Raw genomic sequence first — 277,012 nt, forward strand, 5'->3', positions numbered from 1 at the left:
ACCGCGGTCAACAGCACTGCAACCCCCACAGCTACTCGCCCAAGCCTTCCCCATTTCTCCTTCTCCCAAATCCAGTCAGCTGATGTTCTGAAAGAGCTGCAAAATCTGGACCCCTACAAATCAGCCGGGATTGACAATCTGGACCCTTTCTTTCTAAAATTATCTGCCGAAATTGTTGCAACCCCTATTACTAGCCTGTTCAACCTCTCTTTCGTGTTGTCTGAGATTCCAAAAGATTGGAAAGCAGCTGCTGTCATCCCCCTCTTCAAAGGAGGGGACACTCTAGACCCAAACTGCTACAGACCTATATCTATCCTACCCTGCCTTTCTAAGGTCTTCGAAAGCCAAGTTAACAAACAGATCACCGACCATTTCGAATCCCACCGCACCTTCTCCGCTATGCAATCTGGTTTCAGAGCTGGTCATGGGTGCACCTCAGCCACACTCAAGGTCCTAAACGATATCGTAACCGCCATCGATAAGAAACAATACTGTGCTGCCGTATTCATTGACCTGGCCAAGGCTTTCGACTCTGTCAATCACCGCATTCTTATCGGCAGACTCAATAGCCTTGGTTTCTCAAATGATTGCCTCGCCTGTTTCACCAACTACTTCTCTGATAGAGTTCAATGTGTCAAATCAGATGGCCTGTTGTCCGGGCCTCTGGTAGTCTCTATAGGGGTGCCACAGGGTTAAATTCTCGGGCCAACTCTTTTCTCTGTATACATCAATGATGTCGCTCTTGCTGCTGGTGAGTCTCTGATCCACCTCTACGCAGACACCATTCTGTATACTTCTGGCCCTTCTTTGGACACTGTTAACAACCCTCCAGACGAGCTTCAATGCCATACAACTCTCCTTCCGTGGCCTCCAACTGCTCTTAAATACTAGTAAAACTAAATGCATGCTCTTCAACCGATCGCTGCCCGTACCTGCCCGCCCATCCAGCATCACTACTCTGGACGGTTCTGACTTAGAATATGTGGACAACTACAAATACCTAGGTGTCTGGTTAGACTGTAAGCTCTCCTTCCAGACTCACATCAAACATCTCCAATCCAAAGTTAAATCTAGAATTGGCTTCCTATTTCACGACAAAGCATCTTTCACTCATGCTGCCAAACATACCCTCGTAAAACTGAGCATCCTACCAATCCTCGACTTTGGCGATGTCATTTACAAAATAGCCTCCAATACCCTATTCAATAAACTGGATGCAGTCTATCACAGTGCCATCCATTTTGTCACCAAAGCCCCATATACTACCCACCACTGCGACCTGTACGCTCTCGTTGGCTAGCCCTCGCTTCATACTCATTGCCAAACCCACTGGCTCCAGGTCATCTACAAGACCCTGCTAGGTAAAGTCCCCCCTTATCTCAGCTCACTGGTCACCATAGCAGCACCCACCTGTAGCACGCGCTCCAGCAGGTATATCTCTCTGGTCACCCCCACAGCCAATTCCTCCTTTGGGCGTCTCTCCTTCCAGTTCTCTGCTGCCAATGACTGGAACGAACTACAAAAATCTCTGAAACTGGAAACACATCTCCCTCACTAGCTTTAAGTACCAGCTGTCAGAGCACTTCACAGATCACTGCACCTGTACATAGCCCATCTATTATTTAGTCCAAACAACTACCTCTTGCCCTACTGCATTTATTTATTTATTTAGCTCGTTTACACCCCATTATTTCTACTTTGCACTTTCTTCCACTACAAATCTACCATTCCAGTGTTTTACTTGCTATATTGTATTTACTTTGCCACCATGGCCTTTTTTGCCTTTACCTCCCGTATTAAAAAAAGACAAACTGCGTATAAATCGAGAAAGTTCAGCACTGTTGCTACTCTTCCTAGGAGTGGCCGTCCTGCAAAGATGACTGCAAGAGCACAGCGCAGAATGCTCAATGAGGTTAAGAAGAATTCTAGAGTGTCAGCTAAAGACTTACAGAAATCTCTGGAACATGCTAACATCTCTGTTGACGAGTGTACGATACGCAAAACAAGAATGTTGTTCATGGGAGGACACCACGGAAGAACCCATTGCTGTCCAAAAAAAACATTGTTGCACGTCTGTAGTTCGCAAAAGAGCACCTGGATGTTATTCTGTGGACAGATTAAACTAAAGTTGAGTTGTTTGGAAGGAACACACAGCACTATGTGTGGAGAAAAAAAAGCCAAAAGGACAACGACCCACAACAGAACGGCTTCAACAGAAGAAAATACACCTTCTGGAGTGGCCCAGTCTGATCCTGACCTCAACCCGATTGAGATGCTGTGGCATGACCTTAAGAGAGCAGTTCACACCAGACATCCCAAGAATATTGTTGAACTGAAACAGTTTTGTAAAGAGGAATGGTCCAAAATTCCTCATGACCGTTGTGCAGGTCTGATCCGCAACTACGAAAACATTTGGTTGAGGTTATTGCTGCCAAAGGAGGGTCAACCAGTTATTAAACCCAAGGGTTCACATACTTTTTCCACCCTGTACTGTGAATGTTTAAGGTGTGTTCAATAAAAATACATGAAAACCTATAATTGTTAGTGTGTTATTAGTTTAAGCAGACTGTTTGTCTATTGTTGTGACTTAAATGAAGATCAGATCAAGTTACATGACCAATTTTTGCAGAAATCCAGGTAATTCCAAAGGTTTCACATACTTTTTCTTGCCACTGTATATACTCCATATAATGACTGTAGCCTATACACATGATATCAACTTTGAGGTAGACTTAATTAACAAAAATACCATGTCTATACCATGAATAAAATAGACCATATTCATAACTAATTATCTCCTTCCATTTCTCTTAGTCTGTTTGCGAAACTCCAAGACTACTACTACAAAAAGACACTGCTTTCATGCTTAATTCCACCAACACTGTTCTGTCGATTGTAGCCTTTTATATATGAAATATTGCATATTTACTGTAGGTCAAGCAGCACAGCCAAGTTCACAACAAGGTGTAATATTTAAGTGTAATATTTATTATAAACAATATATGGCTATAACATCACAATGAACAAACTTGTTTTACCATAGATTTGATATACTCAAAACATTTCATACACTGTCAGATTTTAACATTGATATTTTAAGACATAATCCATGATTTGTACAATCAATAGTGCAAAATCTGTTTTTAGCATTAGTTAAATGGAGGGAAAGAGTGACAAATCACTTCTTAATACAGTTTGGTTGTGTTAAGTCAATGTACAATTGGAGAAAATGTATGTTATTTAAAATGTATTCAATACATATTAAAGGTATTTTCAGTTGATTGTATGTTTGCTTGTTTAGTACCTATAGGAGCTATAAAATTCACATGTGAATCCAGAAACATGAATTATTTATAATGAAGTACAGTGCGTACTTTTCAGGTACAGCATAAACCTGTGGGATAAGTTCAATGCACAGAGCATAACAACCTATCACATGTAAACTTTAGCTAAAACCAAACATGTTATGATTAAATCTCTTCAGTAAACCTTCATTCCTAATTCCACACAAATATTGATTAATGGTTATTATAGAATTAGATCTATCTCTTTACATGGAGACTATGGACATATTCTCAGATCATTTACTCAGTAGTTATAATCATTATCGAGTTATAATATGGCAGACATTAAAAGTGCATACTGTTGATAGATGTAATCTCATTTACAGTTCATTCGTAAGGTATTCAGACCCCTTCCCCTTTTTGCCATTTTGTTACATTACAGCCTTATTCTAAAATTGAATGAATACATTTTTTTCTTCAATCTACACACAATACCCCATAATGACAAGGCGAAAACAGGTTTTTAGAAATGTGCATCCTGTTTCCATTGATCATCCTTTCTGATGTTTCTACAACTTGATTTGAGTCCACCTGTGATATATTCAACTGATTGGACATGATTTGGAAAGGCACACACCAGTCTATTTAAAAGGTCCCACAGTTAACAGTGCATGACAGAGCAAAAACCAAGCCATGAGGTTGAAGGAATTGTCCGTAGAGCTCCGAGACAGGATTGTGTCGAGAAGCATCTGGGAAAGGGTACCAAAAAATGTCTGCAGCATTGAAGGTCCCCAAGAATACAACGGCCTCACACATTCTTAAATGGAAGAAGTTTGGAACCACCGAGACTCTTCTGGCCAAACTGAGCAATCGGGGGAGAAGGGCCTTGGTCAGGGAGGTGACCAAGAACCCAATGGTCACTCTAACAGAGCTCCAGAGTCCCTCTTCGGAGATGGTTATCCTTCTGGAAGTTTCTACCATCTTCGCAGGAATCCACCAATCAGGCCTTAATGGTAGAGTGGCCAGACGGAAGCCACTCCTCAGTAAAAAGCACATGACAGCCCACTTGGGGTTTACCAAAAGGCACCTAAAGGACTCTCAGACAATGAGAAACAAGATTCTCAGGTCTGATGAAACCAAGACTAAACTCTTCAGCCTGACTCCCAAGCATCACATCTGGAGGAAACCTGGCACCATCCCTACGGTGAAGCATGGTGGTGGCAGCATCATGCTGTGGGGATGTTTTTCCGCGGCAGGGACTGGGAGACTGGTCAGGATCAAGGGAAAGATGAGCAGAGAAAAGTACAGAGAGATCACTGATGAAAACCTGCTCCAGAGTGCTCAGGTCCTCAGACTGGGGAAAAGATTCACCTTCCAACAGGACAACGACCCTAAGAACACAGCCAAGACAACGCAACAGTGGTTTTGGGACAAGTTTCTGAATGTTCTTGAGTGGCTCAGCCAGAGTCCGGACTTGAACCCAATCAAACATCTCTGGAGAGACCTGAAAATATCTGTGCAGTGATGCTCCCCATCCAACCTGACAGAGCTTGAAAGGATCTGCAGAGAAGAATGGGAGAAACTCCCCAAATACAGGTGTGCCAAGCTTTTATTTAGTGTCATACCCAAGAAGTCAAAGCTGTAATCGCTGCCAAAGGTGCTTCAAGAAAGTACTGAATAAAGGGTTTGAATACTTATGTAAATGTGATATTTCAGTTTTTGATTTTTGTATACATTTGCCCAAAAAAATCTAAAAACCTGCTCTCTCATTATGGGGTATTGTGTGTAGATTGATGAGGGGGAAAAAACAATTTAATCCATTTTAGAATAAGGCTGTAACGTAACAAAATGTGAAAAAATTCAAGGTTTCTGAATACTTTCCGAATGCACTGTATAACACCAATATTGATATCCTCAGATTCTAACCTCAAAACACTTCCCTTTAGCGTTTGTTTACAATCAAGTTTTGTACAAATGAAACTGCGTTCATGGAATAGTTATGACAAACTTTAACCGATGTGTTGTCATTCTTCATGACACTGCAGATTTATATTTAAATCTAATTGATATAATATTAACATATACTTTAAATAAAATGTATACTTTTTGATCATGCGGGGCATATAAAGAACCGTGATGGGTTCTCTTCCTTGAATACTTCTGAAGATTACAATGTGAATGTCAGACTGACATTCTCAGCACAGGTGAAAAATCATACAGCAAACTGATATTGAACTGTACCATTTTGCAGTCAGATGATAGAAATGTCCAATTCTGTAGAGGGCAAAGTGATTTAATTTCAGTGCTTTCCCACACATATTGACTGCAGTTACCTAACCTGATGATTATCATGTTCACAGGACAACTTTTTGAGGAACAATGGTTCCACAGGAAAACAGACAATGTATTACACTGATCATCTTCCCCTGGAAATTGTCTTTGGAGCAGTGTTGATGCACCGGTAGCTGTTGCCCATTTGTAAACAGATGACGGATTCATCTAACTTGGGCATGGACGGTTGAGGGAAGAGCATGGGCTAAATCCCGCCCGGGATCATATACACATGTCAGTAATGTATGCCCTCCCTGTACTCCTGGGGGCATAGTTTAGAGGTGTGCCACAGAGTGTCAGTCAGCCATTGATGGTAGAGGAGAGTGGTAGTCTAGTGGTATACATCACCTTCCCTCTATGGTTTCCTGTTGAAGTATGCTGATGCTCTGTTTTAACCTCTTAGTAAACATGTGGCTGGCTCTTCCACAGTAGGTGTGTTTGGTCTCCTGAAGATTTGCCTCCAGGGGGAGGAGTAGGGACTGGACTAGGTTGTCCCCAAATGTGTACTGTGGAGGAAAAAAAACATATATATGATTACATGTCAGTGCAGGAGTTTGGTCTAGTGGTAGCACCTCTGCGGTCAACTCTGGACGACCACAAATTGCCCCAAAAGATCAGGCTTTCGACCCTTGCTTCTGTTACTCTCATCGCGGTATCTCCACCTCATCTCTCCCTCCGCTCTTAGGACACTGGGATTAAGAAACTGTGCAGCATTATGGAAAACTATGGACAAAGCACTCAAGAGTTGGCGGTTGTTTGGTTTTGTCATGTAAATGCCACAACCCAACACAAATGTCCAAGACTCTCAGTCACTACAGACCCAATCTCTTCAGCCATATCCATGAATAAAGAATAAAGCTTTTTTTACATTCCGTGGGTGAGCCGCACTTTTACAGCAGGCACAGTAAAGAGGAAATTACCTTTTTACGAGGGCTCATTGGAACCCAGTTTGGCTAAGCATTAGGTCACTCAAAGGATGCACACACACTTGCTTTATCATCTATCATAGACAACAGCAGGCCATAAAGCAGCATTAACTGTCTCCTATTGATTTTTATGTGGATGCTGTTGGTTGGTGATGGTGGTCTTCTTGGTGTGTGTGTGTTGTGTTCATTGTCCACAACATCCCATCATTGTGTCTCAACATAGCATCATCAGCACTAACCTTTTTACAACTCTTCTGTGGGCTTGGCTCATATCAGTAATGGTGAGCCCGGGTTTATTGCCAAGTAGCCTCAGTGCAAGCTGGGATAGGTCGTCTAGGGAGAGACACTGACTGAGTTCTTTGTGAGCTGAGAATGAGAGTGTTCTCCAGAAATGCCTGCTACAGTATGGGCTTCAGGCCTGCTGTCCTCAAAGGACTGGGAGGGGAGGGAATGGGGGGAGCAGGGAGAGGGGAAACTGAAAGAGGTGTAAAGGAAGAGAAGAGAATGAAAGACAGAGCAGCAGCAAAGGAAGAACTGGTAAGAGCTTCTTCCAAATGCTCAACAGACGCAACACAAGCTGTTGAAAGGCTGGTTAAATACTAAACACAGCTTCACTGTAAGAAAACGGAGAAATAATTCTCAACCTAAAGAGCACTATTGGCTTAAGTTTTAACACACAGCATGTTTCACTATCGAACCATTTCCTTCTCAGTTGTTTGTGAGTGGACTCTGGGTTAGAATACACCTGGGTATCCCTGCTGTAGGAGTGTGTGTATGCTCTTTTGTGTGTGTATGATTATAATAATACATGAACACAATTAGAAATCACATGGAGCTGATTTGCTGGTGTTTTTAACATTCTTTTATGTCATTTTGTTTTTGCTCAGAAAACTTTGGGGCTAAATAATAAATAAATAAATATATATATATAAAATAAAAATAAAAATCACCCATGGGCCGCCAGTTAGGGAACCCTGCTCTAAAGATTCCAGTAATAGGAGTGATCGGTGGGTGGATGCAGGTCTGGGCAGTAGGTAGGTAGGGATTAGCCTGGCTTTGGGAGACCTGAGGCAGAATTACAGAGAAGTTAACGGGACTATCAATTTAGCATTTTCATCTGGATGGATGGAAGTCCACCAAATAAAAAGCAATAGCCTGGAGTGCCCTGATGATGGAATTGAGCAAATGTTAGAGGATAGGTTGTTTTATTAAAAGGTCCAATGCAGCAGTTTTTAATCTCAATATGAAATCATTTTTGGGTAACAATTAAAGTACCTTGCTGGGATTCTTATTTTTGACCATTTTAATCAAAACAAACAAAAATAGCTTATTAGAAGCGATACCTCAAGTTAGAATTTTGCTAGGACTGTCTGGGAGTGGTTTGAGTGTGGAGGGGAAAACTGAAAACCAGGCAGGCCAAAACTCTATCGCACCAAATCAGGATGAAATTTCAGGCAGTCTTTTCAAACAGCTCTTACACAAAAAAGGCATTATTAACTTTCCCAATTTCACAGTAGTATTTCAACCTCAGTGTGGAAATGTATATAAGACATAGGAAAATCATGTTTGACTGCACTGGGCCTAGAAGACAGAAAGACAGGAGAGGAAATGTTAACTCCCACAGTAAGGGTATTTGACAAACAGCCTGACTGATCTTAACTCTGTGCGTTAAAGGGAAGACATCCTCCTCCCTCATGTGGTACCCTTCTAGCAGGCTCATTCTGACATGACCCTCCAACATGACAATGCCACCAGCCATACTGCTCATTCTGTGAGTGATTTCCTGCAAGACAGGAATGTCAGTGTTCTGCCATGGCCAGCAAAGAGCTCGGATCTCAATCCCATTGAGCACATCTGGGACCTGTTGGATCGGAGGGTGAGGGCTAGGGCCATTCCCACCAGGAATGCCCAGGAACTTGCAGGTGCCTTGGTGGAAGAGTAGGGTAACATCTCACAGCAAGAACTGGCAAATCTGGTGCAGTCCATGAGGAGGAGATGCACTGCAGTACTTAATGCAGCTGGTGGCCACACCAGATACTGACTGTTACTTTGATTTTGACCCCCCCCCCTTTGTTCAGGGACACATTATTCCATTTCTGTTAGTCACATGTCTGTGGAACTTGTTCAGTTTGTGTCAGTCTCAGTTGTTGGATCTTATGTTCATACAAATATTCACACGTTAAGTTTGCTGAAAATAAACGCAGTTGACAGGGAGATTAAGTTTATTTTTTTGCTGAGTTCAGGTAAATGCATCAGGAAGCACATCCTCCCTCAGTTCTGATGTTCGTTACTTCAATATCCCCCCCGTCTGAATTCCCAGGCTACAGGCATAGTTGATGATGTGGTTACCTTCTGGATGGCTTCATAGACGGCCCGGAACGCTGGCTGCTTGTCGTCATGGTAAACGCCTCGGTTTCCGTGGAGAATGAAGACGCCCTCTTGTTCGGCTTCGAGACAGTTGCTGCCGTAGATACAGTGGTCTGGACGGTAGTTCCATTGGCACGGGAACACATACAGGCTCTCTGCACAAGGAAATACAGGAGGGAGAGAGTTAGCTGAGGATTTCTGTTACACCATTATGAGAGTTGTATACTTACAGAAAACAGTTATTCCTCTAGACAAAGAAAATAGTTTCAACAATAAAGCAATGTGTCTGTCTGGATCATGTTCACTTGAATTAAACTAAATAAAAAGATCAGAAACATGGAAGTACTATCTGAACCCGTCCAATAAGAAATGCACGTTTTTGTTTTGGTTGCACAACGGTTTTTGAGGTGGTGGGACCTAATGAAGGTGAGTTTCACCTGGGTTATGATGGAATATGATGTTGAGTAGGTCCTGGTCTCCCCAGGTGATGTTGAGTTTATATTTCTGGAGAAGTGGCATCAGCAGCTCCACCCATTTGAGGGGGACTGACGTCATGTCATTCTGTTACGACAAGTCATAGTAAAGAAAGAAACAAAAAATGTTAAATGACAGTGTGAACCACATTCATTCTTACATGGGTAATGTGACACAATATAAATGGAAAACTAAAACAGCCAAACTCCTGACATCAAACAATTAACAAATTGTTTCATCCTTTGTGTCTAAGGCATGGCGATATGTTTAATACAGTACACCAATATTTCTCTAACTTGGTCCTCAGGACCCCAAGTGGTGCACATTTTGGTTCTTGCCCTAACCCTACAGAGCTCATTCAAAGCTTGACGATTAGCTGATAAGGGTGCCGAAGACAGAGTTTGGGAAACCCTGCAGTACAAAGTTGGTGAGCTACGCAGAAGAATGGCAACAGTGACCTCCTCTGGTCAATACTGGGGGTGCAGAAGACTTACAGAAAATGCCTTAGCCAACGTTACAAATTGAAGAACACAACTATGATAAATGTACAAATGACAGTACCAGTCAAAAGTTTAGACACACCTACTCATTGAAGAGTTTATTTGTACTATTTTCTACGTTGTAGAATAGTAGTGAAGACATCAAAACTATGAAATAACACATATGGAATCAGGTAGTAACCCCCCCCAAAAAAGTGTTAAACAAATGTTAGATTCTTCAAAGTAGCCACCCTCTGCCTTGACAGTTTTGCACACTCTTGGCATTCTCTCAACCAGCTTCACCTGGAATCAGTCTTGACGGAGTTCCCACATATGTTGAGCACTTGTAGGATGCTTTTCCTCTGCGGTCCAACTCATCCCAAACCATCTCATTTAGGTTGAGGTCGGGTGATTGTGGAGGCTAGGTCATCTGATGCAGCACTCCATCACTCTCCTCCTTGATCAAATAGCCCTTACACATCCTGGAGGTGTGTTGGGTCATTGTCCTGTTAAAAAACAAATGATAGTCCCACTAAGCGCAAACCAGATGGGATGGCTTATCGCTGCAGAATGCTGAGGTAGCCATGCCGGTTAAATGTGCCTTGAATTCTAAATAAAAGCACTGACAGTGTCACCAGCAAAGTACCCACACACCATCACACTTCCTTTTATGGTGGGAACCACACATGCGGAGATCATCCGTTCACCTACTCTGCGACACAGTGGTTAGAACCAAAAATCTCAAATCAGACCATCCACCGGTCTAATGTCTATTGCTCGTGTTTCTTGGCCCAAGCAAGTCTCTTCTTCTTCTTGGTGTCGTTTAGTAGTGGTTTCTTTGCAGCAATTTAACCATGAAGGCCTGATTTGCACAGTCTCCTCTTAACAGTTGATGTTGAGATGTGTCACTTGAACTCTGAAGCATTTATTTCGTCTGCAATTTCTGAGGCTGGTAACTCTAATGAACTTATCCTCTGCAGCAGAGGTAACTCTGGATCTTCCTTTCCTGTGGCGGTCCTCTTGAGAGCCAGTTTCATCATAGCGCTTGATGGTTTTTGCGACAGCACTTTTTATTTTGCGATCTGAAATTTTCCAGATTGACTGACCTTCATGTCTTAAAGTAATGATGGATTGTCGTTTCTCTGCTTATTTGAGCTGTTCTTGCCATAATATGGACTTGGTCTTTTACCAAATAAGGCTATCTTCTGTATACCACCCCTACCTTGTCACAACACAAATGATTGGCTCAAACGCATTAAGAAGGAAAGAAATTCCAAAGATTAACTTTGAACAAGGCACACCTGTTAATTGAAATGCATTCCAGGTGACTACCTCATGAAGCTGGTTGAGACAATGCCAAGAGTGTGCAAAGCTGTCATCAAGGCAAAGGGTGGCTACTTTGAAGAATATGATTTGTTTAACACTTTGGTTACTACATGATTCCATGTGTTAATTTCATAGTTTTGATGTCGTCACTCTTATTCTACAACGTAGCAAAAAGTTAAAATAAAGAAATCCATTGAATGAGTAGGTGTGTCCAAACTTTTGGCTGCTACTGTACCTTCAACAGTTTGGGAATTTTCTAGACTCAAAATGCTTTTACAGAACATACCAACAAATATGCTGAGAAAGTTCAAGAGATCCTGACACCTCTTCTCAAGCATATACACCAACACACAAAGATGCTCATTCTCACTGACACAATCACCTTGAAGTATTTCTCCCTTATCCGGGTCATGTTCATGAGCATGACCCCAGAGTTGACCCCGGTCTTTCCATAGTAAGGGTGCCGTGCGAAGCGGTTGTACCAGGCGATGCGTGGCTCCTCATGCTCAGGGGCCATGGCTGCCAGATGGGTGGAGTTGAAGAATGAGAGCAGGGACCAGATCTCCTCTACAGGCTGAAGGAACAAGATATCGGTGTCCACGTACAGCAGAGAGTCTACATCTTTTAGGATCAACTGGAGAGGAGACAAAAAGGTTAGAATGGCCAAGAACATAGTCAAACATTACACACATTACTCTGACAGCACGCCATGTGCCAGATTCCCTGAACCAGATTTCAAATGGAGAATCTTCAATGAAAGTTGTTTAGGTCCAGGAATGGGCTTAATCTGGGTCCAATATCTCATAAACAAACGTGTATTGTTCTCAGCAAACTGAACAGTTTTATTTTATTTTTTATTATGGCCAGTCTCATCAAACCCTGAGGACTCACCGGTAGGAAAAGCCTTTGAGAAGCACAGGGTTTGAAGAGTTTCTTCCACTCCTTGGCGTTCTCACTGGGGAAGGTGATGGGGTACGTGGTGTAGTTAAACCTGGTCTGGAAGACACTGGGCCACAAGTCCAGCTGAAGGAAAATACACATGTAAATGTAAATGAACAGACACAAGTGAACAGGTTTGCTTTGACATCGACAACCACACACTAGCACAGGTACAGATATCTAGTTCAACAGTTTCTTTCTTCTAGTTCCATCCTCTTAACTGCTAGGGCCATATCACTTAGTACCAATATTCATCCTGCCACTAATTCCTGTTCTCCATACTTACAGACTCTCCAAAGCTGCCATGCAGATGGTCCTCTGCGAAAATGTGAAAGTGTAGCGGTTTGGCGCTGAAGAGGAGAGCAGACTTTAACATGGTGAGAGTCTCCTCTAATCTGGGACCACAGGCCACCACAGCCAGATGGATCCGCTCATCTCTAGTGGCCTCCTGGATGCTGGCGGAGGCTGGCTTCTCCCTGAGATAGTAAGAGATAAAAAAAGGGAGGAGGGCAGCATCTTAGGGCACGTTGGAAGAAGGGCACCACTTGCACAGTCCCCGTCATGGTTTTAATAGCATTGGATTGGGGTAAGTATTGGATGGTGGGTATTCCCAACATTGTTAAATTGACCCCAAGGCCATTGAATGCATTAAACTTTGGAGCTCTATGAAGTTTATCCAACTTGTTACTGGGCCCACCCATACTCTGGACCTGGGGGCTATCTATTGACATATCCTCTATAGTTGAGGTTGCTTTATCTGATCACCACTGTGTATTTTTTACTACCTTGCGGCACATAGCACAGGTTAATACTGAACGCATTATTAAGAAACACTCTTACCCCTGAAGTTGCTACAGATTTTGAGAGTGTATGAACAATACTCCATCACCTATTGTGCCTTCCTCTTGTGATGATTTAGTTGATAACTTTAATAGCAAATTAAAAGGGCTACCATTGATGCCATATATCCATTAAAGTTGAAAAGGACCTCATCCAAATGGAGAGCCCCTTGGATGAGTGAGGAAACTAATCAATTAAAAAGAGAAATTGCAGAAAGGCAGAGCGGAACTTGAGAAAATCCAAGTTGCAGGTCCTTTATGATATTTCAAGAGAGAAACTTAGCATATTTAACAAGGCAATTAGAAATGCCAGACAAGCTCTTTTTTCGAACTTGGATCACTATTAAATCAGAATAATTTGAGAGTGCTCCTCGACCATTGACGGCCTGATAGGTTTGCCGGGGTACAATTTATGTGGACTTCCCTCATCTAAATGTGATGAGTTTGCAGCATATTTCAGAGATAAGAACCAACATTAGGCTGGGTATCATTCAAGCAAGACCTGATGAGAAGTATGATGATATTCAGAGATAAGATAAGAACCAACATTAGGCTGGGTATCATTCAAGCAAGACCTGATGAGAAGTATGATGATATTCAGAGATAAGATAAGAACCAACATTAGGCTGGGTATCATTCAAGCAAGACCTGATGAGAAGTATGATGATATTCAGAGATAAGATAAGAACCAACATTAGGCTGGGTATCATTCAAGCAAGACCTGATGAGAAGTATGATGATATTCAGAGATAAGATAAGAACCAACATTAGGCTGGGTATCATTCAAGCAAGACCTGATGAGAAGTATGATGATATGTGCCCTAGCCTACCATGCAAAGCCACTATGGATTTATTTTCCCTGGTTGACACAGACATGCTCAGGAAAGTGATATCATAACTTAAGCCTTGTACCTGCCTTCCCGATCCTATCCCCACCACCTTCATCAAAACTGTTTTTAATTGTATATCTGAAGAAGCGCAAGCTATTGTTAAAAATCACTCAAAACTGCTATGGTGAAACCCCTTCTGAAGCAATGTAATCTAGATTTTTTGGGGGCAACTTCCAACCTTCCATTCCTAAGCAAAATTTTGGAGAAATAATGCAAAATTCTGGAGAAATTGTTGTTCAAACAAAATATTTGTTTAAGTGGCAACATTTTATTTAAAAAAAATTACATTTGTCCACACCACAGTACAGACAGCCTTAGTTAAGTTTCATTCAACATAGTTGACCATGATGTCCTTCTGGACAGACTGGAGAGGTGGGTTGGCCTCTACGGTCCAGTTCTAAATTAGTTTAGGATGCATTTAACCGGTCGAGAGTTTGTCAAACTTTGGTGAACATAACTTAGAGAAACTACATATTACATGTGGCGTTCCACAAGGTTCGATTTTGGGTCCATCTATCTATATCTATGTATATATAATCTAAATGTAAATGTAAATGTATATCTATATATAAATAAAACCTCTTGGCAGCGTTATCAGAAAGCACAGCATTGATTTTCACTGCTACGCAGACGATACACAGCTTTACATTTCTGTGTCACCAGAGGATTTTAGCTCCACGGATAAATAAGACTGTATTGGGGATTTAAATACTTGGATGGCTCGCAACTTCCTTCAGCTAAATCAAGACAAGACCGAGGTACTTGTTGTTCGAGCCAAAGCAATGAGAGAGAATCTAGCTGCAAATTTTTATTCACAGGCCATAAAAAGATAAAACACCAGGCAAAACACCTAGGTGTTATTTTAGATTCTGAACAAAATTTTGAATCACACATCAGGAATGTGACCAAAATAGCTTTTTAACCGCCTGAGGAACTTTGCCAAGGTGCGGCCGTTTCTCTCTCAGGCTGATACAGAAACTCATCCATGCGTTTATTACAAACAGGCTTGACTACTGTAATGCTCTCCTGTCTGGCCTACCCAGGAAAGCCATGGTCAACTGAAAAACATACAGAATGCTGCAGCACGGGTACTGACCAAGACCAGACGGAGAGAACACATTACACCGGTTTTAAGGTCGCTGCATTGGCCGCCTGTGAGTTTTTGAATTAAGAGGGTCTTCTATTGGTTTTTAAATCAATCCACGATTGTGTACCCCAATACAGGTCAGACATGCTTTTAAGTTATGTACCCAGTGGGTGCCTCAGGTCCTCTGGCACCTGTCTTTTAACTATCCCAAAGCCTAGGACAAAGAGGCATGGAGGCAGCCTTTAGGAATTATGCACCCAGCCTCTGGAATAGCCTGCCAGAGAACCTGAGGGAGGCTGAAACATAATTAAAACGGATCTTAAAACACATTTTTAGCTTTAATTTTCCTGATTTTTTGTTCTCTTTTGTTTATCTTATGTTTGTTGTGTAGTAAATATTTCAGCTTTTATTTTTGTATTTTTATTCGTTTTTATCTGTAAAGCACATTGCGTTGCATTCCATGTCGAAAACGTGCTGTATAAATAAAGCTTGATTTGATTTTTTATGCTATCTTCCAAACTACTAAATGGTCACTGTTTGTCACCCCGTTGACCATAGGAGTTGGCATACTGAGACCAGAGCCCGGTTTCCCAAAAGCATCGTTCATCGTTAGAACCTTTGTAGGAGCATCGTTTAATCTCAACAACTCCGAAGCAATTATCAACAGACAAAAAAATGAATCACTAAAAACAGAGATTACCCAAGAATAAATATTCGATATTGTTAAAACATTTGCACGGAAATAAATACCAGGAATGGATGGCTTTCCCATAGAATTCCATCCAAGAGCAAGTTTCAGTTTAATACAGTATGCAAAAAAAAATATATATATATATATATATATAGATCAATCAATAATGGCTGTTGATGCCGAAAAGCCTTGACCATCCTGAATGTCCTTTTCTACTAAAAACTTTGGAAGCTTTCAACTTTCCAGATGAAATAACACATTTTATAAAAAATATTGTATAAAATGTCCTAAAGCTAAAATGTACACAAACAATATCTGATTAAAATGCTTTACAAAGAGGCAGAAGACTGATGTCCCCTCACCCCCCTCCTGTTTGCACTGGCAATTCTACCGCATGCAGAAAGAATTAGACAGGACCCAAAACGTAACAGGTATCAGTATTGGTTAACATGAATATAAACTTAACTGTTCTGCAGATGATCTCCAGATATACCTGACCAGTATTGAAATCCCAATACCCCCCTTCCTAAAATTATTTTCAGAATACTGAAAAATCTCAGGATATAAAATGAATGTGGGAAAAAAACTAAATAATGGAAATAGGAAAAATAACTCAATCTACAGCAATCCTTTAAGTTGACCACAACAAATATTTAATACTTAGGATTATTAATATCTGACAAACAAATATATAAAGAATGCTTTTTTTGCAGAGTTTAGAATAAAGTTATGTTCCTTTTTCAGGACCCTGTCTTTCAAAGATAATTCGTAAAAGCCAAATAACTTCACATATCTTCATTGTAAAGGGTTTAAACACTGTTTCCCATGCTTGATCAATGAACAATAAACAATGAATGAACATGCACCTGTGGAAAGGTCGTTAAGACACTAACAGCTTACAGACGGTAGGCAATTAAGGTCATAGTTATGAAAACTTAGGACACTAAAGAGGCCTTTCTACTGACTTTGAAAAACATCAAAAGAAAGATGCTCAGGGTCCTTGCTCATCTGTGTGAACGTGCCTTAGGCACGCTGCAAGAAGGCATGAGGACTGCAGATGTGGCAGGGCAATAAATTGCAATGTCCATACTGCGAGACGCCTAAGACAGCGCTACAGGGAGACAGGACGGACAGCTGATCGACCTCACAGTGGCATACCACGTGTAACAACACCTGCATAGGATCGGTACATCCGAACATCACACCTGCGGGACAGGTACGGGATGGCAACAACAACTGCCCGAGTTACACCAGGGACGCACAATCCCTTCATCAGTTCTCAGACTGTCCGCAATAGGCTGAGACAGGCTGGACTGAGGGCTTGTAGGCCTGTTGTAAGGCAGGTCCTCACCAGACATCACCGGCAACAACGTCGCCTATGGGCACAAACCCACCGTCGCTGGACCAGACAGGACTGGCAAAAAGTGCTCATCACTGGCGAGTCGCGGTTTTGTCTCACCAGGGGTGATGGTCGGATTCGCGTTTATCGTTGAAGGAATGAGCGTTACACCGAGGCCTGTACACTGGAGAGGGATCGATTTGGAGGTGGAAGGTCCGTCATGGTCTGGAGCGGTGTGTCACAGCATCATCGGACTGAGCTTGTTGTCATTGCAGGCAATCTCAACGCTGTGCGTTACAGGAAAGACATCCTCCTCCCTCATGTGGTACCCTTCCTGCAGGCTCATCCTGACATGACCCTCCAGCATGACAATGCCACCAGCCATACTGCTCGTTCTATATGTGATTTTCTGCAAGACAGGAATGTCAGTGTTCTGCCATGGCCAGCGAAGAGCCCGGATGTCAATCCCATTGAGCACGTCTGGGACCTGTTGGATCAGAGGGAGAGGGCTAGGGCCATTCCCCCCAGAAATGTCCAGGAACTTGCAGGTGCCTTGGTGGAAGAGTGGGGTAACATCTCACAGCAAGAACTGGCAAATCTGGTGCAGTCCATGAGGAGGAGATGCACTGCAGTACTTAATGCCATACCAGATACTGACTGTTACTTTTGATTTTGACCCCCCCTTGTTCAGGGACACATTATTCAATTTCTGTTAGTCACCTGTCTGTGGAACTTGTTCAGTTTATGTCTCAGTTGTTGAATCTTATGTTCATACAAATATTTACACATGTTAAGTTTGTTGAAAATAAACGCAGTTGACAGTGAGAGGAAGTTTATTTTTTTGCGGCATTTATTACTCAACAATATGAAAGCAGATCTAATTAAATTGAATAATCTTCCCATAAATCTTACAGGTAGAAGAATAAACCTCTTTAGAATACCAATTACCCCACCACAGACATTCCAAAAAAATGTTTTACAAAATAAAAAGTATAGCTGGTCATAACAGACAAATAAAAAACGCTGCACATATTCCGAAGTGGTTTCTACACTTGACACTTACAATGCAACTTCTGCTATCAGAATACGAAGATCATATTGAAAACACGGGTCTAGACGCACAAAAATCGCTTCGTGGACTGATTGTGTTTAGATTTGGATGACCAGATTTCTCCTGTCTGAACGCAAATCAGGCTACCTACCGAAAGCACATACAGTGGGTGACGTTGGGAATTATATTATTTTTTTCATCAATTTACACCCATAATGACTTTTGTTTTGTACACTTTGTACAAAATAATAAAACGCAGAACTACAGGATGTTTCTTAACATAACTCTTTATTAACTAGCTACAACTACATGTTAGCCTATCTCCAACCACGATCAACTAACTGCCCATGACCTAACCGTCTGGGTGGTCTTAACCAATCACCGCACAGTATGATACGGCGGTAAAATGCATCCAATTATAATTCAGTATGTATTCACATATGAATATTACAATGACAAAGGGAAAAAAACATAAATACCTTTATTTACATACGTTTTCAGACCCTTTGCTATGACGCTATGAGACTAGAAATGGAGCTCAGGTGCATCCTATTTCCATTGATCATCCTTGAGACGTTTCTACAACTTGTTTGGAGAACACCTGTGATAAATTGAATTAACTAACAAGCTAGAATGTTGGTTAGTAAAGGCCAAAGACAGCTATAAATCGTTTAAGAATTTCTCAAGCATTTAAATGGCTAGACAAATATGGCTAATGTAGCCAGGATAATGTTGCTAACGCAGCCATCTAGTCAGGATAATGTTGCTAACCATGAGCTAGCGATAGATAATAGGAATTTTCCGTTTAAAAACTTGCTCAAGATAGTTAACAGAATTGTCCATTTAAACAACTTTAGCCAATTTATGAATTACTACATGTTTCTAACATTAGACAGTTAATCCAGAGATTCTTACCTTTGCCTCGATTTGGCAGTCTCGTCCAGATCATCATAGCCCTGGTGGGTGACGTGAAGCTTGACACAGGCATTTGTAGTTCTGTATTATAGCCACATTAGCATTTCAATTTTCGGGGTAAATGCAGGCAAATATATTTATTTAAAAAAGTCACATTGTCAGAGAGATTTGCACGGTTTTCAAAACATCACGCCAGGGTAAAACGAAACACAGCCCTTATTTTAAGTGTTTCTAAAATCCACAATGGATCAAATAAATGGTGGACGTTTTTTTTTTATTAACCATTTCTGTGTTTGACCTCTAGGTTTCATGGGTATTATGACTCCTACTGTGGTAGACTACACTACAGGGCCAGGTTTCCCGATAGCAATGGAATTTACAATTGTTTTAATGATAAAACAATACAGCATCGTAATAACAACGGCTGAAAATGACACACCCGTTTCCCAAAATATAGACTAAATAGCTCCGTGTAGCCGTTAAATGACTTATGGCTTTACAATACAGTTTTCCCATCAAGGGAAGAAATGTTCTGTAGCCTATTATGCATTCATGTTTTTGTATTATTATGTTTGCCATGAACCCTATTTTATCCTGCTATTTTGTATGCAATGTTTGATTTAGTAAATTCTGTATTTCTTTAGTGTGCAAACTGAGCAAGAATGAATAAAGCCAAATCCAATCGCTCGTTCCCTCGTTGCTATAGAAAATATCAATGTGACCTAAAAATAAAATGATGACAATGGTTTTCGCAATTGCTTAACAAATCACTGTAGTCTAACGGCAGGCAGGAATTGGGCTTCAAGTAGGCCTACAGATATTCTACAATTAAATATTAAAACGTCAAGTACCAAGTCAAGCAGCATTGGCATAGACCTAATATGGTAACCTTTAGGTTATTGGTTAGGCTACAGTGAAATCTGTGAGCTTTTAGATAGTTGTAGTCTATAGGCCTAATAGATATAAATATTGAAGCAGCTCAGATGTAGTCTAATCTCTTAATGCTAGAGTTTAGGGTCACTTGGAAATGTCATTGTTTTTAAAAGAAAAGCACATTTTTTTGTCCATTAAAATAACAACAAATTGATCAGAAATACAGTGTAGACATAGTTAATGTTGTAAATGACTATTGTAGCTGGAAATGGCACATTTTTAATGGAATATCTACATAGGCGTACAGAGGCCCATTATCAGCAACCATCACTCCTGTTTTTCAATGGCACGTTGTGTTAGCTAATCCAAGTTTATCATTTTAGAAGGCTAATTGATCATTAGAAAACCCTTTCGCAAATATGTTTGAACAGGTGAAAACTGTTGTTCTGATTAAAGAAGCAATAAAACTGACCTTGTATAGACCATTTGAGTATCTGGGAGCATCAACATTTGTGGGTTCGATTACAGGCTCAAAGTGGCCAGAAACAAAGAACTTCTTCTGAACTCAGTCTATTCTTGTTCTGTGAAATGAAGGCTATTCCATGCGACAAACTGCCAAGAAAATGAAGATCTCGTACAACGCTATGTACTACTCCCTTCACAGAACAGTGCAAACTGGCTCTAACCAGAATAGAAAGAGGAGTGGGGTGCACAACTGAGCAAGAGGACAAGTACATTAGAGTGTCTAGTCTGAGAAACAGACGCCTCACAAGTCCTCAACTGGCAGATACGTGAAATAGTACCCACAAAAGACCAGTCTCAACATCAACAGTGCAGAGGCGACTCCGGGATGCTGGCCATCTTGGTAGAGTTCCTCTGTCCAGTGTCTGTGTTCTTTTGCCCATTTCAATATTTTTTTTTGGTCAGTCTGAGATATGGATTTTTCTTTGCAACTCTGCCTAGAAGGCTAGCATCCCGGAGTCGCCTCTTCACTGTTGACGTTGAGACTGGTGTTTTGCGGGTACTATTTAATGAAGCTGCCAGTTGAGGACTTGTGAGGCGTCTGTTTCTCAAACTCGACACTAATGTACTTGTCCTCTTGCTCAGTTGTGCACCGGGGCCTCCCACTCCTCTTTTCTAACGATGCCTTAGCCTTAAGATGCTTTTGGGAAACCGGGTCCAGGTTGCAGTGGGGTGTATTCATGGATGCCAAGGGAAGCCAGGCTTCCCCAAAACATTTACCAAGCAAAAAAGAATAAAACATAATTCATCTTTCAAATGTGTTTCATAACTTTCCTTTAATTCGCAAGAGGCTGAATGTATCTCACCGGAGAAAGCATCAGAGCGAGCGAAACAGTGCCCCTCTGCCTCTGTTTGTGTAGCCCATCTATCTGATGCTGTCTGGTCAAAAAGAGTAGGACATTGTTGCAGCATGTAGGTTTGAATGCAAGGGAAGCCAGCGAACATTTGGCCTCCCTTGATACATTTTTTTAAAAGTATAAAATTATAGTCAATCAGCGTTGAGCTAAACTGTGTGTGCTCAACTGTGAATGGTGTCGAGGGAAGTCAGTTTGGATTTGGCTTCACACCAATCCCATCTAGAGCAAAATGTTATTTACAGAAAAAACTAGAACTGTTGCATCTCGTTGTGTTGTTGTTGTCCTCCGGTGGCTAGCTAGCTAAAATAGGCCCTTTCCTAAACTAGCTGGCTCATTGTTGCCCATGAAAGGAAGTTAGGCTACCTGGATAAAATGCTTGCTCGCTAGCCTATGACAACAAAAACTAAAAGCGTACTGTATGATGAAGTCATATACCGTTTAGTCAACATGAAAGAGGAAGGCATTGGCGTTTCTCATGATTCCCACGAACAACTGCAGCCATTCATGATTTTTGAATTTTGTAGCCCATCCCTGCTCTACAAGTAGGGCGAGTCAAAATGTTTTTCTACTTGCACAAACACACACAAATCAGAACCATAGACAGCCAAATCATATTTAGCTTACATTGATTGGACTACATTATTTTTGGTACCGGTTTTGTTATGAAACAACATTTATTCTGCCACTGTCTTCTTATTGTCTCGGCCTTAGGCCTATATATCACGGTTGCAAGTAATGTGAACTAAGAGGTTATAGAGCAAACACCACAACTAGGTTGTAACATGGCTTATTTTCCTGGCTTGGCTTCCCCAGTGATTTTACCCACGCACAGCTACTGCCAGATTTTAAAAAAAATAGTAAAGTGGCCACTGTCTGCTTTTCAAGGGGTTGCCCCAGCCAAGCATACATAGGTCCCAATAATCAGTTCATTCCACAAACATCAGGAGGCAGTTTACAATTGGGATTCCAGTTAAGACACTGACAATGCCTTACACAAGACAGAACAACAAGTTGAATGCCTTTTGGTTCCATGGTGATTGAATCCTGATGGGGTAGATTAGAGAGCTACTTTATTATCTAGCCAACTGCTTGAGTTTCTCTAATAATTGTATTAATAGATACCTAACTAGTTAAGTACCCATCTTCTTGAACTAAGCAGGACATCTCTTGATAGGTAACGTTAGCTCACATGGGGGGGAAAAAACAACAAATTGCAATGTGGATAATTGTGAATTAGCAGGTTAATGAATTTCTAGCAGGGAATGATGATCAACATCTTCCCCATGGCATTATGACTTTGGTAACATGGGGGGTTAGTTAACCCACTAGCTCATTGATCTGTGGTTGTACATCGTCATCCTTACGGTACGGGGCAATGTTTTATCTGTAAAGTCAACAGATTAGCTGGTTAGCCAACGTTAGCTAGTAATCCTGCTAGCGAAGAGTTGTGGCTAGTATTTTACAAGTGTGGCTACCTTTAGCGTGTTAGCTAGTGACTTGGCTGACTTCTGTAGCCAACTAACTACCTAGTTAGTTAATCAATTGTTATTTTACCTGGTCCTGTCATGTTCTTGATGGTCAAAAAGGCTTGGCACTCCTCCACCTTTCCTGACTATGTGCCCAGTGTCTTGGGCCCCAAATTGGGTTTGCCTGCCACTGGATTGTTTTGTTCTTCTGTCGGTCCATCCGTCTTCGTATTGCGACTCAAAAGACGAGGCTACCGGTAGTTGATTAAAAACATACAGCACCGAAAAGACAGCAAAGACCATGCACAGTAGAAGTGCATGAAGATAACATCGCATTTTGCGAGAAAAAAAAATGCACTTAACCGCACTACCGTAACATTCTTTCAGATATGGATTTACATTGACTAACTAGCGTTGTGTTTACGTCAACTTTGAGCTCCACCTTCTGTCAAGAAACCAAAGCACAGGGGTGTATTCATTACGTCTCGCAAAGGGAATCGTTTACAGTTTAAGAACCAAACGGAAGCAAACGGGACAAAACGGAGGGACTTACCTGCATTTGTCCAATAGAAACTGTCGTCTTCGTTGTAACGTTTTCTGTTTGGAGTAAACCGTTTCTATTGCAAACGTTTTGCTACAGAATAAGCGTGATGAATACACCCCTAATTACTGTTCCAGATATTATTTCATTTACATTTACGTCATTTAGCAGACGCTCTTATCCAGATCGACTTACAAATTGGTGCATTCACCTTATGATATCCATTTCATACACTACACGGTCAAAAGTATGTGGACACCGTCTCATAGAACATCTCATTCCAAAATCATGGGCATGAATATGGAGTTGGTCCCCCCTTTGCTCCTATAACAGCCTTCACTTTTTTTGGAAGGCTTTCCACTAGATGTTGGAAGATTGCTGTCGGGATGTTCAGCCACAAGAGCATTAGTGAGGTCGGGCATTGATGTTGGGCGATTTGGCCCGACACGCAGTCGGCGTTCCAATTCATCCCAAAGTTGTTGCCACGAAGTTGGAAGCACAGAATCGTCTAGAATGTCATTGTATGCTGTAGCATTTAAGATTTCCCTTCACTGGACCTAAGGAGCCTAGCCCGAACTATGAAAAACAGCCCCAGACCATAATTCCTCCTCCACCAATCTTTATTCTCCTGGCATCCGCCAAACCTAGATTTGTCCATCGTACTGCCAGTTGGCGAAGCATGATTCATCACTCCAGAAAACGTGTTTCTACTGCTCCAGAGTCCAATGGCGGTGAGCTTTACACAACTCCACCCGACACTTGGCATTGAGCATGGTGATCTTAGGCTTGTGTGTGGCTGCTCGGACATGGAAACCCATTTCTTGAAGCTCCTGACATACAGTTCTTGTGCTGACTTTGCTTCCTGGGGCAGTTTGGACTCAGTAGTGAGTGTTGAAACCCAAGGACAGTCAATTTGTACACACTTCAGCACTCAGTGGGCCCGTTCTGTGAGCTTGTGTGGCACACCTCCTTGTGGTGAGCAGTTGTTGCTCCTAGACATTTCCACTTCACAATAGCAGCACTTACAGTTGACCAGGGCAGACATTTAAAAGTCACTGAGCTCTTCAGTACGGGCCATTCTACTGCCAATGTTTGTCTATGGAGATTGCATGGCTGTGTGCTCGACTTTATACACCCGTCAGCAACGGGTGTGGCTGAAATAGCCGAGTCCACTCATTTGAAGGGGTGTCCAAATACACTAAAAAAAAAAGTATGGCCAAAAGTATGTGTATCTGGGTGTCTGGAAAGCACCCATTGGCTTGCAGGACAAGTTGAACTATGATCAATTAGCTTCCTACTAGATACTAGCTAGCTAAATACCTTAGTAATTAGATATGAAGGAAAGAGATTAGGAAATATTAGCCTTACAAACATCTGCAATACAATACCGCCTCATGTATACCAGTGTACACGTTTCTAACATACATGAACTAAAATGTGTATGTATATATATATATATATATATATATATATATATATATATATATACTGCTCAAAAAAATAAAGGGAACACTTAAACAACACAATGTATCTCCAAGTCAATCACACTTCTGTGAAATCAAACTGTCCACTTAGGAAGCAACACCGATTGACAATAAATTTCACATGCTGTTGTGAAAATGGGATAGACAACAGGTGGAAATTATAGGCAATTAGCAAGACACCCCCAATAAAGGAGTGGTTCTGCAGGTGGAGACCACAGACCACTTCTCAGTTCCTATGCTTCCTGGCTGATGTTTTGGTCACTTTTGAATGCTGGCGGTGCCTTCACTCTAGTGATAGCATGAGATGGAGTCTACAACCCACACAAGTGGCTCAGGTAGTGCAGCTCATCCAGGATGGCACATCAATGCGAGCTGTGGCAAGAAGGTTTGCTGTGTCTGTCAGCGTAGTGTCCAGAGCATGGAGGCGCTACCAGGAGACAGGCCAGTACATCAGGAGACGTGGAGGAGGCCGTAGGAGGGCAACAACCCAGCAGCAGGACCGCTACCTCCGCCTTTGTGCAAGGAGGAGCACTGCCAGAGCCCTGCAAAATGACCTCCAGCAGGCCACAAATGTGCATGTGTTTGCTCAAACGGTCAGAAACAGACTCCATGAGGGTGGTATGAGGGCCCGGCGTCCACAGGTGGGCCCTCGTGCAGGACGTTTGGCATTTGCCAGAGAACACCAAGATTGGCAAATTCGCCACTGGCGCCCTGTGCTCTTCACAGATGAAAGCAGGTTCACGCTGAGCACATGTGACAGACGTGACAGAGTCTGGAGACGCCGTGGAGAACGTTCTGCTGCCTGCAACATCCTCCAGCATGACCGGTTTGGCAGTGGGTCAGTCATGGTGTGGGGTGGCATTTCTTTGGGGGGCCGCACAGCCCTCCATGTGCTCGCCAGAGGTAGCCTGACTGCCATTAGGTACCGAGATGAGATCCTCAGACCCCTTGTGAGACCATATGCTGGTGCGGTTGGCCCTGGGTTCCTCCTAATGCAAGACAATGCTAGACCTCATGTGGCTGGAGTGTGTCAGCAGTTCCTGCAAGAGGAAGGCATTGATGCTATGGACTGGCCCGCCCGTTCCCCAGACCTGAATCCAATTGAGCACATCTGTGACATCATGTCTCGCTCCATCCACCAACGCCACGTTGCACCACAGACTGTGCAGGAGTTGGCGGATGCTTTAGTCCAGGTCTGGGAGGAGATCCCTCAGGAGACCATCCGCCACCTCATCAGGAGCATGCCCAGGCGTTGTAGGGAGGTCAATCAGGCACGTGGAGGCCACACACACACTACTGAGCCTCATTTTGACTTGTTTTAAGGACATTACATCAAAGTTGGATCAGCCTGTAGTGTGGTTTTCCACTTTAATTTTGAGTGTGACTCCAAATCCAGACCTCCATGGGTTGATAAATTGGATTTCCATTGATTATTTTGTGTGATTTTGTTGTCAGCACATTCAAGTATGTAAAGAAAAAAGTATTTAATAAGATTATTCCATTCATTCAGATCTAGGATGTGTTATTTTAGTGTTCCCTTTATTTTTTTGAGCAGTATATATATATATATATATATATACATATATATTTTTTTTTACATTATATTTTACCCCCTTTTTCGATCTTGTCTCATTGCTGCAATTCCAACAGGCTTGGGAGAGGCATACGTCCTCTGAAACATGACCCGCCAAACCGCTCTTCTTAATAACCTGGCCGCTTAACCCGGAAGCATCAATGTGTCAGAGAAAACACTGTTCACCTAACGACGGAGGTCAGCCTGCAGGCACCCAGCCCACCACAAGGAGTCGCTAGAGCGCAATGAGCCAAGTAAAGCCCCCCGGCCAAACCCTCCCCTAACCCAGACAGCGCTGGGCTAATTTTGCGCCACCCTATGGGACTCCCGGTCAAGGCCGGTTGTGACACAGCCTGGGATCAAACCCGGGTCTGTAGTGACGCCTCAAGCACGGTGACGCAGTGAATCAGACCGCTGCGCCACTCAGGAGGCCCAGAAAGACCTATTTCTAACAAAATTCCCAAACATGTCAAGTTATCCAGACTCTAGCAGATACAGTACTTGTAAATAGGTTATAAAAATGAATATCCCAAATACAGTCTCCTGTGTGAGGAGCTTGGGCTGCATTTAAATAGGCAGCCCAATTCAGATGTTTCTTCCACAAATATTTTTTACATCAGATCTTTTTCAGAGCTGATCTGATTGGTCAAAAGACCAATTCATGGGAAAAAAAATATCAGAAATTGGTTACCCATGTAAACGCAGCCATAAAAGTCTATGGTGAAGACCCATCTGCCATCCACTGAGCACAAATGGAGGAAACTCAAGTCTGACTGATGAACCTATCAGTTTAGTTTTATTTCATATTTTCAATATAAACCACTGTTGGATGACAGCATGCTTGACTCTACAAACTTGTGGAAGAGAAGCATACTTCATAACAATATTCTCAATTGTGAATCAAACATTAAATAGTAACGCAATAATTGAGATGCTCATTGATGTACATATGACAACATGGCTGGTTATAACCAGTAACATAAAGCAGTGATATGATTCAGTAACATGTGCAGTAAAATGTTGGCCAAACTGAAATGCTTTATAAAACAATGGGCCTGTTTCCCAGACACAGATTCAGCCTACTGTTGGACTAAGAAAAATGTTCAATGGAGATTCTCCATTCAAAGTGATTAGTCAAGGACTACTCTGTATCTGGGAAACTGGTCCAATATCTTCTCATTAATTAATGCACACCATATGCCAGCAGGTGCAATCTGCTGCTAACAAAATGAATCTTTGTCAATCTACAATCAAGAGATGGACCACTCGCTTCACATTTATTCTCTCATAATTAGGGTTGTTGCAAATTTTGGTAACTTTTCCAAAATTCCCAGGTTTTCCAGTTGGAGGAATCCTGAATTTCCTACTTATTCTCTGAGTCGGGGAATCATCCAGATGATTTCTGGAAAACCTATGGATTTTGGGTAAGTTACCAGAATTTTGCAACCCTACTCATAATGCATATTCGTATTCCTCTGTAGCTAAAGCACTCTTTTACTCTGCAATAGTCCACATCGGTAAGAGACAGAAACCAACCAACCACTAAGTGTGTGATGAGGGATGACACTGAGGTGTTGTAAGTAAATACCATCAGATCCCATGGCATCACTCAGCTAGCTGTGCATGCAAGGCAGGGTTCATTCAACACAGTCAAGACCCAGCTTCAGTTCAGTTCACTCAGGCCATGGTCATTTTCATTAGGGCACACCATAACAAAATGTTTTAAAACGTTGTGCAACAGAAAACAAACATGATCGTTTCTTATTTATTGGATAAGTCCAGGTATTACCTTCCAGTTTGTCAATTTTCTTCTGCTTGCTGCCTAATGAACACGACCCAGATATTGGCTGAAACCAATTCGTTGATGATACACAGCGTCCTCCCAGCACCAGCCTCATAATACATACGTTTTATTTTATTATTATACAATGTGTGCATGTTAATGTTGGGTTGGCGTGTGGGGTGATGGATATGGGGGAGACATAAGGGTGTATGTAGCGTTGGGTGTAATCTTGCATGCCAGACTTGTACGCAATATTCAGAGACACACTTGTCTGGTTCCACAAGACTATGTTAGGTGAGGAGGGAGGAAATGGGAGAGGGAGGGAGATTAGTGACTCTCGCTGTTAACTGAGGACCCCTCCCCCCGCGGCGAGGACGACCGGGACACCCCCCTTTCAGTGTTGTCAGAACTGGTGTTGCCACTCTGGCTGTGCTGGTCTGCCGAGGCGGCACTGGAAGGAGTGGAGGCGGGCTTGGTTTTCTCCTTAAAGTCTGTGATTATGACCGTCAGGTCACCCACCGTTACCTCTAGGTGTTGGGCACTGCTCCGGTCCACGTTTTTTAACCTGGGCCTGGGATGGGGACAGAGAAGTATGGGTGGATATATAGTAGGTATCATAAGTGTTCATCCCCTTGGATTTATTCACATTTTACTGTTTTACAAAGTGGGATTGGAATGTATTTAATTGTAGTTTGTCAAAGATTACACAAAATACTCTCAAAATATTAAAAGACATCTTCCTAATATTGAGTTGCGCGCACGCACCCCTACATGTAAAATCTAAGCTCGGAACAATACTAGTATTTCAATATTGTTTCCATGACAAAAATGAATGCATGAAGCAGACCAAACTTGGGTGGGTCCTTTAAAACCCTGCTGTAAGATACTGAGCTATAGCTTAGAAAATAAATAAATGTGACTCTGGATGACAACATAATGAGGTTTGTTTCCAACATTAGGGCTGTTTTCTTAAAGAAGTTTGGCCTTAGTAAAATCGGTGCACAAATTACAAAATCAGATGTTAGACACACGCTATTGGTGTGTCTAACACGGAACCCAAACGGGCTGCGCGCGTGCGCCATCGTGCATACATTTATTTTGTCCCCCTACACCAAACGCAGGTTAAAATATCAAAACAAACTCTGAACCAATGACATTAATTTGGGGACAGGTCGAAAAGCATTAAACATGTATGGCAATTTAGCTAGTTACCTTGCACTTGCTTTTGCTAGCTAATTTGTCCTGGGATATAAACGTTGAGTTGCTATTTTACCTGACATGCACAAGGTCCCCTACTCCGACAATTAATCCACAAATAAAATGGCCAACCGAATCATTTCTAGTCATCTCTCCTCCTTCCAGGCTTTTTCATCTTTGAACTTATATGGTGATCGGCATCTACACTTTCATAGTATTACCACGACAACCGGCAAAACAGTTCGTCTTTCAATCACCCACGTGGGTATAACCAATGAGGAGATGGAAGAGGCAGGACTTTCAGCGCGATCTGCGTCAGAAATAAAAAGGAGTTCTATTTTAGCCCTTGGCATCGCAGACGCTCGTTGGCCCACGCGAGCAGTGTGGGTGGGTGCAATAATTGAATAACATGGATTTCTACATTTATTTTGCGACGCTCGCGCACACGACGTGTCCGGTCTGGTCAGCACGTGAGCCCCAAATCTAAGACATTTTCACATTCTTCATGCTCTGCCAAGTTGTTGGTGATCATAGCTAGACAGCAATTTTTAAGTCTTGACATTGATGTTATAGCAGATTTTAAGTCAAAACTGAGCAATCTCCTTCCTGTCCTGCAGCTCAGTTCGATTGTATCTTTGATTTGTCTGGGTGGTTTAATACATCATCCACGCTTAGATTCAGTGTCTGATTTGTTATTGTTACCCATCTACCAATCACTGCCCTTCTTTGAGGCTTTTGAATAGCTCCCTGGTCTTTGTAGTTTAATCTTTGCTTGAAATGCAATACTAGACTGAGGGACCTTACAGATGTACACTACCGTTCAAAAGTTTGGGGTCACTTAGAAATGTATTTTTTTAAAGAAAAGCACGTTTTTGATCCATTAAAATAACATCAAATTGGTCAGAAATACAGTGTAGACATTAGTCATTTACGTTAACATTGTAGCTGAAACTGCTGATTTTTTTATGGAATCTCTACATACGTGTACAAAGGCCCATTATCAGCAACCATCACTCTTGTGTTCCAATGGCATGTTGTTAGCCAATCCAAGGTTATCATTTTAAAAAGGCTAATTGATCATTAGAAAACCCTTTTGCAATTATGTTAGCACAGCTGAAAACTGTTGTTCTGATTAAAGAAGCAAAACTGGCCTTTTTTAGACTAGTTGAGTATCTGGGAGCGTCAACATTTGTGGGTTCGATTACAGGCTCAAAATGGCCAGAAACAAAGAACTTTCTTCTGAACTCATCAGTCTATTCTTGTTCTGAGAAATGAAGGCTATCCCATGCGAGAAATTGCCAAGAAACTAAGGATCTCGTACAGACGCCTCACAAGTCCTCAACTGGCAGCTTCATTAAATAGTACACGCAAAACACCAGTCTCAACGTCAACAGTGAAGAGGTGACTCTGGGATGCTGGCCTTCTAGGCAGAGTCCCTCTGTCTGATGTCTGTGTTCTTTTGCCCATCTTTTTTTATTGGCCAGTCTGAGATATGGCTTTTTCTTTGCAACTCTGCCTAGATCTCAGACTGGCCAATAAAAAGAAAAGATTAAGATGGGCAAAAGAACACAGACACTGGACAGAGGAACTCTGCCTAGGAGGCCAGCATCCCAGAGTCGCCTTTTCACGTGCGTTGAGACTGGTGTTTTGCGTGTACTATTTAATGAAGCTGCCAGTTGAGGACTTGTGAGGCGTCTGTTTCTCTAACTAGACACTAATGTACTTGTCCTCTTGCTCAGTTGTGCACTGGGGCCTCCCACTACTCTTTCTATTCCGGTTAGAGCCAGTTTGCGCTGTTCTGTGAAGGGAGTAGAACACAGCGTTGTATGAGATCTTCATTTTCTTGGCAATTTCTCGCATGGAATAGCCTTCATTTCTCAGAACAAGAATAGACTGATGAGTTTCAGAAGAAAGTACTTTGTTTCGGGCCATTTTGAGCCTTTAATCAAACCCACTGATGCTGCAGATACTCATCTAGTCTACAGAAGGACAGTTTTATTGCTTCTTTAATCAGAACAACAGTTTTCAGTTGTGCTAACAGAATTGCAAAAGGGTTTTCTAATGATCAATTAGCCTTTTAAAATGATGACCTTGGATTAGCTAACACAACGTGCCATTGGAACACAGAAGTGATGGCTGCGGATAATGGGCCACTGTACGCCTATGAAGATAATCCAAAAAAGAATCTGCCGTTTCCAGCTACAATAGTCATTTACAACATGAACAATGTCTACACTGTATTTCTGATCAATTTCCTGTTATTTTAAATGGACAAAAAAAAAGTTTTTTTTCTTTCAAAAACAAGGACATTTCCAAACTTTTGAACAGTAGTATATGTATCGGGATGTCATTTGTTTAATCCTGATCTAATTTAGGCTTGCCAAAACAAAGAGGGTGAATACTTAAGCAAAGTCTATATTTCTGTTATAAAAATAAAAAATTTGTGAATGTTCTTTTCACTTCAACATTAGTGTATCTTGTGTAGATCAATAAATAAATAAAAAATGTAATCCATTTCAATCACACTTTAACACAAAATGTGAAAAAATACAAAGGGGGTGAATACTGATACCCACTGTATATTGTCATTAATAGCACAGGATGAGAGTCAATAGTATGGCTAGTAGGATACTAGGAGGGGGTCACTTGGAACCTGTAAATGATTTTGATAGAATGTAATAATCATAATAAAATGAGATGATTCAGATGTTCTCCAACCTTCATAGTAACTAAGAATATGTTGTTCCAACAGTTCAATCCTTACCTCATCTTCTTGTGGCTGTTCTTTTTCTGTGTTGGTTCCTTTTCACTCTTCTCTTTCTCCGATTTCTCCTTCTTCTCTTTTTTGGGTTGTGTGGGTGAAGCAAACTGTGCAGTGACTTGCTGGGCAACCATTTGGGAGACAGGGCGAGGCTTCCTAGAAACAGATTAGTGATTATTAATATTAGATATTAGGCCATGAGCAGCAGGTACATACATATATGCACTGCATATTTATGCACACTGAAAATATACAGGGGTCCTGTGACTTGTTTTTCTAGATTTCTAGTGTATGATGAATTGTATGCATGTATGGGGGGGGGGGGGGGACTATCATAAGGAAGCACACTGCACATAGATAAATGCTGCATAGCGACAACATATTGAGGGTACAGGAATGCATACACCTGACATTTGTGCTCAGTGGGTTAAGTTCTGTGCACGGCTCCGGACATCTTCAGAAATGTTCATTTAGAAGGGTTCAAACTTGTTGTTTTATCCCTTTATTGATAAAAACAACACATTTGACACAATCTGTCAGACGAACTACACCATATAATCTGTCAAATAATGCCCCCATAATAGAAATGGCTCACTCAAAATAACCACTTGAATTTAGGCTACAATTACAATGATTTATGAATAATCTGCACGATAGGTTTACATCCAAAAGTCAAACTGTCTGGACATCATCACTAGTTACCACAGCCACAAAGTTATAAACCCCGCCTATTTCTGAAATGTATGTTCTAAAATGTGATTTTAAACCTAATCTCAACCACACTGCTAACCTTAAATAACGACCAAAAAGCAAATGTTTATTTTCATAAATTGTTACGATATAGACAATTTAGACTTGTGGCATCTAGTGGAAACCCTTCTTACCGTGTTGACGTTCCCTTTCTGACATCGCACATCATACACTTGAAAGCTTCGGCGGTGTTCCTGAAAGTACATACGCTACAGTCCCAGTAGGCATCATCAGAAGAGGGCTTGGGTTGCCGCTTCGGCCTTCAAACACAACAACAACAAAACACACACACACACACACACACACACACACACACACACACACACACACACACACACACACACACACACACACACACACACACGATAAGGGGAGCGTCACTGTCAGCATAGCCATTTTAGGTAACAGTCATTGATGTGTATTTGTACAAAAACACAACAATACAAATGACACTTATTTGAGCCGTATGGTCAGATTTACGAGGTAAAACTCTTCTATTTGACACACGGTGGCCCCGGCATAAAAGAGCCAGTCAGCCGCCATGAAGCTACAATGTAGCTAGCGCTACGCATCCATTGGTCGCACCCTGTTTACAAGTGTTCATCACATTTTCTGGCAATTTTTCTAGATAAATATGTAATTTTACCTTGTGGGGCTCTTCTTGTCTCCCATCGTATGAAACCTTTATTTGTTTGAACTCAATATAGATTAATTTGACGGGGAAATTACCAACGCCGCTCTCTGCTGTCGTAGAACGCCAGTGGAAGGATGATGATCACGTGGCAACGCCTACCCAATCACTCTCTTTAGGCACTCAAAGTACCCCTCGCCGCTGCACACTAAACGTCCCGGTCCCGCCCATCACACGTTTTTATTGGTTGAGGTGCATTCGCATTACCCACGCTCGACACAACGTAACATTGTTGCAGCGTTCACGAAAACGGGGAAGTCAGAAATCTCTGATTTCCGAATTCAAATTGTTGAAGACATCTGGGAACTCGGGAAAAAACAGTTGCGACTGCGAAAATTCGTTTTAAATGGTCATCCAACTCGGAATTCCAACTCCGGACCTCGGGCCTCTTTTTCGAGCTCCAACCTGAAAATCACAGAAGTCATAATTTGACCTCGTATTTTTCAAAGTTCCCAGTTATCTTGAACGCGCCATGAGTTATGTACTTAGCTAAATATGCATTTCGAACGTATAATTACAATTCCATATATTTTTAAACACTTTTAAAAGTTTCATAAAATAAGAAAAAAAGTATCAGCTTGACAAAAAAAAAATGCTAGTTTGCCACACTAGCTAGCTAATTAACAGTCTAACATTACATTACAGGTTTACAGAATAACGTATAACAATACAAACTATTGTTTTCTAATCTATTTTGGGGTAAATCATTTTTGTTGACTGTAAAAACGTTTATGCATGCTTTTCACACGTTGAAAATGTTTGTTTACTCCGTTGCCATGGTCACCGGTGATCGTCGTCCTCCGTGTGGAGTTTGCGGTTTGCCTTCAAAATAAAAGTCCCCAATTGAAAGCGTCGCAAACCGACACATGGAGCGTATTCATGCCATATTTGGACTAGAAAATGTTAAACAAGTTTGGAATGTTGTTACATATTTTTTAATAATTAAATACAGTAATGAATTAGTTTGATAATGGGCAGTCTTCTGTCATTGGCTGTTTGGGAACTGACGGCAACATTGTATTGACACTTACAATGAGTCTGAACAAAATGTCGGGAGTTTATTCTTTTAATTTCTTCAAAACAGCAAAACTATTTACTGGGATTGCATAGGATACCATAAATAGCAAGAGACTAAACAAACAAGAAATGTGTGTGTCAGTGAGTGAGTGAGTGAGTGAGTGAGTGAGTGAGTATGTGAGTGAGTATGTGTGTGACATGACAGTGTTCCTGATGTGGCCTTACTTTAAAAAGCACATGCTGTCCTTTACTTGGTTTTGTGACAGCAACCCTCCAAATGACTCCTGAGTCTTGCGTCTTCTGTAGACACTTTTTAAATTGACTTACTCCTTCATTACGTACATTAAAATGATCAACAACAATATTTGTATTAACTACAACTAAAACATTGTACAACTAAAAGTACAACTAAAACATTCAGCATTCCATTAATCATTTACATTTACATTTTACATTTAAGTCATTTAGCAGACGCTCTTATCCAGAGCGACTTACAAATTGGTGCATTCACCTTATAATATCCAGTGGAACAACCACTTTACAAAAGTGCATCTAAATCTTTTAAGGGGGGGGGGGTTAGAAGGATTACTTTATCCTATCCCAGGTATTCCTTAATCAGTTGGTGTGTGCAACTGTGTGTGTGTGTGTGGGGGGGGATACGAACCCATAGGTGTGCGGATGAGGGTTTGCTTTTTGACGGTACCAAAGCTGTTTATAACTAACCCAAGACAGTTCATCGGTGTCGTTCGCAGTAGGAGCAAATAAAGCATACTGGGCAGAACAAGAGAGGAGGTGGGTAAAGCCAAGCACAAGCTAGCGAGGTCCTATTTGGGCTTTTTAGCATGTATTTGCAACTATAATTGAGAATTTCAATAAGCATTTCTCTATGGCTGGCCATGCTTTCCACCTGGCAACCCCTACCCCGGTCAACTGCCCGGCACCCTCCACAGCAACCCGCCCAAGCCCCCACCATTTCTCCTTCACCCAAATCCAGATAGCTGATGTTCTGAAAGAGCTGCAAATTCTGGACCCCTACAAATCACCCAGGCTAGGCAATCTGGACCCTCTCTTTCTAAAATGATTTGCCGAAATTGTTGCAACCCCTATTACTAGCCTGTTGAACCTCTCTTTCGTATCGTCTGAGAATCCCAAAGATTGGAAAGCTGCCGCGGTCATCCCCCTCTTCAAAGGGGGTGACACTCTAGACCCAAACTGCTACAGACCTAAATCTAGCCTACCCTGTCTTTCTAAGGTCTTGGAAAGCCAAGATAACAAACAGATTACCGACCATTTCGAATCCCACCGTACCTTCTCCGCTATGCAATCTGGTTTCAAAGCTGGTCATGGGTGCACCTCATCCACGCTCAAGGTCCTAAACGACATCATAACCTCCATCGATAAGAGACATTACTGTGCAGCCGTATTCATCGACCTGGCCAAGGCTTTCGACTCTGTCAATCACCACATTCTTATTGGCAGACTCGACAGCATTGGTTTCTCAAATGATTTCCTCGCCTGGTTTACCAACTACTGATAGAGTTCAATGTGTCAAATCGGAGGGCCTGTTGTCCGGACCTCTGGCAGTCTCTATGGGTGTGCCACAGGGTTCAATCCTCGGGCCGACTCTCTTCTCTGTATACATCAATGATGTCACTCTTGATATCATAAGGTGAATGCACCAATTTGTAAGTTGCTCTGGATAAGAGCGTCTGCTAAATGACTTAAATGTAAATTTCAAGCTTATGGGCATGTGGCAGCAGTGAGTAGGAGGAATCTCCTAGGTGTGAGAAGTGTGCAGAAGAGCATGAGACAAAGGAATGTGTAACATTGGGGAAAGTAGTGGTATGTGTTAATTATATGGATACCCATGGGGCTGGGGATCAGAAATGTTCAGGTTCAGGTTTCCAGGGTTAAAGTAGTGCAGAAGTTTTCATATGCTGAGGCAAAAAAGAATGTAGAGGAAGATGGGAGGGATCCTACCAGTACAGATGGATAAACAAACAAGTGCTTTTTTTAACCTTTATTTAACTAGGCAAGTCAGTTAAGAACAAATTCTTATGTACAATGACAGCCTACCAGGGAACATTGGGTTAACTGCCTTGTTCATGGGCGGAACGACAGATTTTTACCTTGTCAGCTCGGGGACTCGATCCAGCAACTTTTTAGTTACTGACCCAAGGCTCTAACCACTAGGCTACCTGCCACCCCAGTATATGTTTCAGTAAGATTGGATTTTTAGCTTTTATAGCAAAGGTTATCAACTGTACTGCAGGGACGGAACGTAAGTCTCTGAAAATTGAGGTGGCGGTGGCAGCTGCAGAGAGGTATTTGGTTGTGCGAGACTTGACATCGGACGGGTGTGTTAAGTGGCGGTATCCCGTCCTTTCAGGCTGTTGGCCCGAAATATGATGTTTATTTATTTATTATAATTTTATTTTTTGTGAGTATAAGTGTTAGATGGTAGGGTATTTGTTTATTTTATTATTATATATATATTTTTATTCAAGCAAGGTAGAAGAGAGTTATACGTTGGATACCAACCGCCGCCGAAGAAAAAAAGGTCGAAGAAGAAGATAGGCGGCGGTAAACTCCGCGTAACATACTGCACGTCTCCAATCAAACACTGACGAGGAAGAGGTTGAATTTTGCTCGTGGTGTTTGTTGTCAAATGTTGCACATGCAGAAAGGTTTGGAACTATATAAAAAAAACTCTACTACTTTATCGCAAAAAGTGCAAGACTACCTTTAATACTAATACACAGAGCACGTTCAACTGGTAAGTTGGTTTTCCTAGCAACAACAGCTTCAGTGTACGCTAGCTAGCATTGGCCAGCATCTCTTTGCAAGCTAGCTAGGCTAACTTCAGTAACTATCCAATTGTTTGTAAATTACTAGCGAGAGACCCTATCATTGCAATTGACTTGGGGTGTTCATATAGAAACATTATTAATCATCGGAGTCGGATTCATTAAACACTGTTGCGAAACGTTTCTTAAACGGAAGCAAACGTAATTAAACTGAGGGCCCTAGCTGCCTGAATTCTGTCGTTAGCAACTGTGTGGTGTAATTCAGGTAGGTTCTTCTGTTTAAGAGATGTAATGAATATGCCCCCGTTGATTTTGTTTACATGTGCAATTTTTCTTTCTGTGTCTTGTATCCTAGTTTTTGAATATCAACCACATTTGTGTCAATACACTCCATAGACAACTCGATAATTCCTAAATATTAATCAATATTTGCAGGTTTTACATTCTCCACGTCCCACACCACATTGAGGAGCCCTTCAGCAACTTGGAGTAAGTTAGCTACAGCTCTACCACACTACAGTAACTGAAAAATCAGTGTGCACAATATGAAGGGACAGTTGTACTGTAACCCTGATGCCTAGCTCAGATACTTTAATAGTTTGATGTGCAATCTCTGTTTGTCAGAGTATAAACGTTACTTAAGTCTCCCTAGTGCACACACTACACTGTGTACTGTCTAATGAGGCATTCATGTGCTTGTGGGAAACTGGGTATTCCAACATGATTGTGTTTAGTTGCTTTTGAAGTCGGACCAATACTTCAACCAATAGCATTTTAGCTAGCTTGATCTCAGCGCAACCTCAGTCTCCTATTTAACAGTTCACAGGCGAAACGTCAAGGATTTAGTTGCCGACCGTAGGATTGCAGCTTCTTGTCACACAAGTAGGGCTGTCGTGGTGACCGTTTTACCGTATTCATGATCAAACGAATGAGTGAATGAATGAATCTCCGAAAGTTTGTTTTTTTGAATAACCCATAAACATGGGAGGCCTACGGTAATAATGAGTGAGAGAGAGATACAAATCTAGTGAGAAGTTTGAACAAACTTGAAAGTTGAGCAAAGCATTAAAACAAATGATACATGCATTCAAATAAAAAATAATAATAATCATCCCCTCCTTGCCATTACAAACCAAACGACTAAAAGCCTAACCCTACTCACTGAAATATCTTAAAAGCATTAAGACAAATTAAAGTTATTTAGAGTATTTTCCAAATTATTCCTATAAGGTGTTTATTGTCCTAAAGTTGCAGCTTTTCTATGGGAATAATTATGAAAGTTGGATTCTGTGCTATACTCATTCACAGATTTATTTTGAATGACAAATACAGTTGAAGTCGGAAGTTTACATACACTTAGGTTGGAGTCATTAAAACTCGTTTTTAAACCACTCCACAAATGTCTTGTTAACAAACTATGATTTTGGCAAGTCGGTTAGGACATCTACTTTGTGCATGACACAAGTCATTTTTCCAACAATTGATTACAGACAAATTATTTCACTTATAATTCACTGTATCGCAATTCTAGTGGGTCAGAAGTTTACATGCACTAAGTTGACTGTGCCTTTAAACAGCTTGGAAAATTCCAGAAAATGATGTAATGGCTTTAGAAGCTTCTGATGGGCTAATTGACATAATTTGAGTCAATTGGAGGTGTACCTGTGGATGTATTTCAAGACCTACCTTAAAACTCAGTGCCTCTTTGCTTGACATCATGGGAAAATCAAAAGATATCAGCCAAGACCTCAGAAACAAATTTGTAGACCTCCACAAGTCTCGTTCATCCTTGGGAGCAATTTCCAAACGCCTGAAGGTACCACGTTCATCTGTACAAACAATAGTACGCAAGTACAAACACCATGGGACCACGCAGCTGTCATACCGCTCAGGAAGGAGACGCGTTCGGTCTAGAGATGAATGTACTTTGGTGCGAAAAGTGCAAATCAATCCCAGAACAGCAAAGGACCCTGTTTAAGATGCTGGAGGAAACGGGTACAAAAGTATCTATTTCCTCAGTAAAACGAGTCCTATATCGACATAACTTGAAAGGAAGAAGCCACTGCTCCAAAACCGCCATTAAAAAAGCCCTACTACGGTTTGCAACTGCACACGGGGACAAAGATTGTACTTTTTGGAGAAATGTCCTCTGGTCTGATGAAACAAAAATAGAACTGTTTGGCCATAACGACCATCATTATGTTTGGAGGAGAAAGGGGGAGGCTTTCAAGCCGAAGAACACCATCCCAACCGCGAAACACGGGGGTGGCAGCATCATAGTGTGTGGGTGCCTTGCTGCAGGAGGGACTGGTGCACTTAAAAAAAATAGATGGCATCATGAGGCAGGAAAAATGATGTGGATATAATGAAGCCACATCTCAAGACGTAAGTCAGGAAGTTAAAGCTTGGTCGCAAATGGGTCTTCCAAATGGACAACTACCCCAAGCATACTTCCAAAGTTGTGACAAAATGGCTTAAGGACAACAAAGTCAAGGTATTGGAGTGGTCATCACAAAGCACTGACCTCAATCCTATAGAACATATGTGGGCAGAACTGAAAAAGTGAGAGAGCAAGGAGGCCTACAAACCTGACTCAATTGCACCAGCTCTGCCAGGAGGAATGGGCCAAAATTCACCCAACTATTGTGGGAAGCTTGTGGAAGGCTACCTAAAACATTTCACACAAGTTAAAACAATTTAAAGGCAATGCTACCAAATACTAATTGAGTGTATAAACTTCTGACCCACTGGGAATGTGATGAAAGAAATAAAAGCTGAAATCAATCATTCTCTACTATTATTCTGACATTTCACATTCTTAAAATAAAGTGGTGATCCTAACCGACCTAAGACAGGGAATTTTTACTAGGATCGAAATGTCAGGAATTGTGAAAAACTGAGTTGAAATGTATTTGTCTAAGGTGTATGTAAACTTCCGACTTCAACTGTATGTTCAGCCACAAGAACTGAAATTGAGCAAACAATACCAAGATGGAATAATTTAATGAGGAGAAGAAAAAGAAAAAACTTAGGCTACAGCTGAGGAAAGCTTGTGAAAGAAATTATGCGTAGTTGGCTTAGGCCTATATCCATATTATTCTAGCAACATGCAACCTACCTACAACACCTATAGTAGCCTAGGCCTAACAAGGGAGGATGAGGCGAAAATGTGAATCAGTTTATAATGATCCAGTTCTGAGGACAGCAGAGTTGCTCTGCAGCCAATGATTTTACAACCCATCGCAAGAGCACAGCCAGTGAGGTGACATCTGCGTCACTCGCTCCATCTGCACCCAAACTTCCTGGATGTTCCCGTGGAGCCCAAATAACTGTTTTGACTAGCAGTCGCCGCCATACGAAGGAGGAATGACAAGTATTTTACTTTTACCTGCTCCGCAAACCGTTTGTTGTCCTCTTTTGGTCAAAAAGTTGAAATGTCAGTGGTGAAACGTCACAACTTGACAACTCTTGTAACAACATTTTCTTTGAGTTTCCCACTTGTAATTATGACTTGGAGGGTTGTTCAAGTGAAACTTCCCAGTTGGAGCTCCGAACTTCCGATTACTCCGACAGCATGTGAACGCCGCATTAGTGTACATACTTGTTTGAGACGTCAGCTACTTGTGGACAATTAACACATTTTAGTTTGCGTCCCTTTGTGTTAATTATTGTCAAGGCTGTGATTGTATGCTTGTCCCTTACTTGCAGTGGCGTACAGGCGAGACCGAAGCCGAATCAGAGAGGCCACTGATGAGCTTATTTCAGAGAGAGCGGTAAGTGACTGGTCATTCTAGCACAATCCACTCTTTGGGCAGACGGTGAAGATTATTTTCGCGTGTATATTATCATTACATGAGTGTTTATTAGGCCATCGACCATCCTTCATGGAGTACTTATTCGTTCATGCATGAAGTATGTTGTCTCGCTGCACTTGTGTTTTTGAAAGAAACTTATCCATGTGGTAATGCTTCTTGTTTAGGGAACATACCAGAGAGTTGTGAATGTTGTCGACAGGAGAACTGCTGTGACAAGACCGGAGCAAGAATATGACAGAGAATTTGAATATGAAACAAAGCGGTATGGTGGCATTCAAAGTTACCATGACGATGACCATAGAGGATACCCTAGCGACAACATTCACGCAGGAAGTGATCGTGGACACCATGGTGACATTGTCGGGAGCATCCGAGGGAGGAACTCCCCAACTCCCCGACAGGTTGGTGAAGCTTTATAATGACCTTTGTCATATTGATCTCAGAAAACTAAGATTTAGTTTACTTTCTTTGCAGTTGGACTAATTTAAAACGGACCATTTAAGTGGTAGCCTAGCTGTTGAATGTATGTTGATTATCAGTAGATTGTCTTTTTCGGCAGTCTTGTATTATTCACACACATTTGAACACATGCTCTGTCTTTGTATGCAGGAGGACTACAGGGATCCGTACTACAGAGGATCCAGAGTTGGTTCTCAGATGGGCCGTCAAGGAGAGATGAGGTAAATCAGGCTTGACCACATCTATAAGATTGAGAGACGTTGAAGTTTATGATAATGACCTGTTTAAAATACTGTGGTGGTTCTATACTATGAACCACCAGATGGCAGCAGAGTTCTACTTTTCTGAAGCCACCATAATGATTAGGATCACTTTATTGGTCAATTGCACACAAAGTATATTCAGGTTTTGGATTGGTGCGGGGGGCTGCCACACTGTGCGCCCTGGGAGCTGCTGTTGTAGGGGGTTAAGTGTCTTGCTTAAGGGCACAACGGTAGGCAATGGCATCTAGGATTTGCTGGTTGTTGGCTCGCCTCTCTAACCACGTTTTTGAGCAGCATTTTTCAAATCATGTATGTGTCTTTGTGTAAAGCACAACTTGTAGCATTGATTAAACTCAAATTATTATTATTATTATTATTATTATTATTATTGCAGCTCGGTAGGCATTGAAAATGTTCAACAGGGTTGACCCAATACTTCCCACAGTTGTCAAGTTGGCTGGATGTCCTCTGGGTGGTGGACCGTTCTTGATACACATGGGAATCTGTTGAGCGTGAAAAACCCAGCAGCGTTGTATTTCTTGACACAAACCGGTGCACCTGGCACCTTATACCATACCCTGTTCAAAGCCACTTACATTTTTTGTCTTGCCCATTCACCCTCTGAATAGCACACATACACAATCCATGTCTCAAGACTTAAAAATCCTTCTTTAACTTGTCTCCTCCCCTTCATCTTCACTGGTTTGAAGTGGATTTAACAAGTGACACCAATAAGGGATCCTAGCTTTCACCTGGTCACTCTGTCATGGAAAGAGCACGTGTTATTAATGTTTTGTGTACTCAGTGTAAATCCCCACTCAAGATATTACATTTGAAATATATCGCACAGTCACAGATTTTGAAGAGGGTTTGATAACACACTGAAGCGAATTTGCCAACCTGTCTCTGAGGTATTGGGTGGGGACGACTGAGAGGAGGTTCTTGGCTCTCGTTTCATACCGTATTCCACTTATCAACCACCAGACTCCTTGCCTTGGGGAGCTTGTCAGCTCGACCCCCACGCAGAGCACAGCTAAAGCCAGTGGATCTGCTCTGCCCCTGTGCTGCCAAGACAGCCGTCTAGCAGTGACCCAATACAGAGTGCCAACAGTTCACAGGCCAAGACCCACCCCTCCACATTCACTCCTACCCAAGTGTCATACCAGACTCCAGACAGGGACAAAGGGCACCAGTGTCAACTCATTGAGCCAACAAGGCTAAACCCCCACAGGAAAACCATATGGGCCGCTAACCACTCCCTTTCCAGCCAGACAACCTCTACCGCACTCTCAGCTCTCCTCAGACTCGCTGTACATGCTCTCTATGCTGTCTTCTGTGGGAGAGCAAGCTAACTATGGTCTAGTTTCTCAACTCTTCCTTCATTATTGCAACCAGTCCAATTATTTTTAGGATCCGTAGTATGACACCTCACATATTTATCACCGACATTTGCAATTCTGTCTCCCACGTTGGTTCTGGTTGGTTCACCGTTGTCATTGCCTACAAGTAAAGGGAGCTGCAATGGAGCCTAAAAGAGAGACTCGTGGTGTGGTTCTGACAGGGCAGCAGGGGGGCATCTGGGTCCGTTTTTCCACCATTAGTGTGGTAAGTAGGTTAACTGGAGGCCTCACCCTTGCAGTGTAGCCCACAGGAAGCAGCGGTCAGGAACTCTTTGTTGGGTCTCTCTCCCCTGGCCGAAGGTGTTGAAGACTGAGGTGGCCAGACACCAGATGAACAGCAAGGCCTCTCCAGCACCACGCCCTTATCCCTTTCCCCTCAACACAAGACAGAGTCCTGGGCCTGGGGGCTGCTGTTCATGGGCCTTCACTAGACTCCCACACATACATTTTGAGGGGGTGTGCACACTGCAGGTGTGCCTTTGCAATAGAGGCAGGTGGGCGGTGGCGGGTGGATTGCTCAATCTGCTCCATTGTGGAGCTCTTGACCTCATGCGATGATAGCAGATAATGAGTGAAATGGGAATCCCATTAAGTGCACTCATATTATATTTGTGCACAGGGCTGATTGCAATGATATATTATTGATTACACTATTCAGGAAGATGAGAGGGAGGCATTGGCTGTAATAACCTTATGACTAAAACCAATTACCTAAATTGATATTGGGTTTCATGTTATTTGTTTTCAAAATGAGTTCATGTTTAATTTTTGTGTAACGCTTTCGATGTAATGGATTGGCTTTAACGGCATGACCTTGTAGAGGGAGGCTGAGTACCAAATGGCAACGTATTCCCTGTGTAGATGCTCTGGTCAAAAGTAGTGCACTATAGGGAATAGGGTGCCATTTAGGATGCTGACCTTGTAGAGAGAGACTCTCTCAGAACCTCTTGAATACTTTCTAGCTTCGTCAGGCCAGGGTCTCCTTTTCCCCCTCTAGGTTGCAGTTGTCTTTCTTCCTGGACCTGAAAGAGCTAGTGTTTAGTTTTCCTGTTATTGCAGGTGGGACTATGACACCCAGTTGCTCTGACTTTTTTTTTGGTTAAGCTTGCTCTCAGAGCAGCGTGTTTTCTTCTTTGGTTTGTAAGGATATAACCTGCGTTTTAGAGAACCTGTTCCTATACTTGGAAGAACTGATTTGAAGATGCAGCTATAGATCTACTTAATCAACAATTACAACTAGGAATTTTCTTCAAAAGATTACATTTAATGTATAGTGACCACAGAATTCCTTTTTCATAGCTTTCTTATGGAAAGACGTGAGGTGAGTTTTTAATGAGGAATCAATCAAATGTATTTGTTAAGCCCTTTTTGCATCAGCAGAAGTGCTATACAGAAACCCAGCCTAAAACCCCAAACAGCAAGCAATGCAGATGTAGAAGCATTGCAGATGTAGGATCACTCACTGCAACGGTGGTAATTAACTTTATTTGGCAGGCTGAGCCTTGGCTACTTCAAACGTGCCTGGGGGGCGTAAATGCTGGAGGCCTTGTTAGGCCTGATCTTTGTTTGGGACATGGCCCTCGAAGTTCAAGCAGGGGTCATGAAAACCAGGTGCCGCTGTTTGGTTCATTTATACAGTTGCGGCCAAATATATTGACATCTTTGCACTTTTCTTAAAGGTAGCCTATTACCTATTTCTTAATTCCAGAAACGCATATAATAGTAACTTGGAGCACCCCAAGAAAACATTCCTAAATGACTTACTCTTAAATCAACAAAACGTATGACGTCCTAAACCTGTGTTTACCACAGACCTTATTTTCGCCGTTCATCTTAAACCCCTACAAAACCTCCCTTCTCTCATAGGCTTTGTCCACCGAACCATGGCAGAGTTACAAAAAAGACACCATAACTATTGCTCTCTGTGTCTTTGATGTGAATATTGTGGAAAAATCCTCACAGCCGTTTCCATACTAAAAAGTGAAGTGCCTTTTTTGGTGCGCACCTGCTTACCATGTACAGTAGGCTACAGGCAGTATGATCCTCCACCTTGTGAATCATAGAAATTACTATCTTTGTGGTTTTTATATGCGGGGAGCATAAATTGTACAATTGTAAATTAACAGACTTTTCCAAGTTAGAACCAAATAAGGTCCATTATCTGCTACCTGGACATTATATAATTCCCCATTTCTTGAAAAATAAGTTGACATTGAGAACTTTTGTTCTCCACACCTTTTAGATTTTCAACATTGCAGAACCAAATGTATTTTAGTACATTTTTAAGTTTACAATTTATTATTTAGAAAATAAAGACAAACATCATGGGCAGAATTATTGGTGTCCCCAAGCTAGTATTTGGTTGCACAGGTTTTGGCCAAGATAACTACAGACAAACGGTTCTCGTACCCATCAATGTGCTTACTGCACCTTTTTATTGGCAATTTGGCCTACTTTTCAGCAGCAAACTGCTCTAATTCTTCAACGTTTGAGGAATGCTCTCCGCCAACTGCTGTTTTCAGCTCTCGCCATAGTGTTTGGATGTGATTCAGATTTGGAATCTTCGCTGGCCACTAGTTACTAACGTTATTTTATGCTCCGGGCATTTTTTTCCAATCCCACAAAAATCACAATAACAAGCCTTTGCAAAGCTTTCACTCTGTCACTCAAACTTATTCCAGCGTCTGCCTGCCAGCTGGAAATCTTTGCCAGTGGGTGTGTGTGTGTTTAGTCTACCTACTCCTCCCCTCTGAAGCATAGGTTAACTATAGCCTACTGACAACGTTACAAGTGTCATTCAGAAATTAGGGAGAGATGTTTTAATAAGAAGAATGAATTGACTTTTTCAGTGCTTGGTAGGGATACTATAGGTATCACGTTTCACATTGGATTTATTAACTACAAAAAGGTAAGATGTGTTTTTAATTATAGTGCTGCTCTGCACACACAAGCTTGTTAGCTTGCTCTGGTCTAACGTTAAACCAACTCGGAAGTTCAAAGACACAAAACAATTCCACCATAGAAGCCGTTCCTCCGTAGGTATGATTCTGTGGCCTAATTCAGATAATGCATGTCATGCAGTGCCTTCAGAAAGTATTCACACCCCTTTTTTCCACTTTTTTGTTGTGCTACGACCTGAATTTAAAATTGATTGTATTGAGATGTTTTGGTCAGTGGCCTACATACGATACCCCATATTATCAAAGTGGAATTATGTTTTTCGTAATTTACAAATTCATTAAAAATGAAAAGCTGAAATGTCTTGGGTGAATAAGTATTCAACCCCTTTGTTATGGCAAGCCTAAATAAGCAGGAGTAAAAATGTGCTTAACAAGTGCAGTAGTAGTGTTTTACATGATTGTTGAATGACTACCTCATCTCTGTAACCAAAACATACAATTATTTCTAAGGTTGAGCACTGAGTTCAGATTCAACCACAAAGACCAGGGAGGTTGTCCAATGCCTCGCAAAGAAGAGCACCTATTGGGTAAAAAAAAAAAGACATACAGTACAAGTCAAAAGTTTGGACACAAATACTCATTCAACAGTTTTTCTTTATTTGTACTATTTTCTACATTGTAGAATAATAGTGAAGACATTAATTCTGAAGTATCACATATGGAATAATGTTGTAACCAAAAAAAGTGTTAAACAAATCAAAATACATTTTAGATTCTTCAAAGTAGCCACCCTTTGCCTTGATGACAGCTTTGCAACACTCTTGGCAATCTCTCAACCAGCGTCATGAAGAATGCTTTTCCAATGGTCTTGAAGGATTTCTGACATGCTGAGCACTTGTTGGCTGCCTTTCCTTCACTTTGCGGTCCAACTCATCCCAAACCATCTCAGTCGGGTAGAGGTCGGGTGATTGTGGAGGCCAGGTCATCTGATGCAGCACTCCATCACTCTCCTTGGTCAAATAGCCATTAGCTGACCAGGTAGAAATCTGTCGTTCTGCCCCTGAGCAAGGCAGTTAAACCAATGTTCCCCGGACGCCGAAGACGTGGATGTTGATTATGGCAGCACCCCGCACCTCTCTGATTCAGAGGGGTTGGGTTAAATGCCAAATACACATTTCAGTTGAATGCATTGTTGTACAGCTGACTAGGTATCCCCCTCTCATTATACAGCCTGGAGGTGTGTTTGGTCATTCTCCTGTTGAAAAACATGATAGTCCCACTAAGCGCAAACCAGATGGGATGGCGTATCGCTGAAGAATGCTGTGGTAGTCATGCTGGTTAAGTGTGCCTTGAATTCTAAATAAATCACAGACAGTGTCAACAGCAAAGCACGCACACACATCACACCACCTCCATGCTTCACGGTGGGAACCACACATGTGGAGATCATCCGTTTACCTACTCTGCGTCTCACAAAGACACAGTGGTTGGAACCAAAACGCCTGATTCATGCAGTCTCCTCTGAACAGTTGTTGAGATGAACCGTCAGAGTGCCATAAATACGGGAAGTGTGTACCACAAGGAGAAAGAAGAGACAATCTTGCACCGCAAACGGTTAACCATGACCTCTGTAGTTGGTCCCTGTATGGTGACAGAGTGTCTGCTGAACCAAGTGTGTACACTGGGAAAGAAGAAACACACACTTGCGCCGCAAACGGTCTGCCTCCATCTGGTCCCTGTACTGCTTCTGGGATCGTCCATAGTGCCTGTATGGTCATGGACAAAAAGACAGAGGAAGGATATATAGCCTTCCTCTGCGTTGAGAGGAAAGTGAACACCCTCAAACCTAATGACAAGGACACTGGTATTAAGATCGTCAAACCTATCGACCAGGACATGATCATTGAGTTCACCAAGGCCTCAGAGAAAGCGATGATAGGCTCCCCGTTGATAGCTGAGGACCTGGGATGTGCCATGGGAGCAACAGTGGCAGCAGAGCGCCACCTTTGGCTCGCTGATTGAGCTGCCAAACTAGGAGCGGTTGGGTCTTCTGGATGCCCCGGTCAGCCTTAAGGGACTGTTTGGAGAAGATCCACCCAGATCCTGATCAACAAGTTCTAGCCTGCAGAGGAAGAGGTCGAGGAGCTGGAGGAAGAGGTCATGGAGGAGCCCATAGCCTGGACGACCATGGTTCCCCGCAGGCATAGACGTTCTAGGCAGAAGAATACTACAGACCGCTCACTTACACACACACACACACGTGCGTGGTTTGGAATACGTTTTTGAAGGTGTTTGTCCCTGCAATTGAGTGCGGATGTTATTAGTTTTACAACTGCATAAGTCCTTTTTGTAGGGTAGTTTTATTAGGGATGGTTGAGTCTGACTCATTAGAGAGGGGCAATAAATCATCTAGGCTAGTCTTTGGATTAGAACTATTTGGTTATAAAGGTTGGACAGTATTTTATTCAGATATACGGTGTAGAGGTTGACCGATTAATCGGCATGGCCGGTTAATTAGTGCCGATTCAAGGTTTCATAACAATCGGTAATCGGCCTTTTTGGACGCCGATTACATTGCAATCCACAAGGAGACTGTGTGGCAGGCTGACCACCTGTTACGCGAGTGTAGCATCAAAAGGACCTTGTGGCTGCATGGAGCCACGATAAGTTGCTAGCTAGCATTAAACTTAGTTTTTTATAAGATATCAATCTTAATCACTTGTTAACCTAATAATTTCATCAACCATGTGTAGTTAACTAGCTTGTTCTGCGTTGCATATAATCAATGCGGTGCCTGTTAATTTATCATCGAATCACAGCCTACTTCAACTTCGCCAAACAGGTGATGATTTAACAAAACCGCATTTGCGGAAAAAGCACAATCGTTGCACAAATGTACCTAACCATGAACATCAATGCCTTTCTTAAAATCAATAAACAAGTATATTCTTTTAAACCTGCTTAATGTAGTTAAAAGAAATTCATGTTAGCAGGCAATATTAACTAGGGAAATTTGTCACTTCTCTTGCATTGAGTGCAAGCAGGGTCAGGGTATATGCAGCAGTTTGGGCTGCCTGGCTCGTTGCGAACTGTGTGAAGACCATTTCTTCCTAACAAAGACCGCAATTAATTTACCAGAATTTTACATAATTATGACCTTGAAGGTTGTGCAATGTAACAGCAATATTTAGACTTAGGGTTGCCACCCGTTCGATTAAAAAAATGAACGGTTCCATATTTCACCGAAAATAAACGTTTTGTTTTTGAAATGATAGTTTCCGGATTTGACCATATTAATGACCAAAGGCTCGTATTTCTGTGTGTTTATTATAATTAAGTATATGATTTGATATTTGACAGAGCAGTCTGACTGAGCGGTGGTAGGCAGCAGCAGGCTCGTAAGCATTCATTCAAACAGCACTTTACTGCGTTTGCCAGCAGCTCTTAGCAATGCTTGAAGCACAGCACTATTTATGACTTCAAACCTATCAACTCCCGAGAATAGGCTGGCAAGAACATCCAATAGTCATAGGTATATGAAATACAAATGGTATAGAGAGAAATAGTCCTATAATTCCTATAACTACAACCTAAAACTTAACTGGGAATATTGAAGACTCATGTTCAAAGGAACCACCAGCTTTCATATGTTCTCATGTTCTGAGCAAGGAACTTAAATGTTAGCTTTTTTACATGGCACATATTACACTTTTTCTTTTTTCTGCAACACTGTGTATTTGCATTACTTAAACCAAATTGAACATGTTTCATTATTTATTTGAGACTAAATTCATTTTATTGATGTGTTAAATTAAGTGTTCATTGTTCATTCAGTATTGTTGTAATTGTCATGATTACAAGTGTATGTATGTGTGTGTATATATATATAAGTGCTGTACCTAAGTCTATGTAAACTTCCGACTTCAACGTGTGTGTGTGTGTGTGTGTGTACAGTGCCTTCGGGAAATATTCAGTATTCAATTCCCTTGATTTATCCCACATTTTGTTATGTTGTTTGTTATGTTATGTTACTCTTCCTAGAGCTCGCCGCCCAGCCCAACTGAGTAATCGGGTACACACACACACAGTTGAAGTCGGAAGTTTACATACACCTAGGTTGGAGTCATTAAAAATAGTTTTTCAACCACCAACAACTCCCCAAATTTCTTGTTAACAAACTATAGTTTTGGCAAGTCGGTTAGGACATCTACTTTGTGCATGACAAGTAATTGTTTACAGACAGATTATTTCACTTATAATTCACTGTATCACAATTCCAGTCGGTCAGAAGTGTACATACACTAAGTTGATTGTGCCTTAAACAGCTTAGAAAATTCCAGAAAATGATGTCATGGCTTTAGAAGCTTCTGATAGGCTAATTGACATCATTTGAGTCAATTGGAGGTGTACCTGTGGATGTATTTCAAGGCCTACCTTCAAACTCAGTGCCTCTTTGCTTGACATCATGGGAAAATCAAAAGAAATCAGCTAAAACCTCAGAAACAAAATGTGGACCTCAAGTCTGGTTCATCCTTGGGAGCAATTTCCAAACGCCTGAAGGTACCACGTTCATCTGTACAAACAATAGTACGCAAGTATAAACACCATGGGACCACGCAGCTGTCATACCGCTCAGGAAGGAGACGCGTTCTGTCTCCTAGAGATAACGTACTTTGGTGCGAAAAGTGAAAATCAATCCCAGAACAACAGCAAAGGACCTTGTGAAGATGCCACTCAGCAAGGAAGAAGCCACTGCTCCAAAACCGCCATAAAAAAGCCAGACTACGGTTTGCAACTGCACATGGGGACAAAGATTGTACTTTTTGGAGAAATGTCCTCTGGTCTGATGAAACAAAAATAGAACTGTTTGACCAAAATGACCATCGTTATGTTTGGAGGAAAAAGGGGGATGCTTGCAAGCCAAAGAACATCATCCCAATCGTGAAGCACGGGGGTGGCAGCATCATGTTGTGGGGGTGCTTTGCTGCAGGAGGGACTGGTGCTCTTCACAAAATAGATGGCATCATGAGGCAGGAAAATTATGTGGATATATTGAAGCAACATCTCAAGACATCATTCAGGAAGTTAAAGCTTGGTCGCAAATGGGTCTTCCAAATGGACAATGACCCCAAGCATACTTCCAAATTTAAGGACAACAAAGTCCAGGTATTGGAGTGGCCATCACAAAGCCTTGACCTCAATCCTATAGAACATTTGTGGACGGAACTGAAAAAGTGTGTGTGAGCAAGGAGGCCTACAAACCTGACTCAGTTACACCAGCTCTGTCAGGAGGAATGGGCCAAAATTGACCCAACTTATTGTGGAAGGCTACCTGAAACATTTGACCCAAGTTAAAACAATTTAAAAACAATGCTACCAAATACTAATTGAGTGTATGTAAACTTTTGACCCACTGGGAATGTGATGAAATAAATAATAGCTGAATTTTTACTTGCATTAAATGTCAGAAATTGTGAAAAACTGAGTTTAAATGTATTTGGCTAAGGTGTATGTAAACTTCCGATTTCAACGGTGTGTGTGTGTGGTAAAATTGGCCGAATTTTTATTTTTTAATTTATTTATTTTAATTTATTTTTTATCGTTATCGGCTTTTTTTGGTCCTCCAATTATCGGTATCGGTGTTGAAAAATCATAATTGGTCGACCTCTAAGACAGTGCATTTGGAAAGTATTCAGAACCCTTGGCTTTTTCAAATTTTCGAACACAGCTGACATGAATGTCCTTGATTTAAAAAAAATATATACATACATTTGGCAAGATTAGCAAACTTAGGCATGACATGCCATCAACAAACGCTGACACGACACATCCAACTATATCTGACCAAATTATGAAAGACAATTGTAATTTTGAATTCTGTAAATTGAGTGTGGAAGAAGTGAAAAACGTATTATCTTTTAACAATGATAAGCCACCGGGGTCTGACAATTTGGATGAAAAATTACTGAGGATAATAGCGGACAATATATCCACTCCTGTTTGCCATATCTTCAATATAAGCCTACTAGAAAGTGTGTGCCCTCAGGCCCGGAGAGAAGCAAAAGTCATTCTGCTACCTAAGAATAGTAAAGCCCCCTTTACTGGCTCAAATAGCTGACCAATCAGCTATTTGTGTTTGACCAGATACAATGCTATTTTATAGTAAACAAATTGACAACAGACTTTCAGCACGCTTATAGGGAAGGACACTCAACAAGAACAGCACTTACACAAATGACTGATTGGCTGAGCCACACTGTTAGACTTCAGTGTGGCTTTTGACATTATTGATCATAGTCTGCTGCTGGAAAAACTTGTTATGGCTTTACACTCCCTGCTATAATGTGGATAAAGATTTACCCGTCTAACAGAACACAGGTTGTTCTTTATTTGAAGCATCTCCACCATAATCCAGGTAGAATCAGGAATTCCCCAGGGCAGCTGTCTAGACCCCATGAAAAAAGTAAATCTTTACTAACAACATGCCTTGGTGGCAAGGAATGAGTTAGTCCTAAATATTTCAAAAACTAAAACCATTGTATTTGGGACAAATCATTCAATAAACCCTAAACCTCAACTAAATATGTTAATAAATAATGTGGAAATTGAACAAGTTCAGGTGACTAAATTGCTTGGAGTAACCCTGGATTGTAAACTGTCATAACATATTGATACAACAGTGGGGAGAAGTCTGTCCATAATAATGCGCTGCTCTACCTTCTGAACTGCACTATCAACAAGGCAGGACCTACAGGCTCTAGTTTTGTCACACCTGTAATACTGTTCAGTCGTGTGGTTAGGTGCCACAAAGAGGAACTTAGGAAAATTGCAATTGGCTCAGAACAGGGCAGCACGGCTGGCCCTTGGATGTACACAGAGAGCTAATATTAATAATATGCATGTCAATCTCTCCTGGCCCAAAGTAGAGGAGAGATTGACTTCATCACTACTTGTATTTGTGAGAGGTATTGACATGTTGAAAGCACCGAGTTGTCTGTTTTAAACGACTAGCACACAGATTAGACACTCACTCATACCCCACAAGACATGCCACCAGAGGTCTCTTCACAGTCCCCAAGTTCAGAACAGATTTTTATAGGTGCACACTATTACATAGAACCATGACTACACGGAACTGTATTCCACTTCAGGTAACTGATGCAAGCAGTAGAATCAGATAAAAAAACGGATAAAAATACACCTTATGGAACAGCGGGGACTGTGAAGCAACACAAACATAGGCACAGACACATGCATACACACACATGATAACATACACACTATACACTCACGTACACATGGATTTTGTTGTAAATATGTGGTAGTGGAGTGTGGCCCAGAATCAAATCAAATTTCTTTATATAGCCCTTCGTACATCAGCTGATATCGCAAAGTGCTGTACAGAAACCCAGCCTAAAACCCCAAACAGCAAGCAATGCATGTGAAAGAAGCACGGTGGCTAGGAAAAACTCCCTAGGAAAAACTCCCTAGAAAGGCCAAAAACCTAGGAAGAAACCTAGAGAGGAACCAGGCTATGAGGGGTGGCCAGTCCTCTTCTGGCTGTGCAGGGTGGATATTATAACAGAACATGGTCAAGATGTTAAAATGTTCATAAAGGACCAGCATGGTCAAATAATAATAATCATAGTAGTTGTCGAGGGTGCAACAAGCACCTCCGGTGAACAGGTCAGGGTTCCATAGCCGCAGGCAGAGCAGTTGAAACTGGAGCAGCAGCACGGCCAGGTGGACTGGGGACAGCAAGGAGTCATCATACCAGGTAGTCCTGAGGCATGGTCCTAGGGCTCAGGTCCTCCGAGAGAAAGACAGAAAGAGAGAATTAGAGAGAGCATATTTAAATTCACACAGGACACTGGATAAGACAAGAGAAATACTCCAGATGTAACAGACTGACCCTAGCCCCCCGACACATAAACTACTGCAGCATAAATACTGGAGGCTGAGACAGGAGGGATCAGAAGACACTGTGGCCCCATCCGATGATACCCCCGGACAGGGCCAAACAGGCAGGATATAACCCCACCCACTTTGCCAAAGCACAGCCCCCACACCACTAGAGGGATGTCTCCAACCACCAACTTACCGTCCTAAGACAAGGCAGAGTATAGCCCACAACGATCTCCGCCAAGGCACACACTTTGTGTGTTGTGAATTCTGTAATGAGTGTATTGTAATGTTTTTGAAATTGTATAACTACCTTCATTTTGCCGAACCCCAGGAAGAGTAGCTGAATGGGGAACCATAATAAATACAAATAACTTGTCATAATATGGTCATAACACTGTCATGATCAGTATATTTACAGCTGTTACATATGTATTTTTTTATGGCTGATGATGACACCTACATAAGTGTCAAAACCCACATTTATTCAAATGTATTTTTTCCCTGCCATTAAGTTTCCTTTTGTTTTGAAAGTTTGTTTCTTAAGTCCGTTGTTGTTGTAATGAATTCTTTTGTCATGTTTTTTCATCATATTTTAATTAACTTGTAGAAAATATACTTTATTACACTGTCATGAAGCATTATGACGATTCTTTCACTCTACTTGGACTAAGAAAATACACTTTATGACACTGTCAAGCATTATGACCATCCTATGTCACTTTATGTGGACTACGAAAATACGCTTTGACACTGTCATGAAGCAATATGACAGATTTCGTCAAATAAGCCAGATATGCCTATCACATACATGCCCTTATGTCAGTCATCAATCAAAAAGAGGGTGTCTTGTCCTGTACCTGAAATCTGCTCCTGCGTTCAACACTTATCAGCAACAGAGCATTGGATTGGGGGCATGTCTGACCTAACCCAATGCGCAATTACAATGATGATTTAATATATAAGACGGAGCTGCTCTTCCTCCCGGGGAAGGACTGCCCGTTCCATGATCTCGCCATCACGGTTGACAACTCCCTTGTGTCCTCCCAGAGTGCTAAGAACCTTGGCGTGATCCTGGACAACACCCTGTCATTCTCCACTAACATCAAGGCGGTGACCCGATCCTGTAGGTTCATGCTCTACAACATTCGCAGAGTACGACCCTGCCTCACACAGGAAGCGGCGCAGGTCCTAATCCAGGCACTTGTCATCTCCCGTCTGGATTACTGCAACTCGCTGTTGGCTGGGCTCCCTGCCTGTGCCATTAAACCCCTATAACTCATCCAGAACGCCGCAGCCCGTCTGGTGTTCAACCTTCCCAAGTTCTCTCACGTCACCCCGCTCCTCCGCTTTCTCCACTGGCTTCCAGTTGAAGCTCGCATCCGCTACAAGACCATGGTGATTGCCTACGGAGCTGTGAAGGGAACGGCACCTCCATACCTTCAGGCTCTGATCAGGCCCTACACCCAAACAAGGGCACTGCGTTCATCCACCTCTGGCCTGCTGGCCCCCCTACCTCTGAGGAAGCACAGTTCCCGCTCAGCCCAGTCAAAACTGTTCGCTTCTCTGGCACCCCAATGGTGGAACAAGCTCCCTCACGACGCCAGGACAGCGGAGTCAATCACCACCTTCCGGAGACACCTGAAACCCCACCTCTTTAAGGAATACCTAGGATAGGATAAAGTAATCCTTCTAACCCCCCCCCCCCTTAAAAGATTTAGATGCACTATTGTAAAGTGGTTGTTCCACTGGATATCATAAGGTGAATGCACCAATTTGTAAGTCGCTCTGGATAAGAGCGTCTGCTAAATGACTTAAATGTAAAAATGTAAATGTAATATGGTCCATTTAAGAAAACGTTATTTAACAAACATACTGTTGACAAGTAGGCTATCGTGTAATGAAATGTTTTGCCTGGTGTGGTTTTGTGGGTTTTGACACTCTTATGTAGGTGTCTTAACCAGCCATAAAATAATGCAATCAATGTCACAACCGGTCTAAATGTGTTATCAAATTGTATTGGTTACATACATGTGTTTAGCAGATTATTGCGGATGTAGAAGTGGAATGACACGGCAACTTCAGTTGTATACCGTTTTTCAAGATAAAAGGCATTACTTATTTTCTTCCAAGTCCAGCAATGACAGGTTATGTCAGCTGTTGACATATTATGACATGGTTATGATGCAGGGTGTCAAGTAAAGTGTTACAAAAGTCTATTTTATTTTAGAAATTTTAGGAACAGCAGCAGAGTGGGCTCCCACCCCAGCAGCAGAGTTCAAGTGATAGCTCCTCTCTCGAGGACCGTGTCTCCAGCCTACCCCAACCTGAGGTAGGCCCTCATGTACTTTGGCCGAGGGTTGGCCCATTCTTTCTAGTGCACTTAGTTAATAGACCAAGTGCCAAGCACCAATGGACTGACCCGGTGACTTCAGTTGTTGTATACTGTTTTTCAAGATCCAAGGCACTACTTATTTTGTTCTAAGTCCAGCAACTTCATTTTTTCATATCAAGTGGTTTTCTTCTTTCACTCTACACTTAGAGGTAATTAGAATCCAGGCGCTCATCATGTGTAGAGCCGTGGCTTTAGTTCTGTCATTGAGTGGACCTGAATGAATGGGCCCTTGAATCCCCTTCTCTCGCTCTCTCTGTTTTCTCAGGGAGAACCCTGAGGGTATCAGGCGGAGGGTCCTGGGCCCCTACCCTGCAAGTCCTGCCGGGGGCACCTACACTAGATTACGGGACCGCTCTCCCATTAGAAGGGATACTCCACCAATAACAGGCTCCATTCTCATGCGCTCCGGGTCCAACACCAGCAGAAGGAGCTACTCCCCAGACAGGGACCAGAAGGGCATCCCCTACCATCAGAAGAGTAATTTTGCAACCCAAATGGCACCATATTCCCTATATAGTGCACTTATTTTGACCAGGTCACATAGGGAAGCATCCTAAGTTTCTTTTGGTTTCTCTACTGAGGCATTTAGTTCAGCTGTCAATGATTTAATAATATCACATTTAATCAATCACTTTAGAGTCTGGCTCTGTTCCAGTGTCCATTCTAGCATATCACTTGGAATGAAGCAATGTAAAGGACGTGCATCCACTAGTGTGGATACTGTAACCTTGGTGTTTGTATCTGCTGTCAGTGATTTTGGTGACCTTTTTCTTTCTCGCCCCTCTCCAGGGTATAAAGAAGAGCCTCACAGCCAGGGCAGAGAGCCTGGTAAGTCTACACTTCATATTCCTAAAAGAAAATTGGCACGTTTTGAAGTGATGCTAAAACTAATATGTAGAGGCCCGGCCACTCTGAGAGGAGCATCTGTTTTCAGTGGAGGTGTGTATTAAATGGAGGTGCTGGAACATTTTTAATTACACACACACACACGCAGGTTCTCTAAGGCTGGGAAAAGAATAGCCTTGTTTTGAGGTGATTTGGCTTTTGATTCAAGGTCTAACCTTTGCTTGGCTTGCGCACTGAGCTAGCAGATGTCTTCGAGATCAAACCAGCACTCACTCCCTGTCCCATTACCTTCCCCTTTGAGTGGAGCATGCATACCGTTATGTTGTAGCCTAACTTTCTTTATGAGCTTCAAAAGGATTCAGTCAGGTCTTGCCAGGTCTCCCTTGTCATAGAGGTCTTCTGACCTCAATGGACAGCCTGGGTATGTAAAAAGACACCTATTACCTTTTCTCTGTGTGGATTAACCGGGAATCTGCGTAGGTTAAGTTAGGCCTACCTTCAATTGAAGTGGGAAGATTGAGATTAAGAATATTGGGATAGTATGAGAATAAAGGAAAGTAACAGGGAGTGTCCTTAAATATCCCCATGTCTAATGCAGCCATTTCACACTTTGTTTTTTGACTGAAGAAGTCCTTTCTCATAATCACTGCAGAGGGGTTTTAAAAGCCCTTATTTTCCTCCATTATGCTACTGTGTAAAGAGAGCACAGAGGAAGCCTTCAGTTTAGTGTGAAGAACCCCCCCTCCACCCCTGTATTTGGGCTGCATATTCTATCCCCTTTTGAAGATGCAGTAAAACACGTAGAAAACAGTTGTCCCTCCACCCCTGTCTGGAACACTAATTTGGCTAGGCCAACACATCAAAGTGCACAGAAAGAAACCGTTTGGGAGGGACGATAAGGAATGCACACCACACAGTGTGAGGTGAGAATCCTGTACGATGTCTCTGAGTGAGTACAATGGCTTAGCGAAAGCCTGCTGCCTATAGGTTATGGTTCAGGTTTTTACTTCCCAAATAGTATTTTTCAAGTACCTCTTGAAGAAGACTATTCTACACTATATATACAAAAGTATGTGGACAAATTAGTGGATTCAGCTATTTCAGCCACACCCGTTGCTGACAGGTGTATAAAATCGAGCACACAGCCATGCAATCTCCAAAGACGGACATTGGCAGTGGAATGGCCTTTCTGAAGAGCTCAGTGACTGTCAATGTGGCACCGTCATAGGATGCCACCTTTCCAACAAGTCAGTTCGGCAAACTTATGCCCTGCTTGAGCTGCCCTGGTCAACTGTAAGTGCTGTTATTGTGAAGTGGAAACGTCTAGGAGCAACAACGGATCAGCCATGAAGTGGTAGGCCACACAAGCTCACAGAACAAGACCGCCAAGTGCTGAAGCATGTAAAAATCAACACTCACTACCAAGTTCCAAACTGCTTCTGGAAGCGACTTCAACACAAGACCCAGCATCACTAATGCTCTTGTGACTGAATGGAAGGAAGTCCTCGCAGCAGTGTTCCAACATCTAGTGGAAAGGGAAAGCCTTTCAAGAAGAGTGGAGGGTGTTATAGCAGCAAAGTGGGGACCAACTCCATATTAATGCCCTTGATTTTGGAATGAGATGTTTGAAGAGCAGATGTCCACAATCTTTTGGTGAAGTATAGTCTAGCTTTCGTGATTAGTAGTGGGGTGGATAAACTGAATATGTTTACGATATTATTTTGGTCAAATATTATATTGATACTTTGACTCAAGTATCGATTTGTAAAATAAAAAATGTTTGTGTATGCTGAACCTGTGCAACACCTCTAGTATCTAACATCCTATAGCTTGTTCTCCATCTTCTTATGAAATAGTGAGCCGACATGTTTTTAGCTCTTTTTTTTTTTTTTACTTCCATTACTGATTTTAAAACTAATTTTCTCTCACGTTCTCTTGTCTCTCTGCAGCAGACATACTATATAGTAAGCAATATATTTGGAACATCAAATCGCAATGAAATTGCAGTCTCGAATTGCAATACATATAGAATCGTGAGTATCATGATAATACCGTATTGTGACGTGCCTGGCAATTCCCGGCCCTAATGATTAGACTATACAATATATCCTAACTTTTCTTTGTTTTGGATTGATAACACACAAAAAACAATTAGCCAATTTAAGCTGGCAGAAATACCCTGCTCTAATACATTGACTGTTGATATGGATTAGTCTTCTTATCCGCAGTCTTGCAGGGTTCTGTTTCTGACTTTCATTCATTCATTACCCGTTAGTGAGGTTTGATGTTTAATCTGCTTAGATTCCTTTGCTGCTGTTTAACTAATGTCATTACGTTTCTCTTTGATGGAACACACACAATCTTCTGGATGCTCCTCTTCTGGATTTGCAATTCATGAGCATCTGTCACTAATCATTTAAGTTAAACAGCAGCCTAGTTTCTTCTCCACAGATTCAGTGTGTCTGGCGAGTGAGTGTCATTCCAAGTTACCAGGTTTTCCTCAAAATGCAAAGGCCTGGTCTGTCATAGACAGAGAGTTCTATGTCTGTGCTACTCTGTTCTTTTAACACGGCAAATATCAATTTTATTATAAATTCAGCCTACAAACATTTTTGCCTAAGTAAACATCTCTCATTCAAAGAATCATCTGTTAATAGTATCATAGGAAATCCAGCACTCAATCAATTTCAAATTTTGCTGCATTTTGAACCAACAAACAACTTTTTCATGGGTTACTTGGAATTGTTTTCATAAAACTTCCTGGAAGAAGTGTGTTTTTAATTTCACCTTGGCTCAGTCTCATCGCCATGGGAATAAAAACAAACATTTCCACCCAGCCATATTTGTTTTTTTATAGACATATTGGAGCCGGCGGAGCACAATATTTCAATTTAGTCACAGCTGAACTTGTCGACCGCTATTGTGCAAGCTATTCCAACAAGTTCGTAAAATTAACAGCGATTTGTCTGGGCTCTGCTTGTCGTCAGTCCCGTAGCAACTTGTCCTATCCATTGTTCACTGTACGAGTGCAATGAGTGATTGCACGGTGGATGACTATATAGAATAAGTGGTGGTAGTTCCCCAGTGTGTTTTTTAATACTGAGAGGATTTAAATGGAATTGTACTGCGCCTGGTGGCCCTGATTTTTATTTTGAGTGCCCTCCTTTTTCTTAAATGTTTCCTTTTTTGTTTTACAATGCTTCTTAGTTTACTGTGTATGCATGAGTTGTGAGGGTTTCTGTTTGACTGTTTTCTATATTTTTCGTCTCCTTTTTCTTTCTCCTTCTGTCCCCCTGTCTCTTTCTTCATTCCTCTTCTCCTTCACTCCACAGATAAGCCCAGGTTGCTAGGCCACACAAAGAGTGCCTCCCTAGACGGTTCTCCACACAGCGCTGTCTCAATCAAGGTACGACTGCGTAACTGTCAGACGTAGCTCACTGCTCCTGATTCGGCTCAGCCTCTCAGTTGATAGGATCATTCATTCATTAGGCCTATATTAAAACGATAGGCTACCTGTCATAGTAGTAGCATACCCTTTTACTAGTGTTATACTAGTCCTAAAAGGTAGAAGAATCTCTTAAGACCTGCACAACTGTTTTACGTCACTTGGTTGGATTATGGAATTCCATGAGACTCAATACATAGTTGAAGTCCGATTCGTTACTATACAGGCTATTTTTCTTTTGTGTCATCGTTTCAACATTGACCATCACATTTCACATGCCTTCCTATGGATACATAATTTATCAACACAATTCATTGCCCTGTCATGGTGTATGGAATCTGTTGCAAATCCCTGTTCATGTCATTCATTCTAGAACCCACATCGCAGAGGAACAGTTGATGTACCTTAAGTGGCCTGTCTCTTTTTGTGGTCTGATGAGGTCACGATAGATGAAGACTGCGTTCACCATGCATGACCCATTTCCTTGCCATGGATGAAAGCTTTCTGGATTCTGTAAACTAAAAGTAATGGGCGTTTCAAAAGTTGTTTGTTTTCAATGCTAACGCGGTCACAAAAGGCCTCCTCTTGTTCAAATTGACACTCGGAGATGTTATGTTTTGTGTCTCATTTCCCTTTTAACACTAAATGATGCAGTATGATGCGCTGACGTCGGTGGGCGTGGGCCTTCATCTTCAGCTGTCGACGGTCTTTGATCAAAGATGTTGAAGGAAAAACATTCTAGATCACTGTTGAGATGCTGCATGCATATTAAAGCGTTTTGATGTGCTGAAAAACAAAATGACAGCAACAACCTCGTTGACTCTAATCAGTGTTGCCCTCACATGCTTTGAATTTGAAACCTGAATCAGTTAAGCCATTTGAACTGCTGTGTCCTGCCTGGCACTCTAACCCATTAGCTTTAACCTTTACCCTCCCAGGAGGAACTTGACCCCACCCCAGCCCTGCTAGCGGAGCCGGAGAACACAGTGCCGGCCAAGGATGAGACCGACCAGACACAGAAGGCCAACTTCAAGACACGGCGCTCTCAAGCCATCGCAGCTAAAGCCCTGGAAATTGAGAAGGTAATAAGAGGTCCCACTATCCAACAACACTCAACTGCTAGCTAGTCATTCTCTGCTGGCTGTGTGGTAGAGTCCTGCATCGGGTTGGATACCAACGCTTCCCAGCGGTTGACCGGCAAAAAAATCACCTGGTTTGGAAGGATTTTTGTGTCATTGTGGACAAGGACAAAAAGCCGGTAGATGGATATACAGCCAGTAAAAAGTGCAAGCAGGTATTTGTTTACGATAGGTAAATTCAGTTTAATATTAGTTAATTGTTAGGTTAATTCAGGCTTTCGTTCATTTAGACCATATGCAGGCCATATGTCTAAAAACGGTACGCTGGTAAAGGTTTGACTAGCCTTTTTATCCAAATGTTGAATAGACATGTAGACAAATTAATTCATGCAGAAAGGGGAATAATAGCCTACTACTCTGGAATCATAAAAACAATTAATGAAATTTGTTATTTGGCGGGTCACTGATCGGCTCTCGGAACAATTCTATGCAGGTGGGTCAGGTTGCGTAGAAAAATCTGTCCTGATTTAGGGATGCTAACTGTTAATCGGTTAGCTGCTGAAAATACATTTGACCGGTCATCCTTATCAGTCTATAGGATCATTTGCATAATTTTGTGGAATTCAATTGGCACGTTTGTATTTTCGTTACAGGCCATGCATCTAATTTATCACACACACCACACACACACACACACACACACACACACACACACACACACACACACACACACACACACACAGCATACAGAGCCTAGTTTGAGGAGTGGAATAGCCTACCACCTGTCAGACAGTGTGAGAGTAGCTCCTCAAAGTCTGTTGGCTACTGGAGTGAAACCTGCTTTTGCATGCTCAGTCATTGCGCAACAAATAACAATTCTGAATGCAATCGCGTGTTAACTTTGGTGGCCACGATTTTAAAAGGAGCTATTTTTATTTCTCAATTTCAACTCGTAATTAAAGCGCGCCTCCCATTCGGGTGTGTAGGCTATAGCCTGCCTAGCATTGACTACCAGCGCGTCACCCACCACTTTGCAATGTGTGCTTGAGGCAGTAGAATTGTTTGAAACCTGAACGATTTACTTTACTTCAAATAATGAGGCATGTCTTACCTTGCTTCAAAGTAGCCTTGCGAAAAATCCATCTGTAGAAACATGGAGGCAATTATTTTATAAAGACTTCCTCATGCCATTTAACCAGCATTTCTCTCCTGTTCTATTGATTTTCATATCAACTTCATTTTGTTGTCCAGAAGCCAAAGCTACAATCCTAGTCATATTAGCAACCTATCATTGCAACAACCATTAGATTTCCCCTCTTTCTACATGTCTAACAGAGATTTTTATCTCTGTCACAACTGTTCGCATTAGGTTAAGAGCGGTGTTTTCCGCAAATTGCATTTTGGCAAATGTTTGAAAATGTTTTATTAGCTGCTTCATCACAGAGGTTGCATGTTCAACAATGGACTATAGCCTTTTGAACTGTTAGACGATAGGCTTGCTATTGTTGCATGTTCCCAGTAAGCTCTTAATGAAAAATGTCTGGTCCGTGTATGCATGCATAGTATCAGAGAGGAAGAGGCAAAGTGAGAGGTTTTTCTTTCGCTAAAATCTGTCCAAAATAAGCCCAATACGTTTCTATGGGCTTGTTTTGGGCCTAAGCTTGTCGCCTGCCTTCCCGCCTAGAGCCGACTTTCATTGTTAGCGCGGAAACATAAGCATCGCGTCATTATATACAGATCTCAAATAGTACTTTTCTGTTGGTCACGTCATTTTACTATTTTGAAAAAATGTAACCGTTTGTTGACCGGCAGCAAAATTTAGTCGGCAGCAAAATGTACAAATTTGCAGCCCAAGTCCTGATGTCGGATATAAGGTGGGGCTTGGAATTGATGTGGCCGGCGTGGGACGGGTGTGACTCCAAAGAACTGACCCGTGCAAGAATGCTATCTCTAGTCCGACTCCTAGGCCTGAACCTTTCCCTCCATCTGGATTAGTGGCTCTCTGAAGCCCTATTGCCTGCATATGGTGGCTTGGGAAATGTCATTTTGATTTGGGGGAGAGAGAGAGAGCACAGGGAGGGAGGATGAGTTGGCAGGAAGGACTTAAGCGTCTCAGGTTGTGATGCTCAGGTTGTGATGCTCTACACAGGGCCTGCTATTTGAGTCTGCCTGCCCTGCCCAGCCCTTCCCTACATACACACACACACACACACACACACACACACACACACACACACACACACACACACACACACACACACACACACACTGCACTACACTACCACTTATCTGTTCCCGTTAAACCAGGGCAGGAATTGCCCTGCAGGGTTCTGGCGGGCCACCCACAGTGTGGGTACTTCTTTTGGCATTACAAACATGCTTACGCACACATAGCACACATGCTTACCCTGCCATTTCCTAACCAGGTTACAGCAGCAGTTGTGTGGAGAGGCACTGGCTTGTAACATCTATATTGACCTTAGCCAAATGCAGTCTGATCCCCATCCCTGTACAGTGGAGGACCAAGCCAAACTCACCAGACCAAACGGAAACCAAGATGCATGGGGATGGAGCTGGGTTTGCATGGGGATGTGGCCGGGGTACAGGGCTGGGGATGGGAATAGAGATGTGGCTAACACTAGGGATGTGGTTGGGGCAGAAAGTCTGCAGCTGGGCATGGGGATAGTGTTTGGGATAGAGCTGGCGCTGGGTGGCTGGTGCTTTGACTGAGGATGGAGCTGGGCGCTGGCACGAGGTTCATACCTCCATTGAGGCTGATTTAGTTTGATGGCTCCTGTCCATAGCTGTTTATTCAACTCCACATGGCGGGACGAGACTGTCCTTTACCACCCTTGCGCCATGAGCACTCACTCCTGTATCTGATACTGATCTTCAGAGGAGGCTGTTTTTGAATGAGCACGTTTGCAGTAACGCTGAAGGATGAGGACTAGAAATATACACAACTCTCCATATGATTTGGATACTCAGTGGGGTCAGTCGTGTCGGGAGATGTTTATGTCTGGTTCATGTTCTAAAAATATCTCACTGTAGAGCTACCGTACCTACGTAATATGCGGCCGATTACGGGCTAGGAAAGCAAATGAGAATGCCAAGACATTTATTAATGCTATGTTCCAGTAACTTCCTCTTGAAAGGCTCCTGTGTTACATTAGAGGAATTACTCTTGAAAACGACAATCAAATTCAGCAGAAAACAAGCTAGCAGCAACCCTTGAACTTGTAAGCCTGTATCCCATCTTCTCCAATTTGGTTGATGGTACTACACTGTAAAGCATTAGCCTACATGTTTTCCTCCGATTTTTGGAGGATGGATGTACGACTATTTACATTTTGGTTAGAAACCTAGATTAAGTGTCAGAGAAACTATTTAATGTAATGGGAGTATTGAGAAGTTGCTGGCAGTGAAGTTCAGTGTAAACTAAACTTATCCATTTTTTCCCTTTTAGTCCATCAGATGAAGTCTGCTTCCCAAATGGCACCTTATTCCCTTTACAGTGCCCTACTTTTGACCAGAGTAGTACACTATAAAGGGAATAGTGTGCCATTTGGAACGTAGACTAAGCGGTCCAGTCCGGTCTGCATCCAGTCCAGGCTGAGTGATTAAATGGCTGTTTTAATGATATCCTCTGTGTACCAGGCCCTCCAGTCATTACATCCACTCATTACTCCACTTCCCTTATTAACTCAGGACCCCTGCCTCTCTGCCTACATCAGGGCTCATTTGAGCAGAGCTCCAGTATAGAATCACAGCTTTGTATGTATAATCTCCTAAAGACGAAACCCCCAACTCTGTATCTGTTACGCTTACACGCAAGCGAACACACACACACCCACTGTACCCCTCTAATTCAGACCTCCATGTCCGCTCCAAACGCCCCCTCATCCCTTCTTCCCTTTTCTCAGCCATGGCTTCTTAACCCGTCCTGTGTGGCCCTACCTCTCTCCAGTATCAGGTCTGGAGATCAGTCCCTGGCTCCCTCCGTTGGGAGATGGGGAGGGAACCCAGGAAAAAAACACACACACACACAGAGCAGGTTCAGGTCAAGCCACCCTTCCTGTTTGGTTAAGTAACCAGGGACCGGTTCTGTCTGAGAGTTCACAGTACAGTTTGAGGAAACACTACTCCCTAAATACTCTCTATTGTTACAAATACAGCGTGACACTTCCTCACACATGCAGTGAAACGCTCACTCCAAGTGTGTGTGCGTCCTTAATAAGAAACAGTATTTTTGAAGCTCCAGTGATGTCGAGGGAAATTATTTTATTTTGAGGCCCTTTTTTCACCCATTCCCACTTCTTCCTCAAAACTTCAAAGCATGTAGAAGAAGTCTGTGTGTGCGTGCGTATATAGGAAGTACATTTGTAAAAATGTAATCAGTGTCAACACACTGTAGAAAAGTTTAGGGAAGGTTTTCTTTTGAAAGATGGCAAACATAACTCTAAGTGAATGGTGAGTAGGGCTGTTACGGTGACTGTATTACCGCCACACAAGCGGTCACGAGTCATGACCGCAGTCAAATTCCACGTGACCGTTTAGTCACGGTAACTAGGGTTCTCCAAGCTCTGATCCTGGTGATGGTCATTAGTAGCCTACCAAACCCGCTAACTGCCTGCTACTCAGCTCTCTATTGTCCCTTTAATCACTCTGACATCAATGCAAATGTGATGAAAAATCCAATCAAACACTTCATGAGAGTCCATGAATTCATGTTGCACAACATTTCTATATGCTATGCAATAGCGTAAGAAATGTTTTGATGCCCTTTATTAAAAAGAGGATCCCATCAGCTGTCTATAGGCTAGGCCTACTATATTTATTTCTCAACTTTCCTAATATTAAGCACTTTGCTTTGTTTTACAACAGGACTATAGCCTACCTGGCTGGCATGAAAATGCACTATGGAACGTGTCCTCCATTTGCTATTTAAGTGCATAGATGACATGTATTTTTTTCCCCCTGCCACCGTTCTGAGACAGGTGCTTGATAGTGGTCCATTCTAAATCAAAACAAATTTGATATATTATTTAGTGTATGTAAAGTCAAGATTAAATTAAGAATAGTTAGTCTGATGGGTGACATTAGCCTATCACTTGTGAATGTATTATCACTTGTGAATGATGCCCAGAGTGTGCAGTAAGGCAAGAAACAGTGCATGCATTTTTGTTGTGCTACTTTTTCAAATCATAGTTGCACATCACATGTAACCTAGCCCATAGGCCACTAAAGTGGTCAAATAACTTCTTAAAATTAAGTACATTAGTACGCTTTACGGTGTAGAGCCTAACTGACATACATAGGCGGTGTGTGAGCCAAGTTTAGAGAAGATCATTTTCACCATAAAAATGCACCTTTAATTATAAAGTATTACATGCATAATCACATTTGCGGTCACTTTTGAGAACGGTGTTTTACCGCTATTTGATTGCATTTTGGAACATTCACCCGTATAGCCTACAGCTGTATGCGCATTGCTGCGCTTATAATGTTAAGAAATAGCTTAATAGTTTATCAAACCTTTAAGATAAATGTTCTGATCTGTTGCGTCAGCCTCATTGATTTAAAAAAAAATGGCTGTATTAATTTGGTATCTATCGCATCCCATAACTGTCCCAGAGTATGTTTGGAATATTTATTTCTCGCACAGAATAGAATAGGTCAACTTTTTTACTATGGGGGATAGTAGATTGACATAGGCTAGTGCTTTTGCTGTTTGTTAGGCCTGCTCATGTTTGCTGACGAAAAGTAAATGTGGATAGGTCTTCTAACATCTTAAATATTCACCTCGGAATTTGATAAGAAGGACACGTGCAGTTGCGTCCCCGACGTGTCAGTCTTCACTTGTAGCCTACTTCGGTGCTGAGATGCCTGTGAGAACGACCCAATCAAGTGACTGCATTTGTGGCTAATAAGAATTGAGATATCTGAGAGAGCCATGTGAGTGAGAGGTGCGTCGGCACACGGCAATTAGCCTCTTACATCTAGACGTTTCGCTAGCGGAACACCTGTTCCAATATCCAATGATTGGCGTGTCGCGAAATACAAATTCCTCAAATCCGAAAACTTCCATTTTTCAAACATCTATTTTACACCATTTTAAAGACAAGACTCTCCTTTATCTAACCACACTGTCCGATTTCAAAAAGGCTTTACAGCGAAAGCAAAACATTAGATTATGTCAGCAGAGTACCCAGACAGAAATAATCAGACACCCATTTTTCAAGCTAGCATATAATGTCACAAAAAACAAAACCACAGCTAAATGCAGCACTAACCTTTGATGATCTTCATCAGATGACACTCCTAGGACATTATGTTATACAATACATGCATGTTTTGTTCAATCAAGTTCATATTTATATCAAAAACCAGCTTTTTACATTAGCATGTGACGTTCAGAACTAGCATTCCCACCGAACACTTCCGGTGAATTTACTAAATTACTCACGATAAACGTTCACAAAAAACATAATTATTTTAAGAGTTATAGATACAGAACTCCTTATGCAATCGCGGTGTCCGATTTTAAAATAGCTTTTCGGTGAAAGCACATTTTGCAATATTCTGAGTAGATAGCTCGCCATCACGGGCTGGCTATTTTGACACCCACCAAGTTTGGTACTCACCAAACGCAGATTTACTATAAGAGAAATTGGATTACCTTTGCTGTTCTTCGTCAGAATGCACTCCCAGGACTTCTACTTCAATAACAAATGTTGGTTTGGTTCCAAATAATCCATAGTTATATCCAAATAGCGGCGTTTTGTTGTGCGTTCAAGACACTATCCGAAGGGTGACGCGCCCGGCGCGTTTCGTGACAAAACATTTCAAAATATTCCATTACCGTACTTCGAACCATGTCAAACGCTGTTTAAAATCAATTTTTATGCGATTTTTCTCGTAAAAAAGCGATAATATTCCGACCGGGAGTCGTTGTTTTCGTTCAAAGACTGGAAATGAAAACATGGAGTTGTCTCGTGCACGCGCGCACCAGTCTCATTGTTCTCAGATCGACCACTTATCAAATGCGCTACTGTTTTTCAGCCATGGCCTGCAAAGTCATCATTCAACGTTCTGGCGCCTTCTGAGAGCCTATGGGAGCGTTAGAAAATGTCACGTTACAGCAGAGATCCCCTGTTTTGGATAGAGATGATCAAGAAGGCCAAGAAATGGTCAGAGGGCGCTTCCTGTTTGGAATCTTCTCAGGTTTTGGCCTGCCAAATGAGTTCTGTTATACTCACAGACACCATTCAAACAGTTTTAGAAACTTTGGAGTGTTTTCTATCCAAAGCTAATAATTATATGCATATTCTAGTTTCTGGGCAGGAGTAATAATCAGATTAAATCGGGTACGTTTTTTATCCGGCCGTGAAAATACTGCCCCCTATCCATAACAAGTTAGCAGCCGGGAGAAGGGAATTATAATTATTATTTTCAGCCCTATATATTTATTTATATATATATATATATATATATATATATATGTGTATTTATTTATTTATTTATTTATTGGTACATTACCGCCCCAAAAGGGGGATGCCGTCGTAAAATTTCAAGTCCCGATGAGACGAAGTGCTAGTCAAATTTTGAATGAGTGACTGATGATGTGTGTGCAGCCTGTACAAGAAATAAAGCAGAGCTCATGCCTTTCTTGTGACTTTTTTTCAAATCCTTATGAGTCGCATCATGCAGCCTTAGAATGTATTAAAATTCCAAACATATAGCCTAATGTTTGTATAACACCTAAAGTTGAATAAATAACTCTAAATTAAGCATACAGGAGGACCTGTTTCTTTGTTAAACACTCAACACAGAATAGCCGCATGTGCGCAGTCACTCGGAAATCGTTTGGAGATGATATCCTTTCTAATTCATTTAGCAATGTTAAATTGTATTCTTCATACTATAAAGGAGTGTCATTGCATTCTAAGCAAATATTGTCTAAATTAACTAGTGTAGCCATCAGCCATATGGCATAGCCAGATCAGGGCCTAACATAAGGACAACTCAAGTTATGGTATTCTGTTCTTCTGAAATGGACTACATTTTCTTCATGTCATATTTCTTTAGACCTGTCTTGAAGCAAGTGGGGACAGCAGACTGGGATAGGGAGAGATGGAATATGTCCGTAAACACTCCAGCCAGCTGGTCTACGCATGCTCTGAGGACGCAGCTAGGGATGCCGTCTGGGCCGGCAGCCTTGCGAGGGTTAACACGTTTAAATGTCTTACCCACGTTGGCCACGGAGAACGAGAGCCCACAGTCCTTGGGAGTGGGCCGCATCGGTGGCACTGTGTTATCCTTAAAGTGGGCAAAGACTGTGTTTAGCTTGTCCGGGAGCAAGACATTGGTGTTCCCGACGTGGCTGGTTTTCCCTTTTGTAATCTATAATTGTCTGTAGACACTGCCACATACGTCTCGTATCTGAGCCGTTGAATTGCGACTCCAGTTTGTCTCTGTACTGACATTTTGCCTGTTTTCCATACGGAGGGAATAACTACACTGTTTGTATTTGACCATGGTCCTAGTCACCTTGCCATGGTTAAATGCGGTGGTTCGCGCTTTGTTTTGTGTGACTGCTGCCATCTATCCACGGTTTCTGGTTTGGGTAGGTTTTAATAGTCACAGTGGGAACAACATCCGCTGTACTCTTCCTGATGAACTCAGTCACCGTATCAGTGTATACGTTGATGTTATTCTCGGAGGCTACCTGGAAATATTTTATTTTTTATTTTATTTTTACCTTTATTTATACAGGTTTTTCTCATTGAGAGAACATCTCTTTTCCAAGAGAGACCTGGTCCAATAGCAACATATCCCAGTCCCCGTGATCAAAACAATCTTGAAGCATGGATTCCGATTGGTCAGGCCAGTGTTGAATAGACCTTAGTATAGGTACTTCCTGTCTGAGATTCTACTTATAGAAAGGATGAGTAAAATGGTTCTACAGTCAATTTGTTGATAGAACTTTGGTAGCGTTTTCCTTAAATTTGCTTTGTTAAAATCCCTGAACAACAATAAAAGCTGTCTCCAGGATATGTGGTTTCCAGTTTGCACAATGTCCAGTGTGGTATTGGTTTGAGGGGGAATATAGATGGCTGTGACTATAACCAAAGATAATTCTCTTGGGAGGTAATAAAGTCAGGATTGGATTGTGAGGTATTCTAGGTCGGGTGAACAAAATTACTTGAGTTTCTGTACATTACCACAATCACACCATTTTTTTTTTAAATTATCAAAAAATCACCTTTATTTAACCAGGTAGGCCAGTTGAGAATATGTTCTCATTTACAACTGCAACCTGGCCAAGATAAAGCAAAGCAGTACAACAAAACAACAGTTACACATAAACAAATAACAATATGGGAATGAGGTAGTCGGGTGTGCTGTTTACAGAAAGGCTGTGTGCAGGTACAGTGATCGGTAAGCTGCTCTGACAGCTGATGCTTAAAGTTAGAGAGGGAGATAAAAGATTCCACCTTCAGTGATTTTTGCAATTCGTTCCAGTCATTGTCAGCAGAGAGCTGGAAGGAAAGGCGGCCAAAGTAGGTGTGGCTTTGGGGATGACAAGTGAAATATACCTGCTGGAGCGCATGCTACAGGTGGGTGTTGCTATAGTGACCAGTGAGCTGAGATAAGGCGGAGCTTTACTTAGCAAAGACTTATAGATGACCTGAAGCGACGAATATGTAGTGAGGGCCAGCCAATGAGAGCATACAGGTCGCAAGTGGTGGGTAGTATATGGGGCTTTGGTGACAAAACGGATGGCACTGTGATAGACTACAACACTCTACTCAGCAAACTGGATGGAGGCTATTTTGTAAATGACATCGCCGAAGTCAAGGATCCTTAGGATAGTCAGTTTTATAAGGGTATGTTTGGCAGCATGAGTGAAGGAGGCTTTGTTGCGAAATAGGAAGCCGATTCTACATTTCATTTTGGATTGGAGATGCTTAATGTGAGTCTGGAAGGAGAGTTTACAGTCTAACCAGACACCTAGGTATTTGTAGTTGTCCACATATTCTAAGTCAGAACCGTCCAGAGTAGTGATGCTAGTCGGGCGGGCGGGTGCGGGCAGCAATCTGTTGAAGAGCATGCATTTAGTTTTACTAGCATTTAAAAGCAGTTGGAGGCCACGGAAGGAGTGTTGTATGGCGTTGAAGCTTGTTTGGAAGTTTGTTAAGTGTCCAAAGAAGGGCCAGATGTATACAGAATGGTGCCGTCTGCATAAAGGTTGATCAGAGTCACTAGCAGCAAGAGCGACATCATTGATATATACAGAGAAAAGAGTCGGCCCGAGAATTGAACCCTGTGGCACCCCCATAGACTGCCAGAGGTCCGGACAACAGGCCCTCCGATTTGGCACACTGAACTCTATCTGAGAAGTAGTTGGTGAACCAGGCGAGGCAGTCATTTGAGAAGCCAAGGCTATTGAGTCTGCCGATAAGAATGCGGTGATTGACAGAGTCGCAAGCCTTGGCCAGGTTGATGAAGACAGCAGCACAGTACTGTCTTTTATCGATGGCAAGTTGCTGCAGGGGGTGCTGAGCTGTTGGCCGGGGTAGGGGTAGCCAGGTGGAAAGCATGGCCAGCCGTAGAAAAATGCTTATTGAAATGATCCATTATCGTAGATTTATTGGTGGTGACAGTGTTACCTAGCCTCAGTGCAGTGGGTAGCTGGGAGGAGGTGCTTCTATTCTCCATGGACCTTAGTGTCCCAAAACTTTTTGGAATTAGTGCTACAGGATGCAAATTTCTGTTAGGAAAGCTACAGTTAGCTTTTCAAACTGACTGAGTATATTGGTTCCTGACTTCCCTGAAAAGTTGCATATCGCGGGGGCGATTTGGTTGTACCTGGTAGGGTCCTTGATCATCTGTGTGAGATTGAGGGCATCTATCTTAGATTGCAGGACGGCTGGGGTGTTAACCTCTCTGGGGTATGTGGGACGCTAGCGTCCCACCTGCGGGACACACTCGCCAACAGCCAGTGAAATAGCAGGGCGCCAAATTCAAAACAACAAAAATTTCATAATTCAAATTTCTCAAACATACAACTATTATTTCCCATTTTAAAGATACACTTCTCGTTAATCCAACCACAGTGTCCGATTTCAAAAAGTCTTTACGGCGAAAGCATAACATTAGATTATGTTAGGACAGTGCCTGGACAAGATAAACCACACAGCCATTTTCCAAGCAAGTAGAGGGGTCACAAAAACCAGAAATACAGCTAAAATGAATCACTAACCTTTGATGATCTTCATCAGATGGCACTCATAGGACTTCATGTTACACAATACATGTATGTTTTGCTCGATAAAGTTAATATTTATATCCAAAAACCCCATTTTACATTGGCGTGTAATGTTCAGAAATGTTTTGCCTCCCAAAACTTCTGGTGAATGAGCACATCAATTTACAGAAATACTCATCATAAACGTTGATAAAATATACAACTGTTATTCAAAGAATTATAGATGCGCTTCTCCTTAATGCAACCGCTGTGTCAGATTTAAAAAAAAGCTTTATGGCGAAAGCAAACTTTGCAATAATCTGAGTACAGCACTCAGACATCAAAACAAGCCATACAGATACCCGCCATTTTGGAGTTAACAGAAGTCACAAATAACATTATAAATATTCACTTACCTTTGATCTTCATCGGAATGCACTCCCAGGAATCCCAGTTCCAGAATAAATGTTTGTTTTGTTCGATGAAGTTCATCTTTATGTCCAAATACCTCCATTTTGTTTGCGCGTTCAGTCGAGTAATCCAAATGCACTGTTCTCGCGCAGTAAGTTCAGACAAAGTCCAAAAAGTTATATTACAGTTCGTAGAAACGTGTCAAACGATGTATAGAATCAATCTTTAGGATGCTTTTATCATAACTATTCCAACCGGACGATTCCTTTGTCTTTAGAAATGAAAAGGAACACACCTAATTCTCAAGGGGGTGCGTGCGCGCGATTGAGCTCATGTCATTTTCTCAGTCATCTGACTCCATATGCTCTTATTCTCTCCCCATTCACAGTAGAAGCATGAAACAACGTTCTAAAGACTGTTGACATCTAGTGGAAGCCTTAGGAAGTGCAAAATGAACCCTAAGTCACTGTGTGTTAGATAGGCAATGACTTGAAAAGACTACAAGCATCAGATTTCCCACTTCCTGGTTGGATTTCTTTCTCAGGTTTTTGCCTGCCATATGAGTTCTGTTATACTCACAGACATCATTCAAACAGTTTTAGAAACTTCAGAGAGTTAAAATCCAAACTAATAATATGCATATCCTACCTTCTGGGCCTGAGTAGCAGGCAGTTGACTACAGGCACGCTTTTCATCCGGACGCCAAAATACTGCCCCCTACCCAAGAGAGGTTAAACAAAGAAAGCTTTCAATATTAGGAAGGTGTTCCTAATGCTTTGTACATTGCGCATATTCCATGTTTTGGTAAAACTCTTCCAAATGAAGTAGAAACGATTTATCCCGCTTTGACTTGTAGGCGAAAGTTGTTTAAAGAGGAACTTGACCCTGGGCTTACATGGCCACACAAGTGTATTCCTGGTCTCTCACTTCTGTGGTAATTGCCTGTCCAACACTGTCATTATGTGGCCCAGTGGCTACGGTTGACATGATGGGCTACAGACATTAAAGCATCGGTCTCTCAGGCCAACATATGCCACATTTTGTCCGTTTTTTGTTGGTACTTTGTGCGCAGGTTTTACTCGACAATCGTGTCGAATTTTCTCTCTAGAATTGAACCCGGTTATTTGTTCTAGAATCTTGTCTACATCAGCAAACACCTCTGCAGGTCATAGCAGTTCGACTCCAGTTCGAAGAGCAGTCTAGAGGGAGGAGAATGTGGGTTAGAGATGCGGGAATGAGCAGATAGCAGTGTCTGTGTTAACTACCTCAACATGCTGCAGCTAGTTGAGCTGAGCTGGGGGTATTTTCAGGGTGGAGGAGAGACTCAGACAGAGAGAGAATGATGATAGAGGGAGAGAGAAGACTGGAGACCTTGAGACGTTTGTAGTCATTGATTCTTTTTTCATTTAGTTAATTGGCAGGTAGAGCAGAGAAGAGAGACCCCCTCATTTAGTCTCTGGAGAGTATGGTGGAGTGTATATCATTTCACCTAACTGTCTTCATCTAGTTTGCCCCACTTTGCGCTCCCCTACCCTAAAGAATCCCTCTGGTGGTAGTTGTGCTTGGTGACAGTTCATGAACAGGAATCTTCAGTAGCATATGGCTCAAGATGTGCTTAAACCACAATGTAGGCCAAATGGTCAGTTAACGAGTAGCATGACTTCTGTGCTTTTGTAGTTACTCTATCTGGAATTTGCTTGTTGTTATGCGTTCTATTGTGTAGAACAATGTTATACAACAGAGGGTTTTTTCCCATGCATCTAGCTTGGTTTATTGTCATATACCGTAAATTCCGGACTATAAGCCGCAACTTTTTTCCCACGCTTTGAACCCCGCGGCTTAAACAATGACGCGGCTAATATATGGATTTTTCCCGCTTTCAATTTATTTTATTTTTTTTAACACATTCTGTGACGTGCTCAGTTTTTTGGCGGCATGAAGCTTTCATTAGACCAATGAAATTGCCGAACGGGTTAAGGTCAAACAACTTTTTTGTTTACTGTTTAGATTAAATCAAGCGCTCTCAAACTTCCCATCATTCTGATTACGGTAGTCATTTTGTCACCCTCATCATGGCAAAGACACGGAGAAATGCATATGATGCAACTTTCAAGTTGAAGGCGATTGATCTGGCTGTTGGAAAAGGAAATAGAGCTGCTGCACGGGAGCTTGGTCTTAATGAGTCGATGATAAGACGTTGGAAACAGCAGCGTGAGGAATTGACTCAGTGCAAAAAGACAACTGAAGCTTACTGCTAATTTGTTATTTTTTGTTACAAGCCGTGTTTCGTTAAAGCCTATTTATTTTTGTTACAAGCCGTGTTTCATTAAAGCCAATTTATTTTTGTTACAAGCCGTGTTTCGTTAAAGCCTGTGTAAAGTTCATTTGTTTCAATGTACCGGTAGGCACCTGCGGCTTATAGACATGTGCGGCTTATTTATGTTCAAAAGAAAAAATTCAGTGGGTGCGGCTTATATTCAGGTGCGCTTAATAGTCTGGAAATTACGGTACTTATTGTTTCAGGGTTCTATTATTCCCCTGACCTTTGAAAGTACTGTATGGCGTTGCTTGGCCCACCCAGCTGAAGTCTCTGTGTCAGAGTTTGGCCTTCTGAGAACCATGTGGTTGTTTGCTACTGACCATGGGGCAGTTCATGTTTCATCCAGGATGCAGTATGACAGGCTCTGTCCTGTGCTGAACCTGTGAGTTACAGCATCTTAAACATCACATCCTCCTCTTTATCTGTACCGCATTGTCAGTCTCGCCTCCCACACACACACACACACACACACTTTTTTGCTCCTAGCTGAAAGCGTCCTGCAACAAGGCCTGTTTTTATTTATTTTTTTGTATGGTCAAGTCCATCTGTCCTTAGACCACTCAACAACTCCTCTTTATGCCGCAAACGCACTAATATATTTAGTCTGCACAGTCAGAAGATAACAAATCTGCTTAAGCTGTTCTAAAGTAGAAAAAAAGACTACTGAAGCCCAGATTCCCAAAATGGCTACAGGGTCTTAACATGACACACTTTTACCTCTTAAGGAAGCTTCCTGGGACTTCTTGATTAGATCACTACTGTAAAGAAATGGGTCACAAGAATCTCTTGCTGTTTTGTGAAATTGATGTGGAGAATGGCACTGTCTGATGACAAAGTAATTGAAGTCTGTTATTCCTATAATGAAACAGCTTTTACCACTGGAAAAAAAAGTTTGCCACAGACTAAAAATAGTTGGAGACTATTGCAGCTCAAAGTATTTTGTAGTCACTATCTCCATAATGTTTAATGAAGCTAGCATACAGTTATTGTGATTATTTTAGAGGGACTAAATCGCCAAGACTTGAATTCAAAGCACATTACACACACGGTACAAAGCGTTTATTGGTGGTAAAAGGAACCGTAAAGCTCAACTTAGCACCAGCCAGCTCTAGTGAACTTTCATCAAGCGTTTTTGCTATGCTGTGAAGACTGGTGAGGACTGTGGAAACTTGGCAGGATTAGATTAGCTGAACCCTTGAGTGCCCTGTGCCCTCTTTGGAAGAGCACTCCATAGGGCACTTTCATAGTGCACTTCAGAGGAGATTTGTTAGAATCCATTGAACCCTACAGCTGAACCCTTGTCCCAGACTTCCCCCTGCTCCCTGTGCCCTCCCTTTAGTAAGGGCACTTTATAGGGCACTTCAGAGAAAGATTGGCAGTGTTCGTTCAACCCTGGAGCTGAACCCTTGTCCCAGGCTGCTCCCTTTCTAAGGGCACTTCATAAGGCACTTTGGTGTGAAAGCCAGGGCCAGACCTACTGAGTGCTGACCTCCAGGAAGGATCAAATAAGGGTATATACACACGCGCGCGCGTGCGCACACACACACACACACACACACACACACACACACACACACACACACACACACACACACACACACACAGTGGGTCTGTTCACGTCAACCCCAGGTGTTAAAGACCTAGTGCCCAATGGGCGAGCACCTGGCTGGGACCCCAGCCCTGCTTTAAGAGGTTAACAGCCCTTTCTAGTGTGGTAGTAAAACCAGAGCTGCCTCCTGGACCTGAGGGCCTGTTTTGTTACCATGTGGTGTGAAAGAACTGAGCAGCTAACGCTAACAGACTGTTAATATAACACCTTCACTCCCTTCTGTTCCAATGGATGGTTGGACACACACAGGCTCGCTCGCACACCTGTTTTGTTGAATACACCTACTTGCCAGAAATGTGGGTTCATGAAGTTCACAGTGAAGTGTTGGAGCAAGGACTAAGTCTGAACCCATAACTGTGTTAGAGCTATTAAATACACTTTGAAGCAAAGGTGTCACTGCACAACTTCGTGTTCAATTCTATTTGTGTATGACGCTGGCTTCTCCTGCTTCGAATAGTGCATGTGTTGATTTGTTTTATTCATAGTTCAATGTGTTTATCATTTATTGTTGTCTGTCTTTGTACTTCTTATTGTCGATTCTGTGGTGGTGATCAATCAATTTCCTTTCTTGATATTAATGGAGTTATTTTACTAATACTATGTTTCAGAACAGTGTTCACTTCATGGTTTGAACACATTTCTAATGTAATGACTTGTTGCCGTGTGTGTATCTATAGCTATACAAGCAGGACTGCGAGACGTTTGGCACGGTTGTCAAGATGCTGGTGGTCAAGGAGCCCAGTCTGGAGAAGCTGCTCCAGAACCCTCTGAAGGACAACCTGATTGAGATCAGGGAGCTTTGCCTTGACGACCTCCGACACTTTATCATAGAGCTGGACCAGGTCATGAAGCCAGAACCGTCAGCATGAGGGGGAACCACAAAGCCCTTATTACGTGCAGGTACTGATGGACCAGAGGTGGAGTTTGTGTGGTGGCATAGAAGACTGTGAGGAGGCAACCTAGTGTGGCATCCTCTCCACACTGTGATTAAGAAGAAATTACATTCATATTATTATTTTTTGCCCTTTTTTTCTCCCCAATTTTGTGATATTCAATTGATAGTTAGTCTTGTCGCCATGGCTGCAACTCCCGTACGGACTTGGGAGAGGCAAAGGTCGAGAGCCATGCATCCTCTGAAACATGACCCTGCCAAGATATTCAAGTACATTTTCAAGAAAAAACACTAACAATTGTTCACTAAAATATTTTATTATTGGAAACATGCTTATTTGAGAATAAATATTTTCTAGAATTTGAGGTCACTTTAGGGAGTTAATATTTTAAAGAATGTTTTTTTCCCCCATGCTGTTTATATAGATTTCAGGTGTCGTTCCTTTAAACCTAATGTCCAGCTGTAATTTCTTCACTCCTTAGTTAGACACATTGCAGAACTCCAATTCTGACCAACTGTTAAACAACCAAATCACACAGATAAAAAAAAAAAAGTACATTATGTGTATGTATACACAGAAGGAATGGAAAGAATACGCTTTTTGGACTTCAGTCATCAACATTTATCAGTGTACCGTAATGAAGAGTTTTGTGGTTTCAATACCGTTTAGTTCTCTCCAGAAAACTTGTCCGAAAACAAATGTTTTGCATATCTTTTTTGGTGTTTACTGTCATACAGTCCCAGTCAAAAGTTTGGACACCTACTCATTCAAGGGTTTCTTTATTTTTACTACTTTCTACATTGTAGAATAATAGTGAAGACAAACTATGGAATCATGTAGTAACCAAGGAAGTGTTAAACAGATTCTTTAAAGTAGCCACCCTTTGCATTGACAGTTTTGCACACTCTTGGCATTCTCTCAACCAGCTTCACCTGGAATGCTTTTCCAACAGTCTTGAAGGAGTTCCCTCGGTCATTGTCATGTTGAAAAACAACTGGTACTGTATATGTTCTTTGTTACTTTTTCTATTAGGTAATAAAAGTTATTTAACAAACTTTCCGGAGTTTCTGTTCCTCTACACTATATTCATTCTTCATACACATACTCGTTCTGTACAAACTTTTGGGGGACATTGCTCTCCTTTTGGAATAAAAAAAAAACCTGACATGTTATAATATATTTTTTTATTACAATTATCATCAATCTTAGCCTTTATATTCCAGTTTTTACATTTATACAGATGACTGATCTGTTTACAATATAATATGACCCATAAATAAAATAGTCAACCCAACCAGGCCCTTTATAGTACATATGCTATCCCCACTTGTCAGGGCTGCAAATGCATACTGGTAAGCCTAAATACAAAAGAAGCACATACATGGAATTAGGTGATGTCATCATACTGTATTCTATAATTCCTTTGCTGGCAGAAACTATCATTTTTAAAACCCTGGTTAGCAAAATAGTAGATCCTTTAATAACTGGGGCCCCCGAGTGGTGCAGCGGTCCAAGGCACTGTATCTCAGTGCTAAAGGCGTCACTACAGACCTTGGTTCGATTCCAGGCTGTATCACAACCGGACGTGATTGGGAGTCCCATAGTGCGGTGCACAATTGGCCCAGCGTTTTTAGGGTCTGGTCAGGATAGGCTGTCATTGTAAATGAGAATTTGTTCTTAACTGACTTGCCTACTTTAAATAAAGGTTAAAAAAAAGAATATGCAATCTGTTTAGTCTTTCAATGCCATTCCACTACAAACATGTCTGTTTTTTGTAATCCATCTCGAGAAGACGTAGTACAACCAGTTGGCAAGAGAATTTGGCATTTGTAGCAAGCAGGCAGGCCATTTCCATATTCTGAACAGTGGCAACAAGAGATCTAGAGGGGGGTTGCAATGCAGACAGAGTATAATTTAAAAGGGTACTCCACAAAAAAGTTATGAAATTATACAGTTTTTCCCCTTGTGCCCCTTCTTTTTTTTGGACTTAGTCCGTGGGACTCCCCCGTAAGGTGGTGAGGGCAGGCCTGCCACGTGGCTAGGGCTGGGCAGGTTATCATAGTAGTGTCTGTGTGGCTGGGGGATGGGCTGCCCCAGGAAAAAGCCTTCCTCCTCAGACTCAGACTCTGAGGAGGAAGACGAGCAGGTGGAGCACCAGTCATCCTCGCCCCTGTCCCCACACAGCCCCAGGAACCTCTCCATGGCTGGGCCCTGCTGGAGCCTGTAATCTGAGGTGACTTGGTGGGGATGGGGGTGACCAGGTTGGCCCTGGCCATACCTCTGCTGGTTGGGCAGGAAGGTCTGCTGCTGGGGACCCTTGTGGCCGTGGCTCCTATGGCCTCTATGGTCCTCTCTGAAGTACATGCGGTTGGCCCTCTCCTTGGGCACCAGGTGGAGAGCGTTGTCGGAGCGGGACTTGCGGCTGCGGCGCCTCCTGTGGTGATGGTGGTGGTTGTGATGGCGGCCGGAGCTTGAGCCAAGAAGTTCCGGGTCCTGCTCTTCAAAGTGGTAGGCACGCCGCCGCGTCCGCTCGCTCATGGGGGGCTGGCGCACTGGCAGGTCACCATAGCGACCGTTGTCAATGACGTCTGGGGAGAACTTGACCTGTTGGGGTCGGGACTGGGAGCGAGTCCTCCTCAACTCCGGGACGTGAGGTGGCTTTGGGGGAGAGGGAAGAGGAGCCGCCTCTTCCTCTGGTACATTCTCCTCCACCTGCTCCAGCTCGGATGTAAGGCTCTTCAGGGAATTGGCACTGCGGTGTAACGTGGAGGAATTGAGAGTTCCCATGTTGCTTGTGTTCTCACAGTTCTCTGCCTCAAGCTCCTGGAAGTTTTGCAAGGAGTAGACCAGAGGGCGCTCTTTACTGTCTCCATTTACTGATGTCGCTGGAAGAAGAAGAAAAGGAGAGATAATGAGAATATATGTTTGTATAAGATGTCTACTCACCACAATGCTGTTTCAAATAGCAATCTGCCTTCACAGAACATTGAAAGGTAGTATGCTACACGGATCAAAAGCTGGTTAAGCCTAGTCCTGGACTAAAAGGCTATTCCAATGGAGATGTAACATGTCTTACCGGTGATGTTGGACAGTGCCAGTGAGTCCATCGAGTCCCTGACGCTCTGATCCGTCTGTTTCAGCCCATCTGTGATACACTCCAGAGAGTCATCATACCACTGTTTTTCCTCCCTCTGGAAGCCTTTATCCCCGATGCTACCAGCCCTGTGCTCCATCTCCAGCTCCTGGAGCTTTCTGCTGCTAGCAGGGCCTGGGTGGCTACCGTAGGCTGAATCCCCTAACCCATCCTGGGACTGAGCCCAGTACATATCTGCCTGGTACTTCTTACTGGCCAGGCTTTGGCTGCCTGACACTCCTCCTCCTCCTCCTCTCCCAGCCCTTGAGCCCTGAGGCTCACACTGTTTCATCTTGACCTCTGCCTCAGTCACCCACAGATCTGTTGGGGGTCTGGAGTCGACTGCCTCACCCTGCTGGAAGACACCTTGCTCCCCAAACTTGAGCAGCAGCTGTGTCATGTAGTCCTCGTGCTCGGCCCACTCCTCTTCCTCCCGATCTTCGGGGGCCTCAGTGCCCTCCCTCCCCTTCCAAAATTGCTCCTCGTTGGCTAAACCCAGGTGGGCCAGCTTGTTGGTGAGGGTGTCTGTGTTGCCGGAATCACCGGTGAACCCAGGGAACTTATAGTTGATGGAGGGCGAGAAGAGGAGCGACTGGCGGCACTGGTCAGCCGAGCGGCTGCTCTTGCCCATGCGGACGCTGCGGCGGGATTCGCGGGAGCGTGCAGACTGGAAGGCAGAGTCGGAGGAGTCAGAGGTGTGGACATCCTCTCCCAGACTGCAGGCCTTGGAGCAGTAAATACGGCCCTGCTTGGGCAGGAAGGGACAGCCCAGTAGAGAGCTCTTACACTGGGCACAGCAGAAACAACCCTCGGTGGCGTGCCAGTGGAGACCGTCATACGTCATCTGGGGATTGTCCACCCCTAGTGGAGAGAAATTTGTTTGTGTATTTTGTTAAACACTTTTGTGGTGCGATTCCCTGAATCATTGTCAAGTTCCTCCTAGGTATATGTCATATAACATGTTTATACTGGCTGAGAATAATGACATGTTACCTTATTTGGATCTTTTGCATTGGATGACTAACACTCTCTCACTGCCTAAAAAACATTGTCTAACACTTTACTATTTCAGTTTATTGTAGTTTCTGGCATTTCTTTTACAATGGCAGAAGCAGTGGTCTGTCTGCAGTGGTCAGGGCTTACCGATGTGTTCTCTGCAGGCCTCGCAGTACTCAGCGAAGAGCGAGCCGAAGCAGCCGCAGCAATATGGCCGCCCATCCTTCATGATATAACGCTGTCCCCCCAGCACCGTCTCACACTCGAAACAGGAGAAGTGCTTCATGTGCCAATGACGCCCCTCCGCCTCTGTGCACTCATCAGAAAAGATAACCTGAAGACAGACACATAAACAAATAGTTTGAGAAGTGCGTGGCTTGGTTTGGTCTAGCGGTTATTGCTGTTTCCTTCAGAGAACATATGCCAGTGTTGGTGTGAGTTCAATTCCGACCCAGCGTGGTTTTAGGAACAATGCTTGGTGTGTGCCACAATGGCTCTTCACACACAAACGTCTCACCTCGTCGCAGGCTGAGCATCGGGGTTTGAGCAGTTCAGCATGGTGTCGGCCACAGTGGATCTTTCCGTCCTGGTAGAAGTAGATGAGGTCCACCAGCAGTTCGCTACACATGGAGCACGCAAAGCATGCTGGGTGCCAGACCAACCCAGGACCCGCTCTGGAGGCAAACACCGCCATCTCTCCACCGTTGACGCTCTCCCCACACTGTAATGAAAACAACAACACGGACGGGAACAGAGTTTCACTCTCAAACTAGAGATTGTATACTGTAGTATTTTACTAAGCTCATAATATTTATACATTCATTTTAGTTTAGAATTAATCGGTATACAGTACCAGTCAAACGTTTGGACACACCTACTCATTCAAGGGTTTTTCTTAATTTGTACTATTTGTTACATTGTAGAATAATAGTGATGAAATAACACGTATGGACTCATGTAGTAACCAAAAAAGTGTTAAACAAATCAAAATATAGTTTGTATTTGAGATTCTTCAAAGTAGCCACCCTTTGTCTTGATGACAGCTTTCCACACTCTTGGCATTCTCTGAACCAGCTTTATGAGGTAGTCACCTGGAATGCATTTCAATTAACAGGTGTGCCTTTTTAAAAGTAAATTTGTGGAATTTCTTTCCTTCTTAATGCGTTTGAGCCAATCAGTTGTGTTATGACAAGGTAGGGGTGGTATTCAGAAGATAGCCCTATTTGGTAAAAGACCAAGTCCATATGACAAGAACAGTTTAAATAAGCAAAGAGAAACAACAGTCCATCATTACTTTAAGACATTCTGGAAAATGTCAAGAACTTTGAAAGTTTCTTTAAGTACAGTTGCAAAAACCATCAAGCCCTATGATGAAACTGGCTCTCATGAGGGCCGCCACAGGAAAGGAAGACCCAGAGTTACCTCTGCTGCAGAGGATAAGTTCATTAGAGTTACCAGCCTCAGAAATTGCAGCCCAAATAAATGCTTCACAGAGTTCAAGTAACAGACACATCTCAACATCAACTCTTCAGAGGAGACTGTGTGAATCAGGTCTTCATGGTCAAATTGCTGCAAAGAAACCACTAAAGGACAACAATAATAAGAAGAGACTTGTTTGGGCCAAGAAACACAAGCAATGGACATTAGACCGGTGGAAATCTGTCCTTTGGTCGGATCAGTCCAAATTTGAGATTTTTGGTTCCAACCGCTGTGTCTTTGTGAGATGCAGAGTAGGTGAACGGATGATCTCCGCATGTGTGGTTCCCACCATGAAGCATGGAGAAGGTGGTGTGATGGTGCTTTGCTGGTGTCACTGTCTGTGATTTATTTAGAATTCAAGGCACACTTAACCAGCATGGCTACCACAGCATTCTGCAGCGATACACCATCCCATCTGGTGTGGGCTTCGTGGGACTATCATTTGTTTTTCAACAGGACAATGACCCAACACACCTCCAGGATGTGTAAGGGCTATTTGACCAAGAAGAGTGATGGAGTGCTGCATCAGATGACCTGGTCTCCACAATCACCCAACCTCAACCCAATTGAGATGGTTTGGGTTAAGTCGGACCGCAGAGTGAAGGAAAAGCAGCCAACAAGTGCTCAGCATATGTGGGAACTCATTCAAGACTGTTGGAAAAGCATTCCAGGTGAAGCTGGTTGAGAGAATGCCAAGAGTGGGCAAAGCTGTCATCAAGGCAAAGGGTGGCTACTTCTGAACAATCTCAATAATATTAAATTTGTTTTACACTTTTTTTGTGACTACACAATTCCATATGTGTTACTTCCTAGTTTTGATGTCTTCACTATTATTGTTCAATGTAGAAAATAGTCAAAATAAAGAAAACCCCTTGAATGAGTAGGTGTGTCCAAACGTTTGACTGGTACTGTACATTTAATTAAAATGACCATTCAAGACCAGTAAAATGTGCATATTGTATTTTTAAATGTCAAAGTACTGACATTTTGAAAACATGAATTCCATTACTAGTTCAATGTGTGGTTGACTGCCACATGTCCTCATTTATGGCTAAATGGCCTGCTTATGTAACCTCCAGTCTGGAGTGTGTACCTGTGGCCTATCCTTTCTATCCTATCCTACAGCATTGCCTCTACCCTGGATGCTAACTAGGGTGCAGTGTTGGGGAGTAGTGAACTACATTTAGTTCAACTAGTCATTTCATTTATATTTTGCAGTAGCTTGGTGGTAGTGTTTTCAGTAGTCAATTCCTTTTTTTTGTTGCCATGTAGCAGTGTAGCTAACTACTGGAACTACAGACTACTTATTTTACAAAAAGGAAATATGGTTGAAGGCAAGAAATGTCTTTCTTTTCCAGCATCATATCTGCATAATTCTATTTTTTTTTGTGTTTAATAGGCTAAATTACACATTCTATTAACATTTAACTCTAGAGTGATCTGTTCTTGCAATTTGAAGTCTATGATATTTCTGATTTAGATATGATCATTTATCACAAAGTAGTTGTGGATGTACCTTTTCAAAGTAACTTTAAGTAAAATATATTTTTCTTAAGGCTTAGCTTTAGTGTAGCTTAACCAATTCCAGTGTGAAGAAATTGGTAGCTTGCTAAACTATACAGTATTTTCAGAGTAGCTTCACTAAGTCCCCATGCCCTACTGGGGAGAAAGGGGGGGTTGAGAGACGTGGCCAATTCCCTTCCATCTGTGTTGAGACCCCGTCAGTACAGAACATGGCATCTGGTGTTATTATGGGAATTATGACCGTGAGGCTAACTGTGGTCCACTCTGGTCCCACTGCGGTCAGGTTGTCAGGCTCTTGTTTGTTTGTCTCTGTATGCCATGTGGGGACACACAGGCCTTGCTTTTAACATACACACACTCTCTCTCTTTCTCGCTCTCACACACACAGTACTCACACATCGCATAAGCTAAAGCAGGCAGTGAGCAAGCATCAGCGCTGATGAGAAAACAGCCTTTATCTTGGAGTGGAGTGAGTGATGTTGACTGGAGGGAGAGCCACCAGAGAGCTGTGTTTTGACAAGAGGGCTCCCGAGTGGCACAGCGGTCTAAGGCACTGCATCTCAGTGCAAGAGGCATCACTACAGTCCCTGGTTCAAATCCAGGCTGTATCACATCCGGCTCTGATTGGGAGTCCCATAGGGTGGCGCACAATTGGCCCAGCGTCGGCCGGGGTAGGCCGTCATTGTAAATAAGAATTTGTTCTTCACTGACTTGCCTAGTTAAATAAAAGTTACATTTAAAGAAATTAAATAAAAATGATGGTCAACCCCAGGCTGCTCAGGACCCATTGTAAATTCACTAAATAAAACACTGAATGTGGTGCGAGCACAGCAGAGTGCAGTACAGTCTGCCAACCTTCTAACGACTCTCCAAACCACTGAGAGGCTTTTTAGATTGTAGACTGCATGGCTGAAAATCCAGCATATGTTTAGGGATCTCTGGCATGGCATGGTTAACATGGAGCTTCTTGTCTGTGTTTTAGCCTTATATTCACAATGGGATAAACAAAAAGGCGACATCTCTCTGTAGTCTGTTTCTCAATAGTATACATAAGTTACTTGAGTAATGCGGATCAGTGTGTCCTGTTAGGGACTGAGGTAAGGTGAGAGAGGCAGAGCGGGGACGTACATGTTCGCAGACGCTGTGTAGCAGGGCCCGGGGCAGCAGTTTGAGGGAGCCCCTCCCCAGCGCCTCCTTCTTCCTCTGGACACTGAACATGTGGAGCTCCTTCTTCTCCTCCTCACTGAGAGACTGGCAGTAGCGCACCTGGCGGGAGGGAGGGAGAGAGATAGAAGGAACAGTCAAACACAGGATAAGTGGACTTTTATTGTACAACACAAACAGAACAAAGAGTGACAACCAACATGAGGGAGTGGAGTCGACGTCAAACTAGGAGGAAATAGGTATTTTAGTGTTTTACTAAAACACACACAGATCAGTCCTTCAATCATCATAAGACGGAGAGCGAGTTGAGCTGCATAGCAGGGCATGTTCAACAAAGCCATCTCTTTCCCTCCTCTTGCCCTTCCACCTCCGTCATCCCCACTCCAAAACCTCCACCCTAAACCTAAGCCTGGCTTAGCTCTGACTGAGAACTATTTTATTTTTTAACACTCCCTTTTTGATGTCTCCCTCCTAAACCGCTAACAAGGGAAAGCAGACATTAACAGTTTACACAAACAAGGGTTGTGTTTAGAGTGAAATCACGAGAGGGCGAGCAACAAAGAGACACAGGGTAGGCAGCTCAGGCAGTGATGCCACTGTTAGTGGTGGTGGCATAAAGAAAGACTCTTTCTCTTTCAGCAGCGTCCCCCGTCCCACAGTTCTGTCCCCATAATGCCTCGCTGTCCCACAGTTCTGTCCCCATAAAGACCACAGCTATGACAGGGATCCTGCTAGTGGGGGCTCCCAGCAAACATCATCAAATCTTTATGTCAAAAGACGTATTGTGCCCACGCCATTTCAGTCTGTGACCCAGCGTGGGACCAAGGGACTAAAAACTCTGACGCTGGCAACGTGAATGTCTTGTCCTCCCACGCATGACCAGAATGGCGTGGAGCTATAGGTGACAGGGATGGAGTGAATTCCATTTCAACTCAGTCAACTGGAAGTCAAATAAAATGTTGTTGATGCTTGGAGAATTGGACTTGAAGTTTATTTCTAGTCTGAATTTAAATGGAATTGCCACCAACCGTGGTAGGTAGTAAGGTGGTCTTAAACAGAGGTTAACTAAAAGGCAGTGAAGGACAAGGGTCGGACACAGCTCTTCAAACAACATTGAGTCCAAAAAAGGGGATGGGAGGGATGGATTTGGGGGAAATGGGTGCTGTCCTTCTGTGAGACCTGCCCTGTTACGATGCCTTTAATGAGAGGTCTCACTGGGATGCATTTTATGACGCATACATAAACACACACAGAGTATAGACACACACAGTTTATGAACTACACACACCCATGCATGCACATACACACACAAACTCTTTGGGGTCTATCTCTTACCTCATTGTCATGTGGAGGCAGTTGATACAGGAGTTGTTTGATTCTGAACTTCTCTCCGGGACTGTTAACATAAGGGACCTTGTCCTCAGGCAGACAGGAGAAATACAGCTGGACCTGGACCATAGACATCAAAAGAGAGATGTTTAGAGACAGGAACAAATTCATTTTTCTTTTAGTATGTGTATTTGATCCAAGCGAGAATTGAACCTTGGCGTTGGTAGCGCCATGCTTCCACCTACCACACAAACAAATTAGCCCGGAGGGTTACCTATACTGTGAAGTAACATGAAAGTCAAATGTTCTTGGTTAAGAACATGAAAACAGTCCTGACCTTTTTCTAGTTCCCTGTTGAAAGAAGAGCACCTTCACAAATTTCTCTTAACCTATTTCACTGACCCAGATAGATATTATTCAGTACATTAGGAATAATAATATACCTACCCAGACTGTCCCTGGATAATGGGCTGCGTGCATGTATGTGCGTGCGTTTGTGTATCCCTACTCTAAAAGTTAGCACATCGCGGGCTCCTTTCTTGTGAGACAGACAGACTTGTCAAGCACCACCCCAAAGCCACTTAGAGACAGGATGTGTATATTTTTATTTACACACTCGGGCATGGAAAAGTCTGCTAGTGATTAGTAGAGATCTGGCAGATCAGATGCTGGAGAAGGCCTTTAGTCGTGGACCAGGCCCCCATTGCTCACCCCGTCCTGCTGGTTGCTGGCAACACCAGGCTCAGCTTGGAGCGGGCATCGCCACGGCTGCCTTTTACAGGCCTGTCACAAACAGAGTCCACTTGTGTTATGTGGCACTCTCCCAAGTACCGGGGAGGCCTCCTTCCCTTCCTTCTCTCATCTGTCTCTCTCACTCTCTCCCTCCCTTCCCTTACTCCCCTCACTCTATCCCCCTCTCCCTCCCTTTAAAAAGCACACGTGGAAGCAATGAAGGGTGATCGGGGGAGAGAAAGGGGAGAGAAGGGACCGAATCAACAGGGAGACCCTGCCTCTAAAGCCTCCCCTTTGTGTGTAAATGCATGGGTTAACTGTAATGCCTTTACAGCAGCTATTCTGTGGAACGGCCCTGTAGTGCACATTATGGGGTGATCACTACAGTGGAGAAACACACAGCCCTGGAAGAAGGGCGTCTTGTCAGTGTACTGTTCTGAAACCCCTGGCCTGGGGAGGTGGATATAGGGGGCAATAGAGCAGCAGGAAGCCCCCTCTAAACAGGAGACAAGAACATCCCACCTTTTTATCTGTTGTCTGTAATGACCCTTCCTCGTAAAGTAGCCTTCAGTGGTGGTCAACGGCCCCGAGGGGCAAAGTAGTAACCAGCCCAGTGGCCCCAAGGGTCAAAGTGCCACGGTGACAGTTAAACAGTTAAAGACAGGCAGCTTTGTCCTGCTTCAGGTTGACAAGCCCTCCCGCTGCACTGCCCACCACCCCAAAAACCTGAGGAGGCCTGGTAATTTACCTAATGGAGTTATGACAAGGAGAATAATGACAGAGAAAGCTACTGTGGTATTTTTCAGCTCCTTTCTAAACAAGCGAATCTGCTTCTGGGCCTTTTGTGCAGGTAGCCTAGTGGTTAGAGCGTTGGACTAGTAACCGAAAGGTTGCAAGATCGAATCCCCGAGCTGACAAGGTACAAATCTGTCGTTCTGCCCCTGAACAAGGCAGTTAACCCACTGTTCCCTGGTAGGCCGTCATTGAAAATAAGAATTTGTTCTTAACTGACTTGCCTAGTTAAATAAAGGTCAAATAAAATTTTAATAAAAAGTTGGTAAGAGCATGACATTAGAAACGGCAAGGTCGTGGGTTCAATTCCCACAAGTAATCATCACATACTGCCTTGTGTCATTTTGTGGAACAGGGGAACAGCGGTTGTATTGCATATGTGACATATTAGTGGCATATAGTGTTGAATTTAAGGGGCATGCATTAGAAATGGGGGTGCTGTGTAGATTTTGGCGCGTCTCACCTGTTCTGGTCTGAGGCCGGGCGGTACCCAGGCGTACTCCTCCAGGGCACATCCGGAGTCGTCGTCTGACGTGGAGCTCCTCTGGAAGCCATAGTTCAGTCGACTTTTGACCTTCTGCTCCATCACAGCCCGTGGGCCCCGAACCCCAACCTGGTAACCACACGCACTCTCCAGGTTCATCACACACCACGCCTTCTACTGCAGAGAGAAAGAAGGAGAGAGGAAGAGAGAGGGATGTGTTACTTCAGGGGCGAAAGTATAAGCTTTTCACACTACTGAGTCCAACCGAGCCGAGCCAAACCAAGCTGTACTGATATGGACTGGTGACCCATCCACTATAGTGACCCCCCCCCTATCGTTCCAGGAATCTCAGTCTCAGCAGTCACTGAGTCACTATACCACCACTTTCATGTGGGATGTATTCCCCGAAAGGCGCTGAGGGGATCTGGGTAACACTTAAGTTCTTCTGGTGACGATTTGCCTTTACGATTCCCAATCACAATGGTACTCTTTTTGCCATTGTGGCAGTGTTTCATCATGATGGATCCCCCTCATGTGGCTTGGGTCGAAAACCATTATAAAACTCCCCCAGTTTGCAAGTTCATTTTATGAGGTGATGTCTTGACTTGTTGTGAGACCTTTACAGACTGCTTGTATTACAGTACCTGAATTCTACATCGACTTCAACAATGGACTGCACATTCCACCTTCATACTGCAATTACTTTTCCTTTCAGCACAGACGTCAGAGCAAAACCAGGCCGAGCAGACTCACACTTTAAAATCTCACCTTATCACCTTATCTGTACAGCACATACTTCAGAGACAGATGAGTTATACACTGAGTGTAAAAAACATTAAGAACCCCTGCTCTTTCCGTGACATAGTCTGACCAGGTGAATCGATGTGAAAGCTATGATCCCTTATTGATGGCACTTGTTAAATCCACTTCAATCAGTGTAGATGAAGGGGAAGTGACCGGTTAAAGAATGATTTTAAAGCCTTGAGACAATTGAGACATGGATTGTGTATGTGTGCCACTCAGAGGGTGAACAGGCAAGACCACAGATATACAGTCATGGCCAAAAGTTTTGAGAATGACACAAATATTAATTTCCACAAGGTTTGCTGCTTCAGTGTCTTTAGATATTTTTTGTCAGATGTTACTATGTAATACTGAAGTATAATTACAAGCATTCTATAAGTGTCAAAGGCTTTTATTGACAATTACATGAAGTTGATGCAAAGAGTCAATATTTGCAGTGTTGACCCTTCTTTTTCAAGACCTCTGCAATCCGCCCTGGCATGCTGTCAATTAACTTCTGGGCCACATCCTGACTGATGGCAGCCCATTCTTGCATAATCAATGCTTGGAGTTTGTCAGAATTTGTGGATTTTTGTTTGTCCACCCATCTCTTGAGGATTGACCACAAGTTCTCAATGGGATTAAGGTCTGGGGAGTTTCCTGGCCATGGACCCAAAATATCGATGTTTTGTTCCCCGAGCCACTTAGTTATCACTTTTGCCTTATGGCAAGGTGCTCCATCATGCTGGAAAAGGCATTGTTCGTCACCAAACTGTTCCTGGATGGTTGGGAAAAGTTGCTCTCGGAGGATGTGTTGGTACCATTCTTTATTCATGGCTGTGTTCTTAGGCAAAATTGTGAGTGAGCCCACTCCCCTGGCTGAGAAGCAACCCCACACATGAATGGTCTCAGGATGCTTTACTGTTGGCATGACACAGGACTGATGGTAGCGCTCATCTTGTCTTCTCCGAACAAGCTTTTTTTCCCGGATGCCCCAAACAATCCGAAAGGGGATTCATCAGAGAAAATGACTTTACCCCAGTCCTCAGCTGTCCAATCCCTGTACCTATTGTAGAATATCAGTCTGTCCCTGATGTTTTTCCTGGAGAGAAGTGGCTTCTTTGCTGCCCTTCTTGCACCAGGCCATCCTCCAAAAGTCTTCGCCTCACTGTGCGTGCAGATGCACTCACACCAGCCTGCTGCCATTCCTGAGCAAGCTCTGTCCTTTAAGTGCCTTTTGGCAAACTCCAAGCGGGCTGTCATGTGTCTTTTACTGAGGAGTGGCTTCTGTCTGGCCACTCTACCATAACGGCCTGATTTGTGGAGTGCTGGAAGATTCTCCCATCTCCACAGAGGAACTCTGGAGCAATGTCAAAGTGACCATCGGGTTCTTGGTCACCTCCCTGACCAAGGCCCTTCTCCCCTTATTGCTTAGTTTGGCCGGGCGGCCAGCTCTAGGAAGAGTCTTGGTGTTTCTAATCTTCTTCCATTTAAGCATGATGGAGGCCACTGTGTTCTTGGGGATCTTCAATGCTGCAGAAAGTTTTGGTACCCTACACCCGATCTGTGCCTCGACCAAATCCTGTCTCGGAGCTCTACGGACCATTCCTTCAAGCTCATGGCTTGGTTTTTGCTCTGACTTGCACTGTCATCTGTGGGACCCTATATAGACAGGTGTGTGCCTTTCCAAATCATGTCCAATCAATTGAATTTACCACAGGTGGGCTGCAATCAAGTTGTAGAAACATCTGGATGATGATCAATGGAAACAGGACGCACCTGAGCTCAATTTCGAGTCTCATTGCAAAGGGTCTGAATATTTATGTAAATAAGGTATTTCTTTTTTTTTATTAGCAAACATTTCTAAAAACTTGTTTTCGCATTGTCATTATGGGGTATTGTGTGAAGATTGATGATGGTCATTTTTTTTAATTTAATCAGTTTTAGAATAATAACGTAACAAAATGTGGAAAAAGTCAAGGGGCCTGAATACTTTCGGAATGTACTGTAAGTGCCTTCCACCACCCAAAGGACAGGGAAGCATTGGAGTCAACATGGGCCAGCATCCCTGTGGAATGCTTTTGACACCTTGTAGAGTCCATACCATGACGAATTGAGGATGTTCTGAGGGCAAAAAAAAGGAAGGATGCAACTCAATATTAGGAAGGCGTTCTTAATGTTTTGTACACTCAGTGTAGCTCATTATGACGCTGTCTCTATATGATTGAGGGTAACATATATAAGGCTAAAGCAATGGTTGCATCCCAAATGGCACCCTACAGTATATAGTGTAGTACTTTTAACCAGAGCTCTATGTTTAAAAGTAGTGCACTATATGGGGAATATTCTCTACAGCTGAAGAATGGCGCTGGAGGGAATAGTGGCAGTTTTACGGGCTCCTGACCAATTGTTCTATTTTGTGTATTTTTTCATGCTGATCTCAACTTTTTTGTACGTAATGTTTCCGCCAACGTTTCCTATGACCGAAAGAGCTTCTGGAGTCTCGAGGTTCATCTTGTGGACCATGTTATTTACCAAAATACTTACCATTTTTATTTTTACCACCACAAACCGATGCTAAGACCGCACTCAACAAGCTGTATAGGGCCAAAAGCAAACAAGAAAATGCTCACCTAGAGGCAGTGCTCCTAGTGGCCAGTGACTTTAATGCAGGAAAACTAAAATCAGTTTTACCCAATTTCTATCAGCATGTCTCCTCCTTATTCCTGCTTACAAGCAATAACTCAAACAGGATGTACCAGTACCAAATGACTGAAGCGGTCAGATGAAGCAGATGCTAAGCTACAGGACTGTTTCGCTAGCACCGACTGGAATATGTTTCCGGGATTCATCCGATGGCATTAAGGCACATCAGTCACCGGCTTCATTAATAAGTGCATTGCATCCCCGCTTGGTATGGCAACTTCTTGGCATTCGACCGCAAGGCGTTACAGAGGGTAGTGCGTAAAGCCAAGTACATCACTGGGGCCGAGCTCACTGCCATCCAGGACCTCTATACCAGGCGGTGTCAGAGGAAGGCCCTAAAAACGCTTCATTCTGCTACCGCACGGCAAGCGGTACCGATGCACCACGTCTGGAACCAACAGGACCCTCAACAGCTTCAACCCCCAAGCCATAAGACTACTAAATAGTTTGTCCGGGTAGCTATTGGTTAACTATTTAACAATCTGCATTGACACTTTTTTGCACTAACTCTTTTAACTCATCACATACGCTGCTGCTACTGTCTATTATCTATCCTGTTGCCTAGTCACTTTATCCCTACCTATATGTAAATATCTACCTCGATTACCTCGTACCACTGCACAATGACTCTACTGGTAACCTGTGTATATGGCCAAGTTATCGTTCCTCATTGTGTATTTACTCCTTGTGTTATTGTTTTTCTATTATTTCTCAGTTTTTCCTCTCTGCATTGTTGGGAAGGGCCCGTAAGTAAGCATTTCACTGGTAGCCTCACCGGTTGTTTACAAAGCATGTGACAAATCAAATGTGATCTCTCTATATGAGGCTAATATATTGGATGTAAGATCTCAAGATAAAGGGTTCCTCACTGTAGCTCTGTATAAACAACAGTACCCTGGCCTTAGTATGCACAAATCCCTGTGGATCCCAGAGCCATATGGGGAATGTCCAAATTCCCCTGCTCTTTGCCCCTCTCTCTCCTTTTTCTTTCCTTCCCTCGCTTCTTCTTCTCCTCGGCTGTTTGTTTTTCAACCTGCCACAGCGAGAGAGGGAAGAGGGTGTCTGTCTGTCTCTCTGATCATCCTTTATTCTTTGGAATGGATATAGGGAAGAGACAGAGGGGACTCGGGGGAGGCCAGGGCGAGGAAGAGAGGGATGGATGGATGGAAAGATGGGGACGACAGAAGAGTGGACCCTGACACGGAGAGATAGAAATAGGGCAGATGGATCAAAGAATGACTCGCCGCAACGCTGACCCACCACACGCACGCAAGCGTGCACACGCATGCACAAACACACCCACACCCACCCACACAGCTGACCGGCCACACAGGAGAGCAGTGTGTGTCTAGGGAGATAAATTGAGAAGTGGAAAAGCAAGGGGACTACTCTGTCTTGTCACTGAAATCACTGAGCTGAGGCAGCTGAAGGTTTCAGGGCCTCCTCAGTTTTTTGCGTGTAGCCTACTGTTGTGTCTTTGACTACATTTCAAGAGAGCAATGACAAAACAGCTTTGACATACAAGACAGTTTTGCTCTGTAAGGATGGAAGGAAAACACATTCATTAGGCATACAACATTCAAGTAGCAGTAGTACAGTTCTACCAATACTACTACTGCTGCAGCGGCGGCGACTACAACTACTACATACTATACAAATGCTACTCTGAGCTGTACAAGTCATGCTGAAAGGCCTTGTATGACATACAGGCATGGAGTAAATTAATAGGCAGTTGTGGCCATTTCTCAAAGGAAGGGCCACAGCTCTACAGCTCTGACTGAGACTCCACAGCCCTCCCCAGCCAGTGGTCAGCACACCCCACTTGTACCCCTGCTTCCACCCCCCACAGCTAGGCAGGCACACAGGGTTGGGGAGGACTGTGGGGACACAGCTGAGAAAACCAGCCACACTTGACTGGTGCCTTTGAAGAAGTCAGGCGTGACAGTAGTGGGCCAGAATTCACTCTCTCAATTAAATTAAATTAAATTCAAGGGCTTTAATGGCAAGGGCTTTAATGGCAATGTTAACATATGTTTCATATGTTAACATTGCCAAAGCAAGTGAAGTAGATAATAAATAAAAGTGAAATAAACAAAAAGGAACCGTAAACATTACACTCACAGAAGTTCCAAAAGAATAAAGACATTTCAAATGTCATATTATGTCTATATACAGTCTCTCTCTCTCTCCCCGTTTTTCTATTTCTCTCTCTCTCTCTCTCTCTCTCTCTCCCCCCCGTTTTTCTATTTCTCTCTCTCTCCCTCTCTCTCTCTCTCTCTCTCCCCCCGTTTTTCTATTTCTCTCTCTCTCCCTCTCTCTCTCTCTCCGTTTTTCTATTTCTCTCTCTCCATTTTCTATTTCTCTCTGTCTCTCTCTCCGTTTTTCTATTTCTCTCTCTCTCTCCGTTTTTCTATCTCTCTCTCTGTTTTTCTATTTCTCTCCGTTTTTCTATTTCTCTCTCTCCTCGTTTTTCTATTTCTCTCTCTCTGTTTTTCTATTTCTCTCTCTGTCTCTCCGTTTTTCTATTTCTCTCTCTCTCCGTTTTTCTATTTCTCTCTCTCCGTTTTTCTATTTCTCTCTCTCTCCCTTTTTCTATTGCTCTCCCCGTTTTTCTATTTCTCTCTCTCTCCATTTTCTATTTCTCTCTGTCTCTCTATGTTTTCTATTTCTCTCTCTCGCTCCGTTTTTCTATTTCTCTCTCTCCATTTTTCTATTTCTCTCTCTCTCCATTTTTCTATTTCTCTCTCTCTCCATTTTTCTATTTCTCTCTCTCCCCATTTTTCTATTTCTCTCTCTCCCCATTTTTCTATTTCTCTCTCTCCCCGTTTTTCTATTTCTCTCTCTTTCTCTCCATTTTTCTATTTCTCTCTCTCCCCGTTTTTCTATTTCTCTCTCTCTCTCCGTTTTTCTATTTCTCTCTCTCTCTCTCTTCGTTTTTCTATTTCTCTCTCTCTCTCCATTTTTCTATTTCTCTCTCTCCCCGTTTTTCTATTTCTCTCTCTCCCCGTTTTTCTATTTCCCTCTCTCCCCGTTTTTCTATTTCTCTCTCCCCCCGTTTTTCTATTTCTCTCTCCCCGTTTTTCTATCTCTCTCTCTCCCCCCGTTTTTCTATTTCTCTCTCTCTCTCTCTCTCTCTCTCCGTTTTTCTATTTCTCTCTCTCTCCATTTTCTATTTCTCTCTGTCTCTCTCTATGTTTTCTATTTCTCTCTCTCGCTCCGTTTTTCTATTTCTCTCTCTCTCCATTTTTCTATTTCTCTCTCTCTCCATTTTTCTATTTCTCTCTCTCTCCATTTTTCTATTTCTCTCTCTCCCCATTTTTCTATTTCTCTCTCTCCCCATTTTTCTATTTCTCTCTCTCCCCGTTTTTCTATTTCTCTCTCTTTCTCTCCGTTTTTCTATTTCTCTCTCTCTCTCTCTTCGTTTTTCTATTTCTCTCTCTCTCTCCGTTTTTCTATTTCTCTCTCTCTCTCCATTTTTCTATTTCTCTCTCTCTCTCCATTTTTCTATTTCTCTCTCTCCCCGTTTTTCTATTTCTCTCTCTTTCTCTCCGTTTTTCTATTTCTCTCTCTCTCTCTCTTCGTTTTTCTATTTCTCTCTCTCTCTCCGTTTTTCTATTTCTCTCTCTCTCTCCATTTTTCTATTTCTCTCTCTCTCTCCATTTTTCTATTTCTCTCTCTCCCCGTTTTTCTATTTCTCTCTCTCCCCGTTTTTCTATTTCCCTCTCTCCCCGTTTTTCTATTTCTCTCTCCCCCCGTTTTTCTATTTCTCTCTCCCCGTTTTTCTATTTCTCTCTCTCTCTCTCTTTCTCCGTTTTTCTATTTCTTTCTCTATCTATCTCTCTCTCTGTTTTTCAATTCAATTCAATTCAATTTGCTTTATTGGCATGACGTAACAATATACATATTGCCAAAGCTTATTTTGGATATTTACAATATAAAAAATAAATAAAAAATGAGAATAAAAAATTGTCAACGGGACAACAGTAACAACAATAACCAAGGGTCAAAATAACCATACATTCAACAATAACAATAATCATACAGTAGAGGACATGTGCAGGTTTATTGGTCTGTCAGACACTGTCCCTCAACTTATGGCATGCAGCAATGTAGTGCGCTGCCAACACACAGCTCTCTGCGTCCTCCCCCAACAGGACGGGTAGCCTATCCTCATCAGAGAGGTCTTTGAAACCTTGAATAAGGGTTTCAAATTTGGGGAAATGACACTCTCTAATTGTTTTATATTTTTGACATTTTTGTCAGGAAATGCAGCTCCGTCTCAGGTTCTGCTGTGGTGCAGTGGTTGCACAGCCATTTCTCAACTGGGAGCCAGGTTTTCCTGTGTCTAGCCTTCTCAATGGCAAGGCTGTGCTCACTGAGCCTGTACTTTGTCAAGGTTTTTCTAAGGTTTTGATCAGTAACCATGGTCAAATATTTAGCCATAGTGTACTGTCGATTTAGGGCCAGATAGCACTGCATTTTGCTTTGTGTTTGTGCTTGTGTTTCCCAATAAGCAATGTAGTTTTGTTTTGACTGTGTTGTAATTTGGTTTATTCTGATTGATTGGATGTTCTGGTCCTGAGGCTTCAGTGTGTTAGTAGAACAGGTTTGTGAACTCAGCCCCAGGACCAGCTGGATGAGGGGACTCTTTTCTTTGCTCAGCTCTTGGCATTGCAGGGCTTGGTAATGATATGAGAGGGGGTCACTGTATTTTAGATGTTTCCAAAACTGAATTGCTCTTTTTTGAGTTTTTATTATTAGTGGATAATGGTCTAATTCTGCCCTGCATGCATTGTTTGTAGTTTTCCTCTGGACACGTAGGAGAATCTTACAGAACTCTGCATGTAGGGTTTCAATGGGGTGTTTGTCCCATTTGATGAAATCTTGTTTTGCAAGTGGACCCCACACCTCGCTGCCATAAAGTGCAATTGGTTCAATGACATATTCAATTAGTTTTAGCCAAATTTTAATAGGTATTTCAATTTGAATTTGCTTTTTAATGGCGTAGAATGCCCTGCGTGCTTTCTCTCTCAGTTCATTCACTGCCTCATTAAGGTGTCCAGTTGAGCTTATTTTTAAACCTAAGTAATTGTAGTGTGTACAGTACTCTATATATATTGTACCAATTGAGAACTTTGGTCTAATTCCCTGAGATCTGGATCTTCTCTGGAAAATCATTATTTTAGTCTTTTTGGGGTTTACTGCCAGGGCCCAGGTCTGGCAGTACTGCTCTAGCAGGTCCAGGCTCTGCTGTAGGCCAGGTGCTGTGGGTGACAGCAGGCATAGGTCATCTGCGAAGAGTAGGCATTTAACTTCTGAATTGTGGAGACTAACACCAGGGGCTGAGGATTTTTCTAGAATAGTGGCCAATTCGTTAATGTAAATATTGAAGAGTGCAGGGCTCAGATTGCAACCCTGACGAAGGCCCCGCCCCTGGTTAAAGAAATCTGTTCTTTTCTTACCAATTTTAATGCTGCACGTATTGCCAGTATACATTGATTTAATTATGTCATATGTTTTACCCCCTACACCACTTTCAATAACATTGTAGAACAGTCCTGTATGCCAAATAGAATCAAATGCTTTTTGGAAGTCGATAAAGCAAGCGTATATTTTGGTATTATCTTGGTGGACATGTTTATCTATCAGGGTGTGTAAGGTGTAAATATGATCAGTTGTGCGATGTTTTGGTATACATTTTTCTATTTCTCTCTCTCTCTCTCTCTGTTTTTCTATTTCTTTCTCTATCTCTCTCTGTTTTTCTATTTCTCTCTCTCTCTCTCCGTTTTTCTATTTCTCTCTCTCTCTCTCCATTTTTCTATTTCTCTCTCTCTCTCTCCATTTTTCTATTTCTCTCTCTCTCTCCATTTTTCTATTTCTCTCTCTCTCTCTCTCTCTCTCTCTCTCCGTTTTTCTATTTCTCTCTCTCTCTCTCAGAATGGCATATATGCATGGATGCCTGAGTGTGGTTCTCACTCACACACGCACACAAAGACAAATATGCAAGCAGCCAGGCAAGCGGTCACACACACCCCTCCACTGACAAGAGGCCAAACTGTTTAAGTGTCAGCTGTATGCCCTGCGTCCTGTTTCTCGTTTAGTTACGACTCTCTTTGAGATAGCAGCAGCAGAACACACACACACACACACACACACACACACACACACACACACACACACACACACACACACACACAGAGAGCAGCACAGTCCGCATGCCTAGTGCCTGGACCTCCTGAGGAATGAGTGATTAACTGCCCAGCACAGGGCAGGCAGGCAGACAGCCAGACAGGCAGCTACCAAACAGCTATTCATACCCACAGAACAGCACTCCACTTAAGGACAGCCTGCCTGCCTGAACACCCTTCCTCCCAATAACCCATATCTCACTCATGCCAACACCTGGCATGCCTGCCCTCCACAAGGCTGCTCACACACAACAAGACACACAGTGCATCCACTCAGACACGAGCATGATGGATTACGCCTGTAGAAGTGGATGCTTCAGCGTTGTACCATGATGCATGTCTGCATTGTGCTAGGAGGTGTCAAGTCAGGCAGATGGGGTTGGTACGATAGACACCTCCCACTTAAAACACCTTGCGGAGCAGCTTCAGCATTCAACAATAGAGCCTTTCATAGTGAATCAACTGTGGTAGGCATGTTCCATCAAGAGCCTGGTTATCTCTACTGTCTCTCTTTCTGTGTCTCTCTCTCTCTCTCTCTCTCTGCCCCCCCCCCCCCCCCCCCTTCTCTCCTGAAGATGATCTCTGTTATCTCTGCTGCATTCACAGTGGTTGGCGTCTTTCAAACCAAGATAACTTGTCTTCAGTCAGAGGTGCGAAATAAGACACTTCTCGTTCTATTCACATCTATTGACTTGCAAATGAGACTGAAATAACTTTAAAACATGTGGCCTTGTTTGAGGACCCAGAGTGTAGTGGGTTGGGGAGATAGAGGCTAACTATAGAGAAAGGTCAGCCAGAGCGTAGAGCAGAGTAGAGAGCGAACATGACTGTAGCAGCATGGGCTTTGCTTTATGGGGGGGGGGGGACGACATATGACTTTCATTAGAGAAAAAGAGAGGGAGAGAGAGATGTTTGCTTTCACATGTCAGAGACGAAGCCTCTCTTCACTGATCTCTCAGAGCAGGACCTCCCTCAGAAGAATGTCAAGTCTGAGATATAGCCAGATCCAGATAGGTGAAACATGAATACAGGATACTGAGACAATACCTCATGTGTTTAGCAACGCCATTCCTTGAACCACATCGGCATGTATGCTAATTCTCACCTCAGATGTCAGCCAACTTTGTTTCAAATCTACTGACTGACTGTATAAGCCATCGTACACACACCGAATTCTGACAAACTCTCAAACCTTTACAGGCAGAGTTAAAAAGATAGCTCCCACAAGGGACTTGTGGTTAGTTCCTGTGGCCCCCTCTCGCCCACCGCCCACCCAGTCCCTCCCGGCTGGGGGCTACAAGGTCTCTGTTTTGGCAAATCAGTCAGATATGCATCCGAGGCTCCCAAAGTAAAGCCATGTTATTAACAAGCATCTTTACAAAGGCTGTTAAACATTCAAGACTGCAGGGGTCTGGGTAGCATGGGAGGAGGGGGGATTGGCAGGTTAGAGGTAGACCATGCTGGGGTAACCAGTGACTATTGACTCCTATGGAAATGCTAAATGCGCTATGGATTACAATGAAGAGTAAACTTCAGTCATGGTATGAGGAAAATGACAGGGGCTGTGCTACTGCCATACAGCCAGCATAGAGAGGCGATACCACAAGTGTCCTGACATATGCTTCATGTTCACTGCAGATTTAATGAAAGTGACAGTCCCGCAAGATCATTTAAACCACGAGTCATGATTGGCAGCCACTCAGTTCAATGGCATCCCCTGTCTAAACTCATCGATTGAAAAGGTGTCCTCCAAATATAGATACTATTGTGTAGACATACACACAAAAATAATCTACTACATTAGACAAACCACCCTTTGTGAGAGGAAGAGGGGAGACAACCAGCTGCTGGTCTGAATTACTGTCATAATTCCTCAAAGAGACGCGTGACGGACAAGCCCACAACCCAACAAGCACACGGATCACACGCGACTCTGTCAGCGGGTCTGGGCTGTACATGTCTGATTCGGCGCGGGCTCACCCGCGGGCTCACCCGCAGACTTACCCGCAGACTTACCCGCAGACTCATTCTGGATAGGGTCTACATGTGCGTCACTGAATATGAACTGGAGAACCTGAGACTTTTGAACTGAATATATTGTTTTCTCTGCAAGTAGACCTAGGGTCCATCCTTAAATGACACCATATTCCCTATATAGTGCACTACTTTTGACCGGGGCCCATAAAAGTAGCGCACTAAAAGTAGTGCGCGCTGGTGTCATTAAGGATGGACCCTAGGTCTACTTGCAGAGAAAACAATATATTCAGTTCAAAAGTCTCAGGTTCTCCAGTTCATATTCAGACAAGTCTTTTTTCTCTCCGTCTGTCGAACAAGATGTTTCTCTAGTCACGATGTGCAGAACAGATGATCTCAAATCAAATGAACACGTGTACTCAGATTACGACTTGTCACCTGTTGGCACTTGATAAAACAGGCCCCTTGTACGATACCTGGCACTTAAATAAAGAAACACTAGCCTACATATAAACCATTTGGAAAAGGTACAAGTATTTCAGATTTGAAATAATCGGATCTTTGTGAATCAACTCCGCAATCTTTTCACATGAATTAAATAAAAACGTGTCATCCAATACATATATTATCCAACTATCCAATGTACGGAAAACATGAGCAGAAAGAACTGTCCAAATTATTTTACAAAGAGTAATCTGTAAAATACCAGGAGAATACGATTGACATCATCTTTAAAATAGGAGTTTCTCACAACCCTGTCTGTCCCATATCAAAGAGTTGCTGGCAGGCTACAGTTTGGCTGACCTCTGTGCCTCCCGCCATCGCAGGGGGGAGGGGGGGGGGGGGGGGTGTTATTCCAAGATCAAATGGGTGTGAGAGAGGGAACTCCTAACCCTCAGAACTTCTAACCCTGCCTGCCATGGACTGAGAGAAGGACCACCTGCACGCGACAGCCTGCCTGGCCTGTACCCGGTTCTCAACACACATGCAGCTGTCACACGGCTAGCTCAACATCAACCACCCTACTGATCAAATTCATATAGCATTACAGGACCCAAAATCTCAGACTCAGTAAGCCTAAATTCTGATCACCAATGTCCATACTAGCACACCACTTAGAATGCATGCATATTCAATCATTTGTTCCCCTAAAAGGAAGGGACTGAGTACAAAAAATAAAATAAAAAATGTGACCATCTTACCAATAAAACAGTTAAAATCACAATTTAAATCCATTTTGCACCTAGAAGTCACCGCTAAGTGTGAGACATTAAAAAATGACAAAGTATCCCATTTTAAATGTCAAATGTATTTTTTATGCCATACCGGTACAACTAGGATACATGCCATTGAAAATCAGCTTTTTTTTTTATCCACTACTGTAAAGTTTCTTTGGCGGAGCCCTTAGTGGTCTTACCTCTGTGCAGAAAGCTCTCCTGAGCAGGCTCTTATCACTACTAAATCCTGTCCGTTATTCTCCACTGGCTCTGGGCTACATGGCTCTCGGCTCAGCCTCTCCTCTTTCAATCTCCCTCTACGGTAGCTCAAAGATCCAGGACAGCAACCTCTCCTCTTTCAGCTTCTGCTGGCTCAACCTCCCCTCCAGTCTCCCTCTACTGTAACTCACAATCCAAGACAGGAGCCTCCTCTCCTCTCTCCAGTTTCCCTCTACTGTAGCTCTACTAAATCCAGGACAGTAACAGGCTCACAGCAGCCTAGACCCCCCCTCCTTTGCCTTCTCTCCCTCTTCCAGAGCTGTCAGCACAGCCACATTCCATATCAAAGTAGGGAAAGACTGTAAAACCAGAGGTGTGTGTTCTCTGTGTGTAAACGGACTGTTTGAGGGTGTGTGTGGAGGGCTGTTCAACCAGATGATCATCCCACTACTCCCACACTCTCCCACCTCCGTAAATCCCCTCTTCCCACCCCTAACCCCTAACCCAGCCACTCAGAGGCAGGGCCAGGCTCAGGGTGTCTCCGCCCTTTGGTGACCCTCCTCTTACACTTCAAACACACATCAAATGAGAACCACCAGTGAGCCTTCCCCACAGGAATTCTTTCACCGACGAGTGCATCACATCACATCGCATCAGCGACAAATGCCACAGCTTGGGTTACCACCAGACTGATGGTGGTCAACCCCACAGCGACAATGGCTCTCACATGACATTCCTATATCTCCTTCCCCTATTAAAACGGTTGCAGGAACTGTGGGAAGTGTTCAGTGTTGTTTCCAGGTTTTGTTTATCTTCTTTTATTAGAACCTCACGTCTTGTATTTTCTGATGTGACACAGTGTGACCTATGCTTCTTTAAGGAGGGTAGTGTTGTAAGATGCATGCAGTCTCAGTCTGAGTGTGCCAAGAAAACATTTCCCATCACATGACCATTGACCACTTCTCCCTGTCCCCTACGACACTGAACGACTGCCTGCTGAAAGTCCTCCCTTACTTTCCTAGTCAACAATGACGTGAGCAAGACCCCATCACAGAGAAAGAATAATGCAACTCTGGATTCAATCCACAGGGGTGCTTTACATAAGAATAACAGAAGTAGTCTCTATGGTCTCAATACAAATGAACCACTTCCACAAGGAAGCTCTATTATCAGCTAGTCTCAGGGGGTAGGAGGTCAGACATTTTAGACAGAGAGAGGATAATAAACTTTTCTAAGTGTCACAAGCTTACAATTTCAGCTCCGAAATCTGTGTAGGGTTGAAAGGTTACATTGGCACCAGTTCACTGACAAACGTGCTGGAACCATTGTACCGAATGTATGATGTGTTGAGTGTTGTGTATTGCCTCTGTTCAGTGGCCTTTGACTAAGGAACAACTGACAGAAAGTCCCCCAGATATGAGCAAGCAGGACAGCGGGTCTGGAGTCAATTCCATTTTAATTCAGTCAATTCAGGAAGTAAAATGAAATTCCAAACTCCCTGAGTTTGGCTGAATTGAAATGAAATTGAACCCAACTTCACAGGACTGTTGACCTCTCCCTCTCTGTCTCCTTCCTGTCCTGAGGAAAGGAATGTGTAAAAGGTGAAGAAGTTCTTCCTGTTGTCTATTGCCTCAGGCTGAGGCTGAGGTTGTGGAGACTGTCACCCTGGGCTTCCTCTGTGGTGGCTGGAGGTCTGTCCATGTCTAAACAAAGTTCCTAGCTACATCTTTATGGGGGACACCGCAGGCCTAGCCACCTCAGAGTTAGGGAAATATCAGGCTTTATCCTAATATGGATGCTTGTTGATTTCACTGAAAAGAATAGTGTGTGTATGCTTTTGTTTGAGTGTGTGTACTGTGTGTGTGTGTGTGTGTGTGTGTCTGTGGACAAAGCCATTGTTGCAGCCAAGGCCGGGGTGCCCCACTGACACCACACAGCAGGTCCCAGCGCAGGCCACAACCCTTTGTACCGACCCAAATGACCTTCTGCCCCTGCCTCATTAGCAAGTCATAGAGGGAGGGACAACTCTGCATCCTGCCTGCAGGTTATTCAGGACAAGACAAGGTTGAGTTGGAAAAACATCAGTTACAGGAATTCTATAGAATAGTGATAAGAAACAGATAGAAATTGTTAAGTGGTTAACAGAAAGTCACTAAACGGGATGTAATATCTACAAACTATGGAAATCTGACTGTAGATTTCTACGTTGGCTATGTGGCGATATTGAAATTGTCAGACTTCCTTCTCATCTTGATTGGAAGAAAGTTGACTAACTGGTTCAAAGGGCCAATGCACATGGAAGAGTGTTGCAGTGGCACTCGTGGATTGCAAGTCACTTTAATGCGGCTCTGAAATTCTTATTTACAATGACGGCCTACCCCGGCCAAACCTGGACGACGCTGGGAAAATTGTGCGACGCCCTATGGGAATTCCAATCACGGCCAGTTGTGATACAGCCTGGAATCGAACCAGGGTCTGTAGTGACGCCTCTAGCAATGAGATGCAGTGCCTTAGACCGCTGTGCCACTCGCGAGCTCAATCTTTCATCAATTATACAACTCTTAAGTTTCATGACTGAATCTATCAATACATAATTTCAAGTCAATGTCAAAAGACGTAAACCATTTCGGCCATGTGTTTCATGTAAATGTTTCTTATTCCACTCTACCAGACACAGTACATAAAAAAAGAAAAACATTTTCTTCCATTCTGAAGCTGGCTGCGGAACAACTCTATTGTTAGAAAGGGGTCTCTGACAATTTCACAGTTCAAGGTTTGACCACAAGACAAGCCCAGCATCCCTCACTTGTGTATGTGTTCCACACACCCCTGACCTGTGACCCTTAGGGGTCATCCATAAATGTCTACCACCGGGGGCTTTACAGCTCCAGACACACACACACACACACACACACACACACACACACACACACACACACACACACACACACACACACACACACACACACACACACACACACACACACACACACACACACACACACACCTGACCAAGCTGCACCTCACACCTGGTCTCTGGTCTGTATCACCTTCTAATGCAGTTAAACGACACCCCACAAGCTCACCTCGCTGTCGTTGCCCTCCAGTTAGAGTCTAGCTATAGCATGCCTCGACAATGACAGGACAGAACTAACGTCAAGAGTCAGGAGGCAGGACCAACACCAAACAATAATAAAACAACACACAACATTCTTCAGTGGTCAGACTGGCCTCGCCCTTGAACACGGACTCGTAAAACCAAAAAGTCTGGGGTAGCAAGCACAATCCCACGGGGTTGTAAGATGCCCAGTCAAATATTTCACAACTGTGCAGTCGTATGAGTTCATGACCTACGTATCGCAATTCACGTCATCACACTAGTGGTCATGTGCGGCTCAGTTGGTAAAGTTGTGGGTTCAATTCCCGCAGGGATCACATACTAACAACGTGCACTGCTTTTCTTGCAGGCTTCTTTTGATAGAAACGTCTGATAAGTGGCATATAGCCTATCGTATATCCTCAACTCTACCCCATCACAGAGGCTATAAAGCAGAAACAGTGTAGGGGCAACGAGAAGGTCATGACAATCTCGGCTATGGGACTCCTCTCCCCCGCAGTGCCCAGCACAGTGTAGTATACCCTGGCAGTTTAGGGTTAGGGTTAGTTTACAGTTTACTGTCGTCGTTCAGGGCCCATTGTTGAGAATAGCACCCAGTGATGTGTGAGTTACCTTATCATAAAAGCTAGAAGCCTGACTGTCTCATTCTGGAGGCTTTTAATGACCTGCCAATGCACCTAGGGTATCACCAGGAGAGGAGCCTGACACAAAGCCCCAGAGTCATAAAGATAAATGAACCCCATAAACCCCTATCACTCTACTGTAATAACAATCCATTTTACGCACTGAAAGAGGAGGGAGAAAAAGGTCAACTGGTAGTGGTGGTGGAGCTACAGTAGCAGAACAGTCATTGGTGGAACAGGCAGCGTTGATGTTCGACTTAGCTAGATGGGTGCTGACGAACCCAAGTCAGACAGACGGTGGTGGGATGGGGCTTAGAGGCTTGTTAGCCTTATAACCCTCAGATAACCCATTTTAACAGTTTTCACACAGCTGGGCAGGCACATCGCCGGTGCATTTGAATACAGAGCATTGAGAACAGTGAGAACACATCGCTGCCTGGCTATTTTAATGTCAAAATACATTGGTATTAAATGTCATGTTGGGATTGGGCATTTGGTTAAGTAATCGTTATAAATGTGTTATACACTTAACCTTTCTGAAAGGGATTATTGTGTGATTCATCCCTCCAGCAAGCGTCATTAATCATAATGAAAAATATTAGAAAATCATTTTTTATTTCTATTTTGCAATAGCTGCATCTGAACCTTTAAACCTTGACTGCGAATGGATTACGGTCCATAATGGTATTAAGTTATACAAGCAAAATAAGGTTTCTAGTATATGATGTCAGACAGTGTGAGGGAATATGTAACAAATGAATTTGCAAGTTTGTAAAGGAATGCAATGTACTATATTCTATTCCATTATATTTAGATGTAACTGGAGTACCAGGATATTGTTCCAATCATGGAACTCCTCCATGCATTGCATTGAATTGCATTGAATGGCATTGAATTGCATTGCAAAACAATGCCTACATAACACATCTCTGAGTGGCCTGTCAAAACATCTCGGGGCAATATACATAGTCAAGATGTGCCGCCACTTTATAACGCCAACACTCCTGTCTAACTGCATCACCAACACTGTTACAGTACAATCTAGGTCTACATCCCAAATGGCACACTATTCCCTATATAGTGCACAAATGTTTGGGCCCTGGTCAAAAACAGTGCACTAAATAGGGAATAGGGTGCCATTTGGGATGTATCCTATGATAGTCAGGGATAGGTCGGTCATCGTATTTCACCCTCAATTTGACACCCTCTCACCCAGTTGTAAAGTGGGGAGCTCATTGGATACAATGGGAAGTATAGAGCGACAGAGCTCCTCGGGGCTGTTAAAGGGAGGAACAACCTTTATTTGAGGACACTATCACTGAACAAAGGACCATGGCAGTCTACACACAGCAGAGACTAGGGCTGAAAGAAAATGTCTTATACTACACACAGCAGAGACTAAAGCTAAATGGGAAGTATACTACACACTTACTAGCATAAAAGCTGCTGCCATAGCAACAGAGCAAAAGGAAGAAGCCCGTCATGTGTGGTCCTGCTCTTGTTGACTTTAAAATGACAGTTCAACAGTTCGGTTAAGGTTAAGGTTAAGCTGAGATCTCTGGTGAGTTTGTGAGAACTCTGGTGAGTAAACATGTATACAGTATACGATATACGATGTATTCTTTTGAAGAAGGCTATTTCTTTCCTTATCTGAGAGACAACTTTTAGTTTTCCTGCTTCTGTTCCTGTTGGAGCAGCACTCAGTGGGTCAACATCCAGGTTCAGGATGTGACTCCTGCTCTCTGAGAATGACTAACCTCTGACCAGACTTCTACCTCAGCGTCAGAAGGACACACAACCCACAAAAAGACAAACAACTGCAACTAAACATATCACACATCTGAGACTTACTTTTCTTCCAGCTCTCCTCCGAGTTAAACACTTTATCCACTTGCATGGTGAGGGACACACACACACACACACACACACACACACACACACACACACACACACACACACACACACACACACACACACACACACACACACCACACACCAAGGAGGAGGGAAACCATTTCCTGTTCGTTTCTAGCCCAAAGCTAAACTGGCACATTTTCTGAACCGCCTGGTTGAACCCGCCAGGGTGTGAGCGCTCCGAGGCTAGTCGTTGTAACGAAGGAGGCCATAAAATAAAAAAATTATCCATTCCCTTCCTTCCCACACATGGAAGCGTTTTCCCGACAACCCACAAGGCCTTCAAAAGGCAAACTATGGCATTCAACAATACTCTGAGTGAAACAGTTAAACACTTCTTCTCTCAGCACAGTCAGGGATCCCATCAAACGCACAAATAAAATACAATAAAATTGCATTTGTCACATGCCGAATATAACAGGTGTAGTAGACCTTACAGTGAAATGTATTAAAATGTATTAAAAAAAAGTAAGTAAAAAAAAATTTGCTAAATAAACTAAAATAAAAATAGTAACACAATAAAATAACAATAACGAGGCTATATACAAGTACCGGTACCGAGTCAATGGGAAGGGGTACGGGTTAGTCGAGGGAATATCTACAGTACCAGTCAAAAGTTTGGACACACCTACTCATTCCAGGGTTTCTTTATTTTTACTATTTTCTACATTGTAGAATAATAGTGAAGACATCAAAACTATGAAATAACACATATGGAACATGTAGTAACCAAAAAAGTGTTAAACAAATCAAAATATATTTTATATTTGAAAATCTTCAAAGTAGCCACCCTTTGTCTTGATGACAGCTTTGCACACTCTTGGCATTATCTCGGCAGCTCTAGTCTTTAGCTCAGTGTGGATGTTTCCCGAAATCTATGGCTTCTGGTTGGGATATGTACGTACGGTGGGTACGATGTCGTCGAAGAAATTATTAATGAAACCGGTGACTGATGTGGTTTTACTCCTCAATGCCATGGAATGATTCCCGGAACATATTCCATTCTGTGCTAGCGAAACAGTCCTGTAGCTTAGCATCCACTTCATCTGACCACTTCCGTATAGAGCGCAGCACTGGTACTTCCTGTTTAAGTTTTGCTTGAAAGTAGTAATCAGGAGGATAGAGTTATGGTCAGATTTGCCAAATGGAGGGCGAGGTAGAGCGTTCTACATGTTTCTGTGTGTGGAGTAAAGGTAATCTAGATTTTTTTTTTTCTAGTTGCACATGTAACATGCTGGTAGAAGTGACGTAAAATGGATTTCAGTTTTCCTGCAGGATCGCCGCCTCTGGTTGAGCATTTTCTTGTTTTCTTATGGCCTTATACAGCTCATTGAGTGTAGTCAGCATCGATTTGTGGTGGTAAATAGACAGCTGCGAAGAATATAGATGAAAACTCTCTTGGTAAATAGTGTGGTCTACAGCTTATCATGAGGTACTTTACCTCAGGCGAGCAAAACCTTGAGGCTTCCTTAATATTAGAGATTGCACACCAGCTGTTCTTGACAATGAGACACACACCACCCCCGGAGGCTGCTGTACTGTCTTGCTGATGCACAGAAAACCCCGCTAACTGTATATTATCCATGTCCTTGTTCAGCCACGACTCTGTGAAACATAGGATATTACTGTTTTTTTATGTCCCATTGATTGGATAGTCTCGAACGGAGCTCATCCAGTTTATTTTCCAGTCATTACATGTTCGCCAGTAGAATGGAGGGTAAAGGCGGATTATCCACTCGTCAATGCAGTCTCACCAGGCATCCGGCTCTTTGACTTCTGTAACAGCATCTCCTCTTCATATGAATGTCAGGGATATGGGCCTGGTTTGGGAAGAGCAGTATGGCCTCCGCGCCCAACTCATTAAAGAAAAATCATTGTCCAGTTCGAGGTGAGTAATCGCTGTTCTGACGTCCAGAAGCTCCTTTCGGTTATATGAAACGATGGCGGACAAATTATGTTAAAAAAACAACAACAAAAAACACACAAAATAGCACAGTTGGTCAGGAGCCCATAAAATGGCGGCCATCCCCTCCGGTGCTATTTGGTTTTTTTTAACAGTATATTTATTGTCATTTTTTACAATTCAACAATCATCAGCAAAATATGACACAGATAATGCTCCGTTACACAGCATGCTACATGGGAGCACATTGTGCAAAACCCTTCCCTCCCCAACACATGCATACCCCTCTCCCTCCCCTCTACCGGTATTAACTTCAATGATTAATAACAAGAAAAAACGAGACAGAATGAACTTCACATCCAATGCTAGAAAATAAATCATTCAACTCAAAAACAAATAATAATAATAATACATTAATGAAGAAAATAATGAGGCAGCTAAGGTGACAACTCTAGAAACTGCTGAAAGTCCCCCCCAGACATCAGTAAATTCAAAGGGTTTATTACGTAAATTGTATGTTATTTTTTCAGATGGAATATAGGAATTTAGTTATTTTCGCCACATCTGCTTGCTTGGCGGAGTGTCACTCTTCCATATAATAGCTCCGGCGCCATTCTTAACACAATCATTAACATTCCTGGAGGAACACTGGCTCTGTTAGCTACAGTATTTTATAACAGGCTAATTTAACATGCTCCAGTACCACTGCACAGAGGGACCTCTGACACAGTCAGTAGGGATGCTTCATTCTCATTAAGGTGGTAGTAAAAAACAGAACAGAAAGAAGAAGAGAAAGGAAAAGAGGCTGAATTATACCCCTCCTTCCATAGCCCCCATGGCCTTCCTCCCCTGGCTCTGATGTTGACCTCTTCACCTCTAAATGTGGATGGCTAGCTAGCGGTCACAGGTAGCCTAGAGAGGGGGCTAGGGTTAAGCTTCAGGGGACATAGAAGTCCCAGACCCCATTATTAGACTTCTGTCCAGGGGCCAGGGGTGAAGTATGAGACGTCCATCGTCACCAGCCAGTTTGCGCCGGTTGAGTAGACAGCTATGTTTGACCATGGCCCTGGGCTGGGCTCGGGGGACCAGTGTCCAGGCCTGTCTATAGCTGGGGGTCGCAATGTGGACAACAGAAGAGGTCAGAGGCCGCCACAGAGGGGTAATTCATGAAACACACCAAGAATCTCACTGCCGATAGACTGCTGATGGGTACTTATCACAGGGGGAGGCCGTTCCTTCTCTTACTATAACAAAAGCGGTACCTGCTGTGTACCGACCCGGTAGCGATGAATCTACTGATTCTACTTGTAGAATCGCAATGCTCATTAGTGGCCAACAACTTGACTTTGAGCCAATCAGAGAGCACGAACCCCCACATGGGGGAGCAATTACGTACATTTTCTACGTATACATCCACAGTGTAAGCTCCTCCTCAGAGGAAGGGGAAGACCATCCTCAGTGAATTTCATCAAAATAAAAATAGTATAACATAAAAAAGTTATCTTTTTTATTCTACATTCGTGGCCAAAAGTTTTGAGAATGACACAAATATTAATTTCCACAAAGTTTGCTGCTTCAGTGTCTTTGCTGCTTCAGTGTTTTTGTCAGATGTTACTATGGAATACTGAAGTATAATTACAAGCATTTCATAAGTGTCAAAGGCTTTTGTTGACAATTACATGAAGTTGATCTAAAGAGTCAATATTTGCAGTGTTGACCCTTCTTTTTCAAGACTTCTGCAATCCGCCCTGGCATGCTGTCAATTAACTTCTGGGCCACATCCTGACTGATGGAAGCCCATTCTTGCATAATCAATGCTTGGAGTTTGTCAGAATTTGTGGGGTTTTGTTTGTCCACCTGCCTCTTGAGGATTGACCACAAGTTCTCAATGGGATTAAGGTCTGGGGAGTTTCCTGGACATGGACCCAAAATATCGATGTTTTGTTCCCCGAGCCACTTAGTTATCAATTCTGCCTTATGGCAAGGTGCTCCATCATGCTGGAAAAGGCATTGTTCGTCACCAAACTGTTCCTGGATGGTTGGGAGAAGTTGCTCTTGGAGGATGTGTTGGTACCATTCTTTATTAATGGCTGTGTTCTTAGGCAAAATTGTGAGTGAGCCCACTCCTTTGGCTGAGAAGCAACCCCACACATGAATGGTCTCAGGATGCTTTACAGTTGGCATGACACAGGACTGATGGTAGCGCTCACCTTGTCTTCTCTGGACAATCTTTTTTCCAGATGCCTCAAACAATCGGAAAGGGGATTCATCAGAGAAAATGACTTTACCCCAGTCCTCAGCAGTCCAATCCCTGTACCTTTTGCAGAATATCAGTCTGTCCCTGATGTTTTTCCTGGAGAGAAGTGGCTTCTTTGCTGACCTTTTTGACACCAGGCCATCCTCCAAAAGTCTTCGCCTCACTGTGCGTGCAGATGCACTCACACCTGCCTGCTGCCATTCCTGAGCAAGCTCTGTACTGGTGGTGCCCCGATCCCGCAGCTGAATCAACTTTAGGAGATGGTCCTGGCGCTTGCTGGACTTTCTTGGGCGCCCTGAAGCCTTCTTCACAACAATTGAACCGCTCTCCTTGAAGTTCTTGATGATCCGATAAATGGTTTATTTAGATGCAATCTTACTGGCAGCAATATCCTTGCCTGTGAAGCCCTTTTTGTGCAAAGCAATGATGATGGCACATGTTTCCTTGCAGGTAACCATGGTTGACAGAAGAATAATAATAATTCTAACCTCCTTTTGAACCTCCTTTTGAAGCTTCCAGTTTGTTATTCAAACTCAATCAGCATGACAGAGTGATCTCCAGCCTTGTCCTCGTCAACACTCACACCTGTGTTAACGAGAGAATCACTGACATGATGTCAGCTGGTCCTATTGTGGCAGGGCTGAAATGCAGTGGAAATGTTTTTTGGGGGATTCAGTTCATTTGCATGGCAAAGAGGGACTTTGCAATTAATTGCAATTCATCTGATCACTCTTCATAACATTCTGGAGTATATGCAAATTACCATCATACAAACTGAGGCAGCAGACTTTGTGAAAATTAATATTTGTGTCATTCTCAAAACATTTGGCCACGATTGTAAATATATTCACGTAACCAAATAACAGATTTAAAAAACACTATTTTGCAATGAAGGTCTACCATAGCCTCAGCAGCACTCTTTAGGGTAGCACCATGGTGTAGCCGGAGGACAGCTAGCTTCTGTCCTCCTCTGGGTACATTGACTTAGGAGGCTCATGGTTCTCACCAAACCCAGATTACTTCGTCAGACTGCCAGATGGTGAAGCGTGACTCGTCACTCCAGAGAACGCGTTTCCACTGCTCCAGAGTCCAATGGCGGCAACCTTTACACCACTCCAGCTGACGCTTGGCATTGTGAATGGTGATCTTAGGCTTGTGTGCGGCTGCTCGGCCATGTAAACCCAAGCTCCTGACGAACAGTTATTGTGCTGACGTTGCTTCTAGAGGCAGTTTGGAAATCGGTAGTGAGTGTTGCAACCAAGTACAGACGATACACGCTATGCGCTTCAGCACTCGGCGATCCAGTTCTGTGAGCTTGTGTGGCCTACCACTTTGCGGCTGAGCCATTGTTGCTCCTAGACGGTTCCATTTCACAATAACAACACTTAGTTAACCAGGGCAGCTCTAGCAGGGCAGAAATTTGACGAACTAACTTATTGGAAAGGTCACTGAGCTCTTCAGTAAGACCATTGTACTGTCAATGTTTGTCTGTGGAGATTGCATGGTTGTGTGCTCGACCTGTCAGCAACGGGTGTGGCTGAAATAGCCGAATCCATTCATTTGAAGGGCTGTCCACATACTTTTGTACTGTCGGCAGGCAAACGTTGGACAATCCTACCGGTGTGTCTGAGCTTTAAGAGAGATCCATTCAGAGAGCCATTCTGAAGTCTGCTGAGAGACCACAGAACCCTGAGTCAGAAGAACATTATGGACTGTTAAAATAAATATTATGCTGACTCAAAGTGTGTAGCTAGCTAGTTAGTGCACACAATATTTTGGTTCTGGGAGATTACAGAGGAACAGACATAGCCGACGGAGGCCAAGCTATAGCCATTATAGCGCCCTGGGCCCGGGAGGTTAAGCTGAACGCACAGCTTCAACAGTGTGCAGGCTAGGCTATGTGAGGAATGGAAAACAGGACACCAGCTCCTGTCTTATCACCTCACAGATTACGTATGTCATTTCCATGGCACAGGGCTTATTCTTAGAACCCAGAACACTATGCCTGCATCCCAAATGGCACCCTATTCCCCTTTAGAGTGAACTACGTAGGGAATAGGGTGCCATTTGGGACACCGGCTATGTGTTTTCTTCTGTCAGCGTCTCTGTGTTATTGTTAGAACTGTTACTTCTAAGGTCACTAATGACATCTAAACGTTTCAATCAACTTTAAGGAATGACACGGTCTACCATGTGGGAATGTGCTTTGTGGACTCATGCTGAAGAATTTCGCAACATTTTAATGGCAATTCGATTAAAAACAAATTGTTATTCATTTGCCTTCAAGAAATGTTATTATGTTGATTGCTTTGTTGAGTGATCTTTTGAGCTGACTGTACTGTGGTTGTGCTAGTGTGGTTGTGCAAACGAACGCGTGTGCATACACACACATACACACACACACACACACACCCCCCATGCATTACATCTACATCTGGGGCTGGTGCTGCTGCCACCACCCTAACAGTCAGAACAGGAAGACAGTGTGAGCGCACCAAACAAAGCCTCAGCTCTTTGAACTCCTCTCTCGCTCTTCTACACTCTAGGAGCTGCCATGGAGGTCGTAGCAGGGCAAACAAACCTCTCTTTGTCATCTGGCTGGGGCTATTGTGGCCCTGGGGTTTACTCTGCTAGGTATGTCATCCTCAGTTAGTCTAGCGTCAATATTGACCCACCTCTAGGTTAGCCTCCAGCCCACCTTCAACTGTGGCTTATAGTCACTTCCACCAGATGACAAAAGATAAGTCTATTCACAACATGGGGGTAAACACTAGCTAGCACACAAAGGAAAATACATGGGGAGCATGAAGTCTACTGCAATGAGATGATTCATGTCCTGCATAAATGATCAACTGGAAGGCAAGATGTTTGCTCCACAACAAGTGTTAGGGAGCCCTGAATGGGCTGCTATTGATAATTCAGAGAGAGAGAGAGAGAGAGAGATATCTTACACAGGCCTTCCGTTGTTCTATCTCACTGTCAACTAATTTGAAGGGGAAGGCAGGGAGGGGATGGACTATGCCATCGCTCTCTCCTGGATCAGCTGACACCCTCAACGGTGTCATAATCTTTGATTCAGGAGGAAATTACCCGTAACAGAAAGAAAGTGAGAGAGCAAACTACTTCATCTATGTGCAGTGAGAGAGAACTCACTTGCTTATGTCAGGAGGAGGATATGGGACCATGCAAGACATTGAGGAAGGAAGTAAGGGACAGTTTGCTGCCTTTGTAGCATTCCTTTTCTCCTCCCGTGCAGGGCCTGTGAGAACCTCTCCTCAGTCACTACTGTTCTATGTTTGTTTATCCACGCAACACGAATCAGTGAACCACACTTCTGGACTGTAATCTAATTCAGAGTTTCACATGGAGAATGGTGAATGAGGTCAAGTGGCTATATAAGCATGCGATGGCCTTCTGGCGCTGGAGGCTAGACACACACACTGGAGGCTATCGGCAGGCGTGTGCTGGAAGATCACACTACAGAATTATCTCTGGACCAGGAGATAGAGATGATCTCACATGAGTAGCAGTATAAGACATCGGAGGAATGCATGAGAAGTGGCCGCTTTAAATCTTGAAGAAGAAGTCTGCTCATTTTAGGGCTTTAATCTAATGATTCTTTTTCAGAACCATTTAGAATGGCTGAATATCATTCCATTCTATGCCTTGTCATTTTTGGCTAAATAATGACAATGTGACCAGACCACTATGTATGTTACCAGCCACTGAAGACACCTCATCAACACTTACTTTAGGCCTATAGGCAAAATGAACGTCTCACATAAGTTCTATTAACACCCAAATTCTAGATACATTTCTTGCATTGTCTACTAGGGCTCGCAACCTAGTAAATCCCAGAAAATACCTTCACTGCAGCATGTATAAACCCCCTCACCCAGTTGAATCCATTAAATACCTGACCTTTTCCATATCATCAATTCTCCCTGACATGACCTCTCCTGACTGACAACAGACCGGGGGCTGGACTACAGGCCGGCGGGTCTGGAATGAGAAACACAGGAAGAACCAGGGGAGGGGAAGAGTGTTTTGCATACTTCCAGCCAGGGGTCCGGCAGGGACAGAAGGCGCTAGATTACTTTCCTGTTGGGGTTCAGGTAAATAAGCTGTGTTCTTTAATGACTGTCTCAGGGTGATGTTTTCTTTTCTCCTCTCCTATCCTTGTGATGCTACTGTGATTACTAGTAGGAACCCCATAACCTCTGAAGCCCAGGCTTCTCACGTACCGAGACAAGATTTGGAAGGATGGCCACGTAAGACTTGGAACCCCATAGATGAGGAGAAGGGAAAAACAGGCCCTCCTATGGGGCTAGTACACTCTTAGAAAAAAAGGGTTCCAAAAAGGTTCTTCGGCTGTCCCCATAGGAGAACCCTTTTGGGTTCCATGTAGAACCCTGTGTAGAAAAAGCTCTACATTGAACCATAAATGGGTTACACCTAGAACCAAAAGGGTTCTTTGTAGGGTTCCCCTATGGGGACAGCCAAAGGACCATTTAATGTTCTCGATAGCACCGTTTTGTCTAAGTGTGTAGTGTGTGTCTGGATCAGGTTGGGCAGGACCAACTTTCCATCTAAGTTTATGCGCAAATGCCCCATTGCAATCAACACGTGATTTATGTTATCATCAACTTAAGTGTGCGCATATCAGGTTAACCTTTTCACATGTGAATACCAAATATCTCATACCGTTGCCCCAACGTGAGTTTTTTTTCATGCGCGTGATGGCAGAATGTGCTCACTGTTCCAAAATGTGATTGTTACGCAACAGGACAGTTACCAGCCCTGCCCTTAAACCAAGCCAAGCTGCCTGCTAATTATCTATAGGCTGTGTTTTAACTTGTCAATTTCAAATGACTTTCGAACAAGTTTTATTTTCTAACAACAGTTTGAATTGAGGTGTGTTCCGCCTCCTCGTTAATTCACATAAGAAGCCCATTTCACTGTTGCTTACAATTTATGTTTGAGGCTTTACTGAGCAGGACAAACTTCTCTCTTCAACGAGGGCCCAAGCACTTCCCTAGTGTTTCCCCAGATCAAGTATGAAGACATTGCGCATGTCTAGTGAGAACAGAATAACGTTTTCCCCCAGCACCATTTTCATGGTTGTTTTTTCTTACAAATTGTGTGCGTTCCTATCAAAGTAAGCGACTTATTTTCTGTATATCGTGTTGTCGTTTCTGCTGTAGCACACCATATGTATGTATGGATCATAATGTATTTACTGTTTTATGTACATGTTTTTAAATGACAAATCATGCATTCCGATTCTTGAATAGATTTTAATGGACACATATGTGATGTGTGTAAAATACTTTTTTGAAGGGCCTCCCGACTAGCGCAGTGGTCATCACAGTGCTTGCTGTGGCAACTGGAGATCCTGGATCGAGTCCAGGTTCTGTCGCAGCTGGCCGCGACCCGGGAGACCCATGGGGTGGTGCACAATTGGCCCAGCGGCGTCCGGGATAGGGGAGGGTTTGGCCGGCAGGGATGTTGTCCCATCGCGCACTAGCGACTCTTGTTGTGGGCCGGGTTGTCACATAAGCTTCTGTCAGACCAAAGATGTTATAACAAGGGTTGGTTCACTCTAATGACTTATGGTGCTTTCAAGACAACTATGAACTTGGTAAAATGTATTTTATTTATTTTTATTTCACCTTTATTTAACCAGGTAGGCAAGTTGAGAACAAGTTCTCATTTACAACTGCAACCTGGCCAAGATAAAGCAAAGCAGTTCGACACATACAATAACACAGAGTTACACATGGAGTAAAACAAACATACAGTCAGTAATACAGTAGAAAAATACGTCTATATACAATGTGAGCAAATGAGGTGAGATAAGGGAGGTAGGTAAAGGCAAAAAAGGCCATGGTGGCAAAGTAAATACAGTATAGCAAGTAAAACACTGGAATGGTAGACTTGTAGTGGAAGAAAGTGCAAAGTAGAAATAATGGGGTGCAAAGGAGTTAAATAAATACAGTAGGGGAAGAGGTAGTTGTTTAGGCTAAATTATAGATGGGCTATGTACAGGTGCAGTGATCTGTGAGCTGCTCTGACAGCTGGTACTTAAAGCTAGTGAGGGAGATAAGTGTTTCCAGTTTCAGTAGTTCGTTCCAGTCATTGGCAGCAGAGAACTGGAAGGAGAGACGGCCAAAGGAGGAATTGGCTTTGGGGGTGACTAGAGAGATATACCTGCTGGAGCGTGTGCTACAGGTGGGTGCTGCTACGGTGACCAGTGAGCTGAGATAAGGGGGGACTTTACCTAGCAGGATCTTGTAGATGACCTGGAGCCAGTGGGTTTGGCGACGAGTATGAAGCGAGGGCCAGCCAACGAGAGCGTACAGGTCGCAGTGGTGGGTAGTATATGGGGCTTTGGTGACAAAACGGATGGCACTGTGATAGACTACATCCAGTTTATTGAGTAGGGTATCAAAAAAATCATGACATCAATGATCTTCAGGTAGGAAAGTCAGAGCTCTAGAAAGAGGCCAGAGTTCCCGTGTTGGAATCCGAGTTGGATGACCGTTTTTTCCAGTTGCCAGTTGTCTTGAACGCACTGAAGTCGGAAGTCTGAGATGTCCCAGTTCCCAGTTGTTTTGAAAGCGGCATCAGATTGTAACTTTGGTACCTCAGGGTTGCTAGCTCAGACCCCCCTTTCCAGGGGTTTTATTTTTATTTAGCATATAAACTTCTCTTGTGTTTGCCCTCCATTTATTGATAAATCCCCCATCATAGTAATATTTCCTGCATCATATCCCCCTACGATTCCTTCCCCCATTTCTACCCCCTATGGACTTGAAAAACGCCACAAATGAAGTGAACCCCCCCACAAACCCCCCTAAAATGTTTTCATCCCTGTTTAGCTTTCGCACTACGGTTAGGCTAGGCGGTAGGCTTGTATTTGGTGTGATGATCTGCGAGGTGAAAAAATGTATTTGCTTTGTTATTTGTTCAAAAACGGTAAACGACTTGTCAAGTCATGTGCTCCGGTTCTTGTATACCCTGTAACAAGTACATTGACGCTTTGTAATAAGCTGAAAAGTGGCAAAACTAAGTTCATATTTTCAGGCAATGAGCGCAGCCATCTTTGACTTTGTTTATTTGCGTTTTATAGTCAATCGCATTCTGGGACTAGGGAGTTTTCTCCAAGTCAAACATAAACAAACATGGTTGCCATCATGAAGAATTTAGCTGCTGTTAGCTTAGCTGACACGCATTTATTTTCTAAACAACATTACATTAGTCTCTTGTGCTCACCAGAGATGTGGTACATTGGAAACTAGTCTAGCTGTTAGGTCGCTAACCTATGTTTTGTTATTTAGACTGGTTTTTGGAATGAGTTTGGCTGTGGGTGTGTTCCGTGTGACGCTTGGATGATGTTCGCTTTTATCTTTTACAATAAAAAGGTCAAATTGAGGAATAAAGTTAAGACCTTTATTTTCCATCTGTATACAAAAAAAAATATAAAAATGCTGTTCAGACAACAATGGTGTTTAGATGTGTTTGTTGCGCCATACGTTCCGTTGCTACCGCTCCAATCACATATTTGAGATCGTACGCTGCAGGGGCCACTCAACAATGATCACAAATACATGATTGTATGCGTCAAAGGGTTTTAAGATTCCACCCTCAGAGCTGGGCATCTTGAGTATGTATGAGGAAATAATGAAATGTGTGTGTGTGAGCTGGAGTATGACTTTCATCATTGTGGTGGTCTGATGTTTATACCCACAATTACGCTGTGTGTGTGGTTCTAGCAGCAACAGATGATCTGGTAGGGCATTCAACTTTTGTGTGTTTGTTTGTGTGCATGTGTGGTTATAGCACCACAGATCTGGTATGGCATAAAACTCCAATGTGTGTGCCAAGTCTATCCCCCCCCCCCCCCCCCCCCCCCCCCCCCCCACATCATCCTGCAACTCCTAATAAACAGAGTTGTGTCTGGAAGTGCTAAATCACTAACTACCTTTAATCACTTTACAAAAATGCTAAGCATGTTAATTCAATGTGGGGCACAGCTTAGGCAGGCAGATCTCACATGGCCTTAGCTTTAGCAGGTTGGGAGATGGAAGTTTGAGAAAGAAACGCAAGGAAAACATACATTTATGATAAAACTCCTATAGACGACCTTGTGCTAGTGTAACTGTTTCAGTTCAAAGGTAAAGTAGAACATCTTCAACACAAAGCTAACATGAGGCAAACCTGTGATTAAACTACTACAGAAGATCGGTGATAATAGTGCATCTTAATCGCCTCTCTTTGAACGAGCACACTCCAGCTGCACTGCCCTAAAAATGATAACTCAAGCAGCAAAGCACAGCAGTTTACATGAAGTGAGTTTGTGAGTGACCGTGTGTGTGTAGGGACCACCAGCGTTTAAACAAGTCACAATTCATTCAGCTCCCCGCCATCCTACCACAAACTGTTTATGGCCGAGGCCACCAACGGGCTCTGCAGTCACTCTGCAGTATTGACTTCCACCTCTCCCTCGTCTGGCCATGAAATACTAGGTTATTCCCCACAGCTCACAGCCTCTCTCTCTCAGGGCCGTAGCTACATATGAGGACACCGAGGTCCGGACCTCTGCATTTTTTTTCACATTTGACAAGGTTTTGCGCCGTTTTTTAAATGAATAATATTAAGACTAAAATAAATTCATTACGGGTCAACATCTAAATATTTCTGCTCTGTCTAGTACCTCCTTTCTCTTCCCTGTTGATGGTCCCTCTTTCCAAAATAAGAGATTACATTAACTGGAGAGAGAGAGAGAAGGGACAGGGAGAGAAAGAGGGAGGGGTTGTCCAGACTGTTTTCACACTCTTGCTTTGACCACCATGCAACAGAAAGAGAAAGAAAACCATTATGATTTGGCAACAGAATGATGCATTTTTTATCATTTAATAAATCCTAAGCCAAATTGTTATCAGTAAAAACACTATAACTAATTGGTAGGTCTCCCTTTACTTGTTACTTCTGTGAACTTGCATTATCCTTTCTCTTCATGAGGGAGAGACATTCGGAATATATCTTAAACATGTGTGTGTTTTTGGTAACAGAATGAAAAGACACTAGTCAATATTTATTCAACTTATAGACGGCAAATAATTTCTCCCAAGCTAAATGTAAATGTTGATATTAGCTGGCAAGAGTCTTTACTTCAACATTATTGTGTTTATGTATTTCTACCTTTTAAGACGTTTTCTGCTAGATGTTTTCGAAGACCAATTTTCCATATGTTTTACCAGAAATCAAAGCCATTGCGTATTACACATTTTCTGGATGGAAAATGGTTGAACAACTTACTATCTCAAAAATATTGACTCTCAGGCTTTCATTTGACACCAAATGTGATGAACCTATGAACTTCACATGTTAGTGCTCAAGGGGATTTTTACATGGAAATACCCTACTGCTTTTAGCCCATTCGACAGGCATGCAGAGAGCTGGCCTAGCCCACAGACACAGACACACACACTCTGTCTGGGGATAAAAGCCTGCCAGCCCAGTGCCAGAGTGTTTGGCTTGAGAGCGATTTACATGGACGTGAGGGTGATTCATTCAGTCCTGCACAAACACAGCTCTGTGTACATTTCACTGCTATGGGTATTAAATCAACAGAGGAAACGTATACACATACAGGCACCGGGGCTTACATTTCTGCACATTCACACACACACACACACACACACACACACACACACACACACACACACACACACACACACACACACACACACACACACACACACACACACACACACACACACACGTGAGTAGCACACTCGCTCCCACACACACACACACACACACACACACATACACACCCACACACACACACACTTTTCTGTGGGTCTGTCACACACACACGTGTGCGCACACACACACACACGCCGACGTGTCTGACTTTATGTCTAAGATTGGATTCATGTCTGTGATCAGTCCTCAGTTCTCCACACCTCTAGCTGATGACACACTAATGCACTGGCACACCACAGCACTAATGTGATGGAACCGGTCACTTTCACAGGATGAAAGGTCTACTTGAGTTGAGTAGTCTGGTCCCAGATCTGTTTGTGCTGTATAGCCAACTCCTACTGGCATTGACAACGACATTAAGAATTGGTTATACTGTGCCAACAGATATGGGACCAGGCGATTAGTAAAGATCATAGGAGTTGGCTATATAGGCCAATAATGTACAAAAAGATCTGGGACCAGCCTAATTTACTGTAATTTGGGGTATTTGTATGAGAATAAGCAGGCAGGGTTATAAACTACACAATCCTGATCCTGTGAGGACTGAACAATACACTGCTGCAAATAAAAAACTAATGAAGAACTATCTATTCTACAAACTTATGATTTATTGAGCTGGCACTCAGTTGGCCATGGTGCAGCTACAATGTTTCCAAGACCATGTCCAAGAGAATTTATAACAAACCCAAACTTTTATTTTCCTTCTTGGATTATATTCCGATTCATATTAGATGGAAAAAATAAATACATTCATGGTATTCAGATAAATCTTCCAAAATGAGACATCCAAACATTACTAGACGTTTGGGGCTGGTCCAGAAACCCTTTCCTGTGCCTTTTCTCAGTTAATCTTTTCTCCATAAATAACGGCATATTCATAAGACAGGATTTGCACCCTCTGCAAACCATTGTAAGCAAGCCTGGTTTCTACAGATTTCATTTCTCCTCCTAGATGATCTAAACAGCGAAATGAACTCTGCTGTTCAGTCTAGGCCAAAAGAGATGTGCTTGTGAGGAAATGTATATAATAGTTCATATATAAGCAACTTTGAATATTATATCACAGGAAATCACAATGACATTCGTTGGTGTATGGTGTACAGTTGAAGTCGGAAGTTACATACATTTAGGTTGGAGTTAAAACTCGTTTTTCAACCACTCCACAAATTTCTTGTTAACAAACTATAGTTTTGGCAAGTCGGTTAGGATATCTACTTTGACACAAGTCATTTTTCCAACAATTGTTTACGGACAGATTATTTCACTTATAATTCACTGTATCACAATTCCAGTGGGTCAGAAGTTTACATACACTAAGTTGACTGTGCCTTTAAACAACTTGGAAAATTCCATAATGCCCATCGTTATGTTTGGAGGAAAAAGGTGGAGGCTTGCAAGCCGAAGAACTTCATCCCAACTGTGAAGCACGGGGGTGGCAGCATCATGTTGTGGGGGTGCTTTGCTGCAGGAGGGACTGGTGCACTTTACAAAATAGATGGCATCATGAGGGAGGAAAATGATGTGGATATATTACAGCAACATCTCAAGACAACAGTCAGGAAGTTAAAGCTTGGTCGCAAATGGGTCTTCCAAATGGACAGTGACCCCAAGCATACTTCCAAAGTTGTGGCAAAATGGCTTAAGGACAACAAAGTTAAGGTATTGGAGTGGCCATCACAAAGCCCTGACCTCAATCCTATAGAAAATCTGTGGGCAGAACTGAAAAAGCGTGTGCGAGCAAGGAGGCCTACAAACCTGACTCAGTTACACCAGCTCTGCCAGGAGGAATGGGCCAAAATTCACCCAACTTATTGTGGGAAACTTGTGGAAGGCTACCCGAAACGTTTGACCCAAGTTAAAACCATTTAAAGGCAATGCTACCAAATACTAATTGAGTGTATGTAAACGTCTGACCCACTGGGAATGTGATGAAAGAAATAAAAGCTGAAATAAATCATTCTCTCTACTATTATTCTGACATTTCACATTCTTAAAATAAATTGGTGATCCTAACTGACCTAAGACATATTTTTGTTCAGTGTAGTTATGTCATAGTTAAATGCCATTGATGAGCTGACCAAAAAGCTGCCAACCAAAGCAGTGAGTGGCTCTTCTGGCCACTAGGTGACACCCCTACCTTGATTTCTGCTCTGAGCCCCCCTTGCCCTATTTTACCCAAGCAACACACACACACACACACACACACACACACACACACACACACACGTTTCTGCTCTCGGATTTACTAATAACTTTCACATGGACAGAGATCACCCTAACTCAACCCCAAATGGATTGTACCCCATCACTGACTAACCAATAACACCGTGAGACACCAATCTGAAGTGTGAGAACTGGTCCGTCTTTTCTCACCTCTCTGAGCCGACAGGGTTTAAACAGGGCTGTGCTGGGATCAGCAGATGCATCGAGAGAGCGAGAGACTACATAGCCATAATATGACATTTGAAATGCCTCTATTATTTTGAAACTTATGTGAATGTAATGTTTAGTGTTCATTTCTGATTGTTCATGTTGCTTTTGTTTTACCTATTTCACTTTTTTTTGGCAATGTAAACACACGTTTCCCATGCCAATAAAGCTATCAGTGTTTTTCTTTCCCCCATGCAGCCTACCAGCTGTGGTCACAATGACAGATTTCAAGCCAGTCTGCCTGGGTCCGTTCATGTCAGCGTGCTTGCCCACACGTGCGTGCGTGCGTCGTCCTGCTCTCCCTCGGACAGAAACTGAACCCAGGGAATACCACAGAGCCACACTAGGCTACATACACTGCAAGCCTCCGGAGAGAGCATGCATACAGGCTTAGTGGCTTGTGTTGATGTTGACTGTCCCCTGTTGGGAGCAAATATTATTTAAGGAAAGCTTTTGTAAATGAAATATAACATAAACTTCCATGTGTTTGGTGCCTTTTTTCGCACTCATAACATATTGTGATGAGTGTTCCCTCATTGAGAGAGTCTAGTTAACAGCATATCCATCCACCAAGAATGTCAAACACACGAAACGACAGAAAAGGACTGAAAAGTGACACTGTGAACAGAGAGTAAACACGTTCTCCCTTCACTAGTTGAGCAGAGCGCACGGCGGCTCGCTTCGAGTCGATGGAACTGCGCCGGGAGAGACTGACTGACAGACAGCGCAGCAGCAGCGGCCACAGTCACAGTGCCTGGCCGACCAGTTGTCACGAAAGTGACAGGCAACAGCTGAGTCCATACATCTGGAACCCAGGGGGCCTCCACACCTCGAAGTTCGACACACACACCCACTATATTTTAGACCACATTACCACAAGTACATACAGGAAGGGTTTGTTCCTAAGACCACCACTGAGAAGGAAAATATTTGTTATCTTATTTAGACGGTTAGGCTGTGTTAATTACCCATTAGGCTAGGCTATTTCATTTCTAGAAAGCATTCATAATGATTAACAGACCATGGGGATTCTGAAAACATTATGAATAACATATCTGATATGTAACATAGGATATAGAAAGCCCTCTCTCGGACCCTTGCTAAAAAAATGACGACAAGCTTTCATAGTCAACAGCAGTGCATTTAAAAATGATAGAGCATCTGATAGAAAATGCACTTCTCTAGATGAAAAATAGCCCAATGGTTCTTGTGAATAGTAGCCTAATAAAGTGAGGCTACTCGTGATAAAGAATTAAAGAAACACATTTCACCGGGGAGCTCAATTCAGCCTCTTAAAAGTTAAACGAAATTCCAATATAAAACAGTTGGTATTATGCCATCTATAGGCTATCACTTGATATTTGAAATACACTGATACAAGGACGCAACATAAATGGTACCCTTACCCCCAAAGAGTTCAGAACCAATATTCCTTGAATTGTAGAAACGATTCGCGTTACGTCGCATTGGCATAGGATGAAATGTCCAGAAAGCGCACCGCTGTCCCGTAGACTTGTCCCGAACCGAGCGGTTAGATTCGTCCAAATGTTGGCGACTGCATGTTGTAGGCAAAACGAGTGAAGGGTCTACTTTGTAAAGTTCACCTACGAATGTCACCGCATCTCCGGTTAAATTCACTAGCGCCCCGTTCGTAAGGATCTCAACTCACGACCAACACCGATGTGACATTAGCATCGCTCTCTGCCAATTGGCTTAAACAAGCAACCCCCACCAATCCTAGAGAGAGAGAGAGAGAGAGAGACGGATGAAATTCTTGGTAGTCTGGAAAACATTGAAGATTTAACCGCGAGTTTCACTCCTGTTTCCATTTACTGGGACTCTTCCAGAGTGTTTGTTATTGTATATCATAGACGGTTAGTCATTCGAAATGTAGGCTATTTATTTGATTAATTCGTTTATTTTATGAATTGGCCTGCGATTAAGTTCAAAATAATCTTCCACTCTCTCTCTTTCTCTCCCTCTCCCTCTATTATGAAACCTGCAGGACTGTTCTTTCTTGGTAAGTGAACTCACTCCCACTACTGCGTATCCTTTTCCAGCATTCTCCACCCCATTGACTAGCATCTGCAAAAGCACTGCATAAGTGCAATATGTTATAATTGATTGTTATCACTTAGCATACACCAAAACGACTGGAGCTAGGCTGACTCTAAAACAAACCCCCAAAAGGTCAAACGTTAGGTCAGTATTAAGGTCTTTGGGACCACATCGCTTTTCCAAAATGGGACATCAAAGCTAAACGCTAGATGTGTATTATACGTGTGACAAATGGATGATTCTGATTGGAGGACCTTTGACCCTAACATTGGAATAAGGAGCTCCGTCATTGTTTGACCCAGGTCATGACCCACTTGACCGTCACGTCTCGGCCCGTGTGAAAGCATCATAAGTGAGACCAGGTTCTGCAAGCCAAAACCTGTCAATCAATCTCGACCAGTGTGCACACAGTTTGCAGAGTTCAATGGCGGGATGGCGTGAGTGCATCGCTCTGACAGATTTCATCTGGACCAGACGGATGTGTAGCCAATTTCTCCATGGCGTTGCACTTCAATTAAATATATTTTCTCTGTGTGTTTCTTTTTCCCATTTCTCTTCCTCAGAAAAACAAGATATATACTAAAGAGCTCCACCCAACCATGTTCAAAGTATTTTAGTGTGGACTGTGAGGTAAAAAACAAAACAGTGGAACAAGTACCACATAACTACTATTTCTACAGTATCTTGAAGTTAAGAAACTGTTGAGTTCGACCAGTGAATGTTGTAAATGAGTCACACAGATCCTCTTAATGTTCTGTGTTGGTTGGCCATGCATGCTGTCTCCAGAAAGGTCACTGAAGAAGATACCATATGATTTACTACTGCCCTAATGCTCTTCGACGGGTTCGATCACAATGTCAAACTCTACGACGGGTTCGATCACAATGTCAAACTCTGCGACGGGTTCGATCACAATGTCAAACTCTGCGACGGGTTCGATCACAATGTCAAACTCTACGACGGGTTTCGACCAGAATGTCAAACTCTACGACGGGTTCGATCACAATGTCAAACTCTGCGATGGGTTTTGACCAGAATGTCAAACTCTACGAACACTTATCTTGTCTGTCTCATAATGCTTATTTTTGGCTTATCTAATGTGATATTTATGTTGTAAAAAGGCTCTCGCGACGCAGCATCACTGGGCTGTCAACCATTAGGATGGCTTACATCGTTTGCAGTGTTTCACTGTGTTTGAATGTGGCGAGACTTCTTCACTGCTACATACAGGGTTTCACATAAACAAATTAAGCCTTGGACTAAAATGCTCCATTGGAATAGCTTCTACAGCCCAAATAATTTCAATGGGGCTACTTTGACAAGTTAAGAAATCACTCATATCCAAGCTAAGCAGTTCCAATATATACGGCTGGTTTTGAAATGACTTGATCAGTGAGTGAACAGCGCTATGGAGAGGCATAGTTTGATTTGAGGAAAAAACACTTCCCATTGCAGCTGTGTATTGTGTTTGTTGGGTTTTGTGACAGGACAGAAGTGAACGCTTTTATTGGGCTAAATCTTTAATCCTTTTAACAAGATTGAGAGCTTTGGGCAGCCCCTGCAGAGATTATTCTCCCGCTCTCTTTCCAGCAAACCTGGTCTAATTAGAAGGAAGATACCGTTTTCCTCAGGAACATTTCCTATTGGAGCTCTGAGCCTCAGACACAAGCCCTCAATAAGAACTTTGTGACTATGCTACTCTCTCCCTCTCTCTATGTCACTGGGCAGGCTTTGCCCTTCAAGCAAAGAGCTCTCCATCGCTCTCTCTCTTTCCATTATTCATTGAGAAAAAGTTTCCGGTGTGAGTCTAGCTACGACAATAGCTGAGCTTCATCATGCCTTAAAGTCAAGCCTGCAACAATGGATTCATTCTGGACCCAGATACAGTGGTGGTGGGAATGGAGCATTCACCAACACTGAATCTCCCCTCTGCATATTTTATAGATATGATGTACAACTATATTATATATTGCCTTAACAATAAACAGATGAGAACATCAAGCTGTTACTGTGCACTGAGATAGTGGTTGTTTTGACCTGGTTTAGAAGCTTCATTTGATTATTCTAATCTGACAGTTACGGTAGATAAGCACACTTGGTTATTAACTTGATTGTGGTTATGCCTCTGGTTGCCGGGTTAGGCAGGGTATTTGCTGTGGTGTTAGTATGGTCTTTAACAAGTGGCTTCTCTCCATTTGCTCTCCTTTTTATTTGTGGCTGTATGTTGACTCAGTCTCTGTACAGGAAGGGTGAGCACGGACCGGTGTTGCCCAGCTCATTTAATCAAGATGGTCTGCTTCAATAATTGTATTTTGTTGGCATCGTTTTGCTTCCACTCGCACGCCATTTTGTGAGATTGATACACAAAATTGTTAAATGCAGAATATATAGTATTCTATCATAGCTTATCTGATGAAATGTCTTGAAATAATTAGAAATGTAGCTAACCTTGAGCTGACATTATGACATTACGTTCTCTGAAGGGGTGTCTGATCCGAGACATTACAGTCAGTAAGTTGTGTTTTGTTCTGGTACAGTGCTCACTGAGAAAATGGAGAGAGAGAACAAGATATATACTGTACATGCAGATAGAGAGAGAGAGACTCCAAGTAAGAAAGAAAATACATTTGTATTACGATTCTCCATCCGAACATAATTGAGAGGCTTCTAGTTGCTGCGTGAGTTTACACAGGAAATCTCTAGTACAAACAAAGGCAGGAAGACAAACAAATGACCATGGCAGCCTGAGCCAAGCAGCTGGATGTCACCAGTCTCTCCAGTCCACCAGTCACCTGGCTTTTCTCTACAGCTCAAACACTGGTCTGACCAATTAGAACACACTGCCCCGAGCCAAAGCCCCAAAAGGCCTGCAGGGCTTTCAGCTTTCAGCCAGTTGACTGACTTGGTTTGTTGTCGGGCCGGAGTGCTTGTCACACAGAATGACAAATGGGATCGCATTACTGAAACAAACAAGGTTAATGCTGTGTTGGAGGAGATGCAATGGGGGAAAGGGCTTGATTGGTTTTCACTCAATTATCTCAAATAAAACCCATGAAAACAGCCGAGTAATAGATTCTTGTGTTTCTGGATGAAGTACAATAACAATAGGCAAATTTGGCCCCTTTTGATCCAACATGTAACATGATGCCAGGCAATTAATTGATATGTTACACTTTGGCCTTTGTGGTCTATAATTGGATTTTGGTTTCAGCTTGTTGAAGTAGCCATAGACTTCTACTGAAACACGACAGCTACAATATGCAGCATATTTGTGCCTGGATTGCTGCTAGTTGTGGTTCTCCCAATTCATACAGAGTAGGTCTGTCGGAGGAACTCTGGTTCTCCTCTCCTTTGCCAGTTTTGCAGGCTCAAAGGAGAACCTTTCAACAGTCACTCTAAATTAATGGGTTTTCCTGGAATCCTCACTCCTGTCTGCAATCAGTCTTCAACATGCTCCCCCCGAACAGACATTTATGCTGTGCTGCACCATTGAAAGTGAGTTAACATATTTTCAAATGGAATGAGTGCTCCCCTTTGATTTTTCAGTGTAACTTGGAGGGAGTATACATATTCAGTTACTATCCACTTCCCTGAAGGCCATATCGGATCATGGAGAGTCTTTGCCAGAGCAATGTAGTCAAATATATGACAGGATTATAAAAATAACGTTGAAGAAATATGTATGTGGTGCTGGAAAGGAATGGTTGGAGAGTTTGCCATTGACAGCACCGCACTTTCCCAATATGAAGAAAATACAGTATCTTCTTCTATTCTTTGCACATTGATATATTCCACAGTTCCCCATATTATCAGGCACTTTCACAGACAACAGTCAAACACACAGTGTTAAATGGTCTAAGGTGCTGCTCCAACCTCCAACATTAGCATATTTCCCCTTTGATCTTCATCCAGCTTTGGGGCTTTCAGCCTGGTAATATCTAGCGCTCTACGTGCTGTGGTAGACAACCTGGGACCAGGGGATCATGCCGTGCTAGTCCTCCCTCCTCCTCTCCTCCTTTCCGAACCTGGTGACACACAATGCTTCCCCTATCCCAGAAGACCCAGGCCAGGTCGGAAGGCCCCCCCAGTCAGAATGGCCCCCAGCCAGGCGAAAGGAGCGGGGGGAGACTGGGATGTTGGGGATCTGGGGAAAGACAAATATGCTTTTTTTTACTCTCACATAGAAATGTGTAGTCAGCACTGTGTATGTCTACTGTATGTCTGCTACCACCAAACTCGACCAATACTTTTATCACAAAAAACTGTTGCGTTAAATAGCAAAATGTTCCTACTCTGGTCTAGGCACGTGCACTCTAGCCAACAGCTCGCAGATACAGTGCGGGTAGGCAAGTCTATATGATGACATTACTACGGATATGAGCGTGAATATTTGTATTATGTCGAACAACAGTTTAAGCGTCGATCATCATGTCACCAGAATAAGACCTTTGATTTTTATTTGAAAGGAGCATCAAGATCACGGTGCACTTTCACCACACTGTGAAAGTTCATCTTAACTCATTTAATCTGTAGCCTAGTAGCCTGCATGGTTTTCCCGAGTCATAGTGGGATGACCGCACACCATTTCATCATGTGACTCCAAGTTTACTTCAACATGAGGTTTATTATATCAGTATTTGCACATAAATGCATTTCCACCACCATTTCTCGCATAATTAAGAAAATAAAAAAAATAAAGAAAGTAAAGAAAATCAGGACAGAAGAAAAAGGATATCAAAGTGAAACAGTTCTCTAAAGACACAGGAGACAATAATACAAGAAACAACACTTCTGTAGCTTGTCAACTATGTGTCTGTCTATCCCTGTTCTCTCCTCTCTGCACAGGCCATACAAACGCTTCACACCGCGTGGCCGCTGCCACTCTAACCTGGTGGTCCCAGCGCGCACGACCCACGTGGAGTTCCAGGTCTCCGGCAGCCTCTGGAACTGCCGGTCTGCAGCCAACAAGGCTGAGTTCATCTCAGCCTATGCTACCCTCCAGTCCCTAGACTTCCTGGCGCTGACGGAAACATGGATTACCACAGATAACACTGCTACTCCTACTGCTCTCTCTTCGTCTGCCCACGTGTTCTCGCATACCCCTAGAGCATCGAGCCAGCGGGGTGGTGGCACTGGAATCCTCATCTCTCCCAAGTGGACATTCTCTCTTTCTCCCCTGACCCATCTGTCTATCTCCTCATTTGAATTCCATGCTGTCACAGTTACCAGCCCTTTCAAGCTTAACATCCTTATCATTTATCGCCCTCCAGGTTCCCTTGGAGAGTTCATCAATGAGCTTGACGCCTTGATAAGTTCCTTTCCTGAGGATGGCTCACCTCTCACAGTTCTGGGTGACTTTAACCTCCCCACGTCTACCTTTGACTCATTCCTCTCTGCCTCCTTCTTTCCACTCCTCTCCTCTTTTGACCTCACCCTCTCACCTTCCCCCCCTACTCACAAGGCAGGCAATACGCTTGACCTCATCTTTACTAGATGCTGTTCTTCCACTAATCTCATTGCAACTCCCCTCCAAATCTCCGACCACTACCTTGTATCCTTTTCCCTCTTGCTCTCATCCAACACTTCTCACTCTGCCCCTACTCGGATGGTATTGCGCCGTCCCAACCTTCGCTCTCTCTCTCCCGCTACTCTCTCCTCTTCCATCCTATCATCTCTTCCCTCTGCTCAAACCTTCTCCAACCTATCTCCTGATTCTGCCTCCTCAACCCTCCTCTCCTCCCTTTCTGCATCCTTTGATTTTCTCTGTCCCCTATCCTCCAGGCCGGCTCGGTCCTCCCCTCCTGCTCCGTGGCTCGACGACTCACTACGAGGTCACAGAACAAGGCTCCGGGCAGCCGAGCGGAAATGGAGGAAAACTCGCCTCCCTGCGGACCTGGCATCCTTTCACTCACTCCTCTCTACATTCTCCTCTTCTGTCTCTGCTGCTAAAGCCACTTTCTACCACTCTAAATTCCAAGCATCTGCCTCTAACCCTAGGAAGCTCTTTGCTACCTTCTCCTCCCTCCTGAATCCTCCTCCCCCTCCCCCCCCCCTCCTCCCTCTCTGCGGATGACTTCGTCAACCATTTTGAAAAGAAGGTTGACGATATCCGATCCTCGTTTGCTAAGTCAAACGACACCGCTGGTCCTGCTCACACTGCCCTACCCTGTGCTTTGACCTCTTTCTCCCCTCTCTCTCCAGATGAAATCTCGCGTCTTGTGCCGGCCGGCCGCCCAACAACCTGCCCACTTGACCCTATCCCCTCCTCTCTTCTCCAGACCATTTCCGGAGACCTTCTCCCCTACCTCACCTCGCTCATCAACTCATCCTTGACCGCTGGCTACGTCCCTTCCGTCTTCAAGAGAGCGAGAGTTGCACCCCTTCTGAAAAAACCTACACTCGATCCCTCCGATGTCAACAACTACAGACCAGTATCCCTTCTTTCTTTTCTCTCCAAAACTCTTGAACGTGCCGTCCTTGGCCAGCTCTCCTGCTATCTCTCTCAGAATGACCTTCTTGATCCTAATCAGTCAGGTTTCAAGACTGGGCATTCAACTGAGACTGCTCTTCTCTGTGTCACGGAGGCTCTCCGCACTGCTAAAGCTAACTCTCTCTCCTCTGCTCTCATCCTTCTAGACCTATCTGCTGCCTTTGATACTGTGAACCATCACATCCTCCTCTCCACCCTCTCCGAGTTGGGCATCTCCGGCGCGGCCCACGCTTGGATTGCGTCCTACCTGACAGGTCGCTCCTACCAGGTGGCGTGGCGAGAATCTGTCTCCGCACTATGCGCTCTCACCACTGGTGTCCCCCAGGGCTCTGTTCTAGGCCCTCTCCTATTCTCGCTATACACCAAGTCACTTGGCTCTGTCATATCCTCACATGGTCTCTCCTATCATTGCTATGCAGACGACACACAATTAATCTTCTCCTTTCCCCCTTCTGATAACCAGGCGGCGAATCGCATCTCTGCATGTCTGTCAGACATATCAGTGTGGATGACGGATCACCAGCTCAAGCTGAACCTCGGCAAGACGGAGCTGCTCTTCCTCCCGGGGAAGGACTGCCCGTTCCATGATCTCGCCATCACGGTTGACAACTCCCTTGTGTCCTCCTCCCAGAGTGCTAAGAACCTTGGCGTGATCCTGGACAACACCCTGTCGTTCTCCACTAACATCAAGGCGGTGACCCGATCCTGTAGGTTCATGCTCTACAACATTCGCAGAGTACGACCCTGCCTCACACAGGAAGCGGCGCAGGTCCTAATCCAGGCACTTGTCATCTCCCGTCTGGATTACTGCAACTCGCTGTTGGCTGGGCTCCCTGCCTGTGCCATTAAACCCCTACAACTCATCCAGAACGCCGCAGCCCGTCTGGTGTTCAACCTTCCCAAGTTCTCTCACGTCACCCCGCTCCTCCGCTCTCTCCACTGGCTTCCAGTTGAAGCTCGCATCCGCTACAAGACCATGGTGATTGCCTACGGAGCTGTGAAGGGAACGGCACCTCCATACCTTCAGGCTCTGATCAGGCCCTACACCCAAACAAGGGCACTGCGTTCATCCACCACTGGCCTGCTGGCCCCCCTACCTCTGAGGAAGCACAGTTCCCGCTCAGCCCAGTCAAAACTGTTCGCTGCTCTGGCACCCCAATGGTGGAACAAGCTCCCTCACGACGCCAGGACAGCGGAGTCAATCACCACCTTCCGGAGACACCTGAAACCCCACCTCTTTAAGGAATACCTAGGATAGGATAAAGTAATCCTTCTAACCCCCCCCCCCCCCCTTAAAAGCTTTAGATGCACTATTGTAAAGTGGTTGTTCCACTGGATATCATAAGGTGAATGCACCATTTTGTAAGTCGCTCTGGATAAGAGCGTCTGCTAAATGACTTAAATGTAATGTAAATGTAATAATTGATTTTACCAACACAAAAAGATCCCATCATGTGGAACAAACAAATTATCTGTCTGTATTTATACAATTGTTACAAACTATCTATCTAGTAATCATGTCCGAATACCTTCCGGGCACGCAGGGCACGTGCCCAGGGCCCTGACCTCCAGAACCAAACAATTATGTCCTGCAGTTAGACATTCCAACCTGTCTGTTGCAGTCATTGAGCTTATTAAAAAATATATATATTTTTTAAATTTAACTAGGCAAGTCAGTTAAGAACAAATTCTTATTTACAATGACGGCCTACACCGGCCAAACCCGGGTGACGCTGAGCCGATTGTGCCCTGCCCTATGGGACTCCCAATCACGGCCGGTTGTGATACAGCCTGGATTTGAACCAGGGTGTCTGTAGTGACGCCTCTAGCGCTGAGATGCAGTGCCTTAGAGTGATGTGCCACTCAGGAAAATATATAAATCATAAGGATGTGATACTGGTGATGTTAACACTTCTCCAATCGTTAAGATCTGATATTCGGCACAGCGCAAGACGAGAAGTAGGCCAATGTCATAGGCCTATCATCAACCAATCACATTTCTCAAATCCCTCCGGGCGAAATAAAATTCCAGCTAAACTTGGAGAGGACAGTCAGAATACTGCGTAGTCTTTGGCAAAGAATCTGTGTAAACTTGGACGCGCGAGGTTCGACTTCAAACAAGGAAGCGAAATAGAATCCATCGTTCTATATTGTGGTAGGCGGTTTTAGCAACAGCTGTGCTGTACTGTGGTTGACATGGATGATAGTTCTGATGGTATGGATGGGATGATGAAAGTCATGGACCTGGATGGTCTGTGGTGAAAAGGAAAAGGAAAAAGAATGGCCCTGCTATAAGCACTGTTGACAGCAGTGGCACTTCTTGTGTTGAGGACATGAAGAGGGTGAAGGCAGTGAAAAACAAAAGTAATGATGTGTCGGAGTGGAACGTTGTAATCCTGTTTGATGCGACCACGGGATCTCATCTACACCCTGTTTGATTAACCAATGCAGTTAAGAAAGAGAGAGGGGAAATCACACTAGCCCGGTTCATTGGTAATGGTAGACTGTTAATATTCTGTGCTGACCATGTTCAGCAAGGGCAGATTCTGAAAATGAAACCTCTCAATAGGATTTCCCTGGAGCTTCGGCTAGGCTGAGGGGGATCATTTCTGGGGTTCCACTATCTATGTCCATATATTATATAAAATAAAATGTAGAGGGGGGGGGGGGGGCATAGTGGTTGAAGCCAAAAGGCTGTTCAGTAAGAAATAGGGGCAGAGAAGTGTAAGCCTGTCAGTATTATTCATGTTTGAGAAGGTTGTACCTAAGAAAGTACAGATGGGCTCCCTGGCTTACACTGTTAGAGAGTTTGTCCCACCTCCATTAAGGTGTTTTAAATGCCAAAGAATGGGACACGTAGCAGCTATCTACAAAGAAAAAAATATGTGCCAAATGTGGAGAGGAACGTGATTACGGTGAATGTGGGAACAATGTCAACGTTAAATGTTGTAATTGTGGGAGAGGGGGGCACAGAGCAGCATTTGGTGGATGCCAGGTGCAGAAAGCGGCTAGAGAGGCCCAAAGATATACAATCATTCATAATATCTCTAATGCAGAGGCTGCAAGGCAGATTGGTGGAACTATTAGGCAGAATGATGGAGACAATAGGGACAATCCTAGAATAAGTCAACCTACTGTAGGAAATGTTGCTTATGTTGGTCCAGACACAGATACGAGACCTGTTCACAAATCTTGCTCTCACAAATGTGTTGTTTCAAAAGACACTTTAATAGTTAATCAGACTGACTGTATAGCTTTCAATGGAAAGGTTATCAACCTGACTGCGTTTGTGGAAAGAAGAAATGCCAAGTTTATTTTTTAATTTCACCTTTATTTAACCAGGTAAGCTAGTTGAGAACAAGTTCTCATTTACAACTGCGACCTGGCCGAGATAAAGCAAAGCAGTGCGGCAGAAACAACAACGCAGAGTTAAACATGAAATAAATAAGCGTAGTCAATAACACAATAGGAAAAAAAAGAAAGTCTATATACATGTGTGCAAATGGCGTGAGGAGGTAAGGCAATAAATACACCATAGTAGCAAAGTAATTACAATTTAGCAGATTAACACTGGAGGGACAGATGAGCAGATGATGGTGTGTAAGCAGTGATACTGGTGTGCAAAAGAGCAGCAAAGTAAATAAAAACAATATGGGGGATGAGGTAGGTAGATTAGTTGACGATCATTGTGAAAGCAGCAACAGAGTTTTTAGGAGAAACAGATGCTACTGTCGCCATGATTGTTGATATGTTGACTCCTAATAATACTAATGATGGAATGCCTCAGTATGATGATAATTAGAGTTCTGCTTTTTTGTCATCCTTCAGTGGAACGCCAGAAGCCTTATAGCTAACGGTCAGGAGTTTATGAAATATGTGTTAGATTTAGAGATCAATTCTGATGTGATATGTGTTCAAGAAACATGGCTTAGACCACATCTTGATTGTATGATTCCTGGTTATTGTTCAATCAGATGTGATAGATCAACTGTGGCTCAGTTGGTAGAGCATGGTGTTTGCAACGCCAGGGTTGTGGGTTTGATTCCCACGGGGGACCAGTACGAAAAAATAAAAATAAAATAATTTAAAAAAAATATATAAAAATGTATGAAATGTATGCATTCACTACTGTAAGTCGCTCTGGATAAAAGCGTCTGCTAAAATGACAAAAAAAAAGTACAAAATAAACTGGACAGGGTGATGGTTGTGCTACGCTCATAACAGATGGTCTTGTATATTGTAAGAAGATCTAAATGCATATTACGTCTTTTTCATGTAGGCTACATGAATATCCTGCAAAGTCATCCTGTTGTCCCCCATTTTGGGTATTTTAAATGTAGTCCACTCCAATTAGCTAGTAGGAATGTTGTTAACAAAATGTTATACAATCTGAGACCACTACAGTTTAGATGTCACGGTTCTCGTCAGTAGAAATGGAGGACCAAGGCGCAGCGAGACTGTGAATACTCATACTTTAATAGACTCAAGTAAGGCATCCACAGGAAAACAATAACACGACAGCAACAGTTTGCAGGCTAACAAACGCAGTGCAAAACAACCACCCACAAACCCCAGTGACAAACAACTCCTACATATATGACTCCCAATCAGGAACAACGATTCCCAGCTGTTCCTGATCAGGAGTCACAAGACACACACAAGACTGCCACGTCCTGACCCCCAAACTACTACACCAGCTCCATCTGCTGGTCAGGACATGACAGTACCCCCCCCCCCCCTCAAGGTGCAGACCCCGGAATGCACCTAACCACAACAACAAAACCCCACCAACAAACAAAATCCCCAACAAAACCCATAAATAGTAACCCTAAACAATAAGGGAGGGAAGGGAGGGTGGCTGCCGTCAACGACGGCACTGTGCTACACCCTCCCTCCCCAACCCACCTATCCTGGAGGCGGCTCAGGCTCTGGCCGTTCCAGGCAGTCGGGCCACTCTGGCGGGGCGGTCCGGCAGCTCGGGGCACTCCGGCAGCTCGGGGCACTCCGGCAGCTCGGGGCACTCCGGCAGCTCGGGGCACTCCGGCCACTCCGGCAGCTCGGGGCAGTCTGGCCACTCCGGCAGCTCGGGGCAGTCTGGCCACTCCGGGGCAGTCTGGCCACTCCGGGGCAGTCTGGCCACTCCGGGGCAGTCTGGCCACTCCGGCAGTTCGGGGCAGTCTGGCCACTCCGGCAGTTCGGGGCAGTCTGGCCACTCCGGCAGTTCGGGGCAGTCAACAGCAAACATTCGCTCACACCAAAAAACTAAAAGAATTGATAACAAGCAGTCAAAACTTGTACAAAGTGACATCAAATTGCCTTCTCTTGCCCCACACAGTTCAGGGCAGTCTGGCCACTCCGGCAGTTCAGCGCAGTCTGACCTCTCTGGCGACTGTTGACTGGCGGGCAGCTCTGACGACTGTTGACTGGCGGGCAGCTCTGACGACTGTTGACTGGCGGGCAGCTCTGACGACTGTTGACTGGCGGGCAGCTCTGACGACTGTTGACTGGCGGGCAGCTCTGACGACTGTTGACTGGCGGGCAGCTCTGACGACTGTTGACTGGCGGGCAGCTCTGACGACTGTTGACTGGCGGGCAGCTCTGACGACTGTTGACTGGCGGGCAGATCTGACGACTGTTGACTGGCGGGCAGCTCTGACGACTGTTGACTGGCGGGCAGCTCTGACGACTGTTGACTGGCGGGCAGCTCTGACGACTGTTGACTGGCGGGCAGCTCTGACGACTGTTGACTGGCGGGCAGCTCTGACGACTGTTGACTGGCGGGCAGCTCTGACGACTGTTGACTGGCGGGCAGCTCTGACGACTGTTGACTGGCGGGCAGCTCTGACGACTGTTGACTGGCGGGCAGCTCCTGCCCCGTCAAACAGCCCTTGTGCCCCCCCTAAAAAAATTATTGGGGGTGCCTCTCGGTCTCCCTTACCCGTCGTGTCTCCCAGTCCTCGCCAGCCTTCTTCCGCTGCTTGGTCCATAGTTGGTGGGTGGTTCTGTCACGGTTCTCGTCAGTAGAAATGGAGGACCAAGGCACAGCGAGACTGTGAATACTCATACTTTAATAGACTCAAGTAAGGCATCCACAGGAAACCAATAACACGACAGCAACAGTTTGCAGGCTAACAAACGCAGTGCAAAACAACCACCCACAAACCCCAGTGACAAACAACTCCTACATATATGACTCCCAATCAGGAACTACGATTCCCAGCTGTTCCTGATCAGGAGTCACAAGACACACACAAGACTGCCACGTCCTGACCCCCAAACTACTACACCAGCTCCATCTGCTGGTCAGGACGTGACATTAGATGTGCTGCCGCTGCTACAAGGCTTCTATGGAATGGGGTGCTCATCTGGTTAAAGTCAAAAATGGCTACAAAAAATGTGTTTCTATGTAATGTCACATGTAAACTTATGGAAGGCATTTCCCCAATAAAATGTATAAAATTCCACCCAAAGTCTACGATCCAGTTACGTTTTAGTCATTCCACAAGCACAGGGCTGTAATTCGATGTGTCCGTGGAATTCAGCGCTGGGTCACATTGCTTTCGAAATACCATCAACGGCTTTGTTACGTCGCAGAAATAGTTTAAACTTCCAATGAGGTCACCCACCGCCATGTACTGAAGCTTCTAGTTCAAAACACTTTATGTATCACACGTTACATTTTACAGACTCGTAAGGAGGGTTGAAAACACCAAATAACTGGATTTATGGTTCTGTGTTCACCTCGTTTGGCGTATCAGAACTTGCAGGACACATTTCCTACATTTCCCCTTACACACACTAACACACACCTGCACGCTCGTACACGTGCACAAACACACACACACACACACACGACTGTCTATTATGCATTTCTACATTGCCCCTCGTTCCACTTAAAGTGGCGGCAGTGTGGTTGTTGGAATTTGTATAGTGATGAAATGTGTTTTTCCATGCAGGGTCTTTTGCTCATTCTTGTAGATCAAGATCATCACCCCGGACATATGCCAGGAAGGTTCTGTCTGCACGTCTACAGGGCGGTGTGTGTTGTCATCACAAGGGATGGAAGGAGGGGGGAGAGGGGTAGGGAAAGGTAGTCAGGAGTTAACAGCCCCTCTGAGGAATCTGCCCCATTCCCAACATTCCAGACCAGGCGGCCTTCTAGTGGCCTTCCAGATCTGAGCAGAGTGTTTTCCATGGAGGACCATGGTCACTCCCCAGCACAGCGGGGCTCCCCCATAGCTCAGCTCAGCAGCTTTGGAAAAAATGATTTGAAATCAATTAAATGCTTTGGAGCATTTGCTTTAGCCTGCCTGGGTCTTTAATGGGAGGGGTTTGCAGTGTGCAACTTTTCGATTTGGTTCCATTGCAACAGGCAAGCACAGATAAAGTATTTAAAATAATTTAAAATTGTGTTTGAACACAGCTCTAACTGGGCCCCTGCCCCTGCTACCCCAGCTTCTCTCATTACTCAGAAAGCTATGGCATTAACAGATATTTATCAATCATCCGGTCCCTGTAGAGACTCGCCACTCAGCCACTCTCCTTTTGTTTTATTTCAGCAACCAAAGAGCCGAGGCCAAAGTAGGATTTACATAGGGCTAACACAGCAATGCACGCAGTATTAATTTGAGACCTGTGACGTTGCTACAATATGTAAAAGATGCCACTTAGCAAACATATTTATCCTAGGTATCTTACAGCACAGAGTGCATACATTTTGTTATCCCTGTATGTGTTCACTTCGGGGAACCCCTGACTTTGGCATTGCTCCATGCCTTTACATATGTTTCTGAGTGATAGTGATAGTGCGGTCCAATTGATTGAATGTGGTCATGGTACAGAGCAAAAGCATCATGTTGTGGTCGAGAACCACATTAATACTTATGCCCGTAGAGGAGAAAGTAAACAGGGAAAATATCAAAACAGCTTTCGAAGAGAAAGGGAGAGCGGAAGAGCGAGATGGACAGAGAGAGTGAGAGAGAGAGAGAGAGAGAGAGAGAAAAGAGAGTGAGAGGACCACGGAGAGAGTAGAATAGTTTGCCCTCAGAGGATCGTTCTGGCCCTGCCCTTCTGTTCCTGATGTGGGAGAGAGCGAGAAAGACAGGCAGGGAAAGAGAGAGCGGAAGACGGAGAGAAAATAAGAGACAGATTTAGAAAGAAAGAAGCGGAGTGAGATGGAAAGTGAAAGAGAGAGTTCGAGAGAGAGAGACAGAGACACAGAAGGAGAGAGCGAGAGTGAGAAAGAACAGAACAGTTCGTCCTCAGAGGATCACTCTGGCCCTGCCCTGCTCTAACTGTTTCTGATGCTGCAGCAGCTACGGCAGCCAGTGTGCTGAATGGAAAGTATGTCAGAGATATATAAAACTATGGGTGGAAGCTGGGAGGTGTGGGGTTTCACACAAGGTTGGGGACAGACAGGCAGTAATGTAATGAGGTTGGATGAGTCTCTGGAGAGGTCTGATACAGCAATACCACTCAGCTTTGATTAGACTGCAACGCCACATTAGTACCATACAATATCGTACAGGCCAGGGCCAGGCTAGCTAGGCCCTCCCAAGGTGAGCAGCACGCCTCTGGGAGTGTAGCTGCCGCCGGACTAATTCAGCTCACTCAACTGACCGCCCTGCCACGGCCTGTGGCACGAAGCAGAGTATAGAGCTGTGATTTATCTTTCCCCTTTTCTCTGAGTTGCTCATACAGTATGTGAGGCTGAACGCAGTGTTCTGGATGCCGTGTACGTACGTCTCCAACTGAGCGCTAATGACCAGATGTGTCAAATGGTACAGGGAGCAGAGTGAGTGAACCCTGGATAGAGGCAGGTGGCACACACTGGTGCTCTCCTCGCTCCCATGACACCTCTCTCTTTGGGAGTCTCCGTCTGCCTCTCTCTCTTTCTCTCTGGGGTCGGCTCTGTCTATCTCCTCTCTCTGTCTATCCCCCTCTCTCTCTGCCACATGCAGCCTGAATGGGGGGGGGGGGGGGGGGGGGGGACTGTCGTCATCTAAATCGGTCTCTTTCTCACTCCTCACTTCCGTAGTCCATTGTGCCTCAACACTCAATGGACCTGGTGCCGCCTGGAAGTCTTCGCTTTTAAAAACGCTCATGCTTCTCTCTCATTTTGCATGGTTTGAATGAGTGACAGAGGGACAATACAAACATACGGGCGGTGTGTTTACTAAACTAAGAGAGCAGTTAATATTGCGATATCGCATACCACCTTTGTGCGATTGACCTTTTACTCTCATTAAAGGTTCTCCTTTGTAAATCTTCGCTACGAGAATCAGATACTGTTCCAGGTCTCCTCGGTGTCTTTGAGGATCTCTCTAATTCGCCACAGAGAAGACTGACTCTCCCCGGGGATCAAACCCACCCAAAACGTTGCTTAAACCCAACCAGGAATTCAACCAACCAACACCTGCGCCAATTAAGGAATAACTGAAATCTAATACGCCAACTAACAAGCATATCCCTTAATCTGGGTTTTGTCTGGTGGATAACACTGTTACTCACTGATGACAGGGAGCCAGATGAGTGTGTGTATGTACCAGGTCCCTAGGAGCATGTTCTGTATTAAGTAAATACGGAACATGCAAATCGAGTATATAGAGGGACTTGTACAGCTCCGGCTGACTAGTCTCATTGTCCAGATCATACGCAGCATGGTATGCACACACATGCATGGATGCACACACACACAGTCACACACACACACACACACACACACACACACATGCACGCACACATGGGCGTCACACACACACACAGCAGGGTCACGGTGTAGCCCCATTACCCACCAGTCTCCTGTGACGTCTAGAGCCAAACATTATTATCATATTTATGAGTCATTCACAAAACCCTGGCACATGGAGTAAACCAGATGAATGTTTTGGAGGAAACAGACGTGGGTGTTCTGATGGAGGAAACGCTGATGGATAGTATCCACTGATGAAATGCATTGCTCAAAGTGGATTTTTAAATGGAATGCATACTTATAATACTTAAAGAGTTTGGGTCCTAAATGACACCCTATTCACCATACAGTGCACTACTTTTGACAAAAGGGAATACAGATGTAGAATCTTAATTTGAACCAGTTTTCTACAGCAGGAAAATAACCCTGCCCCAACAGGAAATGTTAATTATTATGTGGATTATAATTCATGGACCATTTTGTAGGGGGTGATACATTTTACAAACTTTAGAATCCTTTTTAAACTCAAATACACTACATGTTTGCATTTCCTGTTGTGCAGGAAAATTACAACAACAAAAGAGTGATTGAATTAAGATCCTACATCTGTAGGGTGCCATTTGGGACACAGCCTTGGAATGGATTTGTAAATGGAACACATACTATGATATACTTATTTATATCCTCTCTGTTCCTACTGGCTCATAAAGGCAGACACAAGACCTCTCCACTTCTGACGATCCAAAGCTTGTTTGGCAGTCTGGCTCTGGTTATGACATCGTGGCAGCCTGAAGCTGTGGGGTGGATGCCATACATCAAAAGTCAGTGTTGGATTCAATGTTATAAACTATTATTCACCAGTAACTATTAACAAAGAACCATCCTTGGTTGAGCCTTTCAGTTTGCCTCACAATGGTGTCAGAGAGCATTTTGAGATCAGTTATGAGGAGCTCTGAAACCCTGTAAGTGGAACAATACAGATGTAGGATCTTAATTTGAGCCAGTTTGCTACAACAAGAAAATAACCCCGCAGCAAAAGGAAATGTGTTATTATGTGGATTATAGTGAATGGACATTTTTGTAGGGGTTGATACATTTTTCGTCAGGGCAAATCAAGTCTTGCATTTTAAAGTGAACGTCTTTTTAAACCTCGAATCTACTGCAAGTTAGCGGTTCCTATTTCCTGTGCAGGAAAATTCTCAGCAACAAGAGAGTGATCAAATTAAGATCCTACGTCTGTAGGTGTTGCCGCTCATGTGGTGTAGCATAACGGCTGTGTATAGATTCCTGCCAACTGATTTGTTTCTCCTCCTGTCTTCTTTCTTTCTCTTCTCCAAGTGTCCATCCATCAAGCTAACAAAACACACCCTGTGCTCTCTCATACATTTCAGGACCGTGTGGAGTGATCCTCCTGAGCTCAGCAATAATGCACAGCCATGATGTGGATGTGGATGTGTTTGTGTTTGTGTGTGTGTGTCTGTGTGTGTGTGTGTGTGTGTGTGTGTGTGTGTGTGTGTGTGTGTGTGTGTGTGTGTGTGTGTGTATATTTGGGACTACGTTAACCTCTTGTGTGCCCCTCCAGGGACAAGCACTTGAGACTCTCAGCTGTGCATGACTTCTTTTACACATCCACACACAGATGCACGCGCACCACACACACCAAAAGCAATACAGCAATTGGGGGCTGTTACAACTGCGTTCGTCACCCGGGATACAGCCTGTCAACATCATAATGGGATGGGATTTACAACTATGCTTGGAAGAAAAAACCCACCAAGCAACAAAACCCCCAAAGGAGAAGACTTGTGTAAGCAAATCCTACTGTTCACATTCTCTGCTGCTCTGCTCTTTCATGCACACAGTTATTCTCTCAACATGTGCGCGCGCGCACACACACACACACCACACACACACACACACACACACACACACACACACACACACACACTATTTAAAACCTCGGCACAGAAATAGAGGTGGACAATAGGCCTAATGAGCCTTGTCACTGGAGATATAAATGTAGGGTGGACCAGCGGCCTGGAAAAGTAATTCAATGTCAAATCGTACGCATTGATCTGGGCTATGTTTGGACACGGTCGTTTTAGTTTAGTGTGTTCAGTTTCACAATAAGAGATTAAACCCTACAGAGAACCACAGATAAAGTCTTTGACTGATCCACTTCCCTGTTCAAACTGTTCCAGACAGAAGGTCTCCTCACAGGAGGGGGGCTAGATAGCACTTATTAGAGTTATTATTATTATTTTTTTTAAATCAGGTCAAGAAATGTTCTACAGACTCTTTAACCTGCGTTGAATAGAGAGAGATATATAGTTTGTGCATCCCAAATGGAACCCTATTCCCTGTGTAGATCACAACTTTTGACAAACGTTTGAAAAAAGTAGTGCACTATAGAGGGAATAGGGTGCCATTTGGGTGATGGCTGGGCTTGTAGTTGTAGTGTGACCTACATAAAAGAATGAACCAATATACTACAGCCAGTGTTGAGACAAATTCTTATGACTATTACTCACTGTACATGCAATGGTAAACATGGTTAATAAACATTACATTACAGTACTGTATTTTGAAGTACTAGATGTTATACCGTTAGCAATATCTTAAGAACAGCAGTACTGCCTTCATGTGAAATGGTAAACATGGTTAAGATACTGTTCTGTGCATTGTGGTCATTTAGCAGACACTTTTCTAAAGCGACTTACAGAACTGTCAGCGTTAAAAGCGTCTCATATTTGGCTTACGTACATTGACTTGCATTACATTATAGTATGTAGTACAGTATATTCTATCACAACAATATATTTGCAACACAACAGTAATTCAGGTAAACAGTATGATATGAAACATGACCTTCGAACTTCAGTCTGAATTTTTATGAATAGAAGACAAAGCAGGTGTGTGTACCATTCTGTAGGCTGTCATGGAGCTGTGCAATACAATGCCAGGGCTTATGTCATTCTGAATGAGACTTGATATGAAAAGTAGAGCAAAGCAGTGATTAGACAGATCAGAAAAGACAGAGAAGACGTGAGTCACACTAACCGTGGACTGTGACTCCCGACTGCTCCTCTTCAGTCTCCTCTGACTCAAGGTTTAGCCAGCAGGGCTGTGGAGAAGTTGAGCTTTTCAGTGCCTAGTCTTCACACCAATTGGACAGTCTTCACATTTTGCTGCCTTAAAATTATATCTAAAAGGGATTACATTTTATTTGTTTCCTTCTGATCTACACAACCTGCTCCACATTTTCAAAGTGAAAGAAAGATAGAACGTTTTGAAAATGAATGCAAATAAAAAAATAAGCGCCATTATAGCTGTGAATCATTTTGAATAAGATTCTACCAACTTTGCACAACTTTTAGGGCAACATATCCATTGTTTTTGTCAAAATTGCTCAAGCTCTGTACATTTGGTTGGGAATCATTGATGGACAGCCATATTCAAACCTTGTCTCAGACTTTTAAGCAGATTCAAGTCAGGACTGAGACTGGACCACTCAGCAACACTCAACACGTCTTAGAAAGCCATTCTGGTGTGTCTTTGGCATTAACATTTGTACAGCTGAAAAATAAAACTCTATCCCAGGGTTAGATATTCAGAAGACTGAGGGAGATTTTCCTCTAACTTTTTGTCTGTGGTAGCAGAGAGAACAGTCTATGACTAGGGTGGCTGGGGTCTTTGACAATGTTTAGGGCCTTCCTCTGACACCGCCTGGTATAGAGGTCCTGGATGGCTGGAAGCTTGGCCCCAGTGATGCCCTGGCCGTTTGCACTACCCTCTGTAGTGCCTTGCGGTCGGAGGCCGAGCAGTTGCCATACCAGGCAGTGACGCAACCAGTCAGGATGCTCTCGATGGTGCAGCTGTAGAACCTTTTGAGGATCTGAGGACCCATGCCAAATCAAACCCCTACCTACATGTACATAATATCTCAATTAGCTCGACTAACCTGTACCCACGCACATTGACTCTGTACCGGTACCCCCTGTATATAGCGTCGCTATTGTTATTTTACTGTTGCTCTTTTCTTTTGTACTTTAGTTTATTTAGTCAATATTTTTTCTTCACTTTTTTCTTAACTGCATTGTTGGTAAAGGGCTTGTAAGTAAGCATTTCACGGTAAGGTCTACACCTGTAGTATTCGCCACATGTGACAAATACAATTTGATTTGATTTAACCCTAAACTCAACAATTTGGAATTAATGCCTAAACTTAAATGTTAGTTTAACTTTTACGGGGTTTGACTGACAGCTAAGATAGTGCACCGCATGGCGTAATTAAAATGTCAAGCAATGGAGTAATTCTGTGACAGCTAAGATGGTGTAATTAAATGACGCAATGACGTAATTCCGTTGCTGCATTTTATTTGGAGATTGGGTTTGGATTTCTGATCCTGGAGAAAGTTTCACGAGGCAGAGGTGTGTGTGTGTGTGTGTGTGTGTGCGTGTGAGTGAGTGAGTTAATTAATTAATTTAGTTTCGTGTCAAGTTTCCAGTCGTCCCTTACGAGATTAATTGACACAAACAAACATTACAATGATTTACAGTGAACCCAGTCTGGCACAAAGAGAAGATTCAAGTGTGAGACAGGCCTACACATAGTCTATAAACAGTGCCTTCAGAATGTATTCACAGCCCTTGACTTTTTCCACATTGCGTTGTGTTACAGCCTGAATTTAAAATGGATTGTATCACTGGCCTAGACACAATAATGTCAAAGTGGAATTATATTTTTTGAAATGTTGCTAATAAATGATAAATGAAAAGCTGAAATGTCTTGAGTTAACCCTCCTGCTGCGTTACGGTCGAATTGGACCAATTTACATGTTCTCTCTGAAAAATGTAGTTCATTTAATCTGATTGTCATCAGGTTCCATGACTTTGTCCACACAGGGCATCTGAACACACAAAATACATTTTGAGGATTTTCATTACATTTAGTTTTATTTAACTTTTGTTCACCTGTGGTGTTCCCAGTCAAAAATGACCGGTCATTAGAAATGAATGGGTGATACTACTATTAGTGTATAAAAGTGAGTTCAGGCATATGCCCATTCATCAGATGGACACACTTACTCTCCCAGACCCCCACATGCATGTGTGTTTGAGCACACACACACAAACACACACCTCACTCCCCTTCTTGGCTTCCATGGCAACCCCCACTGGAACCTTTCCCAAATAGAATGTTTCCCCCACGGGAACCACACCTGTTGGCATTCTCACAAACAATCGCAACATTGTTTCATTAATATATAGAACTTTTCTCACAGCTCTGGTATATAAAGCTTTTTTGAGGCCTTGCTCACATTTCATTCTGTGGTAGCACAATGACCAAACGATATACTGTATGTGAGGCTCTTGATCATATCTTTGATCATGACACTGGTGAGGAGGAGAGAGTCCTTGTTAAACTTTGACACAAAGTAGTCTGTGATAAATAGCACAATATGTTTCATCTGAGTATTTGTTATAGTCAAAATAATCCATACATTATGTTTTTATTTACTCAAAAACGAGTTGTATGAGCTCAGGTCAATGAGGCCTACAGGCCATAAATATCAAATAGAAGTTCAAAACTTGTAATGTTCACAAAACGTAAGTTTTTAAAAAGATCTAACGCAACATTAGGTGATAATATATGTATTATTATGGATTTATAATCAGCTGTAATGGGGTGGTCATTTTGAATCGGGAACACAGAATTAATTAACATGAAATGAACACAACAGGAGGGTTAATAAATGTTCAACCCCTTTGTTATTGCAAGCCTAAATAAGTTTAGGAGTAAAAATGTGCTTAACAAGTCACGTAATAAGTTGCATGGACTCACTCTGTGTACAATAATAGTGTTTGACTACCTCATCTCTGTACCCCACATATACAATTATCTGTAAGGTCCCTCAGTCGAGCAGTGAATTTCAAACACAGATTCAACCACAAAGACACCTATTGGTAGATTGTGAAGTTATTAATTACACTTTGGATTCACCTTTCAGCAGGGCAATAAACTAAAGCACCAAGATGACATTGAATGTTCCTAGTGGTTTAGTCACAGATTTGACTTAAAATCGGCTTAAAAATATATCGCAAGACTTGAAAATGGCTGTCTAGCAATGATCAACAACCAACTTGACAGAGCTTGAAGAATTTTTAAAAGAATAATGTGCAAATATTGTACAATCCAGGTGTGCAAAGCTCTCAGAGACTTACCCAGAAAGACGCAGCTGTAACCACTGCCAAAGGTGATTCAAACATGTATTAACTCAGGGGTGTGAATACTTATATAAATGAGATATTTCTGTATTTCATTTTCAATACATTTGCAAACATATCTAACGGAAATACACAATGGACAAAAAAAACATTTGTTTCTCCTCCTCGCTCAGCTACATAATTCCAGGGTATATCTGTTGGGCTTTCTGGAATAAGGGGAAGTGAATATTGTGGTTGAAAGGGCAAGAGAGGAGAAAATGAATTGAATTCTCGATCTGTCCTGTGTGTGTTTGTGGATGATGAGGATGGGTTCACAAAAAGTGTGTGTTGATGCATTCTAAAGTGCTGTACATAAAATGTAATGATTGAAGCGAATAGTTAAATGAATAGCAGTAAAACAATACTACGCTGGCTGTTAAAAAAAAAAGACAAAAAAAACGATTCAGTATAGGCTGTATTTCAAAGTGACATGACATCAATAATCAATAGGATGCAGGCTGTTACAAGTCATTGTTCTTTGAACTGCCTCGATGCAGTTTACCATTTCAAATGGTCTCATTGCTCATTTCATCAATTAGGCCTAATCAGCTGTTCATTCATTGTGTAAGTGGTAACCTACCCCTTCCGAATTGTTTTCCATTTTTCATTTAGAAATAACTGTTATTATGAGAGGTATAGCCTAATGGGAAACCCTTTAGGGTACAAGGCATGCTCAGATGTCTGGGTTTATGACAGGATCGTGTATTCTGGATTTATGCATGTTTATGAACATAAAACACTGCTGAAATAACTTTCCTCGACTCTCTAAACCCCTCAAGCAATCAGTGACTAATTTCTGAACTCTTGTATAGTAATAAGTGACATGAATTACGGCCAGCCTTTTTATTGCATTACTGAGAATGTGTTGGAATTTGGAAATAAAGGCCATTACATTTTATGTTTTAGGATGGCCTGGGGATAGAGCTGAGGCTGGAGCTGGAATTGGGGGTTTGAGGTTGGGGCTGGGGAGTAGGACAATAGTTAGGTTTGGGGCTGGGGATAGTGGGCTGTGGTTAGGGCTGGGGAAGAAGCGAATGCGGGCAACCGGGACTGGAGTTAGGGACTTGAGCCTGGGGAGTAGGGCAGTAGATAGCTTTGGTGCTGGGGCTGGGTATAGTGGAGCTGGGACTGAGGCTGCAGCTGGGAGGAGAGCGGTCAGCTGGGGTATAGCCCACAGAGCCCTCTCCTCTCCACGCTACTCTAATCTCTGCCGTTGCCATGTGCAGGTCCATGACCCGTCCGTTTTCCCTCTCACAAGTAAGGCCCTCTGATGCAGGCATGGAGGCAGGCAGAGAGGCAGAGACTGACTGAAAAGACTAGTGAGGGTTAGTCCCTGGTCCCGGCTTTGTAGTGTGGCTGTGGTGTGGATCCCTGGATTGACCAGCTGATTTGGTGTCTCACACTCAACTGTATTAGTCAGTTTTTCATAGTTCTTGTTTTTGAGCAATAAATGTAAAGTTGATTTGTGTCTACCATTGTTATTGGACACTATAACTTTATTGTTCCGTTTATACAGTTTTATAATGTAAAAAAAAGGGTTTTGTCATTTAGCAGACATTCTTATCCAGAGTGACATACATTAGTGAGTGCATATATTTTCATACTGGTCCCCCGTGGGAATCAAACCCACAACCCTGGCATTGCAAACGTCATGCTCTACCAACTGAGCCACATCAATGTGATTTTGATATTATGTCAGAAACGTAAAGACGGAGAGAGCGAGATTGCGAGGGAGATGTAGAGGGACGAGAGACAGAGAGAAAATTAAATACAAAAGCACAAGGAAAAAGGCATAGCATAACATAGAGATGTTCCTGTGTCAGAATGGTGTACTCCCAAGGGCCCTCTGGTAGCATCTGGTTTGGTCTGGATCCAGACATCCAGACATTAATAGATGAGTCAGAATGACTATGACAAATTGAATATCACCAATGAATAATGACAGGGAGGATCTGTTGAAAAGGAGACCAATGGAAACAATTGTCTCAGAGAGCATTGATGCATGGGTGCTCTAAATTGGTAAAGAAATTACACAAAAATACTCTAAATGCAAAACACTCAATTTCTTCAGTTTTACAACTCTAGTGACTCTACAGTATCTTTCTTACTCAGTAGAGAATGGTTGACTGACTGCTCTGATTCTGTATGTTTAGTAGAGTTCTACAGCTGACAACAAGTTAACCATGCTTTTATGTAGATTAGTTCATTAAAATATAAATGATATGTAGTATGTTGGCAACGTTGAATAATGTTAATGTAAGTCTCAGTCAGTGGTCTTAATAAGATACACATCTGGCTAACATAATGATGAGAGTTGGGACTGAGAGTTAGGACCGGCATAGCTTTTCTTCTAGACAGAGATATGATACGCAAATACCTGAGGGGTATCGTCAGACGTTTTGCCCCGCATCCCAAATGGCACCCTATTCCCTATATAGTGCACTAGTTTTGACCAGGGGCCCTGTAGGGGTCAAAAGTAGTACACTATTGTAGGGAATAGAGTGCCATTTGGGACGCATATTTTGAGTTCGCAAGGGACATTGTAGTACTCCTAACTCCCTCGGTCATGCCATAGCTGAACCTACATGGTAGCTTCACATTGCTGTGTCTTTTGACAGCAATCTGTCAACGAACAAATGCCAGTATGTAAATGGGGCAGCCAGAAGGGTGATGGTGAAACGTGGAGGGATGTAATCTCTGCTCTCTTTGTGGTTGAGGAACATCACATTAATAACCACAGAGAGAGAGGCTATCTAAGCTCTTGCAAAATGTGAGAAGATCATTGTAGACTTGCGGTCTATAATAGTTTCAACATCATAACAGACCTCTAACACAGCATGTGGTGTCGGGGGTTGGGAAAAGTAATAAGACTGCAAAAAGACACTACCGTTTCACAATGGACAAGTAAAGTTGTATTGTATTCTATTATTATTGTAGTTAAGTGAATGGTAGACTCGATGCTGAGACTTGAGACTCCCTAACCATCAATGGTATGTTACAGCAGAAGACATATAGCAGGGAGAATGAACATACAGCGCCTTCGGAAAGTATTCCTTGACTTTTTCCACATTTTGTTACATTACAGCCTTATTCTAAAATGCATTAAAAAAAACAAGAATCCTCAGCAATCTAAACACAAGACCCTATAATGACAAAGTGAAAACAGTTTTTTAGACATTTTTGCAAATTGCTCATGTGCATCCTGTTTCCATTGATCATCCTTGAGATGTAAAAACAACTTGATTGGAGTCCACCTGTGGTAAAATTGATTGATTGGACATGATTTGGAAAGGCACACACCTGTCGAAATAAGGTCCCACAATTGACAGTGCATGTCAGGGCAAAAACCAAGCCGTCAAAGGAATTGTCTGTAGAGTTCTGAGACAGGATTGTGTCGAGGCCCAGATCTGGGGAAGGGTACCAAGACATTTCTGCAGCATTGAAAGTCCCCAAGAACACAGTAGCCTCCATCATTCTTTAATGGAAGAAATTTGGAACCACCAAGACTCTTTCTAGAGCTGGCCACCCGGCAAAACTAGGCAATCGGGGGAGAAGGACCTTGGTCAGGGAGGTGATCAAAAACCTGATGGTCACTCTGACAGAGCTCTAGAGTTCTTCTATGGAGATGGGAGAACCTTCCAGAAGGACAACTATCTATGCACCACCCCACCAATCAGGCCTTTATGGTAGAGTGGCCAGACTGAAGACACTCCTTATTAAAAGGCACATGACAGCCCACTTGGAGTTTTCCAAAAGGCACCTAAAGACTCTCAGACCATGAAAAACAAAATGTTCTGGTCTGACGAAACCAAGAACTCTTTGGCCTGAATGCCAAGCGTCACGTCTGGAGGAAACATGGCACTATCCCTACGGTGAAGCATAGTGGTGGAAGCATCATGCTGTGGGGAGGTTTTTCAGTAGCAGGGACTGGGAGACTAGTCAGGATTGAGGCCAAGATGAACGGAGCAAAGTACAGAGAGATCCTTGATGAACACCTGCTCCACAGCGCTCAGGACCTCAGACTGGGGACAACAACCCTAAGCACACAGCCAAGACAAGCTTGAGAGGATCTGTAGAGAAGAATGCAAGAAACTCCCCAAATACAGGTGTGCCAAGCTTGTAGCATCATACCCAAGAGGCTGCCAAAGGTGCTTCAACAAAGTACTGAGTAAAGGGTCTGAATACTTATGTACATTTCTACAATCCTGTTTTTGCTTTGTCATTATGGGGTATTGTGTGTAGATTGATGAGGACAAAAAGCTATTTAATACATTTTAGAATAATGCTGTAACCTAACAAAATGTGGAAAAAGTCTAGAGGTCTGAATACTTTCCGAAGGCACTGTATATGGTTTCACTTTAAGAATAATATAGTGATTCTGCAAGAAACCAGGACAAAAGAACAAGGACCGTGATTTTTATGAGATTTAATCCATAGAATGGTCTTTTGGAGGAAGGATTGTTGACATCAAATCAAAGTTCATTGGTCACATACACAGTTTAGCAGGTGGTATAGCGGTGCCGCAAAATAATTTTGTTTCTAGCACCCAACAATGCAGTCAAATGTCAAACAACTAAAGTGTAAAGAAAAATACATTAAAAAGGCAAGAAATCAAGAACAATGGGACAAATCTATTTAACGATCCAAATAGCACTGTACCAGTAACAAAATGCAATTTACATAAGATAAACTAAGAATGATAATGTACAGCAGTAGGTATACTCTTACAAAAATAAATTTGTTGCTGAGCAAGTTTGTGGGAAATTTGCTGTAAACTAAATAGTGTGCCACAAAATGTTGCCAGAAGTTTGCAAACGTTTGCCATTTGCGGTGAATCTGCATCAAACCTTTGGCAACAATAATTTTATTGCCACTAGTTGCAAACAGTTTACCAGAAGCTGTTTCTGGTGAACATATGAGTTCCAAGACCAGTAACCGTTGATGACCAATCAGGGGTTTAGAAAGATCTGTTGGAAAATGGAAACCAAGCTACCTAGCTAGCTACAGTACCTAACAGTTGTCTAGTGAGTGTCTTACTTATTAACTAATCTTCAACATTTATTAGCTAAATGATGCATAGTTAGCAATGTAATTTTTTTATGGGATAGAGTGAAAGACATTTTGTTATTTTGTTGATACCAGTTTCATTCTGTCAGCGCCACTAACTGACTGGCTAGCGCTTGGCTAGCTAACATTAGCTATCATATTTTTGCCCAATTCATGTAATAGGTAGCTAGCTAACTAATGATTTGCTTAAACACATATTTTTAGGTGAATACGTTGCTGTATTTTAATATCAATATGCATGTCAATATGCTAGTGTCACTGTTCAGTAGCATGTTAGCTAGCACAACTGCTAAGTTAGCTAGCTAGCAACAATATCAGTTGATTTTTTAAATTAATTTTTATTTCACCTTTATTTAACCAGGTAGGCAAGTTGAGAACAAGTTCTCATTTACAATTGTGACCTGGCCAAGATAAAGCAAAGCAGTTCGACACATACAACAACACAGAGTTACACATGGAGTAAAAACAAACATACAGTCAATAATACAGTAGAAAAATAAGTCTATATACAATGTGAGCAAATGAGGTGAGATAAGGGAGGTAAAGGCAAAAAAGGCCATGGTGGCAAAGTAAATACAATATAGCAAGTAAAGCACTGGAATGGTAGATTTGTAGTGGAAGAAAGTGCAAAGTAGAAATAGAAATAATAGGGTGCAAAAAAGCAAAATAAATAAATAAATACAGTAGGGGAAGAGGTAGTTGTTTAGGGTAAATTATAGATGGGCTATGTACAGGTGCAGTGATCTATGAGCTGCTCTGACAGCTGGTGCTTAAAGCTAGTGAGGGAGATAAGTGTTTCCACTTTCAGAGATTTTGTAGTTCGTTCCAGTCACTGGCAGCAGAGAACTGGAAGGAGAGACGGCCAAAGGAGGAATTGGCTTTGGGGGTGACCAGACAGATATACCTGCTGGAGCGCGTGCTACAGGTGGGTGCTGCTATGGTGACCAGTGAGCTGAGATAAGGGGAGACTTTACCTAGCAGGATCTTGTAGATGACTTGGAGTCAGTGGGTTTGGCGACGAGTATGAAGCGAGGGTCAGCCAACGGGAGCGTACAGGTCGCAGTGGTGGGTAGTATATGGGGCTTTGGTGACAAAACGGATGGCACTGTGATAGACTGCATCCAGTTTATTGAATAGGGTATTGGAGGCTATTTTGTAAATGACATCGCCGAAGTTGAGGATCGGTAGGATGGTCAGTTTCACGAGGGTATGTTTGGCAGCAAGAGTGAAGGATGCTTTGTTGCGAAATAGGAAGCCAATTCTAGATTTAACTTTGGATTGAAGATGTTTGATGTGAGTCTGGAAGGAGAGTTTACAGTCTAACCAGACACCTAGGTATTTGTAGTTGTCCACATATTCTAAGTCAGAACCGTCCAGAGTAGTGATGCTGGACGGGCGGGCAGGTGCGGGCAGCGATCGGTTGAAGAGCATGAATTTAGTTTTACTTGTATTTAAGAGCAGTTGGAGGCCACGAAAGGAGAGTTGTATGGCATTGAAGCTCGTCTGGAGGGTTGTTAACACAGTGTCCAAAGAAGGGCCAGAAGTATACAGAATGGTATTGTCTGCGTAGAGGTGGATCAGAGACTCACCAGCAGCAAGAGCAACATCGTTGATGTATACAGAGAAAAGAGTTGGATTTGACATCAGACCAAAACGTAACTTTTGCAGATGGACCCACCCTCCCTATCCGTAGTGTGGGAAGAGGCTGTATTGGGAGGAAGCTGTATCAACACCCTGGAAATATGTTTGTGATGAGTGTATCTTCTTCAAGACTGATAAGGTCAGTAAATGCATGTATTATTCTCATAAATGTAGCCCATACATTCATTATTTGTATCAATTAGATCCGTCATCGCTTTAAACTAGTGGCTAGATCATCTTGATCATGTGTTTTTCCTTCTCTCTTTCTAGAAGCAATCAGTTAGTTACAAGGGAAAAATACAGATTGAGGCCTTCAATCAAACTGAGGCTGTTGAGTGGTGGTTTGTATGATCCAATTACTGGGTTGCAGGCATTGGGTCAATAGCTGGGTTGTTTTCTGTAAATACAGCAAGGTTGGGTTGTTGGTGCTGGGTTTTTAAGGTTAGGCTATGGATATTTGACCAAGCCAGTGGGTTCATTTTCCCGGTACCAGCTGTTGAACTCCATCAGAATACTTGCAAGTATTCTAGTACAATTGAGTGACTGACGAGTGGACGAGATGTGCAGTTGAGAACGTTTCCACGAAAACTGACTGGTGGAAGAGACGTAAATGCCGACTGTGTTTGAATCTGAAAGTGCAGCAAGTGAGTGATAATGATTGGAAAATAGTGAAATCAAAGAATGGAACCTAACTAGCAAAGTTGTAGTAGAAGACAAGGACCGGTCCAATAATTAATTTCTTATTGGACTGCGTTTTTTGGACAAGGAGATTCATTTGGGAAATCCATTTGTAATATCTCAGACTGTGAAGAAAGCAGTGGGAAAGGTGGATTCAATCAAGGGGGCTAGAAGTGGTCATGTTTTGGTTATTGTCGCTAGGAATTCTCCCGACCTCACAGGAATCTTCTGAGCCTGTGTAGGGAGTTGATTAGATCTATTATTCTTTTTACAGAAAAGCAGGTTGATTTTGTTTAATTTATTTTTTTGATAGTCTGTATGATATATACAGTACCAGTCAGAAGTTTGGACACACCTACTCATTCACATATGGAATCATGTAGTAACCAACAAAAAAAAGTGTTAAACAAATCAAAATATAGTTTATATTTGAGATTCTTCAAAGTAGCCACCCTTTGCAAACTCTTGGCATTCTCTCAACGAGCTTCATGAGGTAGCCACCTGGAATGCATTTCAATTCAATGTAGAAAATAGTAAAAATAATGAAAAACCTTTGACTGGTACTATATATAATTTTTTTACCCACATTATTTACTTTTTGGGATCCTTATTATACACCCGCACAGTAAGTGGTGGAATAAATATCCAATTGTTGCGAAAGCCCTTATACCATAGAAGAAAAAGAGGACTGACGAGTGGAAAATGGCTAAAGTTATTTTGACAGACTAAGGTTGACTGAAAATGGTAACAAACTTTACGAATTATGAATTTGATGGTCGTTCAAGTTAAATGGGTTTTCCTATCATATTTAGGTAGCTAGCTAACGTTAACTTGAGAAATAGCTAGTTAAGCGTTAGCTAGCTAGCCATTTTCTGTGCTAATATCTCTGGCTGTGGTAACGTTACAGTAGCAAGCTAATGTTAGCCTCATGACCATACTGTTTTGTTGTCGCGGAATATAACTCAAATGTATGGATGTTGTCGACTTTTGGCTAGCTAACTATGTCATTGTCTGTAACGGTAGCTAGCTAAGTCGGACGCTTCTTCTGGAATGTCCTCGACACTGTTTCACTTGTTAGCTAAGTGAGCTGGCTAGTGACACCTTTAGACGGACTTGTGAAGTTGAGGGGGATGGATGCGAATTATGTTACCTAGCTAACATTAGAGTTTAAGTTAAATTTGATGTAGCCAATTTAGTTTAGCTAGCTAGTTATGTTTTCTAACATTTCTTTATTTCTGTACTTAAATGCAGATGTCAAGGCCAATAAAGTGACAGCTTTGTAAAAATACGCTGAATGAGTGGAACCTGGCCTCTTTGATTCCAAAGTTTGAGGGTAAGTGAAACTGAGAAATTCCTTTTTGAGAGTGGGGACAGAGCTTTGGGGGGAGAAAACATTGATTTTCATTGACCCTGTGTAAAACAGCATTGATAACCAATAGTACAACCTTAATGGGAAGTTGAAAGACTTAACTTCACCAGAGCCTCTTAGAACCATGCAGCCACGTTGGGACTAGATACATTACATGCACGGCTGCCATAGATAATCTGGCGTTCCTTTTACCATAGTTGCTATTTTGGACATTTGCACAGATATTCTGTCAGTGCCACACACACACATCACAGGCTGGGAGCAGCTCATGGGCACTTAGGGATAAAGTGCCTTGTTCAAGGGCACCACAGCAGTAGGTAGTATACAGATATAGTGTAGCTGGTAACCCTCTGACTGACGGATCACTCCCTGCAGATTTCCCCGCAGCAGCTTGGGCGTTTGAATATCGGTCTGCCTTTCTAACCTTTAAGCAACTGCCGCCCCTATTCATTTAGCTCTTTCTTCACTCCCTTGCCTTTGTTAAACCATTTGACCTGGCTTGTCAACCTTTCCCTCAACGTATTTAATACTAAATGTGGGTGAAACTGTCCCTTAAAAGTGGTTAAGGCCGTTGGGTTCGAAACGCTGGTTCGAATCCCAGAGCCAGCAAGGTGGAAAAATCTGCCCTTCTGCCCCTGAGGAAGGCAGTTAACCTCCAACAACTGCTCCCTGGGTGCCGAAGATGTGGATGTCAATTAAGGCAGCTCTCCGCACCTCTGATTCAGAAGGCTTGGGTTAAATGTGGAAGACGCATATCGGTTTAATGCCTTCAGTTGTGCAAGTGATTATTTACACCCTTTCCCTTTTACCCTGTCTTTTGCAGCTGAAGAGATGTACCAGGAAACTCTCTTGCTTATGGACACACCAAGCGACTTACCAAGCTTGAGCAGTAGCCAGGTCTTGCCAGGTACATGTTGAAAGATTTTGTTGTGTATTTTGAAAACTGATTGTTGAAAGGAATTTATAATTAATTTAATACTTTATGCTCCAAACAGAGTCAAATGTGTGAGGGCAGCTCAGACGACCAAGTGGCTGAACATCTGTCTGGGAGACCAGGTTGCAGACTGCATGAAGGAGACCGCGATACAGAGGGCTCATTGGACCAGCCAGAATAGTCTCTGACGATCTAGGCCCCATCTGCGAATGCTAGATATTCCATGCATGGTGGGTTACATTTTTTACAAAAACATTAGACATGAATTTGATTCTATTTACTGTGATTAACTAGCCTGGCTGACGTGACTCACAGTGCAGGGAGAGCTATGACCACACTGGTCTGGAAAGGAAGTTGTTTGTTAACACCTGAAAATTTAAGCCGTGGAAAGGGGGTATTCAGACCCCTTGACTTTTTCCACATGTTGTTACGTTACAGTCTTATTATAAAATGGATTAAATCATTTTTTTTTCTCAACAATCTACACACAATACCCCATAATGACAAAGTAAAAACGGGTTTGTTAGAAATGTTTACAAAGGTATAAATGATTTTGAAAAGTAAATATATCACGTGTACATGCTGTAACTGTTTAGACCCTTTACTCAGCACTTTGTTGAAGCACCTTTTGTACATCCTCGAGTCTTCTTGGGTATGACGCTACAAGTTTGGCACACCTGTATTTGGGGAGTTTCTCCCATTCTTCTCTGCAGATCCTCAAGCTCTGTCAGGTTGGATGGGGAGCATCGTTGAACAGCTGTTTTCAGGTCTCTCAAGACATGTTCGATTGGGTTCAAGTCCGGGCTCTGTCTGGGCCCCTCAAGGACATTCAGAGATTTGTCCCGAAGCCACTCTTACGCTGTCTTGCTGTGTGCTTAGGGTCGTTGTCCTGTTGGAAGGTGAACCTTCACCCCAGTCTGAGGTCCTGAGCGCTCTGGAGCAGGTTTTCATCAAGGATGTTGCTGTACTTTGCTCCGTTCATCTTTCCCTCGATCCTGGCTAGTCTCCCAGTCCCTGCCTTTGAAAAACCTCCCCACAGCATGCTGCTGCCACCACTATGCTTCACCGTAGGGATGGTGCCAGGTTTCCTCCAGACGTGACGCTTGGCATTCAGGCCAAAGATTTAAATCTTGGTTTCATTAGACCAGATAATCTTGTTTCTCATGGTCTGAGTCCTTTTGGTGCCTTTTGGCAAACTCCAAGCGGACTGTCATGTGCCTTTTACTGAGGAGTGGCTTCCATCTGGCCAGTCTATCATAAAGGCCTGATGGTGGAGTGCTGCAGAGATGGTTGCCCTTCTGGAAGGTTCTCCCATCTCCTCAGAGAAATTATTGAGCTCTTTCTGAGTGATCATCGGGTTCTTGGTCACCTCACTGACCAAGGCCCTTCTCCCCTGATTGCTCAGTTTGGCTGGGTGGCCAGCTCTAGGAAGAATCTTAGTGGTTCCAAACTTCTTCCATTTGAGAATAATGGAGGGCGTTGTGTTCTTGGGGACTTTCAATGCTGCAGACATTTTTTGATACCCTTCCCCAGATCTGGGCCTCGAGACAATCCTGTCTCGGAGCTCTACGGACAATTCTTTGCTTGGTTTTTGCTCTGACATGCACTGTCAACTGTGGGACCTTATTTCGACAGGTGTGTGCCTTTCCAAATCATGTCAATCATTTGAATTTACCACACGTGGACTCCAATGAAGTTGTACAAACATCAAGGATGATCAATGGAAACAGGATGCACCTGAACTCAATTTCGAGTCTCATATCAAAGGGTCTGAACACTTCTGTAAATAAGGTATTTCTGTTTTTTATTTGCAAAAATGTATTAAAACCTGTTTTCCCTTTATCATTATGGGTTATTGTGTGTAAATGGATTAAATATGGTATTTTTTTTGCTAGTGGGAACGTTGCTGTCTTTTTCTGTGGCTAAATCAACTAGGCTTGTAATTTAACAAATGTATTCATATTTACAGATGTCATGCAAGTTTATTATTAAGGCACATGAAAGCTCACATATTCCAGAAGGCATTTCTGCCGGAAAAATACATTTTGAATTAGACACACCTGTGAAGTAGTCACCCGCGACATAAGCTTAGTTTCCTGAAGCTACTCTTAATTCAGGTCCTCAGTGATGTGCACGCAGACAAACTTGAAGGTGTTGACCCAATCGACTGCGGCCCCGTCGATGAGGATGTATATATTTGACATTTGTACTTAAAAAGTATAATTGAGAAGTAATTCATGAAAGATGGCATATACTCCTTTAAGACTCCATGATGTTTAATCTGTAGTTGCTAAAAAGTGCAATGAACTGCAAAGGAATTGAGAAGGGGGAGTCTGCTTACATTTACGACTGTTAAAACCCCCTCTGTGTGTGAACAAGTAAAGTAACCACACAGGATAACCAACTGATATGTGGTCCAGAAATAAATACTTCAGATTGTACTGACATTTCAAATCAACACTGTAGGAAACGTGAAAATCTCTATTTCAAAATATGAAAGACGTGTAAAAATGTGGATCTAGCTAAATCATGATTTCCTACCAGCTAACATGGCAGAAAATGGCAGCATAAAAGCAGTGCAAACATAGTGTACTGTATGTTCCTGCCTGTTGATCTACATGCAGGATTAAGAGTTTATAAGTCATTTTGCTTAAGGGAGGCATCTCTTCCAGAGCAGAGTGTATGTGTAAGTAATGTATGGAGATGGCGAGAGGATGTGTGGTACATTAGTTAGAGTTAGAGACAGAATCGCTGTTGTATAAAGAGGATGGTTTATGGCTTTCTAGTCCTGACCACTGTACGCCACACACACACACACACACACACACACACACACACACACACACACACACACACACACACACACACACACACACACACACACACACACACACACACACCACAGGTTGTAGCTTATTCCCGACAGCCAGACTGGTTTTGTCACAAAGAGACAGCCTGTCCCAGTCCAGGACCGGTGAGACCAGTGGTCGGTCTCATTCAAAGAATGGCTGGTTTGGGAGACACAGAAGGCCTTGGAACTTACTTTCAGACCACATGTTGACTCACTTTGAGTTTTAACAGTAGTGTCTGTCTGCTTTGGGTTCCTCTTCCTCCTCTTCTGTCCTCTACCTTAGACAGAGGGAGTGAGACAGAGAGGGGCTGGAGGAGAGTTAGATGAAGGGATGGGAGCACTGGAACTAGTATATACAACTAGTGTATGTATGTAGATACTGTACTGGAAAGGACAATGTGAAAAATACCTGAGCCAGTTCACATTGTCCTTTCCAGCACCATTCTAGCAGCTGTGGTGGATAGGTAACCAGGCCAGCACAGTGCATCTTGTCTCTGCTGAGTAGTGTGAAAAGGGAACTAGTGGCATGCTCTCCATAGAGCCCACATTTACTGTAAATCAGAGCTAGAGGTCTTCACGGTTCCAACTCACAGATCCGAATACCCAAGTCCCATAACTAATGTCACGGGTCTGGGTCGGATCTAATATGATTGTCACAGGTCTCGGGTATATGTGTAATTTAAACTGACATGTACGGAAGGACCCGTGCACGACTGCTGCAGTAGAGAGAGCGAGATCATTTGTTTTAATCATTTATGCTGCTGCTCTTGCTTTTCACGAGAATAGCAGGTGACAAGGTGACCCCGACAGAGAGGGCTGCCTCGCTTCTAGTCCTTAGGAAACTTTGCAGTATATATTTTTTTTTATGTGTTATTTCTTACATTGTTAGCCCAGAAAATTGTAAGTGTTTTTACATACAGCCGGGAAGAACTATTGGATATCAGAGCGACATCAACTTACCAGCACTACGACCAGGAATACAACTTTCCTGAAGCGGATCATTTGTCCAAACCACCCAGGGCATTTGAGCTGATTCCAGAGGCTGACCCAAAACAATGCCGCCGGAGAAGAGGAAGACGGAAGGGTCTTCTGGTCAGACTTCGGAGGCGGGCACACCACCCACCGCTTCCGAGTATATTACTCGCTAATGTCCAGTCTCTAGAGAACAAGGTTGACAAAATCAGGGCAAGGGTTGCATTCCAGAGAGACATCAGGGATTGTAACATAATGTTTCACGGAAACATGGCTCTCTCGGGATATGCTGTCGGAGTTGGTACAGCCACCTGGATTCTTTGTGCGTCGCGCTGACAGTAATAAACCTCTCCCCGGGAAGAAGAAGGGCGGGGGTGTATGTTTCATGATTAACGACTCATAGTGTAATTGTAACAACATACAGGAACTCAAGTCCTTTTGTTCACCTGACCTAGAATTCCTCACAATCAAATGCTGACTGTATTATCTCCCAAGAGAATTCTCTTCATTTATTGTCACAGCCGTGTATATCACCCCTCAAGCCGATACCACAACGGCCCTCAATGAACTTCACTGGACTTTATGCGAACTGGAAACCATATATCCTGAGACTGCATTTATTGTAGCTGGGGATTTTAACAAAGCAAATTTGAAAACAAGGCTATCTAAATTCTGTCAGCATATTGACTGTAGCACTCGCGCTGGAAAATCACTGGATCACTGCTACTCTTATCTTCAGCGATGCATACAAGGCCCTCCCCCGCCCTTCTTTCGGTAAATCTGACCACGACTCCATTTTGCTCCTTCCTTCCTATAGGCAGAAACTCAAACAGGAAGTACCCGTGCTAAGGACTATTCAACTCTGGTCTGACCAATCGGAATCCAAGCTTCAAGATTGTTTGGATCACGCGGACTGGGATATGTCCCGGGTAGCCTCAGAGAATAATATCGACGTATACGCGGATTCGGTGAGTGAGTTTATAAGGAAGTGTATAGGAGGTGTTGTACCCACTGTGACTATTAAAACCTACCCTAACCAGAAACCGTGGATAGCGCGAACCACTGCATTTAACCATGGAAAGGTGACTGGGAATATGGCAACATACAAACAGTGTAGTTATTCCCTCTGTAAGGAAATCGAACAATCAAAATGTCAGTATAGAGACAAAGTGGAGTCTCAATTCAACGGCTCAGACACGAGACGTATGTGGCAGGGTCTATAGACAATCATGGACTACAAAGGGAAAACCAGCCACGTCACGGACACCGACGTCTTGCTTCCAGACAAACTAAACACCTTCTTTACCCGCTTTGAGGATAATGCAATGCCACCGACACGGCCCGCTGCCAAGGACTGTGGGCTCCCCTTCTCCGTGGCCAATGTGAGTAAGACATTTAAACATGTTAACCCTCGCAAGGCTGCCTGCCCAGACAGCATCCTTAGCCTCGTCCTCAGAGCATGCGCAGACCAGCTGGCTGGTGTGTTTAAGGACATATTCAATCTCTCCCTATCCCAGTCTGCTGTCCCCACATGCTTGAAGATGGCCACCATTGTTCCTGTACCCAAGAATGCAAAGGTAACTGAACTAAATGACAATCTGTCATCATAAAGTGCTTTGAGACATTTGTCAAGGATCATATCACCTCCACCTTACCTGTCACCCTAGACCCACTTCAATTTGCTTACCGCCCCAATAGGTCCACAGACGATGCAATCGCCATCACACTGCACAATCCCATCTGGACAAGAGGAATACCTATGTAAGAACGCTGTTCATTGACTACAGCTCAGCATTCAACACCGTAGTACCCACAAAGCTCATTATTAAACTTGAGGCCCCGGGTCTCAACCCTGTCCTGTGCAAATGGGTCCTGGACTTCCTGACGGGCCACCCCCAGGTGGTGAAGGTAGGAAACAACACCTCCACTTTGCTGATCCTCAACACTGGGGCCCCACAAGGGTGCGTGCTCAGCCCCCTCCTGTGCTCCCTGTTCACCCATGACTGCGTGGCCATGCATGACTCAAACTCAATCATCAAGTTTGCAGACGACACAACAGTAGGAGGCTTGATTACCAACAACAACGAGACAGCCTACAGGGAGGAGGTGAGGGCACTCGGAGTGTGGTGTCAGGAAAACAACCTCTCAACGTCAACAAAACAAAGAATATGATTGTGGACTTCAGGAAACAGCAGAGGGCGCAACACCCCATCCACATCGATGGGACAGCAGTGGAGAAGGTGGGAAGTTTTAAGTTCCTCGGCATACACATCACGGACAAACTGAAATGGTCCACCCACACAGACAGTGTGGTGAAGAAACCTCAGGAGGCTGAAGAAATGTGGCTTGTCACCTAAAACCCTCAAACTTTTACAGATGCACAATTGAGAGCATCCTGTCGGGCTGTATCACCGCCTGGTACGGCAACTGCACCACCCACAACCGCAGGGCTCTCCAGAGGGTGGTGCGGTCTGCCCAACATATCACCGGGAGCAAATTTCTTGCTCTCCAGGATACCTACAGCACCCGATGTTACAGGAAGGCCAAAAAGATCATCAATAACAACAACCACCCGAGCCACTGCCTATTCACCCCGCTACCATCCAGAAGGCGAGGTCAGTACAGGTGCATCAAAGCTAGGACTGCAAAAATCTCTGAAGCTGGAGACTCATATCTCCCTCACTAGCTTTAAGCACCAGCTGTCTGAGCAGCTCACAGATCACTGCACCTGTACATAGCCCATCTGTAAACAGCCCATCTATCTACCTACCTCATCCCCATACTGTATTTATTTATTTATTTATTTATCTTGCTCCTTTGCACCCCAGTATCTCTACTTGCACATGCATCTTCTGCACATCTACCATTCCAGTGTTTAATTGCTATATTGTAATTACTTCGCCACCATGGCCTATTTATTGCCTTAACTTACCTCATTTGCACTCACTGTATATAGACTTTTTGTTTTCTTTTGTTCTACTGTATTATTGACTATGTTTTGTTTATTCCATGTGTAACTCTGTGTTGTTGTATGTGTCGAATTGCTATGCTTCATCTTGGCCAATGTCGCAGTTGCAAATGAGAACTTGTTCTCAACTAGCCTACCTGGTCAAATAAAGGTAAAAAATAAAAAAAGGACCGAGAAGCTGTTTTTCAGTTTCCATCTCAAGGCCAGCAGACTGTTAAACAGCCATCATTAACACAGAGAGGCTGCTGCCTACATACAGATTTGAAATCATTGGCAACTTTAATAAATGGATCACTAGTCACTTTAATAATGCCACTTTAATAATGTTTCCATATCTTGCATTACTCATCTCATATGTAGTGTATATACTGTTTTTATACCATCTATTGCATCTTGCCTATGCCCCTCTGTCATTGCTCATCCATATATTTATACATTCTTATTCGATTCCTTTACTTAGATGTGTGTGTATTACAGACGGTAGTTGTTGTGGAATTGTTAGATTACTTGTTAGATATTTCTGCACTGTCGGAACTAGTAGCGTAAGCATTTCGCTACACTCGCAATAACATCTGCTAACCATGTGTATGTGACCAATACAATTTGATTTGATTTGAAGCTTGTTGTTGGCCAATCATAAGTCATCAAAGCGCCAATAGGCTACAGTCATAAAGCCCTGTGTGTGGCAAAAGTTAGGAGATATCTAATCAATGGAAGATGGAATTAACTATGAAATAACATAAATGGAATTATGTAGTAACCAAAAAAGTGTTAAACATATTCTTCAAAGTAGCCACCCTTTGAATTGATGACAGCTTTGCACACTCTTGGAATTCTCTCAACCAGCTTCATGAGGAATGCTTTTCCAACAGTCTTGAAGGAGTTCCCATATATGCTGAGCACTTGTTGGCTGCTTTTCCTTCACTCTGCGGTCCAAAACATCCCAAACCATCTCAATTGGGTTGAGGTCGGGTGATTGTGGAGGCCATGTCATCTGATGCAGCACTCCATCACTTTCCTTCTTGGTCAAGTAACCCTTACACAGCCTGGAGGTGTGTTGGGTCATTGTCCTGTTGAAAAACAAATGACAATGCCAATAAGAGCAAACCAGATGGGATGGCGTATTGCTGCAGAATGCTGTGGTAGCCATGCTGGTTAAGTGCTCCTTGAATTCTAAATGAATCACAGACAGTGTAACCAGCAAAGCACCCCCACACCATCACACCTCCTCCTCTATGCTCACACACATGCAGAGATCATCCATTCACCTACTCCGCATCTCACAAAGACACGGCGGTTGCAACCAAAAATCTAATTTGGACAGATTTCCACCGGTCTAATGTCCATTGCTTGTGTTTCTTGGCCCAAGCAAGTCTCTTCTTCTTATTGGTGTCCTTTTTTAGTGACTTCTTTTCAGCAATTCGACCATGAAGGCCTAATTCACACAGTCTCCTCTGAACAGTTGATGTTGAGATGTGTCTGTTACTTGAACTCTGAAGCATTTATTTGGGCTGAAATTTCTGAGGCTGGTAACTCTAATTTATTCTCTGTAGCAGAGGTAACTCTGGGCCTTCCTTTCCTGTGGCGGTCCTCATGAGAGCTAGTTTCATCATAGTGCTTGATGGTTTTTGCTACTGTACAAAAATCTTTCAATTTTCCACATTGACTAACCTTCATGTCGTTTCTCTTTGCTTATTTGAGCTGTTCTTGCCATAATATGGACTTAGTGTTTTACCAAATAGGGCTATCTTCTGTATACCACCCCTACCTGCCACAACACAACTGATTGGCTCAAACGCATTAAGAAGGATAGAAATTCCACAAATTAACTTTTAACAAGGCACACCTTTTAATTGAAATGCATTCCAGGTACCTCAAGAAGCTGGTTGAGAGAATACCAAGAGTGTGCAAAGTTGTCATCAATTCAAAGGGTAGCTACTTTGAAGAATCTCAAATATAAAATATATTTGTTTAACACTTTTGGTTACCACATAATTCCAGAAATGTTATTTCATAGTTTTGATGTCTTCGCTATTATTCTACAATGTAGAAAATAGTAAAAAATTAAGAAAAACCCTTAAATAAGTAGGTGTGTCTAAACTTTTGACTGGTACTGTATAAAGAAAATTATGCATATCGGGTCCGGATGGAAAGGCCCAGGTCAATTTCGGAATGGGTACAACATTTTTGACCCATGAAGGCCTCTAATCAGAGCTGGCTGGTTTCTGACTCGTCTCTCTCTCTGAGACCCTGCATTCATACCAAGTTGTTTTCATTCCCCCACCTTCGCTTCACAGCTACCTAGCTGCACAAAAAATGGTGTTGTTTTCTCAATCCACAGCATTCCTGAAAAAAAGTGTTTGCTTATACACACCTGGATCACGGCCGTTCATTCGATACTCTGCATTTTTCAATTATACAGCAGCAGCACGTTGCCAAAAAATATGCTCTCTCTCACTCAATGCAATATGAAGTGTAAAGCGATTTGGCACAGATCTGAGCAAAGAGACAGAGGGGGGAAACTGTATTAAACTCATGCTTCCTAATCCTTCACTTAGTATAAAAATGTAAGTTTATCTTTGACACACACACACACACGCGCGCGCACGCACACACACACACACACACACACACGCGCGCGCGCACACACACACACACACACACACACACACACACACACACACACACACACACACACACACACACACACACACACACACACACACACACACACACACACACACACACACACACACACACACACACACACACACACACACACACACACACACACACACACACACACACACACACACACACACAGACACACACAGACACACACTGGTGAAACTTTACTACAGTACTGTAAGTTAGTTAGATAACTGTCCCAACAAGGTTTTTAAACACACTGGGGGGGGCACTTTCTGTTAGTGCTGTAAACGAGCCAAGGATATATCACAGCCCTTTAATTAAAGGTAAGTACAGACGGCAAGGAAGTGAACCAGCATTCCTGATCACAGCAAGGTGCTGTACAGGCAATGGTGCAGGGGATTTTCTACACATGTTAAGGGACATTTACAGTCTAATTGATCTAATCCCAATTTCAACTATGCTGTTCAGACTTTGGGCTGGTTTCCCAGACACAGAATAAGCCTAGTCCTAGACTAAAAATAATGTTTAATGGAATTTCGCTTCTTCATTGCAAGTGCTTTTTAGACCTGGACAATCATTTCATTTCAGCTTCTTGGTCTTATTAAGGAATTTGTCTGGCATCTATCACGTCATTGCTTTGTCTTGACTTACTCCCTTTTTCCATGAATCATACGAATGATCCCTCAGATGTTCTTAACCGTTGATCATCGCTATACCGGCGATGACATTCAATGATCTGAGGGACTTACAGGGTGTTCATGGAAACAGTTTGCATGCTGTTGCACGTCCGTCCATCTATCCTGCCTGTGTTTGGCCTGCAGTTATATCTCCAGATGGTTGAGCTGAATGTACTGCAGCCTCATGTGTCATCACCATCACAGCACTTACAGGAACTAATGATGGCTTGGCTGAGTGTCCCACGCCACAGGGCAAACTAACTCTGCCATCATGGTCACATAGAAATAGAATTAGAATGGATAAAGCCCATCATCACAGAACATTGACTTGAATGGGATTGTCCATTCTAGTAATTCTACTTCTATGCGCTGGACTGCCTTTCTCTGTACATTTGTCCCAGTGCATACCTACAGTCAACTCAGGTCAGACGAATGCCAGGTAAAAGTACTGAATGTCCCATTCTAACTTGATTCTTAGAGGGAACAGGAGTTCCGCAAAGCTTGAAGCCATGCATTGATGACATCAGCCATTGCAGTCAATTGAGGTGATGTTGCATGCATGTAAAAGCAATCAGAGAATAAAGGGCGGTAAAGTGAATGTAGGTTTTTGCCCTTATCTCACTCAAACAAGTTGATTGTATAGTGACAAAATTGTATTTGTGAACAAGTAGAATAAATGAAATAAACAAACAAACAAGAAGTACTTCTTAAAACCCCATAATTGTCTTCTCGTCAGAACAGTGAGGACATCCATTGATCAAGCTTACAAAATACCATAATGACATTTCAACTATCAATGTGCATCCACTGTCCCACAGCCCAGCCAGGCATTCATAAACTTAATCTCCCCGTGTAAAAAAGTCTAGACATTATTTCCCCATGGTTCTTGCCTAACATTTGGTTTGGTACAGCAGGGGTAATATAAGCCTCGCTGTCTGTCTATCTGACCTGTGCAACATGTAGCATTTCTTTGCGATCCAGGCAAATTCATTTATCAGGATCATTATAATGCTATATCCAAGGAATTGGCAATAGAAACCAAGGTAAAACAAACAAAAATGAACATAGTCATTTCAGCTGCTTGATGTGATTGTGTCTTAGCTTAAATTGGCTAACTAGCTAGCAAAGGAGCAGTAACGTTAGCCTAGCTATCCTCCATAACTACTGTATCATATTGACTCGACAATCAGTTGGTTGTTGCCTATTTATAAATGATTTGTTAAATCATTATTTGCTGAAGTTCTTGTTTTCCATTTATTGAAATTCTTGTCTCTCGTCATCGTTAAAACTCTGCTAGCTACATGCCAATGATTTGTTTAGCATGGCAACGTGGAATAAATGGAATAAACGACTAGGTGAAAACATGAGAATAGAATTTACGACCAGCCGGTATGGTTAGCAACTTCAGAACCAACAACTGGCTTTTGCCCGTACTATATCGTCTGGTGGAATGACGAAATGAAACTAATTTACTCATTAAAATTATGTTTCAATGAAAACATGTCATTACATTTTTGTTGTTGTTGTTATGTTGGCAACCGTTTCATAAAATCAATAAGGCACTCGAACCTGGGAATTATCGTGTGATAACTCCCTCCTAAGGGCTGTTTCCCAGCCCTTTGCTTCGCCTCGGGTCTAAGAACAGCTCTTAATTGGGAGTTATCGCACAATAATCTCCGGGTTCTCATGCCTTATTGCTTAATTAATGTGGTCATTTGTTTGTATTTCACCACTAGCATGTAGTGATGACATTTACAGTATCACTGTCAGCAGACAGGGTAGTCTCTTCTCCCTATCTCTATGCTCTCACTGTGAGCATGGATATCTGTGTTGGTGTCTAACATGGCCTAGGAACACCCCTATGTGGACATGCATGCCGGTATCGACCATGCTCCTGGGCCTGGGGTAGCCCCTATGGGAGCAGGGATCACAGTATACATCTCCATGCCAGAGAGATGTGCTGTACGCCTGTTACTGACCCTGACGTGGGCCAGGTTTCAAAACAACTCTCCCTCTTCCGTTGGCACTTTTTTCTCTAGATGGTCTCGATGATTCTCATGCAGCAGAAGTGAAATAAATACTTCTCTGTTGTTCTCTCAGCGGTTTACCGGCGGCCACTGTTTGAGTCTAGCAGTCTTACAGTAACAACGTGTACTGTAGCTACTAGCCTAAGTCTCTACATGGCAGGCATATATTTTTTCCTAGATGGTCTGATTCATAAAGTATGTAGAGAGAAATATTTTATATACTCTTTAAGTTGTTAAATCTGCAGGTTACCGGAGTCCGCTATTCATGCATTCTTACAGTAACACTGTATACTGTAGCCATATCTCTCTATGGCAGACATACTACACAGCTCTGTTTTTCATTCTCCCTCCCGCTCCCTCTTTCTCTGTGACTTCAGCAATCGTGCTTACCCATCCACAGAACATTGGAAAAGCTAGATGTGGAATGTCTGAAATCCATTTCATTACATTCCCCTCTCGCAGGATCTTGATATGATTCACAGCTCCATTACCAGTGGATGTCTGGCTCTAGCTCAGTAAAGCTCCCAGAGTCTTGGCCTGGAATCGAAGGGGGACCCTCCCATGGTGCTTCACTTTGTTGTGGTGGGAAGCAGCGCTGCTATCCCACCAGGGATCTCTGGAGCATGGCATGCGTAACCAAATTGCATCCTATTCCCTACTAGTGGCCCTATTGGCCCTGGCCAAAAGTAGTGCCTGAAATTAGTAATATAGGGTGCAATTTGGGACACAGACATTGAAAGTGCCCACAATTAAAGACTGTTAGAAAGCTGTTGCTGAAATTTTAAAGAGGGGTCTTCTCTTCTGTTCATCCAAAACAATGTTTAAACCTGTGGAGTTTCTGGAGGGTGTGCTTAGGCTGAGACTAAGCAGACGCAAAAGCCAATTTGGAGTGAGTGGAGAGAAAAAAAGATTACAACCACAGACTTTGGTTTGGACGCTGCAAGTTGTTTACTGCCAAGAACAGCAACTTGGTGCAGGAAACAAGATCATTCTAACACTACAAATAGGTCCAAAGCTCATGTAGAAACATTACATTCATTGCCTACATTTGATTAAATACAAATAGCTTTTTAATTCTAAAAGTCTTTAACCTCACATAATTTGCCTGCATGTGATATTGCATAGAACATCAATCAAGACAGGAGAGACGTTTTCAGAGTTATAGCCAAACCCCAGAGGACTTTCTCCCCTTACATTTAACATGTCAGGTAAAACGGCCGTTGGTTTTGTCAGTTGGAATCTACTGGAGGTAGTATAAATCTGAAACTCTGACAGGAGCTCAGGGGCCCAGGAGTGAGGGAAAGGGCTGGAAGAAGAAGAAGAAGAGAGTTGATGTGTTTCCCTATTCTGCATGTCAGAGAGGCATGTGTGTTCTACATTATATATGGCCTATTTCTATTATCACTCACACAGAGACTCAACAAAACAAAAGTTAAACCACTATTAAATGACTGTGTTAACCACATGGCTCAACAGTCTCCCTGATGGCAAGGCTAGGCCTTGTGGTTTCTGCATTGAGAGCTGTGAACCCAATTTTGGTTTTGTTGTGGCGGGTAGTTTGTCTCCAACATGCCCTAGGGGTGTCTGGGTAGTTCACAGGCAGCCAGGAAGGGAGGCCAGGAAGGCGTGCCCTCATTTATGAGACCCACGGTTCACCACAGACTGAACTCAGAGCCTGGGGGTCATCAGGGGTCAGAGGTCAGCAGCCCCAGCCCACTGGGCACACACTGGTTGAAATACGTAGAATATACATTGAATGAATGTCTGTGCCCAGTGGGAGGGCATGGTGGGAAATAACACAACAAACAACAACATCAACAGTTAAGGTAGACAAGGTAGACAACTATTTTATTTTATTAGGATCCCCATTAGCTGACGCCATGACGAGAGCTAGTTTTCCTGCGGTCATAACATTCACAACCCGAATTCTAATGTTAATTCATGAGCAGGATCCTCATCTTCAGTGTATGACCAGGATGTTGATCAGTTGATCCTGGTCTTATACCTAATTTACAGCATATTGTTATTCCATGACTAGAATGCAGCTGAGATGTGTTGAATGCTAGATGAGAACCATAGCTCAGGACTTTCAGTCAATAATCCTGATGGTTCTAATAAAGACCTTGAGGGCCAAAACATTCCACTACTAATCTACAAAGAATAACACAATTGTCAGCTTTAATTGTGAGTGGGAGTCTTGCATTTTTTTCTATGACTTGTAAGAGTCAAATCGGTGAGTCTGACAGACATCTGGGATTGTTTTCATCATGTTTGAAGCATTTCTAGGACAGTGAGATGTGTTTCACACATAATTGCCCACGAGGAAGGCAGGTCAGGGCTTCACAGGTTGAATGATATACCCTATGACAGCTTCCGGTGTGTTGTTTCTCATGGTCTGAGAGTCCTTTACGTGCCTTTTGGCAAACTCCAAGTGGGAGTTTACTGAGGAATGGCTTCCGCCTGGCCACTTTACCATAAATTCCTGCTTGGTGGAGTGCTGCAGAGATGATTGTCCTTCTGGAAGGTTGTCCAATCTCCATAGAGGAACTCTTGAGCTCTGTCAGAGTGACCATCGGGTTCTTGGTCACCTTGACCAAGGCCCTTCTCCCCCGATTGCTCAGTTTGACTGGGTGGCCAGCTTTAGGAAGATTCTTGGTGGTTCCAAACTTCTTCCATTTAAAAATGATGGAGGCCACTGTGTTCTTGGGGACCTTCAATGCTGCATAAATGTTTTACTTCCCTTCCCCAGATCTGTGCCTCGACACAATCCTGTCTCGGAGCTCTACGGACAATTCCTTCGACATCATGGCTTGGTTTTTGCCCTAACATGCACTGTAAACTGTGGGACCTTATAGAGACAGGTGTGTGCCTTTCCAAATCATGTCCAATCAATTGAATTTACCACAGGTGGACACCAATCAAGTCGTAGAAACATCTCAAGGATGATCAATGGAAACAGGATGCACCTGAGCTCAATCTTTAGTGTAATAGCAAAGGGTCTGTATATTTATGTAAATAAGGTATTTCTGTTTTTAATACATTTGCAAACATTTCTAAACCTGTTTTCGCTTTGTCATTATGGGGTGTTGTGTGTAGATTTTTTTATTTTTTATTTTTTATTCATGTTAGAATAAGGCTGTAACGTAACAAAATGTGGAAAAAGTGAAGGGTTCTGATTACTTTCAGAATGCACTTTACATTATGACATTCAATCATACATGTTTCAACTGGAATATAGCAAAGAGGATTCGAAACAAAGAGCTCAGATACAGCTGGTGCCAGCACCGAGAGGACAGTTGAGAAATAGGGCACCTAGCTAAGTTATTTTTCCTGCAAGCCACCTAGCTAGCTAACTTTAGTTTATCTACTGAAACACTATTGTGTATTGCTGGCCAACATACTTCTGTGTTACAGTGGGGGGAAATTAAGTTATTTTTCTGTTTGCTAACATAGCCGGCTATGTAGCTAGCTAACTAGCTAAGTTAGCCAGCTAAACAACTACCGGTAGCCATATCGATGACTAAAAATAGAGGTTTTACAATCGGATTACTTTTGTATCTTAATTGTAAAACCTCTTGTCTTTTTAGTCATATATTTGGCTAGCTACTGAACAGCAAGCTACAACATTACAACCAGCCAACTAAACCAGGTTTACCAGCAAACGTTGGCACATGACTGGAGTTGGCTAGCTAGTTAGCCTGGCGCCTGCTAACTTCTTATGCGCCACACCTCCCATTAGTAACTTGTTAGCAAACGTGTAACATCAGCAACTGTAAATCATTTTACTAGCTAGCAATGTAACATCATTGACGAGGGTTGACATTGGTTATCATTATGACCTTGGATGAAATAGACAGGAAGCTGGTTTGACTATCAAAATATTTGCCTAAAGCATGCCTGATAGACATGGCTGTCGGTAGATACTGTCTGCCTACCTACCTAGGCTCATTTGTACGGTCTGGTCACTGTGCAAAGGTTAAGGGTTATGCCATATTTATTTCTATTAGGCTAGATACTGTTACAAATGTAATATCTGTGCCTGTACACATATTTGCATGTTCAACTAGTCTACACTAATATTGATGTTATGCTGGCACGGATCAACTGTCGTTCAAACTGTACAATAGAGTATAATACCGTGTGCTGCCTGGGCTTCTTGCTGGAGGGGATTCTAGATACAGAATTCCTTTGCATGCGTGTGTCATTGTAGCAGAACTGCATCTCGTGAACTAATCCCTCGAGGTATTACACATTTTGCTGAATTTTAAGCAGATGACTCATGAGGAGCTGAATGGCAGTTTGATCAGGACAACACTCCTCCCACAGCTTTACAAGTATTCCCTGAACTTGCTGTATGTTTATTTGATAAGGCAATTTCATCATGACCACCTCTCCCATCATCTGCTCATTACCAGTTCTCTTAGCGACAGATTGTTACACTAGATAATGTGATTTAGCCAAAGAGTTTTGGTAACCATTACTAGGAATTACAGGATAGGTACTGTATGTTGCAGCACAGAGAATTTTCTACCAACCTTAGCAATGGTGTCTTCGTCCTCAATTCGGGGAAGCAGGGGGTCAGTTTGAATTTAGAAAATGCTTTGTTTTTAAAATAAATACTTTTTTTGCTCCATAAAGTAATCAAAAAATATGTGCAATGCCCTCGTGTCTATATCAAGTCTTCTCACTTATTGATTGAGAAAGGTCTGTCATGACTTGCAGCACTTTGGGGTGGACACCCACCTCTCTCGATCAATGAGAGAAGACTTGAAATAGACAAGATGTTAGCAAAAATATTTGGGTAAATCACATTATCTGGTACTACAGTTCTCTGCACTTGTGTGTCTCTACACCTGAGACACACTGAACTGTATCACACTGTTCATACAATTATTTTTTTGTATGTTACTTTACCATATATTGTTGAATACCTAGTTGTCTTTAGTTAGCATTAAATGGTGTACCCTCTCCTGTATTTTAGATTTGAGATCTGAATCTGAAGCATCTGTTTGATGCTACAGAGCCTTGTACAGTTTATATACTGCTCAAAAAAATAAAGGGAACACTTAAACAACACATCCTAGATCTGAATGAAAGAAAGAAATAATCTTATTAAATCCTTTTTTCTTTACATAGTTGAATATGCTGACAACAAAATCACACAAAAATAATCAATGGAAATCCAATTTATCAACCCATGGAGGTCTGGATTTGGAGTCACACTCAAAATTAAGGTGGAAAACCACACTACAGGCTGATCCAACTTTGATGTAATGTCTTTAAAACAAGTCAAAATTAGGCTCAGTAGTGTGTGTGTGTGGCCTCCACGTGCCTGTAAGACCTCCCTACAACGCCTGGGCATGCTCCTGATGAGGTGGCGGATGGTCTCCTGAGGGATCTCCTCCCAGACCTGGACTAAAGCATCCGCCAACTCCTGGACAGTCTGTGGTGCAACGCGGCGTTGGTGGATGGAGCGAGACATGATGTCCCAGATGTGCTCAATTGGATTCAGGTCTGGGGAACAGGCGGGCCAGTCCATAGCATCAATGCCTTCCTCTTGCAGGAACTGCTGACACACTCCAGCCACATGAGGTCTAGCATTCTCTTGCATTAGGAGGAACCCAGGGCCAACCGCACCAGCATATGGTCTCACAAGGGGTCTGAGGATCTCATCTCGGTACCTAATGGCAGTCAGGCTACCTCTGGCGAGCACATGGAGGGCTGTGCGGCCCCCCCAAAAAATGCCACCCCACACCATGACTGACCCACCGCCAAACCGGTCATGCTGAGGAGGTTGCAGGCAGCATAACGTTCTCCACTGTGTCTTCAGACACTGTCACGTCTGTCACGTGCTCAGTGTGAACCTGCTTTCATCTGTGAAGAGCACAGGGCGCCAGTGGCGAATTTGCCAATCTTGGTGTTCTCTGGCAAATGCCAAACGTCCTGCACGGTGTTGGGCTGTAAGCACAACCCCCACCTGTGGACGTCGAGCCCTCATACCACCCTCATGGAGTCTGTTTCTGACCGTTTCAGCAGACACATTTGTGGCCTGCTGGAGGTTATTTTGCAGGGCTCTGGCAGTGCTCCTTCTGCTCCTCCTTGCACAAAGGCGGAGGTAGCGGTCCTGCTGCTGGGTTGTTGCCCTCCTACGGCCTCCTCCACGTCTCCTGATGTACTGACCTGTCTCCTGGTAGCGCCTCCATGCTCTGGACACTACGCTGACAGGCACAGCAAACCTTCTTGCCACAGCTCGCATTGATGTGCCATCCTGGATGAGCTGCACTACCTGAGCCACTTGTGTGGGTTGTAGACTCCGTCTCATGCTACCACTAGAGTGAAAGCACCGCCAGCATTCAAAAGTGACCAAAACATCAGCCAGGAAGCATAGGAACTGAGAACTGGTCTGTGGTCACCACCTGCAGAACCACTCCTTTATTGGGGTTGTCTTGCTAATTGCCTATATTTTCCACCTGTTGTCTATTCCATTTGCACAACAGCATGTGACATTTATTGTCAATCAGTGTTGCTTCCTAAGTGGACAGTTTGATTTCACAGAAGTGTGATTGACTTGGAGTTACATTGTGTTGTTTAAGTGTTCCCTTTATTTTTTTGAGCAGTGTATAAATATCTTCTGTGAATTCATGTGGGCAAACAAATTTAGAAGATTAGAAAATATCCATATTATTTTGTTGGTTCTACATCAGGCCTCTCCAACCCTGTTCCTGGAGAGCTATCGTCCTGTAGGTTTTCAATTCAACCCTAATCTACCACACCTGATTCTAATAATTAGCTAGTTGATAAGATGAGCTAGGTTAGTTACAACTGGGGTTGGAGTGAAAACCTACTGGAGGGTAGCTATCCAGAAACAGGGTTGGAGACCCCTGTTCTACATCGTCTCATGCTGAGCCACACTGGCTGTGTTTACACAAGCAGCCCAATTTTGGTCTATTTTACACTAATTGGTCTTAATCATATCAGATATTTTTCAGAACTAATCCGATTGATCAAAAGACCAATTAGTGAAAAAAGATTTGGTGATACTGCACGTCTCCTGGAAAGTCATGGTTGTGGTCTTAACATTTTACTCTCTTTGTGGAAGGGACGTAGGGCAACATGCTTTTGTTGGCAAAGGGATCAACCGAATGGGACTGGCAAGCGTATTGTTTAGGGACAATTAGAGGACATTGGGAGCTGCTTTTGAGAGGAAAGATCGGTCAACTACATTAAGTGAAGAGCTAAAGAAGGTGTGAAAAGTCTTAGGAAGGCAGTTCTTACACAGTATGAATTGTTGTGTATGGGAGATTGAGGAGAAATGGCACCTCTCGTTCTCATACACAACAATTAATTTACTAAGCACAACCCTGCACAACAAAAAAGTACTGTCTGTGGTCCTGTGTGGCTCAGTTGGTAGAGCATGGTGTTTGCAACGCCAGGGTTGTGGGTTTGATTCCCACTTGGGACCAGTATGGGAAAAAAAATGTATGAAATGTATGCATTCACTACTGTAAGTCGCTCTGGATAAGAGCGTCTGCTAAATGACTAAAATGTAAATGTAAACCGCCCATTGACGTTGACAGATCATTATTGTCAACAGTAGCCCTTTGCAGGGGAATTTTGTAGACATTTCTTTGTATTGTGTTTTGAGAATTTGCAGAGAGAATACTGAGATGGTTGTGTCATTACTGTTGTAGTCTTGTTTTTATATCTTTCAGTGTCCCTTGCTGATTTCTGTCCCAAAATCTTGTTGTGCTCCATAACCGCATGTCCACTCCCTCATGCTTGTGTACCCAAAATGCCCCCGCATTGGGGTATTTTTCAGTAGGGCACTGTGGAATGACTCCATATAACCTGAGTTTTACAAAAATAAAAAGGTAAAAAGAGAAGAGGGGCAGATTGATTACATGGTCTGGAAGGTACTCTATGGTCCTCAGGCTACCTCTAACTACTTGTAACCCCATAACACAAACCGAAACCATGCAAACACCGCCCAATTCATATTTATACCATGCTTACAATAAATTGAGGTACCTTAGCCATCAGCTTGATATATTTTGGCCAAATTACCTAAACCTTGTGCAGAGCTAGGAGTTGGAAGCGCATGTTGGTGGAATCAGATTCTGTACCATCTACAACAAAATACACAATTTAACCACCCCACTAATTGTATTGATCTCTATTAGACTGACTAGCTAAGCATTTCAATATTGTCAGCTTGCTGTTAGCTAACTAGCATCACTACATTGGCAGCAAGATTGCTAGCCAGCTGAGAATGGCTGAGAACCAATCATACATGATTTATACACATTCATCATTGCTATCAACACACAATTCTATTTTTGGTAACAGAGTGTTTTCCAGACAAGGGTGGAATAGATGGCTACCAAATTGAGAGACTCTTTATTTGGGAGCATTAGCTAGCTTATGTTAGCTTACGTCAGTTAAAGGTAGACCGAACAAACAAACATTTTTACTCTGCTGAAGGTAGCTAGCTACCAGTTTAGCATTGACTACCAGCTGATGGCTTTCAGAGTTCAATGCAGGACTGTAACGTTAGCTAGCTAACTTACCCAGCTAGGCTAGCAAGCTAGAAAATGTTTGGTTACCTCTAATAGAGAATCTTCTGTTTTGTTGTGAAGGGGAAAAAAAATTATGGTATCGCATCACTTCTCAGCTGTCGTCAAAATGGATTTGCGGTTAATCTGTGGTAGGTAGAATGGTGAAGGATAACTAATTTACACACTTGTTTGTAATTAGCACAGCCAGGCATTCGCTATGAATGCCGGACTTTGTGGTTCACTATGAGCAGACGAATACACAGGGTGTCGAAACTTCCCGATTCCAGCAGTGAAATTAAAATGTGCTTGTGCTAGCTTATGGTTTAGATAATTGTGATGTTTATACTAAAACTTGAATGTTGTTAATATAGTAATGACTGTATGCCGTGGCAGAGCCCGGGTGAAATTCCCCTTTAACATGACACCCTCTCTTAGATTACTCAGTGGCAATGATAGACTCTACAAGCTATATAAACATGGACATGTACTGAAGGCATTAAATGGGAATACGGTGAAAGGCTAATTAGCTTTTAAAGCAGGATAACAAAAACAAAGTGGGCCCCACTGCAAATCTTCAGGAGCTTTTGGAGAGTGCCCAGCTAGCAACAAACGTTCCCACAACTTTAGAGAACATTCATTTAATAGTCTCAGGTCATTAACTAACGTTTTCATAGGAATGTTCCCGTGATGTGCAAGGAATGTTTTCAAGAGACTATCCCTTTAATGTCAAATAGAACTTACACAGAACATGGTTGCCATGTTCTCAGAACATAATATATTAATGTTCTTGACATGTTTCATGGGAATGTTGCAAGAACATGAATATGTCCAGTTTCTGTGGGTTGGGAGAATATTGTTCCATCAATGTCACACTAAACATATACAGAACATGGTGGCCATTTTCTCAGAATATAAAATATTAATGCTCTAGACACATTTCATGTTCTCAAGAAACGTATCTGAGAACATGGCAACCATGTTCTGTGTATTTTATTTAACCTTTATTTAACTAGGCAAAGCGTATGTTGGTGGGATGTTGATGGAATATTCTCCTAACCCACAGAAAACTGGACACATGAATGTTCTTGCAACATCCCATGAAACGTGTCTAGAACATTAATATTGCATATTCTAAGAACATGGTGACCACGTTCTGGGTATGTTTTGTTTGACAGTAAGGGAATGTTCTCCTTAATCTTATGCCAAAACATGCTAAAAAGGTTCTCAGAAGAACTAACAGAAATGTGTTAGCTGGGTGGTGCTCATCACGCTAGTGTGTGCACACATGATGCTGGTGACCCCAGGGTAGTGTAAACATTCTATTTGCCCTTTATGACTCGCCAGCAATTACCAAGACACCCCCAGGGCGCCCACCCTGCTGTATGCATTTAACTCGCTTGCCTAGACCGACTGCCCGACCACCACTCTGCACAAAGAAACAAGCTCTCATTTTCTCTCTCTCCAGTCCACCTTCCACCCCAACCACCCAATCAAAGAACATCAGCATGGGGCTCGTGAATCCAGCTTCGTAAAAATGGATGAGAGGTATTTTCCTTTGCCTAATGGAGATCTGTCTTTGAATTCACTTTTGTTATTCACATGAAATTACCTTAGGTGTTGTTGTAGCTTATGAAAATGGGAAAAGCCATAATCTCGATTGCATTAGTAAATAGCCTACAGTCCAATCTGATTGTGATAAACAAAAGGCCCATCTGTGAAATCAGACTAATATTGAATCAGTATCATATTTATCACAATACAATGACAGATCCCTGTAATATCAAATAACACATTGAGAATGGTCCGGAGAAACTGAACCCCAGGCCAGACAAAGCAGGGGATATACTTTTGCATAGTCTGAGATGCATCATCTATAGTCACCATGGCTCTGTCTAGATTTGTCAAAATGTGTTGACTTTGTAAAGGTCTGTTCTGCTAATTGGTGCTTTGGCCCTCACTGTCTGTCTGGCAGCAATGATCCTCCACTGACACATGCCACTGATGACGTTATTGTCTGTCTGAAGCCCTGTCTCACACACGTGTAGGCTCGGCCTGAATGAATGTGCTCTTTGTCACCTGGAGCTGCATGGAAAATGGTCCAATTGGATAATGCCCAAGGACTAGTCAGCCCTTCCCCTCTGAAGGGCAAAAATGTATGTCTCTGTGACAGTATCCAGAGCACTGACTATTGTGATAGAACAATGCTATATGATCTATGTTTGGTATCTATGTGAAACTTGTTCACTGAGGATAACTCTGATGGTATCTATATGGATGTATGACCTCTGTGGTTACATGTATCTGTACAGGGTGAACTCTGAATTACCCTATGCAGAGAGATTTTATTGTCTTCTCAGGAATTCTGTCTTATTTACATTGGTCTCATCCCCCACACAAGCTTTTAGATGCTGGTTACACTGGTATCATTTGATTGGTCAATGGTGGTAGGTTATGGGTTGAAAGGTTACACCTTCAGATGTTATAACTAGAATTAAATGCCTTTGCTCTCTCTCTTATCTTCTGTTCAGTTTATGGAGGAAGGTTGCATGATCAATTTTCATTTCCTATGCTTCTAGGGCTCTGGCCTAATAGGCATCTCTTTGTTAATGCTTTGTCTTCTAAGTTAACCTTCGGATCTTTGTAAGTTAAGCTTCATGCCTTGTATGTGAATACATTCATTGTACAATGTTAATTAAATATCTGCCTATGATTTAGACAGTTCTCAGACCAATTTTTGCTAGTCAATGTCAACTCATTGACTAATGCTTCCTTGTATATCTTAATTATCTTTATGGAGCCAGAAAAACATTTTAATAGGCTAATTGCTTAGTCTTATTACGAGTCGTGTGAAGTGTGTATATACAGTGCATTTGGAAACTATTCAGACCCCTTGACTTTTACAGTACCAGTCAAGTTTGGACACACCTACTCATTCAAAGGTTTTTCTTAAGGTTTTATATTTTCTACATTCTAGAATAATAGTGAAGACATCAAAACTATGAAATAACACATATGGAATCGTGTAGTAATGAAAATATATTTTAGATTCTTCAAAGTAGCCACCCTATGCCTTGACAGCTTTGCACACTTTTGGCATTCTCTCAACCTGCTTCATGAGGAATGCTTTTCCAACAGTCTTGAAGCAGTTCCCACATATGCTGAGCACTTTTTGACTGCTTTTCCTTCACTCTGCGGCCCAACTCATCCCAAATCATCTCAATTGGGTTGAGGTTTGGTGATTGTGGAGGCCAGGTCATCTGATGCAGCACTCCATCACTCTCCTTCTTGTTCAAATAGCCCTTACACAGCCTGGAGGTGTGTTTTGGGTCAATTTCCTGTTGAAAAAAAAAAGATAGTCCCACTAAGCGCAAACAAGATGGGATGGCGTATCACCTCAGAATGCTGTGGTAGCCATGCTGGTTAAGTGTGCATTGAATTCTAAATAAATCACCGACAGTATCACCAGCAAAGCACCATCACACCTTATCCTCCATTCGTCACGGTGGGAACCACACACGCGGAGAACATCCGTTCACCTATTTGGTTGGAACTAAAAATCTAAAATTTGGAAAATGGACTTGGGTCTTTTACCAAATAGAGGATATCTTCTGTATACCACCCCTACCTTGTCATAACACAACTGATTGGCTCAAACGCATTAAGAAGGAAAGAAATTCCACAAATGAACTTTTTAACAAGGCACACCTGTTAATTGAAATGTATTCCAGGTGACTTCCTCATGAAGCTGTGTGAGAGAATGCCAAGAGTGTGCAAAGCTGTCATCAAGGCAAAGGGTGGCTACTTTGAACAATCTCAAATATACAATATCTTTAGATTTTTTTGGTTACGAGATGATTCCATACTTGTTATTTCATAGTTTGTGCACACTCACTGGCAAATACAGTTCAAAGATAAGAGAGCTGTGCATTCTCCTTAATAGAGTTATGTTAGGCTGTGATGCACTTCACTTTATTGCTGATTGTCATACCAGTGGCAAAGCTGTTATACAGACTTTTTGAAGTCATGGTAGGACAATATGTGGCTGATGTTAAAACATAAAATAGTTTGAAAAGTTTTCATTCCAAAACAAAATATACCACTGGGGGGTATCTTTCCCTTTCAGGATGATCCGATACGTATCTAGATACAGTTGAAGTCGGAAGTTTACATACACCTTAGTCAAATACATTTCAACTCAGTTTTTCACAATTCCTGACATTTTAATCCTAGTAAAAATTCCCTGTCTTTGGTCAGTTAGGATCACCACTTTATTTTATGAATGTAAAATGTCAAAATAATAATAGAGAGAATTATTTATTTCAGCTTTTATTTATTTCATCACATTGCCAGTGGGTCAGAAGTTTACATACACTCAATTAGTATTTGGTAGCATTGCCTTTAAATTGTTTTAACTTGGGTCAAATGTTTCAGGTAGCCTTCCACAAGCTTCCCACAATAAGTTGGGTGAATTTTGTCCCATTCCTCCTGACAGAGCTGGTGTAACTGAGTCAGGTTTCTAGGCCTCCTTGCTCGCACACACTTTTTCAGTTCTGCCCACACATTTTCTATAGGATTGAGGTCAGTGCTTTGTGATGACCACTCCAATACCTTGACTTTGTTGTCCTTAGGCCATTTTGCCTCAACTTTGGAAGTATTCTTGGGGTCATTGTCCATTTGGAAGACCCATTTGCGACCAAGCTTTAACTTTCTGACTGATGTCTTGAGATGTTGCTTCAATATATCCACATAATTTTCCAACCTCATGATGCCATCTATTTTGTGAAATGCACCAGTCCCTCCTGCAGCAAAGTACCCCCACAACATGACATGATGACATTTCTCCAAAAAGTACGATCTTTGTCCCTATGTGCAGCTTGAAACCGTAGTCTGGATTTTTTATGGCGGTTTTGGAGCTGTGGCTTCTTCCTTGCTGAGCGGCCTTTCAAGTTATGTTGATATAGGATTCGTTTTACTGTGGATATAGATACTTTTGTACCCGTTTCCTCCAGCATCTTCACAAGGTCCTTTGCTGTTGTTCTGAGATTGGTGCGAAAAGTGCAAATCAAGGTACATTAATCTCTAGGAGACAGAACGCGTCTCCTTCCTGAGCCGTATGACAGCTACGTGGTCCCATGGTGTTTATACTTGCGTACTATTGTTTGTACAGATGAACGTGGTACCTTCAGGCGTTTGGAAATTGCTCCCAAGAATGAACCAGACTTGTGGAGGTCTACAGTTTTTTTTCTTAGGTCTTGGCTGATTTTTTAAAATTTTCCCATGATGTCAAGCAAAGAGGCACTGAGTTTGAAGGTAGTCCTTGAAATACATCCACAGGTACACCTCCAATTGACTCAAATGATGTCAATTAGCCTAGCAAAAGCTTCTAAAGCCATGACATTTTCTGGAGTTTTCCAAGCTGTTTAAAGGCACAGTCAACTTAGTGTATGTAAACTTTTGACCCACAGGAATTGTGATACAGTGAATTATAAGTGAAATAATCTGTCCGTAAACAATTCTTTGAAAAATTAGTTGTGTCATGCACAAAGTAGATGTCCTACCCGACTTGCCAAAACTATAGTTGGTTAACAAGACATGTTTTGTGGTTTGAAAAACGAGTTAAGGACTCCATCCTGTGTATGTAAACTGTACGATACCAGGACAATACGTGTTTGTATGAGGGAAAAATGATTAGATTCGTTATAGTCTATTTGACTGACAAGCGCTTAATTTTGCCGTTATGCTTGTTTGATTATGGGCGGGGGGGACTAAGCTTTTTATTGGGTTTTATAAACATCCTTAAACTGCTCTAGAGAGAACCTGTCAGGCTCCGAGAGGTTTGTATAGCCATCCTTCTGTATGTCTAATTGATATAACGCAGAGCATAGTCATTATTTGATGCAGTATATTGCATTCTGATTATGGGCCTATTTATGGCTGTTTTAACTTTAACTGTTTACATCAGACATGTATGTTGTTCTGTATGTCATTCACTGTCAATACACTGTGTTGTTACCAGATGGAAATAACTGCTCCCTGACTTTTGCGGCCCATGCATTGGGGAAGGCCTGTGTTCAGGGACACAGTGCCAAACTAGGCTGCATTCAGCATAATGTGTTCCTCCTGTACTGATGATTGTCAACTGCAACACTTTTCCATTGTGTCATCTGAAGAGTTACTATATTGTGTGTCTCTTTCTGCAGGTTTGGTTTTTGAAGTGCTGGCCCCTCGCTTCTCCTCCTGCACACGCTCAGACATGGTGTGGCAGAGGGTGTGCTGAAAGCTGCTGGAGAACGTCCCGGAGTGCTGGCTGGAAAGAGTGCTCACTGGGCTAGTGCAGGCTGTCAACAGGTAAGGGATGGGGAGATAGCTAGACGTTATCAAAAGGTGTCAAAAACAGTCTGTCTTTGTCCCATCTCTTTCTCTTGTAAAGTAAGTCTTCTTTTTCCTCCGGGCCTGACAGAGCTCAAGGATCATGGGGAACCTGGTGTTGAAGAAAAAAAAGGCCCAGTTTGTCATCATCCATAAACTGCTGCTGCTCCAATACAAGTATGAGGTGAGACAGTGAACTGATGGTGAACTGGGCAGTCAGTCATTCATTCTGTACTATGATTGTAGTCAGTCTATCATTGTTTGAATTGAAAAAGCCTCTGTTATAGCTGAAGTCTTCAACTTCATTCCCAGACTTGTGTTTGGAGGATTCTTCTAGGCTACCTGGCTCAGGACAGGGAGAGGCCACTACTGATACAGGTCAGTGTTGTGATGATGTGTATTTATTACAATGTTGTTGACTGTGTGTGTGCGTGTGGGCCAACCCCCTCTGGAGCAGCAACTCTATGTGAACCAGGCTCTGATGCTGTACATGGGGCTACTGAGTTATGCAAAGCTACAGTACAGGAGCTACGCATAAGTAACACCCAACACTACGGCACAGTATTATGTCACACGATCAGAGACCTGTCCACCTCTGGGTTTTGTTCATTTGAGAAATGGGAGAAAAAAAACAACAATGAGCGTTTTGTTATGGGACGTGTCCATATAGTCCTGCCTTGTTGAAGTCAGTTTTCTTCTGTTTGGTGCCTAATGATCACAACCCTGATGTCCTTCCCCCTGTCAGAGCTACTGCAATGCATGCCGGGAGGATTGCATAGCCACCATGCGTGTGAGGCGCATGGGCATGGTGGTGGGGGAGTGTCTCAATATGTCGATGCCAGTGATTAAAGGAGTAAGAATAAGATACAATGCCCAACCCAAAATATAAGCTTGTACAAATCAATTCTCTGTTGGTTGCTTAAATAATAATGATTACTAAATGTTACATGAAATGTTCATATCAACATGCAATCCCCTTTCTTAATATGTATTGGCAATAATTCAATTAATGGTGAGGCACGTAGTAATAAAAAAACGTATCTTTGCCATACAGATTGCAAAATAGTTGGGAAGAGATTTTTGATGTACTGATTCCATGGTACAGGGTGTATGAGTTGATATATAAAACAACACAAGATTTAAGACTTCGTGCTTTTCAGCTAAAGTTATTATATCGAATTCTTGCCACTAACAAAATGTTGAATATTTGGGGCATAAAATCATCGAAGCTCTGCAGATTTTGTTGTGAGGATACAGAATCAATAGACCATTTATTTTGGTATTGCCCTCAGGTAGCCTGTTTCTGGTCTCAGGTTCAGGAATGGCTGAAAATGCATAGCATTGATCTAAAATTGATGCTAGAAATAGTACTGTTAGGAGATCTGGAGAGACCGGGTCAGTCAATTACTAATGCTCTTAGTAAAAGTATTTATCTTCAACTCGCAATCTGTGGATTCTATTCGATAGATTGAAATAGTACGTTAAACATCACAGCATAGTTGAAAGATATGTTTTGCTTAGAGACCTGAAGTGGGTGGCCAGCAGAGATAGATGGGATGGGCTGAGGGAAGCTGAGGGTTGGTATGTGGAATTGGAGACAAGTGGGAGTGGAGTTGCTGTGTGTGAGAGAGAGAATGATGGTCAAAGATAAAAGTTAAAAAAAAGAGAAAAAAGTACAAATAAAACATAATAAAAGTACATTTCAATGACACTAAGTGGCAGTGTTTTTACAATCAATGCCGGTTTGCCTGAGGCTGATGCCGTGCAGGTGTTTGTACACATGCATATACACACACACACTCTCATTCAAATAAACACATACAAGAACACACACATACATGCAATAGTGCCAGACATGCACACAAACATATACAGTTGGCATTGCTGTTATGATTTTAGTTGTCTTTGATGTCCTTTGTTTTAAATGTATTATTTTTAAAAATATTTTTTTTGCATTGTTCTTTGTTGTTTTCTTCTGTCTTTTCCTCTTTAGTTCATTATCTTGGTTGTTGGTTTATTGGGGGGGTGGTTCACGTTTTTTGGCCTGGTGGTAGATCGGTCAACATGCCATTGACCCAGGATGCTTCTGTGTGTCGCCCTGAATGGGAATCTGTTGGATGACTGGTATGATGTAGTTATAGAGCGGCTTCACTGCAAGTATATTGTATGTTTCGAATATTCAATAAATAAAATAAATGTATCTTTTGTCATGCTGGATGTCCAAAACATGAATAGGTAGGATGATTTGATTCATGCTTCTTCAGTAGTGGAATAAAGAGAATTAGCACTTGGATGTTGTAAAGAAATACTGTATGTAAATACTGGACTGATACTGTATATGATTGTTAAATGGCTTCCCAGACTATTTGCAAATTGTCAAAGACTCCAGCCACCCTAGTCATAGACTGTTCTCTCTTCTACCACACGGCAAGCAGTACCGGAATGCCAAGTCTAGGTTCAAGAGGCTTCTAAACAGCTTCTAACCCCCAAGCCATAAGACTCCTGAACACCTAATCAAATGGCTACTCATAATATTTGCATTGACCCCCCCTTCTTTTACACCGCTGCTACTCTGTGTTGTTATCGTCTATGCATAGTCACTTTAACTCTACCTACATGTACATATTACCTCGACTAACCGGTGCCTCCGCACATTGACTCTGTACCGATACCCCCCCCGTATATAGTCTCGCTATTGTTATTTTACTGCTGCTCTTTAACTACTTGTTACTTTCAGTTCTTATTCTTACTCTTATTTTTTAAACTGCATTGTTGGTTAGGGGCTCGTAAGTAAGCATTTCACTGTAAGGTCTACCTACACCTGTTATATTCGGCGTGTGACTAATAAAATATGATTTGATTAATAAACATTTTCACAGACCAATTTTTTTATACTGGATCCATGTGTATTGGCTGCAAGTACATTGAAAATAAGTTGTTTTGAAGTCTTTGGAAAATAGGCATTTTCAACTTTCACGTTCAAACAAAACCGAATATGTCTTTGTAAAGTCGTCTTTTCAACGACATGAATAATGCGTGTTTTAAACTTTCACTTTCAACCAAAACCGAACATAGATTGGACTTCAGGCATAGTCATCTTTTCAACGTCGTTTCATCAACATTTTGCTAGGTTGGAAGGCCTTACCATAATACAGAATACTCATTCCATTTACACTAGTCCTTCAGTCTAAAGTTGTTCTTAGCAGCATTCAGTGTCAACCAATCTGATTACTCAGTGAGTCCTGTAGTGTTTTGTCAAGAGCCTAAATGGACAGGGTTGTTAGTTTGATAGATGTGAGTTTCCTGCGACCACACACACACACACACACACACACACACACACACACACACACACACACACACACACACACACACAGTCCTGAGAGCACTAATTTCTACAGAAAACCATACATAATGTTTAATTGACCCAGGCTAGACTGGTCTGGGAACTGTGAGTGATAATTAAAACCCCTAAAAGCCTCTGAAATGAGCTGCTACTGAAAAACAAAGGTAACAGGATTGTGGTTCTAAGTTCCCATTAGTGTTGCACTTATAAAGTAAGCCTTTAATCATGTTATATTGTCTCTGGGAGACTTAGAAAAATGGCTAAGTGTACTTTGTGCTAGCTAGCATGAATAGCATGTCCAGAAACACAATGTGTGATTCAATACATATTATTGAATCAAATAATGGATTATTATATCCTCCTGAGACCTGAAAAAAAAAAAGTTTGGGATTTTGTATTTGTTTTTATATAACGTAAGTGTTTGGGGTGAACAAAATAAGTTACCAAGATTGTTTAAAAAAAATATATTGTTATTTATCTTTTATTAAAAGTGCACCATTTTCCTCTGTAGTGGTCATTAGGACGAAAATGTGAAAGAAAAAAAATACATTAGTCAATGGGTACAGTAAGTGAAAAAAATTGTTACGGCATCCGGGTGTCCACTACAGAGGACATTTCTTGATAGTTATTATTTAATGTGAAAACATTATTACACAGTCTTGACGACTTAACTATTCCTGAGACATTCACTTACTAGAAAACATTTGAATATCACACTCAGAAAAATGATCATTCATAATTACACACACTTCTTCACTGCTAATTTTGACGGCAGCCATTTTATAAAGAACCAGGAATCAAATCAAATGTATTTATATAGCCCTTCTTACATCAGCTGATATCTCAAAGTGCTGTACAGAAACCCAGCCTAAAACCCCAAACAGAAAGCAATGCAGGTGTAGAAGCACGGTGGCTAGGAAAAACTCCCTAGAAAGGCCAAAACCTAGGAAGAAACCTAGAGAGGAACCAGGCTATGAGGGGTGGCCAGTCCTCTTCTGGCTGTGCCGGGTGGAGATTATAACAGAACATGGCCAAGATGTTCAAATGTTCATAAATGACCAGCATGGTCAAATAATAATAATCACAGTAGTTGTCGAGGGTGCAACAAGTCAGCACCTCAAGAGTAAATGTCAGTTGGCTTTTCATAGCCGATCATTCAGAGTATCTCTACCGCTACTTCTGTCTTTAGAGAGTTGAAAACAGCAGGTCTGGGACAGGTAGCACGTCCGGTGAACAGGTCCGGGTTACATAGCCGCAGGCAGAACAATTGAAACTGGAGCAGCAGCACGGCCAGGTGGACTGGGGACAGCAAGGAGTCATCATGCCAGGTAGTCCTGAGGCATGGTCCTAGGGCTCAGGTCCTCAGAGAGAGAGAAAGAAAGAGAGAATTAGAGAGAGCATACTTAAATTCACACAGGACACCAGATAAGATAGGAGAAATACTCCAGATATAACAGACTGACCCTAGCCCCCCGACACAAACTACTGCAGCATAAATTCTGGAGGCTGAGACAGGAGGGGTCAGTAGACACTGTGGCCCCATCCGATGATACCCCCGGACAGGGCCAAACAGGAAGGATATAACCCCACCCACTTTGCCAAAGCACAGCCCCCACACCACTAGAGGGATATCTTCAACCACCAACTTACCATCCTGAGACAAGGCCGAGTATAGCCCACAAAGATCTCCGCCACGGCACAACCCAAGGGGGGGCGCCAACCCAGACAGGAAGACCACGTTAGTGACTCAACCCACTCAAGTGACGCACCACTCCTAGGGACGGCATGGAAGAGCACCAATAAGCCAGTGACTCAGCCCCTGTAATAGGGTTAGAGGCAGAGAATCCCAGTGGAGAAAGGAAGAAAAAGTTGTCAAGGTCATACCCCCCACACGTGATACTGTATCATTGAAAAGCCCAGAATGTCCTCTCAAAGGGACAACAAGACTTAATACAGTGGATGGTATGGCCTCAGTGATATTGACCAAGAATTGATGTTCACTAGAGAGGACAAAAATGAATTGCTGGGTCTCAGGAAGATATGGAACCTTGTTCATGAATACACAATGAGCAAAGTGATATAGAAAACTCAAGACACAGAGCAAAATATGTAGGTAGGATCAAAGGACATGTTCTGTTGAGTTGTAGAGATACATTTAAAGGGATGACTAGGCTAGGGTAGACTGCAGAGTCTGCTGCCCTAGTGTTGCTGCTGGTCTGAATAAGGGTTCTGTTACAACCGCTCCTCTAAATATATGTTTACTCAAGTGGTCACATGGCCAAATCTGAAGAGAAAATCCCTCAGGACCAGGAGTACGGTGTCCATATTAGGACTCCTACTTCAAGCGTTAATGACACCAAGTCCAAACTGCCAGCGACTCTGACCCAACTTCCATGGATGTGTGACTGTCTTATTATGGACACTGTATAGAAAATTATTATTTCACATATACAGATACAAAACAAAAAACAGACAAAACTGAACAAATCAGCTGCTATTGTCACGATCTTCATAAAGGACAGACCAAGGCGCAGCATGAGTTGAGTTCCACATCTTTATTTAAAGGGAAACTTAAACAAAAACAATAAACAAACAACGAAACGTGAACTACGTGGTGCTGAATGCACTCACACAAAACAATATCCCACAAACACAGGTGGGAAAAAGGGCTACCTAAATATGATCCCCAATTAGAGGTAACGATAAACAGCTGCCTCTAATTGGGAACCAAACAAACCACCAACATACAAATATGAATACTAGATAACCCCCCCCTAGTCACACCCTGACCTTAACCACCATAGAGAATTCAGAGGGCTCTCTATGGTCAGGGCGTGACACCTATGTATACTATGTGAGATTGCCTACGATGCTAGAAAGAGAAGCATGGCTTTATGGGAATTATAGTTTGATAAAACAGTTCCATTAAACAATGACAGTTCTAAAAACACATTTCTCACAATACCACCCAGGTTAGGAGAAAAAAATATAAAACGGGGCAAATCATAGCTCATATTTGACTGCTGCTGCTACTGTTGCTGCTGTCTGACTTCAGTTAGTCTCAGCACAGATGACATGATAAATCAAGATGGCTGTCTGTGAGACAGTAGAGACAGTCAAAGTAACTCGACATTATAGTATATCCCTGGAGCATATATCAAGCAGCAACTCTGATAGCCAGGGTAGATTTTCCACAGTGGTGCCCGCCACACACACAAACAGACACACACACAGTCATGCATGCACACACACACACGTAAATAAAAAAGGGACAGGGTTAGTAGGGCTTGGTTATACAAGCTCTGCTGCTCGAGCCCATATAAGGAAGACTAGTGATGTCCCAAATGGAACACACAGACACAGGGCTGTGCTGGCAGGGGGCTGAGATACTTTATGAGCACCTTATTGAAGTTGAATAGATGCAGGTTGAAGCAATTCATTTAAATGTGTTATTTTCTAGAATGTCATGTAGCCTACACTCATTAATGCATTAGGCATATTGATCGTCTTTCTGTGGTGTATGATCATTTTAACAATAGATAGAAATCACACCGCCATTTCCCGGTTGCTAAACTTTTATCACGTTTTCCTAATTTCGGTTTATGTGACAAAACAAGCAAAAAGGGAGAGCAAAGGTAGAGCGGAGGTTTTCAAAGTGTGAGGCAGGCCTTCTAGTGGTCAGCTGTTTGTTCATCCGCAGCCGCCCACAATTATTAATAACCCTGCCGCAACCGCTCGACTATACGTGATAAAGTAAAAATCTGAGGCCTGTACTCAAACCTAATACGCAAATATAGAAAATACGCGCTACAGTCGGGTCCCAAATTATTGACACCCTTGATAAAGACCAACAATGACTGTATAAAATAAATAATTCCAATACTGAGCTCCAGAATATTGTATGCAAAAAAGTGGGAAATTATATTATTTTACACTAATACAATTGCTCAGAGAAAAGATTTTGGTTGAACAAAAAATTAAAAATACATTTCAAAAAGGTAGGGGTCAAAATGAATGACACCCCTAAAGATTCTTATAAATAAAGTAGTCAAGTTTAGTATTTGGTTCCATATTCCTAGCACACAATGACTACATCGAGCCTGTGACTCTACAAACTTGTTGAATGCATTTGCAGTTAGTTTTGGTTGTGTTTCAGATCATTTTGTGCCCAATAGAAATTAATGGTAAATAATGTATTATGTCATTTTGAGTCACTTTAATTATAAATAAGAATAGCATATGTTTCTAAACACTTCCACATTAATGTGGATGCTACCATGATTACGGATAATCCAGAATTAATTATGAATAATGATGAGTGACAAAGATAGAGGGTGAAAATTATACCCCCAAAACATGCTAACCTCCACTACTATTGGTAGTGGTGAGAGGTTAGCATGTCTTAGGCCTACATTTCTGCTTATGTTTCCGACATTTTGGCAGGCTATTTGTTAGTCAACATCTCTATAATTAGATAAAGTACCAGTCAAAAGTTTGGATATGTCTACTCATTCAAGGGTTTTTCTTTATTTGTACTATTTTCTACATTGTAGAATAATAGTGAAGACATCAAACTATGAAATAACACATATGGAATCATGTAGTAACCAAAAAAGTGTAAAACAAATCAAAATATGCTTTGTATTTGAGATTCGTAAAAGTAGCCACCCTTTGCCTTGATGACAACTTTGCATACACTTGGCATTCTCTCAACCAGCCCAATGCGGTAGTCACCTGGAATGCATTTCAATTAACATGTGTGCCTTGTTAAAAGTTAATTTGTGGAATTTCTTTCCTTCTTAATGTGTTTGAGCCAATCAGTTGTGTTGTGACAAGGTAGGGGTGGTATACAGAAGATAGCCCTATTTGGTAAAAGACCAAGTCCATATTATGGCAAGAAAATCTCAAATAAGCAAAGAGAAATGACAGTCCATCATTACTTTAAGACATGAAGGTCAGTCAATGCATAAAATGCAGTCACAAAAACCATCAAGCGCTATGATCAAGCTGGCTCTCATGAGGACTGCCACAGGAAAGGAAGACCCAGAGTTACCTCGGCTGCAGAGGATATGTTCATTAGAGTTACCAGCCTGAGAAATTGCAGCCCAAATAAATGCTTCACAGAGTTCAAGTAACAGACACATCTCAACATCAACTGTTCAGAGGAGACTGCGTGAATCATGGTCGAATTTCTGCAAAGAAACCACTACTACAGGACACCAATAAGAAGAAGAGACTTGCTTGGGCCAAGAAACACAAGCAATGGACATTAGATCGGTGGAAATCTGTCATTTGGTCTGATGAGTCCAAATTTTAGATTTTTGGTTCCAACCGCCGTGTCTTTGTGAGATGCAGAGTAGGTGAACGGATGATCTCCGCATATGTGGTTCCCATTGTGAAGCACAGAGGAGGACGTGTGAAGGTGTGGGATCTTTGCTGGTGACACTGTCTGTGATTTATTTAGAATTCAAGGCATACTTAACCAGCATGGCTACCACAGCATTCTGCAGCGATACGCCATCCCATCTAGTTTGCGCTTAGTGGGACTATCGTTTGTTTTTCATCAGGACAATGACCCAAAACACACCTCCAGCCTGTGTAAGGGCTATCTGACCAACAAGGAGAGTGATGGAGTGCTGCATCAGATTACCTGGCCTCCACAATCACCTGGCCTCAACTCAATTGAGATGGTATGGGACGAGTTGCACCGCAGAGTGAAGGTGAAGCAGCCAGCAAGTGCTCAGCATATGTGCGAACTCCTTCAAGACTATTGGAAAAACATTCCAGGTGAAGCTGGTTGAGAGAATGCCAAGGGTGTGCAAAGCATGGCTACTTTGAAGAAATAAAAAATACATTTAGATTTGTTTATCACTTTTTTGGTTACTGCATGATTCCATATGTGTTATTTCATAGTTGATGTCTTCACTATTATTCTACAATGTAGAAAATATAAAAAGTTAAGAATAACACTTGAATGAGTAGGTGTGTCCACACTTTTGACTGGTGCTGTACATGCATCTGCCTACTTGTTTCCCTAATAAATAAAGTAAATAAACTCTTGCTCACCAGAATGTCATAAATCAATACAATGAATGCTTCAATCTAGTTGACATCGATAAAGGTCTCTCTTTCATCTCTGCTTCTCTTGGTTAGCAAAGACATTTGGGGACTGCGGAGAAAATGCTATAAAAATGCTAAAATGTCCTAACGACATCAGTTTAACCTGTGGTAAGGAAATTAAAAGCTGTGAAAACTACCCAACATATTTTCAATAAGATTTCAGTTTGGCTTAGATGCATATATTATGTGGATGAAATAGGCTACTGTCAGCTCTTATGATGCTGATAAAGAAAGCACCGTTACAGACAGTCAATAACCGCATTCATTCTCTCAAGATGCTGAAAGAAAGAAATCATATATATAAGAAATTATTATATTACATTTTACTGCAAGAAATGCTTAATGCTGCAGGAGTTAATATTATATTAGCCAGCTATGTGAAAGGTTATAGACCTACAGTCAGTGTCCAGATTCCATTAACCCATCTGAACAGATGCCTACATTTCCCTCAATGTGCCATTTTGATGTCCCCATCTTGTGACTGTGGAATTTGTATAGCACCTTACAATCATCACACATAACATAGCCGGCACCGCTATTATCCTCTTTTACCACTTCAACACATCTTTCCCGAACATTAGGCTACTGTTCTGTAAAGTTCCCATTTTAGGATTTATTCTACCGCCGGCCACCCACCCACCCGCCCTTCACCCACACAATATTTCATGACCCTAAACTCGCCCGCCCCGCAGATATAATCGTGGGGACTGTGGGTTAAGAGTCAACCTGCCTGTCACTAACGCCTTCCCAGGGGGCCCCCCAGAGAGTTTCAAGGGAGGCATGAAAGGAATGCCAAGTCAAACTCTATTCTGTACTCTAATAGTTCATAAATGAAAGGCCTGTGTTTTGCTACAATCACGTGGACATTTATAAAGAGGGGTATTCCACATTTGTTTCTCAACTCCTAAAATTGCCTCCATGGCATCCTTTTTTAAATGCAACTATAATTGGATTTTCTAGCATGGTTTAGCCTCAGTGCTCAATAGAGCTGATAAAAGGGCAGTTGCATTTTAAAAAAGGGCAAAGATATACTTTGTAATAGAAACAAATATTTTATAAGTCACTTGAATGTTTAAGTTGTGTTTATGCCCAAATGTGGAGCATGATAATAATGCCTTAAAAAATTATTTTACAAACTAAATGGAATATATTCATCTTTAAAAAGGTCCAATGCACACATTTTCTCTCAACATCAAATCATTTCCAGGTAACAATTAAGTACCTTACAGTGATTATTTTCTCCAATTAAAATTGTAACAAATAAGCATAAATAGCTTCTTAGAAAAAGCCATTTCTCAAGCAATCATTTTGCTAGGAATGTCTGGGAGTGGTCTGAGTGAGGGACATAATTGGAGGAGCCTAATGGGAGGGACATGTAATCTGAAAACTAGCTGTTATTGGCAGAGAGGTTTGAAACTATTTGTTATTGGTCTATTCATTTTGGTTACCAGGCAGACCAAAACTCCACCCATGCTAAATGAGCTGAAATTTCAGGTCTTTTCAAACATCTCTTCCGCTAAAATGGTATTATGCTAATTTTCACCATTTCGAATATTATTCCAACCTCATATTGTGAAAACAACTCAGGAAATCACATTTTTGACTACACTGACCCTTTAAATATACAGTGGCTTGCGAAAGTATTCACCCCCATTGGCATTTTTCCTATTTTGTTGCCTTACAACCTGGAATTAAAATATACTTTTTGGGGGTTTGTATCATTTGATTTACACAACATGCCTACCGTTTTGTAGATGCAAAATATTTGAAAATTTGAGCGTGCGTAACTATTCATCACCCCAAAGTCAGTACTTTAAAGAGCCACCTTTTGCAGCAATTACAGCTGCAAATCTCTTGGGGTATGGCTCTATAAGCTTGGCACATCTAGCCACTGGGATTTCTGCCCATTCTTCAAGGCAAAACTGCTCATGCTCCTTCAAGTTTGATAGGTTCCGCTGGTGTACAGCAATCTTTAAGTCATACCACAGGATGCGCAATTGGATTGAGGTCTGGGTTTGACTAGGCCATTCCAAGATGTTTAAATGTTTTGCCTTAAACCACTCAAGTGTTGCTTTAGCAGTATGTTTAGGGTCATTGTCCTGCTGAAAGGTGAACCTCCGTCCCAGTCTCAAATCTCTGGAAGACAAACAGGTTTCCCTCAAGAATTTCCCAGTATTTAGCGCCATCCATCATTCCTTCAATTCTGACCAGTTTCCCAGTCCCTGTCGATAAAAAACATCCCCACAGCATGATGCTGCACCACCATGCTGCACTGTGGGGATGGTGCTCTCGGGGTGATGAGAGGTGATACTCCAATCTCCGCTCCGGAGCTTTGCAGCTCCTTCAGGGTTATGTTTGGTCTCTTTGTTGCCTCTCTGATTAATGCCCTCCTTGCCTGGTCCATGAGTTTTTGTTGGTGGCCCTCTCTTGGCAGGTTTATTGTGGTGCCATGTTCTTTACATTTTTTAATAATGGATTTAAATGGTGCTCCGTGGGATGTTCAAAGTTTCGGATATTTGTTTATAACCCAACCCTGATCTGTACTTCTCCACAACTTTGTCCCTGACCTGTTTGGAGAGCTCCTTGGTCTTCATGGTGTTACTTGCTTGTGTATATATACTGAGATCATGTGACAGATCATGTGACAGATCATGTGACACTTAAATAAAGTCCACCTGTGTGCAATCTAACTAATAATGTGACTTCTAAAGGTAATTGGTTGCACCAGATCTTATTCAAGGGCTTCATAGCAAAGGGGGTGAATACATATGCACTCACCACTTTTCCATTGACATTTTTTTTCCCATTTCACTTCACCAATTTTGACTATGAATCCTTTTGCAAGGCACTGTATTCCATTCAGCATGGCTGTCTTTAGGTTTTCTGAAGGGAGGCCCTATGTCTCAGACTTTGAAAACACTTAGTGTAGAGAATCATTGTACAATCTTAACAGCTGTGAAATACAGTATATTTTTATTGATAAAATTATAGTATTTCCAGCTGTTTGAAACTGGTTTACAAAACCGAAAGTAAAAAGATGCAAAAGCTAATCATAACGTGAAGTATAGAAATAGTGCACATAGAACTGATCTACCGCTTATCAGACTTGCTTTCAATGAGAATGACAGATCGATAACTCACATTTTGATGTGAATTTGGTTGAATAGCCCACAAAATTGCCTACTGGACCTTTAACAGTTCCTTGGACCTGTTTTTTTTAAACGTTTTTTAAAATTTCCATCAGATGTGTCCAGCATTCCTGAATTTGTCATAACCCATCATCAATTGAAAGGCACAATAGCCATTGAAGTAGCATGATAAGTTCAATGTGTCCCATGACCAACCATTGCTCATTGACTAAGAGTTGATTGTAAAGTGGGTGGAGAGGTGGAGCCGGGAATGCTCTCCCAGTCTTTCCTGACCTCTGAGTCATCATCCCAGGATGAAAGGGTAGGATCCGGCCACTCACAAAAGCTGCTGACAGTATAACTCACTTCCAGGTAGGGAGGGGTGTGGACAACATCCACTGGGACACAGGGCTTATACCAAGACAGACCTTTATGGTGACCACAGTCGGGAAAACAGGTGGCCATGGACACCTTCCTCCAACCCCTAACCACTAGAGTTGAGTCAACCACATCATGACATCCACCACACATTTCTAACACGTTAGTTCAGCCTACTATGATGAAATGTAACATCTACATTTAGATTTTGCCCCCTTAAGCGTCTGTTTGACAGAGGCAGTCACATATGTGGAATTAGTTCCACATCTGAAAAAAGGATCTCTATCGCCATCAATCAGCTCCAACATTAGCCTTATCAGCAATGTGTTTTGATCGCCCGCTTTAGCCTAACTCCACAAGGCTATGGCATACGGCTGACATTACCTGCCAGGGGCCAAACCGCACAAATACCTTTCATGCAGTGATACTGTTAAAGCATGGGTGTTAAACGATGTCAGACCCAGCTCTAAATATCAGCCCTGCTATTGTGCTGCAGCTGCTCTGCTCAGCACAGCGTGGTGAAGGCCCGGTTATCCACATTCAAGCAGGTGTGTGTGGGGAAAGGGACCACCTACAGAACAGTCCTCTACAGCTGTGAGAAGAACGAGCTCTGTGAAGAGGCTCTGTTGTTGCCGTCCCCTCTCAGTCTCTCATAACAAAGTACAGGTGTAGTGAGTCTAAACGAGATAGCTAGCGGTGGCCCCCAGCCAGCACCTCTCTCACTCTCCTTGTCTCTCTCTCTCTCCCCATCTTTGGAGGGCTGCCAAAAGGTACATGAATAATGAACATATTATGTTCTCCATATATTCTCCTGGGACTAAACACCTCCCTCTGCAACTGGATCCTGAATTTCCTGACGGGCCACCCCCAGGTGGTACAGGTAGGCAACAACACATCTGCCACGCTGATCCTCAACACGGGGGTCCCTCAAGGGTGCGTGCTCAGTCCCCTCCTGTACTCTCTGTTCTCCAACGACTGCGTGGCCAAGCACGACTCCAACACCATCATTAATTAAGTTTGCTAACAACATAACGGTGGTAGGCCTGATCACCGACAACGATGAGACAGACTATAAAGAGGAGATCAGAGACTTGACAGTGTGGTGCTAGGAAAACAACCTCTCCCTCAATGTGAGCAAGACAAAGGAGATGGTTGGGGACTACAGAAAAAGCAGGGCCCCATTCACATCGACGGGGCTGTAGTGGAGCGGGTTGAGAGTTCCAAGTTCCTTGGTATCCACATCACCAACAAACTATCATGGTCCAAACACACCAATAAAGTCGTCAAGAGTACACAACAACATATTTTCCCCCTCATGAGACTGAAAAGATTTGGCCTTGGTACAGATCATCAAAAAGTTCTACAGCTGCACCATCGAGAGCATCCTGACCGGTTGCATCACTGCCTGGTATGGCAACTGCACGGCATCCGACCGAAAGGTGCTACAGAGGGTAGTGCTTACAGCCCAGTACATCACTGGGGACAAGCTTCCCGCTGTTTATTATCTATGCATAGTCACTTTACTCCTACTTACATGTATAAATTACCTTGACTTCTGTACCCCCGCACATTGACTCGGTACCGGTACCCCCTGTATATAGCCTCATTATTATTATTGTGATACTTTATTTCTAAATGTTTTACTTTTGTTCATTTAGTAAATATTTTCTTAACTCTATTTTCTTAAAACTGCGTTGTTGGTTATGGGCTTGTAAGTAAGCATTTCACGGTAAGGTCTACAACTGTTGTATTTGGCCCATGTGACAAATGCAATTTGATTTGATATACATATTCTCTTCTTGTAATTCAAAAAGTAGATTATGCTGTCCGATAGAATAGTTAGAGGTCAGATTCTCAGATTCTTCTGTTATGAATTAGCTATCTCACAGAGGTTTTCATGATAGTGTCAGTGGTATTCCATTTGCTGATACACAGCACATTTATATCAGTCTAGTTATTACAACACATATCTTCTTCACAGGGACTGACTTAGAGGATTTTGCTCTATTCTGAAATCCACACTAGCAAACCACGTGGTGTGAAGTGGTGTGAAGTGACATGCCAGTATGGATATTGGAACGTAGCCAATATCTACACAATTAATTTGATTTGTTCAAGTCAGTTGGTTCTATACAGATCCATGCCCGTAGCTCTACTGACCTCGCCTGACCTGCCTATGGAAAACATGGCTCTTTCACACTTTCACAAAAGAGCTGTTAGTGTTCAGATCTCTTCTGCTTGGCTAGTCTGTTATTGTTCCACCCTGGCGTTGTTGCACTGCATTAACACCCATTGGTATTGAACCTGTAATCGATGGGACCAAGATCACTTAGCGAAGCATGACGCAATAGTTATACACGTTATACACGTTGACATGCACTTGCTTACTAATGTTTGTCAATGGCCCATAGTTAGTCATGTTTGTCAATGGGCCATGCTCAGTCATGTTTGTCAATGGGCCATGCTCAGTCATGTTTGTCAATGGGCCATGCTTAGTCATGTTTGTCAATGGGCCATGCTTAGTCATGTTTGTCAATGGGCCATGCTTAGTCATGTTTGTCAATGGGCCATGCTTAGTCATGTTTGTCAATGGGCCATGCTTAGTCATGTTTGTCAATGGGCCATGCTTAGTCATGTTTGTCAATGGGCCATGCTTAGTCATGTTTGTCAATGGCCCATGCTTAGTCATGTTTGTCAATGGGCCATGCTTAGTAATGTTTGTCAATGGCCCATGCTTAGTCATGTTTGTTAATGGGCCATGCTTAGTCATGTCAATGCCTGAGTTTCCCTGTCTTATATCTTATCTACATTTTTTAACAAAGTCAGTCATGGCTGTAAGATAACAAACCTGAATCAAGACTAATTGCATCTCATTTAGAGGTGATAAAGCCATTTGATCCCCCTTAGATCCCCAATTTAGATCCCCCTTATTGCCCTGAAGTCATTTGAGTTCCACAGTGAGGGGTCCATCTCTTTAAAACACACCGGGAGGTGACAGACAGGCACAGATGGATGCACCCTTCAATGGTTTCTTTTCCTCCTTCATCCTCCTGAGGACAATGACAGCTGGCCTTCGTGATGGGGACAATGAAGAAGAGGGGATCCCCAACAGAGAGAGAGAGAGAGAGGGCAAGGCTGTTCCCGTTCTTCCCCAATCCAACATTGGGTTTCTTTAGAAAGGGACTGTCCTCAGGGAGGCTAGGGTTAAACTCTTCAGTGAGGGACCATGGGTTAATCCCTCTCCTCCATTCTCTACGGCATTGGGATTAACTAGCCTAGCATCCACACACCACAGTCACACCTTTGGTTGGAGTTAGAGTAGAGCTCCCATTACTGCTGCCACGCACAGCCAGGCAGCGATCTGTTGACACGGCATACGGCCCTTTCAGCAGTCCATGTTCCCTCACTGAAGATTTTGAAAATGGTTTTTAAGGCCTTTTATTTCTGACCCAACAGACTGATCTCTTGGAATGGTCTCTTGCTGCATTTTGTTCCCTTTCGGTTTGGCCATTATTGAACAAACAAAAAAAACAATTGATCCATTTTCAAACCAATATCGTAACAGATATACAAACAAATGCATCAATAGAGCTTGTGCTTCAGGGCTCACCACTGAGTGCAGCGTTCAGTCTGATTTAACCAGGAGAGCAGTATCACTAGAGTGCAACATTCAGACTGGTTAAACTAGACTACCAGTATCACCATTGATAGGGCATTCAGTGTGGTGGTTTAACCAGGCTAGCAGTGCTAACCCTATCTCATATAATGGGGTTTTGTTTGCCACCGCTGAGCAGAGCGTCAGTCTAGTATATAAATATTTAATTTCCTCAGCCGCCAATAATCCTCACGCTCCTCCCTGCCAACACACACACACACACACACACACACACACACACACACACACACACACACCACACACACACACACACACACACACACACACACACACACACACACACACGCTCTTCCCTGCCAACACAGAACCCACTGTGGGCAGCTGGATAGTACATCAGAAGAAATATAGTGGGTGGTTGTCTGCCTTTTGTTTCAGCTGTGATGATGGTCGTGACAGGGGGCTCGTGAGTTAGGCCTAAACCCCAGCCACAACCCCAGACTTGGGAAGGGTACATTGGGGAGCCAATGTTCTAGTCAGGTGGGGATGAAAGCAACGTGTCACTCATAAGAGGAACTATGAACATTCAGGGTGTAGGCCTAGTTGCGTTTCAGGCAAGCTAGTCGTGTTCACAGCACCAGCGACACAACTTCACGTGTTTGTCATTGGCTTGGCTAATTGTTTGGGTCGTGCCCTGATACAGTTGCCTGGTTTCAGATCTTGCTCTTAAAATGGAAACTGAAATCAAAAAGAGTTGCTGGAAACAGTAATGGCAAGTCTCATCTTTATGATCTAGAGATGTCTGAATGTTAGCGTTCATCTTTATTGATGTAGGTGATTATACTTAGAGAAATATGAGAAAAGAGGGCAAAGTAAGGAATTCCTTGATACATTTTCCTAAAACAGTGGTATGAATGGTATTCCTTTACTTAGTGCAGTCAGATAGGACTTCATATGAATATTTGTAAGCATATGCAGGCCTTTTAACTGTTGCTCATCAAAGAGAACCCAAATAGAAGTTTGTTGTTGTGAAAGACTACACATTTTCACTTTCTAAAATCACTCAACACAGAGTGGAAAATTATTAACATTCTTGAACTTTGGAGGGAAAATTGTGAGCTGATTGCTTATACATTTACACTACAATATTTCAAACAGAATACGAGTGTTTATTGGCTTAAGTAAGTAAGATTCTGGTATGTAGTGTAAGTGGAAACAGGTGTGTGTTCAGTGCTCTTGTGGTGGGTTACAGTACAGTATAGACACACTACTACAGTATCTGTTTGTCTGTAGATACACCCACTATATATCTTCCAGGATGTGTGTGCAAGGAGTTGGTTATTTCCTGCAAGTAAATCATGTTCTCTGTGACACAATGTCATACAATGAACATATTGAAGATGTTCCACAACAGGGATCAGCAACTAGATTCAGATGCGGGTTTATATTTTTTTTGGTGCTCAGAAAACATGGGGGGCCAAATAAAACCACCCGCGGGCCGCCAGTTGGGGAACCATGTTCTACAATATCGCAGTTTGCTGAACTGAGCAGGGGAAATGGATAGAAAGAGAAAAAGGAACATGTTTTTCACTATCACTAGGAAGATTGAGTTTTGTGCACGTGTTGGGTGGACTGTTAAGACCACATATGCCAGACAGAGACACAGTGGTGACACAGAATGTGTGGGCATATTTGTGTGACACAGAGTCATAAATTGACTCACACCACCGTCTATCATAATGGAGGCCTCTGTGCGTGTGTGGAGGCCTCTGTGCGTTTGCGTGCACGCACATACACATGCTCAATTTATTTCAAACTAAATTATTCCTATTAGCTGTATATATAGCAGCTTTTTAAAATTTGTTTCACAAATACAGGCAACACTTCATGAAAACTTTCAATCGCAAGAAGCAGCTTGGTGTTCAGCTGAATCAATGAGGGGCTCCCGAGTGGCGTGGTGATCTAAGGCACTGCATCGCAGTGCTAGAGGCGTCACTTCAGAACCGGGTTCGATCCTGGGCTGGATCACAACCGGCCGTGATCGGTTGTCCCATCGGCGGGGCACAATTGGTCCAGCATCGTCCGGGTTAGGGAAGGGTTTGGTCGGTGGGGCTTTACTTGGCTCATTGCTCTTTAGGGACTCCTTGTGGCGGCCCAGGCCAGGCGCCTGCATTCTGACCTCGGTCGTCAGTTGAACAGTGTTTCCTCCGACACATTGGTGCGGCTGGCTTTCTGGTTAAATGGGCAGGTGTTAAGAAGCGTGGTTTGGCGGGTCATGTTTCGGAGGACGCATGACTCGACCTTCGCCTCCCGGGCCCGTTGGGGAGTTTCAGAGATGAGACAAGATCGAAATTGGGGAGAAAAAGGCATTGTGTGCAATGACAGTTGGACAACCTAATAAAATGTTTGATTTTAAAATGCCATCCAATATTAGCCTATTTAAAGTTCACATCAAAGCACCTTACTTCCTATTATTACCACATTACACAATGTGGCTGTATGTTTCGACCTACTTTGTGTAGTTCTGTTGGTTCAGATAGCCTTCAGCTATAGCAGAGCTGGAGGGCTGTTGCTCATCAGAGCTTGTGGACAGAAAAAGCCTTTCTGTGAAAGATGGAATTTGTGTCTCGTCTTTGAAAAGCAGACAAGTGTAAACAAAGCTCACAAATAAACAGTTAGTTCTATATCATCTGTCCATGACTGTACTACAGGTTTTCCCAAACTCGGTCCTGGGGCCCCCCCTGGGTGGATGTTTTTTTTGCCCTAGCACTACACAGCTGTTGCAAATAATCAAAGCTTAATTATGAGTTGGTTATTTGAATCAGCTGTGTAGTGCTCGGGCAAAAAACTAAACGTGGACTGAGGACCGAGTTTGGGAAACCCTGCTGTACTAAAGCAACCTAATGTAAAGTGTTGCCAAGAACCTCAATGAAGGCCAGTTTTTCGCTTCAAATACCTTTCTTTCTACATCACCTTGACATGCCTCTTGGTATCTAGCAGTGGAATTTTTGGGATGGCTGGGGCAGCTTGTGCATTTTATTCTCTCCAGATTGTCTTAGATCTTCCTCTAATCCCACAAAGATAAGATGTGTCTTCTAATCTTCTAATAAATGGAACAGCTCAATCCTCCCCAAAGGAACAACTGTATTGTATAATGTGTTAGTGCTGCAGTGAACATCAGTCATCAGAGATCATCGCTAAGTCTGCATGACAGCCAACATCTGCACAGACACAGAGCCAGGTCTCTCAGCCTAGGCTGAGGTAAACCTAAATGCCCGTGTTATGTCCAACTTAAAAGAGCAAGATATATATATATATATATATATATATATATATATATATATATACACACACACACACACACACACACACACACACACACACACACACACACACACACACACACACACACACACACACACACACACACAAAGACCTTCTGAAACCAGAGCCTTGTTTATTAGCTAGCGGATTAAGATATTGCTGGGTTAAGAACAACTTTGATCATGACTCCTGCCTCTTGGAACACCACAAAGGGCTTGAGTCTAAGGCTGTAAGCCAAGGCAACAATTACCAGCCAGGTGAGAGCAAGGAAGGAGTGTCATTAGCCTGAGAGGTGCTGCCCACTGCCCTCGTTCCAGACTCCCCTGTCGGGACGGGCCAGCCGATAACATCTCCCCTCCAACAGTGTAGTCACACTAGGCCAAGGGCATAGTGGCAGCTCACTCCTGCCTCATCCCAGGCCAGGTCACACACCTGCCCCCCACATTCTCCTCAGTTCTCCCTAGCCTGGTCCCAGATCTATTTCTGCAGTCTTGCCAATTCCTATGTTCACTGTCACAGAAGACAGCACAAACAGATCTCGGATTTGTCTTATTTTCATCCCGGGCCAGCAACATGTTACGGGAGATCAGCCATCCACAGGAAGTGGCCAGGGTGGGCCTTGCTAAGTGGGCGGCTTTAGACCTTTAAACCTCTGGGTGGCTGCTTGGCCCAGAGAGAAAGAACATTTAGATCTGCCCTGGTAAATGTGGAGATGTGATTGTATCTCAAAGGGTTTGGCATGCTCCACTCTGCTCCCCTCTGTTCTGCTCTCAAAGGGCTATTTTCAGCTTTTTACCCTAGGCACATTCTTGTCAACTAACAGATAGGTTGAATTGTGGATTAAAATATGGAGCTTTTAAGCATTTAAATGCAGGGCTTAAGGTTGTAAGGACATCACCTAACCAATTGATCATAATTGGGATACATTGAATTCTTGTCAAACTGATTTGTTGAATTAAAATGACATAATTAGCCAGCTGGGTTAAGAACAACTTTGATCATCATTGCTCTGTCTTGGACTACCACAAAATGATTTGCTGACTTTAAGCAAATCCACTTGATAACAGAAATATACTGTAGGACAGAAAGTTCACGGAAAGACATCAACATAATCTTGCAACTCTTGATTTAGAATAAGTAGGAGGATGAAAATGGAGTTTGGGCTGGGTGTTCATATTAACCAAACAATATTTCAAATAATGGCTTACTATGAATTATATGGAATGTGATAATAACTGTATGATGATGATTTTTCCAGGGACTGTTCTTTTAAATCTCTCTGAAATGTAGTCTGTCTGAAGCATAGGCTAATTATACTGCCATCCTCCTCCTACCTTCATTCCTGGATGGTGTACCCACATGTAGTTTATCATACATGTAGGTGCTGTTAGATTACTTGGCATCTCCCTTAGGTAAGCCCCACACCCTGGGCCTAGAGTTGTAGTCTCCACACCCTCACACATCTTCTGGAAGATCTGCGTCGAGGATCATACATCACCATGATTTGAAATAAACTCCGCTAATGTTGGCCTAAAGGTTAAGAAGCATTTTGCATCTGAAACTGATACCATAAAGTTAAAAAAAAAACGACTAACCCTACAGTGCCTTGCAAATGTATTCACCCCCTTGGCGTTTTTCCTATTTTGTTGCATTACAACCTGTAATTTAAATTGATTTTTATTTGGATTTCAGGGCATTAATCAAAGAGGCAACAAAGAGACCAAAGACAACCCTGAAGGAGCTGCAAAGCTCCACAGCGGAGATGGGAGTATCTCTCCATAGGACCACTTTAAGCCGTACACTCCACAGAGCTGGGCTTTACGGAAGAGTTGCCAGAAAAAAGCCATTGCTTTAAGAAAAAAATAACGAAACACGTTTGGTGTTCGCCAAAAGGCATGTGGGAGACTCCCCAAACATATGGAAGAAGGTACTCTGGTCAGATGATACTAAAATTGAGCTTTTTGGCCATCAAGATAAACGCTATGTCTGGCGCAAACCCAACACCGCTCATCACCCCGAGAACACCGGTGAAGCATGGTGGTGGCAGCATCATGCTTTAGGGATGTTTTGCCATCGGCAGGGACTGGGAAACTGGTCAGAATTGAAGGATGGCGCTAAATACTGGGAAATTCTTGAGGGAAACCTGAAATTTGTGACTGGGACGGAGGTTCACCTTCCAGCAGGACAATGACCCTAGGCATACTGCTAAAGCAACACTCGAGTGGTTTAATGGGACACATATGCTAAAATGACAAAAACTTTTTTTTTAAATGTCTTGGAATGGCCTAGTCAAAGCCCAGACCTCAGTCCAATTGAGAATCTGCAGTATGACTTAAATATTGCTGTACACCAGCAGAACCCATCCAACTTGAAGGATACTAGAGCAGTTTTGCCTTGAAGAATGGGCAAAAATCCCAGTGGCTATATGTGCCAAGCTTATAGAGACATACCCCGAGACTTGCAGCTGTAATTGCTGCAAAAGGTGGCTCTACAAAGTATTGACTTTGAGGGGTGAATAGTTATGTTTTTTGTGTTATTTCTTGTTTGTTTCACAATAAAAAATATTTTGCATCTTCAAAGTGGTAGGCATGTTGTGTAAATCAACTGATACAACCCTCCCCCCCAAAAAAACTATGTTAATTCCAGGTTGTAAGACAATAAAATAGGAAAAATGCCAAGGGGGGTGAATACTTTCACAAGCCACGGTAACCCTAACACTAATCCGAATCCTTATCCAAACTCTAAAGTTAATAACGTGTGACCTAAGAAAAGAAAGCAAGAACTGAAACCCCAAGTCAACTGAACTGAAACATTGTTTGTAGAGTTTTTTGAATAGTTGCGGTGATGAAATATGGTATGTTCAATGAACTACCAACCTCTCTCAAATGGAACCGATTACATAATTACTTTGCATGCTGTAATTACATACAATGACAACTTGAGTCATGAACTATACATACCTTGAGATTTGTACAAACCATGTTAGGAAAAACCTGGCAAAGTCAGCATCGTTCTAGGTTGACTTACTTGGGTTGACTCAGAGTTCTCCATCTCCAGTGGTAATCTAGAGCATGACAGTCCAAATTAAAGCATGAAATCTGTCAGGCTTGACCTCTGAGCCTGACCAATCCTTGATGCACCCTTAACCCTGGTCCTTGACTTAGCTAGGCTTACAGACCTGGCTCCTGTTCATAAGGGCACACAATGGAAAACATTTTTAAACATTTCGCAACAGAAAACTAAAATGTGCGTTTCTTATTGGACATGTTGGGTAATAGTCCCTCCCTGTTTTTGGGTAATTTTCTTCTGTTTGGTGCCTAGTGAACACTATCCGATATCTGCTAGGTCAGGGCTAGGTAAATGCACTTGTTAACAGGAAAGTAGAGTGGATTGCAGGGCGAAGGTTTTGTCCATAGTGAGATAACATTTGGAACTGATTAGAGAGAAGGTCAGGTGATGTCAATGTATTACAGTTCATCTTGTTCACCAACCTCAGTTTGAACCCATACACATATTTAACAGATTATATTGCGGGTGTAGCGAAATGCTTGTGTTCCTAGCTCCAACAGTGCAGTAGTATTCACAACAATACACAAATCTAAAAGAATGGAATTAAGAAATATATAAATATTAGAATGAGCAATGTCGGCGTGGCATTGACTAGAATACAGTATATATACATATGATGAGTAAAGGAGTATATAAACATTATTAAAGTGACTAGTGTTCCATTATTAAAGTGGCCAGTGATTCCACGTCTATGTATGTAGGACAGCAGCCTCTAAGGTGCAGGGTTGAGTAACCGGGTGGTAGCCGGCTAGAGATGGCTATTTAACGGTCTAATGGCCTTGAGATAGAAACTGTTTTTCAGTCTCTCAGTCCAAGCGTTGATGCACCTGTACTGACCTTGCCTTCTGGATGATAGCGGGGTGAACAGGCCGTGGCTCGGGTGGTTGATGTCCTTGATGATGTTTTGGACTTCCTGTGACATTGGGTGCTGCAGGTGTCCTGGAGGGCAGGCAGTGTGCCCCCGGTGATGCATTGGGCCGAAAAGTACAGTGGGAGTGAAAATGTTCAAGTCAGAGAATTCTTACTGTTCGTAATTACCTTTCTACAAATAGACTGCCCTGGTCCCAGATCTGTTTGTGCTATAGGCTATAGCCAACTCGTATGGCCGTTGTCATGTCAAACATGAGATTTGAGAGATTTGGGACCAAGCTGGTTTGGTTTTATGAAAAGAGGAGTGGATTTGATCACACATCTGGATAAGTTTTATCAAGCTCGTCACACTCTGGGATCTCTGTGAAAATCTGAGATTTTTCCAATGATTTGCCTATCAACTTGTGTTCAGAAAAGTATACTTGTTAGGTGCTGGATGTACTGAAGACTAGGGGTGTTTGTGGCAGCTTCTAGGTGTAGTGCCCTCAAACAGAACTCTGGACCTCGAAGCCAGTTCCACTGCTTTTTTTCAGTGTTCCCCCCTAATCACGGACCAATTTAGACCTGGGACACCAGACACCAGGTGAGTGCAGTTAAGTATCAACAAGAAAAGAAAACAAGCAGGCTCCAGACCTCGTAGGATAAGAGTTGAATACCCCTGGTGCAGCAACATTCAACTGAAATGCACTGAACAAACGCACTGAAATGCACTGATACCGATCCAACATCACCCTCCAGTTATAGATCTGTCCTGTCAGATCATATAAATCATTGCTTCGCCCAATAGAAATGACACTTTTTGTCAAGACAATAAACACCAGAAACATAATCAACAACATCCCTTTGTCCCCGCTCTGCTAAAACACCACATAGTTACTCACTACTTGATATGTTTTCCACTCCATTTGCTTTACAATACCATGTCCAGCTGCCCTATAAGATATATTCAGGATCCTACGTATGGCAGACTATCTCCTGTGTTATAAAACAAATATGTCACATTGAATGACATATAGCTACTATGGTTAAATGTCAACATACTGACATATTTCTAACGAGATGGGCTTATGTCTATGTATGGATATTTATTCAGCTCATCAACAACAGGAAGCATTTCTACTACACAACAGAACTACTGTACCGTGGTCTCAGTAGTCTGTATACTCAAAGTTAGTTCACACAGCAAGAAAAAGTGAGATGAGAGGGATAGGAAATATGCACAAAAAAATCTGTTCTATTTTTGCCATACTTTCCCAAAGAGATTCACCACAGAAGCTGACAGATTCTGATGAAATTGAAAGTAAATAAAGACAGTCCTCATTGACAATCGGATCATCGCAGCCCATAATGCTGCTGTAAACAGCTTGCAGGAGTTAAGAGTTGCCGGGGACCGGGGAGCATTGGAATTTGTGCTGGAGATATCTAAACATGAGAAATGACACATTGTGTCTCTACAGAATAGCACACAAAGAAGACAGACTAAATCAAATCTGTCAAGACAGTTCCTCAGGCTGGGGTATCAGCTCATACTGTATCCAAGTGTGGCAAACCTCTTCAAGGTTAGGAGCGTTTGTCACAAATTAAGTGGGAAACTGTCACCAAAATCTCCCCAGAATGAGAGTTCTTTCGAACAGGACAGTACCTGTGTGTTTGTTTCTCCGTCCTGGTCCACCCAGGCCACAGGCAAGGTCAAGGATAGCTGGGTTTGGTACACGAATCGGGTTCTCGGTAGGTCCAGGTCCAAACGCCAACAGGTAAGTCCAAAACAGTCCAGCTCATACACTGTAAATCCAGTCAATATACACTGCTCAAAAAAATAAAGGGAACACTTAAACAACACAATGTAACTCCAAGTCAATCACACTTCTGTGAAATCAAACTGTCCACTTAGGAAGCAACACTGATTGACAATAAATTTCACATGCTGTTGTGCAAATGGAATAGACAACAGGTGGAAATTATAGGCAATTAGCAAGACACCCCCAATAAAGGAGTGGGTCTGCAGGTGGGGACCACAGACCAATTCTCAGTTCCTATGCTTCCTGGCTGATGTTTTGGTCACTTTTGAATGCTGGCGGTGCTTTCACTCTAGTGGTAGCATGAGACAGAGTCTACAACCCACACAAGTGGCTCAGGTAGTGCAGCTCATCCAGGATGGCACATCAATGCGAGCTGTGGCAAGAAGGTTTGCTGTGTCTGTCAGCGTAGTGTCCAGAGCATGGAGGCGCTACCAGTAGACAGGCCAGTACACCAGGAGATGTGGAGGAGGCCGTAGGAGGGCAACAACCCAGCAGCAGGACCGCTACCTCCGCCTTTGTGCAAGGAGGAGCAGGAGAAGCATTGACAGAGCCCTGCAAAATGACCTCCAGCAGGCCACAAATGTGCATGTGTCTGCTCAAACGGTCAGAAACAGACTCCATGAGGGTGGTATGAGGGCCCGACATCCACAGGTGGGGGTTGTGCTTGCAGCCCAACACCGTGCAGGACGTTTGGCATTTGTCAGAGAACACCAAGATTGGCAAATTCGCCACTGGCGCCCTGTGCTCTTCACAGATGAAGCAGGTTCACACTGAGCACATGTGACAGACGTGACAGAGTCTGGAGACGCCGTGGAGAACGTTCTGCTGCCTGCAACATCCTCCAGCATGACCGGTTTGGCGGTGGGTCAGTCATGGTGTGGGGTGGCATTTCTTTGGGGGGCCGCACAGCACTCCATGTGCTCGCCAGAGGTAGCCTGACTGCCATTAGGTACCGAGATGAGATCCTCAGACCCCTTGTGAGACCATATGCTGGTGCGGTTAGCCCTGGGTTCCTCCTAATGCAAGACAATCCTAGACCTTATGTGGCTGGAGTGTGTCAGCAGTTCCTGCAAGAGGAAGGCATTGATGCTATGGACTGGCCCGCCCGTTCCCCAGACCTGAATCCAATTGAGCACATCTGGGACATCATGTCTCGCTCCATCCACCAACGCCACGTTGCACCACAGACTGTCCAGGAGACTGTCATCAGGAGCATGCCCAGGCGTTGTAGAGAGGTCATACAGGCACGTGGAGGCCACACATACTACTGAGCCTCATTTTGACTTGTTTTAAGGACATTACATCAAAGTTGGATCAGCCTGTAGTGTGGTTTTCCACTTTAATTTTGAGTGTGACTCCAAATCCAGACCTCCATGGGTTGATAAATTGGATTTCCATTGATTATTTTTGTGTGATTTTGTTGTCAGCACATTCAACTATGTAAAGAAAAAAGTATTTAATAACATTATTTCTTTCATTCAGATCTAGGATGTGTTGTTTAAGTGTTCCCTTTATTTTTTTAGCAGTATATATTGTCTCTTTCCCTATGGTTCATAGATCCTTCCAGCCCTCTCTCTCTCTTCCTGGTTTGTCTTGATCCTTTATTTGTGGGTAGGCTCCACCTTCTGAAGGGTTCCCCTTGCTTCTGGGAATTGTAGTTTCTGCAGTCGGCCATTTTGTAATCTGTAGTTCTGACCGGGGTGGCCATTTTAGTGAGCCCGTTTATTAGTTCTGATCTCACATATCTGCCATTTATCACTCGACCCCCTTCGTTGCCACACCAAGATATGGAACAGAAAGTACCTTCTCCACAATGCAATCTGGTTTCCACGCTGGTCATGGGTGCACCTCAGCCACGCTCAAGGTCCTAAACGATATCATAACCACCATCGATAAAAGACAATACTGTGCAGCCGTATTCATCGACCTGGCCAAGGCTTTTGACTCTGTCAATCACCACATTCTTATTGGCAGACTCAACAGCCTTGGTTTTTCAAATGACTGCCTCGCCTGGTTCACCAACTACTTCTCAGACAGAGTTCAGTGTGTCAAATCGGAGGGCCGGTTGTTCAGTGTGTCAAATCGGAGGGCCTCTGGCAGTCTATCTGGGGGTGCCACAGGGTTCAATTCTCGGGCCGACTCTTTTCTCTGTATACGTCAATGATGTCGCTCTTGCTGCTGGTGATTCTCTGATCCACCTCTACGCAGACGATACCATTCTGTATACTTCTGGCCCTTCTTTGGACACTGTGTTAACTAACCTCCAGACGAGCTTCAATGCCATACAACTCTCCTTCTGTGGCCTCCAACTGCTCTTAAATGCAAGTAAAACTAAATGCATGCTCTTCAACCGATCACTGCCCGCACCTGCCCGCCCGTCCAGCATCACTACTCTGGACGGTTATTACTTGGGATATGTGGACAATTACAAATACCTAGGTGTCTGGATAGACTGTAAACTTTCCTTCCAGACTCACATTAAGCATCTCCAATCCAAAATTAAATCTAGAATCGGCTTCCTATTTCGCAACAAAGCATCCTTCACTCATGCTGCCAAACAAACCCTCGTAAAACTGACTGTCCTACCTATCCTTGACTTCGGCGATGTCATTTATAAAATAGCCTCCAACACTCTACTCAGCTAATTGGATGCAGTTTATCTCAGTGCCATCCATTTTGTCACCAAGCCCCATATACTACCCACCACTGCGACCTGTATGCTCTCTTTGGCTGGCCCATGCTTCATATTCGTTGCCAAACCCACTGGCTCCAGGTCATCTATAAGTCTTTGCTAGGTAAAGGTGGGGGCCTTATCTCAGCTCACTGGTCACCATAGCAGCACTCACTCGTAGCACGCACTCCAGCAGGTATATTTCACTGGTCAACCCCAAAGCCTACTCCTCCTTTGGATGCCTTTCCTTACAGTTCTCTGCTGCCAATGAGACTCATATCTCCCTCACTAACTTTAAGCATCAGCTGTCAAAGCAGCTCACAGGTCACTGCACCTGTACATAGCTCATCTGTAAATTGCCCATCCAACCACCTCATCCCCATACTGTTATTTATTATTTTATTTTTGCTCCAGTAGCTCTACTTGCACATTCATATTCTGCACATCTATCACTCCAGTGTTTAATTGCTAAATTGTAATTACTTTGCCACTACCACCTATTTATTGCCTTACCTCTCTAATCTTACCTCATTTGCACACACTGTATATATATTTTTTTCTATAGTATGTTTGTTTATTCCATGTGTAACTCTTTGTTGTTGTTTGTGTCGCACTGCTTTGCTTAATCTTGGCCAGGTTGCAGTTGTAAATGAGAACTTGTTCTCAACTGGCCTACCTGGTTAAATAAAGGTGAAAAAAGATATGTTTTTACCGTAGTGGGTGGATGCTGCACAATTGGAGCAAACTTGCATTATTTTTGGAGAAACCTGTAACGCTTGGGCGTAGTGGGTGCAGAGTCAGGAGCAGGAAGCAGAGAATGCAGGGTAGTGTTATTTATTAAACACACAATGGCAAAACACAAGCCGCTCCGACAGCGAACTAGAGCGCACACAAAAACCAAAGTGCCCAAACATATGGGACAGAACAGGTCGGCGCAAAATACGCACTCGCACCTCAAAATACAATGAGCGTGCATTCACAAGCTATACAACGATCAAATAATCCCACACACAGAGCAGGCGGGCCTCCTGGCTAAAATAGCCCGGCTAATCAGCCCAAACCAAAAACAGGTGCACACAATAAACGAAAAGGGGGAAAAGGGAATCAGTGGCAGCTAGGAGACCGGTGACGACGACCGCCGAGCGCCACCCGAACAGGAGAGGGAGCTACCTACGGTAGGAGTCGTGACAAAACCAAGATAAATGGTTCGAAGACAAAACATCCGAATCACACATGTCCAAAGATTTGAAGCAAAATGTTTATGCTGTTAGCAATCATAACATATGTTTAAACTGTTCAGTAACAGAAATCATAACATGAAAAAACAATTTCATATTTAGAATGGGGCAAGCTGAAGCTAAATAGTCCTACCATTAACGGCAATTCCATTCAGACACTGTGACATTTGATTGAATTGCTTCTCAGACAGTGACTTTTGGAGGGAGTTCAAGCAAACTTGTACTGCGGGCAGATAATTTAAGTGACAGGAGTTTATTCATGCGGAAACGATGAAGAAGAGAAAAGGAAGCCAGGTAGGAAGGGAAACAGAAGCAGCAATTGAGTCAATAACGTCACCTGAGGGCTAGGAGTGTCTCAAAAGAGGGAATGCATGAAGTTTGTAGAGTCGTCATACTGTACGTAGACGTAACATTGTCTGAAAGTGATCTCACACTCACGTGGACATACAGATTTGTGTACACGCACGCACACACACTTTCTCTTTCAATAGGCCAGACAGACGCGTAAAAAAAAACCAGCCCCACCAAATCACTGCTCTGCACTGCATGACGTCCTGTTTTGGAAGCCTATGTGATATTTAGCAAGGGATTTAGGGAATGTTTTCATAAACACAGCCGGCGGTGGGTGGATTTGCACACACAGGGAGTGTGTAAGGCCCTGGCTATCCCTGGATAATCCCTGACCTCTAGTTTACCTGCCTGCCTGACAGGACAGGGGGTGTCTGGGGTTGTGTGTGTGTTTGTGTGCGTGTGCACGTGTGCGTGTGTGCGTTTGTGTGTGTGTGGATGAGTGTGTAGAGGAAAAGGCCATATGTCAAACATTGCTGACCTATATGCCATTATTATGGCAGATTAAAGAGGCATTTGACATTTTCCCCTAATTTATTTGATTTTGCTATAAATGGTCCTTGTCAAAACTAGCCATCTAGCATCACTTTGGCTAGGGCCTACTCACATTGAATACTAGCAATACAGATTGAACCACACGCTTATCCGCACCAGCTGTGGATTCCAACTGAGGGCTTTTATTCAATTTAATTGAGGAATTTGGAAAAATAGCTGCATTAGAGTTTTGCTGCCATTCTATAAAATAACACTCTATTTTTAAGTCTGTTAGTGCAGTCAAACATTATTTTACCCAAGCACATAATGTCCATATAAAAATGGCATATGCACTGAAGGGGATTTCTAAAATGTTTCTCTCATTTTTCACTTTCTTTTCCATCTCTCTGTCTTTTGGTAGACAGAGAGTGCAAACTGCAGAGTCCCTCTGCCAACCCATGTTCAGGCTTCACTCACAGAGACCTCACTATAGTGTGTGTATGAGACCTCCCTCTACTGTTATCTGTGACGACAGCACATTTCACATGTGGGCAAACGGAGACACATTCACCAGCTTTCTCAGTAGAATCACTAATGCCCTGTATTATCTCCATGACTTCTAGATACACACCTGACTTTGAAATTCCCCCAACTTTTTCCCATGTGTTTCTTTTAGGCGTCATAGAAAACTGAAATATAGCCTAGATGTGAAACACAGGAAGATAAGCATTGCATCATGTTCATGACTGCCTATAAGGGATCTGATGATGCATTAGCCTTCATATTTTATCATTATTATTTAATAAAAAATATTACCTTTATTTAACTAGGCAAGTCAGTTAAGAACAAATACTTACAATGACAGCCTACCCCGGCCAAATTCGGACAACACTGGGCCGATTGTGCTCTGCCCTATGGGACTCCCAATCACAGCCGGATGTGATTCAGCCTGGATTCAAACCAGGGATTGTGGTGACGCCTCTTGCACTGAGATGCAGTGCCTTAGACCGCTGCGCCACTAGGGAGCCCCTTCATAAAAGGGGCCTAAAGTCAAGTGTTACCTTGTTCACTATGGATCTCACAGTGTTCCTCTACCACTGGATGTTAATACTCTATCCATCTGTATGTCTGGGTTTATTGGGCTCTGAAAAGTTGGGCCTCTCCCAGAGCTGTGTTCTGTTAGCCAGCTAGCTATGGGCTTCCACCACTGTTGATCTTCTGACACCATAGTACTGTAGAGGTCTGCGCCGGACTGATTTCTTCATACCGCAGCCGCCAGCTCCCGCTGGCTTTCTGGCCGTCTCCCTTCAGCTCCCGCCGTAACTGGTCCCAAACCCAATCACAGTCCCGCAATGTTATTTTAGGCGTATGTGACGCAGCTGACTTGCCAGCCATGGAATCACTGAAATACTACTAGATGAAGGATCATGAACATGTCCCTTCATCTATTCTCCTAGATACGGGTCTCAAACTTGTAAAACGTAATAAAAAAATAAAATAGACGTTCAGAGGCTGAGCATCACTGATTTGAAGTTGAACTAAAACTGTGTTTTGACAAATTATGATTTACAACGTTGGATCACTGACGATCTGATGGATTTATTACTTTTTACATATGAACGGTTGGGGCTATCAACCCAGGGAAAAGAGCATCTGAAAGAGGACATTCTCAGAAACATTTAGAAAACTGGACTTATTTTGCTTGTTGCTTTCTGTGTTTACTATACTTACTGTACCAGCTCAAATTGATCCGGAACGTAACTCCTGTATAGCCGAATCGAACATAAAGTATGGGATAAGCAATATCAAAATGTGCAAAAATAACTTAAGAAATAGGTTAAATTACCAGAGATTCACATGGACCATTATATTAGACTATCAGTATTACGTTTCATGGCCTAACTTTTAGGAGTGGGACGATCTTCTGAAGGAGACAAATAAATGGGTAATCAATATTTATTCATTGATGATAAAAACATTTTTATTGCACCTTGACTCATGTTGGTTGAGCGCCCTTCTTTCCATTATCAATATCAGTTCTGATTTTAGCATGTAAATATTGGTGGGGCAAAAACAAATGCCAGCAAAGCCACTACACAACACATCACTAATCAATACATTAATTGCACTATAACGGTGACAAACGGTGCCCACAAACTGTTAGGGCCTACATAAAGCTGTCCCAACAGCAGAGTCCTAACAGCAGTCCCAACACCTTTCCACTGCTACACCTGGCTATCAGCGGAGACTGGTCTGGCAGCAAAACAGTTCATTCAGCCTCATTTACTGCCTTTACAAAAAACATAGCTGATATGGCTGACTTACTTAAACAAATGTGGTTTCTACTGACAATTGAGATTTGTACAAACTATGGCATAAGGGGACGACAAGCGGATAAGAGGCAATAAGTACTTTCGATTAAGACATTACTGAGCGTGCTAGGAAGGACGTGGTTAATATAACTATTTGTTCAGCACTTTTGAAATGTACAGCAACAGAATTCAGAACATGGGCCGTTCTTACAGGGTTCTCCCTGTACAAGTCAGAACCATAGGATAAATAAAGGGGGCATATAAGCAGACAATAAAAGCTCTTATAATATCAAGTCAGAACAGTAGGCAAAATAAAGAGGGGAAAATAGACCAAATTATTAGGGTGAGACACATGGGTTACTAACAGCTTGCTACACAACATACGCGTAGTATTACTTTCTTAGCTACAGTATACATATCTCCCTGGCATATTACATCATTTATGCAGCAGCATAAAATACATTTTTTGACTCAAATTGTTGTGCTGTGCTCACTTGAACAGGAAAGTGGCTTGGCGGTCCTTCGTGGTCAAATTTTGTCATCACATTTTGTCATGAAAGTCTGGCATTCTCTGGATTTATGGTGCTTTCAAGACAACTGGGAACTCTGAAAAAAACAAGGTTGAATCATGATGACGTCAGTGATCTTCAGGTTGTAGCTCTAGTAAGAGGCCTGAGTTCCTGACTTACAATTCCGAGTTGAATGACCCAGCTGTCTTGAACTTTCTGAAATCAAATTTCCCAGTTCCAAGTTAACAGTTGTTTTCAGCATGGCAGAAGTCATGCTGGATTGACAGCATAGCCAATGTTAAATGTTTATAATTTTAAGCTTGTAAAATGGAACCTTAAACCCAGACATGGGACCACACACCCACTCCACTGAATAGCAGGCTAGGGATTGCTTTGCAATGCTTGCAGTTAGCCACTGATTCCTTCCAAACCACTCATTGTTGAATTTGCGATTTCCAACTAATGTTTATGTCCAATGGCCGATGAGCACGGATACGTTTTGTCTGTAATTTCTCTTAATTATTTCTCTTCATATGACAAGGATTAAAAAGGATTTTCCAGTAGATTGTCGACTTGATTCATGATGATGACTGCTAGCCTGTTATGGCTAGGGGGCAGTATTTTCACGGCTGGATAAAAAACATACCCGATTTAATCTGGTTACCACTCCTACCCAGTAACTAGAATATGCATATACTTATTACATATGGATAGAAAACACTCCAAAGTTTCTAAAACTGTTTGAATGGTGTCTGTGAGTATAACAGAACTCATTTGGCAGGCAAAAACCTGACAAGGTTTCAGGCAGGAAGTGGCCTGTCTGACAAGGTGTCGTTCTTCTTGTCTCTGTTTATTGAAGAGTGAGGATCTTAGCTGTCCCGTGACACTTCCTACGGCTGCCATAGGGTCTCAGAAGGCGGTAAAAAGCTGAATCGTGGCTTTGCAGGCTCTGGCTGAAAAAAAGTAGCGCGTTTGGGTAGTGGCTGGTTACAGTACTGTGAGACTCAGGCTCGTGCCCGTGTCGACCGAAAGCTTTGTTTACTTTCCTCTGTTTAGCTAAAAGGAGATTCCTGGTCGGAATATTATCGCTTTTTTTACGAGAAAAATGGCATAAAAATGGATTTTAAACAGCGGTTGACATGCTTCGAAGTACGGTAATGGAATATTTAGATTTTTTTTGTCACGAATTGCGCCATGCGTGCGACCCTGATTTACCATTTCAGATAGTGTCTGGAACGCACGAACAAAACGCCGCTATTCGGATATAACGATGGATTATTTTGGACCAAACCAACATTTGTTATTGAAGTAGCAGTCCTGGGAGTGCATTCTGACGAAGACAACAAAAGGTAATGAAACTTTTATAATAGTAAAGCTGATATTGGTGAGTGCTAAACTTGCCGGGTGTCTAAATAGCTAGCCCGTGATGCCTGGGCTATGTACTTAGAATATTGCAAAAAGTGCTTTCACCAAAAAGCTATTTTAAAATCGGACATATCGAGTGCATAGAGGAGGTCTGTATCTATAATTCTTAAAATAATTGTTATGCTTTTTGTGAACGTTTATCGTGAGTAATTTAGTAAAATGTTAGCGAATTCCCCGGAAGTTTGCGGGGGGTATGCTAGTTCTGAACGTCACATGCTAATGTAAAAAGCTGTTTTTTGATATAAATATGAACTTGATTGAACAAAACATGCATGTATTGTATAACATAATGTCCTAGGGTTGTCATCTGATGAAGATCATCAAAGGTTAGTGTTGCATTTAGCTGTCTTCTAGGTTTTTGTGACATTATATGCTAGCTTGAAAAATGGGTGTCTGATTATTTCTGGCTTGGTACTCTGCTGACATAATCTAATGTTTTGCTTTCGTTGTAAAGCCTTTTTGAAATCGGACAGTGTGGTTAGATAAAGGAGAGTCTTATCTTTAAAATGCTGTGAAATAGTCATATGTTTGAAAAATGGAAGTTTTTGTATTTTAGAGGAGTTTGTATTTCGCGCCACGCCCATCATTGGATAATGGAGCAGGTGTTCCGCTAGCGGAACGTCTAGATGTAAGAGGCTAGCTAAGATTTGAAAGTTGGATGTTGACAGTCCAATCAAAGCTACTGTAGATATAATGTGATTTAACATCCTTTTATCTGTGGCCAAAGGCCTTGAGCCTTCTTGCATTGGCACTTCCAATGTAACTCTATGGCAAAACCCAAGGGTTTTCTAACTCTACCTTTAGATTTGGCAGGACGTAGTGTCCCCATGAATGACAGAACACTGAGCCAATCACGGCGCAACTAGAGAACATTACCACTTATTTTCCGCTGGCTGCCCCACCACCACAGAAAGCACTGAGCTAGGCTGAAACACCTACATTTTGGAGCTGCCTTTCTAGAGAAAGCAAAAAAGAAAGTCAATGATTTTTGTTTTTTGTTTACATTGTTTGCAAACTGATATGCCAAAATAACATGTAAAACAGGCAACCCAACATCATTATGTTGTCATCCAGAGTCCAATCTATAGCACACAATATTTTACGAACGACAAGTTTGCTTCGTGTTTTCATTTTTGGCATGGCAAAAATATTGCGATTCTGATATAGTCACAGTCTAAGTTTTGAGTGAGGTGACTATGTAGAATGTGCTCTTTATACGTTTATATGCTTTTGGGCTGTCTTTCAGGGTTTCTCAAACTTGGTCCTGGGGCCCACCCTGGGTGCACATTTAGTTTTTGTTGCCCTAGCAGTACACAGCTGATTCAAATAATCGAAGCTGGATGATAAATTGGTTATTTGAATCAGCTCTGTACTGCTCGGCCGAAAAACAAAATGTGCACCCAGGGGGGCAATTTCATCTGTGTCAATTTCAACCAGCCTAACCAACTAAAAAATTGTCCAGCCCTTCTAGCATTTGCCAGAACTCCCAGATGGACAATCTGCCCCTGCAGCCCTCTCCACCATAGCATCAGTCTGTGTGGGTGTGGGTGCTGGGTGCTTATATTTGTCCTATTTTGGATATGTGTTTTTGCATATCCCAACTGCCCTTGAGATACCCTCGGAGAGTGGGGTCATGGCCAGGGTCAGCCATTATCAACGGCGGAGAGTATGTGTGTGCGTGTGTATGTGTTTGTGTGTGTACGCGTGTGCGTGTGCGAGTGCATGTGCTCGTGCAGTTACCGGGGGGAAACTTCATATCGCAGACGTTTTTCACAAGATGGCTTGGCATTGAGAAGGTTTTTTTCTAACAAAGCAATGGATGCCAAACACTCGATGATGGCCTTTTTATTAAAGCCATATTCATATCGCCTCGTAAATGTCTGTTTTGTCCGGAGAGGAACTGTGGATGTCTTCATTAGTTCTGGTCCCATGCTCTCTCCATCCGAGAGGTCCCTGTTCCATCCTCTCTATGAAAGACATGGGAGGATTTGACAGATTTATACGATTTTCACTGTAAGTCACTTTATCCCTAAAGGAACGATGACATACCGTACTATATATTATATTCTCCTATAGCGGATGTATCCAGAATAAGAAATGGTTGAAAAAACTATGAGGAAAGGCTCATGTATCCAATTATAAGAGATGCCCAGTTCCAAAGCAGTGGATGATGTCACTGTTTATTGTCTTCAGTTTCTCAGCATAACATTGCTCTCTTTATTGCCTTATCTAGGTCATCTGATCAGCAGCTTGCTTTGCTTTGTGTTTCACAGACAATATCTGCCATGACTCAGGCTGTTTTGATTTCAACAGAGAAGCACGGATATAGTGGCATCCATGTCCGGAGGAAAGAGACCAATCTACATGTATTTATTAATGACATTATATTACCCTCTTTGCCTGCTCTCACTCTTTTCTATTTCTGGGTTGCCGGACAACATCCATCTAGTGTCGGATTCGTTCCATTTTCTGACTTCCACCACTCTGATGTATAACGTTCTCTGATTGCTGTAAGATGCAGACTGACGCCTTCTTGGAATTTGCACCGACTTAGAAGGATTTGCCTCAGTCAGTAGTCCACAGCATGTGAATTGTTTGTTTATTAAGTGGAATTAGGATCTAAGTAGTGTTAATTGTTCACAGCGTTACAGCTATTTAGCTCAATTCCTCTTTGATTTGTAACATTTTAAGATCTGGTTCCCTTTCCCCACTAACTTACAAAAGCCAAGTGTCTGAAACATCACCCCGGACAACTGTACAATGAATAAGACTGTATGCCAGACTGCATGCCAGGAATGTGAGACAAGGGGGACGACTCTTCAGAGACCAATTAGATTTACAGCCCCACGAGCAACATGATTATTAGGCCAACAGAAACCAGAGAGCATGGCCTTCGGTCAGCATTGAGCCCCCCCATTCCTCAGACCCTTTGTGTCTCCACTGCCCTGAGACAGAGCTGACCCATGACCCACTGCTGCCAAGGGGCAGGGCACAATCTCCACAGGGCTTGCTTAGCCACAGCTCCATCATAGGGCACCATACACAACGTGCACGGTACTCTCCACAGGGCTGAGACAGGGCTGATCCACCATGGCTACGAAGGGCCACAGGGCACCGCCACGCCATACACAACGTGCACGGTACTCTCCACAGGGCTGAGACAGGGCTGATCCACCATGGCTACGAAGGGCCACAGGGCACCGCCACACCATACACAACGTGCACGGTACTCTCCACAGGGCTGATCCACCATGGCTACGAAGGGCCACAGGGCACCGCCTCACCATACACAACGTGTGCTGTAGCCTGCTGTCGGTAAGCTGTTTAACTCCCAGCTAAAAGTACTCAGACGGAGTGAGGGAGGATGAGAGGATGACCTCTATCCATGCCGGTCATCACATCCCCCTTTCTTTAGATCCTTTGGAAATCATTTTTAGCTTAGCCTCTATATTAGCTGAACCTCTGCACAGACAAGATAAGATTTCCTTCATAGGAGGTGTCCAGTCATTCCAGGGCCATTCTCCTTATGGGCACGTAGATAATAAGATGAAAGCACTTTGAGGTGTTATTCTTTTTTTTATATATATATAGCAAGGTCTTTATGAATATTCATGTAAGGCACAGACACATGTTCTTGGATCTGAATCTTGGATCATTTTCTTGGACATTCTGGACATTCTGGCAGTACTATGGCCAAACAAATAGATTTTCTTTTGGCATTGAACATTGGACGGAATCAACTCCAGTGCTCTACCAATGTCCCGTAATCGGTACTGGGGCAGATTTCAGAGTCAGTTTCCAACCTTCATGCAGGCACTGCATCGCTTCTTGTTTTTATAAGAAAAATGAATGTGTTGGAAATTCCAAATTGATTGCATTGTCAACTTACACACAGCACTGACACACACAGTTACCCCACCAGACATGCCACCTGGGGTCTTTTCACAGTCCCCAGGTCCAGAACAGATTCAAGGAAATGTGCAGTATTATACAGAGCCATGATTACATGGAACTCTCTTCCATCTCATAAACAGAAAACCTGTTTTTCAAAAAAACGAACAAAGCAACACCCCTCGCACAACGCCTCTCCCTTATGTGACCTACTTTTTGTTTGTATATACTGACATGTACTGCATGTGTAACTTGATAGATGCACACACACACACACACACACACACACACACACTACATGTTAATGTTTTTAATTGTACGTGCTGTAAATTGTAAAGTATTTCGTCTTTAATTTTTCTTTCTAGTGTCGGACCTCAGTAACACTAGCTGTCGCCATTGGCATCGGCTAATGGGGATCCTAATAAAATCTAAACATCTGAAATCAATCACTCATGAAAGAAAAGACAGTTTTAAGGTTTTCTTTCAGCTCTTAGAATAACAGTTACTGTGGAGGCCAAAGCAATAATGAGCTTTGTAGTCAATTCAAGATAATAAAGGTAGTTAATGGAACCTTATTTATAGTCAGAAAAATAACCCTGCAAATGATCTGAAATGAATTCTAATCACACATTCGGGTTAAAAAATGCTGAGAAACAAACCTAATGACTAACATTTGATCACTTGGTCTCCTTTTGAGATTTGAATGTATTTCAAAGAAATGGAAGAAATAGACATGGCAGGCAGACAACATGGCATCCTCTATTCCTGTGAGCTAATCAAACACAGGGAGAAGAAGAGAAATGTCTGTGTTACAGATAGAGTCTTGCAGTATTTTCCTTGCCTCGCCAACAGTCCCCAGCTTACTAATCAGCTGCACCCACAACAACACCCGGCTATAGGACCAGCTGTACACACTTGGCAAAGGGGATAATGTAATGGTTTCCTTTTAATATTGAAACAGTTCCTTAACACAAAATCAACAACAGTATTTTCAGGACACTAAAAGTGTCTGGTACTGATTTGATGAAGGGAAAGTTAGAGAGGTGTTACAAGCAGAAGGGAATGAGGATACGGTCCATAAAATGGATTTTAAAAAAACGATTTCTCATCAATCTACACACAATACCCCATAATGACAAAGCAAAAACAAGTTTTTAGAAATGTTAGTAAATGTATTACAAATAAAAAACAGAAATAAGTATTCAGAAACGTTGCTATGAGACTCAAAATTGAGCTCAGGTGCATCCTGGTTTCATTGATCATCCTTGAGATATTTCTACGGCTTGATTGGAGTCCACCTGTGGTAAATACAATTGATTGGACATGATTTGGAAAGGCACGAACCTGTCTATACAAGGTCCCACAGTTGACTGTGCATGTCAGAGCAAAAACCACGCCATGAGATCGAAGGAATTGGCTATAGAGCTCCGAGACAGGATTGTGTCGAGGCACAGATCTGCGGAAAGGTACCAAACACTGTATTTAGCGTTGAATGACCAAGGAACACAGTGGCCTCCATCATTCTTAAATGGAAGAAGTTTGGAACCACCAAGAATCTTCCTAGAGCTGGCCGCCAGGCCAAACAGGAAGCCACTCCTCAGTAAAAGGCACATGACAGCCCACTTGGAGTTTGCCAAAAGGCACCCAAAGGACTCTCAGACCATGAGAAACAAGATTCTCTGGTCTGATGAATACCGGATTGAACTCTTTGGCCTGAATGCCAAGCGTCACATCTGGAGGAAACCTGGCACCATCCCTACGGTGAAGCATGGGTGGCAGCATCATGCTGTGGGGATGTTTTTAAGTGGCAGGGAATGGGAGACTAGTCAGGGTTGAGGGGAAGATGAATGGAGCAAAGTACAGAGAGATCCTTGATGAAAACCTGCTCCAGAGCGCTCAGGACCTCAGACTGGGTCAAAGGTTCACCTTCCAACAAGACAACAACCCTAAGCACACAGCCAAGACAACGCAGGAGTGGCTTCAGGACAAGTCTCTGAATGTCCTTGAGTGGCTCAGCTAGAGCCCGGACTTGAACCCGATCGAACATCTCTGTGGAGACCTGAAAATAGCTGTGCAGCAACGCTCCCCATCCAGCCTGACATAGCTTGAGAGGATCTGCAGAGAAGAATGGGAGAAACTCCCCAAATACAAATGTGCCAAGCTTGTAGCGTCATACCCAAGAAGACTCAAGGCTGTAATCACTGCCAAAGGTGCTTCAACAAAGTACTGAGTAAAGGGTGTGAATACTTATGTAAATGTCATATTTCTGTTTTTATTTTAATACATTTGCAGAAATGTCTAAAAAACAGTTTTTGCTTTGTCATTATGGGGTATTGTGTGAGGATTGATGAGGGGGGAAAAAATGATTTAATCAATTTTAGAATAAGGATGTAACGTAACAAAATGTGGAAAAGTCAAGGGGTCTGAGTACTTTCCGAAGGAACTGTATGTCAGTGATGAGAGTTGGAATGAAGGAATATGTTTTAGTCTGCTAGAGTATTATAAACTGTTATAAACTTTACTTCTGCCTAAATCACATTGACTTTAAATGACATTTTCATTTGCAAGAAAACGCATGTAGTATAAACAATGCCGCTAAACATAGCACATTATATATGAACTGTGTTTCACATTATGCTCCTGGGTATATACACACTATAAACTGTAGCTGGATCTGGTAGAATCATTAAATGAAAAGGTTTAGAAGTCAGGGAATGTTGAGAAGTCTAGTCAGCGTTATAAAACCCTCACATGCAGCCGAGCAGAACTAACAGAAATAGTGAATGATTTTGACAAGGTTTCTTTCACCTGTCGTCATGGTCAAGTTTTCCATTCATCATTGTCTACCATGTTTCTCTGACACATACAGTACAAGTCAAAATGGTTTTTCTTTATTTGTACTATGTTCTACATTCTAGAATAACAGTGAAGACATCAAAACTACGAAATAACACATATGGAATCATGTAGACAGTCCATCATTGCTTTAAGACATGAAGGTCAGTCAAATCAGAAAAATGTCAAGAACTTTGAAAGTTTCTTCAAGTGCAGTCGCAAAAACCATCAACTTTGATGTCTTCACTATTATTCTACAATGTAGAAAATAGTGAAAATAAAGAAAAACCCTGGAATGAGTATGTGTCCAAAATTTTGACCGGTACTGTAGGTCTGCTTCTCACCTACAACTGTGATGATATATGACCTTCTAGTCTGTCTGTTTTGAGCAAGTCTGTCATATACTGTTTGTAGTCTGTCATAGACTGTTTGTAGTCTGTATTATAGACTGTTTGTAGTCTGTCATAGACTGTTTGTAGTCTGTCATAGACTGTTTGTAGTCTGTATTATAGACTGTTTGTAGTCTGTCATAGACTGTTTGTAGTCTGTCATAGACTGTTTGTAGTCTGTATTATAGACTGTGTGTAGTCTGTCATATACTGTGCGTAGTCTGTCATATACTGTTTGTAGTCTGTCATAGACTGTTTGTAGTCTGTCATAGACTGTTTGTAGTCTGTATTATAGACTGTGTGTAGTCTGTCATATACTGTGCGTAGTCTGTCATATACTGTGCGTAGTCTGTCATATAGACTGTGTGTAGTCTGTCATATAGACTGTGTGGAGTCTGTCATATAGACTGTGTGGAGTCTGTCATGGACTGTTTGTAGTTTGTCATATAGACTGTGTGTAGTCTGTAATAGACTGTGTGTAGTCTGTCATATAGACTGTGGAGTCTGTTATAAACTGTGTGTAGTCTGTCATATACTGTGTGTAGTCTGTCATAGATTGTATGTAGTCTGTCATAGACTGTGTGTAGTCTGTCATAGACTGTGTGTAGTCTGTCATATAGACTGTATTTAGTCTATCATAGACTGTGTGTAGTCTGTCATATAGACTGTATTTAGTCTATCATAGACTGTGTGTAGTCTGTCATATAGACTGTATTTAGTCTATCATAGACTGTGTGTAGTCTGTCATATAGACTGTGTGGAGTCTGTCATATAGACTGTGTGGAGTCTGTCATGGACTGTTTGTAGTTTGTCATATAGACTGTGTGTAGTCTGTAATAGACTGTGTGTAGTCTGTCATATAGACTGTGGAGTCTGTTATAAACTGTGTGTAGTCTGTCATATACTGTGTGTAGTCTGTCATAGATTGTATGTAGTCTGTCATAGACTGTGTGTAGTCTGTCATAGACTGTGTGTAGTCTGTCATATAGACTGTATTTAGTCTATCATAGACTGTGTGTAGTCTGTCATATAGACTGTATTTAGTCTATCATAGACTGTGTGTAGTCTGTCATATAGACTGTATTTAGTCTATCATAGACTGTGTGTAGTCTGTCATAGACTGTATATAGTCTTTCATAGACTGTGTTTAGTCTGTCTGTTTTGACCCATCTTAAGTCAGTTTGACCAGTCTGTCACAGACCGAGTGTATTGAGCCACTTCACGGTACGCACAAGTGTTACATCTCAGACACTCCCCACCTCCCCAGGACCAGCTCCTCCTCTAATTCCTCTAGGCCAGGGAAAAAACTCCCTCCCGACCCTGTTCCAGAGAACAAAATCATATAATGAAGAAAATGATCTGGGATGGATTAAACTTTATGAGTTCATGATGATCCCTGCTCTCAAATCCTCATGAATGCCAGAGAAGACAAATGAAGTGAACCGACGAGCATTAGACAAAAAAGTATGATGGTGGAGGGAGGAAAGGAGGGAAAAAATGAAATGAGGGTCTGAAACAAAAGCCACAGTCATTCCAATAGAATAATAGTCTTTATTGTTAAATGAAAGCTTGGCAGCATTGTTAGCGCAATAGAAAAGAGGGGGAAATCCTGGAACGAGTTGAGCGGTTCATCTGTGGAAGATTAAGTGTACATTAGTCATAAAAGGCAGAGCGGAGGGAGACCACGGAATAACCTTCAGGCAGGGAACCATGACATAATAATTTGTGATGCCTGAGAAACAAGTGTTTGCTCATTCTCTCCAAACCTTCGCCATGACAGACCTCTCAAAGCTTGTTTCGCTTTGATTGTTGATGATCTCAAACTCTTGTTTTGAAAGAAGCATTGGAAATAATCGTTATGGCATTTCAATGAATCATTATGAGGATTCTTTGGTATTTAACCGTTCTTGTAACTGGGGATACTTCGGGTCTCTGACTGCTCTTTAGGCGAATGAAGATCCAATCGGTCACAACAGGCAGTAACTCACTCGAGAGCCATTGTTCGATTACTAGGATGAATGGAAAACATCTTCTTTAGCTTTGGAGAGAAAACATCTTCATTGGCTTTTATTAGTCAAAACTGAGTCAAGAGGAATCAAGACAGATGGTCTGCTGTGCTGTGTCCAAAGAAAAGCCCAATCCTTCCCATTTGTTTAAACTTGAACTCAAACAGGCTAATTCGGGGTCACTGGTGCCAGAGTGATTCCCCTTGACGCTACACCTCTTTGCAGCCTCTCTGCGCTCTTCACATCAAAGGCGATCAGCATCAGCAGATAGCTGGATAACCCGGAGAGCCGAAACAGCTGGGCCGGAGGAAAACAGAGATGATATAAGCAGCTTCCTCTCTCAGACCTGGCTTCAAATAGTATATATATATTTTTAAATACTTTAGCTTCCCTTGATTGAGCTTGCCTGGTGCAATGGAACCAAAGGAATAGTCCCAGAAGATCAAAATCCATCCCGTTTGGCATTCCAGGCAGGCTCAATCAAACACTTAAAGTATATGAAAGAAAACAAACACTTTTTGAACCTGATCTGTTCCTCAGCGGTGGCGGCACCAGAGCAGCAGTCTGTGATAAGACCCGCTCCTGAACTACAACTTCCCAAAACATCAACTATTTAGAACCCATGTATCGTAGAGGAAACATGGACTGTGATCTCTGAAACTGGAAAACAATGGCCTGGAGTTTGTCTTCTTTACTACCTTTCTGGAAAGCAGCAGAGTGACTTTGGGTGAGTCCCAAATAGCACCGTGTTACCTATATAGTGCACTACTTGTGACCAGGGCCCAGAGCTCTGGTCACAAGTAGTCCACTACATAAGGAATAGGGTACCATTTGGGACACATACATTGACTTCTGTTGACTCACTGGGAAGGGTTTGAAAAACACCAAACACGCTTGTTTTGCCAGTGAAGAAAAATGGAGGAAGTACAATGGAAGTGAAGGGGATACGATCAGACATCAAAAGTCCTATTCAGGGAGCTGGAAGTGTGAAATATCGTTTCCTCTTCTTGCAGCCTGCTGAAAGTGTTGGAGAAGGTCCATTGAGGGATGAAGTGAAATCAGTTATATTGAGTCGACAGCCCCCCACGGTGTCTTAGAGAGTGTGCAGTAAGATACTGCGGTAATCCACCGCCACAATCACACACTTCCACCTCTCCCTGTGACAACAACGTGGACACACACACACACACACACACACACACACACACACACACACACACACACACACACACACACACACACACACACACACACACACACACACACACACACACACACACACACACACTGTCATACACTCAGACATAATTCGAATACACCAATCTTTCCTACACTCTTTGGCATATTTCAATATACAGTAGGACAGGCTGATGCTGAATTCATTATTATGTTATGGCAGTAATGAATATAAACCACTGGGCTGTATGTTGTTCTGAGACACAATAGAAACTAAACCTGCTTGATGATGACTCATTACTCTATAAAGTAGGGCAGATACAAATTATACAGTATTCTCGCTAATGCTAAGCTTTGAAAAGAGGGATGAGGACAGCAACACCCAAAGATGGACAGTAATTGCCTTTAATTAACCAGGAAAGTAAGTGAGAATGCATTCTCTTTTACAATAACTACCAGACCAAGAGGGAGCAGTGAGTCAGAACCATAATTATGAATACATAGTGCTCTTTTATACAAAAAGTTCACATGTTTCGACAGTAGTCTTTGTCTAAGTTTTTCCCTAGTTTAATCGCAGACCTGCTATATGGGTGCAAAATGCAGACACAGAAATGTTTCTTGTCCCGACTGTATTTTCCTGGCTGTTGCCCAAGGTAGAGAGGTACTGTAGATATTTGGGAGGATGGGGGTTGGATGCTCAATTTCCCCTCAGCTTTAGCTGACAGTGCTCCCAGCCTGAATGTCACAGCCTATAAACCGGACTACTCTCTCTCCACCTCAATTCACTCTACCTCCTGTTTCTGCATTTTCAGAAAGGACTTTTTAGAACAATAATTTGAGAAGAGAATCTAAACCGATGGTGGTTTTTCTTCTGAGGAAAACTCTTGTGAAAGACTAAAGGCGCCAAAGTTAGTTAAATATCATAAAGTAGCTATTTAGTAGTCGATCGTCTACAGCGTTTACATCTTCTGAGGGAAAAGGTCTATAGAGGCTAGCAACACCAGCGTCCCCGACGTGGTATAAGGTTATCAAGATAGAGCAATACTGTGAGGGATTACAAATTATTATGTAAATAAATGGGCAAATGTGATTATAACAGTGTGTGTATAGTGTTAGTATACTGTAGACTGGTGGATTACTACGGTGTGTATATGAATGTTAGAAATATTTACATAATAATCAAAAACATTTTGTATTAGAATACGTGCTTGTTTTCACATTTATAATTGACTTTGACCTGTATCTGGACCCTTGGCCTTGTATCAAAAGACCTCAAGCGACCCCATTTTCTCTCCAATTAGCCATGCTTTCTCTGGAGACTCGCACCATGTAGCCTATTAGATACACAGAACCCACCCAAATGACCAATTTATTCAGTATTCAGTTAATAAAATAACAATGTTGTGAATGAGAGAGATCCTTCCTTTCCCTTTGAAAACATCCTACCCCCCACCCCACCCCCCCCACACACACACACACACACGCGCGCACACTTTTGGAGAACAACAGAGGTCCTTCTGTGGTGATAATGTCCCAGCTAGGCCCTAGATAAAGGGAGGACAGGAGGCAGCAGCCGGTAGGCCGGATCAGCTGGTCGGAACAGAGGACCAAGGCCAGACAGCGGAGGTCCGTGGGGAGGTGTTGACTCTGTTGCTGGGCCACTGGGCCAGGGGCATTAACTGGGCTTCCGTCCCCCCGGCCACTCAGCCAAGGTACCCAGGCCTGGGCCTGGCTAGAGTGGGTGACATCATCATGGTCCCCAACGCAAACTAAAGGGAGCGGGGTGTGTGTGTGTGTGTGTGTGTGTGTGTGTGTGTGTGTGTGTGTGTGTGTGTGTGTGTGTGTGTGTGTGTGTGTGCGTGCCCGGCGTGCCTGCATGTGTGTGTGTGGCTTAGTCCCTGCTGGCCCCAGGGCTAGTAGACTCAGACACACAGGCATGGTCTGGTGGCAGTGTGTGTGTGCGTGTGGGTGCTTCAGGGATTACGTCCTCTCACAGCCGGCCTGAAACCCCCTCCATCTGGGGTCCTGAATAAATAAATAATTTAACATCAGGCAAGCATAAGGGTACCCTGCCAAGACCTTTAGGCTACCTGGGATTGTAGGCAATTAACCCTATCCCTGCTTCAGTCAGACCTTGCCTTGGGCCCAATTAAGATTCGGTATTAGAAAAGGGGATCAAAAGATAATAAGGGGATTGGGGTCTGATGGCTCGATGAAGTTGGGTTTGAATCATACTATAGCCTTGGGATTGGAGTTGCAGTCATTGTAGTCATTGTACCTTCGTACATGCAGACCTTAATTTATGTCCAATTAAGAGACTGTATTGGCTAAAGGATTAAACAGAGATTATAATGAGGGTTGGGTCCGATGTAGGGACATTATGTATGGGTTGAACCAGTACAGTCAACACAGTAACATTTGTCACTGAAATCCAGGCAGTCCTATAGGACGAGGATGAGGGTTTGTAGTGAATCCTGGCCTTGAGACGAGTGGGAAAAGATTGTAATCATTATCAATGGCATTTAAAGGTAAACCAATGAAGAGAGGTCACTGGATAATTACAGCATGGAAATGAAATTGCTTCGTTCTCCTTGAAATGTTATTTTCTATAGAGCTTCCAAGAATGAATGCAAAAAAAAGAAATGGCTAGCAAAAATGTTTGCTTCTAAGATTGTGATTAACAAAAGGCATACTTTTTGTGCTCTATTTTTCATTCATGGCCATGGAACTGGAAACAATTGGAAAAATTCTCAGAGCAGAGACGAGTGGCCCTGAAGAAGACCATAGCCACTCCTCCAATGGCTGAGCTACTTTGAATACACAGAATTGTTCAATTATCTATTGATGTGAGTTAAAATAGGTAGCGCAACAAGAAACCTTCATTCACAAAAGGATTGTGAGTAATGAAAAGTGTGCAGCCTTTATATTTCATAGTTTATTTTCCATTGAACTGTACCACACCAACATTTGATGGTGTGTGTATCCTCAGATATCACCAGATACTACCTAAATATTGAAGCACAATTCGTTTAAACACACCTTAACCAGTTCTTCCGAGAAATCCCATTCGTTTATACACACCTTAACCAGTTCTTCTGAGAAATCCCATTCGTTTAAACACACCTTAACCAGTTCTTCTGAGAAATCCCATTCGTTTAAACACACCTTGACCAGTTCTTCTGAGAAATCCCATTCGTTTAAACACACCTTAACCAGTTCTTCTGAGAAATCCCATTCGTTTAAACACACCTTAACCAGTTCTTCTGAGAAATCCCATTCGTTTAAACACACCTTGACCAGTTCTTCTGAGAAACCCCATTCGTTTAAACACACCTTAACCAGTTCTTCTGAGAAATCCATTCGTTTAAACCACCTTGACCAGTTCTTCTGAGAAATCCCATTCGTTTAAACACACCTTGACCAGTTCTTCTGAGAAATCCCATTCATTTAAACACACCTTAACCAGTTCTTCTGAGAAATCCCATTCTGTGACACTAATGTCATCCTCTGGCTACAGCTATAGGGAAGGAGGACTAGGTCGCCGTGATGGTGAGAAGTGATAGTGAGAAGTGAGACTAAATAAAATAAAATCAAATCAAACATTCAAAGAAGTGTAGACCTTACTGTGAAATGCTTACTTACAAGCCCTTAACCAACATTGCAGCTCAAGAAGAGCACAGGGCCTTTCAATCTCACACGTTCCACATGAGCCCAAATGAGAGAACAAACTGTGTGCGCATGTACTTTTTTGTCTCTCATTGAACACTTTTCCCCTAATGGGCAGTAACTCATCAGCACAATGATTGTTTGTGGGAGGCAGGCTAGTCTAGGGCAATCCATCTACAAAGCCATGAATTAATCGCACCCAGATGGATCATTATTTCATTATATAATGGCATTAACTGAAAGGAAATTGTGAACCGTGACCATGTTTTTGTTGTTGAACTTGTGACAACTGCTGATGTAAAAAACGGCTTTATAAAATAAATTTGAATTTGATTAAAGGGTTTCTGTAGCTGGTGGGAGTTGCTGACTGGACTGAAGTGGATATCAAGAGTTATAACAATGAATGTAAAAAGCTTGGCCATGGAACTCTGTCAACTTGCAGATTTCCATTGGTTTGGACTTCACAGGGTACATTTTAGGAAATCCCTGTAGTAATTTATTGACATGTATAGTACTGTAGATAGAGAATGTGATGTGAGATGAAAGATATAGAGCACTGGGAGCAAGAAACTCATCTGGCACAGTCTGTCAAGTATAAAACAAGAACATGCATCTGATTGTCAGCTGCAGTCCCCAATGAACCTGGCACTACATGCTCGGCAATGAAACTCCTTAAAATACAGACCCATGCACACACGCTCGCACACACACAAACACAAACGCATGCCCCACACAGGCGCGCGGCACACACAGAAATTATTTGTTCTAGAAGAGCAACCCTACAGATATAGGGTTCTATCTTCAGCTGGCGTTAAGCCAGCGCAATTGGCAAACACACGCTCGTTTGACAACTGTTGGACTGTTGGAAAAGTATTCCAGGTGAAGCTGGTTGAGAGAATGCCAAGAGTGTGCAAAGCTGTCATCAAGGCAAAGGGTGGCTACTTTGAAGAATATCAAATATAAAATATATTTTGATTTGTTTAAAACCTCTACAGGATCGGTGGGTCCCCCGCGGGATGGTTGAGCTAACGTAGGCTAATGTGATTAGCATGAGGTTGTAAGTAACAAGAACATTTCCCAGGACATAGACATATCTGATATTGGCAGAAAGCTTAAATTCTTGTTAATCTAACTGCACTGTCCAATTTACAGTAGCTATTACAGTGTAATAATACCATGCTATTGTTTGAGAAGAGTGCAGAGTTATGAACTTGAAAATATATGAATAAACCAATTAGATACATTTGGACAGCCTTGATGGAAAACTTTGCACATACACTGCTGCCATCTAGTGGACAGAATCAAAATTGCGCATGTGCTGGAATAATACATTATGGCATTTCTCTTGCATTTCGAAATTGATGATTGTACAAAAAATGAAAACGTCATCTTTTACCATATCTAATGTGTTATGTTCTCTAACATTAATTTCACATTTCCACAAACTTCAAAGTGTTTCCTTTCAAATGGTATCAAGAATATGCATATCCTTGCTTCAGGTCCTGAGCTACTTTCATTGTTATGTGTACTTACTTTTCTATTATTTCCCTATTTTCTTTCTTTCTGCATTGTTGGAGAGGGCATGTAAGCAAGCATTTCAGTCTACACCTGTTGTTTTACGAAACACATGACGAATAAAATATTATTTGATTTGAAAATAAAATTACATAAAGATAATTTTTTCTCCTCTGAATGTACATAACGCTAGCCAATATTGTTAGCTAACTAGCTAGCTTACCAAGGTTAGCAAACCATCTAACTTTAGCAAGCTAGCTAGCTAATTAACTCAACTACTGTAGGAAGAACACAATCAAATAGCAAATAGCCAACTTAACAGGATTTTCCATCATTTATCTTGCTAGCAATGGCCAAGTTCATGTTTCTAGCTAGCAAAAGTTAACAAGCCATCCAAAGTTAGCAAGCTAGCCAAGTAACTTTAACTAGCTAGGCTTGCTAGCTAGCTTGCTTTATTGTTCTCGTTGACTTTAACATTACACAAGCAAAACTACACACAAATGAAGGAAAGCAGTAACGGTACTTATTTGAGCAATCAAACTGCATTCCAATCTGGTACATGAACTAATTTCATATGTATATACTGTATTCACTGTATATTCTGTATTCTACTGCATTCTAGTCAATGCCACTCCGACGTTGCTCGTCCTAATATCTATATATTTCTTAATTCCATTCTTTTACTTTTAGATGTATGTGTATTGTTGTGAATTGTTAGATACTACTGCACTGTTGGAGCTAGGAACACAAGCATTTTGACCAATGCAATTTGATTTTATTTCCCAGATGTGCTGAGGGTGCTACAACACCCCTTGATAAATAAAAAAATAGATACAAAAAATTCATATAAAAACTGAATCTTAAAAATAACAAAATCCACCAAATTAATGCACTAGGCCTTTATTACTCCTGTACAATCAGAGAAAACTGCTTGTCAGCAGAGCAGAGAAAAATACTCCTCAGCACCCCACCACCACCTCTGCAGCCACCCTCCACCTTACAGCACCCCTGACAGCATGCACCCCCACTCCAAACAATCTTTCTGCAGCAATGACACCATCAGATAGAATTCATAGCTAGCAGTGCACTGGAATGACATTCACCCTCATGGGATGGGTGGCCCAAAAAAATCCCTGACTGAAAGCCACGCCCCCAAAATGCCACAACTATGACGGCATTGAGGCATGTGTCACTCTGCTTCTATGGCTATACTCTCCATGCCACTACCTACTTCATTTGTTCATTTAGCAAACAGCTCATAATCCAGTTTCTTTATCACAGTAAACATACATATATTTGAGCTTTAATTAGCTTTAAAAATGCTAAAATTTCTCAGCCTCTTGGCAAAATGTGTAGAATAGAATGAGATTAGCTTTAAATAAGCAACATTTTCTCTCAGCCTCATGGCAAAATGTGTAGAAGAGCATAAGATTAGCAATAAAACTGCACATCATTCTCTGCCCACACTTTCTTGAGCTGGGGGGGCAACCTTTCTGCTGGCCTACCCACCAACAAATTTCTGGCTACGCTACTGGTAAAGGCCTGTATTCATTGAAGTCAATTAAAACAATGTTGACTGTCAATGCTCCAAACATATTGATAAAACACTGGATTTTTTTTTTACTGTTGCTATTACTCACTAGTGTAGCCTATGCTATTTAATAAACTGGAGAATAAATCCACAATGGACTAGGAAGAGCCGAATTGGAGTTGATGACAAATATAAAGCCATGGAATGCCTTGATTGGCCAGTGAGTGGCCAAGCCCTCGTCACACCTACAACTTGTTTTTTCATCAAAACCCAGCCCTTTCGCACTACGGCCAGTTATTGCGCTCATAATAACGGCTGTGAAAATAGCTAAAATATTTCTGGCACACCCCCGGACCTATAGTGCTACTGCCAGCGATTACATTTACCATTGCGTTAGGTTTGTTAAAAAAGATCCCATCTTTACAACATTTTGAAACTAGGAAATCATTGCATACAGCTGTCACAAACGCCCCTTTAGAATAGCTAAGATTCTACATCAACACTCCCCCTCGGGGCAAACAAGACTATAATGATGGTGAAACCAAGGGAAACAGGTGTTCCCATCTCCTCTCTGTGGGCTGCGTCCCGTGTTTTTGAAGGTCCTGGAGGATATGGAAAGATTGTGGATCGCTGCTAATTGCATGAAATTATACTTCAGAGGCGCAACATGAACTAAATTCAAAAAAGCATTGCACAAGGAAATCATAGGCATAAGTGCACTGTTGGGAGCTGTTGAAATCATAAGCAATGACAAGGGTATTTTTAATGTTAGGTTTACATACCAATGAGACAATAGCTCTCATTTTACTGGAATTGCCTCTTGAGGTGTAGCAAAAGTTCACTCTCTGTTTTGATGATAAAAATGATTGAGTAAAATTGTAGGCAATTGTACGCCAAATCATTCATTCATTCATTTTTTCAATTAACATAATTAAGATGAAATATGGCATGAAAAGCCGTCCACCAAATCAAAATGTTCCCTTGAACATTGAAATACCTCTGGAAGATTTACTTCCTCTACTAATAAAGTAGCCGGCGCCATTATACTGTATGTTTACAGAGATTTCAGGATACTAGCTTCAGCAAAAATCTCTGAAGCTGGAGTCTTTTATCTCCCTCTCTAACTTTAAGCATCAGCTGTCAGAGCATCTTACTGATCACTGTACCTGTACACAGCCAATCTGTAAATAGCACACCCGACTACCTCATCCCCATATTATTACTTACCCCCTTGCTCTTTTGCACCCCAGTATCTCTACTTGCACATCATCATCTGCACATCTATCACTCCAGTATTAATGCTAAGTTGCAATTATTTTCGCCTCTATGGCCTATTTATTGCCTTACCTCCCTACTCTTCTACATTTGCACACACTGTACACAGATTCTTTCTATTTTTCTTTTCTTTTGTGTTATTGACTGTACGTTTGTTTACGTGTAACTCTGTGTTGTTGTTTTTGTCGCACTGCTATGCTTAATCTTGGCCAGGTTGCAGTTGTAAATGAGAACTTGTTCTCAACTGGCCTACCTGGTTAAATAAAGGTTAAATTTTTTTTTTTTTTTTTTTAAGTGTGTTACATGAAGATCCGTGTTAAAACCCTGAGCATTAAAATAGTCTGTGAATATGTGCCATCCCTGTGCGCTTCTGTCAGAGCTATAATGCCGCGCTGAAAACTGTGCTTGTTTGGCAATAAGAATAAGAATAAGAGTCCTGAATCTTGACCTAAACTACACGTCACAGTTCTTGGATGGAAACTGCTGACAAGTTCAGATTCTAGCCATATAGACTGTATGAACAGAAAGCAGTGTAAATACAACCCCCCCCCCCCCAAAAAGCTAGTAAAACATTATCTAAAATCAGTCACATTTTCATTGAGTCAGGCTGTTTCAAGAGAAGAGGAGAGAAGCAAAGGTATAAAACAAATGTACGTTCTGTAACTATTCTACTTCATTCATTTGGTTCAAACTGCCTAACCTGTTGTTGGTGAAACTGAAGTATGATGGACAGCTAAGAAGCTTCGCAGACAATCAAAACCCCTCTAAGAAATGGAGGGAGGACAGTTTCGGAGAAATAATACAGCTTATGTTCCACTCCCTTGGATTTGTGACGTTCAATAAAGAAGACTATTTGATGTGACGCTTTAAGGCCTTTCCTTAGTGTCTGACGCTGTCTCCACATGCGGTTACATAGGGAGTGGATGGATGGAAACACACAGTGAGAGAGGGAGGAGGAGGGAGGAGGAGGGACGAGCACAGGGAGGAAACGGTTGCTTAGAGGAAGTGGTGGCTGTGCTTTTCATTTAGTTGGCATTACAGGACTACATGCACACACACACATATGCGCATGCATGCACACACACACACACACACACACACACACACACACACACACACACACACACACACACACACACACACACACACACACACACACACACACACACACACACACACACACACACACACACAGAAGAGCCCATAGTTAAAGTGGAGGCTTAGCTACTTACCTTTATCTCAAGACATTCACAATCATATTTACACAGTACTCCCTCTGCATTATCTCCATAATACCTGTCTTGTCTTGTCTGGCTGACTGGCCACTGTTCTATATCTTTGTCATGATACTGTAATATGACTGCATCATGCAGATATGTACTCAGCACACTTATGAAGGAGTCATCTAAGTAAATCTCTTCTGATTTACTGTAACGCATCAAGGCATTTTCAGTGAATAACTTCAGTGAAATCCCTGTTGCTCGTAATCCTTTAAAGGGATATACTGTACCTCAGAAAGACATGGAATTCTCAGAGACAGACATGATACTGTAGTCCCACTAAGCCTTCTGCTCCTCCCACCTGATTGTGTCAGCATGATACTGTCATGTAATGTGATTCCCCCCTGGTCGACCTATTCATTTATGGTATGGTATTTTATTAAGAGACTAAAAGTCAATGAAGTCACTGAGTAGCCAGAGAAAGTTAAGTTGCCAAATGTTTTCATCAAGGGAGAAAGTCTAAAAGAAAAAAAAAGAAACGTGAGGTGTAGCCATCTCCAAATCTCCATTCATGGTAGTATTTGGGTTATATTAGGATCTGGAAATAGCCCTCCACTGATTCTCCCCAAAGGAGTTCTAGTCCAGTTCACAGGCCTACTGCTTATACACAGTTTATACAGTGTTTAAACACTACAATCCATGCATGGGATGTATAAAAATTTCTTAATTGTACTCAAATACACCACTTTCTTTTTATCTATATGCATGCGTTTTGCCCTGAAATATATTAAACCAAACAAGATGTCAAAAACGAAATAATCACATTGAAATTCATATTTGATATATCAATATATGGAAAAATAAAATAAGCTGCTTATCTTTGTCAAACAGAGCAAACCCTTTGTCCCCCAACACATTAGATGTCAGCATTCTTGCTCTTATTAAATTGTGCCTTGCTTGCAAGAAGTTATTAAAGGGGTTGAAAAAAAATCAATAGGGGGAATGGATTTGCGAAAGCAAATATCTATTATCTGGCAATGGGTGAACGTTAATCCACACATGAAAGTGTTTGGTGTCTCGCCTAACGCTGTGTGACTGCCGCATAATAGAATCCCCCTGAGCGTGATTGCCTAAAACATACAAGCCAATGTCATCTATTGTGAAGCCGTGCTCTGCTCCTGCTCTCTTTACATGGCTGAAATTTCAGTCTGGGCCGGTGGGGATTTGGAAAGAGCTAAAGCTGGTATCTGCTTTTGGAACAATGCCATATCCACAGTTTTCTCTTCTTGTAAGACTGAGACTCATCTGGCTACACGCCACATCACTTCCAACAGAACCCGTCTGTCTCCTCACAAACACTTACCGTATACTGTAGTCTATACACATGCGCATGTACTGTACATGCGCCACGCACATAGCACTCACGCACACACACTCCACGGTGCAGCTTAATGAAACACATCTTGTTGGCTCTGGCCGGATTTGCCCAGGAAATAAAAAGAAAATACTTCTGAAATGTGTTTAATCACTGGGTTTAGGAGTCTAGAGGATACAGCCTTTTGATCTGGTAGTGTGTGTGGGTGTGTGCGTGTGTGCGTGCGTGAACGTGCATCCAGGTAAGAAAGAGGTCAATTACGCATGGAAACTATTTATACTCGAGCAGGATAAACTCCCATTCTAGTTATCGTCCCCAGTAACTGTCAAGTCTCAGAAAAGTGTAGCAAATCAGAGAATCAGAAAGCTCGGCCAGCAATAAGCAACGTGGCCTTTTCCATCTGATTGGTTCAACTTCTGAAGTCTCTGAGAAGTGATGATGAACTATTGGCATGCTTTAGCCCACTTATGCACTCTCTGACCCCTTGGTCTGTTATCCAACACTCTATTCATAATCCATAGCCTAGCCATTTTAACCCACTTGAAGACTTTAAGGTTGAAATAATCAGTTGTCAAGTCATTGAAAAACCATTGAGGCTACTTTATATCAGGTCCAGCAAGACATCCAGCAACTAATCAACCTTGATCATAACGTTGTAATTGTGTGGTCGCTATTACAGCACATTCACCATCTGTATAGGACCCATCTAGTAATGTCAGCAAAGAACCTGAACTTGATTGTCATAAGTAGGCAATGAAGTGAGCTGTTAGTGGAGCTGTTTACAGAGTGCATACCGTTGTGATTGGAACACCTAACCTTATTAAAGTGCAGTTGATGTATGGTAGACATAAAGAACAGCCAGCCTAATGGAAAGAAAACAGGCATTAGGTTTCAGCAATGTGTATTTATTTTCTCTCCCTACACCTCACGCTTTGTTATACCACACAATACCTGCTTAACCTAATTTGTACACCGGCTCTGCAGTGTCTGCGGTTGGCTGCGACAACGCGCCAAATCAATTTCACCAACTTTCTGAGTAATCATACAGATTTTCTTTTTTATGGAGGAAAAAAATTACTTTCCAGACCTCATCAAGAATTAGCACCCCTGTCTGAAATGAGGGAAAAGCTGTTATGGTGTACATTTTAGGACATTCCTACTCCCTATGGAATAAGTCCTTTGCTCCCTATACCACATATGAAATGTACCTACTGTCTTAAAATGTACACCATACATGCTCTCAGTGGGAGGCTCGTACTGTGTTGTGAAAGTAAAGGCTGGAAAGTTACCAAATCATCAGTTTCATACTTATGTAATGTACTGGGTCAAGTATCTCGAAAACAGTCTATCTATCCCGCCATGCCTGTTTTTTTAGATGGAGCATGCGCGGTAAGCTAGTGCAGAAAAGCCTCCAAAACAGAATACTGCTAAAAGAAGGTTGGAGGAGAAATGTGTGCAAAAAGCTTCCATAATGCAATTCCCAGGTAATGCTGGACTGTGTGTGTGTATGTGTGTGTCTCTGTCATGGTAACTTGGGGTTGGATTGTTAAATCCCTGTTTATAACAAGATTATCTCTCTCTGTTTCGCCTGTTCTCTACTCCACAGCCACAGTTTCTCCTTCAATTCCTCCCCCAGGAGTAGCATGGAGACCTGCTAAGCCTTTCTGTCTCTCCGTCTGGTTCCACACACACACACACACACACACACACACACACACACACACACACACACACACACACACACACACACACACACACACACACACACACACACATACACACGAAGCCCTCCGTCTCTACCTGGTTTGACACGGTAGAGGAGACCCCTGCTGTGGCTGAGGCTCCATGAGTATCCATGACAAACATGCTTCTTCTTCCTCTCTGATCTGGAGGCTAGCAGTGTTTGTTTTTGTCATGGATGTCTTGAAGCACAAAGGTGGCGATGCATAGATCCTTTTGAGACAGAATAAGAGAGCATGAAATAAACACTACTACTGTATATTTACTTTTGAAAAGTGTTCAAGATTTTGAAAGTCTGTAACTTTGTTATGCTCCCCAGTGATTTCCTAAGACACACATACAGTACCAGTCAAACATTTGGACACACCTACTCATTCAAGGGTTTTTCCTTATTTTATTAACTATTTTATACATTGTAGGTTAATAGTGAAGACATCAAACTATGAAATAACACATGGAATCATGTAGTAATCAAAAAAGCGTTTTCTTTCACTCTGTGGTCCAACTCATCCCAAACCATCTCAATTGAGGTGAAACTTTCAAAGTTCTTACATTTTTCCAGATTGACTGACCTTCATGTCTTAAAGTAATGATGGGACTATTGTTTCTCTTTGCTTATTTGAGCTGTTCTTGCCATAATATGGACTTGGTGTTTTATCAAATAGCGCTTTCTTCTGTATACTACCCCTACCTTGTCACAACACAACTGATTGGCTCAAACACATTAAGAAGGAAAGAAATTCCACATATTAACTTTTAACAAGGCACACCTGTTAATTGAAATGCATTCTAGGTGGCTACCTCATGAAGCTGGTTGAGAGAATGCCAAGAGTGTGCAAAGCTGTCATCAAGGCAAAGAGTGGCTACTTTTACGAATCTCAAATCTCAAATATGTTTTTATTTGTTTAACACTTTTTTGGTTACTACATGACTCCATATGTGTTATTTCATAGTTTTGATGTCTTAACTATTATTTTGCAATGTAGAAAATAGTACAAATAAATAAAAACCCTTGAATGAGTAGGTGTATCCAAACTTTTGACTGGTACTGTATATTAGACAGGGTTTCTATCCTACTTGGATATCTGTCAAGTTTGTGTATTTTTACTCTTTCGACCTTTTGCAAAGGGTTGAAATAAAGTTTGTCCATAGAGTTTTGTCCATAGAGTTCCGAGACAGGATTGTGTCGAGGCACAGATCTGGGGAAAGGTACCAAACACTGTATTTGGTGTTGAATGACCCAGGAACACAGTGGCCTCCATCATTCTTAAATTGAACAGTTTGGAAGCACCAAGACTCTTCCTAGAGCTGGCCGCCAGGTCAAACTGAGCAATCGGGGTAGAAGGGTCTTGGTCAGGGAGGTGACCAAGAACCCGAAGGTAGAACCTTCCAGAAGGACAACCATCTCTGCAGCACTCCACCAATCAAACCTTTATGGTAGAGTGACCAGACAGAAGTCACTCCTCAGTAAAAGGCACATGACAGCCCGCTTGGAGATTGCCAAAAGGCACCTAAAGACTCTCAGACCATGAGAAAACAGATTCTCTGGTCTGAAGAAACCAAGATTGAACTCTTTGGCCTGAATGCCAAGTGTCACATCTGGAGGAAACCAGGCACCATCCCTACGGTGAAGCATGGTGGTGGCAGCATCATGCTGTGCGGGTGTTTTTCAGCAGCAGGGACTGGGAGACTAGTCAGGATCAAGGCAAAGATGAATGGAGCAAAGTACAGAACTATCCTGGTTCCAGAGCGCTCAGGACCTCAGACTGGGGCGAAGGTTCACCTTCCAACAGGAAAATTACCCTAAGCACACAGCCAAGACAATGCAGGAGTGGCATCGGGACAAGTCTCGGAATATCCTTGAGTGGCCCAGCCAGAGCCCGGACTTGAACCCGATCGAACAGCACTGGAGAAACCTGAAAATAGCTGTGCAGCAACGCTCCCCATCTAACCTGACAGAGCTTGAGCTGATCTGCAGAGATGAATGGGAGAAACTCTCCAAATACAGGTGGCCAAGCTTGTAGCGTCATACCCAAAAAGACTCAAGGCTGTAATCACTGCCAAAGGTGCTTCAACAAAGTAAAGTAAAGGGTCTGAATATTTATGTAAATGTTATATTTCAATTATCTAAAAAACTGTTTTTGCTTTGTCATTATGGGGTATTGTGTACAATTGATCAATTTTATGAAAAAAGAATACTTTCCGATTCAGATAGTATTTATACCCCTTGACATATTCCACATTTTGTTGTGTTACAGCCTGAACTAAACATGGATAAACTCGATTTTTTTCACTCATCTACACACAATAGCCCATTATGACAAAGCGAAAACATATTTTTTGAAATGTTTGCAAATTTATTGAAAATAATTACAGAAATATCTTATTTACATAAGTATTCACACCTCCGAGTCAATACTTGTAGAAGCCCCTCTGGCAGTGATTACAGCTGAAAGTCTTTTCGGGTCTTTAAGTCTCTAAGAGCTTTGCACACTTGGATTCTACAATATTTGCCCATAAAATTCTTCTTCAAGCTATGTCAAGTTGGCTGTTGATTTTGCCTTGTTTTAGGTTATTAACCTGCTGAAAGGTGAATTTGTTTCCCAGTGTCTGTTGGAAAGCAGACTGAACCAGGTTTTCCTCTAGGATTTTGTCTATGCCTATAGCTGTATTCCTTTTCATTAAAAAAATGATGACAAGCATACCCATAACATGATGCAGCCACCAACTTGCTCCAAAATATGAAGAGTGGTACTCGGTGATGAGTTGTGTTTGATTTGCCCCAAACATAATGCTTTGTATTCAGGATAAAAAGTTAATTTCTTTGCCACGTTTTTTGCAGTATTACTTAAATGCCTTGTTACAAACAGGACACATGTTTTGGAATATTTTTTATTCTGGTCAGGTTTCCTTCTGTTCACTGTTATTTAGGTTAGTAATGTGGAGTAACTAGAATGTTGTTGATACATCCTCAGTTTTCTCATATCTTAACCACTCAACTCTGTAACTGTTTTATTAAACACATTTTTACTCCTGAACGCATTTAGGCTTGCCATAATAAAGGTGTTGAATACTTATGACTCAAGACATTTCAGATTTAAATTTTACATGAATAAAAAAATATTATACTAACAAAATTCTGCTTTGACATTATTGGGTATTGTGTGTAGATCAGTGACACAAAATCTCAATTTAATAATATTTTTATTCAGGCTGTAACACAACAAAATGTGGAAAAAGTAAAGGGGTGTGAATACTTTCTCAAGGCACTGTATAACCTACACTCCAGGGGTGGGTTCCACATTTGGCAAGTGTAGTGGTCAGGAATTTATGAATCATGCACTTTGATACCGTATCATATGTCCAGGAAATGAGAATCAGAGGTTATACAGGAAAGACGGGATGGACAGAATCAATGTCCAGACCATATCGATACATAACAAATATTCCCATCATTTAATTCTAATACCACAGAAACTGCTTGCTCTGAGCCAGGCTTGGCCTGTGAAAAGAGAAAAGGTCTGAGAAAACAGTTCTTTGTCAAAGACAGACAGATGTAAGAGCTCTGTGATTTGTATCCAGTGAAAAAATCTGACAGCACCAAGATCTGGACATAGGAAATAGACACTAACACTCATATTCAGAGGTACAGTCTGGCATCAACAGCTCAATGGCAGCTCAATGCCTTTATCCACCAAAATGTATCCAGGTAGGCCAGTTGAAAACAAGTTGTCATTTACAACTGCGACCTGGCCAAGATAAAGCAAAGCAGTGCAAGAAAAACAACAACAGAGTTACACATAAACAAACATACAGTCAATAACACAATAGAAAAATCTATGTACAGTGTGTGCAAATGTACACGAGGAGGGAGGTAAGGCAATAAATAGGCCATGGAGGCGAAATAATTCCAATTTAGCATTAACACTGGAGTGATAGATGTGCAGATGATGATGTGCACGTAGAGATACTGGGGTGCAAAAGAGCAAGAGGATAAGTAACAATATGGGGACGAGGTAGTTGGGTATGCTATTTATAGTTGGGCTGTGTACAGGTACAGTGATCGGTAAGCTGCTCTGACAGCTGATGCTTAAAGTTAGAGAGGGAGATAAAAGATTCCAGCTTCAGTGATTTTTGCAGTTCATTCCAGTCATTGGCAGCAGAAAACTGGAAGGAAAGGCGAGAGATGTTGGGGTGCAGAGATGTTGGCCGGGTTAGGGGTAGCCAGGTGGAAAGCATGGCCAGCCATAGAAAAATGCTTATTGAAATGAATGATTTTCGTAGATTTATCGGTGGTGACAATGTTTCCTATCCTCAGTGCAGTGGGCAGCTGGGAGGAGGTGCTCTTATTCTCCATAGAATTTATAGTGTCCCAAAACATTTTGGAATTAGTGCTACAGGTTGCAAATTTCTGTTTGAAAAAGCTAGCCTTAGCTTTCCTAACTGACTGAGTATATCGATTCCTGACTTCCCTGAAAAGTTGCATATCGCATATCGCTATTCAATGCTAATGCAGAACACCATAGGATGTTTTTGTGCTGGTCAAGGGCAGTCAAGTCTGGGGTGAACCAAGGGCTATATCTGTTCTTAGTTCTAAATTTTTTGAATGGGGCATGCGTATTTAAGATGGTGAGGAAAGCACTTTTAAAGACTAACCAGGCATCCTCTACTGACAGAATGAGGTCAATATCCTTCCAGGATACCCGGGCCAGGTCGATTAGAAAGGCCTGCTCGCTGAAGTGTTTTAGGGAGCATTTGACAGTGATGAGGGGTGATTGTTTGACCGCTGACCCATTACACACGCAGGCAATGAGGCAATCATCGTTGAGATCCTGGTTGAAGACAGCATAGGTGTATTTAGAGGGCAAGTTGGTCAGGATGATATCTAAGAGGTTGCCCATGGCTACGGATATAGGGTTGTACCTGGTAGGTTCCTTCATAATTTGTGTGAGATTGAGGGCATCTAGCTTAGATTGTAGGATGGCCGGGGTGTTAAGCATGTCCCAGTTTAGGTCACCTAATAGTATGAACTCTGAAGATAGATGAGGGGCAATCAATTCACATATGGTGTCCAGGGCGCAGCAGGGGCCTGACGGGGGTCTATAACAAGTGGCAACAGTGAGAGACTTGTTTCTGGAAAGGTGGATTTTTAAAAGTAGAAGTTTGAATTGTTTGGGCACAGACCTGGATAGTATGACAGAACTCTGCAGGCTCTCTCTGCAGTAGATTGCAACTCCTCCCCCTTTGGCAGTTTTATCTTGTCGGAAAATGTTATAGTTAGGGATGGAAATTTCATGATTTTTGGTGGGCATCCTAATCCAGGTTTCAGACATGGCTAGAACATTGGCGGAGTGTGCTAAAGCAGTGAATAAAACAAACTTAGGAAGGAGGCTTCTAATGTTAACATGCATGAATCCAAGGCTTTAATTGTTACAGAAGTCAACAAATGAGAGCGCCTGGGGAATGGGAGTGGAGCTAGGGGCTGGGTTAGCCTCTAGGAACAGAGGAGGAGTAGGATAAGGGTTCGGCTAAAGGCTAAAAGATCTGGTCGTCTAGTGCGTTCGGAACAGAGAGTGAAAGGAGCAGATTTCTGGGCGCGGTAGAACAGATTTAAGGCATAACGTACAGACAAGGGTATGGTAGGATGCGAATACAGTGGAGGTAAACCTAGGCATTGAGTGATGATGAGGGAGGTTTTGTCTCTAGAGGCACCATTTAAACCAGGTGCGGTCACCGCATGTGTGGGGGGTGGAACGAAAGGGCTAGCTAAGGCATATTGAGCAGGGCTGGAGGCTCTACAGTGAAATAAGACAATATAAACTAACCAAAACAGCAATAGACAAGGCATATTGACATTAGAGAGAGGCATGTGTAGCCAAGGGATCATAGGGTCCAGTGAGTAGGTAGGTGAGCTGGAAACACGGTGATTCGGACAGCTAGAGGGCTGGGGCTTGCAGGCTAGCAGATGGACCTTCGGGGGACGTCGCAACGGGAGAGCCTGTTGGAACCCCCTCGGACGGTTATGTCGGCAGGTCAGTCGTGATGGATCGGCGGGGCTCTGTGTCGGCAGTAAAAGGGTCCAGGCCAATTGGCAAAATAGGCAACGTAGCCCAAAAATTGGCTCAGCTAGCCGGTAGATGGGCCTAGCTTGAGGCTAGCTCCAGGCTAACTGGTGCTTGCTTCGGGACAGAGACGTTAGCCAGGAGTAGCCACTCGGAATAGCAGCTAGCTATCTGCGATGATTCGGTGTAAAGGTTCAGAGCTTGCGGTTGGAATCCGGAGATGTGGTAGAGATGTGGTAGAGAAAAAGCAGTCCGATATTCTCTGGGTTGAAATCGCGCTGTGCCGACTGGCAGGAATTGACCAGGCTGAGGCTGGCTGGTGTCCGAGTTAACAGTGATGACCGCTAGCAGTGGCTAACTGACTACTGGCTAGTAGCTAGTTAGCACTCTTCCTTCTGATGGGGGTTCCAGTTCTAAAGTGTAATAAGATCCGTACCACATTGGGTGAGGCCGGTTGCAGGAGAGTATTTTCCATCCGTAGATGGAAATCGATATAAAAAAAGATTAAAAAAATGTATATGTAATATATACGAAGAAAAATATATATACACGGGACAAGACAAACAAACAAGACGTCCGACTGCTAAGCCATCTTGGAATGTACCTGTCTATCCTTAAACAGTACCACAGGCTACAAAATCATACTATGGAATGTTGAAATATAGCTAAATGACTTTAAATCTTAGATGACTTAAGAAGAAGAAATACCAGAAGAACAAGAAGATGAACCAGCAGAAGAAGACGAACCAGCAGAAGAAGATAAACGACAAGAAGCAGAAGAAATAGAACAACAACAAGAAGACGAACCAGCAGAAGAAGACGAACCAGCAGAAGAAGATAAACGACAAGAAGCAGAAGAAATAGAACAACAATAAGAAGACAAACCAGCAGAAGAAGACGAACCAGCAGAAGAAGATAAACGACAAGAAGCAGAAGAAATAGAACAACAACAAGAAGACGAACCAGCAGAAGAAGACGAACCAGCAGAAGAAGATAAACGACAAGAAGCAGAAGAAATAGAACAACAATAAGAAGACAAACCAGCAGAAGAAGACGAACCAGCAGAAAAAGACGAACCAAAAGAACAACAAGAATAACAAGAAAAAAATGACAAACCAGCAGAAGACAAACCAAAAGAAGAACAATAATAACAACAAGAAGAAGAAGACAAAGCAGCAGAAGAAGATGAACCAAAAGAAGAAGATGAAGAAGAATCAGAATACTGTACTTTGGATACTGTTAAAGTTTCAGATGTCCCATAGTCTCTGCATGTAGAATGAGAACAGTAGAGTTATGCTTCTATGAGAACATTCTGCTTGGCTCTGTGACCCTCGGATTACCCCCAACTAGTCCAGGTGCATCTCTGTGTGTGTTTTGATTTGTGTTCCTCCTTCCCGCTCCAAAGTCCAGGTGAAAAATTCCGGGTGAATCTCCCATCCTGTGGATCATGAGCCTAAACAAACATTCTATGGAATCATCTCTCGAAAAATGGGCAAACTCCAGTAAACAAATAAGCAGGTCTGCCATTTGTGCTAACACCAGAGCTTGCTCTGTAATAATAAAATGCCTCCATCATCAGTGAAACTACCTACAGTACCTGTCTATCCATGATCTTCTTGCACGCTGACGTAAATCAGATAGTGAGAAATTCTACCTTGCGCAGTAATAAGTATCCTCTCCACTCATAACTCCACATTATGCAAAAGATCAAACATTTAGTCCCACATTCTTTGTGCCATACACCACATGCCGTGCCAACTCAAAATTACACACAGACCCAAAATATACACCCTGTATTATCGCCTTGCCTATGATGTGATTCTGTTTCATAGAATGGAGACTTTGCATTTGCTTTGACATTGAGGGAAAAGCGCATTTAAGAGCTATAATATCTATTATAGCTTTTTGAGGAACACCCAGTTAGCAGCTAGAGATAATTTGGATAGTTGTGAAGCGTCTGGCAGGTTACTATGGGCCTATCTCCTCTGAGAGAAAAAGATCCCAACCGTCATTGTCCGTGTCGATTCATGCAGGAAGAACAGCATGTCAAAGAGTCAATGTCTGTGTGTGTAACAATGGTGGAATATGAGACAGGTGTCAAGGTGGGACAGTGGAGGAATAACAGAGCATATTGCTATGGCTATGGCCACACTTATCTGGCAAAGCATCAACAGCTCTATGAGTTCTCAATTTCCTCATTCTTCTTCTTTCAATGGCACTCATTCTAAGTCTTCATAATGTGCTCTTATTGGAAAATAAAACAATCCTGGAGAAAACAATATGTCAGTGACATTATGTCACAAAAACAAAGATAAGGTCATTTTTAAGTGTATGTTTTGTACTGTTTTTACTGTCATGGAAACGGTATGGGTTGAAGTTCTTGTCATAGGCTTTGTATAAAATGAAGTTAACCCACAAACAAACATTCCTTCTAGTATCTTTATATACTGTATTCTATTGGTACTGTATATAAAGTAAAAATCAATGTCCGTGTCCGAATAACCATGCTAGCGTACTAAATAGTATGTGAAAAAATTATGTTTGAAAGTATGTGACATTTCGAAAATAGTTCCCCCGAATGCGTCTATTGCGCAATTGTCTTGACTCCCGTCATTCGTTCATTTTGGTACAGCTCGTCAATTTATCTGATTATCAGCTGTTGTCAAACACGTGAGTCCGAAAAGACAAGTGAGTTCTACTAGATGAGTACACCGTTTTGAGTACACAGTTTAAGTATGTAGTATGCAAGTATGGGTATTCAAACTCATCCAGTATCCCAGCTTTTCAAAAGTGCATTGACACCAATGACTCAGAATGTATCCAAAAGCATCTACTGTAATGTTATTGTGTCAGGCATATTCCAGTATGCTGACATCTTAGTTTTTCTTTCATCTTTTATATTCACTAATTCCCTTTTGATCAGAGAGAGAAACACAGGATGTAAATAGAAATACTGTACATCCCCATAAAGAAACAAACCTATGATTTTGCAGAATTCTTATGACTGTATGGACCAACAGAGGACAAAGTGTGACTCACGCTCACACAGTAGTCTTCCTGGGATATATTTTTAGACCCTGTGTCTGACAGCATTGTACACCTGAGTAGCAGTCAGGGAGGACAAACACACTGCAGTGGCTAGGCAAAATTGTGAAACGCTATTTCCTATAAGCCATAAATTGTACAGTAATACATAGCCACAGATTGACTATTATAGCCGGTAACACTTTACCTTTACCCTTTTATGTATGTAGCTACACAGTAATAACTGTAGTTACAAAGCATCAGAGCTGTTTGAAAATCTAGTACACGTCAGTAATTAGAGTAGGTTACATCCAGTGTCTTGCAAGTCAAACACACCAATTAAATCCAGTCACATTTTGTCCTTATGGCGACTATATGACAGACAGTCAGGTCAACGCGGTCAGCAATTCTGAGCTCAGTGCCAATTTGGTTGTCACAGGCAACTGGGGTGTATGTGCCATGTTGAATTGTGGTGACATATGGGGTGCAAAAATGAAATGAAATTCAGATGGTTATAAAGATGTGAAAACCCTATAAATCTCTCCACTGTACAGCAAAATATAACTATCATACATCACACGAAATGGAACAAATGGGTGTTGTCTGTGTTTCTGTCATGAGGCTTGCTTGAGTTTAAGGCTCCTTTGAAAACAAAGGCCCTTCAGCTGGTACAGGGTGGGGACTACACAGGAGGATCAAAACCCAAGATTGTATATCCACTTAAAACTGTCAGCACAAGGATTGATATGCGGTGTCTAACAATGAGAGTTAGAATGGAAGACAGTTCTGTCACATAATAGCAAGGTCCTTAAGCAATAAATGGCAGCACTACTGTACATTATATAGTGAACTACTTCAGACCAGCACTTATAGTGCTCTGGTCAAGTGTAGGACACTATAAAGGGAACAGGGTGCCATTTCGAATGCAGGCTGTGTCGGTCATCGTTCAGCCCCCTCAAACAGCGTTGATATGGGACAGACAGGACAGACAGACATGAGGGGGAGATGGGTAAGTGTTATGATTTGACCGAGTACCTTTTTCGACGAGGTACAGAACAAATAATGTCAAGTTTGTGGTGAAAAAAAAATGGTTGGGATTTGGTGAGTGTGTGGAGGTTGTTTTAAGAGGGGGAGATTTGTACATTAAGTGATTAAAATGGGTGTATTATTTTGGGGAACGGTATGGCAGGTATGTATGTAGATGTATTGCCTTTAACCTTTTACTGCACTGGGCTAAATCACACAGAATGTTTCTTGGTAATCTTAAACAAATCTACTTTGAAACCAAAGTATACATCTCTTGCACATGATTAAGCTCTTACAAAAATAAGACACCTGTACCATGTCAGATGTAGAGTTAAAATGTTGAGTTTGCATTCCAATATTACACTTAATATACATCACAGAAGACTGAAAAATAACAAAACCGTTTGACATAGAAACAACAGATTTTCTTTGTTTAAAATGTTTGTATTAATTCTGAAAAATATTCATAACATTTCAGCCGTGAGGCCACTAGACGGCGATTTGGTCATTTGACTGCAGGAAAGGGTTGTAACACAGAGCTTTCATTTGTCTGTGTTTCATTTTGATTAAGAGGTATTTCTGGACCCAGACATAGTACATGATGTTGCACTTTCCTCTATGGTGTATCTGCATTGTGGTATTAATCCATTGCAATTTGCTGTATACTAAACCGTATTCAGCTATCAGATTACGTGACATCCAGCAAAGATACATCTGGTTACTAAACAAACAAATATGTGTATCCGTAACCTTCCTAGATTGATCCTTGGGGACCACACCTATATGACCTAGATGACATGTTGAACTTTATTGACCTGGTTTCTCAGTTGGAACAAGAAACACAGACAGTGGAACAAGATGTAAAACTTGAATTCATGTTCGGCTAGCTAAAGATATTTTCTTCCTCTTCTTCTACTTGTTTCTTCAAATTTTTTTCTGCAATTTGTCCAGAGTTTTTATCTAGGCTTGACAGACAGGGACGAGCAGTGTCAATCTCTGTGCCTCCTTGTCCTCAACAAACAAAACCTATTGTTTGGTCAAAGCGGGGAGGAGAAAGGAGGCCCCGTTCAGACTAGTGATTGATCTAAGTTAACCTTGTCAGGGTGAGGGTTATGGATCAGCGCTAGAGGGACATAAAATCATTTCCAAATACTCTTTATGTAACCATCTTAGATGGAACTGATATACCGTAAGTAGTTGTGGTTTTTCCTTTTGTCGTTTCTGTTATTTCTGTGCATAATATATCTTCATTAAGACTCCACTCCAAAGTAGCCTTTGAAAAGCTATGTATGAGAAAGAAATGCACGCAGCAAATCCTGTTATATACTTACTGAGGACAACAGTGCCATCCTTTGCTCGTATGAAGCAAGGGCAACATAACCATTACATGGCCCTGTTCTACTACACTGTCTGGCAAACTGGTTGAAGACTATGACACAACTGGTTTAGCACAGGTTATTTCATTGTTGACAGTAATCCCCCTGTGTGACAGCTAACATTATCTTTAGAACAATTTTTGCAAAGAACAAATGTTTACTGCAAATACGGCAGACATAGTAATGTTGCTTTGTCTTCCATCCCGACATTTGACCAAAGAACCACATGGTGAGGAACAGAGTCATAGAGAGAAAGGTTATTTTGTTCGTCGCCATGACTCGTGTTCAGTTGCTTGTTTGTCCCGGTTTCTGTGTCATCCCCAGGGCTGTGGGTGTGTGATTGACTGGCTTGGAGAGTCCACAGACTCCACACCACAGGCCTCTTGTTAGTTTCACTGCAGCAGAAACAAAGACATCATTCTGTTTAGGGCCTTAATATGCCCCAATGACGTGGGCTACAACAGTGTTGTGTGTTAAAGTGTCCAGATAGCTAAACCATTCCATTGGAGTGTTAAACCATTAAAAATAATGAGCTTCTTTCCTCTCCTCCAACTGGAACCACTTCCATTATGATGAAACGTCTCTCACGTGTGCGTGTGTGTGTTTGTGCGCGTGTGTGTGTGTGTGTGTGTGTGTGTGTGTGTGTGTGTGTGTGTTACTCTTGGGTGAAACAATGGTTTGGTCACAGGTCTGTCAGTGTTGAATTTGACCAGTTTAACTACATGCACCAGGTCATGTTTTTCCAGACGTCTTAATTGCCTCGTATTTTACTATCCGCAAATAAAGTACAATTGTAAATGGTTGTCAATCAGTACTTTATCTTTTTGTGTATTTTTTTTTATTGATACCAGTCATAAGAAACAGCGGTAGAATATACAATGGAACAGTTTGGTTAATTGTTTAAGATTACAAACGGTACAATTTCGACATGGTAATGTGTGAAAGGGATGTGCAAGACCATAAGAACCCCTTTCCCTTCCTCCTCCCACAATCCCAGGTCCCCATACAGCTGACCCTCCCAACCCATCCCAACCCCCCCAACCAGCTCCCAACGGCCAGGAAGATAGTGAGACCTCTCCTAGCTATCACACCAGTCTCAACCCCCCTATTGGTCTGACACCAAAAAAGAAAGGAAATTCAAGATCACCACAATGGCTATTCCACCCATGCTCTACCAAGGTTTTCCAGCGCACAGCTTTGACCTACTACAGTAGCTATGTTGGTATGGTACTTCAGACTATGTGTAGGCAGGTTGCTTAGGATTCAAACCTTCTCAAACAGCCTAATTCATACTCTTAGAGGAGGTGCTTCCACAATAATGGGATTTGTACCGCATACAAGGTCAAGTATTGGATTCTTCACACACCACAGTAAGATATTATTCCATTACGCTACCTTTTAATGCTTTTTTAAATTAAATGAAAGCTAGCTTTGCTTTTATACTTACAAGACCATCAGGCTTGATTGAGCTGTTTTTTCTTGTAGTAATGTGGTGCATGCCTGTACTTCCTTAAACCTTAATTTTATAAAAACATGCCATTGAAATGTTTTTATCATAATAACATCCTTTTTTGGTCAGTAGGTACCCAACATAACAACAGGTGATGGTCTGTTGGACAAAATAGCTCAGATAGATAGAGCTTGCCTGCATTCCTGATTTCTATAACTGTTAGCTGACCTGTGTAATATTGACATAAGCTCAGAACCACTTGTATGGTCACTCTGACAGAGCTCTAGAGTTCCTCTGTGGAGTTGGGAGAATCTTCCAGAAGGACAATCATCTCTCCAACACTCCACCAAATCAAATCAAATTCAAATCAAATTGTATTGGTCACATACACATGATTAGCAGATGTTATTGCGACTGGAGCGAAATGCTTATGCTTCTAGATCCAATCAGGCCTATATGGTAGAGTGGCCAGATGGATGCCACTCCTCAGTAAAAGGCACATGACAGCCCGCTTGGAGTTTGCCAAAAGGCACTCTCAGACCATTAGAAGCAAGATTCTCTTGTCTGATGAAACCAAGATTGAACTCTTTGGCCTGAATGCCAAGCGTCATGTCTGGAGGAAACCTGGCACCATCCCTACGGTGAATCATGCTGGTGTCAGCATCATGCTGTGGGGATGTTTTTGAGCGATGGGGACTGGGAGACGAGTCAGGATCGAGGCAAAGATGAACAGAACAAATTACAGAGAGATCCTTGATGAAAATCTGCTTCAGAGAGCTCAGGACTTCAGACTGGGGCGAAGGTTCCAACAAGACAACGACCCTAAGCACACAGTGCAGGAGTGGCTTCGGGACAAGTCTCTGAATGTCCTTGAGTGGCCCAGCCAGAGCCTGGACTAGAACCCGATCGAACATCTCTGGAGAGACCTGAAAATAGCTGTACAACAACACTCCCCATCCAACTTGACAGAGCTAGAGAGGATCTGCAGAGAAGAATGGCTAAAACTCCCCAAATACAGGTGTGCCAAGCTTGTAGCGTCATACCCAAGAAGACTCGATGCTATAATCGCTGCCAAAGGTGCTTCAACAAAGTACTGAGTAAATGGTCTGAATACTTATGTAAATGTAACGTTTACATTTTTTTTTTACATTTGCAAATATATATAAAAAAAACAGTTTTTGCTTTTTCATTATGGGGTACCACACCTCCTCGGGCTTTATTGATTAAATATAAAATGTACAACCAAATGTACATGCCGCCCTTGCTGTCTCTGCCTGGCCGGTTCCCCTCTCTCCACTGGGATTCTCTGCCTCTAACCCTATTACAGGGGCTGAGTCACTGGCTTACTGGTGCTCTTCCATGCCATCCTTGGGAGGGGTGCGTCACTTGAGTGGGTTGAGTCACTGACGTGATCTTCCTGTCTGGATTGGCACCCCCCCTTGGGTTGTGCAGTGGCGGAGATCTTTGTGGGCTATACTCCGCCTTGTCTCAGGATGGTAAGTTGGTGGTTGAAGATATCCCTCTGGTGGTGCGGGGGCTGTGCTTTGGCAAAGTGGGTGGGGTTATATCCTGCCTGTTTGGCCCTGTCCGGGGGTATCGTCAGATGGGGCCACAGTGTCTCCCGACCCCTCCTGTCTCAGCCTCCAGTATTCATGCTTCAGTATCGGGGGGCTAGGGTCAGTCTGTTATATCTGGAGTATTTCTCCTGTCTTATCTGGTGTCCTGTGTGATTTTAAGTATGCTCTCTCTAATTATCTCTCTCTTTCTCTCTCTCTTTCTCTCTTTCTTTCTTTCTTTCTTTCTTTCTTTCTTTCTTTCTTTCTTTCTTTCTTTCTTTCTTTCTTTCTTTCTTTCTTTCTCTTCTCTTCTCTTCTTCTTTTCTTTTCTTTTCTTTTCTCTTTCTTTTCTTTTCTTTTCTTTTCTTTTCTTTTCTTTTCTTTTCTTTTCTTTTCTTTCTCTCTCTCTCTCTCGGTGGACCTGAGCCCTAGGACCATGCCTCAGGACTACATGGCCTGATGACTCCTTGTTGTCCCCAGTCCACCTGGCCGTGCTGCTGCTCCAGTTTCAACTGTTCTGCCTGCGGCTATGGAACACTGACCTGTTCACCAGACGTGCTACCTGTCCCAGACCTGCTGTTTTCAACTCTCTAGAGACAGCAGGAGCGGTAGAGATACTCTGAATGATCGGCTATGAAAAGCCAACTGACATTTACTCCTGAGCTGCTGACCTGTTGTACCCTCGACAACCACTGTGATTATTATTATTTGACCCTGCTGGTCATCGATGAATATTTGAACATCTTGGCCATTATAATCTCCACCCGACACAGCCAGAAGAGGACTGGCCACCCCTCATAGCCTGGTTCCTCTCTAGGTTTCTTCCTAGGTTCTGGCCTTTCTAGGGAGTTTTTCCTAGCCACCGTGCTTCTACACCTCCATTACATACTGTTTGGGGTTTTAGGCTGGGTTTCTGTACAGCACTTTGAGATATCAGCTGATGTAAGAAGGGCTTTATAAATAAATTTGATTTGATTTGATACATTCATCACATATAGCCAACTTTGTAAATACAATTCAGGGATGGCCACAATTGCTCTTGGCAAGATATAGGTTTTTGCAGGCTTTTTTGTTCAAGACCAGTTCTACCACACCTGATTCTACTATTCATGGTCTCAATGAACAGTGGAGGTCTTGATGAACAGCTGAGTAGTAGAATCAGGTGTGGTAGCACTGGGCTTGAACAGAAAAGCCTCCATAACACTGTGGATCGTCAAGAGCAATTTTGATAACTCCTGACACAAACACTGCAGCAAATGACAAACTGCTGAGAAGTACCATTAAAATACAAGTGCAAAACTCTTAAGAAACATTATAGCCATATTTACAAATCTGAAATTGGATAGGTGCTGTAGATCCTTGAATATAAAACTTCAGCAACAAATGTCCTAAGTAATGCTGTATACAGCTGTCCATCTGTGACAGATGCATGATCACAATCCGCCACTATGCCATAAAGAAAAGTGCTTCTCATGGATTAGGGCAACGCCATCTTTCTTCCTTGGGAGCCTTTGAGCTGGTCTCTCCTCTGTTCTGTCAAGACGTACGCAGTAGTACACACCACCACACTCACTGCCACTTGCCTGCCACTCCACGAATTCAAAGGCTCTTTTAAGATCCACCGAATAAATGCAAATAAGCACTGTGTGTCAAAACTATAAGCTAAAGAGAATGGTCAAAATGTTTCTTCTGAGAGGCAAATGTCACGTGTGCTCCCTCTCCGGCCTCTAGGTCACCAGGCTGCTCGTTATGGCGCACACCTGTCACCATCATTACGTGGATCAGCACATAATGACACTCACCTGGACTCCATCACCTCCTTGATCACCTGCCCAATATATGTCACTCCCTTTGGTTCCTTCTCCAGGTGTCATTGTTTCTGTTTCAGTTTCCTGTCTGTGAGTTGTTTGTGTTTCTTGTTTTGTTCATGTTCATTGGTTTATTAAATTATGCACTCCTTGAACTTGCTTCCTGACTCCCAGCGCACACGTTACAGAATGACGCCTCACCAAGGGAAGCATCAGGGGGTGTTCTTTTCTTTTTTTGTGTTGGAGGTGATGTCGGGTCCGGGTGTCCAAACCGGAACTACCCATGCCTCGGCGGGTTCGACGGGTTCCCCTGCCTCAGCTGACTCGACGGGTTTCCATACCTTAGCGGGATCGATAGGCTCCTATGCCTCAGCTGGCTCGACAGGCTGCCATGCCTCAGCCTGTTCGATAGGCTGCCATGCCTCAGCTGGCTCGATAGGCTGCCATGCCTCAGCTGGCTCGATAGGCTCCCATGCCTCAGCTGGCTCGATAGGCTCCCATGCCTCAGTGGGCTCGATAGGCTCTCAAAACCACATTCAGCTCACTAATAACAACCAACCCATTTTTCAGGTAGAACAATTTATCTGTATGCATTTATTGATTGACTATCAACATATAGCTATCTATAGTAGCCTAAGTTTGTCCTCAACCACTTCTTATCATGACTGACTGCTGCCTGGCTGGAGCAGTCGGCAAGCTGTTAGTGTTCTTGAGTTGCTGAGTGACCGAGTTGCTGGCCCGGTTTTTTAGAACTCTGAGATTTGGCTGAAAAAATATGAAAATTCTACAATAGGTAGCACATCATTGGTTATTCATGGACAGAAATGAGCATGTGAGAGCGATAAATTACACTTTTAATAAAAACTGTTGCACCTACAAACTTAATAAATCCGGCAAGTCCAATTGTCACGTTATGGTTAAAGTCTTGTTAAAATCTGACTTCTAGAATTTTAGCTAGGTAGCCGCAATAAATATTCTTAAAACTCAATTGCTAATGACCCTGTTTAAAAATCTGGTATGTGGTTCTCGGTAACAGACAGACGGCTCAAGGAGCGGGACACTAATCAGGACCCTTATAAGAAATTCCGCTATGCCCTCAGACGAACCATCAAACAGGCAAAGCGTCAATACAGGACTAAGATTGAATCCTACTACACTGGCTCTGAAGCTCGTCGGATGTGGCAGGGCTTGTAAACTATTACGGACTACAAAGGGAAACCCAGCCGTGAGCTGCCCGGTGACGCAAGCCTACCAGACAGGCTCAATGCTTTTTATGCTTTCTTCGAGGCCAGAAACACTGAAGCACGCATGAGCACACCAGCTGTTCAAGACGACTGTGTGATCACGCTCTCCATAGCTGATGTGAGCAAGACCTTTAAACAGGTCAACATTCATAAGGCAGAGGGCCAGACGGATTACCAGGACGTGTATTCAGACCATGCGTGGACCAACTGGCAAGTATCTTCACTGACATTTTCAACCTCTCCCTGACTGAGTCTGTAATGCCTACATGTTAGAACACCCTAGTCCCTGTGCTCAAGAAAGCAAAGATAACCTGCCTAAATGACTACTACCCCATAGCACTCACGTCGGTAGCCATGAAGTGCTTTGAAAGGCTGGACATGTCTCACATCAACACCATCATCGCGGAAACCGTAGACGCACTCCAATTCGCATACTGACCCAACAGATCCACAGATGACGCAATCTCAATCGCACTCCTCACTGCCCTTTCCCACCTGGACAAAAGGAACACCTACTGTATGTGAAAATGCTGTTCGTTGACTACAGCTCAGCATTCAACACCATAGTGCCCACAAAGCTCATCACTAAGCTAAGGACCCTGGGACTAAACACCTCCTTCTGCAACTGGATCCTGGACTTCCTGACGGGCTGCCCCCATATGGTAAAGGTAGGCAACAACACATCTGCCACGCTGATCCTGAACACAGGGGCCCCTCAAGGGTCTATGCTTAGTCCCCTCCTTTACTCTCTGTTACCCATGACTGCGTGGCCAAGCACGACTCCAACACCATCAATAAATTTGCTGACAACACAACGGTTGTAGGCCTGATCACTGACAACAATGAGACAGCCTATAGAGAGGAGGTGAGAGACCTGGCAGTGTGGTGCCAGGACAACAACCTCTCCCTCATTGTGAGCAAGATAAAAGGGGATGATTGTGGACTACAGGAAAAGGAGGGCCGAACATGCTCCCATTCACATCGAAGGGGCTGTAATGGAGCGGGTCGAGAGTTTCAAGTTGTAGTGGGGCTGGTCGAGAGTGTCCTGGTCCAAACACACCAAGAAGGTTGTGAAGAGGGCATGCCTTTTCTCCATCACGAAACTGAAAAGATTTGGCATGGGTCCTCCAGATCCTCAAAAAGTTCTACAGCTGCACCATCGAGAGCATCCTGGTCGGTTGCATCACCGCCTGGTATGGCAACTGCTCGGCATCTGACCGTAAGGCCCTACAGAGGGTAGTGCGTATGGCCAAGCTTCCTGATTCCTGCCATTCAGGACCAATATACTAGATTCCAGTCACCCAAGTCATAGACTGTTCTCTCTGCTACTGCATGGCTAGCGGTACCGGAGCCAAGTTTAGGTCCAAAAGGTTCCTTAACAGCTTCAAGACATGACTGCTGAACAATTGATGAAATGGCCACCCAGACTATTTGCATTGACAACCCCCTCCCTGTCTGTTTTTACACTGCTGCTACTCACTGTTTATTATCTATTAATAGTCACTTTACCCCTACCTACATGTACAAATTAGCTTGACTAACCTCGGTCTCCCCCTCTGAAACCTTCCATGTTTCTTTTGTTTGGACCTTGCCAGTTCTAACACCGTCTTGTAGAGCATGACACACACACACACAGGCACACGCGGTGCATTCACACACACATACACAGAGGCATGCATGCAGATGCACTCACTAACACACACCACCATGCAGGCTCACACAAGAATGCACACAGACACATACAGTACCAGTCAAATTTTGGACACATCGACACATTCAAGTTTATTATTTTTTGTTGTTGCTATTTTCTACATTGGAATCATGTAGTAACCAAATAAGTGTTAAACAAATCCAAAATACATTTCATATTTGAAATTTTTCAAAGTAGCCACCCTTGATAACATCTTTGCACACTTTGCACAGCTTCATGATGTAGTCACCTGGAATGCATTTCAATTAACAGGTGTACCTTGTAAAAAGTTTACGTGTGGATTTTCCTCCTTCTTAATGCGTTTGAGCCAATCAGTTGTGTTCTGACAAGGTAGGGGTGGCATATAGAAGATAGCCCTATTTGGTAAAAGACCAAGTCCATATTATGGCAAGAACAGCTCAAATGAGCAAAGAGAAACAACAGTCGATCATTACTGTAAGACACGAAGGTCAGTCAATCCAGAAATTTCAAGAACTTTGAAAGTGCAGTTACAAAAACAATCAAGCGCTATGATGAAACTGGCTCTCATGAGGACCGCCACAGGAAAGGAAGACCCAGAGTTACTTCTGCTGCAGAGGATAAGTTCTTTAGAGTTACCAGCCTCAGAAATGGGCAATTAACTGCACCTCAGATTGCACCTCACAGAGTTCAAGTAACAGACACATCTCAACATCAACTGTTCAGAGGAGACTGTGTGAATCAGGCCTTCAAGGTCAAATTGCTGCAAAGAAACCACTACTTGAGGACACCAATAATAAGAAGAGACTTGCTTGGGCCAAGAAACACAAGCAATGGACATTAGACCAGTGGAAATCTGTCCGTTGGTCTGATGAGTCCAAATCTGAGATATTTGGTTCCAACCGCCGTGTCTTCGTGAAACGCAGAGCAGGTGAAGGGATGATGTCCACATGTGTGGTTCCCACCGTGAAGCTTGGAGGAGGTGTAGAAACTAGGAAAAATAACCCTTGACTGGTACCAAACCTTTGGCTGGTACTGTACATGCTCATGAACACAAGCGCACACACCCACAAACATGCAGGCACGCATGAACACACACACAAACACACACACACGCAGTCATGTGAAGCGCTACCACACTCTGTTTGGTCCAGAGCTGGAATTCCCCCCACAGATAGTATGCAACTGTTACTAATTGACACTTTAGACATGTAACGCAATGTCTAAAAATGACCTCATTCACTCTGTCTCGTTTATAGTCAAAGTTGACAATACTCCCTCTCCGAAAGCCCTGTATGGGCACATATCTGATATACTGTACATACACTATAATACATGTTGACTAGGTTGCCAATGGGTTACTTGGAGCTTAAAGTAATTGGCAATGTCCTTATCGTGCGTGTTTTTTTTAAATTGATTGTGAAGCAGTCATTGCTTGTCATGGTCTGACATTGGTTCTAAAGAGCCACTACTAATTACATGGAATCCCTTGCCGTTGTGCACTTGGGCAAGGCACTTAACCGCTTAATCTGCTCCAGGTTTGCTGCTCTGCAATTGACCCCTTCTGGTGTGTCTGTTTGTGTGTGTGTGTTTCTTGGGTGTTGGGTTTAAAGCAAATGGACATTACCAGGTACACTTTAAATAGCAGGACTGAAGCAACAATATATAATATACAGATGCAACCTCCTTTTTTATATCTCCCACAGTCCTTTTTCACGTTGGGAGGGTAGTAGGCTAGTAGTCTTCACTGGATAAGCCCACCGAAATAAATCCCCATACATTGTTTTTGTGATGCCCCTTCGCCATCTAGTGGCTTTCAATGGTAATAAGTGTTGTAAAAGTGTATTTGTTGTATTACTCCATTGTTTGTGAACAATGACTTTGTATATCTTCAAAATATAATATGATGTTGTCTGATGTGTCACAAAGTCATGTAGGCTACTGTATGTCTAGCACACACCAGGGATAAACTGACCCTGAACTGCACTGCACTCACTACTAATTGTTCAACAACCACCGATCAAGATGTGTTCCCTCACACACTTGTCATCAGAAGAAATGAAACTCACAGGGCTGATGTTTTTTCTTCTGGCACCATGATACAAGAGCTGCAACATCACCAATCTGTGTCTCTGTTTGTAAGAGTGGAAATATCATGCTTTTCAATGAACTTCACCCACTGTATGAGGTAGAGGTTTCCATGGAAAGCTTTAAAAGGATGTTATCCATTTACTATTTGGCATCACTCACTACATTGTATTATGCATTAGGATTCATTCCAACGGAATTAATTGCACTCGCTACTGTAAATTGCTCAGGATAAGAGTGTCTGCTAAATGACAAACATTTTAATGTACAAATTAATGTTTGTATACAGGCAGTCAGCTCAGCACTCCCCAAGGTCCCATTCTATTGTGTTTATTAACACACAGCCCAGTGATATGTGACCACTACCCGATATTATGACGTTAAGAAATGATGAAGAGTAACAAGCCATTTTTTAGATAAGGTTATGGTGATTTCTTATTTTTTTGTGGAGCTGAAAAAGTGTAATGCGACAACAAGCACAACAGCATCATCTGCTGGATATAATGGTAATCTGAAGGACAGCAGAATATACAGTATATGGTTCACAGTGGCTATCACCTGACTTTAAAGGAGAAGTTTGCTTTTTTACAACCAAATCAACAACAAAGAATCAGTAAATGGCATGTTATAGAAGGGTTCACACACGTTTTTTGTTGTTGCGATTTCACTTGTTCTTGAGAAACTTATTCCAACCAGCGATTCATTTTCTCATCCTTCCATTTTGTGCGACTCAAGCTGTTTCCCCTATTCGGCTGTTCAATTCTGTCTAGCCTGCTGCTATAACGGATGGTGTCGCTCGAGTCGCAACAAACTGGAATGCAATAGAATGTAATGACACAGTTTCATGTGTACAACGTCTAAAGACCTGCATCACTATACTGAGAGCTTTTCCGTTTCTAAAAGGACGTATTTAGGTGTCTTTGGAGGCTTTGTTAATGGTTTTTTTAGATCCCCGTACTGCACAACGAGGATGAATCGCTGGTTGGGATAAATTGATCAAAAACAAGTGAAATCGCAACAACAAAAAAGTGTCTGGTCCCTTCTATAACATTCACAAAAACAGAGATTTGGTTGTAAAAAAGCTCAAATCTCCTTTTAGTGCTGTGTAGAATAACTATGTGGCCCTATGGTGATCCGTTTTAATTTCAGGATATCGTACATAGATATTCATTCATTTTATTTTAAATGCATTTATACAGGTGACCTTTATCCCATTAATGTTGAGATAAAATAAAAAAAATATTGTGCCACAATCAGGCTACAACATGTGGAAAGTGTTGGGGAAATACAGTAGATGTACGGCTAATATAGCTGCAGTTTCATGCACCAGACTTCTGTGCGCAATGGTCTGGGGACAAATTCAGTAGGCTACAACTGTGACAGCCCTATAAAATGCCTCAATAACATTACACCGTATAGTAGTGTCAGTCATACACATGACACACACACACACACACACACACATTTTTTCTTTTTTCATTGCATCAATAATAGCAATAGTTCCACATACTTTACCCGAAGTCCCGAACATATCCTGTTTCAAGATTACGCATATTAAATCAGTTTAATTTTGTGAAGGGGTACACACAGTTGTTTTTGCGTTCATTTGCCTCACCGCAGCATTGCAGTAGAAGTTCTGGCAGGGGTAACATGAGGACTGGAGCAACTCTTGGTCTCAGCCAGCCTGTCTGTGGAGTCGAGCCTTAACCGCAGTTGATCTGACCAATTAAATACCCGGAGGCTGTTTCAGCGGGAGGGGTCTTCAACACGTCGACTCTTTTTTATTTGCTATGACCTTATATTACACTTGGCAGGTGGGCAACACAAATCAACGCCTACTTCTGGGACATTGAATACTTTCTCCTGGGCCACAAGACAGAAAGAGTCACCACTGCTATTGGATTGAAAAAATTTTAAAAAATACACGAAAGTGGAATAATGTCGGGGATCAGAGGTTCTGTCAATTTGCTAAGGGTCGCAGTGAGGTCGCAGATCGTCTCCAAAGCCACCCTGTCGCACAAGCCTGCGAAGCACCACATATCCGTGGGGGTAAGTAGGCTACATGCGGTAGGGTGCTGCGCACTTTCCCTTTCTAGAGTTCGCCCTTTCATTACGAATCCGTGTTATTTAACTCGATTTCAGACTTTAGTTTGCCTTGTGAGGCTATATCAACGTCAGATGGTTTAATGGGGGAAGTGCGCAAAACGACATTATCACTGTAAATTTATTCACGTAAGCTAGTAGCCTGTTGCATGCGTGACTATTTCAAGTTCTTTATTTTAAAGATGTGTTTGTCATCGACAACTATACTACTCACGTCCCCCACCGTGTGGTCTAGCTCATGTGCATGGAGCCCACTTGAAATTGTGCCAATAATGTGACCTTGTAAGACTTTACCAGATTGTGCCCAGTTAGATTTAAAACTAGTACAGCAAGGACTTTGTCAAGGAAACTGAAATAGAAATGGCTCACCACTGTCACATATTTGGTTGGACTTTATCCTGTATTTTGCTAGAATAATGCTCAATTCTAAATTAAACTTATCTGCCAATTGTATTAATCTGCCTTTTGTTTTAATATGCCAATTGTGTTTTGTATAAGAGTGCAAGGGCACGCATGTGCAATGAAACCAATAAATGCCCGTCTTGCCCTGATAGTCATTATTAATGTCTCTTCAGACTGAATGGCCAGGGAACACAATATGTGGTTGTTTTCCAAGATTCAGTTGTTACAGGTCTAAACATATGTCATATGTTGTTTTCATCCAGGAGCAAGCCATTGCAATGACAGCCTTTTTTATCACCATCCTGGGGCCCTCTGGTTATGTTCTGGCTCACCTGGAGAGCTACAAGCACCACTCCTAAGTGGACCTGTCCTGGCTGGCCTCCAGGCAACCTCACCTGAGCATTACTCCAGATGACGAGACGTCTCCTAAACCCTTTTTATGAGTGATGATTCTATTAATGAATGTACCAATAAATGAATGTCCCAATACTATGAATGCGTCATCTTGAGATCTAAACAATCACATACATTTACTTTTAGAGCACATACGTTTTTAAGCAGATAGATGGGCAGAAGATAGATTTCTGTTTCTCACAAAAATAGACAAAGTATATATAATATTCTATTCTGATAGCTAACAGTCTTGTAGTGCATTTATAAATGGGTATTTTTGCCTCACAACAAATTGTATACTGGTAGTACAGCATTATTCAGTAATGCGAGAACTGTGACTCAGGCCTTCTAAGAACCATTCCATTCAGTCTTTAAAAAGGGGTGCACTCTGCAGTAAATGTGATTATTAGACTATTGTGGTATTGCCAATACGCAAGTGGATTAGAAAATAACAAATATTGAGGCACTGCCAGCAAAGAAGTTAATTAGTAATACGTAAAAGGAAGAATTGCAGGGTAGGCCTATTCATTCAGTGTGGCTGAGAATATAGATGTAGCCCTTTACTGCAGTCAGTGAACAAAAGCGCTCCTCTTGACCTCACGGGTGGAATGTTATCACTACTTTTCATAATTTCATCATTAATAAACATTTTTTTTAAACTACGAAAATCCAGTGTTTCCATGTCAAACAGTTTTGTTATATTTCAGTCTTCTGTGATGTACAGTTGAAGTCGGATGTTTACATACACTTAGGTTGGAGTCATTAAAACTCGTTTTTCAACCACTCCACAAATGTCTTGTTAACAAACTATAGTTTTGGCAAGTCGGTTAGGACATCTACTTCGTGCATGACACAATTAATTTTTCCAACAATTGTTTACAGATTATTTCACTTATAATTCACTGTGTCACAATTCCAGTGGGTCAGAAGTTTACATACACCAAGTTGACTGCCTTTAAACAGCTTGGAAAATTCCAGTAAATGATTTCATGGCTTTAGAAGCTTCTGATAGGCTAATTGACATAATTTGTGTCAATTGGAGGTGTACCTGTGGATGTATTTCAAGGCCTACCTTCAAACTCAGTGCTTCTTTGCTTGACATCATGGAAAAATCAAAAGAAATCAGCCAAGACCTCAGAAAATAAATTGTAGACCTCCACAAGTCTGGTTTATCCTTGGGAGCAAATTCCAAATGCATGAAGGTACCACATTCACCTGTACAAACAATAGTACGCAAGTATAAACAAAATGGGACCATGCAGCCATCATACTGCTCAGGAAGGAGACGCGTTCTGTTTCCTAGAGATGAACGTACTTTGGTGCGAAAAGTGCAAATCAATCCCAGAACAACAGCAAAGGACCCTGTGAAGATGCTGGAGGAAACCGGTACAAAAGTATCTATATCCACAGTAAAACGAGTCCTATATTGACATAACCTGAAAGGCTGCTCAGCAAGGAAGAAGCCACTGCTCCAAAACCGCCATATAAAAGCCAGACTACGGTTTGCAACTGCACATGGGGACAAAGATCATACTTTTTGGAGAAATGTCCTCTGGTCTGATGAAACATAAATAGAACTGTTCGACCATAATGACCATCGTTATGTTTGGAGGAAAAAGGGGGAGGCTTGCAAGCCGAAGAACACCATCCCAACCGTGAAGCACGGGGGTGGCAGCATCATGTTTGTAAGTCGCTCTGGATAAGAGCGTCTGCTAAATGTCTTAAATGTAAATGTAAATGTTGTGGGGGTGCTTGCTGCAGGAGGGACTGGTGCACTTCACACAATAGATGGCATCATGAAGTAGGAAAATGATGTGGATATATTGAAGCAACATCTCAAGACATCAGTCAGGAAGTTAAAGCTTGGTCGCAAATGGGTCTTCCAAATGGACAATGACCCCAAGCATACTTCCAAAGTTGTGGCTAATTGAGTATATGTAAACTTCTGACCCACTGGGAATGTGATGATATAAATAAAAGCTGAAATAAATCATTCTTTCTAGTATATTTGTGACATTTCACATTCTTAAAATAAAGTGGTGATCCTAAAAGACCTAAGGCAGGGAATTTTTACTAGGATTAAATGTATTTGGCTAAGGCGTATGCAAACTTCCGACTTCAACTGTATATAAGGTGTAATTTTGGGATGCAAACTCAAATTGAACACATTTCAACTCTATATCTGACATGGTACAGGTGTCTTTTTTATTAAGCCCATAACCATGTGTGTGAGGTGTATACTTTTGTTTCAAAGTAGATTTGTTTAAGACTACCAAGAATCACTCTGTGGGACCCTGATTAAGCCCATTGCAGTAAAAGGTTAAGATATTATATAAACCACCCATTTGTGACATGAACATGTTGTATACTTGAAACGATGTAAACAAAACTATATCACTTTAGAAAAAGGTTTGGCATTCTCCCCAATAAACACTTACCATTATGTTGCATCAACCACCAGAGAGCAGCTTTTACTATCAATAATAATACAGGTTATGCACAGTGTTTCCCAATCCTGGCACTAACACACTTGATTCAACTAATCAACTAAAAATCAAAACTTTTGTTGAATCTGCTGTGTTAGTGCTAGCTAGGGAAAACCAAAGATGTGCACACCTTTGGGTCCCCAGGACCAGGATTGGGAAACACTGGGTGATGGTATCCATCTATTTACATAATGACAGAAGATGTTCATTTCTTCTGTACAGTAACTTTGTTAACCTGATATGAAACCTCTTATTTCCCACCAAGTTAAATCGGGAAGCCGGACAAACCATCCAAGATCCCCCGCAACAGTTCCCGAGAGCTTCCCCTCAACTCTCCGAGTCATTCTGTCCCCCGCCAAGTAACTCCACTTCCACTAGTCTCCAGTTCCACATCCCAACCCTCAGTTTCCCTCAGCCCATCCCATCTATCTCTGCTGGCTACCTACCCTCTTCGGATTTCTACCCACCACATATCTTTCAACTATGCTGTGATGTTCAACGTACAATTCGAATCTATTTTATCGAATAGAATCCACAGATAGCGAGTTGAAGATAGTGCTCTCTGTGCACTAGTTTAGAACAACGCAACTGTCAAAAGATTGCACCGTTTACAGAAACATAAATCACTTCAATAAAATTTGCAACGCAAGGAAAAACACTGGGTCAAATAAAGGGAAAATCATCACACTGTTTAATTCTGTCTTTTGAGATTGTAAACAAGATTCAAGTCAATTTGAAACGACATTTACCAGAAAGGATTATGACAGTAGGAAGATTACTGTTTTCGACCCTCCCTCTCCCTCTCTACCACACTTGCGGTCTCGACCTCTGAATGCTCTGCTCTGCTAAACTGACATTTACTCCTGAGGTGCTGACCTGTTGCACCCTCTACAACAACTGTGATTATTGTTTGACCCTGCTGGTCATCTATGAACGTTTGAACATCTTGAAGAACAATCTGGTGGCCATGTACTCTTATAATCTCCACCGGCACAGCCAGAAGAGGACTGGGTTTTAGGCTGGGTTTCTGTTTAAGCACGTTGTGACATCTGCTGATGTAAAAAGGGCTCTATAAATACATTTGATTTGATGAGCCCAATATTGCAAATATTTTAACTGTAAAAGGCAGATCACATACCCATAGTGCCAATCCAAACACACTGATCAAAGCAGCTAAAATGCCACCTAAAGTTAAACACAACCCAGAACACGGTTTTGGATTTAAGAATCTAGTTTACGTTTCACATGCTACTCAAAAGCTGTACGGTCATTGAGAACGTTTACATGCATACTAATAATTCGATATTAAACTGATAATGACAGTAGGTAGATTATGCGATAGTCATATAAACACCTTACTCTGCTTATCTTAATCGTCGTAAAATGGGTTTTCTGCGCGATCTTTATAATTATTAGGACATGTAAACACCTTCATCGGCGTTCCAGCGGTGTATTTGAGCTGCGCATGTGCTAGCACCGACCGAGAAAACCTCCCTCTTCAGCGAGTGAAGCGTGTTCGGAACGACTGAATGTATGCGTCTCAGAAGTAGTTTTCACATACAAATATGCTTCCCCAAAATAACATGTTCGCTGGGTTCATTTAGATTGGCGATGTTCAGCATTTATCAGAGTGCCATCAGGTAGCCTGATTTCAGATGTGTTCATGCAAACAGGATTATTAGGGAAATCGTTCTTCTTGCAAAGCATGTCAACGTTTTAATCAAACTATTATGTTCATCTGACCATCCATAACGATTGCATTATTGTGTGCATTTAACCGCACTCATTGTCGTGACGACTCTGCCTGCACTGATAAACTTCCGACACCCAGTCTTGAGCCTGTGACAGAGGCTACAGGTGATATTTAGTTGATTAATTCTACCTCAACCTTCTTCTCGATACCTGAGCCATGTTGTTGTCGTTGCTTTTTTTGGTTGTTCTTGTTGTTGTGGTGGCTCTAATTGTAGTTGTGGTTCTAAGCGTAGTTATGGTTCTAGGTTTAGTTGTTGTCCCTGTTGTGTCTGGTCTCTCATTTAGTCGCAGGTCACCAGAATTCATCTGTGTCATTGAAACATCACTCCCCAGCATCATCGGCTGGATAATTTTGGACCTGAAAAAGAGAGATCTCAACTCAACAAATATTTATGATGATTGGCTCATTACAATACATATGGCTTAAATGCAGTCTCCATGTATTATTGATAAAGGGTTTTATCTACGAGAAGTTAATCAGTTCTACTGTAGCGAGGGTGGAATACATGAAAACTGTTTTTTGGTAACGGCTCCTGCCTCCGCTCATTAATGACGTACAGTGCGTTGCGAAAGTATTCACCCCCATGGAATTTGTCCTATTTTGTTGCCTTACAACCTGGAATTAAAATAGATTTTGGAGGGGTTTGTATCATTTGATTTACACAACAGGCTTACCACTTTGAAGATGCAAAATATTTTTCATTGTGAAAGACAATAAAAATACAAAAAAACAGAAAACTTGAGCGTGCATAACTAATCTCCACTTTCTGTCTGAATGACGTGCCCAAAGTAAACTGCCTGTAGCTCAGGCCCTGAAGCCAGGATATGCATATAATTGGTACCATTAGAAAGACAACACTTTAAAAAGTTTGTAGAAATGTTAAAATAATGTAGGAGAATATAATCCAATAGGTATGTAGGAGAAAATCTAAAGAAAAACCAACCGGAATCTTTTATTATTTTGAGAGACCATCCTCTTAGAAATTCAATAGAAAGGTGATATTGAAATTAGCTCCCTGGATGCAATTCCTATGGCTTCCACAGGTTGTCAGCAATCTATGTTCAAGGTTTCAGGCTTGTAACTTCAAAAACAAATAAGAAATAACAGTTTTAGTAGAGGGACACAGTCTTGGAAATTCGTGTTTGCGCTCGCTATGAAGACATTACGCACCTGCTAAAATCGGTTTCCTATTGAACATACTTCTTTCCGTAAGAAATATTATAGTTTGATTACATTTTAGTGTATCTTATCTAACAAAACGACACTACATGTTATAGCTGGGACCCTTTGGATGACAAATCAGAGGAAGAGTTTCAAAAAGTAAGTGAATATTTAATTGTTATTTGTGAATGTATGAAACCTGTGATGGTGGAAAAATATTTTGATCTGGGGCGCCGTCCTCAAACAATCGCATAGCATGTTTTCGCTGTACTGTAAATCGGCCAGTGCAGTTAGATTAACAATAATTTAACTTGTTATGGATAGGGGGCAGTATTTTCACGGCCGGATAAAAAAACGTACCCGATTTAATCTGATTATTACTCCTGCCCAGAAACTAGAATATGCATGTAATTATTAGCTTTGGATAGAAAACACTCCAAAGTTTCTAAAACTGTTTGAATGGTGTCTGTGAGTATAACAGAACTTATTTGGCAGGCCAAAACCTGAGAAGATTCTGTACAGGAAGTGCCCTCTCTGACTATTTCTTGGCCTTCTTGATCATCTCTATCCAAAACAGGGGATCTCTGCTGTAACGTGACATTTTCTAATGCTCCCATAGGCTCTCAGAAGGCGCCAGAACGTTGAATGATGACTTTGCAGGCCATGGCTGAAAAACAGTAGCGCATTTGGATAGTGGTCGATCTGAGAACAATGAGACTGGGGGCGCGTGCACGAGACGACTCCATGTTTTTTTTTTTCATCTTTGAACGAAAACAGGGTTTCCCGGTCGGAATATTATCGCTTTTTTACGAGAAAAATCGCATAAAAATTGATTTTAAACAGCGTTTGACATGCTTCGAAGTACGGTAATGGAATATTTTGAAAATTTTGTCACGAAACGCTCCGGGCGCGTCACCCTTCTTTACCCTTCGGATAGTGTCTTGAACGCACGAACAAAACACCGCTATTTGGATATAACTATGGATTATTTGGAACCAAACCAACATTTGTTATTGAAGTAGAAGTCCTGGGAGTGCATTCTGACGAAGAACAGCAAAGGTAATCCAATTTTTCTTATAGTAAATCTGAGTTTGGTGAGTACCACACTTGGTGGGTGTCAAAATAGCTACCCATGATGGCCAGGCTATCTACTCAGAATATTGCAAAATGTGCTTTCACCGAAAAGCTATTTTAAAATCGGACATAGCGATTGCATAAAGGAGTTCTGTATCTATAATTCTTAAAATAATTTGTATGTTTTTTGTGAACGTTTATCGTGAGTAATTTAGTAAATTCACCGGAAGTGTTTGGTGGGAATGCTAGTTCTGAACGTCACATGCTAATGTAAAAAGCTGGTTTTTGATATAAATATGAACTTGATTGAAACAAAACATGCATGTATTGTATAACATAATGTCATAGGAGTGTCATCTGATGAAGATCATCAAAGGTTAGTGCTGCATTTAGCTGTGGTTTTGTTTTTTGTGACATTATATGCTAGCTTGAAAAATGGGTGTCTGATTATTTCTGGCTGGGTACTCTGCTGACATAATCTAATGTTTTGCTTTCGCTGTAAAGCCTTTTTGAAATTGGACAGTGTGGTTAGATAAAGGAGAGTCTTGTCTTTAAAATGGTGTAAAATAGTCATATGTTTGAAAAATGGACGTTTTTGGATTTTTGAGGAATTTGTAATTCGCACCACGCCTATCATTGGATATTGGAGCAGGTTTTCCGCTAGCAGAACGTCTAGATGTAAGAGCATTCAAACGATATAAGGCACTTATATGTACATACATGTTTAAAATCCATATTATTTATGATTATTTATTTGAATTGTGCGCCCTCCAGTTTCACCGGAAATTGTCCCGCTAGCGGGACCCCTAGCCCTAACAGATTCTCAATTGAATTGAGGTCTGGGCTTCGACAAGGCCATTCCAAACCATTTAAATGTTTCCCCTTAAATCACTCAAGTACTGCTTTAGCAGTATGCTTAGGGTCATTGTCCTGCTGGAAGGTGAACCTTCATCCCAGTCTCAATTCTCTGGAAGTCTGAAACAGGTTTCCCTCAAGAATTTCCTTGTATTTAGCGCCATCCATCATTCCTTCAATTCTGACCAGTTTCCCAGTCCCTGCCGACGAAAAACATCCCCACAGCATGATGCTGCACCACCATGGTGTTCTCGGGGTGATGAGAGGTGTTGGGTTTGCACCAGACGTAGCATTTTCCTTGATGGCCAAAAAGCTACATTTTAGTCTCATATGACTAGAGTACCTTCTTCCATATGTTTGGGGAGTCTACCACATGGCTTTTGGCGAACACCAAACATGTTTGCTTATTTTTTCTTTAAGGAATGGCTTTTTTTCTGGCCACTCTTCCGTAAAGCCAACCTCTGTGGAGTGTACGGCTTAAAATGGTCCTATGGACATATAGTCCAATCTCCACTGTGGAGCCTTGCAGCTCCTTCAGTGTTATCTTTGGTCTCTTTGTTGCCTCTCTGATTAATACCCTCCTTGCCTGGTCTGTGAGTTTTGGTGGAAGGCCCTCGTTTGGCAGGTTTGTTGTGGTGCCATATTCTTAAAAAAATTGAATAATGGATTTAATGTTGCTCTGTGGGATGTTTAAAGTTTGTGATAGTTTTTTATATCCCAACCCTGATCTGTATTTCTCCTCAACTTTGTCCCTGACCTGTTTGGAGAGCTCAAGGTCGGGGTGGATTTCGCCACCGATTGAACTGGGGAAGCCTAAACCAGCCCGTCGGTTGTCCACACCCTGGCTGGCTCGAGAGGTTTTGTTGCCTCGGTTTGTTCGGCAGGTTTCCATCCCACGTCACGCTCCGCTGGATTGTCGGGCTCCCTCTCTGCAGCGGGATTGACAGGCGTCTTTCCTCAGCCGGATGTTAGGCTCCCATGCCTACGGCCGGCTCGCCAGGTTCCCATGCTCCTGTCGGTTCGTCGGGCTTTCACGCCCCAACCGGCTTGCCCAGCGCCCATGTCTCGGCCCGTTCGCCCAGGTGGTATGCCGGGTGGCTCCCCTTGGGGGGAGGGGGGGGGGTACTGTCACGTCTCCCGCTCTTCCCCCCGGCGCTTGAGGGCACCAGGCTGCACTCCATCACTCACTCCTATCTATTACGCACACCTGCCTTCCCTCGTCATGCGCATCAGCGATATTGGACTCACCTGGACTCACTCATCATATGTTTATTTCCACCCCTATATTTGTCAGATCCCTTGCTCTTTTCCCCGCTGCTGCATTGATTGTCTTTTGTTTGTGTTACCTGTTTGCTGACGCTGTTCCTGTCTCGTTCCATGTCTGTTATTTATTAAATGTTTTACTCCCCGTACCTGCATCGTCTCTCCAACGTTATTAAGGGTGACAGATAAGGCTTTTTCTTTGCAACTCTGCCTAGAAGAGCGGCATCCCGGAGTCGCCTCTTCACTGTTGATGTTGAGACTGGTGTTTTGCGTGTACTATTTAATGAAGCTGCCAGTTGAGGACTTGTGATGTGTCTGTTTCTCAAACTAGACACTCTAATGTACTTGTCCTCTTGCTCAGTTGTGCACTGGGGCCTCCCACTCCTCTTTCTATTCTGGTTAGCGCCAGTTCACTCTGTTCTGTGAAGGGAGTAGTACACAGTGTTGTACGAGATCTTCAGTTTCTTGGTAATTTCTCGCATGGAATAGCCTTCATTTCTCAGAACAAGAATATACTGACGAGTTTCAGAAGAAAGGTCTTTGTTTCTGGTAATTTTGAGCCTGTAATCAAACCCACAAGTGCTGATGCTCCAGATACTCAACTAGTCTAAAGGAGTCCAGTTTTATTACTTCTTTAAATCAGCACAACAGTTTTCAGCTATGCTAACATAATTGCAAAAGGGTTTTCTAATGATCAATTAGCCTTTTAAAATGATAAACTTG

General features: G+C 42.7%; 4 protein-coding genes, 1 long non-coding RNA gene and 1 other non-coding gene across 10 annotated transcripts; 2 read left to right on the top strand and 4 right to left on the bottom strand.

Moving 5' to 3' along the window:
* Positions 1-2,967: 2,967 nt before the first annotated feature.
* Positions 2,968-23,112, bottom strand: LOC106573088 (glucoside xylosyltransferase 1). Of its 2 annotated transcripts, XM_014147781.3 has the most exons (8): positions 22,745-23,112; positions 18,939-19,019; positions 12,413-12,602; positions 12,079-12,210; positions 11,570-11,821; positions 9,346-9,469; positions 8,891-9,063; positions 2,968-6,121 (listed from the first exon to the last, which is right to left on the bottom strand). In XM_014147781.3, the coding sequence occupies exons 1-8, from the start codon at positions 22,990-22,992 to the stop codon at positions 5,960-5,962; spliced, it is 1,362 nt and encodes a 453-aa protein (XP_014003256.1). In that variant the 5' UTR covers positions 22,993-23,112; the 3' UTR covers positions 2,968-5,959. The 2 variants fall into 2 exon arrangements, with proteins under 2 accessions (XP_014003256.1, XP_014003257.1); XM_014147782.3 differs by lacking the exon at positions 18,939-19,019 and having other exon boundaries at positions 22,745-23,110.
* Positions 23,113-27,022: 3,910 nt separating this feature from the next.
* Positions 27,023-33,552, bottom strand: LOC106573089 (YY1-associated factor 2). The gene is made up of 4 exons (XM_014147783.3): positions 33,392-33,552; positions 32,880-33,005; positions 31,999-32,151; positions 27,023-28,608 (listed from the first exon to the last, which is right to left on the bottom strand). Exons 1-4 carry the CDS (start codon positions 33,415-33,417, stop codon positions 28,365-28,367), a joined length of 549 nt encoding a protein of 182 aa, XP_014003258.1. The 5' UTR covers positions 33,418-33,552; the 3' UTR covers positions 27,023-28,364.
* A 3,418-nt stretch (positions 33,553-36,970) lies between these two features.
* LOC106573092 (periphilin-1) lies at positions 36,971-79,302 on the top strand. Of its 2 annotated transcripts, XM_014147786.3 has the most exons (11): positions 36,972-37,229; positions 37,696-37,749; positions 40,969-41,033; positions 41,240-41,476; positions 41,685-41,755; positions 56,230-56,331; positions 56,660-56,871; positions 57,184-57,222; positions 60,573-60,646; positions 61,624-61,767; positions 78,033-79,302. In XM_014147786.3, coding segments are annotated over exons 2-11 (1,137 nt in total). In that variant the 5' UTR covers positions 36,972-37,229; positions 37,696-37,748; the 3' UTR covers positions 78,225-79,302. The 2 variants fall into 2 exon arrangements, with proteins under 2 accessions (XP_014003264.2, XP_014003261.2); XM_014147789.3 differs by lacking the exon at positions 56,230-56,331 and having other exon boundaries at positions 36,971-37,229.
* A 113-nt stretch (positions 79,303-79,415) lies between these two features.
* Positions 79,416-126,997, bottom strand: LOC106573091 (prickle-like protein 1). Of its 2 annotated transcripts, none has more exons than XM_014147784.2 (8): positions 126,394-126,997; positions 89,861-90,058; positions 87,880-87,993; positions 86,509-86,646; positions 82,895-83,098; positions 82,525-82,711; positions 81,325-82,242; positions 79,416-81,133 (listed from the first exon to the last, which is right to left on the bottom strand). In XM_014147784.2, the coding sequence occupies exons 2-8, from the start codon at positions 90,038-90,040 to the stop codon at positions 80,187-80,189; spliced, it is 2,688 nt and encodes an 895-aa protein (XP_014003259.1). In that variant the 5' UTR covers positions 90,041-90,058; positions 126,394-126,997; the 3' UTR covers positions 79,416-80,186. The 2 variants fall into 2 exon arrangements, with proteins under 2 accessions (XP_014003259.1, XP_014003260.1); XM_014147785.3 differs by lacking the exon at positions 126,394-126,997 and adding an exon at positions 102,950-103,782.
* A 63,065-nt stretch (positions 126,998-190,062) lies between these two features.
* LOC123727779 (uncharacterized) lies at positions 190,063-209,875 on the bottom strand. Of its 2 annotated transcripts, XR_006759657.2 has the most exons (3): positions 209,190-209,870; positions 207,497-207,637; positions 190,063-190,960 (listed from the first exon to the last, which is right to left on the bottom strand). It is a non-coding gene; the product is annotated as an uncharacterized LOC123727779 (long non-coding RNA). The 2 variants fall into 2 exon arrangements; XR_014380837.1 differs by lacking the exon at positions 207,497-207,637 and having other exon boundaries at positions 209,190-209,875.
* Positions 209,876-266,578: 56,703 nt separating this feature from the next.
* Positions 266,579-267,796, top strand: LOC106573095 (uncharacterized). The gene is made up of 2 exons (XR_014380838.1): positions 266,579-266,848; positions 267,568-267,796. It is a non-coding gene; the product is annotated as an uncharacterized LOC106573095 (transcript).
* The last annotated feature ends 9,216 nt before the right edge of the window (positions 267,797-277,012 follow it).

This window comes from Salmo salar, chromosome 16 (assembly GCF_965601325.2).
Source record: "Salmo salar chromosome 16, fSalSal1, whole genome shotgun sequence".
In the NCBI taxonomy this organism is placed as follows: domain Eukaryota; kingdom Metazoa; phylum Chordata; class Actinopteri; order Salmoniformes; family Salmonidae; genus Salmo; species Salmo salar.

What these genes read in the sequence shown, in the direction of transcription:
- LOC106573088 (XM_014147781.3), bottom strand. Translation starts at nt 22,992, where the DNA reads ATGCGATGTTATCTTCATGCACTTCTACTGTGCATGGTCTTTGCTGTC. An exon ending in ACTGCCAAATCGAGGCAAAG is followed by an intron (nt 12,603 to 18,938) that starts GTAAGAATCTCT and finishes TTACTATCTCAG; the next exon opens with GGAGAAGCCAGCCTCCGCCA. An exon ending in TAAGGGAGAAATACTTCAAG is followed by an intron (nt 9,470 to 11,569) that starts GTGATTGTGTCA and finishes TTGTCGTAACAG; the next exon opens with AATGACATGACGTCAGTCCC.
- LOC106573089 (XM_014147783.3), bottom strand. Translation starts at nt 33,417, where the DNA reads ATGGGAGACAAGAAGAGCCCCACAAG. An exon ending in GACAAGAAGAGCCCCACAAG is followed by an intron (nt 33,006 to 33,391) that starts GTAAAATTACAT and finishes TTGTGTTTGAAG; the next exon opens with GCCGAAGCGGCAACCCAAGC. An exon ending in AGAAAGGGAACGTCAACACG is followed by an intron (nt 32,152 to 32,879) that starts GTAAGAAGGGTT and finishes ATCTGTTTCTAG; the next exon opens with GAAGCCTCGCCCTGTCTCCC.
- LOC106573092 (XM_014147786.3), top strand. An exon ending in GGCCGTCAAGGAGAGATGAG is followed by an intron (nt 41,756 to 56,229) that starts GTAAATCAGGCT and finishes ATTTTATTTTAG; the next exon opens with AAATTTTAGGAACAGCAGCA. An exon ending in CAGCCAGGGCAGAGAGCCTG is followed by an intron (nt 57,223 to 60,572) that starts GTAAGTCTACAC and finishes TTCACTCCACAG; the next exon opens with ATAAGCCCAGGTTGCTAGGC.
- LOC106573091 (XM_014147784.2), bottom strand. Translation starts at nt 90,040, where the DNA reads ATGAACCTGGAGAGTGCGTGTGGTTACCAGGTTGGGGTTCGGGGCCCA. An exon ending in TGCCTCCACATGACAATGAG is followed by an intron (nt 86,647 to 87,879) that starts GTAAGAGATAGA and finishes CCCTCCCGCCAG; the next exon opens with GTGCGCTACTGCCAGTCTCT. An exon ending in GATGCTCAGCCTGCGACGAG is followed by an intron (nt 82,712 to 82,894) that starts GTGAGACGTTTG and finishes GTCTGTCTTCAG; the next exon opens with GTTATCTTTTCTGATGAGTG.